Source organism: Rhinolophus sinicus, chromosome 15 (genome assembly GCF_057876585.1).
Source record: "Rhinolophus sinicus isolate RSI-liver-muscle chromosome 15, RSI-T2T, whole genome shotgun sequence".
Classification (NCBI taxonomy): Eukaryota; Metazoa; Chordata; class Mammalia; order Chiroptera; family Rhinolophidae; genus Rhinolophus; species Rhinolophus sinicus.
The window spans coordinates 47477986-47757065 of record NC_142515.1 but is presented as its reverse complement, the minus strand read 5'-3'; the positions used below and the strand labels follow the sequence as shown (position 1 = coordinate 47757065).

General features: G+C 49.2%; 5 protein-coding genes and 1 pseudogene across 7 annotated transcripts; 3 read left to right on the top strand and 3 right to left on the bottom strand.

The window, feature by feature from the left end:
* Positions 1–41658: 41658 nt before the first annotated feature.
* Positions 41659–44589, bottom strand: FAM241B (family with sequence similarity 241 member B). The gene is made up of 3 exons (XM_019712415.3): positions 44478–44589; positions 43055–43203; positions 41659–42343 (listed from the first exon to the last, which is right to left on the bottom strand). Exons 2-3 carry the CDS (start codon positions 43145–43147, stop codon positions 42074–42076), a joined length of 363 nt encoding a protein of 120 aa, XP_019567974.1. The 5' UTR covers positions 43148–43203; positions 44478–44589; the 3' UTR covers positions 41659–42073.
* A 29226-nt stretch (positions 44590–73815) lies between these two features.
* NEUROG3 (neurogenin 3) lies at positions 73816–74463 on the top strand. Its single transcript, XM_019712423.1, has one exon. It carries the CDS (start codon positions 73816–73818, stop codon positions 74461–74463), a length of 648 nt encoding a protein of 215 aa, XP_019567982.1.
* A 48539-nt stretch (positions 74464–123002) lies between these two features.
* On the bottom strand, positions 123003–207126 carry TSPAN15 (tetraspanin 15). Of its 2 annotated transcripts, none has more exons than XM_019731724.3 (8): positions 206807–207126; positions 149773–149958; positions 148431–148505; positions 134711–134806; positions 132121–132237; positions 125979–126026; positions 124448–124564; positions 123003–123844 (listed from the first exon to the last, which is right to left on the bottom strand). In XM_019731724.3, the coding sequence occupies exons 1-8, from the start codon at positions 206828–206830 to the stop codon at positions 123695–123697; spliced, it is 813 nt and encodes a 270-aa protein (XP_019587283.2). In that variant the 5' UTR covers positions 206831–207126; the 3' UTR covers positions 123003–123694. The 2 variants fall into 2 exon arrangements, with proteins under 2 accessions (XP_019587283.2, XP_019587281.2); XM_019731722.3 differs by lacking the exon at positions 206807–207126 and adding an exon at positions 175263–175491.
* LOC148755185 (peptidyl-prolyl cis-trans isomerase FKBP1A-like) lies at positions 142937–145758 on the top strand (annotated as a pseudogene).
* Positions 200954–213203, top strand: TACR2 (tachykinin receptor 2). Its single transcript, XM_019731721.3, is given in 5 exon segments — positions 200954–201899; positions 205290–205484; positions 207651–207804; positions 209109–209305; positions 212397–213203. Coding segments are annotated over 5 exon segments (1359 nt in total). The 5' UTR covers positions 200954–201345; the 3' UTR covers positions 212656–213203.
* Positions 213204–214560: 1357 nt separating this feature from the next.
* HK1 (hexokinase 1) lies at positions 214561–276479 on the bottom strand. Of its 2 annotated transcripts, none has more exons than XM_019731719.3 (18): positions 276271–276479; positions 257526–257688; positions 245723–245871; positions 240930–241049; positions 237822–237917; positions 237137–237236; positions 236857–237040; positions 235315–235470; positions 232733–232966; positions 230452–230756; positions 228889–229037; positions 228458–228577; positions 227082–227177; positions 225215–225314; positions 221528–221711; positions 219304–219459; positions 217093–217326; positions 214561–215448 (listed from the first exon to the last, which is right to left on the bottom strand). In XM_019731719.3, the coding sequence occupies exons 1-18, from the start codon at positions 276331–276333 to the stop codon at positions 215304–215306; spliced, it is 2754 nt and encodes a 917-aa protein (XP_019587278.2). In that variant the 5' UTR covers positions 276334–276479; the 3' UTR covers positions 214561–215303. The 2 variants fall into 2 exon arrangements, with proteins under 2 accessions (XP_019587278.2, XP_019587279.2); XM_019731720.3 differs by lacking the exon at positions 276271–276479 and adding an exon at positions 265286–265509.
* Positions 276480–279080: the final 2601 nt, after the last annotated feature.

The following is a 279080-nucleotide window of genomic DNA, read 5'->3' as shown; positions in this document are numbered from 1 at the left end:
CTTCTTCTGAGGCCTGGGCTTGTGTGTCCAAAGCCAGGCCGGCTCCTTGGTTTCCACTCGCCATCTGTCCCATCGCTCTTCCTAATCACACAGGCTCGGCGTTTGGAATGCAGAGCACAGAGAGAACTCCCAGAAGAAAACTAACTGCTAACACCTCAAACAAGTGCACCCCACCTCATTCGCTCGGACTGTAAGGATCACACACTGGCAGAGGAACGCAATGCTGTGGGGAACTGGTGTGAAGGTCAGTGAAGGTCAGAGGGAGGACAGAAGCCCCCAGCAGAGTTCGAGCAGGGCTGGATGGAGGGGGTGTCCCTGGAAAGACGTCTTAGGAGAAGAGACAGGTGAGCAGGGTCCAGATGCAAGAAGGCGGAATGAGAGCTGGGGGGCATTCAGAGTCTCCCACTGTGACCATACCTAGGACATCTGGGTACGGTCTGTTGGAAAAAGGCTTCCAGATGTTTCGTAAGAGAAATTGGGCTGGACAGAGGCAGGCAGTGGGAAGCTGGACTAGGTGCACACCCCCCCTATACACACACACACACACACACACACACACGCACACGCAAGGGGCTCCAGCCTCGGGGGCTGGCTGGAGCCCTGAGTGGTCCTTCCGCAGCCCCTGACTTCCAAACAGCGCCCCAAAAGGAGACACAAAATAAGTTCACATTCTCTCCCTGCGCAGAGCAGCAGCATTAACGGCTAAAGAGAGGGTGGGGGGAGGGGTAAAAGGACAAGAAAGTAGGACTGAGGACACTGGCCTCTTCGAGCCCAGCGCTCGTGTTCCAACATGCTTCGCAGATCACGCTCCCATTACACCCTTGCAACTGCCCTGTGACCTCTTGTGGGTCTCCCCGAGACAGCATGATGTCCCGGCACCCCACATGGATTCGGAGAAGTGACAGAAGGTGTGCGTGACAGCAGAACCACAAGGCCATTAGCCATCCATCTGCAAGGAGGGCTGTCCCTCCCTCTGACCTCGCTCGCCCTGGAGGAGCAGGGAGGCTCTGGCGTGGCTCAGTTTCCTTGTCCGCTCTGTCCCTTTGCCCATGAGGACATTGCTGGGGAAACTCCAGGGGCCATGGAGCCCTGAGTTTCAGTCCCAGCTCTGCCACCAGCTCGGTGCCCCTTCCCCTCTCTGAGTCTCCATGTGAAAAATGAGACAGCCAGGATGGAGCGCTGAGGCCCTTCCAGGGCGGAGATTCTAAATCACCACCTGCTGCAGCCAGATGTCATCACTGCAAGCAGACAGGGAGCCTGCTTTGATCTTTCCAGGGGGTAAAATGGGCTCCCAGAGCAAGGCCAAGAGTGTGGCCGGTTGGGGCTGGAGGACAGGCTGGTGATGAGACCATTCAAATGGGAGCTTTCCAAATGCTCAACACCCCAGACATTCAGCCCAGCTCCTGGGCATGGGGCTGTGACAGGAGGGAGGGGGGATAAGAGTTCAGAAGCCCCAGGACATGCTTCAGCCAGGGGCTCAGACGTGGATCAGCTGTGCCTGTGTCCGGACAAACCTCTGGGCGGGACTTGGTGGGGCTGGGCAGGGTGCAAGGGTGGGCCATGCTGCGGACGTCCTGGCACCTACAAGTGCTGGGTGTCCAGAGAGGTGCACACACACGTGTGTGTGTGTGTGTGTGTGTGTGTGTGTGTGTGTGTGTTCAGGTTTCACAGTCAACAGAAGCCTTTCCAAGGAGGAAGGCAGAGCCAGAGTTGAGATGGGCTCCAACCCAAGGCAAAGATTCAGCTGGGACCGCTGGAACTGCAGGGCTGGCTGTTAAATTATTAAAATACTTCAATCCCAAGGTAAATAACTGCAGTCCCAAGCTCCTAAAGTGGTCCCCACGCCCACCCACCCTAATGCTCCAGTGCCCGGACCCCAAGGCTTTCCCACAGGCCTGCCACCAAAGGACAAGTACCCGGCTCAGCAGGGATGGATGCCAGGACCACTCCAGTACCACCCCACACCCCCGCGGACTGAGGGGCCCGTGTGCCACCGGTAGTTACACACGTGCACTAGTTCCCCACTCCCAGCCCTGCTCCCCTCCATCTCAGCTGTTCCTTTCTTGGCCTTCAGTATATCCCTCTTCACTGTAGAAGGAATTCCGGGTCCAGAACAGAATCCGAGTGACCCAGATGGATGCCCTTTCCCACCTTGAGTCCTGGGCTCTCAGTCCAAGGCCAGACACTCAGGAACTGCTCCAGAGGCGGCAGCTGGCCTGAGGGGGCAGACAGAGCTCTTTCTCTCGCTTGAGCCATGTGCCCCCCAATCCACGCCCCCTCACCCAACCGCGCAGGAACTCGCCCCCTCCAGCCAGCCTGCTGATGACTATTCCACACCAGCTCAGTCCCCAGAAGCTGCGAGGCCGTCCCTCCCTGCGGCCTTGCTGACAACCAGGAGAAGGTTTTAATCTCAGAAACAGTAGAGGTGGGGAAGGGGAATGAGGGTTGGCCGGGAGGGCCATATGGAGCCTGTCTGAGGAGCTGGGTCAGAGCCCAGCTGCACCTCCATGCACGAGGGGCACCCAGCCAGCCCTTGGCGTTGCTGGCTCAGCTCTGGCCAGAGAGGGGAAGGAGCGTGGGAGAACAGACAGGCAGTCTGCATGGGGACAAGGTGTGCAACGTGTGCTCATTGGGGCCGCTGTCCTTTAGGTGAGGACACCCTGGCTGGCTGCCCAGTGGCTGGATGGGGGCGCTGACCTGACAGCTGGGCAGGCGATAGGCTAGATTCACAGGGGTCCACAGAGTGGCATTTCGGGTCTCCTCGAGGTAGTTGCAGGGATTTGTCCTGCTCAGCCCCACCATTTCCTCGTCCTGACTCCCGGTGGAGATGGTTCTAGAAACGCCCGGACAGTACCATTTCACCTCCACTTTGGCTCCCCTGCCTGCGCATGTAGCCAATCCTCTCTGTCTCTCTCTGTTTACCCATCACAAACCCCGCCCCACACGCGGATGGCGGGCCTATGGGACGTCAGCTGGTCGGGTTGACGTTATGACGCTTTGACTACACTGCTTGGGTTTGGCCTCACCACACGGAACGTGGGACAAATGCGGAGTTTAGATCGACTTTGCTGAATGTTGGCCCTACCCCACCGAGTTTGCAGCTCACCACCCCAGTACATGTGAGGCCTGCCTGAACTTCTGTCTAGACTCCCAGGACTTCGAGATGAACTGACCAAGTTTCTGATTGATTTTGCAGAAATGTCGACGAAACTTGACTGAACATAGCGTGGCCTGAGTTTCCCCAATTTTCAACCCACCTGACTGGATTTCTGAATGGTTTCACTGAATGACTTTACTGATTATTATTTCAAAAACTAAACTTCTGGAGTGTTTGAGCCCTCCGGATTTTTTTTACTAAATAACAGGAAATCATGTGGAGGCCTTGACTGCCCGGCCCCAGCACAGGGCTGAGCCGTCAGCAGCACGCCCCCACTTCATGCTCAAGACTCACCCACACCCAGGCCAGGTCACCTGAAGAAGGGATAGGCCAAGAGGCGTCCGTGGTTCTTTATCACCCTTCTGGGATCTTCTAACATTCTAGTGTCTGTTTCTTTATTGACACTTCCATCCACCGTTCTCTGTCTTCTTTCTCCTGTTTCCAGCCTTGCCCCAGCTCTTGGAACGGGTGTCAGCAGTTATAGGAAACAACACTCCTGAGTCAGCTTGATGGGAGCCCCCGTTTCCTGCTGGGAAGTCATATAAAACAGACGGGAGCGCTGGGTCAGCCTGCCTGGCCTCCAGGCTCAGCTCTGTCAGGGCTCGCTGTGTGACCTCGGGACATGTCAATGAACTTTGGTTTATTCCTCTCCCAAAGTGAGCGTGAGACTCCTGCTTCTCTCTGGGTTTGTTCTGAGGTTTTGAGCAAGAGCACTAACGAGAGCTACGTCCTGTGCATATGCTCTAAGCCAGGCTGTCCCAGGGCTGCTTGCGGCCCTAGCATCATCCCCACGGAATCCTCGCCAATGCTCACAAGTCTGGCAAGCGGCAGAGCCACAGAGTCCACTAGCAGAGGCCGTGCCCTCCAGCACTGCCATCCTGCCCCTGGGGCTTGGCTGACACTGACAGAGTCCTGGGGACGTAGTAGTATTATCTTCCTCATGCCCCTAATTAGAATACTATTAGCAGCGGCCTGTTTCGCATTGGGAGAGCTGGGCTGCGATTTGGGTCCCATTTTAGTGGGGCACTTGTAATTTATAATTCGATGGTGTGGCTTTATATTCTTTTGGGAACACTGAAGAGCAAGGGTCCTCCCCGCTACCCCACCCCCACACCAACTGAGCCCTGGATATTTTCAAACCCTCCAGGCATGTCCAAACCAGGCTGCTCGTTCCTGTTGTTTGGGACCTTTGTAAATCTACTCACGTCCGGCCTGACTCTACCACGTGAACCTCCTCAGTTTCTTTACTGGCACCTCAATAAGAGCCAGGTTTGCAAAGGGCTTCCCCGTCCGTGGCGTGTGCCGGTGTTTGCCAGGCTGTAGCCTGTGAACCGTGGACAGTGACAGCGGAGAAACTGGGCCCTGCTCCTGACCCGGAGCCATTACTTCCCGTGCCGACCCTGGACTTCTGGTTCTCCCCAGGGTGGGAGAGGAGGCGGGCGTTTGGGAGGATGTGTGAACAACTTCATTCCCCACTCGAAGAGAAGCTCGTTCATAGGGGGAGTTGGTGGCAGGTGCCGTGGGTGCTTGTCTTACGTCCCTGCGTGCCTCTTTCTGTGTCCTGTCCAGACAGATGCCTCAGCTCCCCTTCATTTCTCCTCTTCCCCGCCCTTGCATCTGCTGTCCTCTGCCCCGTATGTCTTCCCCTCTTTTATGTTCTTATTCAGCTCTTACTGAAAATCTTCTACGTGTTAGACATGACATAGGACCTAGAGGTACAAAGACACAATCCCGGCCTTCGGTGGCTCAGGGGGCAGAAACATGTGCAGTATGGAGGGATCCTAAGCCTGGGGCATCTCGGCCAAGCAGGGCAGGATGGGAGAAAGAAGCAGGAAGCGTGGGGGAGGTAGCATCTCACTCAAGTTCCGTCTTGCCCACCTGGAGAACTCTTACTCATCCTTCAACACCCAGCTCAAGTGGCACCTCCTCCCTTAAGCACTCCCAGATGCCCACAAGTGGAGCAAATGTCTCTCTCTCTCCAGAACCCTCTTGGCTTTGCACAAAGAAGTGAGAGCACTGACTACCACATGTTGAAGCCAATTCTCCGATCTGCCCTGCACTGCAAACTCCCTGAGGACAAAACCGGACACAGTGGTGCACGGCCAGGGCCGCGTAGGAATTTCCTAAATCTTTGTCCCAATTAAACCTGTGTATCTACAAGGATTGTATCCACAGTGTGTGCATGTGTGTACCTGTGAGCAGGGGCGTGGTCGTCATGGGGGAGGGCGTAGTTCTTGGGACTCATTCCTTAACATAGTTGCCTCATGAATGTCTCAGCTCCTCCTCCTAACTCTGTCCTCGCTGTGAATAAGCGTGACAGTGGGCTCCCTGGTGTTCGGAAGTTGAAAGATTGTTCTGGGGGACGAGGGAGGGGGCGGGGCTGGGAGACACGGATGCATCAACCTCTGTCAGTGTCTCCCTCGCAGCAGCTCGGCCTGGCAGCCCAGGCTTGGGGAGCACACCAGGAGACAACCAGCCCACCTTAGCCAAAGGGACCCTCCTCCTGACTCCCTACACTTCTGCTCTCAGAAAACTCCCTGCACCCTTGCAAAGGTCCTCTGCTGCTCCAACCTACAGCTAGAGCTTGGTGGAAGGGGTACCAAGGAGACCTAGTGTCCTGCCCGGCGAACATTCTGGACAGAGACCTAGGGTGGGATCACAGCTTAATTCCTGTGTAGAAACTCATATCTGGGTTTGACTCCTGGGGGAAGTCAGCTGCACGGGTTGTCTAATCCAAGCTGGGCCCCAAGCTGAGACGCTAAGAAGGCAAGGAGAAGGTCCCCCAGGTGCAGAGACCACTACCTGCTGCCCGAAGGGGCCCACAGCCTGGGTATGATGATAACGGCTCTTGCTTCTACGCGGACCTTTCCAAGGAACCTTCCACACATTGTCCATTCGATAAACATTCATTGAGCCCTACTGTGGCCTTGCATTGTGCCTTGCTAATGACAACACAAATAGGCGCTGTGCTGTCCTTCACACGCTCACTGTCTGGTCCTCAGAGTGACCCTCGTGAAGAGGAAGACAATGAGACTCAGTTTACCTGTTTCTCAATAACATCCAGGGCGAAGGGGTAGAAGCAGGACCTGAGTCCATCTCTCCAGTGACTACAGTCTTCCACTCCCTGTCGCTAGCCTTGTCACCTTCCCCCAATAAGGCTGAAAAAGTTGGGGCAGGTATTAATGTCCCCTCTTAAAGATGAGGGAAACTGACCCTTGTTAAGTATAGGAGACTTTCCAGAGAGCTCACAGAGGCCAGGCGAGAGTGTCAGCCAGGCGCCAGCACCCATGCTACCCAAAAGAGAAAGCTTACCCCCGTGCTGCCCCCAGATCCAAGCTCACCACCGTGCCAACTCTGCCTGGCTTTGCCCTGCACTGCCAGTCTCCCTCCCAGACCCTGCCATGCAGGGTCCACGACAGGTGGAGAAGGTGGAGACAGGCTCTGAGGAATGAGAGGGTCACCCACCATGACTGGTTTGTGAGGCACAGCGCTGGAGCCCAGATGGGCTTCAGAGCAGACCCCAGCCAACACCAGCCCCACGGGGGCCTTCTCCCCTCCCCCACTTCCTCTGCAGGGCAGGAATGACCCAGCATTTGGGCTCCACGACAAGGTCAACAGTTGCCCGAATGCTGTAAGATCCACTCTATTTTCGGTTTTCAGACGGGCCAACACCAACCAGGCCTGTTCCTCTTCCATTCATTTCTACTAACGTGATGTCCGACCGTCTCTAAAATGCTCAGAGCTAAGGACTCTCCCAGTGTCTTGAGACCTACTCAGAGGGTAAAGTGCTCCCCAGAGCAGGATGTGAAGTTCTCCAGACCCTTGAATTCCACCCCCAAATTATAAGAAGGTCCAGTGAGTCCCACGGGACCCCTAAGGTCATGGGTCCTTGCCCCTTGTCCACTGGGGGTTCCCATTCTCCAGGCTAGTCCCACAGGGGTCACCTTCTCTTAGGGCTTAGAAGTTTGGAAACTCTAATGATTCAGAAATTTGACAAGCATAGAAGAAAAACAGTTGTACTAAGAAAACCTGAGCTCAAGCCCCAGCTCTGACCGCTCGTTGAGTGGCCTTGGACAAGTCACCCAGCAGTTCCGGGCATCAGGTCGCCCATTGTTCTCATGAGAGGCCTGGACTTTGTCTCTGAATATGATTCTGGCTTTGGAAATGGTCGGTCTTTAACATGACCAATCTAGAAAAATTATTCTGATGAGGAAGAGTTTGTTTTCCAGGCTCCATGCAGTCATCCGACCCACTCGCGCATTCTCTCTGACGGCACATGGAATTAATCATCCACCCTGGTGCTACTTACAGCTGCAAGAAGAGGAAGACAAGAGCTGACATTTACAGAGCACTTACTATGTGCCAGACCCCCTCTCAGTGTGCTCTCTGTGCACGAACTCGTGCACTCATCCCAAAAGCCGATATGACAGGTGTCATGCCGCCCCTGCCCCCACCCTCCAGTTCACAGATGAGCAACGTGAAGCTCGGAGAAGTAACAGAATGTGCCAAGTGCCTGTGGCTAAAAAGCAGCAGAGCCAGGCTTTGAAGGCGGGTGGCTGTCCCCAGAGCACACACGCTTAATGACCATGCCACATAGTCACAGCAAGACAAACGAGACCCAGGACAGAAGGGAAGATGGGGCTTGTACATAAATTATTCTAATACAAGTTGAAAACGTGTTAAGTGACCAAGAGAGAAACAGATCGCATCCCCAGGGATTTGAGATGAGGGAAGACTGCTTCCAGCTGGAATGAGAGGGAAGTTTTATGGAGGTGACATTTCAGCTGAGCTTTGAAGGCCATGGAGGATTTGGAGCTGTGAAGATTTGGGGAGAGGGAGCAGCTGGCTTCTGGGGACGACAGGCAACAGAGGAAAGAGGCAGATCAGAGGAGAGAACATCAGCCAACTTGTAGAGGGTTGTAATGCCCCTCTACACTGAATGAAGATGCTGGAGAGGCAAGGGTGCTTGGGATGGGAGACGCAGTCAGGACTCAGCTTTGGGAATCCGCAGTCACGTGCAGTCAACAGAAGCAGGAAAGGGGAGAGCCTGGAAGCAGGAACAGAATCTACGCTCGGGGTTCTGGCAGGAGACAGTGCAACTCAAAGAGCTCAGTCAATGAGTGAATAAACCCATTGGTCCTAGAGGGGAGGGTGGGACCAGTGAGGGATAAAAAGGCCCCAGAGATGGGCAGCAGCTTTGTCATCATTAGATGTGCCAGGGCAGGAAATCACATCACTGGACCCTGTGAGAGCAGGACACACAGACCTTTGGGGATCACCAACAGGACATGGCCCAGAACAGGGACGGAGCAAGAAGAAGCCCCATCACATCTTCTCAGGCTTTCTGTGGGCAGTGGGCAGAGCTGTGGGCAAGAAAGTCCCCATGGAGGAGACTGCAGGTGTCAGTTTCTGGGGACACAGAGCAGGGAAGAAGATGAGGGCGGGCAAGGATGATGGGGAGACAAAGAGAGAAGACTCACTAGCCCAGACCAGACTTAGAGCTGTTGTAATGGTTTGGGAGACAGGAAGAGACTGAACCAGGGCAGAAGCAATGGAAAAGGAGGTGTTGGGCACAAATGTGGGGGATCTTCAGGAAGTAGGTGGGCAGCATCTGGCAAGCAGTTATCGTAAGGGCAAAGAAGAGCCTGCGTACCTGCTGCGTGCCAGGTGTACATATAGCAGACTTTCTATGTTAATTTAAACACACACACACACACACACACACACACACACAAGGAAAACCTTGAAATCCACCCATCATGACAAATGATACGCTAGACGGGTTATCACGGAAGGACCTGGGCAGCAGAATCTTCTCCACATTGCAGTCACCAATCACCTGGCACGTAACCCGGGGCATGGATGGGTGTCTCAGGTGAATGACCTTTCCCGGTCTGCAGAGAAGGGGACTGAGGCCCAGGAATTCTAGTGGTTTGGGAAAGGTCATGAAGCAAGACGGCAGCAGAGCCACAAGCAGAAGCTGCCACCGCCTCCCCCCCACACTGGCCCAGCTGCTATGTTATGAAAGATAACAGTCCAGCCAGTTCAGCTGGGGAAATGAGGGGACCCACTTCCGCCATCCTCTGCGTGGGAGGGGCCTCATCCCCTCACACCCACCCTGCTCTATCCAGCGCCTCTGCTGCCAGGGCTCAATGTGAACATATCTTTGGCTTGGAAAAGACACAGGAACTAATCAAGGATGGTGCCTAGCCAGGCGTCCTCCCCAGTGAACCCCAGCTCTGGGTTTCCACAACGCGGTCTCCATTCAGCAGGTTACCGGGGCAGTCGATTACAGTGATGGATCGTGAAAGAAATGATACCACTCAAGGCCTTGTAAAGCAGCTTCATTATCCTGCCACACATTTTTGGCAATTCCTCAAGTCTGGCTTATTTTATGTCTAGTTACGTATCGCCGTGCATATCCCCCATATGTTATGTTTCACATAATAAATACATGGAAAATCTTTCTCTTTTTCCATGAGCTCCTGCCCAGAAACGAACAGATTTCTGGTGTGTGCTTACGCAATAAAGAAGCTGTTGTTTCAGACACTGTGACACTTCATAAGTGAACTTTACGGGCCTCCGTTGCTCTGATGCCGAGGGCTTGAAAGAGGGACCTAGGTTTTTCCGCGTGTTGTTCCTGCTCTGGAAGCAAAGGGCGCTTGTCAGGAGCAATGTCCTGGGATGGCTACAAACCCAGCCAGGGCCTCAGTCTGGGAGACAAAGGGGCTGTCAGACTACTGGAGGGTGACAGGCTGACTCCTGGGGACGAGGCCTGGCTGCACAGTGTTTCCGGGAGCTGTTGTGCTAACAGAAATGCCAGGGTCTTGTGAGCACTGATGGGTCATGGGTGCTTCATCTAACAATCCATATGCACGCATATCATAAGCACCTTCTAGGTGCCCTGGTCTGTTCTAGATGTGAGTCAGAGAGGAAAGAGGTAGCGGGTGGGGAGGAAAACGTCAAAGAGCAGAGATGCGGAGATAGTCGTGATGTGGTTAAGACAGCCAGATTAGGAACCGGATGGCCTGGGTTCAAGGCCAGGCTCCACTACTTACCAGGTGTGGGGTGTTCGACTGGTCACCAAAAACCTCTCTGAACCTACTTACACATCCATGAAGCGAGTGTGCCATGCGACAGCCTCATGGGCTTATTGTGAAAATCACATGAGGTAATCTAAGTCGAGGCTCTGTGTGTCTCTGCGTGTGTGTTCAGAGATTGCCCACTGTGACTAGTATCATTATTCTCACACCATCTACCATGGGGCTGGGCAGTGGCAGGTTGGGAACACAAAGGATATATAAGACAGGGAACAAACGGGAGACAAGTTGGTACTGGACTGTCCTCAGCACAGAAGGGCTGGGCTACTGTGGACTGGACACCATGACAGTTTCCTGGGGGACATGGGACTTGGGCAAAAGGCACAGAAAGATACGGGGAAAGAAAAAAGGGGCAGCATGATCAAAAGTAGGAGGAAAGAGCACAGTGTATTGTGCGAGCATGAAACCAGTTCTCATCCCTTCCTCAAATGCCTATCAAGCCTCTCCTGTGACAAGTTCTTTCCAAGTGCCAGTCAGCCTTGGAGGCGTGGCCACCCCGAGCTCCTTGCTCTCGGCCTCCTGGGTCACGACCCACTCCCCGCTAACTGCAGTCCAGCCACGCTCCGCATCACGACATTTCAGTCAGTACAGCAGGGGTCTGATTAGACGATGATGGAGCTGAACAATTCCTATTGCCTCCTGGTATTGTAGCCCTCGTAACATTGTAGCACAACGCATTACACACAGCTATGAATATAGAATAAGGATATAAAGAAAGAAATATTTTCGTACAGCTGTACAAAGTGTTTGCGTTTTGAAGCTAAGTATTAGCTTAAAAAGTTTTTAAAAGGTCAAAACGTTCAATTTCAAAGTTTATAAAGTAAAAATGCTACAGTAAACGAAGGTTAATTTATTATGGAAGGAAGAAAAAGATTTAAATAAATTCAGCGTAGCCTAAGTGGACAGTGTTTACAAAGTCCACAGCCGTGGACGTCGTGGACTCGGCCTCACGGTCACTCACTCGCTCACTCACTGACTCACCCGGAGCGACTTCCAGCCCTGCAGCCTCCATGCATGGCAAGGGCTGCACGGAGGCCGGCCATGTCTCATTTTTTATACCATAGTTTTCCTGCATCTTTCCTATGTTAGATACTCAGACACTTACCCCGTGTTACAACTGCCCACAGTAGTTTGTAGCCCAGGAACAAGAGGCTACACCACACAGCGAGGTGTGGAGTGGGCGGTGGCACCGAGGTTTATTAAGTTCACGCGGATGTTCGCACGACGCCGAAATCACCGAACGATGCATTTCTCAGCACGTATCGCTGTCTTTAGCGACGCGTGACGTGTACAGTGACCTCTATACTCAAGGAGAGCTTCGCCATGCAGAGGAGCAGGAAGCATCCTGGTCAGGGAAAAGGTCACAGGTGTGGCAGCGACCTGTTCACCTGCCCACGCGATCACGTGAGGGCAGAGGGAGGCCGGGCTGGGCAGATATTCCAAATTAACTGGCCATTCCTACTGTGGGCCCGTAGCCCTGCGGCCACACCCGACACCATAACCCACTGAACGTCAGCTCCATGAGGACAAACACCTCGTCTGCCACGTTCACACATGAGCTGGCACGTCATAGATGCTCAGAGGATATGTGCTGAGTGGAGGAATTACTGGTCCCTGAATCATGCCCTGGCCATTGTCTTCTGTTTGCCCCTCCACGTCCACTCTGGTCCCGTCTCCATCTTACTCTTACCCAGGAGTCTAGTCGGCATGAACCACCTCAGGGGCTCCTCTGCCCTCTGACTGTGCTTGGGTTTTGTAAAAATAATAATAATAATATTTAATAATGATAATAATAATAATATAAGTGGAGCCACTTTAAAATGGAGTCAGAACTTCCATCCCAGGGAACCTGCCTTGCATAGCATATGCCTTAAACCTTCGGAATGTCCGAACAGCAAAATTTTGGTCATCACCATATTCAAAATCTAGATTTCCTCTTATGGCATCTTCGAAGAGTTTTATACTTTATGGTTTAACATTTATATCTATGATCCACGTTGAGTTAGTCATATTAATTTTTTCAACAATTTACCATCAAATTGTCTTTAAAAGACACAACTGGTATTAAAACTACAAAGGCTTATATTTTGGTTATATGTTACCAAACTCTGGTGAGCTTTTGAATAAAAGTCACAGGCGGTACATTCTTCTATTTATGTTCCAATTTCCAAACCTAAGATTTATTTTCCTTAAATTCATTTGTCTGCTTGATTGCAGGGGTTAGTTTGTGAAAAAAAATAAAATGTTCTGCCTTGGGTTGAAGTGTGAGCCGTAAAATCCACCTGCGAGTTTCCCATCAAGAATGGTGTGGCCCTCACAGAGTCTGTTTCCCAGGCTGGCGCTGGTCTCCCTGAGAATGCTCCCCGGTCGTGGAGTCTGGGCTGAGCCAGCCATCAGGCCACAGGCTCCGGGGCCTCCGCAGAGAACTCACTCCAAGGCTTGGGGAGAGCAGGAAAGAAGCTCATGGTAAGCAGCTCATGGTAAGCGGGGGCAGTGCTGTCATATGCGGAGAGAGTGGGGAGTAGCAGGAGTTGAGGGGCCCTCAGATACACTCCCAGGAGACACCGCTGCCCACTCGAGTGCACTCAGCCGGGAAGGTGACCGAGACCTGACAGCCCGGCCTGGGCTCGGCATCCACCCGCCTCTGGGACTAACACCCTGAGCCCAATGTACCCACACTGGGTGCGGCAGCCAAAGCTGCCGTGTGCCAGGCGCTGTGCCAATCCCTGTGCGTATGTTTGTAATGTACAAATATGTCACAGTCTGTGATTCAAGTGTTTAAGAAAGAGGACTTGCTTTGCTTTCTATGACTCGGCCTTATTTGCTCCCCACGCCCGTGGTGAGCAAATCTTAATCTCAGACAACTCGAAGTGGCATGCCATTTCCCCAGAGGATATCTGAGTTCCCCTGGGTGGGAGTGAGGTTGTCATTACAGACAGGGGTTCAAGTGAGACCCCAATGTCATTAGTCCACTTGGTCACCACCGAAGTGCCCTGTGGTCCTGTCTGCATGATCCCTCCGATTTGGGAGGGGGTTGGGGGGTCTCTCCACTCCTTCTGGGCTACTGTTATACCAGGGACCTGCCCCCCTGCTGCTTCCACAGCCTGACGAGGCACAACTCACAATGGGGTTGTTAGGCTGTGACCTTGTCACGCTGTGTGCCCTTTTGCTTCTCTGGGCCTTGCTGCCTCCGCCAAGTTCTGCCCAGAAGGAGAGGCACAGGTGCCCTCTGCTCCCAGACCCCGGACTTCAAGTGGAATATGGCCCTTCCCAGGACCCAGCCATGACACCGTGCTCTCCGCCTGCCTCAGCTCTCCAGCCACCCTCTTCCTTCCTCCAGGGGGACTTTTCTAGTGGGGGTGAGGGTGTTCTTACCAGGATGTTTTTGCCCTAACAGTGTTGCCTTTGCAGTTTCCCCTACAGCCAAGACTTTGCACACAACAGTCAGAAAGAGACTCCTTCTATTTCCCTTTGCCCCTTTCTGTCACATCCTTTCCCTGAGGCAATGAGCCCAGCAGAGCCTGAGTGCAGGAAGGGGAAAAGGGTGGGGAAGGAAGGAAATACAGTGGGGAAAAAATACCAGTTGGTTTTTTTTTAAGTATTCTGTGGCAGATGGTATCTCCCTGAACCACACCACAATGCTGTGACATAAATACTGCCATTATGCTCACTTTATAGATGAGGAAACCACGGTTTAGAAAGAGTAAGCAACGTGCGCAAGGTCTGAGAAGGGGCAGTGCTGTCATCTGAACCCTGGCGCCTGACCTCGCCTGTGCCCCTAACCCTCACACCACACTTCCTGCCATCACTCGTCTGCCTCGGCCGGGCTTCCTGGGCAGTGTGTGGGCAGCTGGTGCGGGGGGGATCATGGGACAGCTGGGTCTCCCCAACTCCTGATGACTCCTGCAGGTCTTGAGGAGGCCCCAGGGTCATGCCAGGTTCAGAGCCCATCCTACTGGTACTAATGCACCAGTTTTCTTAAAGAGCAGATGTTTGATCTGACTGGGACTTCCTGACTTGTTCACGGCCAGTAATCAATACAACAAATATTGGCCGTCATTATTTGTAATCTCCTTTGAGCCTCACGACAACCTAGTGAGAAAGCTATTCTGGGGTTCTCTTCAACAGAGGTGAAATCCCTGGCCCAGGTGGCACTCACACCCCCTGGCTCCCTGCAGGAGCTCTGCCGTGACCCCAGTACAGGGCCCTCAGGACATCCGTCCCTGGCCTGCTCAGTACAGAGAGGCCACCCTTAGGCTGGGGAGTGACATGATGAGTCACGGCCCAGAAGGGGGGTTAGAATCCAGCCCGGCCCCTGTGACACACAGAATGCTGTCCATCCCGGGGAATTCGGTGGCCTGCCCTGCCACAGCCCCACGCTCCCTGTAAGTGCCCCGGCCTGCACTCTGGCTGGAGGCAGATGAGGACGTCAGAAGGGCCAACTACCATCGGCTGGCCCAGCTCACCTGAGGCCCCAGGAGGGCCCCATGCAGGACCACTGGTGTCCTGCCCATGTCCTGGCTGCCTGGTAGCTCAGGTGTGATGTGAGAACACACGGCAGGGCCCTGAATTTCCTTATATAAACCGAAACTCTGCAGACTGGGAGCTGGAGCGCTCAGCGAGAGCAGCACTGAAGGTTGTCTCTGATAAGCAAATGCTTTCTGCTCAGCTTCCCGAGCCTTACAAACAGTCTCAAAGGAGGACACTTCCAGATACTAAGGAGAACAAACAGATTTTAAGTACTCTGACCCAGTTAAAAATGTTCAGTTTGCTTCTGCTGCGATTTTTAAGATGCTAATGACAGCCATTCTTATTCCTTATGGCAGGTCTTTCAGAAGCTTCTCAAGTCTGGTTTGAATATGACATCCAATGCATTTTCTTTCCAAGGACATTCTCTAATGCAGACTAGCCTTCCTTTCAGCAAATATTTATGGAGCTCCTCCAAATTGCCACGCAGGCTAGTGGACTTGGCAGAGGTTTGTTGACCTACCCCTAGGGCTCCAAGGCCCACTATTCATCTGCTGAGAAGACACATGTGGTTCCTGCAGCCCACCGCCTCCAGCCTCTACAGGTCCCATAAAGCTCCAGAATCCCAACCCTCCAGCCAAGAGAGGCAGCAGGGAGGGCTGCCTACTGGTTCTCGAGAACCTGCTGTGGGTGGGGCTGTCATCCAGGTGGCAGCGCACTCGGTCCTGGGCACGGCCCCTGGGGAGGGCCAGGGGTGCCACCTCCTCCAGGTCTTTGAACAATCTTCCACCCATTCCTGTCCCTGGACCAGCAAACCCCTGCCTAACCCCTGCTTTGGTCCCTCTCATATCCTCATGTCCATAGAGCTTTCTTCCCATTTGAAACCCACTAAAGAGCCCTCCATCCATCGCAGGGCGGAGCTCCGACGCTGATTTGGCAAAGCCAGAGGCCAGCTGGAGTCTGGCCTCTCTTACGGGCCTGCCTCCACTCCCCAAGGCTTTACTATGGGCCTCAAGACCCGACTTCACACATCTGGAAGAGGTGCCTCCAGAGTGGTTAGTGGGGCCACATCCAATTGAGGAATCACGGGGATCAACAGGAAGGGACCTAGGGACCTTGGTCAGGGAAGGGGCCATGTGGTACCCAAGGCCCTGAGGCTAAGCCTGGCTGGGCTGGAGCCAGAGGGAATAGCTACTGCCCAAAGCATCTCAGGGCCTCTCTGAGCCTCAGCGTCCTCATCTGTAAATGGGATAAAGTCCGGAACAGTGGGTCAGCCCTAGGGGGTGGAGTCAGATAGGCCTGGATTCAAACCCCAGCTCTGAGTGGTGATCTTGGGTGAGTTCCTTAACCTACTGGAACTGCAGATATATTATCTGTGGAGGGAAAAAGATAACAGTCCTCACCCTCCGTGGCTGTTGACAGCGCTGCAGGAAATGTACATAAAGTACCTGGCATGGAGCAGGGCTTAGCAAGCAGGCTTCATCATCATTACTTCATGGGCCTGTTCTGCGGCCGACGTCCAATGAGATAATGTGACTGTGTGTGCAATGGCTTCGTGAAATACGGTGCACAAATGGTAGCAATTACCACTTACCAGTGTGTCCCCTCTCCCTGGGCCTCCTCCCCCTCCAACTCTCGGTCTAGTTTATTTTTTCTTCTCTGCCTTAACCTCCACTTGGCCTCGCCTCCTCTAGTCTCTTCCCTCTTCTCCCCTTCCCACAGCCTTCAGAGCCGACATCCAACCCCAGTTCCATCTTCCCTCACTCCGGAACCCACAGTGGTTCCCTGCTGTCCCTCATGTAACACCACCTCTTCTTACCAACTGTACCTCATGTCTCTCCCCAAAGCAGAGTGTCCCCCGATGAGCAGCTCTCCTCTCTACTGACCCCTCACCTTCTCGTGGCCTTCTCCCCTTCACTCACTCTGTCCCCCCAGGCTGAAGAGCTCCTCTCAACAGATAGGACCCTACCCACCTTTCAAGACCCAATTAAATTCAATTTCTGAGTCAACAAATATGTTGCCCCGTAGCTGCTCTGGAAGGGTTCTCTCCTTGGGAGAACCAACCTTAAAAATGCAGCCATAATTTTCTAGCTGTGTGACCTTAGGAAACTTGCCTACCTTCTCTGAGCCTACCTCATGAGGTGGTAGGGAGGGTTAAATTAAAGTCGTGGCTTACAGGTTTATAAAATTTCTAGCATAGTGCCTAACGCATAGAAAATGGTTAGTGAATAGTCGCAACTTGTTCTCCCGGTACTTGGGCATATAAAATATAAAATGAAGCCGCACAGACCAGCCGGGAGTGTTAGGCTTTGCCTATGCACTGCATGATCCTTTGGATAAAAATCAATATCCTTTCGCTCATCAAGTGCCTGACCAGGCTTCCAAAGGTCCATGTCTCAGTATCCTCAGAGGCCTAGTCATTCAACACTCATTTATCATCACCCCACCTGGGCAGGGAATTGTGCTAAGCGTGGGGACAGGGTGATGTGTGAGGTTGGCACAGCCAGGACAGGTTCACAGGAGGAGTGAAAAGCAGGTAATAAGGCCCCATGCCAGCCCAGAATAGCAGGGGCACGTCCTGTAGACCGGGACAGCACCCCAGCTTTAGCCACAGGGCCTGCCTAGCCAGGCCTGGGCCTGTTCCTTCTCCAGGCCTCAGATCAGTCCCCCTCCCTGGCTCCCCGCTCAGCCACCCTGGCCTCCCTTCTGTCTGGTCAACAGGGAAAGCTCAGATTCTTCGCACACGCTCTTGTGCACTTCTTCCTTCTGCCCAGGACACACTCGCCAGCCCACACGCCTCCAAAGGTGTAAGAATTCCTCCTAGAGCCAACCTCTGTCCATTTCTGTTGGATGCGCTGCTTTCTGTTAGAAGCCCAGGCTGGGTTTGAATCCAGCTCTCTCATCTGTCAGCCCCTCTGGGACCGCACAAGGAGCAGCATGATGGCATAGGTGAGGGCAGGCAGCACGTGCCAGGAGCCTCAAAACAATCACGGACAGAGGCAGGAACACAGCCCCTTACAGAGGCTGGAAAGGTAGGTGCAAGTCAAATGGCTTTGGGCACCTGGCACAGGCTTTCCGGCATCTCTGACTCTCCTGCCCAGCTCCCTGCTCCCTGCAACCGCACCCCTCTGTTCCCCTCAATTAGATTATGTTAGGAAAGCCCCTTAGAGCTGAGTGCTCTATAATACAAGGCGTTTCTATTAGATCCAGGTTGGGGAAGCTGCAAGGAGACAGACGGGGAGAGGGGCTCGGGGGGTCTGCACCAGCTGAACTGAACAAGGTTTCTCGTGGCCCAGATGCTATTAGTCAAAACTGATGGCTGCTGCCGGCTCCTTGGAGTTACGAGTAACCAGGGAGGGCAGAACTGGCAGAGTTTCGAGTTTGTCGAGTGCTTTGGACTATTTGTCTGGTATTTGTGGTTGGACTAAGCCCAGGGCACGTTCAACGGAGTCACTTCTAAAATTTATTTTTCGGCTCATGTGAATTTCAGGCTGGGGGGGGGGGGCGTCTCCTGGTTCTCACCTATTTATCCTTGTTTGTGATCTGTTCTCGGAGCCCTTTGTGTTGACCCTGAGAAGGAACTGAGCTGTGTCGGCCTCTGTCAGCTAAGGGCTCCACAAGCTGGAAGCAGACCCCAACACCAGGCACCTTGGGGTCTCTGAATGAACGCTCTGTGACCCTCTTCCCAGCTCCCTCCTGTGATGGCCCCTCCCTGGGACATGATGGGGGGGCCCCACGGCCTCATCGTTCTTCTCTCCCTTGACTAGCCTGTGAACATCACTGTGGCTTTTTCGTCACGCTGGTCTGGTTCCCCACTATGGTGCACAGCACGTGGGAGCAGGACGGGGCACATGCATTCAGGTAAACACAGCCACTGATGACGAGCCACTGTAGAGCTTAGTCTGACCTTGGGTCGCTCAGACAGTCAGTCCCTCCTCCAGCGGATCACCACCAAAGCAGGGACAGCCCTGCCAACCTCCCATCCCCCACAAAACCCCCTCGTCACTCCCTCTACCACCCCCCACCCTCCCCTCACCACCACCCCCTCCAAACTCCCACCCTCGAGAAACACTGAAGATACTGATGCGATCAAAAGGAGACCTCTGCCAGGAAAACTTCAAGGAAGAGCAACAGAAACCAGGGATTACAACCTACGAGCAGAGAATCCCTGGGAGATTTTGAGTTCAAATCAGGTCTGCACGGGATGCTCAGGTGTAGCAGCCTCGCCTGTACATGGGATAAGTGCTGTGTCTCATGTTCCACATCCCCCGCAGCCCAAAGGTTGGCAAGCCTGGCCTTATACATCAAGGATCACCCATTCTAAATGTGTCTGGATTTCTAGTAGCCTTTTGTCATCCAAGAAGATCTGTGGAAGTATTCGTGGTGACCCAGAAGGACATTTCCTGTCCACAAGAAGCTCATAGCATCCTGGAAGATACAGAGTAAAAAGTAATGACCACGGGAATAAGCATAAAGGTGAATGAAGGAAAGGTCAGGGGTGCTGTGGGAGGTAGGAAGGAGGGGGTCTGACCTCACCGGGTGTCTGAAAGGGCTTCTCTGAGGAAGTGGCACAGCTGCTGGCCCGAGGCCTCCCCTCTCCTGTCCCCACTGCCCTTGTCTGAATGCACTGCGCCATGTCCTTCCTACAGCCACTGCCTGCTACGAAGACACCCACAACTAAAGAGGGCCTGCGTGCCAGCATCTGGACATCACACTCATCAGACCTCCTGGGATTAACCCACTTAACTTCTGTAAGCCTCAATTTGTTCATCTGTAAAATGGGCCTGCCTCAAACGATTATTATGAGGTTTAAGCAAGACAAGGGCCGTAAAGGGAACATCGGGGATGAAGGGTTTCTGTGGTCTGAGGGCAGTAGATAAAGGCCGGGATGCTTTTCTGTCAGACAGCTCCACTCCCGGACACACTGGCCCCACTCAGGGATATCTCAGACTCAGGAATGACTGAAGTCAAGGGGTGAAGGGATGCTTGGAGGAGCTGGGGAAGGAAGAGAGGAAGGGGTGTGTTCCCGTCCTGGGAGAGGCTTGTCCAGCTTTCCTTCAGCGTGCGGATGACTGGAGACAGCAAGATGGGCGTGACTGGGAGACCGAGGGAACCCAGGCCGACGGACAGGAAGGTGAGAGCTAAGACAGGAGGGAGAGGAGCCAGCCAGGTGGTGGGGCATGCGGGGCCCCTGAGCTTGGCCCTGAGTTAAATATAACCCCAGTCCATTGTTTCCTCAGTAATTGTATTTCGCAGTTTTCCCTCTGGAGAGGCGGCCTAAATGAGGAACTGGCAAAGGCAGGGGCCGCCTGGAAGTTCTAAGAACACAATTGTTTTCATGATGAAAATTAAAATTGTATATTTTCTAAGTTTAAAAAAAGCAAACACTCCAAGGTCATACATTGGCCCCGCGCCTCCTGGAATCCAGGCTTGTTTGCTATTCTTCCTCAAGGTGCCTGAGTCTGGGGGCCCAGAAGTAAGGGTCAGCAGGGGGCCACTGGCTGAGGAAAACACCCAGTGGGACGTTCAAATCCTAAGAAACAGCTCGTCCTGGCCGGCCCAGCCCCTGACAGCTCCCAGGCCCAAGGGAGCCTCCGAGGGCAAACTCAGTGGATGTGTCCAGCTCAGAACTCCCACGCAGGGAGACCCACTCACTACCCCGCTTCAAGGGGAGCCAACCAGCCGAGGAACAAGGCTTGCTGGCCTGAGGTGACCTGGTCGGGGGTGGAAAGGGAGGGGCCTGCACTCGAGGTTCAGGGTCCAGAGCCCCTTCTTCTGAAGCAAGAGTGCTGTGAGGGGGAGCAAAAACCCCTCTAAGTGCACACACAGCTGTGCACTGGCTCCTCGCGCTTCTGTTCTCTCTCTCTCTCTCTCTGCTCCCCCTGACTCTCTGCTTCTGTCTCTTTGTCTCTCTAATTCTCTTGCTCTCCCTCTTACTCTGTTTCTATCTCTGTCTCATTCTCTCTCTTTCCCTCCCTCTCTCTCTGACACACACACACACACACACACACACACACACACACACACACACTTCCTCTTGCTCTCTCTCATATTTTTGCCCCTCAGAGAATCTCTGTGGAATTAAGGTCTTAATCCCATTTGACAGCGAGGTATCACTGAGAGACCAGCTTGGGGTCAGCCAGGCCAAGAATCCAGGGCGTGGGGGTCCCACATGAATGGGGCACTCTACCTCCCCATCAAAGTGGGGCCTGGAGGGGGCTCCTGAGCCCACCTGGTGGGTCCCCATCTCCATGTCTCCCCCTCCCTCAGCTCTCCGTGGCATCGCCCCTTCCCACCAGCCTGTGCTGGCGGGCGGAGTGGGGAGAGTAGCCTCCTTCCCCTCCACTCCCAGCCCCTCTCATCCGTCCGTCCGTCCGTCTGTCCGTCCGTCCGCAGCTGAGGCAGTGCTGGCCTGTGTGCGTACCCTCTCTCTGACACTTTGACAACCTTCCCCACCTCAGCGCCCCAGGGACGATGGCGTAGTGGTCGAACCGGCAGGTGTACGAGGCTGAGTTCCCAGCAACCACAGCTCAGTGTTCCTGCAGGAGTGGCTCCACCAGCCCCTGCTAACCCTGGCCTCCTTTTGGGGGGAGAGAAGGTGAGAGGACACTGGGTGGGATGGGTCCCAGGAACCCCTCCTGGCTCCTAAACATGAACGTTCTCTTCTTTGTGTCAACTGAGCAGCCAGAACATGGAAGGGGTGGTCGGGGAGGCTCTGATGTGAGCCAAGCAGTTGGAGACAAATTTTCAATGTAGAAGAGTATGCATGTAAATAACAATAGCAAACCCTTTTGTAACCTGTTCTACGCAATTTACACACTAACTCATTCAATCCCCGCAATGGCCCTATTATTGCTCCCATTTTACAGATGAGGGAACTAAAGTCTAGAGAGGTTAAATGACTTGCCAAGATCCCAGGATTCAACCTCGGCTGGCTCCAGAGACCGTGTTCCTAGGTACTTGCCCATGCTAGCTCAAGAACAGTATCGTAAATAAACCAAGTACTTTCTAACACTGGGATGGCACAGACAGGGCCAAGTTCACAGGTGTGAAACTGCAGTCCCATCAGGCCCCACGCTGGGCTTCATGTTTTGCACTTGCAGTCTCGAAACTCTGAATAATTGTTTTTAAAGGGCCCTGGCATTTTCATGTTGCACTGGGCTCCGTAAATCAAGTAGCCAGTCCTGGGAATGGAAGCCATGCTAGTCGAGGTCATTCCCAGAAGGGAAAACAGGCTGCTTAGCTCTGCCTGCCCCTCCACTGCTTCCTGGTCACCAAGCCTTGCTTGGTCTTTCTCTAGCTCCCGCTGGCTGTCTCCTGGGGGCCACTTGAACCAAGTCTGCGTCTTTCTTGGAAAAGTGTCAACTTGAGAAACCCCAAATCCTCCACCCCGCTGCCCAGCCCAGAAGCCTATCCTTGAAGGAGTCACTGTGGGCAGAGGGAAGAAATGCTCTGTTTGACCAGGCCTGGTCCCACCTGAACGGCCCAGAGTGAGAGTCGGCAGTCGGGAGGAACAGCTCTGTAAGGAAAGGCAGGGGGAGGGGCATCACAGCTGGTCAGGCCATCATGACGACGGGCATTCGCGCCACATTCGCTCCATGCAGCCTCCATGACCCCTGCAAAGGGGCTGCCCCTCCTCTGGGGCACAGAGCCCTGTACTGCAGCATGACAGACGCACCCATCTGCATCCCCTGCACGGCGTGAGCTTTGCCAGGGGCACCACATCTCATTCATCCGAGTGTCAGTGCACTGCTGAGGCCCTGGCACACAGTTGCCACTCAGCACATATTTGACGGATGAGGCCTTAAATCAAAGGGCTCTGGAGAAGAATGCTTCGGATCATTCTGGAGCACATGCTTCAAGATCCCTCTCAAATGCCAGCTGCTTCAGGGAATGAGAGCCCACATCATTTAGGGCTCTGTGCTGGCAGTAACAACAGCAGCAAAAGCCATCTCCAATGGATTAAATGGAAAAGGATGCATTATCCACATACGGTGGTAAGTTCAGAAGTGGAACACATCGCAGGATTGGTTTGACCCAGTGGCTCAAAAATGTCACCAAGGACCTAGTTTCTTGCTTGCACCTCTCTGCCTTTCACGATAACTTTATCCTAAGGCTGACTTCCTTTGCGGTCTCCACGTAACTTCCAGAATCTCTCCCTACGACATACGTATCTCGTATATCCAGAAAGAGAGCAAGCAAGCATCTGTGTCTCTACAATCCTGAGACACACTCAGGTGGACCACATATCCACCCACCAACAAACAGCTGTGGCCGGGGAATGGAACATGCTCATCGGCTTAAGCACGACAGGCTCCGCTTCTGCCCAAAGCTACCGTGGAGTCCCTTGTGTCCATAGCATAGGGCTCTGTGTGCAGGAGCAGTAGATGCCCGATTACAAACCGGGTCCCATCCGGAAAGCAGAAGGGCAGGCAAAGATGCCCACTGCAGCCTCCCAAACTCTGGTCCCCTCAATTCTGAGCTCCCAAGAATCTGTTCCCTGCTTTATCTCTACAGTAGTCCCCCATTGTTGTGGCAAATATGTTCTCCGACCCCCCGCAGATGCCTGAAACTGCTGATAGCACTGAACCCTATATACACTGTGGCGTTTCCTATACTTTTGCATTTAAAGGAAGCACTTTCCGGCTTCTCTTTGGCGTACCCGAATGGTCAGCATCACCACGCTTGCACTTTGGGGCCACCAGTAAGTAACACAAGCATGGCGACACAGGGACAGTCAGTCTGGTGATCAAGATGGCCACTAAGCGACTGACGGGTGGCAGTGGATACAATGTGTAGACACTGGACAAAGGGCTGGTTCACATCCCGAGCAGGATGGAGCGGACGGCGTGAACAGCATGAGATTTCGTCACGCTACCCAGAACGGCACACAATTTACAATATGAACTGTTTATTTCTGGAATTTTGCATTTAATATTTTCAGACTATAGTTCGCCACAGCTAACAGAAACCTCAAAAAGCAAAACCATGGAAAAGGGGGTTACTGTACACGTGTCCACTAGATTGTAATCAGGTGTTTACCTATTTGTCTGCCACGTTAGACTGTGAGCTTGTTGAAAGCAGGGACCACACCTTATCCACTCCGTGCCCCCCAGGTCTCAGGACCTCACTTAGGGCCGGGTACTCAGCACAAACAGTTTACGTTTGTTCAATGTCAAAGCTTCCCAGAGCAGGACTCTCATGAAATCGATGTCTCCCTGCCCAAAGAGGCCATAACAGCTTCCTGTTTGTTTTACAATAAGTGTGTGTAATCTTCCCCTCACACGATTTCACTTGATCTTTTCCATCCAGAAGGACAGTACCCGTAAGTGCAGGAAGCGGGTCTGTGAGTGCTGTGCTGCCCCTGCTTCCTGCCCAGGCAGAGATGGGAGGGGGCGGCACACAGGTCCTCCCGTCGGCCTGTCCCCCTCGGGGATGGGGGTGGGGGTGGACAGAAACGTGGCTGCGCCCTGGCCCAGTCGTGACATCTCCACACCACAGACATTGGAACATCACAGGAAAGCCAACAGCTCCCAGAGCTCAGCACAGCACAAGCCTGGACTGGGGGCGCCAAGGGGCCTCAGGAAAAGCAGCAGTGCGGATCAAAGCGTTCTTCCTGCTTGGGAGGAAACCGCCGTAGCAGGAGCTCATCACACGCTGCTCTCAGGAGGATTCCATGCCTCCAGACGGGAGGCAGGCTGGTTGGCCAAACAGCCCTGTCTCCTTGGTTATGTTCTTTGTCTAATCCCTGAAGTTCTTATCATGACAGGAGATCTGCAGCTTTGCCCCCACCCCACTGGCCTTGCCAGGCCTGTCCCGGACCCGGGATGGTGGAAAGGACCAGAGTCCAGCTCCCAGCCTCTACCAGCCCATCAAGCAAAGCCTCAAACTACAAGCGAGGACATTCAGTCCCATGTCCAAGGGGAGCTGGTGCTTGTGACAGGCCAATTCCCAGACCTCACGGCACAAAGCAGCTGTGTAAACCTGCCCCTGGGGGTCAAAGCACAAGCAAGCACGAGGAACGGAGCGTGTGCAGCCCCGAGAATCACTCCCGCTCCTGACGCTGACGGCCCCACTGAATGCTCAACACATCTCTGTTTTGCGGCTTGGAAAGTACGGACCAGGCGGCACAGGGGATGTGAGCCCCGAGGGGAGAAGCAAGCAAGGGCCGGCCTGCGGGAGCCCCACAGCTGGAGTTTGAGGAGAGAAAGCTTCGGGAGACCTGGCAGGTGGCCTAGCTCTTCCACACCTCCTTCTAGGCCTTTCCAAGGGCAGGAAGGGCGGGAACTGGGTGAAAGGAGAGGGAAGAGTTTAGCATCTCAGGGTTCAGGCCAGCCCTGGGGACCACAGGGAAGGTCTGTGCTCTAGTCCTGCCTCTCAGTGGCAGTAGAGGCGGGGGATGGGAGGGGAGTCTCCCAACCTTCTCATCTTCCAAAGACCACAGCAGCCACACACAGGGCCTTTGAACGAGGACGAGGGAGACAAAGGGACCTGGTGCCAGTCTATGGTGCAAACCCGCTCGATGCACATCCCTGGGGACTCCTCTGGCTCTAAGGCCCCAGGACTCTAACCATGGCCGGGGCAGAACTCCAGGCTTGAGGGGGCCCTTAGGGGTGAAGTGTGTCGCTAGGTACAACTTCCAAAATTGCAGGTCCCCCCAAGCCACATCCGGGGAGAGCTTGACCCTGGGCAACAACAGAGGGTAGTGAAAGACTCAGGCAGATGCCATGTGGCCAATAGAAGGAAGGTGTATATAACCCTACTTTCTTTGTATTATTTTTATAGATACAGTTGACATGTAACATTATATCCATTTCAGGGGTACAACATCATGATTCGATATTTGTACATATTGCAAAATGATCACCACAAGTCTAGTTACATCCGTCACCATACATCACCACACCAAAAAACAATTCTTTTTTCTTATGATGAAAACTTTTAAATCTACTCTCTTAGCAAGTGTCAAATATACAATGCGGCGTTGGTCAAAACCCATCAAACCCCACTTCTCAAAGCCAGTTTCACTTCTGGGCTTTATGAGGTAACGGTCTGCCGGGGCTGTGGCCTGAGGGGACTAGTTAGAGATACCTAGGGGGTCGGGTATCTCCAGCTCAGCCCCGCCATCCAAGCAGGCCCTGTCCCCACCAGGCCCACATTCAGAAACCCCCACAGCCAGGGCCTGTCAGGGCTCATATTTTTCACGGGAAAATTCTTCGCGTTACCTTGCATTTATCCCCACAGGCTGTTCCCACCCTCAACACACACACACACAGACACACACACACACGCATAAGGAACCCGTTCCTCTGCGGGTTCCTTCCCTCCTTCTTAGTGTGTACACATTCATTTTTAGACTACTTTATGTATTATGTATAAAAATTATATATGTATTTTGACTCTGCCCTGTCCACCTAATATATAACATACAGTTTTTTATGTATAAATATTGTTTGATGGCACCAGCTATTTTAAAAGAGAACAAGTGGAGAAGGCAATGCCTAAGCTCCAAATGATTCTTAGGTGGGATAATTCCAGGCATTGGGGCCTGAAGGCATGGGGTGGAGGATGAGAGACAGAAGCCTGAAAAGGCCAATTCTGCAAAGCCGTAGGCACACAGCACATGACACGCCCAGCGACTGTGGAACAGCAGCTAGCCCTGGTCCCAAGCCGAGGGTCTGCTCTGCCTGCCTTCCCACCCCACCTTCCCTCACAGGCAGAAACACCCAGGGAGAGGCCTGGAAAGTCTCTGGAGAGAAGCCTCTCTGCTCTGACCCCAGAGACACCCTTCAGCACCCATTTGGCTCCAACCATGGGAGAGGAGACACCCGCCCTCCTCAGACGGGCAGATCCCAGATGCAAACAGCTGGAGTGCAAGGGTTCCTTAAAAACAGAAAGCAGAAACCCGGAACCAAAAATTAGGTAAAAGTGAAAACTTATTTAGAATGAGAAAAATCAAAACAAAGGATAAGTTTTCCAAAGCTGACAAATTCCACAAACATCACAAAATCCAGAACAATATTCCAGACCAGCCTCTGGCTTTGCACAGTTCAAACCTCAGTTCCCCTCCCATCCCACCTGCAGTGGGGCCGCTCGCTGTGACCCAGGAGCTGCGCCTCTCTGCCAGGCATGGGCGGCAGGAGGCGTGGAGCCATCCCAGCCCCAGCCCGGCCAGCTGAACCTTGACCATACCTGGAATGCTGCAACCAAGTAAACACCGGTCCTGAAGCCCAAACAGACTCCCCCAACTCAGCATCCCCTTAGCCTCGTGATACCCTTCCCAGCCACTCTGAGGAAGGAGAGGTCAGTGGTCTTAACAGATTGCAGTTCAAGTATTTTATTTACGCAGTTTTTACAAAAACACATGACCATGGGGACACATTGCTAGGGCCCTGGACGGCTCCAGTGCACTAAGGGGCCCACCCCTCTGCCGGGGACCCTTTACTTTGTCTGGCTGACTTTGTCATAGTGTAAATGTCACCTTCTCCTGACCCACAGCCTAAAACAGGGCCTTGCTATTCCCGCTCATAGAGCCATGCCTCCCCCCGCTTAGTGTTTTTCCTGATTGTAGTTTTATTTTTGTTTGTTGTTTCATTGGTGTCTGTCTCTCCCAGAGGGCAGGGACCACATCTGTCTTGACTACTAGGTGTCCCCAAATCTAATACCCAGGAGGCCCGTATCCTGAATGTCCGGGTGAGTAAAAGGGATGCTGCTGTGTGACATTTTGTAGGTGTCGGAACAGAAAGCAACGAGGTGCTGGATGAGCTTCTCCCTCATCTCGCATGGCTGCTGCTTCTCAACGGGAAGGGCTGACGGCCTGCTGAGCCCACACAACACACAAAGACACACAAAACTTAAAACGACAAAAAGGGGGAAAGGATATTAGGGGAATGATGTGGAGTCATCTGTGGAGTAGCAACCCTTTTACAATGTTTATTAAAAATGTGAAAAATATCGGACAAAATAGGAAAACACAAAAGCACTGCTTTTGAACAAATCAGAACGTTCTGGAAGGCCCAAAAGCAATCAAGACAGAAACACAGGATTGAATGGTTTAAGTCCATTATGTCACACATGAAAGACATTGCATTATATGAATATTTCTTAGAAACACAAAATTAGCCTGGAAAATAGATTGGCCAAAGGAATAAGAGAAAAGTAGGGAGGGAAAGAGGGAAGAATATGAGGGACTCATTAAGACGTCACCATTTTTGGCAAAATGAGAAACGTTACCTAAAAAAGGCTGTAACAACTCTCAGCCTGAGCTAAACTGGCCTGTCACACCTGCAGTGTGACAAGTACCTGATGGACAGAACTCTGAGGCCGAGTCCCCGGTGCCGAGCTGGTTTTACGCTGGGGAAGGACAGCGGGCTGCCTGCCCGTCCTCACACCACACCTTAGAAAGGCATCTCGATGGCTCACCTGGCTTGAGGGAGCTCTCGCCTGGAACTGACTCCCAGAGGATGAGTCAGGAGTGCAGGGCTGACACTCCTGCATGTCCCCCAGGCCTGTTACCAAGGCGACAGAGCCCCCTGTGCCATGTACACCAGGAGAGGAAGCTGCTCACAGGTTCCTGGATGCAGAGCAAGCTCTCCTCCTCCGGGGTCTCCCCGCCAGCCCCTCCCAGCCCCATCCCTCTGCCCCCTCCAGGAATGCCCTTTGTCTCCAGCTGTGTCTGTAAGCACCTCTCTGCCCCTCTCTTCTCTAGCCCCCCTTCTTCTGTCTACAGCATATGTTCCCAACCCCCCAATTGATCTATTTGGGGAAAATGGGGGGAAACGACTCTGATTAATCTCCTGCCTTAATTAATTATTGTAATGGCTTTCAACTTGGGGGGAAAGAGGTGCACAATGTGCTTAATATGTTTTCATGTCGACGAACACACGACGAACACATTCTCTACTTGGCAGAGAAAGAAGAGGCCTGTTTGGGGTTTGGCGCTGTGGAGTGATTTATAAAGGGCATTAACACCAGAGAAGTTCTGCTTCCACAGAGTCACAGGTTGGCTTCTGCCGTGATTTGAACTCGTACCTTCACGCTCTTCCTCTCGCCGATGGTCCCCCGTCTCCTCGCCCCACCTTCCCCAGTCCTTCTCCCTCTGTTCATGTCCCTCGTTTTCCCTGCCACATCCCTCTTGCTATCTCCCACCTTCTCTCCAAAGTCATAAGGAGTCTCAGGGGAAACGCCTGCTGAGAAGCTCACAGGGTTGACATCCGTTGGCCACATGCAATGCAGCAAGGGACCTCGAAGGGCATTGTAGGTAGCAAGGTGCGGACCTGAGTGGGCTTTGGTTCCCTGTGGGGACCCCTCAGCTGGCCCTCAGGAGTATCTATAAGAGTGGAGAAGGTTACCAGGAGAACTTAGGTAAACAGGATGCTTTCCCGGACTGAGTGGCCTCCGTAGGGAAGCCCTCTGGAGAGGGCTTCCAGCTCTGCCATCAGTGGGGAAAAGGTCATTTGGGCTGGCAGAAGTTCTGGAAAGAAGGAAGGAGATGAAGCTAAGAAGAGAAACAGTCCTCACTCATTCTTCAGTGAGGTGAGAGTCTCCACAGCAACCTGCCCAGGGCCGAACCAGAGAGGCAGGAGATGCACCGTTGCCATGGAAACCACATCCTAGAAACCCACTGTTATTGGTCCCTGTTTGCCTTTGCAAATGAGGTGTTGAGGATGGGGCTAGACCTGCACAGCCCCTCAGGGGAACTGTGATGGGGAGAGAGTGGGGAAAGGGGGAAGGAGATGAGGTGTGGGTGAGCAGGAGAGAGGGGAGAGGAGATGCACAGGAGGAGAGAGGGGGAGAAGGAAGGTGGAGGGAAGAGAGGAAGCTTCCAGGAACCTGCCAGCCTCTCATGGGGATCCTGAGCTCTCTGGACTCTGCCCAGCAGAGAAGGAAGTGCCCTGTGCACTAAGTATAAGCATATGGCGTGAGCTGAGTGAGGGGAAGAGGCCGGAGCTGGAGCCCAGGCTGAACCTCATGCCAGTTGGAGCCGAGGCACCCACCCGTCCTGGTTGCTTTTATTCCATCATTATTCAAGATGCATAAATGGCGCATACCCTGGGGTACCTGTTCACCAACCACAGAACAACCTCACAAAGAGTCTGGAACCAGAGGAACCCAATTTGGGGCCTCCAGTCCCTCCTTTGCCTCAGGGGGCCCAAGCACATGGGTTCCAGTGGGAAGGTGATTGCAAGTGGGCCTCAAAGCTGGCCTCTTGCCCTAATTACTCCCAGACACAGGTTTTCAGTTCCCTTTTTCTGGGAGCAAAGTGGCCACTGGGTGCCTAGCGCCACCTTCTGGTGACCACTGGAAGCAAGGCAGCAGTGACCAGACTTGGCTGGTCCTAGAGTAGCCTGCATCGCTGAGACTCCGGGACTAGAAGCCAGCTGTCAAACTGGTACCTTCCTCAAAGCCACCTCGGATGGCCTGTGGGCCAGATGAACTCTTCAGTCACATGAGACAAAGGACACATTCAGGGTGTGATCTTTGTAAGTCAGCTCCCTCTCTGGGCTTCTGTGTCCCATCTGTTCAATGAAGGTTTGGACTAAATTACCGCTCAGGGCTCTTTACAGCTTGAATAGTCTGATTCCTTGACTCAAGGCAGAATTTCGTTTGTACCTGGTGTGTTTTGTTGAGTCTGAGGGGCCCCAGTGTCTCTCAGTACTGCCCCTTGGGCTCGGGGCTCTGTAAGCCCCTTGTGATTTAAGGGCAGCCGGGCTAAGAAGGGCACAGAGCTTCCCCATCACCTTCCCTTTGGCAGATGGACCCCACTGAGAAGGAGGCAGAAGCTTAGGCACCAGCACACACAGCACCCACTGCAAGACATGCCCCGGCCCCCACAGCTCCACCTGCCTCCCCTCTGCAGTCTGCAAAGGCTCCTGGAAATCTGTCAGAGGCGGAGAGCTGGGGAACCGGCGCTCTCCCAATCGACGCTGGTGCCTCTACCTCTGAACACAGATGTTTCCTCCATTCTCTGCAGGGGAGATGCCACTTTGGGACACGGTGCTCACACATACAGCTTCCCGAGCATCTGTAAATGCAGCCGTGACAGCAGAGCTGTCTGCTGGCAGCCAAGAGGGCCAGGGACGTAGGAGGGAAAGTCTGGAAGAGATCACGGGGCACCCTGCTGGCCCAGAAAGGCAGAAAGTAAGTTCAGATCCCAGCTTTCCCACTTAGTAGTTCCATGGCCTTGTGCTGTTTTCCCATTGGCTATTTGGACATAATAGCAGTATTCCCCTCTCAGGTCATGGTGAGGATTAAATGAGAGAATGAATAAAAAGCCCTCGGCACAGGGACTGGCCAACATTCATCATTACAGACTCAATTCAGAACACTCTGAATTTGGGTCAGGCCAACTCGGGCTCATCATAATGTTAAGTACATGTATAAAGTGTCCTTCCCATCGATAACTATTCGTGGAGCACCTACTATGTGCCATGCATTAATGCTGGGCAGGGCTAGAGCAACAAAGAAGAGAGATATGATGCCAGACTTCCTGGAGCTTCTAGTCTGGTGAGAGGCAAGGGAGAGTGGTGGATGGACAAATAATGACACAAAGAATGAATTGCTCTCCATACGGAATGGGAAGAAAGGTGTGTCTTCCTCCTCCATACTGATGTGAATGAGGACATGATGGCTGGAGCTTAGCAGCCATTGTGGACCATGAGGCAGAGCTACTGGATAAGCGGGGCCTGCATGCTTGATAACTTTGTGAAGGTGCCCAACTGACCCCCTCCCCCTGTATTGTCTACTTATGACTTCTTTCTCATTTTCTTGAGGGAAGATGACTTTTTTTCTTCTTTAAGAACAGTATGTTTTCATTTCTTTCTGTCCTTGTCCTCAAAAAGCTCTGAACCACTGGACTAGAGTTAGTAATAAATGTGCTGCCTCCGCCTTAGGCTGCAAGGACATTGGGGCAGAGGGAGTACAGTGCCCATCCCAGGGCTTTCCTCAGAGGGGGGAGTCTCTTTGTAGCTGTCAGCAGAATTCATTTAGTTGAATGGGAAGCAGCTGACAGACGCACAAAACTCATTGGACAGATAAATCAAAGTGGATGTAAATCTGGGCAAGAAGCCTGAACCACTTCGAGAGATGTCTGAGGACAGAGCTAAACGGTGGGACAGAGAAACTCAGCGGCCAGGGACAGGATCCAGCGGAAGAAGAGCTGAAGGACTTGGATGCAGGGAGAGAACTGCCCTCCACATCAAAGTACTTGGGGGTGTCAGAGGGCTCCTCGGGGATGGCTTCCACTTGATCCTGGCCTCAAGGGAAGACCTGAGACGTGGGCAGCAGAGAGACCTGGGTTTAAAACCTGCTGTGCCACTTACTAGCTGGGTGAGTTTAGGTGGGTTGCCTGGCTTCTCTCAGTTTCAGTTTACCCATAAAACAATTCAAATAAATGAAATAATATGAATGAAATCTCCACACACTGCCTGGCACAGGGCAGGCACCCAATCAATTGTAATAATGGCCAACAATCGATCGGGCGCCATGGTGGATGGCTATTCATGTGGCCCCATGACCCCAGACTCCTGGCGTTCATGCTTTTCTGGGATTGCCTCCCCTTGCGTGTGGACAGGACCCGTGACTTGCTTCTAACCAACAAAATGTGGCGAAAGTGACAGGATGCCACTCCAGCGATTACATTACGTAAGACTCATTCTTGCTAGTGGACTTGCACTAGAATCTCTCTCCATATGCCTCCTCGTGTAATTCACTCAATAATCCCTAAGCTCTGACTGAGGCCCAGGCCTTTGTCAGGGGGCTGGACGTGCAAATCAGAGTCAAGTAGATTCCCGCCCTGCAGGAAGGCTGGCCCAGTCTCCAGGCTGGTACCTGCCCAGCAGGTTTTAAAGCTGCCCACCCAGGTCAATCTGTCCTGCAGCAGGGGTGGAGAACCCTTGTCATAGGAAAAGGAACACTTTATCCAAACCACCTGTGGTTGTCTTGTCCCTTCCCTTGCTGATAGCATCTGGATTTTAGTCACTTCATCAGAAGAAGGAAGTTTCTCAGGATTATCTGAGCTCAAAGTTGCAAAAGAAACACCCTCCCCTACACCGCTGAGAGCGCTAGCACAGGCCAGCGCCTGTGAGGGAAATTTCTCTACTGTAGTATCCTGGTGAGTGGCCACATTGGAATTTTTTTCAGTATTGTTTTTTTTCCCTTGGAATTTCAAAAGCAAATTACATTTTGAATGTTTTTGGCTTGGGACAGCCAATTTTCACCAAGAAGCACTGCAAGAAGCGGTCTAATACAAACCATCATCCATGACACAATGCTAAGCACTTATACATGTCTTCCATTTGGACTGCACAACCGCCCTCCACAGCACCTTATCCCCATTTTACAGATGAGGAAACTGAGGCAGGGTAAGTAACTTGCCCAAAGGCATACAACTAGCAAGTGGGAGGTCTGTCTGACTCCCCTGCTCCTTGCCTCATGAAAAAGACAAAGGACACCGTGTCTAATGACACCAGGTCACAATACCACATTTATCAAAGAAAACTCAGCCACATGAACGTATAATGCTGGCAGGCACTTCACTGGGCAGGGCTGCGCTAGACATACCACCCAACCTAGAACGCCCAGCCTTAGAATGAGAGCGAGCCCCTCCCACTGGGGCCGTTTCACGGGAGTACAGTAAGCCTGGACTAGAAACTACCCAGGTGTGAGACTGCTCATTCTGTCTCCTACGCTGCAAGCTCAAGCTTCAACACAGGCCCCAATGCCCTAGGTGACTGAGCCTCTTCTAGGCAGTCCCCCAGCCCTAGGGCTTCCAGACCGGATCTGCTACCTACCAGCTGTGCAACCACAGCGAGTGGCTTTTAAATTCTCCAAGCCTCAGGCTGACCAGCTCTGAAAAGGGAAAGACGCCTATTTTTCTGTGGGGGAGGATGAAATGAGACAAGGCTCTTAGCATTGAGCTTAGCCCTGCACAAGACCACAGTACATTCATTCCAATGGAATCGCATGCTTACTCCACCAGAAACCTGAGTTTTGCTATCACCGAAATAGAAGGTCATTGTAAGTCTGGGCTGGTTGAAGTGAGCACTCACCTGAGGCAGGAGGGAGGATGATTTGATGAAGGGTCCAGGTTTGTGTACGGAGGTCATGCTCCTGCACAGATCGTCCACCAGGTGGCGCCATGGTACAGCATTCAAAGCCCTTCAGGCCAGCACAGATTGCTGGGGTCTCCAGGGTCTTCCTGCACAAAGAGAATGGGAATTCATCAGCCACGTCAGAGCTAAGGAAAGCCGAGGTGCTGTCACTCTTCATAGTTTTCCTCAATCGCCTTAATCTAGATCTTCATCAAAAACATAGTGGGATGGCGGGTGGAGGGACAGCGACCCTGGCAATGCCGAGGCAAGTCCACAGCAAAGTCCGTTAAGCACCTACTATGGGCAAGGCTCTGTGGCGGGTATCGTCTAGATTTAGAGCTCATTGGGGCCTTCAAGAAAATCCAGCCTTGCTCCTTTGTTTTCCAGAAAGAAAGGGCTGTTTGCCATGGGGTGCAGCACGACTCAGGGGGACCGGTTTCAGGAGAGGCCACCACACCTCCTCGCTGAGCCAGGTGAAGACGGGACCCTAGTGCCTGTACAGGGAACCCAGAAAATCAGTCACGTGTGACTTCCGAGGCTATTTCTGCTCAACTTCTCCTGGCACACAGGAGACACTCTCTGAATGTTTGCTGAACTGACTTAGGACCTAGGAGTAAGTGTAAACCAGCCAAGGAGCTTCCCCCTCAGGCATGGAGAGGGGAGGCATGTTTGTCAGGATCCGGTTATTCCAGAGGAAAAGCCTCACGGAGTAGTTCCTGGTCAGTGCTCAAAGGACTTGGGGGTCAATTCCTGTGGTATGGTGACCCCGCTGAGGGCAGAACAGTCAACAACTCATCCCAATATCAAAACAGTACAGAAGGAAGACGCTCTCTGTACTGATAAGAAATGTGTCCAGGATAGACGGTTAAATAAAAAAGCCAGAGCATAAAATTGTCTAATTTTCCATCATTTGTATAAAAAAGAAGGCAAAATTAGTATATTATTCGCGTTTGCTCATATTTACATAAATTCTGGAAGGATTTAAAAGACACTAAGAATAGTAGTTATAGGGTGGGGGGGATGGATCGGGGGATGGATGGATGGACGGATGGATGGGGACAGGTAGGGTTTCCTGGCAGGAATTCCTTCCCGCCCATTCTCGGCAATTTTTTTTCGCTTTCCCATTCCCGAATCCCGAGAAAAGCTGGTTGGGAAATTGGGAATATCAGCTCCTTGAACCCAGTAATACCCACAATGGGAAATAAACGTACTACTTACAATGTATCCCTTAGACATTTTCCCTACTTATCGCTATCTAAAGTTACATTGTGTTACAATGTTACACGCCACCAGACATGCGTGCAACACCAGAATCAGATATCACATGACCAGCTTATTTTAGCTCTTGTAAATCGAGCACATTTGATCACAGAGAACAGAAAAGTTTGTATTTATACAGAGACATATTTGTTTTCACAACCCAGGATTTGACTACAAAGTCATCTTCAGGTGAACTAAGGAAATCTAAAGTAGTTTACCTTAAAATGACATTGTAGTCAAATCCTGGGTTGTGAAAATAAATATTTCTCTGTGTAAATACAAACTGTTTTCTGTTCTCCACGATGAATCATTTCCATAAAGTGACGGCCAATACTACCAACCACATTCGATCAGTTTGTTTGCAGCTGACAATTGTGATATATGTGCGTGTTCTTGGCTCTCTCAGCTGCTGTGGGTCAGTCAGTCTATTTAAAAACAAATTGCACTGCTAGTATTTTATTCCAATATTACAAAAATTTCCAATCTCATATCATAATGTTTTGTGGCACATTTTAGCTATAAATATCCACTGCACAATAGGTCTTAATTTTTTTCTTAATGTTTTTAAAGGAAATAAAATTGGAATTCGTTAAACGTAGAAAAAGATCTTGTGTCTCTCACAAAGTACTTGAGCAAGATTAGTTGTCTATGTGAGATGGAAGAGGATGAATTTTTGGCCTTGTCAAGTAAGAATGAAATTGCACGATTGGCAAAGACATTAATGGAAAGACTTTTTAAAGGAACATTTACAGCAGAAGAAGTTCCAAGACAAGAAATAAAGGATGTCCTTACAGAGAGTTCTGACATTAAATCAGAATCTGATCTGAAGTGTGAATTGACTAAAGCAATATCAATTTCAACATCAAAGCCTAGCCCTATGCATGCAGACAAAATATTTGCTTCTCTAAGGAAGGAAATGAGCTTATATGAAGCAACGCATACTCTCACTCCCAGCTTGAAGATGCTTTTAGATGCACTCATAACAATTCGACCAACGTCTACAGAAAGTGAAAGAAATGTTTCCACATCAAGTATATTTGTTACAAAGTGAAGATCACGATTGTCTGATCGGGCAATTAATGCTCTATGTTTCTTAAAGTTTCATTTTAAAAATGACAAATAAAAACTGTTTGAAGTATTTTTTTAAATTTTCAAACGAATAATATTTGAATTTGTTTTCTGTTAATGTTTAATTTAATAAATAAAATATTTAAATGAGATTGGGAATGTTAACACATTGTATGATGTATGTAAAAACTCACTGTACACTATAAGGTTTGGTTAAATAAAGTTTGTGTTAATTACGTTGTTTATATTTTGAGAAAATCTGAAATATAACAGAAACCTAGCCAAAATGATACCCTAGTGATCCCTGTGTACCGCTCAGGGCAAGAGATGCACTAGTCATGAAATGTGAAATTCCCCTCAACCTCCATTTAGGAAATTTTATTTACTTGAGTTTTGCATTGACCTTTTACATATAGGAGTGTCTCGATACCTCTGAAAGACTGAGTCGGGGCCATGAACCCCGGTTGTCCTACCTTCTCTACAGTTTTTCTGTTTATTAACATTTACTGCTACAGCCATTATTACAGATGATCAACAAAAATTAAATAAAAAAGATTATTTTGGGAATTCTTAAGAATTCTCGGGAAATACGATTTCCCGTTCTTGAGTCCCAAAGGTTCCAAAATGTTGGAAATTTAGAATCCCTAGGGACAGGGGAGGGAGCAAGACTTTCTTCCGTGGACATGTGCATACTACTTGATCTTTGAACCATGCAAATGTATTACCTGCCCAGCTCTGAATTTTAAAACAGCTTACCCAAGATCATACAAAATATTTCCCACATTGGTGAGATGCTTTCAGCTGGTGGGGTGTAAAAGGCTTGGGGTGGTGTGCAAAGTGAATGTACCAATGCACAAACACAGCACTGAATCATACGGTGAGCAAGACACTTCTTCCTCTTTCGTTTCTCTTCAGTCTTCTGAACTCATCAAGGAGCATGTCTCTGCGAGATGCTAGTGGGATGCTAACACCTCTCTAACTCCTGGTATACTGCCTTTCTAACAAAGAAAGCAGGCATCAAGCTTAGAGCCTTGGCCAACAGCAGTGGCTGGCTAAAATGGAATCCTGTTCTTTTCTCTGAATTTACTCATACTAATTATCTACTATGAATGGCAAGTGAGGCTGGCTTTCCATGTACAAGAGTCATACGAAGCTAACTTCTCCAGATAGGTTTAAGTAAAATGTGAGTTTCTCTAAAGAAATACATTATGTAAACCCTAACGCCATTGCTTGTGACCATGGTATTAGCAAGTGCTGCCCTTGTGCCAGAAACTGCTAAGAGCTTCCCAGGAGTTAGGCTACTCCCCGTTCCCGCCCCCGTGGGTGCAGATGAGGACGTGGAGGCGCAGGGAGAGCGTGGGCTGTGCCCCAAGGTCACTGGGTAACTGGAGGTGGAGCTGGGAATTTGAACCCAGGCGTTTGGCCTCCCACAGCACGCACCCCCTCCACACGCACCCCCAAGGGACCCAAGCCGGTGGCCTGGTGAATGTAGACCCGCCTCCCCCTGCTGGCAAGGCTCAGGCTTCATTCCGGGCAGTGTTCTCTTCTTCCTCCCAATCTCTGGCTCCCTAAAGACAAATGGTGTCACCTCTCTCTCCACCCTCAAACCAGAGTCACACACACACACACACACACACACACACACACACACACACAACACCCTCTGCAATTCCACCCAAGCACTCAGTCTCCGGGAACTTTCTCTCCCTGCACTTTTGGGCCCTGGGCAGTGGCACCAGGAGGCCTGAGCTTTGCTTCTCCCACTGCCACGCCTGCTGCACAGGCTGCAGGCTTCCCTCTCCATCTAGTGTTGGCAGCAAAGCCCTCTGCTGCCCCCCCCACCCCCCACCATTGCTGCACAGCCCCTCGGGGCCCCCGTGCAAGATAACTGGATTTCTCCCCTTGTCAGTTTGCAATGAAAATGTCATGTGTTCAAGAATGCAAGGAGGAGGGCTTTGCCCCCACTCAGTGCCTGCAGCCTAGAACTGGGACGCTATAGAGGCCACCTAGCCCCGAGGCTGCAGCCAGCACCCTCACAGCGTCCCTGTGCCCTCGGCCCTCACAGAGCTGATCTGGTGGTCACAGTGGGTCCCAGCAGGCAGGAAGGCCTGTCCCCTCCCTGCCTCTCTCTTCTCTGAATGAGCCTGGGTGACTCCCCTCCTCTCTGGGCCACCAGCACCCTCTGCACAGTCAAGGTCCAAACGACCCCCATCCCCCCTGCCATCAAAAACACCTGGAGGGCTTTCCAAGAGGCAGGCGCCAGGTACACCCCTCAGCACGTCTGAGAAAGGCTACAGGGAGGCCTGGGAGCTGCACCTGTACAAGCCTGTGGGTGACTCTGACCAGCAGCCAGAGGAGTGGCTGTGCAGTCTTAACAGTGTCAGTCACACCGCAAAGCCACCCTGTCCTGACTCCCGAGACCAGCAACAAGCCTCTCCACGTCCAGGACCACACAGAAGCAGCTGCGTTTCTTCTCTAACAGCTGGGGAGGGGGTGACACTGGTCTTAAATGCCTAGTACTACCCACCAGGGGTCCGACGTGCCCAGGATATTGTGGCCACTCAGGCTGAAGTCCACAGCATGCGAGCGTCTGTGCAGGAGGTGCCAGGGCTAGGGTGGCCCCTCCTTCCCATGTCCTCTGCCCATCTCTGTCACCCACCATGCCAAGAGTGGTCCCCAAGGCTCCGGGAGGCAGGAGGGGTGCAGATCATCTCCCCTTCTTAGAGATGAGGAACAGGGCTTGAAAAGCCAAGCAAACCGTCAGAGATCGTGGACCCACAAAGCAGGGCACGGCCTGCAAACAGCCTCCTTGAGGGCCCAGCCGGCCAGGGTGGGGTAACGCCAGATCAGGTGTCTGAGGGCAGAGGCTGTGCCACGACACCAAGGCTTCTTCCTCAACTCACTGAGCTCAAGTCCCCAGTTAGGGAGCCCAACACCCTGCTTCCGCCAAAAGACCAAGTGTGGCCCCAGTCGCAGGGAGAGGGGCAGCCGAGAGAGGGCTCCTTGGGGAGCTGGCAGCACTGGAGCCTCTGTTTCGCCCGATCTCAGGCTTGGTGTCTCTTCTGTGGAGATGGAAATGTTACCCCCACCTGCAAGCTCAAAGAGCAAAGAGCTTGGAACTTATAGGAGGAAGGGCCCAGGGGCTTGGCAGTCCAGGAGATGGAGTAGGAACAGTCAAACCCGGCAGCTCTACTTACCCGGAAGCTCCAACCAGGGAGTCAAAATAACTCCATGGAAGGGAGGGGCTCTCCTTTCCAGCCCCCCAGAGGCATCGAGGCCTGGTGGGATCCAGCTGTGGCTCACGTTGGGTGGTGTGGGTAGGGGCAGCTCTCCCTGAGGCAGCCAGGCTGCAAATCCAACCTGACAGGGAGACACAGGGCTTTGAGGATTAGCCCTGGAGATTAACAGAAACCTCCCCAGAAATCTGCCCTCAAGGCAGCCCAGTCTGGGGGGTCCTGTCACATAGCTGGCCGGGGGGTGGGGGGTAGGGACCCAGGCAGAGGAGGTCCCACCCTCCTCAGTCGCCTCCAGCTAGGACACCCACTGGGCGAGGTGGCCCTCAGCCTCACTCAGAGGCCCACAGGGTCTGCATCAGGCCGCTGGAGTGAAGAGCTGCCACCTGATCACGCCCCACTGGCACCGGGATCCCACAGTGTGCAGGGGAGCCCTCTGAGGGCGTTCGCACAGGAGGCAGGGAGCTTACAGCGCTCACAGGCTGCACAACCCCGGGGGCCTTCCCTCCACACGCTGCCTCGGCCTGCAGGCCAGGCCGTCCCACAACTTTCAGACCCTGGACTTCGAGAAGTGGAGCAGAGCAGAGGGTAGCAAACTCTGCCAGAGCCCGAGGGGCACAAGGAAGGTAGGTTGAGGAAAGAACGGTCAAGAGGTGGGTCCCTGGGGATTGTGTCATTTATGATGGAGCTCACCCAACAAAGAGGGCACAACACAGCGCTTCTTTCTCAACTTCTGCTGAGCCCCAATCGCTTCCGCTGGTGGCCAGGTCTCTGGGGAGGCCGCCTCTGCCCCAGTGTGGCCACTGCTGCCTGGGGCTCATCCTGCCTCCTAGTGCCTGCTGGAACGTGAGGCACAGGCCCTTCTCCCCACGCCCATGTGTCCTAGTCAAAAATCCAGGGAGGAAAGGACCCTCAGGTCTCCTCAAAGGGCTTGGAATTGGGGGCTAGAAACTGCATTCTAGAAAAGACAGTCCTCAGCCCTGAATTTCTGGACTCAGATTCATTCATATGTTGGGGGTCCACTTAAGATTTATTTCTTCAGACAGTCTCACAGCTTTGCAAGGGGGAAAAAAAAAAAAAAAAAACCAGCCAAAGACACACGGTGGTGGGGTGGGGGCATTTCAGGGGAGGGGGACGCTGGGCGGCTGCTGAGGTAGCTGGGCAAGAGGAGACACACAGGGAGCGGCCGGGATCCTGGCCAGGGCTGGGCACCACCCCCCTTGCCCAGGCCCTAGAAGAGCGTCCGGGAGGCACAGGCTCCCTTCCCTGTCTGTGAGCCCCACACCAAGGGCCCAGCACCTGCCCCTCCATGCCCATCACAAAGGGAACACACGTTCCAACAGCCGCTGGGACATACAGACAGAAAAACACTGAGAAAGGAGTCCTGTTCTAACACCAACACCACAACGCTCCCCAAGGGCTGTGATGAAGGCCACCAGCCCCCACAAGGGGAGCAGTGGGCACCTGGCCTGGGGGAGAGGGTGCATTGTGGGAAGCACAGTAAGCTGTCAGGAGGGATAGAATTAATCGCAGTCCCTCCACACGTATCATCCCATGATTGCTTCCCCAACAATGGCCTTCGAGAAGCACCTCCAAATCTTGCCTTGCTCCCCCAAACCTGCAAACCCCAAAGGATCCTAAGAGAGTGAGAGATCTGGTCCCTGGGTGAGGGGAAAGTCCATAAGTTCACCCAGCCTCTCTGACCTTTAACCCTCAGCCCACTGTGAGCCCAAAGCCCTCGGCCACCCAATGCCACTCCCACCCCTGGGCAGGGCCTCCATGCAGACCCAGGGCACCCCAGCCATAATTCAAAACCTCCACTCACTAAAAGCAGGGCACCCTCACCCCACATGCACTGAGTAAGGCAGCACCTAGACCGTGCTTTCTATGGAGCATGTGCTATGAGAACAGAGGCTACAGGCGGCTGAGAAAGACTGAGCAGCCTTTGTCAGAGCCCCTCGGCAAAGGAGACCTGCACCCCGGCTGCCCCTGCACCCACAGCTTATTAGCCATTCTAGCCAGAGGGCACCTCCTGCAAGGCCAGGCTCGAGTCCAGCATCTCAGAGCGGGCCCAGAAGTTACCCAAGCATCAGACAAAGGGCCCAAGTCCAGGCTTTACCTGGACCCCCTCCCACATCCCAGAGCCTCTGGAGAAAAGCTTAGAAACCACCCTCTCAGGTCAAATGCCCACGTCTACCCTGTTCCCGAACCCCAACCGACTTCGCCATGTGTTCCAGGCTATGTGTAGCTGTACCGTGAATTATGAATGTCTTTACATGGACTCATCTTCACTTAAATTTATTTATTGAAAACACCACCACAATAAATAGAATGCCAATACCACTGGTCATGAACAAAAGGTAGCTAATAAAAATATACCATTAGAACGGAACAGAGCTATAAAAGTCTGGAAACTTCTCCCAGCTGCCCGAAGCCCAGGGCCCGCTCCTGAGTACCAGGCAGTCAGCATGTGCTCCTGGGGCACGAGAACACACAGGCTCCGAGCGGACACTGCCTTCTTGGCATCGAAGGATTGGCAGAGAAGGGAATCGCTTCCTGGCTCTGACGTTGTGCTGAGCGCAGCCCCAGTACTACCTAGAAACACCTCAAGGCACCACCAGATCCCCTCCCTGTGTGCCTGCTCTCCCACCAAGGCCCAGCGACTCCCTGTACCCCACGCCTGCCCCTCCGCAGCGGTCACCGCTGACTCAGGTGGGACACCAGGTAGACGAGGCCCACCAGCAGGAGTCCACGCACGCCGAGCATCATGAGCAGGAAAAGGAGCAGGATGGAGGTCACAGGCTCCACAGCGTGGTTGCCGAGATGCCACTGGGGGAAGCCCATGTTCACCAGCTGCCGGTTGAGGTCATTGAAGGGGGACTGAGCAGCACCCAGCCTGGCCCCCCCCTGTTGCTGCCGGGGGCCAGGACCCCCCAGGGGTGCGCCATGACCCCTATTGAGAAAGCTCTGGAAGGTGAAGACAGAGAGAAACAAATGAATCTAGACAGAGCTTCCGTGGAGGTGAGGTGCCAGGCAGAGGGGAGCCCTCTGGGCTGGGCCCTGCCCACCCCCACAGCCACCCAGGACCACGTCCTCCTTTCTCAGCAATCCCCAGGTGCCACCCACAGGAAAGCCAGCAACTGAGTCACAAGCTCTCAGAGTCGGCATTCCCGGGTGGTGCCAGGGAGAAGGTGCCCAGGACAGAGGAGAGAGGAGGGGGTCAAAGCAGTTTGATTATCGGGCCGGGCACTCAGGCAGGCATTTTTAACACTCCTCACTCCTTCCTTTAAAATCAACATCGCGGCCACAGGCTCATCTTCTCTGCTTACTCTCCAGCTTCTCTCTCATCTAACAGACTCTTAAGAGAGACACTGGTTCCAGTGGAGTTTGCTAACCAGGTTAAGGGAGAGAGCGCTTGGGTTTGAAGTCTGGGAAGGTTGCCCAGAGAGAGATCTGGAGAGACAGGGCACTGGACAATAAATCCACTGCAGTTTTCCCCAAGTACTGACACCCTACTCCACCCCAACCCAGCTCTCTGCAAAGAGAACGTCAGGTTAGAGAAGGTGAATGACCAGCAGGAGAGCTTCTGGGAGCTAAGGAGTAAGTGGCACAGAGGACAGAAGCCAGCTACCCCCCTTCCATGGGGGGACTCGCCTTCCATGGGGGCTGGGTGCCTACCTGTCGTGGGGTGCTACTGTGTGGCGGGGTAGCAGTCCTGACACGGGGGTCATCGTCCTGCACGATTTCCCCATTGGCCAAGATCCGTACCATGCTCTCAGGAGCTCGGGGGCCCTGCTGGGCTGACCTTTCCTCAGACCTCACAAAGGCTGGAAAAAGAAAAAAACAAAATACAAAATACAATTTACGAGAGATAAAGAAATGCTTGCTTCCAATGGGAAAAACTGCATTCTGGGAGCTCCCATTGGTGAGCCACGCTTAGCAGGCGTTGTGTCTGATTAAGAGAAAGAAGCAAAATAAATGCAAGTTGTTTGTTTGCCAGACAAAAATCTTTCATATCCTGAGTCCAGGGGGGAAGCTATCCAAAGGCTCCTCGGAGAAAGAGGTTTTATTATTAACCACCGTCAGACACAAGGGGAAGAGACCCCTTGCTGGGCCCAGGCACTGAGGAAAGTCTCCTGAGGCTTCCTCAGCCCAGTCTCCCGACACTTCTGAGGCAGGTCCAGCTAGAGACCCAGAGACGTGGCAGCTGGATGGAGACCACTCCTCTCCAGGCGGCGGAGAAAGGTGGTGAAGCCCTAAGTCTTGCCCTCAGCCATGCTCTGGATGCCACATAGCCAGTGCAGGGCCCCAGGAGCCCCAAGGCCTGTTTCCTTCTCATGGTTCAGTGTGTTGTTCCTTCAGGGGAAAATGCGGGCACGCTGGGCCTTCTGCCCCCAGGACAGCCATGCCCACTGCAGATCCACTGCCTGGCAGCTGACTACACTGGTCGCCAGGAGCCCCGGCGTGGGGAGCAACAGGCCTTGCTGCAGAGGGCACACCCCTCACCTGTCCCTCCCCTCGGGTACCACCAGTCCTTCCTTTGCTAACAGGTGGGCAGGGCCTGCCTTCCCAAAACACGGGATGGGGGGCTGCTTCTGTGGCTGTGGGGAGCCCCACTGCGCAGACCCCAAGGGCGTTCACGGGCCAGAGGTGGGGGTGGGGGCCCTTCCAGGCCTCTCCTGATTCTGTGTACAAGCCATTTTTTCTCAGGAGACAAGCCAGTTTTCATGTAAATTCTCGAAAGCACTTGCGACACACACGCCAAAAGGGGTTAAGAGCCCCCGTTCTCTGCGGCTTAGAGCTGACACAGACTGGTCCCCTTTTTGAAGCCTGCTGGCCCCTGCAGAAGGCCAAGTGAGTCCTGGTCGTCCTGAGTCCCTTTGTGCTTTGTCATCCCGCCCCCGCTGGGTGGGCTGTGGGCGCGGCCAGTCCTCCCTACACCTGACCCTACGGATTGGGGGGGATGCTCCCGGGGCCTGAGAAGACGCGGGCTCCGTTTAGGGGGCGCTGGCAGCGCCGCCGAGCCCCGCTCCGAAACCAGGCCCGAGCAGTAAGGGAAGGATGCGCGCCCCCGCCCCACTCCCCAGGCCAAGACACCCACCTGCAGGCGCGGCTCCCCGGCTCGGCGGCGTCCACTCGCCGCGGCTCCCTGTCCGCTTCCTCCCACCTGACCTCACAGGAAGCGCGCGCGCAGTGCTGCGGCCCAGCGGACACGGCGCCGCCCCCTGCAGGCCGCCGGGGGAACTGCAGCTGCCCGGCCTGTGGCTGCTGCACAGGGCTCGGCAGGAGGAAGAAAGGCAGCAGGAGAGGACCAGAGGGGAGGGAAGAAGGAGGGAGAAAAAAGGATGAGGAGGAGAAAGAGAAGTTCAGCGGAAGAAGGAGAGGAAGGAGGAGGGAGAAGAAAAGGAGAAGGAAAGGGAAGCGGAGCCCACAGAGAAAACCCAGGACGTGGGGGTGCCCCTGGCCTGAGAGGAAAGGTGAGCACAGGCTCAGCCCACAGGTGTAACTTTGCTGAGCCAGCTCCGTGGGGCCCCTTGAGTAGGCCCTAACCCTGCCCTCAAGGAGCTCCAACTCCAGGGAGAAAAATAACGCATGAAGCACAGGGCAGGTGCAACTAACTAACTGCAGCATGGGATAAGGAAGGCAGGTTCCTGGAGGAGGCAGCCTTTCAGGGTAGGTAGGAGTTTGCCTGTCAGGCCGAGAGGGAGAGGCACTCCTGGCAAAAGGAATAACCTAGCAAAGGAGTAAACAATCAACATCTGCCTCTTTCCTCATGCTTTTGAATCCCCACCCCGATTTTCATATGTTGTTCCCTGTGGACCTATTCACCAGTGGGAGAGAATGCTGTCCCACGATCTGGCTTCAGGCTCTGGACTCTGGCAAATTACTCAGTTGCTCCGTGCCCTCATCTGCAAAATGCACATATACATAACACTTACCTCACAGGACTGTATGAGGGTCCCTGGCACACAGCAAGTGTTGCTAAACATTAGTTATAATTATCAATCAGTGCATGTTCCTGAGGGTAGGCAGATATTTAGTGAGCATACCGTGTTTCCTCGAAAATAAGACCTAACCAGAAAATAAGCCCTAGCATGGTTTTTCAGGATGACATACCCTGAACATAAGCCCTAATGCGTCCTTTGGAGCAAAAATTAATATAAGACCCAGTCTTATTTTGGGGGAAACACGGTATACTATGCCCAGATGCCCACTAGCCCCTGGGTGAGGAGAACAGAAAGAATATATCAAGAGCCTCTACAAATAATAAAAAGATAGGCAATCAATTAAAATGTAGGCAAAGGATCTCATTGAGCAAATTACAAACGAAGAAACCCAAGAGGCCAATAAACTCTTGAAAAAGTGCTCAGTATAGTTAGCAACCAGGGAAATATAAATTAAGATCATTGTGAGACTACCACACGCCCATCAGATAGATATAATTTCACAGTCTGACAACAGCAAGTGTTGGCATGATGTGCAGCAATGGGAATTCCCACACACAGCTGGTACATGTGTAAATTGGTATAACCATTTTGGAAAACCATTTAGGATTGCCTAGGAAAGGTGAGTATTTGCATTCTTTATGACCCAGGACACAAATGTGAACGTTCATATGTACAAGATCATGTGTACGAGCATTTTTCATAATAGAAACTGAAAAACAATTCAAATGTCCATCAAACTAAAATGGATAAATTGTAGTAGAGCCGTACGATGGAATGCTACATAGTAAAACAAGACTATGAACTCTAACAACAAGCAAGTATGTTTAAGTTAAATCTTAAACATACTATATTGAACCAAAGAAACCAGAAGCAAAATAAATCTTATTGCATGTTTTATATATATATATATATATATATATATATATAAAGGTCAAAAGAAAGTAAAATTAAATTATATTGTTTAGGGATGCATACGTGGGTGGTAAAGTATAATAAGAGGCAAAGAAATTACTACCAAAAATGTAGTGGTTAGTTGTAGGGCATAGGGAGGAATTGTGCCTGGCAAAGGGCATGCAGACAGTAGGCAGGGGAGGCTATGAGGTGCTGGCAATATTCGATTTCTTGACCCGGTTGGTGGTTTCCTGGATGTTCCTTTATAATAATTTGTTAGACTGTAGGGGGAAGAGGGAGGAGCAGAACTGAGGACTAAGTCAGTTTATCCAAGTGGTGGTCAAATAGGTCTATTCTTTCATTAGAGGCAGCCTAGGTAGGGATTAAGTGTATGGCCTCTGGGGCCGATCGACTTGGATTTGAATTCTCTGGGTCTGCTACCTACTTGCTGTGTGACCTTGTACAATTTGCTTAACCCTTCTGTGCCTTGTTGTCGCCTCTGTAAAAATAGGGATGATAATACTTCCTAACGTGAAGTTAACACTTAGACATGCAGTAACCAGTACAGGAGCTTTGTTAGATAAGCAAAAATTCATACATTCATTCAACATAAAATTCCTTGAGAACTTGTGCTGGGTTGGGCCCTTCAATAAGCCTTTGCAGGCCAGGGGACTTGGGAACAAGGGTGCAGCTACAGAGCTCTCAGAAGTGGGGCTCCCCATTAGAGTCAATGTGGCTGCCACCCAAAAATCCAGGTCAGATTACAAGCTTGGGGCACGCTGAGCCCACGGGCTGCCAGGGGGTCCCAGCTTGGGTGTCCCAGCTTGGGGCAGCCCTGCAGGGAGAGGAAGCCAGGCAGGCCATCGCTAGCTGCCTGTTTCCACAGCTGGGCAGGGGGCTTCGGGCAGTCGGGCACCAGAACCCAGGCAGCTTCTTCTACTCCAGGGCTCCAAAGAGTGGAGGGAGGTCAGACTGTGAGAAAAGAAGAGCAGGGAGAATGGAGGGAGCCAGAGGGTCTTAGATGCCTTTTATCCCATCCACAGAGGGAGTAGAAACAGAAGTGTGGGGGTGGAGTGAGCAAAAAAGGAGCCAAAAGCAGAGAATGAGACCAGCCCAGCCGAGCGCTTTTTGTGGGGTCTTAATTAAGCCTGGAGGCCCCATTGTTCCTTTCAGGGTGGAACATATGTTCAGGGCCTGGCTGAGGTTTGGGACTGAAATTTCAATGGTGCTGGGCCCTATGGCCTGACAGAGGAGGGAGGGCGGGGGAGGCAGAAGGAGACCGTCCCCAAGCCCTATAAGAATCTATAGCATCTCTCAGAGGAACCTTCACCGGAACAGGAAATAAAACCACCAGAAAGGGTAGCAAAGCACCCCGCCCCGACCCAGTGTGGGGAAATGCCCGTGGGATGGGACAGAGCTACCTTCACTTTAGTAGGCTGTGTGACCTCCAGTACGCCTCAGTTTCCCAATGTGCACCATTCAGACAGAGCTGGCTAGGATAATAGATAATCACCGGTACCTGCTACCACCATGAGCAGGGGCCACCCCAGTGGCTGGCAGCCCAACAGTGAAGGACTTGAACTCGAGGTCAGTCAAACTTCCACTCAAGTGCTCATTCTGCAGCTCACCAACTGTGTCACCTTGTGCAAATGGCTCAGTCTCTCCGAACCTATAAAGTGGGGGTGATAATTCCCATCCTCTATGTTTGCAATGGGAATTGACCAGCATGATTCATGTGAAGCCCTCTGCACATAGTCCCCTGTGGGTGTTTACTGTCATCAGCAGCCATGGTCACTACTCATGAATCTTCCCCTCCTGGAGCCCTGGTGATAAAAGAAAAGGGACACAGACACAGCCCGTGAGCACAGAATAGAATGCAGAAAAGTACAATAGCACAGCCCATCCAGGCAACAGAAACATAAGACGAAGAGGAGGCTCTCTAGATGGGAGGGTTGAATGTCTTGCAAAACTCGAGTAAGACAAAGGTGGGGTGGCCTCTGGGCAGGGGAAGGGCATTGCAGACAGAGGTGAGAGGGTGTAGGTCTAAGCAGGTGTTTAAGGACAGAGCAGGTTGACCTGGCTGGATGGAGATCCTGTTGGGGTGTAGGGGGACCGGATACTCGAAGTGTTATTTGGGTCAGAATGTGAACCATAAACACAGACAAGCCAGGACTCTGAGCAGCTCTTTCCTTAGCTCTCCAAAGAGAGCCCTGGACTCAAGGGCTTCCAAGACCAGGCTTCCTTGTAGGCCACTGGGAGCCACGGAAGGTTTTGAAGCCTGCAGGCACGCTGGGGACAGCAGGAGTCCCGCCTGTGCCAAGGGAACCACAGTTGAGAGAGCCTGAGGGATAGGAGTAACCAAAGAACCCAGAAGCTACTTTTAGAGTGAGACGATCGGCATTTGGATACAACCACACCCAGAGAGCTCCAGTACCAGGTGACGAGGACAGCAGTCAAACGAGAACGTCCTGATTCTCCCCATTCTGGTGCCCAACCCAGCAGCTAGCGAGGTGAGCAGGAGAAGGGAAAGAAGAGACAAGTTGGTTCTACCTCCCACGAACACACCTGTCCCATGGCAGGGGTCCCAGTAGCTGCAGGTCTGAGATGAGGGATGGGAGAAGCCCTAAATAAAATTGGAGTTTTTATATTACACTAGACTGGACTTTCTACTATTTGTAAAAAGATGCCATTCATTTGTTACCTGTTAGCGATTGGGAAAGCACTGACAAAGGCCAGAGCTTTCACCTAGGGGGCAATGAGAACATGGGAGAGCCAGTTTGAAGGGGCCGCGGGGAGAAATGATGTGGCCGCTTTCCGTTTGCGTCCTAGCAAGTCCAGCTCATCCAAAACTGGGCTGTAGATACCCAACTACGGAACCATGATTGCCAAGTGAAAAAAAGCAAGGTACTGGACAACGTATAGTATGGTGTCTTTCATCTAAGAAAGGGAGAATATCAATACAAACAAGTCAATAAATTAATTTGCTGATATTTTTAACAATGGAAGGATAAACCAAAAACTAATAAAAACGGTTTCCAATAAGTAGAAGGAAGAGACGGGATTGGAAACTAGACTTCTCTGAAAGTATCGTGTTTTATGTTTTCGGCTTTGGAGCCAGCTAAATGTCTTAAATAATCACAAAATAAAATTAAATTTAAAAAGATGGAAAAATAAAAAAACAAAATGAGGCATAGCTACATGGCAATGTTATAGCTTCACCACAGATAATTACTCCAAGTGATTTTAAAACACAATAATATGTCACAAGGACAAAAAGAACTTCAAAAATATTTTAAATTGTACTTAGTAACTGTATTTTAGTAATAAATATTACTAAATAACCATATTTCAGTTAGGAGTGTCTCACTCTCCAGCTAATTCACACTGTGCCTATAAAATTGGTTTAAATTACCTTTAAGTGTGCCTACCAGGTGTCTGCTCCAGGTAAGCTGATTCTGACTGTGATTCTCCCTATTCACCTGTCTCTCCAGATTTCAGGGGGGCCGTTTGCCCTGTGACCTCAGTTCTCTGATGGGTCTAAGATAAGTCATTGATTTTAAGTTTGTTCACCTTTTTGCTCGCTGTCAAGTATGGAGTGATGACTTTCAAGCCCCTTTACATGTTGAAGCTGCGATCAGAAGTCCTCTCCATAAAGTCATGTTGTGTTGTTTTTTTACGTCATTGATCACTTTGCAGGTTGCAGGTATATCTGTCAGAGTTCAATCAGAGAGGCAGAATGACCAGGAGGCATTTATCATAAAGGATTTCTCCAGGGATTTGAACTTGCTCCGTTGTGGGAGCTGGTTACACCACCAACGGGAGGCTGTGGCTTGATGTCCATAGGCAGGCAGGTGAGAAGGGAAAATGGGCATGAGAAGAGAGAGAGTAAAGATAAACTGGAACCTATGAGGATAAGCGGGAACCCTCATCAATGTCTCACCAACTCCAAGCCTCAAACTTTGATGCCGTTGGTGACATTCAGCCTTTATCATGGAATTAAACTCACCCTTAGCCCAAGAGTTAGCGACTCTAAGGAGCATCTGGTAGGAGCTCGAAGCTGCAGTCTGGCTCCAAGTCCCACGCTGACTAAATTAACCAGCCAGTAAGCAGAAATGTAGATAAACTGTATGGTACCCTGCCTTGGCCTTCTGTGCGTAAAAAATTATAGATGGCTGCCACTTTACTTGGCCTTCCAAGTCTTGCACAAAATGTCGACTGCAGTGCACACTAACCTGGCACTCTGCAGGGAAGGGGATTCTGGGAAACAATTCCAGCTTAGCTACCTTAACCCAATACAAACCCACCACACTAGGATACTAATTCATTATTCTGAGAACCAGTCCATACAGGAATGAGTTAAGCATTTAGCCTTCCTTTCCCATGCAAATTTTATTTCAGGGTCATCCACCAGTTGATGAGGGAATTTTTTCATTCTGAAGCTAACTCATTCACGTCTCTAGCAGTTTGTAGGCAGTTGGCCAGGGAGCTTTGGTTCTCTTGGACATGAACTCTCCAGCAGGCTAGCTCAGGCCTATTCACATCATGGTCTCAGAGTTTGAAGTTCAGCAAAAAGAGCAAGTCTTGTCTTAATGAACGAACGATTCTCAAACTTTTGCGTGCATCATGTTCGCTAGTGTCTTATTGGTCAACACATATCAGAAACAGACTCTTCATCCCACTTTCAGGGGAGGAAAAAATAGGTCCCCATCTCCCAATGGCAGGAGCAGCACTGTCCGCATGTAGAAGCGGGTGCATGGGAGGAACCTAGTCATTTTACCATCTACCATAACTACCTTACTATAGCCCCCAGGAAATTCAAGCAGGTGTTGTGGTTGGTTTTAATTCAACTTTATATTTTAAGATAATTGTAGATTCATATGCTTTTGTAAGAAATAATACGAAGAGACCTCATGTTGTTTATTCAGTTTCTTCCAGTGGTAACATTTTGCCGAACTCGAGTACACGATAGTGTGATACCACGATCTGACATTGAGACAGTCAAGATACAAATATATGCATCACCATCACGTTGCCCTTTTATAGCCACACCACCGCCTCGTTCCTTGGGAACCACTACTCTGTTTTCCATTTCCATAATTTTATCATTTCAAGAACAGTATTTAAATTGAATCATATGATATGTAATCTTTGGGACTTGGCTTTTTCACTTCAGAGATTTATCTGGAGATACATCCAGATTGTTGTATCTAGTCCATTCCTTTTCTTTGCTGAATAGTATTCCATGGTGTTATTCCACAGTTGGTATAACCATCACTCCTGAAGGATTGTTGAGTTGTTTACAGTTTTTGGCTATGAGGAATAAAGCTACTTGTGACACTGTGATTTGTAATAAGAAACATGTATTTGGTCTTCATACACTTTTTCTGACACAGCGCTCCTAAAACCCTTGGAATTTCCTAAGTGATAAGAGAGCTAAAGGTGTCTTTTGTTATCCATAACAAGCCTCTTTCAAAACATGAGTTCATGTTAAGTGGTGATTTATAGACAGCCCCTAAATATTAGGGCAAGTTGCCAGGGGAACCAATCATACGGTTAGGAGGTTGGAACTTTCAACACTGCTTTCGCTGCATCCAACATATTTTGATATGTTACATTGTCATTTTCATCCAGTTCTATGTATTTTTATTTCCTTTGCTACTTCCTCTTTAACCAATGGGTTATTTAAAAGTGTGTTGTTAATTTCTAAGTGTTTAGAGATTTTCCTATGGATTCAGATCCTTAGTGATTTTCCGTTCAGTAGTTCTAGCGACTCCTGAGAGTGGGATATTGACATGGATTTGTCAACCGTAAACATGGATTTGTCTGTTTTCTCCTTTCAGCATTATCCATTCTTACTTCATGTTTTTTAAGGTTCTGTAGTTTGGTGTACACACATTTAGGATCATTATGTCTTCCTGATAATGATGTTTTTATCATTAAGTGATACCTCTCTTTGTGTGGAGTAATTTTTGTTGCTCTAAAGTCTACTTTATCTGATCTTAATATAGCCACTCATACTTTTTAAAAACTAATGTTTGCATGGCATATCTCTTTCCATCAGGTTGCTTTTAACCTACCTATATTGTTGAATAGTGAGTTTTTTGTAAACAGCATGTAGTTGGGTAGTGTCTTTATCATCCACTCTCCCAACATCTGCCTTTTATTAGTATATTTAGACCATTTAGATTTAAGGTAATTGTTGATATGTTAGGTTACTCTGCCATTTAATTCTTTTTTCTATTTGTTCCTTCTGTCTCTTGTTTCTCTATTTCTAAAAATTGTGTTTATTCATTCAACAGATTTTTTGAGCCTCAACTCTGTGCTAAGTAATTCAGGTTTTAAAAATATATGATACAATATATTTGATGAACTCAGGGAAGAAAGCTTCTATTAAGCAGGCAGGCAAAACTTTACAAAGAACTTTACAAAGGCAGCTCTGTTTCTCTTTTCTTGCCTTCCTGTAGGTTACCTGAACATTTTTTAGGATTCCAACTTTGATTATTTAGAGTGTTTTTTTTTAGTGTATCACTTTGTATATTTTTCTTAGTGGTTTTTCTGGAATTACAATATATATGTGTCACTTACCACAGTATCCTGGTATTAACTTGAAGTGAAGTGTGGAAATCTTACTTCCATTTAGATGTCTTTACCTTCCCACTTTTAAATACTATTGTCTTGAATATCAGATGATGTCATAATTTTTGTTTCGCTCATCATATAAAATTTATAAAACTCACGAGAAGGATAACCTTACTGTTTTACCCATATTTCTGCTCTATCTCTTGTTTTTTTCTTCTTTCCTAATGTTCCAAGAGAGCATCTTTTATCATTTCCTTTCTGTTTGGAGAATTTCCTTTATCCATTTTTAAGGGTAGACCTGCTAGTGACAAATTATTTTAGTTTTTCTTTGTCTTTCATTCCCAAAGGATACTTTTTCTAGACATAAAAATTGTATTTAGGTTTTTCTTTTCAGCACTTTTTTGTGTGCCACTTTTTTGGGTTTTCGTTTGTTTGTTTGTTTTTGACTTTCATGTTCCAGATAAGAAATCTGCTTTCACGGCAAATGATGTTCTTCTATTGGTTAATGTGTTATTTCTCTCTGGCTGCTTTCAAGATTTTTTTTTCTTTGTCATTAGTTTTCAGAAGTTTAATTATGATATGTCTTGGCATAGATTTCTTTGGGTTTACCTTATTTTGGGGTTAGCCCAACTTTTTGGACCTGTGAGTTAATGTCTTTAACCAAATTTGGGGTTATTCAGCCAATCTTTGAATACTCTTTCAGCCCCATTCTCTTTCTCTTGTCCTCCAGTAATACAAACATTGGATCTTTTGTTATTGTCCCACATTTCAGGCTGGGTAAATGCTGCTGAGCTGTCACAAGTTCACTGATTCTATCCATTATCCTCCTTGTCTACTAAGGAACCTATCCAGTGTTGTTGTTTTTAAAATTTTTATTATTGCATTTTTTTATGTTCTATAATTTCTATTTGTTTCTTCAGATTCTTTGCTGAGATTGCTCTAATTTGTTTCCAAAGAATTTATACCTTCTTGTTGAGTATTTTTTATGATGGTGACTTTAAAAAATCCTTGTTGATAATTCCAACACCTGATTCATCTTGATGTTATCATCAGTTGATTATCTTTTCTCATCCAAGTTGTTATTCTCCTTGTTCTTGTAGAGGACGAGGTATGGTTTGTGATTTTCAATTGTATCCTGGACATTTTGACTATTATTTTAGGAGACTTTGGGTCCTATTTAAATTTTTATTTTACCTTGCAGTCACTCTGTTTACATTTACCGTGTAGGTCTTGGTCTACTTCTGTGGGTTCTGTTTCTAATGACAATCTAATTTTCAGACAAATTCACATGGAGCGACATTCTGCAAAATATTTGACCAGTACTCTTCAAAACTATCAAAGTTATCAAAAACAAGGGAAGTTTGAAAAACTGTCACAGACCAGAGGAGCATAAGGAGACACAGTGATTAAATATAATGTGATATCCTGGATGGCATCCTGGGACAGAAAATAGACATTAGGGAAAAACTAATAAAATATGAATAAACTAGAGTTTAGTTAATAAAAAAGTATTAATACTAATTGTGACAAATGTACCATAGTAATACACAATGTTGATAACAAGGGAAGCTGAGTACAGGGTATATGGGAACTCTTTGTACTGTGTTTGCAACTTCTTTCTAAATCTAAAACTATGTTTAAATAAAAAGTTTTATTTTCAAAAATCAAATGGAAATCCAAAGACTGAAAAATACAATAGCTGGAATGAAAGTTTTACTAGATGGGCTCAACAGCAGGTTGGAGATGGCAGCAGAAAAATTCCGGGAAACTGGTCAATCTGAAGAACAGAGAGAGAAAAATATATTGAAGAAAGTAAAACAAAACTTGCAAGACAATAGTTGTCCAACATGCACATAATTAGAGCCCCAGAAGAAGAGTATAATTGAGGCAGAAAAAAATATTTGAAGCAATAACAACCAAAATTTTCCCCAAATTTCACCAAGAACATTGACTTTCAGATCCAAGAATCTCAGCAAACTCCAACTAGGATAAATACAAAGAAAAACATAGCTAGGCACATCATCATCAAACTGCTGAAAACCAAAAATAAAGTGAAAATCTTAAAAGCAACCAGAGAAGACACGTTGCATATAGAAAATCAATTATGTGAATGCCATGTGACTTTTCATCACAATAAAATGGATGCAAACAGACAACAGAATGATATCCTTAAGGTGCTGAAAGAGAAAATTAAATGTCAACTAAAAATTCTATAAACACCACAAACATTCTTCAAGTTGAGTACAAAGTAAAGATGTTATCAGATAAATTAAATCTGAGATAATAATAATAATAACGGACCTGGGCTATAAGAAATGCTAAAGGAGGTCCTTCAAGCTGAAGAAAAATGATACTTAATGAGAACTCATGTCTATAGGAAGAAACAGAAAGCACCAAAAATGGGAAATAAGTATGTGAATATAAAAAGCTATGTTATTTCTGTAATTTCCTTAAAAGAGAATAGACTGTTTAAAATAAAAATAATAATGTAAATAAAGCAAAAAAAACAATAATGTAAGACAGGTTTATAACACATGTGGAAGCAAAATATATCACAAACATAGCACAAAAGATTCAAGGGACAGGTAAATAGCCTTATACTATTGGAAGGAAATAACCAGAAGAAAAAGTTATAGAATTAAGAAGCCAATAGAAAAAAAAAAATGAGATGAAATACTGAAAAATATTTCATTAATTCAAAAGAAGGCAGAAAAGAAACAATGGAGGAACAAAAAAATTGAAGGAACAAATAAAAAACAAGTAGCAAGATGATAAACCTCCATCCAACCACATCAATAATTACATTAGAGGTCAATGTATTACATACTCCAATTAAAAGGCAGAGATTATCAGAAGAGACTAGATTAAAAAAATAAAACCCAACCATATGCTGTCTGTAGAACAGACAATTTAAATATAAAAACACGAATAAGTGGAAAGTATTAGGTTGGTACACAAGTAATTACGGTTTTTGCAATTATTTTTAACCTTTTAAACCACAATTACTTGTGCACCAACCTAATAAATGGATGGAAAAGGATACACAATGCAAACACTAAACACAGGAAACCTGGTGTGGCTATCTCAATGTCAGATGATGTAAACTTCTAGACAGAGCTATTACAAGAGATATAAAGGGTCATTTAATAAAGTTAAAAATGACAATTAACAATATATAACAATTACTAAAACGTATGAACTTAATAATGTAATTTTAACATTTATGAAGCCAAATTGACAGGACAAAATTAAAAAATAGATAAATCCATAATCATAGCTGGAGATTTTAACGTGCTCCTCTCCGTAACTGATAGAAGAAGGAGACAAAAAAAGGTGAGGGTGTAGAAAATCGGGACATTATCAACAAATTTGACCTAATTGACATTTACAGAACGCTATACCCAACAATAACAAAATGTAAATTAATTTCAAGTACATATAGAACATTCAAGAAAGACCATATTTTAGACCATAAGTTTTAATAGATTTCAAAATGTTAAAAATTTAGAGTATTTCTCCAGTCACAAAGGAATTAAATTAGAAACCCATACCAATAAGATATCTAGGGGGCAAAAAACCACAAATATTTGGAAATTAATAACATACTTCTATATAACCCATGGGTCAAAAAAATCAGTAATTTGAAGTTTAACATAAAGAAGTATTAACAGGAGATTGGGAAAAACGGGAATTGTCTAGTTAGAGTTAAAGAGAGGCCTAAAGAATATAAGAGTAGGAAATAGGAGAAATAGGCACCATCCCTAGGGACTGAGTGGAAGAACCACAATGACCCCTCTCTGGGCCATTCATGGAAGGGGCCCCAGCAGCAGCATTCCACTGCAAAGCCACCGAGGAGCTACCCAGGAAAGCTGCTGGCTGCCACACCCAGCTGACTGCCACGTGCTGCAGGAACAGGGTGCGGGAGGAGCCACCGAGCTGAGCTCGCTAAGCACTGGGGAAAGCTCCCACGGTAGGAAGAGAAAATCCTTCACGCCTGCAGTGTCCCTCCAGCCCCCTCTGCCGACAAGGCTTATTGACATGGTGCCAGCTGGCAAAGGAGACTATTCCAGGACCATCACAGAGCGGCCACAGAAGGACGGATTGGGGGTTGAGAAGCAATAAATTGATCACTGGCACAGGCTCCCAACTCATTTTTATGTGGCAGAAAAAATTCTGATAATCAAACCTGGCAAAGACTACACAAGAAAATTACAGACCAATATCCTTCCTGAACCTAGAGGTAAAGGCCTTAACAAAACGTTAGCAAATCAATTATAGCCACGTATAAAATGGACAACTACAGGCATGCACTGAGGAATGACGGATACGTTCTGAGAAATGAGCATTTGGGCAATTTCGTCATGCAAACACCATAGTCAGCACTTATACAAAACGGGACGGTCCAGCCCACTACACACCCATGCTATTGCTCCGAGGCCACAAGCCTGTATAGTGCGTTACTATACAAAACAACCTTAGATTAAATCAAGCACAAGAGAAAACAATGCCATCAAGAGACGTGGTAAACACGAGATGTGTGAGGTTGCTGTCCCCCTAACACGGCGAACATTTTATTTTTTACGAGTAGAAAGAATACACTCTAAAATAATGACAAAAAGTATAGTATAGTAAATACATAAGCCAGTAATATAGCCATTTATTATCATTATCAAGTGTTATGTACTGTGGATAATTATACTGCTGTACTTTTATATGACTGCAGCAAAGTAGCTTTCTTACACCAGCATCACCACACACACACACACACACACACACACACACACACGTGATGCACTATGACTTTATGATGGTTACAATGTCACTAGGCGATAGGAACTTTTCAGCGCCGTTATAATCTTATGGGACCACCATCATATATGTGGTCTGGCGCTGACCAAAATGTCTTACATGGCACATGACTGTACATCGTGACCAAGTGGAGTTTATCCCAGCAATGCAAGGTAGGTTTAACATTTTTAAAAATCAATCAATATATTCACTACATTAAAGAATAAAGGAGGAAAATTATGCAATCATCTCAGTAGGTACAACAAAAAGTATTTGACAAAATTCAACACCCACTCATGATTAAAACTCTAAGGGAACTAGAAATAGAAGGGAACTTCCTCAACCTTATAAAGGCCATCAGTAAAAAAGCTACCAGTGACATCATGCATACTGGTGAAAAACTAGAGCCATGCAAGATTAGTAAACTACAGTTGCCACCTTAGGTAGATAGAAAAGGTTAAAAACAAAAATAGCCCAGTTTCTCTTCTTCCCACCCTTTAATCTCCTGTCAGTGTCTCCCATTAGCTGATCCCAGGAAGAAGCTAATTCCCCTGAGAGCCTGGGAAACACAGCCCATAAGGGTCAGCTCCCTGCAACTCAGAGCAGAGCCAGGGAAAGGTAAGGAGAAGATCTCAGGGGAAACACGAACTATTCCAGGGATATGGCAGCCTGCTGGGAAATGGCCATATCTCTTGGCAGAGAAGAGAGGGCCTTGGTCCAGCACAGCCAGGACAGTTCATGGAAATCCAGCATATCTTCTTTCTGTCTCAACTCTGGAGGGCCTCCTGCCACTAGTCCAGATCCTCTTCCTCATCCTATAATCCCTCCTCGCACAGCCACCTATTGAGTCACAAAGTGTACACAAGTCTGATATCTGAGTATCCCTTCTCCTGTACCATGCTGGGGGCCTGCCCTTCCAGTCATTCTGAAGACTGGGATCCCGTCCTAACCCCTCCACCGTAGGGTCCATTCCCAGCTCCAGTCTCTGACAGCCCCCCCATGCACCCCCACCCTCCCACACACACTTGATAAACTAGCCCCACCCCACCCTACCCCCATCGTCTTGCCTGACACTGAGATCACCCCATCAGCCACTCCACCACGTGAGTCTGTCTGGACTCAGGGTCACATCAGGACCATCTGGACTTCCCGGCCAAGTCCTTGAACAACCCACAGGTTGCCAGTAGAACTTATGATTTGACCTGTCTTCCCAGCCTGGAAGCAAACCATCTCTGCCCCCTCTGTTTTCTCTCCATGCTCTGTTCACACCTCTGAACACACCTCTGTTCACACCTCTGTTCACAGCCCATGGGGGTGTTCACACCACTGTTAGGGCACTGGCCATTCCCTCTGTGAAAGGACTTTTGGGGTGCTGACACTACCCTCACTTCACATTGGGGGAACTCCTTCCCCATTCTGCATCCATGTGGTTCAGGTGACATGAACTCCTCATTTCCCCTCCCTGCTTCATACACAGTATTCCAGGGATGGAGCACATGGCCCAGGCTAAGCCAATCAGAGCATCTCATTCCTCTCGTCCTAGTGACGATTCAGAGATGTACACACAACCCCAGTCAGAGCTAACAAGACTCACTTATGAAACGAATTTGAGCTGTGAAGGAAGCAGATATATCTGGCAAGACTTATCCTGGGACAGAAGAGACTGTTTCTTTATTGGGACGTCAGCTTTCCCAACACACCTCAAAGCACATCTTTCACTCAGTTAGAGCCATTAGTCTAACCACTTCCCTAGGACTTGCCCCCCACACAGGAGAGGACCTCCAGGGGCAAGTCTATAGGCTTATTTCCCCTGGTACCTTACTCCTGCTTCTCCAGTGACGCCAAGTCTGGGGAGAGCTTGCGACCACAGCTAACTGGTGACTCAAACGTCATCCTTGCCTACAGCACAAGTAACTGCATTTCCATTTCTCAGCTCCTTCTATACTCAGCTGTGCTGAGAGTAACTATACAGAACACTTACCTGTTTTGCCTGCTGATTTCCTGTTAGCTTTTGACCACAGGAGATGCTATAGGGAGACTGGGAGGCAGGAAGTGGTGCGAAGGGAGTTGCTCCTCCCTGTTTGACAGTGTTTCCTATCAGCAGCGCCCCAGCAATGCCCCAACAGCAGGGACTGACTCTAGGTGAGAAGTGTCCAGCTCCTTTGGCAATCTCAGCAGCAAGCTCATCACACCCCCTTAGCGATATCAGCACCAGGGCACCGAGCTCTGGCTTCACGGAAACTTCGCTTCAAACTTATAGATTCTAATAATCCAAACGTTCCTTTTGTTCCCACAATCATAAAGGTAGTAGCTGCCTCCTGTAGTTATTAGTCTGTGTTCCCCTGGTGTAACCTTTTTGCTTTTGCACCTTCAGGAATTTTTTGCTTCCAACACCTGCTTGACCAATTCCTTATATTAAATTCCTTCAGTTGAAGTACCTACAGTCCTTTCTGTTTTCTGACCAGACCTTTTCTTTTTTAATTTTTATTTTGACATACATGACCTTAGACACATGACACATGACACACATGACCTTAGGCAGCTGACTTGACTTGGATTGATTCATCTGTTAAAAGAGTGACCAGTAAACATTTTTTGTAACAGTTCAGTTAGTAAATATTTTAGGCACTGTGGGCCATAAAGTCTGTTGTGAGTACTAAGCTGACTGCCTGTTGTAGCACCTGAATGAATGAGTATGGTTGGGTTTGAATAAAACACTTTTTTTTTTTTTTTTTTTTTTTTTACAAAAACAGGTGGCAGGTCATAGTTTGCTGGCTCTTGTGTTAAATCAAGACTTCAAAGGAGTCATAATAGGTCAAAGCAGGAAGCCAACCTCCAGATAACCAGGGCCGAGCAGAAGGCTGAGCGTGATTAGATCCACCTCTAACTATGGGCACGTCACAGTCTTCTCTGAACTTTGGGGCCTTCATTTATAAGATGAGATGGTGGAGCTCTTACTAGTAGATAATCCTTACGATCTCTTCCAGCTCTAAAAATTCAGTGCTTCTGTCATTCTCTCCAAAACACTAAATCTGCAAATCCATGCCTCAAGTCAGCTGCCCCAGAAAGCTGATGTTGAGCGGTCGATTACCAAGCAGGAAGTTCATGAGAGCGTTCTCTTAGGACCAACACCTGTGGATGGAAAGGAAAGGAAGAAAGTAGGACTGGGAAGAGGGAGAAGTTGGGCTGAGATGTGGTCTCAACAAAGGCCTCAGTCTAGGGGAAGTTTGAAGCTGGGATGGCCTTTGAGGTTATCCCAAGTTGGGGTGATGGGGAGGGACTTCTATAGTCCCCTTTGACCAGTCATCACACGCAGGCTGCTCCAAGAAGGGGGCATGACCGCGGGTGGGGTAGCTATATTAAGCCATACTTCTGAAAGTGGCTGACAGCTGTAGGCACTCCTAGCATCTAGGAGACAAAATCCTTCATTGCTGAAAAGCAATCCGGGTGAAGAATCACAGCAACCACTATAGTCCACCCCTCGTGCTGCTCTAGCTCAGATTCACTTCTTTGTATAAGTTCTGAGCGCAACTTCTCCAGAATTCTGACAGATTTTCATTTTCTGGGGGAAAACTCAGAACATGACGGCATCAGCTAGAAGACAACAATACCCACTGCTGCGGCTGCTCTTGGGCCACAACTGACACACGAGTCCTTCCCCCATAGATAGCATCGCTGCGGGTCTCAGTGGTTTCACTGATGGCACGACCTGGTTCTCATCCCTGAGAGGTCTAAGTCCCCATCACCATGCCCTACTCAGGCTGTGGCTGCTCCGCTGGTCTATTTACCAACAAAAGTGGGCAAGGAAGTTCCAAGATGCACCCAAATGGGTCATCTGGGTAACAAACCCATTGCTCCCTGCCTCCACTGTGTAACGACAGTCCTGCACCCTTCTAGGGATTGAGATCATTACTTCTACCAAGACAGCGACTCATCCTCCTGCTCCAAAGAGCTTGCTGTGCAGCCTCACTTGTCGTTCAATTGCTCTCTTGCTCCATCTCCTGGAAGAACATTCTCCCTTTGGGTTCATAGGGTCTCTGTGCCCAAAGTGGGGGAAAGAAAGCTAAATCCCTTAAGCGGGTCATTGAGACCGATAGAAGGTGGGGTTACTCTGGCTTCTACTCTCTTGATTTTTGGAACATGTGTTCTAACATTGAGTCCACAACACCGTGCAGTGTTGATTTAAAATGCATACTACGTTCTGGAAGGCAGTGTCCCATTCTTTCTAACTCAGCCGTGCCATCAGCAGGCCATTTCAAGGCTCTGTTAGGCCAGCAGCCTCTCAAAGGTGCCACATATGACATGACCAATGGATCCCATGATCCTCACTCAGTCCACTCCCTCACTTTCCATGCTATGACATGAGAACCTTGATTATACACAATGCAACGTGGGCGTCCTAAGACAGGAGATTCATATTGGAGCTGGAATGCCAGAGAGGCTTCTGGAGAAGTGGAAACAGCTTCTTCCCCTAAGACACAGCTTTGAAAGAAAACGGCATATTTTTAATATTTCAGGACCATTGCTTCCCACTTTCTCCTAGTCTTTTCCCCTGATCCCCTGATCATCTTTCTCCAGACTTTCTCTAATGCCCTTGTGGCATGGCCTTGGTATAAAATATGGACCAGCAAGAACTGGCTACAAAAGCAAGGTCAGGGATAAACTCCACAGTATCTTCCTGCCTTGCACTCAGGTTGGTAGTAATCTAAGTTTCATACATTCTCAGAGCCCTCTGCTGTTTATAGAATACATTCACACACAACACTACATTTGTAAGGACAATGTTTTTTGCACCTACATGAAACATGCAACTCTCCCCCAAGCTGGTTCATACATGGTGTCTCGCTCCAGGATGAATTAAGAGATCCTTCCGTTGGCCTTCCGGACAGCACACCCTCCTGTGCCTCTTCCCTCTCTGGCCACGCCCCCTCAATCTCCTTAGCTCCTCCTCCTCTCTTCTGCCTTTAAAGGTTGGCGTTCCTCAGATTCACTCCTAGGTCCTTCTCTTCTCATTCCATGTTCTTTCCCTAAACTATCTCATCTACACCCAAACACTGGCTCACAAGGGTACATCTCCTGCCCAGACCTCCCCCAAGACCTGTGCAGCCAGTAGTCCACTCAATATCTCCACTAGGACATCTCAAAGGCACCAAACACACCTGTCATCCAGTGACCACCATCTCTTTTAAAGATACCCCCATCGTGTCTATCAACCCTTCCCTAACGCTCCGTTCTAGTCTATTGCCAGACTCTGCCCACTCTCACTCTCAGCTAAATCCACCCATTTCTCTCCATGCTCTGACCCTGGTCAAACCCCACTCTCTCTCACCTGTACAGGCCTCTTGGTTTCCCCTCTGTTAATGCCACCCTGTTCTTCACATACACACTGATCTTTCCATAAATGTACATTATGAACACAGGAGTCGCCAGTGCAAAACCATTTCGTGGCTTCCTATTGCTCTCGGGGTAAATACCCACAAAGCTCTACAGGGCCCAGCCCTACCACCCAGAGCCCGGCCAGCCATCCAGCTTCATCTCAAACCTCTCGCCCTTGTTCTAGGGCTCCCTCCCCAAGGCTCTTTGTATCAAATATGCCTTGCTCCTTCCTGCTCCAGGCCTTGACCTATGTTAGTCCTTTCTCTAGAACACCTTCCCTGAGGCACAGCTGGCATTGCTCCCTAAAGTGTGTCACCCATAGCTCTCACCAGGGTTTGTCATCATCTAGTCATATGATTGCTTTGTTAAGGAACGCCTCCCCAAGTAGACTGACTGTCAGCTCCTTCAGGGACTGTGTTGTTTTGCTCCCTTGTACATCCCTGTCACTAATCCACTGGCCAACACAGAGTAACCCTCAATAAAGCACTGCCCTTGCTCTGAGATGGGCACTATCCTAGCGCTAGACATCTATTAACTCATTTAATCTGAGAACAACCCTAGAAGTGAGTACTACTATTGCCTCAATTTTGTAGACAAAAGAATCAAGGCCAATGAAATTAAGTAATTTTTCCAACATCGTAAAGAGAATAAGATCCATACACCGCTCAGATTCAAGCCTACCTGGCTGACTCCAGAGTCAGATCTCAATCACTCCCTATACTGCCTCTTCATAGATGAACGGGCAATCGTTCCCCCCTAACAAAGGAGCAGTCTACATTTCCGGAGAGCTGGAGTTAGAACCCAGAGTCCAGGACTCTTCCTGCCAGCTTTGGTTCCTGTATCTCTGCCTGCAGTGACCTCACCAAAAGCTCGTAAGCTTGTCATCTATGGCCTGGACCCAACTCTGGCTTCATAACAAAAGCACCTGGGACAGTTGCTAAATTTACAGACTCCGGAGCTACCAGATGACCTATTCTGGGGTAGAAGGCACAGAAGGGTTCTGTAATTCTTGGTTTAGGTACCTGTCTCTCCACTAGACTCTGAGCTCTTGAGGCAAGGGACTGGATTTATCCCCATTGCTTAGCTCACTTCAGACCTCAGTAAGTATGTGCTATATGATTGAAAGGACTTCATTCTGTTTTGTCACAACTTTTATTCAAAGCTCTTCATTCACTCAAAGCCTTGGCACTTCTCTATAGAAGATAAAAAAAACATTTCTCAAAATATTTAAAAAACCAGAGAGATTACATGACTTGCCCAAAATTGCTCAGTAGTCTTCAGACAACTAATTCTTAATATTTGGGGAAGGGGGTCATGGACCCCTTAAATGACCTAATGAAACTCAGAATCTTCTCCTCCAAAAGATGCATCCATATACAGAATGCTGCCTACCATCTTCAGGGTTTCAGTCTTCAGGAGCCCTAGGCTGCGGTGAGGGTGGGGAAATGGACAATCCATTGAGGAGCTGTACTGTAGCCCAAGGAGGATCCGTTCTTGTTTTCCAATGACTAAGTGTGGCAAAGACTGTTGGTAATAGGTTTCCAACGTATAGCTAGGCACATGGTCACCTAAATGAACTTCAGACTACATTTCCCAACCTCCCTTGCAGCTAAATGAAGCTATGTGGTCAAGCACTAGCCAATGGAAACATGAGCAAAAATAATGTATACAGCATCCAGGTCATGCCCTTAAAGGGAAGCATGTTCCTCCCCTTCTCCATTTCCATCACCCCCACAGACGGCTCTGTCACCTGCATCAGAGTTTACAGCAGCCACATGGGTCTTATCAGCCTCTTCCACTCATGCCACATCCTCCCAACCACCTGCTTGCTGTCCAGATGCCCAGGTCTCACATAACCTTTACCTGCCTGGGCCCGTTCGGCCAATCTCTATTGGTGACCCACCATTTACAATGTCCTTGCTAAACTCTCCACACGACACATTCTCTGTTATCAAGGAGCTTATCCTCTATTGAGGGAGACACAGAACGAGGGACCTCCACATCATACCAGACCAGACAGAAGGATGGCTACCCAAGGGGAGCAGCACAGAACAAGGGGCCTGGGACTTAATCATGGTATAGTGGGGAAAGACTGGGGTTCTGACTTGGCCGGACTCGCCGTATGACCTTGGACAAGACACATGTCCTTCTCGAGCCTCCGTTCCCAAACATCGGTCAATTCCATGTCGGGGAGCACGGGTTAGTGAAGGTCCTCTTCAGGCCATACCTCTGGTTCTCGGTCTGCGTCACATCCAGTACATCATGGATGTGAGCTGTTGGGCTGTAATTCTTCAGAAGGAGACCGCTGTTATTACCAACTCACTCAGGTTAAGAATTGTACTAATAAATTCCACCCACGATCTTGACGGGCTTCTGTGACAGATAATTCCCAAGTGTGTTCTTTACAAGTCAATCGTCATCCTACTTATTCATGGTGATGAAGTCATAGGGAGAGGGGTCTCCTGGGGTCAACAAGTCCATCACCCCCCATCTCTAATCAGATTGCACAACCATTTCAGGCCAGAGAATGGGGAGTCTCTACAGAAAGCAGAAAGGATTCTGTCTGTCTCATCTGATCTGAAGAGGAGTCTCACCATGTGTATCTGTTAGGAAAGACAGGGTCACCAACAGCCTAAATCCCTGCTTTTCCAATTGAAGCCACTTCCCTGGGCCTAATCTCTGTGACTGTGGGGAACAGCTGGCCACCACCCTCTCCTAATGACCCTTCATAAACATTTATGGAACAGAGGTAAGGTGTGCCCAATTGACCTGGGCCATCTTGGTGTCTGGGCAATTGCATTGACAGGAATTTGATTTGTAGCTTCCTGTACAGACTTGGAGCCCTGCGTGGAAGTGCTCCCTTCTACACTTACATCTGCAAAATGCACCCCGCCCTCCAAATAAGGTCCCATGCCAGGGAGCTTCCAAGCTCGCTATGGTTTCTGGTGGACAAGAGTGAATGAGCCATAGGCACACACCACCATCTGTCCTCGTTGATTAGCCCACACCCCCTTCTTTGGTAGTTGTTCAGTAAGAGACTAACTGGGTTGGTTTTACAGGTGCAACCCACAGCCTAACAGGGAGCCAGGGTGGATGAGGCATAGATTTGAGGCCAGATGACTGAGATTTTTATTCCCACTCAACAACGATACAAACTGGGTGCCATGGATGAGTTACATCACGTCTCTAAAGCATTAGATTCTTTGTATGTAAAATGGGAGGCTGACCTCTGACCATGCTGTCTCGCCAGTTTGATAAGAAATAATAATGGGTGAGAAAGTACTGGTCAAATATGAAACCTGTGTCATAATTATTGATGGCACTGTTATGGCAGTTGCTGAAAACAGGAGGCTTCAAAGTGGGTTGCCTGGAGGGGAAAGCACATATTAGAACTTCTAGTTATAGTTATTATTATTTCCTGGGTGCAAATTTCTTTGGAGATAGGCTTTATAATATATGTATCAAATAGCTTTCATAAAGATTGAGCACTCACTCCATGCTGATCGCTTTACAAGAGTTAGATCCTCTAAGCCCCATGAGGTAGGTGCTCTATTATTATACCCATTTTATTGGTGAGAAAATGGAGGTACCTCAGAGGGAATGAGTCAATCAGCCAAGGTTACACAGCTACTGGGTATGGAAGTTCGAATTGGAGCCCAGGTCTGTCTGGCTCAAAATCCCATTCTCTTTTCCTCTACTTGTGCTGCCTGGCACAGGAAGACACCTACAAATTTTAACAAATCGTATTTTGCATATGTTTTATATTGTACACACTATATGAAGAATAATCAATAGCTAACATATTTTGCAGATGTGCCTAAAATATTTTTCTGATAGTGCCACATAACCAAAAAATTGGGGACCACCTGCTTTAAGGTCTAAGCAAGGGAAAATAAAGCTTATTGCCCCCATAGCAGGTCTGGGGCTGGGGTGAGACAAGTGCAGCCCTCACACTCACGGTTATGCAAGCCTGTCCTTGCCTCCACAGCACTGAGGGGGAGCTAGGGACGCCATAACAACAGAAAGACAAGGGACAAGGGGAAAGTCTCTGTTATTTATTGCTCCCAAACCCTTCAATTCCTGTGCCCCCACATCCCCAGCTGAGACCTGTCCACCTCCAAAGGGTGCCAGAGGGAAGTAGAATGAAGATCCTGGAGTTTGGGCCGTGGGTAGAGGGCTAGGAGGATGACAAAATTGAGATTCCCTGCCAGCTAGCTGAAGTGGACACAAGGCAGGTGGGATTCCAGTCTTTGCTCTGTGACCTTGAACCTCAGACGGCACTGCTCATGTATAAAATGGGGATAAGGAAAATCTTTTCCTGGCTCCCTCACAGGTTGTGTGAGAGGGTGATTTGCCTCCTTTAGTTCTATATGGATCTTAATGTTATTAAGTACTAATAACACTTGGGAAACCACACTGCACTGTATCTATTGCTTCTCCACAGAGTTAATCTAGAATTAATTCTTGACTCTCCCCACCTTCTGCCCCTGTCCCCTTCCTGCCTTCCCAATCTGATAACTAGAGAGGGATGAGCGTCTCATCCATGGTGATCTAAAGAAGTGAGGTGGAGAGATTCCGCTGCCCTCACCGCCAACTCATAACAGTTCCTTTGTTTCTTACTGCTATTGCTTAGACAGAATCCCCACAGGGGTAGGTGGAAAGAGGGCATCAGAGCTGGGAAACGGCCACCAGGCAGAGGGCTCCCTTGCCAGCACAAGCCGTGGCTTCTACAGAGGAGACGTCTCCGAAAGGAGAATGCTCCCCCCTTGGCCAGTGATCTCAGAAAGGCCATGACCACATTCAGCCAAAAACACAGAAAATAAGGACAATTTGTGTAAGATTAAGGGAGGCAGGAGAGCTCATCCATGCTCACGATGAGGGTGGGGGGGGCACAGTTTTCTCCAGAAACAGGCCTGCAGAGAGCAAGGGGCCCAAGAGCAAATGCACCCACCAACCAGCTTTCCAGCTCCATCCCAGCACTGGAAGAAACGAAGGTCTCAAAGCCTGGTATCAGCAGGCATGCCTGACCTGTCACTGTGGCCCAAAAGTTGCCTGTGCACCAAGAGTTGAAAGATGGAGGGGACAGAGGATGGCTTCTTAAACCCCTTAGTACCTGTCTTTCCCCACTACCACTGGCCCCAGGCCCTCAACTGTTGGTGAAAGATCCACTGGTCAGAAACTCAGATCTGAGAAACAGATTGGGGAATGGGGGCATTGCTCTCTTTCAGGGTTTCCTCCACTCATAGCCTAAGGCCGATTAGTACCCAAAACTTCCAAATTTCGCAAAACTTGAAAAGCAAATTACAAAGTGTCTCCTCCACGGCTGTTTCTCTAATAGATGGGAAACAGATGCCCTGGTGAAATAATTTGCTCAGAGTGGCACAGTGATAGTGGCAGAGCCAGGCCTACTGTCCCCATCCACTGCTCTTCCTATCACCAGCTGTTAGCAAAGCTCGGATCTGAGAACTTGCATGGACCGGCCAAGGAGATAAGCGGGCAGTTCTGTGCCAAAGGGACTCCTCCAGGTACCCGCCTGCACCTAATGCGCCTTAGGTGGACGCCCACTTCTGGGAATCCCAGGAAGACCGAGGAGTCTTCAACTCAGGAATTTAGAAGACCAGAGGTCAAGCGAGAGCCAGACATCAGGTAGTGCCCCATCAGCCGGTCCAGAGCTTTCTGCCCTCTCTGCTCCCCCTGGGGCCCCTTTCCCGCTGCCTTTGGGTCGGCGCTCTGCGTCCACAGCCACGCGCTCTCCTGGCTCCCAGCACTTCACCTTGTGGCGCCGCGCTGCGCCGCCAGCGTGAGGTTTGGAGGCGCCTGGAAGTGGCCTCCTGGTCCCTGTTTGTTTCTCCAGCCGGAGCAGGCGCGGAGCCGGGCATATGGACATTTCGCGCTCGCGTCTGTGTCATCAGTCGCATTTTCAGGGGATGCCTGCGTTTGTATTTGAGGCCGGGCGCTGGGAACAAATGTGCATCTGTTAAATTTGACAATAAAGTCTTACAGCGAAGCTGCCAAGATTGGGGCGGCGGGTGGGGGCGGAAAGCAGACGGGGTTGGGGAGAGCTGAAGTCTCAAAAGGCGACGCCAAAGTGCCCGGCCCAGGTATTATGTCGGGAGAAGGTGAGGAGAGCAGCTGCTCCTTCTCGCGGGGTGTGTATGGGAGCGGGGGTGCCTGTGTTCCTGTGAAGAGTACACACCGATCTGCTCAACATATGTCGCCACAAATCACTGTATCTCTCCCCGCTCCCACCCCCCACTCTCTCCTGACCGAGGGCAGAGCAGAGAGAGGCGCTGAGAAGAGGCGCCGCTTCAACAGGTGTCTTGGTGCGCAATGCACCTTTTCACGCATTCACTGTCTCGGTTGGCGGCGGGGACAATGTGGACACTTTGTTTCTCGGCGCTATGCGCCAGCTTCGGACGCCCAGGGGGAGGCGGCCCTGGGCAGGGAGGGGGATCTGGAAATAAAGCCCTCGGGAGCTCCTAAGGTCCTGCACCCTCTCCTCCCTTTGTTCGAGGACTCCCTGGGCCGGAGCTCCCTTGTGCGCCCTGGGGGGTGGCATATGGCGCCCTCTCACCTACCCAAGAAAAAGATCTAGCCACCCATTCAAGAGCGCACGAGGTCCCTGAGCCCGGGGAGGGGGAGTCTCTGAGGGAAAGGCGTCTTTCCCAAAGCGAATGAGGAGCTCGCCTTATCTATCCCCACCCCACCTCCGCCGTCCCCTCAGCTGGGGCAGCAGCCGTTGGGTGGGGAGCAGCGCGCTGAGCGGCACCAGTCTGCGGAAGCGCCCCAGCTCCCGGCAGATGAAATATGGGGCTGGTGAGCCCCTGGAGACCATATGCTTTCAATAAAAGAAGACAAATAGGACCGAGATAGGCCTTGCAGCCAACCTGTTATAAATGGGTGGCAATTGGGCCAATGTACACGGCCCCCGGGGGGAGGCCTGCTCGGTGCCAAATCCATGTGTCAGCTTCTGGGACAGGTGTGCCCAGGGGCCAGGGGCCAGGTCTCCCCCCTCTGGGTTTATCACTGGCCAAGGTAATATTGTGCTAACTATGAGTAAACAGTCATTGTAAAAAAACGAGGGAGAGTTTATCAGAGGCGAACTAGTTGGGGGGTGGCTTAACAATAAAGTTGCCCGCCTTGGGAGCAGGTGACGGCTGGCTGCGGGACTCCCGCGGTAGATGTTTTCCAAAGCACTCCACTTTACAATCTCTTGTAATTATTTATTAAACGAAATCTATTTATTATTATTTTAGCAAACACTGGAGACAGGTGGGGCTTTCTTTTCGTCGTCTCCTTTTGTTTGAAGGGCTGTTTGAAGTGGCCAGTCTCGGCCCGGGCAGCTCGCTCGCCAGATTTTTGTCTTCCCCTCTTTCAGTGCCGAAGCGAAGGCGAGAGAAAGACGCCCCCTCCTCTGGCAAGCCATTAGCTATTCAGCCTCCTGTGGCCCCCCTCGTTCCCGCTCCTTTCTCAAAGAGCCCCCAGGCATTGCTAAGATTCCCCCCCGCCAACAGGAAGGCGGAAGGGCAGGCCGCTGCCTTCCTTCTTTTCCAGTCTGCCCGCGGTCTCCAGGAGTCAGGCTGCTGCCTCTCTTCTGGGCCCCCTCAGCCTCCTGGCAAGCCTAGGTCTCAGAAAGCCGAGAGGCACGGGGGCCCTGGAGGCACTAGAGGTGGTGGCTGGCCGGGGACTTCAGGAACAGGCTCTGCTCCCCCACTAGTAGAGCTGATTCACAAATACCGCCGACGCGCACTGAGTGGTCATAGCCTGCGCCTCCGCCGCCCAAAGCACAGGAACTAATTTTGGAGAGGGGTCTGTGCGTACCCTACCACAGAGAGGGGGGACGTGGATCCTCTATCTCTAAGCCCCTAGGACTACCCGACCTCCGGCCCCGCCCCCCTGGCCAGAAGGAGGGCTGCCGGGAGTTCTTGCTTGCTGAAAGTAGACCGCTGCCCTCCGCCGCCGCGCGCTCCTCCGCCAGATTTTTGCGCAAAGCCAGGCCGTTGGCAGACTGTAAGCCCTAGAGACCTCTGAGCTGAAGGGGCTCTGGGGAAGCTAGATAAGAATCCCAAGCGGGTCCTAGAATTCTCTCCAATCAAGAAGGTTTCCATGAAACCCCAGAATCTTCCCTGATACAGGAAGCTTGCCCCGCGGCTCTCTCCAGTACCCATTAGCTGCTTGAGACAAGCTGGAGCCAAGGCGAGTCCGGCCTCCACTTTTCATCTGAGGGCCACTGGTGGATGAGACTCCTGGTTGTGGGCTGTTCTTCAGGCCTCCAGGAACCCATAGGGGTATTTTGATCCCTGATGGCCAGGGCTCCATCCACAGAGCGGGGCTGGGTCCCAGAGACCTGGGGAAGTATCCTTAGGGTTTCCTTTCTCCGTTTCTAATTTGCAGGATAGAAATCAAGCAAGGCTGGGGTATGAGGCAAGAAAATAAAGAGCTAGAGCATGAGGGAACACTGGCTCCCCTTGGCACTGAGAGATGGGGCCACTAACACTTTTCTGCTCTGATCCTGTCATTCCTCCCAGACCAGGACTTCTGTCTTCTACATTTTGGGGGTGTCTGGTTTTGCCTTGAAATAGTATTTTCCCCCAATCAAGGAGAGGTAGCAGGTGCAAAGGAGAACCTATGACTAGGAGCCTGAGGACCTGAGTTCTATTAGAACTTGCTGTGTGACCTTGATTGAGTCATTTCTTTTCTGGGCCTTTATTTTTCCATCTGTAAAATGGGCCTCAGGTTCTCATTCTTATAGCTAGAAGACAAATTTGGAGCAAGTCTTGACCTAAGAGGAAACTGCAGCAAAAAGTCTGTCTAACCCAAGAGTCTCGGTGGGGTCCCCTTGTTGGTCCTGAGCCTGATCCCTAGCTTCAGTTCCGAGGCAGCAAGGGAAGGTGCCTGTACTTAAAGCGCACCAGATGCAATCGAGAGGACAGCGCCTCCATCCTCACATAATTCTAGAGCCCCTCTCCCTGGGTCCCAAGCATATCCACCCTCTCTCTGCCTTAGAGGTGATTTCGCCCTCCAAGTAGCCTGGGCGGGTCACTAGGGCAGATGCGTAAACTTACATGTTCCCCTCACCCATCCCCTCAGTTTCCTAACCGGGTCCTGCTCCCCTCCGCCAACTTCCGGAGAAGCTCAGGCTATGCGGCCCTGCCAAAAAGCGAAGGCTTCGCCGCCTGCAGAGGCCAAACCTGGCGCCCAGTCTTCCCAGTCTCGGCTTCCTCCCCCGGGCAAGTCGCGGTCAAGACAGAGGAGCGGAAGCCGCGACCCCTCACCCTGAGTGACCGGAAGCAGAAGACCACGGGGTGTCCGAGGCGGGACAAAAGGGAGGGGCGGGGGAAGAAAGGAGGGATCATGTGTTCAGATTCACTTCGGAAAGATTTCCAGACGGCACTAACAGGGGCCTTGGACAGCCCCTGCCCGGTGCTCACTGCCTGACCCCCGCCTAATGCCGCGGCAGGAGGCTGGACCAGGTAGCGCTGGCAACCTCTGCCCGCCTGCGACTGGACAGGAAGACTAAGGGGAGAAAGAGTTGCTCTGCTTCTCTGCAGCGCCAGCACACCACAGGCGCTTAGAAGGCACAGGACTCGCTGTGAACTCCTGGCCCTCTCCTGACCCCTTCTCACCTGAGCTCCTGCTCCGCAGGCCCTGGCCCAAACGCTAGGGTACTGTCCATGACTGGAGTTGTGGCATGTCCTGGGGGGGTCCCACCATAGGCACCCTCTGCCTCTGGCATGGGTGCAGGGGGGAGAGGTTCTACGCGCCCCCGTCTCAGGAGTATAAGGCGTCATCTCAGTGCACAGCCAGGGGAAGGCTGCTCCTCACCCCCAGGCGAAGGTCTCTAAGTGTCTGGGACGTCTGTCTCTGTAGTCTCCCCATCCCCCCACCCAGAATGAAGAGGATCAGTAAAACGTCGCCCTATGCATGTTTCCTAACCTGACCCATAGTGCAGGAGGGCAGGGTGGCATCGGGAATTAGTGGACGCTTTTCCAAGGTGGTTTGTCAGGACAACTGGCTCCTTGTTCCATCTCTTGATGAGCGATTTGGGGAAAGCCGCCTCCCTCTCTGAGCCTAAATTTCCGTGTATAACACATGAGATTGACCCACCTACCCTAACGGCTCCCAAAGTCTCCTTCAGGGTACGGAGAGAGACTCTGGACTGGTGCCAAGGAAAGATAGAATACTAGCAAAGTAGTCTGGGACGGCCAGACGCCCTGGGCGAGGCTCTTTGAGAAACCGAGAGTTGCTGGGACAGAGCCCGCGGGGAGAAAGCAAACAGAGCGGCGTCCCACCCCACCCCCTTGGCCCTTTGTCCGGAATCCAGCTGTGCTCCGCGGGGGAGGAGCGGGCTCGCGTGGCGCGGCCCCCAGGTCCCGGCGCTGATTGGCCGGCGGCGCGGGCAGCAGCGGGGCAGGCACGCTCCTGGCCCCGGCCCCAGCAGATAAAGCGTGCCAAGGGGCACACGACTTGTGGACAGGAAATCCGCCTGGTCTCGCAGCCGCGCCAAGACAGCAACAGAGGCCCGGGACCCCCATCGTGCTTCTCTTCTTTAGGGATTTGTGGAACTCCCAGGCGGCACGCCGACATCTCAGCTGAACTCGCAGACGCAAAGGCCAGCTCAACTCACCCCTGCTGTCGCTGTCCACCGCTATCTCCCTTTTCGCGCCCAAGAACAAGGTAAAACCTGGAAGCCGAAGAGGGGCGTGCGGAGGGAAAAAGAGGTCCTCTGATCTGGCCTGGGGGTGGGGTGGGGGGGTGGTTCTTTCTCGTTTTTTTTTTTGGCACCTGGCCCCGGGATAGAGAACTTGGCCCCCGTGACCGACCCACGCTTACCCGTACCACTTACCCTGCCGCAGGATGGCGCCTCATCCCTCGGGTACGCCAGCTGTCCAAGTGACACACGAGACGCAGAAGCCCTGCCCGGGCGCCTCGAACGAGAAAGTGATCTACATCGCGTCCACTCCGCCCAGCCCCACTCGCGTGCGGGAGGACAGCGCCGAGGCGGAAGGGAGAGGCTGCCGAGGGGCCGCCAGGAAGCTCCGCGCGCGGCGCGGGGGACGCAGCCGCCCCAAGAGTGAGTTGGCTCTCAGCAAGCAGCGACGGAGCCGACGCAAGAAAGCCAACGACCGCGAGCGCAATCGGATGCACAACCTCAACTCGGCACTGGACGCCCTGCGCGGCGTCCTGCCCACCTTCCCCGACGATGCAAAGCTCACCAAGATCGAGACGCTGCGCTTTGCGCACAACTATATCTGGGCGCTGACGCAAACGCTGCGCATAGCGGACCACAGCCTGTACGGGCTGGAGCCACCCGCGCTGCACTGCGAGGAGCTGGGCAGCCCGGACAGCGGCTCCCGGGGAGACTGGGGCTCCCTCTACTCCCCGGTCTCTCAGGCAGGCAGCCTGAGCCCAGACGCCTCGCTGGAAGAGCGCCCCGGGATGCAGGCGCCTGCCTCCCCTGCCTGCCTGCGCCCCGGCGCCCTGGCTTTTTCAGACTTTCTATGATGGGGCTTGTCGGGCGCTGGCGCTGGGTGCTGGGAGACAGGGAAGGGGCGCAGGCTCCCGGGGTTGCGGCGGCAGAGGTCCTCATGCGAACTTGCTCCTCCCACATCGGGTTCGCTGACCCCTAGCGGGCTCAGGCGCCAGCGGGGTTAGCTGGCCGGGTTCAGTCGCTCGTCCTCTGCACCGCGCCAACTGCAACCCTCTGCAACTCGGCGCAAGCGGACATTGCAGGCTGCGCGCGTTTTAGGTCCCCTCCGGCAGCCACCCCCAATCTCGGGCAAAACAACAACAAAAACAAACAAAGACCAGAATCGTAGCACTACACAGTCGGAGACGCCAACCGTCGCCTGCCACCCTATCGCACTCAAGTCTGTCCCTCGGCCCAACGGTCTATCTCTTACCACTCTACCCGTCCCCGAGTGATTTAATCCAATATTTGGTCTCTCAGTGTTTGCTCATCTCGCACAGCGTCTCTTCTCCAAAGACGCCACTGAATTTTTCCTCTAGTCCCTATCAAGTCCTGGGTATCTGGCCACTACACTCTGCCTTAATCTACAAAGACGATCCTCTGCCTTCCCCTCGTGCACTTTTCGGAGCCATTGCCCTCCTGGATATCCCGGGGGGCGGGACACCAGGCTGTGAATTGGAAAAGCTCCAGTCGCCCTGGGGAGCGCCTCCCTCCTCCTCCCCTTGCCCCCCCCCCCCCCGGAGAGCCCGTGTCTTTTTTAAAAAATCATTTTGTAAATTATATGATATCTTTTGAAATGAATTTTTGGTAGGTAAATCATATGACCCCTTACCTGTTTCACACGTTGTATTTATTGATGAGATTTCACAGCAGGAAAAGTTTGTATTTTGTACATAAGATTATTTAGGGATTGGTGAATGAGATTTTTAAATGAACAATAATAATTAAAAAAGGAACCCACAGAAGCCTGAGCAAGGTGACTGGATTGTGCGGAGGGGAGGGTTGCAGTCTCTGCGGCTGAGGGGGGAGGCCTCAGTTCAAAGAGAGGGAGGAGACTTTCGGGGGGCTAGGCTAAGAGGCTGTGGCACCAGGCTGGAGGCCAGGCCGGCTGTGTTGGGAGAGCCAGTCAGCTATACACTCTTGGAAAGTAAGAGATGGAAGGCTTTTAAGAAATCATTGATCCAGACTCCTTGTTTTATTTATGGGGCAGCAACTTATTCCCAACAGTGTTCTAGAAAAAAGACAAGTCTCCACTATAGCTACTCACTGGCGCTGCTGGCCCTTTCCCCTCTGCAACTAGTCTGAATTTAGTTTCATTTGGGGAAAGGAGGGAGTAATCAACCCGCCACAGAATCAGAGCCCTCGGAAACGCTGCCAGCGGGTTGGGCATCCCGGGAATGTTCCCAAACTGCTTTTAAAGGCCTGGTGCATCTTCTGAGAGCATTTTACTCACCCGGCGCTGGGGTGGCCGCGCAGTGATTCATGGATCTGGGCGGCGGGGAGTAGACAAAGTGGAGGGTCCAGCTGGAATCTCTGCCACCCCCACCCCAGAACACCCAGCAGCCTTTACTGCAAACCTATCAAGAAATTGTTCAAGGTATCCAGGCACTCGTTCTTGATTACTCCCAACGTAGAATAGGATTGGTGCGCGATGGTGACTGAAATTTGTCCCCGGGGGCGCTGCTGAAACGCCGCTACATGGCTTCCGGGACCCCCAGGACCTCCTGGAAGCAGATCTGGGCTGTAAGAATCCCCAGAGTCCGCCTGGCACTCGGGAACAGGAAAATGGAGGGCCGGCACCCTACCCTGAGAGTTGAACCCCAGAAGCCTCCTCGGCTTGGCCCTGGGTGCTTGGGGAAGAAACACCCCCTCACCCCCGCCCCCCGCCCCCGCCAGCCTCTGTGGGGGCGGCGCCATGGGGCGCTGGGAGCGGGTGAGTAGGTCGCTTTGCAGCGCGTTAGAGCGCAAAGGTGGTGGCTTTGCAGGGGTTAACGCCGCTTGCGTCTGTCTCTCTTATGCCCTTCCTATTTCAAATTGAACTCTCTCCTCTACAACCATATCCCTAAAGATAGCTCTAGGGAAGATATGTCTCAGTTATCAGGGACCGGATTTGGGGGCGGAAAGGGGACGCGGAAAACAAACTAATGAACGAAGGTGTTTCGTTTCATGGCTTTAATCTAGGAGGAGATTAATGGGTTATTGGTGACCTCTGCAGCAGCCAGCGTTCCACCTGGGGCACGCCGAGAGCAGGTGTCAGCAGCTCCGAGTTGCACTGACCAAGCCAGCGCGTCGTGCTACTTGCTGGGTGTTGTGGGGAGGGGTGTGGACAGAACTAAACAGCGGGAAGATCCATCTCTGCCCTTCAGGGACAGTAGCAAGTATATAGATAAAAGCATTCAAGGCCAAAAAATACTGGTGCTGGATGGAGGTACCAGCCACGCTAAGACGTACCTAGGGCTGGATTGGGAGGTTGGCCATGGAAGGTGGCATTTGGGCCAGGACAGAGGGTTTGAAGAGGAATTCCTGAAGTAGGAAGGTCACTTTTCCTGTGAAAGGCTGTGGGAAGTTCAATAGGTGGGAGACTCCCTTGACGCAAACTACACCCTGAAGCGGAAGAGTGTCTGTTGGCACTATGTCCAGGTGAACTCACCCACTACCCAGCCCCTCTCCTGCTTTTGAGGGTGCTCATTAAGGAGTCATTAGTCACCCAACACACACAGATTGGCCTCCGCCCCACGAATTAAAAAAACAAAAAAGTACCGGTTAACCAACTTCATTGCTGGGCTGCCACCTTGGGACGGGGGCGGATATGACCCCGGAACTATCAGTTCTTCTCTCCAAATCAGGAGGCGGAGGAAGGTTTAGGGTTTGGTTGTATCACTGCAACGCTTAGGGCTCCTATGCCCAGGGAGCGCTCCATCAATGGGCGTAGCAGCGCGTTGGGATGAGAAACTTCCTCCAGGCCTCTTTCCAAAGAGCCTTCCTGAAGACGGGCTCAGCCACCTTCCTGTGAGTGGCTCAAATAACTAGCCCAGAGTCACCACTACAGCCCCCACCCCACCGGCATTTTGTGTTTACCCACTTTTAAAATCCGTCAGGCAGCTCGAGGTCTGCGCTGAACCCCCACTTGTAACGCTGCGGAGCCTCCTGCAGTCTGAGGTGGTCGCCTGTGCCCAGCTCCCTGAAACCTGGTGATTCCCAAATGTGGGCAGGAAGGATGCTGGCGAGGAACGATTCCTCCCCCTCTTCTGCCTTTGTCTGAGCCCCAGCCTGGCTTCCAGAAAAACAGCTACCCCCGCCCCCATCCTACCCACACACCCCCATCCACACACACTAGCAGGTAGATTTATGGTGCCCTGCCCCCATCCCACCCCAACCCCCCCCCCCCCCAGCCGGCCCGGCTGGAGGACAAAGCCTCCCGAGGCCATTGGAATGCTAATGTCTGGGAGCCTGGCTTCCAGGCTGGCACAAAAGCAGGCGGGTCCGGGGCGCACGCGACCCCACAGGCCACTCTGCCCCTCCTCAACCCTACGGGCCACTCTGCCTGGCTGTGTGACCTTAGTCAAGTCTCTGAGCCTCATCTAATTCACAGGAGAGGTTGGAGGGAGTCCCTAATACTCTTTCACCTGATTTCTGGGTACCTAAGAGAAGGCCCTACTTGCGGTGTAAGGAGTGACAGCACCCCCGCCCCCCCCCCCCACCAACCACCGAAGCAGTGGAAGAGGACCCAGCACTGGGGGCAGTGTGGGGAGACTGCCGGGAAATTCGGCTGAGAACATAGCACAGAATCAGTGCTGGGTATAATTACATTTTTACATTCATGTAATTAATATTCTTTACTGTGCTCCTTTCCCCCTTCCCCTTTTAAAAATACCTTCAGACGGTGCTCAAGAAAAGCAGGGGTGGGCACTCCCTAACCTTACCTGTCTGCTATGCCTTCCAAGGGCCAAGAGCAGATAGTGGGGGACTTGCGGCTGGACACTTCTTAAGTACCCTCTCACAGGGCAGGACGGTTACACCTGTGGAAACACAGACCCAAAGTCTTGGAAGTAGGTGACTTGTCCAAGTCCCTCAGTCACTCTATGGGTTATTGACACAAGCTAGGATTGTGAGCCTGGCTCTCAGCTACCAGTTTAGAGCTCTTTCTTCTGTGCTGAGTTGTTTGTGCTTTGGCTCAAGCCAGGTCTTAGGGTTCTTGCAAAGCCAAGAGGCTCCCTTGCTCTTTGGCCGCTCCCCACAACCCGACCTCTGGAGAGGTTCCAGGTCCCTGTCTGCCCTCTCTGCTTCTGTGACGCTAGGGCCGCGGAAGCCGGAGAGGGGCCTGCCTGGCTAACCCGCTCCCGCACCGAGGTCCTGGAAGACGGCGGCGCGCCCCTGACCATGGTGCTGAAATGACCGCGTTGCTTCAGAGCGATGGACAGGCCGGCCTGGGAACGTGACGTTCTCAATATGTAAACCCACCTGTTAACCCCCTCTAACCACGTTTTCAGGCCGGAGTCCCTAGGGAGCCCCGTGTGGACATGTAGACCCAGACGGTCAGATTTCCTTGGGTGGTGGAGAAAGCATGGACTCTGCTGCTACTGACTGACTGTGTGACACCACAAGGCTCTTTTCTGTCTGGTTTTCAATTAGACTCTTTACCTCTCTAAGGCCCATTTCCCTCACCTGTGAAGTTGGGACAATCAGTCACTTAATTGGGCTGATTAAATGTGCTTGTTTTTAGTGCCTGTGAAGCCGGCATAGAGGGTATTTATTATTGTTGGCACCTTCATTTGTCTCAAATTCTTCCGTTTTCTCAGCGGTTTTTTTTTGTGGGGGGGTAGGAGGGAGTACTTTTGTATTTATTTGAATTTCTTATGCACCCCTGTGCAGTGCAAACTGACACAAAGGCCAAGGGCCACCCACCCCTTTCTGGCAACCCTTCCCAATTTAGATCTATGCTTCCTGACCAGGGGTATGTCTACCTTTCCTGACCTTGGGCACCCAAAATAAGACATGTCTGGAATGGAATTCCTCTCCCCTAACCCCAGTGCTGCCTCCTGCTCCTGATCTCCCCTAACCCCAGTGCTGCCTCCTGCTCCTGATCATCACCCCGTCATCCACACTAGAAATCTGGGGTTCATCTTGAGTCTTCTCGCTCACTATCTCAATCCAATTAACCTTTAAGTCCTGCTGACTCGTCCTTCTCCCTACTTCTTACAGCTCACTTCCCCTTTACTTCCTTATGACCACTGCCCTAGTTCAGACTCTCATTCCTCATGTGGAGACCACCTGACTCATCTCTATACCTCTAACCTCAACACTCTACTGTACCCTCCATGCTGCGGCCAGAGTTCCCATAACATCTAAATATGACATTGTCCTGCTCCTATTTAAAATCTTCAAGTGTTTTCCAATCACTGCTGGGATGAAGCCCAATAGGGAAGGATGGTTCAATCTGAGCTGCGAAGTGATATGAATCAGGGTTTGCTTCCCAGCTGGTTCCCTATCAGTATGACCATGAACAAGTTCCTTAAGCTTTCTCTCAATGTCTTCATCTGTAAAGTGGGCATAACAATATTACCACTTCAGGTCTAGGTTGGAGTAAAGCCAGGCTGCTATACCAGCCTCACCAATAACTCAATCGGAGGCGAGCATCCCAGGTGAGTGGGTAGCTCTGCTCCATGACATGATTCAGGATACTTGCCATCCACATGGTTGAGGCTGCATTGCCACCGGTCCCAGCCAGTTGGAAGGGGAAATGCAGGAGCCTCACCCACAGTCTTAAAGCTTAGACTCTGAAATAGCACATTTCACTTCTCTTCACCTTCCACAGGAAGGACGTCATCACATGGCTTATCCTAACTGGAAGAGGGGTTATGCCTAGGAAGAAGTGAAGAATGGATTCTGGTGGGTAATGAGCAGTCTCCACCACAAGACAGATGTCAGGATTAAATTGATGTCAGGATTAAATCACAGCAATATCATGCTATCATTTGTTTTTATCATCATGAATCACTTACTATCATGACCAGTCTTGCTGCACCAGCATCATTTTCACAATGCCTTGCCTGCCTTTCACATTTACCCTCCAGAAGTACTGATCTGCTTGAAGCCTTCCTCTTACACACACTTAGATACCCCTTTCATGTTTCCCCCCACACTGTTCTCTCTGTCAAAACCCTTTTTTTCCCTCTTCCCCTCTTCATATCTCCAATACGGACATGCCCTCTTCTGAGACGCTTTCTCTGAACTCTTCCTCCCTCCTTGCTCCTGTTCCCATGATATCCTGTGAATGATATCCTTGCCCTTTCCAGGTAGTATGGTAATGACCTTTTGTTTCTCTGCACCATCCACGGATCTGTGAAATCTTCTTAAGGGCAGGAATTGTGTCCATCTTCATGTCTTCAATGAGTGTCCCTTCTCAACCATAGGCCACATGTTATTAGAATGAATTGATGAGTGAGCAAATTGACTAAATGAATGAAAGTAATTGCAATTATTTGTTTAGAAATTTCTATCCTTCCCCAGACTGGCTACCACATAAAGGCCAATGAATATTTGTTGAATGAATGAATGAATGAATGAATGAATAACTTATATAGAGACTCATTATCCTTCCTGCCTCATACCCTCCTCAGCACCAAAATAACTTGGCCCTGGCGGCCTATGGGTCTACGTTAGAAGACGCCCCATCTGCCTAGGTGACACGGGCCATCACAGCAGTGTCAGTGTCTCTGAGAGGACTAGTAACAGTGCCAATAGTCAGGTGTGGGTGATCCCTCCTGAGATAGCCCATTAGATTGTAGGTATAGTTGACCCTGGGGAGGTGTATCAACTATACCTACTCAACTCCAGCACTTTCTAATTTCATCACCTTAAGCAAGTTACTTAGCCTCTCCAAGCCTCAGTTTTCCCACCTGTAAAAATGGAGAAAACCACTATTACCTCATAGGGTTTTAAGAGAATTCAAATGAGATGACAGATATGTCTGTACCCTTCATGTTCCTGCCAGCAATTCGAAGCAGAACTCATTATAGGACCCACCCCATCTCCATCTTATTCCTACAGATGATGAGCAAAGAAGGCCTGGGCCAGGACTGACTTTCCCACATTAACCCAGGAAGGGTGGTAGGACTTGCCCAAGCCTGCAGCCTATTAATTATGGAGACAAACTACGGCTCCTGCTATCCTAATGTCATCACCAGCTATACTACCTCTGTTGTACTAGTTATCTCTCGGTGCATAACAAATCATAAAACAACTTAACTATTGAAACAAGAAACATTCATTACATGGGTCTCCTGTGGGTCAGGAATCCAGGTGTAGCTTAGCTGGGTACCTCTGGCTCTAAGTGTCCCAGGGCTACAGTCAGTGTGTCAGCCAGGATCATGGTCTCATCTGACGGCTTGCCTGAGGGTGGATTCACCTCTAAGCTCACTCAGGTGACTGTTGCTAGGACTCAGGTCTTCGAGGGCCGTTGGACTTCATGTCTCACTTCCTCAGTGGTTTTGGGCCAGAAGCCTTCCTCAGTGCCCTGCCCTCTCCAAAAGACAGCTCACAACATGGCAACTGGCTTTCTCCAGTGCAAGCAAACAAGAGGTGGGAGGACACCCAGGACAGGAGCCACAGTCTTTTTGGAATCTAATTCCAACAGTGACATCCCATCACCTCTGCTGCATTGTATTCACTAGAAAGAAGTTACTGAATCCAACCTACAGCCAAGGGGAGGGGACTACACAAGGGCACAAATACCAGGAGGCAGGGATCATTGGGGGCTGGTATCTGAGAGGCTGCTCATCATGTCATCAGCAGCAGAACCTTCGCTGCGTGCTTTCCACACCCCACAGACAGACACACACACGTGTGCACATGTGTGCACGCACACACCTCCCCAGGGTCAACTATACCAGGGTTCAAAAGGAGAAAGCCCTTGATTTGACTCCCGGAGCTAAAACAGATGTATCCCTATCTCCCAGTGCTGTGTTAGCTTCTGAGAAGGGCCAGGAGGGGGGAGAACTAAGTGAGCATTTGATCTCTGACATCCATTTGCTGTTTTCACAGGCCTCCCCGCCCCCACTCCCAGAGGCAGAGATTTAGGATTGTCTGGGGCCTGGACACCGGTACCCACCGAGGGGAAATTTACTGCCTCTAGAGAACCAGGGTCTGACTTGGGGTCTTGAATGCATCTTTTTCCCCTTTGCCTCTGCTTTATTAGGTTAATCATTGCTTGAATCGGTTGCCATGGTGTGGGCATACCCATGGCGACTCTATAATGAAGCCTGAAAGACTCGGACCCCATTTATCATCCTCAGTGTTTGGGAGGCCGAGAGCCTCATTTGCCTCCCCCAGGGTCTGGGCACCACCCTTCTGCCTGGGGCCCTCTGGCTCCTTTTGAACAAGGAATGAACAGGTGGCAACTAGGAAGAGAAGAGGAGCCCCACACAGGTGTAGCGAACAGTGCACTGCATAACCCCCCACCCCCTGCCGCCCCACCTACACAAACACTTACATTTTCTACTCCAGGAGTTCAGACACAGACCAAACACACAGGCAGCTCTGCCAAACTTTTCTTTCTGGAGAATGGGAGGCCAGACATAATCTTTAGTAAGAAGGGGTCCATGGCTGTCCTTAGAAGTAGGGAGACTTGTGTGTTGGAAGATCCAAGTGCTGTCCCACCCTTTATTCCCTGGTCATAGCTTAAGCAGCATTGCAATCCTGTAATGAGGTAGAAACAGATGGGGCAAGACCCAGTAGGGAAACTGAGGCATACAGAGGTGCAACAATATGTTCAAGGTCACCCAGTGATGGTATAACCAAAGTAGAACCCAGAATCAGTAAAAATTTTAAGGAAAATTTCAAAAATAGAGAGAAAGGCATCACGAATTCTCATGTATCCATCACCCAGATTCAACAAGTATCAACTCAGATCTGGTTCTACTTCCGCATATACCCACCCACTTTCCCCTGAACCACCTCCGTGGATTCTTTTGAAGAAAATCCTAGACATCATACAATTTCAACCATAAGTCCTTCCCCAGTACCCCTTTTTGCTCAACATAAACTGCATAATGGAACATAGCAGCTGAAAGCATTAATGGGCACACTCTGGGTTCAAATCCAAGCTCTGCTCTTTCCCAGCTGTGTGACCTCCAGCCAGTGACCTAACATCTCTGAGCCTCAGTTTCCTCAACTATAGAAGGATACAACAACACCTCTCTCGTAGGGTAACTGTTAGGATTAAAAGCAATAGCACAAGGCAAGTGATCCAGCCCTGTGCCAGGCACAGAATAAATAGAGGCTTTTATTGTTTCCATGTCACCAGTGCACCACCAGCAGTGACTGCAGTCTGGCAGAGGTCAGCTCTTGGCCTCCAGCCTCCAGGTCTCCCGGCATAAAGGGAAGTGCCTTGTCACTACTCTCTACCTGGCACTGGAGTCTGAGAATACAGACCTCCACCGTGAGCCTGGCTCCAGGTGCTGACGACCCTCAGCCTCTGCTGCTCACAGCCCTGCTCAGCTCTGCCTCCCTTCTCCTCTTCTTGCATCTTTAGGCTTCATGACCTCTTTGCTCCTTGCCTCATGCATGAACAGGCACCCATATACCTGCCTGCAGTGTGCGTGTGAGTGTGTGCATGTGTGTCTGGGTGTGTGTGCTGTCCCTACGGGAGACCTAGCATATTCTTGTGTCTCTGTGTGCTCAGCCTGTGAGGGAGACCCCAGAAGGAGATTGAGACTTGCCCTCTTGCAGTTAACTCGTGGTTGACTGACAGAGACCGAGGAAAACTGGTCAAATGAAGGTGTGAAGGCACAAGCATAATACTGAGAAGTACTGAGACTTGGAGGAGGTGGGGAGAAAACTAAGTTCTGCCAAACACAGAAGAGTGAAAACAGAAGAGGCAGGCCGGTAGGGGGCTCCACACAGGCTGAGGTCCTAGAAAGGGAAGCAGCCCATCTGGGTTCATAGTACAGGGGAGACCTGAGTTTCAGTAGCCGAACTCTCCAGGAAATGCACCACCACTACCACTGAACACCTACCATGCGTCAAGGGACACAGCAGTTAACTGGACATGGCCCCTGCCTTCAAGCTCTGACCTAGGCCCAGACAGCTAAGTCATAGAAGGGGAAGAAATTCAATGCCATGGGCGTGGAGGGGCAGCCATCAATTCTGTGTGTGTGTGTGGGGGGGAGTGGATGTCTAGGCTAAGAAGCTGGGACACTCGCCTGGGGACCCTGCTCTGCCACTAACTCTGTGTGTCCTTCAGCCAGTCTCTTCCCCTCTCTGGGCTTCAGTTTCCACAGCTGAAGCCAAAGGTCAGGATTCAGGGATCCCTGCGGCCACTTCCAGCCAGGGCATGAGCAATTCTGTTCCTGGATCCCAAGTCCTTTTTAGCTGCTGCTGGCTTTTGCTCCCATTTTTAAAAAGCAGTGAGTGAGAAGAAGCCGGGGTGGGGGCGGGGTTTATGGGGACTGTAAAGAAATTCCCAGACTGGTCTGTTGCTTTTTGTGTGTGGACAGGGAACTGGAGACTGCTGGGGGTGGGCGGAGGGGAAGGACAGGGATGGAGCGAGGAGGGGGAGAGGAGGGTGCCCACAGGAGACAGAAGAATGAAATAAAGGCAAATCCAACAAAAGGAAGTGAAAAGTGAGTGACAAGTTTGAGGCTGCAGGCCCAAGGCTGGCCAGGCCTTTAGGGAGAAGAATGGAGACAAACGAGCTGGATTTTCATGCTTGGTGGACGGTGAATGAAGAGCATCTTTTAAAACCCTATCAGGAACTCTTTGGATTGTCATTAGATCTGGAGAGGGGGAAAAAGACGGAGGGAGGAGACTGCTGACTTTGGCCCCCTGGATGTGAAAAGATGCCGATTCTCTGCCGGTGGCCGGGGGGCTTCGGGCACTCTCCTTGCTGGAGCCAGGCACGCCTGGGCCCCTCCATGCTTTGGGGGAAATTATGTGTTATTTCTAAGGCTCTTGAAATTCAGTGGTGGGCTCCCCCTGCTCTCAATGGGTGACACCACGCTGGAGCTAGAAGATGGAGGGAGGGCTGGGGTAGGCACCACCAAAATTCCGGCTCTTTGTAGGGTGACCAACCATCTGCCTTTGCCCGGGACAGGGGACTTGCAGTGCTGAAACGGGGCAAACCAGAATGGCTGGTCACCAAACTTTAGGATAGAGCTGGTGGGGGGAGGAGTGAGAGGAGGGAACTGACTTGCCCAAGGCCGGTCCTACCCAGCCATGGAGTCAGGGCAGCCTTGGTCTTGGTCTTGGCCTTGGTCCTGGCCTCCAGCTGGCTGTCCGGCTCACCTGCTCAGGCTGGGAGAGAGTAGCATCCCAGATGGGAGGTGTTTTGTTTGTTTGTACATTTTTATAAAAGATGACTGGAAGTATTTGACTATGACTGGATATTAGATCATAGTACAGATTATTAATTTCATTAGGTATAAAAATGGCCTGGTGGTTGTTTTTCAAAATGTCCTATTATTTAGAAATGGACACTGAAGTATTTACAAGTGGGATGGTAGGCATCTGGGATGTCTTTTAAAATATTCCACGCACAGAAAATAAAAGTGTGTGTGCAGGATTGGGGTGGATGGGGTTGGGGAGAATAGATGAAACAAGGTTGGCCATGTTTGTGGCAGCTGAGTGACAGGTGCATGAGGACACATTATCCGATTCTATGTTGTACATGTTTGAAAATGTCCCAAGCCAAAACTTAAAAAAAGGAAAAGAAGAGCATATCCGAGGCGCAATGCAGCAGTACTTAGGAGTCCCGGCTTTAGATTAAGAGTGCCTGAGGTCAACACAACTCTACCTCTTCGTGGGTAACCTGTAATATGTTGCTTAATTGTTCTCACCGTCAATTTCATCATTTGTAAAACTGGAATAATAATTCTGATCTCATAGGCTAATTAACAGGAAGCACTAGGACTGTTCATAGACATAATAAACATTCGATAAAAATTACTTGTTAAAAACAAAGGAGAATTGGAGGGAGAATATGCCCTTTTAGCCCAGGAGGACCCTTCAGAGCTTTGATCCTGGGGGTGTGGGTGATTTCCTGGAAAACCATGTTTTTAGTGCAACTGAACTAAAGGGATGTAGGGGCCAGGCTTCTCTCTCCCCTACTCTTTGGACCTTTTATCAGCCATCTTTTGGGCCATAGCTTTGTTCCCTGGAGCCCAGAGGAGAGGGTTGAGTAGGTAAGAAAGGAGTGTGTGTTTAGCAGTCAGACCCCTTACCAGTCACTTCCCTTTCTAAGAACAATCAACACTGGGGGAGAGGAGAGCTCTTCCTACCCTTCTCCAGGGACAGGGCAAATAGAGCATAATCCTCAGATCCCCCAAGGGGGCAGTGGGCATCTCGTCTGGGGGAACGTGAAACAGGAGGGGGTAAGAGAAGCAGGAGGGTTTATGAGGAGATCTGGCTCCACTCGTCTTCAGTGAGTGTAGCCCGTGTGCCAGGCCCTGTGTGAGTGATGGGAAAAGAGAGGCAGCTGCTGGTTGTGGAGCCACATGTACCTCAGGAGGAGGGAGAGGTCAGATTCCCCAGTGCAGTGTGGCTTCTCCTCTGTAACCTGGCCCATACCTCCTCATGGAGGCTCCATTTCTGCGAACGGCACCCCTGGCCCCCCACCTACCTGAGCTGGAAACCTGGGTGCCATCCTCACCTCAGCTTGTGGATTCTGCATCTGCAATGTCTGTGGAACCCACCGTTGCCTCTCCCTCCCTGCTCTCTCCATTGGCTCTTGACTGCACTGTTGCCCCAGACACACAGAAGTCCCTGACTGAGCCTTCCTGTCACCTCTCCCTCCAGTCCAGCCCACACACCGTAGCCTACTCTTCTCACTGCAGTTCACGTCTCTCCTCTGCACAGACGTTTCCACACACATGAGAGAGCTGCTTACGTCTTTAGTACGTTGTCGTGGTCAAGAGCAGAGCTAAGGACTCGGGCTCCCTGGGTTAGAGTATAGATCTGCCACCTACCAGCTTGGTGACTTGAGACAACCTCTTTAATCCTCAATGTCATTTGTGAAATAGAAATAATTATAGTACCTTTCTCACAAGATAGTTATAACAGTTAAATACAGGATCTACAATACACAATAAGCACACACTACATACAATATAATAATATATAAAAGTAGGGGACTGCATGAGACCGTCTGTGAACGGTCGCTGTTGCCATTGTCATGGTTACTGTCCTCCTGCACTTTTAAAATTTTTACCGTGTTCATATATTACTTTAATTATTTTAAAAAATGATCCATCTTACAAACCATCAACAAAACAAAAAAGCAACTAACCAAATGGGAGAAGATATTTGTACATGGTGCTTCCTATAAGAGGCTGATATCCAAAACACATAAAGAACTCCCACAATTCAACAACAACAAAAACTTCAATTAAGAAATGGGCAGAGTAGTTGAATAGATACCATGTTTCCCCAAAAATAAGACCTAGCCAGACAATCAGCTCTAATGCATCTTTTGGAGCAAAAATAATATAAGACCAGGTCTTATGTCATATAAGTTATTATAGTAATAATAACTTACTATAGTAAGTTATTACTATACTTACTTAAGTAATAATAACTTAATATAGTTAGTATAGTAAAATAAGACCGGGTCTTATATTAATTTTTGCTCCAAAAGACGCATTAGAGCTGATTGTCCAGCTAGGTCTTATTTTCGGGGAAACATGGTACTTACCCAAGGGAGGTATAACAGACAAATGAAAAAATGTTCAAAATCACTAGTTATTAAGGAAATGCAAACAAATCAAAACCACAATGAGATATCATGTCACACCTGTTAGAATGGATATTATCAGAAAGACAAGAAATAACAAGTGTTGGAGAGGATGTGGAGAAAAGGGAACCCTCATACAGTGCTGGTGGGAATGTAAATTAGTGCAGTCACTCTGGAAAATAGTATGGAGGTTTCTCAAAAAATTAAGATCAGAACTACCATCTGAGATCCAAGGTGGTGGAGTAATAAACACTGTGCCTGCTTCCTTCCATGAATACATTAAAATTACAGCTAAATTCCAGAACAATCAACTCAGAGAACCATCTGAAGTCTGGCTGAACAGAAGTTTTATAACTAAGGATATAAAGAAGAAACCCCATCGAGACTGGAAGGAGGGGCAGAGAGGAGAAACGGGCTGGGCCCAAACCTCCGTGTGGCAGCTGAGAACCAGGAGGGCTATCTCGGCCATGGAGGTTCCCCCTGGAGGAGTGAGACACCCCAGCCTCAAACCAGTCTCCCCAGCCTGGAGTACTGGTGCCGAGAAGAGGAGCCCCCATGTCTGGCTATGAAAAACAGTGGGAATTCCAACCATCTGGGTGGGACATAAGGCAACGGGAAACCCAGATGTCCTCTTAAAAGGCCGGTGCACAGACTCTCTCACTCACAGGCCACTGAGCCACTCACCTCAGTCTCTCCACTGTGTCTCTGAGACCCCCTGAGTAACTGTCCCCCACTGGAACCCAAGGTGAGTGGCTTTGTAGTAAGGGCCAAAAGACAGTCACCATTTTCCCTGTGTGGGGGCCTCTTCTTGTGCCCCCACACAGGGAAGTCAGCAGGCAGGTGCCATCTTTCCTGTGTTGAGCCCGCCCCCACAGTCCAAATCTGAATCTGATTGGCCTGGTGAGCTCTGCTGCTTCACCCTGCTGACTGAACACCTGCCCTACTCACCTGATCTGTATCCCAGTGACTTCTTTCTTTGCTCGAAAATAAAGGAAAAGTTGAAAGGAGACATTTTGATGACATTTAGGGCATAAAGGGTAATACAATGACAGCTCTGATGGCCATTTCAGAAAGAGTTCCAAAATTGCTCTGAAGGGTGGACTAGGCACTGGTGTCGATGCATAGCTTCCCAAAGAGAGTATTTCAGAGATGACCATAGTGATATTCAGCAATGAGGTATGCAGCACTTTTTCTAGGATGAGTTCGTGAACTTAATTGTCTGACCTCATACAATGGAATATTGCCTGGCCATGGAAGGGAATGGGTTCTCGCCATCTGTGGCAATATAGATGGACCTGGAGGGAACTGTGCTGAGTGGAGTGTAAAACGAGAAAGAGAGATGCAATATGATTTCGCTTATATGTGGAATCTAAAGAACAAATGAACAAAAAAAAACAGAAACAAACTCATGGATACAGAGAACATATTGATGGTTGCCAGATGGGGAGGGTTGGGGTGAGTGAAAAAGGGGAAGGGATTAAGAAGTACAAATTGGTTGTTATATGGTAATGAGATGTAGGGTGTAGCATAAGGAATATAGTGAATAATATTGTAATAACTATGTATGATGTCATATGGTGCTAGATTTGTTGGGGTGATAGATGAGAGGAGGTTTGGGGGGCAGGGTGAAAATGTGAAGGGATTAAGAAGTACAAACTGGTAGTTATAAAATAGTCATGGAGATGTAAAGTAAAGCCTAGGGATTATAACCAATAATATGGTAACAACTACGTATAGTGCCAGGTGGGTACTAAAGTAGTCAGGGGGATCATTTCTTAAATTATACAAATGTCTCACCACTATGCTGTACACCTGAAATTAATATAAAATAATACTGAATGTCAACTGTAATTAAAAATTTTAAAAAGGGGTAAAAGGTAAAGGGGAATAAGAGGTCCAAATTTCCAGGTATAAAACAAATAAGTCATGGGCATGTAATGTACAGCATGGGGAATATAGTCAATAATATTGTGATAACATGGTACGGTGTCAGATGGTTGCTGGATTTATCACGGTGATCACTTCTTTAGGTCTATAAATGTTGAATGACTGTGGTGTATACCTAAACTAATATAATATTGTATATTAGCTATATTTTATTTTATTATTTTAATTTTTAAAAAATAGGTATCCAAGACAGTTCTTCAAAAACAAACCTGCCCCTTTTTTCTTTTTTTTTTTTTTTTTTTTGAAAATGAAAACAAATCCTGGAACCCCTAATCCTGACCCCTCCCTGCCCATCCCCCCAAAAAAAATTTACAGAGCTACAGTTAACAATGATGTACACATCTAAAACCATTGATTTAAACACATAATGGGGAGAGAGGTGAAGACCTGGGGTTCACCTACAAGTAGGACAGAGGGGGACAGGCAGGGAGTGGGGTGTCGCGCAGGACAGACAGGTGGGGCCAGGACGAGCCAGGTGTGTGGGGAAGGCCCAAACATCTCCAATTATCAGTAAAATAAAGAAAAAAAAATGTGAATGAAAAACTCCACCCCCATTAAAATGGCCCCAATGGGGGGAGGGTGTCTGTCTGCTGTGGGGGCTAAAGACCCCTGGGGTATGGGCATGAGTGGGGAGGTTCCAAATTAGACCAGCAGCGAACCCCCCCAGGGATTAATGCTATACAGCGTTGCCCCTACTGGGGGATTCACAGCTCAACCCCCGCTCCCCTCCTGGCTGCTAGAGGGCGCCCCCAGACAGCCCACAGGCCCAGATCCCTCAGGTTGGGCATGAAAGGAGGGCTGGGAGCCCCAAGCCCTATTAGCTATATTTTAATAAAAATCTTTTTAAAAGAATAGAACTACCATATGATCCATCAATTCCTCTTCTAGGTATTTATCAAAAAATGTGAAAACACTTATTCATAAACATATATGTACCCCTAAGTTCATTGCAGCATTATTTGCAATAGCCAAGGCATGGAAACAAACTAATCGTCCATTAATGGGTGAATGGATCAAGAAGATGTGATACAAAGAAATGGAAAGACATTCCGTGCTCATGGATTGGAAGAATCAACATAGTTAAAATGGCCATATTACCCAAAGCAATATACAGATTCAATGCAATCCCCATCAAAATCCCAATGGCATTTTTTAAAGAAATAGAACAAAAAATCATCAGATTTGTTTGGAACCACAAAAGACCCCGAATAGCCAAAGCAATCTTAAGAAAAAAGAACAATAATGGAGGTATCACACTTCCTGACTTTGGCTTGTACTACAGGGCTACAATAATCAAAACAGCATGGTATTGGCAGAAAAACAGACACATAGACCAATGGAATAGAATTGAGAACCCAGAAATAAAACCACATAAATATGGACAGATGATTTTTGACAAAGAAGCAAAAAACATACAATGGAGGAAAGACAGCCTCTTCAATAAATGGTGCTGGGAGAATTGGATAGCCACGTGCAAAAGAATGAAACTGGACTGCTATTTGTTACCATGTACCAAAGTTAATTCAAAATGGATCAAAAACTTAAGCATAAGACCTGACACAATAAACTGCATAAAAGAAAACATAGGTACTAAACTTATGGACCTTGGGTTCAAAGAGCATTTTATGAATTTGACTCCAAAGGCAATGGAAGTAAAAGCTAAAATAAACGAATGGGACTATATGAAAGTTAAAAGCTTCTGCACAGCAAAAGAAACCATCGACAAAATAAAGAGGCCACCAACTGAATGGGAGAAGATTTTTGCAAACAGTGCCTCTGATAAGGGGCTAATATCTAGAATATACAAGGAACTCATGCAACTCAACAACAAAAAAACAAACAACCCAATTGAAAAATGGACAGAGGACCTGGAAAGACATTTCTCCAAAGAGGACATACAAATGGCAAACAGACATATGAAAAAATGCTCAACATCACTAATCATCAGAGAAATGCAAATCAAAACCACAATGAGATATCACCTCACCCCAGTCAGATTGGCTATCATCAACAAGACAAATAGTAACAAGTGTTGGAGAGGCTGTGGAGAAAAAGGAACCCTCATACACTGTTGGTGGGAATGCAGACTGGTGCAGCCGTTATGGAAGGCAGTGTGGAGGTTCCTCAAAAAATTACGAATAGAATTGCCATATGACCCAGCAATCCCTCTCCTGGGTATCTACCCAAAAAATCTGAATACATTTATAGATAAAGACACGTGTGCTCCAATGTTCATTGCAGCTTTGTTTACAGTGTCCAAGACATGGAAACAACCAAAATGTCCTTCGATAGATGAATGGATAAAGAAGTTGTGGTATATATACACAATGGAATACTATTCGGCGGTAAGAAAAGATGATATAGGAACATTTGTGACAACATGGATGGATCTTGAGAGTGTAATGCTGAGCGAAATAAGTCAGACAGAAAAAGCAGAGAACCGTGTGATTTCACTGATATGTGGTATATAAACCAGAAACAACAAAAGAACAAGACAAACAAATGAGAAACAGAAACTCATAGACACAGACAATAGTTTATTGGTTACCAGAGGGTAAGGGGGGTGGGGGGTGGGAGATGAGGGTAAGGGGGATCAAATATATGGTGATGGAAGGAGAACTGACTCTGGGTGGTGAACACACAATGGGATTTATAGATGATGTAATACAGAATTGTACACCTGAAATCTATGTAATTTTACTAACAATTGTCACCCCAATAAATTTAAAAAATAAAATAAAAATAAAAAAGATGTGATAAACACACACACACACACACACACACACACACACACACACAGTGCCAAAAAGAAATATATACACATTTTAAGAAAGGAAAAAACTGTATTAAAATTATGCTAATGGTAACCACTTTGAGCACCTCTTGTAATTGCAGAAGTCAAACGTGACTTGTATTTGTTTTTTGTTATTGGTATACATATATTATGTATATTGAGTGTTACAATTTTAGTAGTTTTTCCTTAAAATATGTACACATTTTTTGTTACCCTCTGTGTGTGTGTGTGTGTGTGTGTGTGTGTATAAAATGGAATACTGCTCAGTCATAAAATAGATGAAATATTGCCATTTGTGACAACATGAATGGACCTTGAGAATATCATGGTAAGTGAAATAAATCAGATAGAAGGGACGAAAAAAACAACATACAATTTCACTCATAATTGGAATTTAAAACAAAAATAACAAACAACAAAACAAAAACAAAAAAACTCATAGGTACAGACAACAGAATGGTGATTACCAAAGGGGAAGAGGGTGGAGGGAGAGCAAAGTAGGTAAAAGAGGATCAAATATATGGTGACAGAGGTGATTAGACTACGGGTGGTAAACACACAATAAAGTACATAGATGTTGAATTATAATCTTGTACACCTGAAAATTATACAATATTATTAACTAATGTTATACTAATAAATTTAATTTTAAAAAATTGACCCATATTTTCTTGTCAGCAGTATTATCAAATGACTTAAAATAGTCAAACTTCTAGACCCAGATATTCCTCCTAGAGAAAATCAGAAATTGCATAACAATGTGTCAACAAAGGTATTCATTACACTACCTTTTTTTTTTATTAGCAATTTGGTATATATTTGTCCATAGTTCTCCATTCACATGTTACTTGCATGGATGAAATCATTTCATGTATACAATTCTATATTCTATATTGTTCACTAATATTAACTTATTATTAATATTTCCTCATTATATTGTGTTTCCCTGAAAATAAGACGTAGCAGGACAATCAGCTCTAATACGTCTTTTGGAGCAAAGATTAATATAAGACCCAGTATTATATTATATTATATTATATTATATTATATTATATTATATTATATTATATTATACCTGGTTTTATATTACAATAAAATAAGACCGTGTCTTATATTAATTTTTTCTCCAAAAGACGATTAGAGCTGATTGTCCGGCTAGGTCTTATTTTTGGGTATAACAGTTATTTAATATCTTTTAGCTACAAAATATTTCATCATATAAATGTGTCATAATTTTTTAACCATTTTGGTTTCATTTAACATTTTATCTTTAAATATAACATCAAACACTTCAGTAAACAACATTCCATATACATGTTGGTCTATACTTCTAATTGTTTTCTCAGAAAGGATTTCTAGATAAGCAATCTGTAACAGCAATTTATTTAGGTAAAGACACTCTTCCATATGATTATTTCACCAACAAATAATTTAAAGGCAGAGACTATGAAAGCTAATCAAGCACAAAAAAGCCTGTATCCAAATTTTTGGTAAAGTCCTTTCCACACTTGCTTTTATTTTATTTTTGAAAGATTTTTATTAAAAATATAGTTAACATACAATATTATATTAGTTTCAGGTGTACACCATAGTTATTCAGCTTTTATAAACCTAAAGAAGTGATCACCATGGTAAGTCCAGCAACCACTGACAGCGTACTATACTACCACGATAAAATTGACTACATTCCCTGTGCTGTATATTACATCCCCATGACTACTGAGTGAGACTGGCTTCATTTCTAAACTTTGTTAGTTTTTTCCACTGAGCTTGTATGGTTTTTTAATTGGAAGAAAATGTTATCATTTAAAAGCTCTGATTAATGAATACAGTGAGGCTTTAATTCTTTTAATTGCTTTTGGTGGGATGGCAGGAATGGCTTCATTGAAGCGAGCGTTTGTGCCAGCAGCTTGGCAAGGCAAGCCTGGGTCAGAGGGAGGGGTCCGGGTGCTCAGGAACTAGGGTGTTAGTGAGAAACAGTAGAAAGGGGTTTGAACTCCTCCCTCTCAACTAAAGGCTAACGACCTTTCCGCTTTCCTCTCCAGTTTCCCTCTGTACCACAAGGGGTTTGAAGAAGGAATATAAAGGAAATTGTACCAGTTCATGGCCCAGGGATTAGATAGGTTCTTCCCACGTGCCCTGAGCTATGGTAGGTACTCTGGGAATTCAAAGTACATCCAGGGCTCAAGCACCTGGATTGCCCAGGAAATAAGCTTTTCTCGTAAAAACATTTACCAGAAACTGAGGTTTATTTGACTAAATATTAAGGTGATGCTTTTTTAAAATTTGTAACCATTTTAAATAAGAATCTCTCTGTAGTGGGTTGAATAGTTCTCTCCCTCCAAAAAAAGGTACATCCACCAGGAACCTGTAAATGTGACCTTATTTGGAAGAAGGGTCTTTGCAGATGTAAGTTATGGAGCTGAAGCTGAGATCATCCTGGGGTAGATGGGCTCTAAGTCCAATGACAAGTCCTTATAAGAGAAGAAGAAACAGATACTGAGACACAGAGAAGAAGGCCACGTGGAGACAGAGGACAGACTGAAGTTACTATGCAAGCCCAAGCCAAGAAATGCCAGGAGCTACCAGAAGCCTGAAAAGGCAAGGAAAGATTGTCCCTTAGAGCCTTCAGATGGACTGTGGCCCTACTGACACCTTGATTTCAGACCTCTGGCTTCCAGAACTGTGAGAGAACAAATTCCTCTTGTTTAAGCCATCCACTTTGTAACAATTTGTTATGGCAGCCTCGGCAAACTAATATACATCCTTCTGTACCTCCTTGCACAGAGCACACACCAAACGTCCAGTGTGCAGCCAATAGTAAAAGCTCAGCAGAGGTTAGCCTGTGCTCCTGCCTGTCTTCACGATTAGGGAGCCAACACAATGGTCCACTGTGGTCCAGTTCCATGGACTCCTGAAGCTCCTGAGATATGCCCATCCCTCTGTCACATGGCCCCAGACAGCTGTGGGGACCGAGCTCTTCTCTCTGCTCTCCTGGCCTCAGCTATTCTAGGTTGCCTGGATCTCGCAGCTGTCACCCATTTTCTGGTTTGCTGCCCCTGTCACCTATGGCCTGGGGAGCCAGTTATCCAAGCTCAGTGGGACTGTGTGCAAACGAATAAATGGAATCTAAGTGAGGACACTGGGTCTTTCCTTGGAATGGCATGTGCAAGCTTTGGGTCTTGGAGTTGGTGCCATAAGAATGATGCCAGAGGATGGGAAGGGGGAGGCATCATCTGGAGTGGGGGGAGACCCCAGGGTACCAGCTGGGGACTCTTAGAAGCACCAACATCAGGGTGAATGCAAACTTGCTGCAGTACCCTGCCTCAGGGCTTGTCAGAGGACAGGCTTTCTAGAACGACTGAGGTGGTCCAAGTCAGATTGGGGAAGGAGTCCCAGGAGGCCACCTGGAGGAGGTGAATCTTTGAAGGAAAAAATAATTTCAGGACCTAGAAGCAATGACAGTGAAATGAGCGTGGGATTTGAGCCCAAAGACCTGGTTCGAATATCAGCTCAGCCACTGTTAACAACTGGTGGATATCCTTCCATATCTATACTCTACTTTTGTCATACTATGCTTATTTTACTTAATATATTACAAATTTCTTTCAATCTCAATGAAATATAGCTCTACCTTGCCATGTGAACTGCTATGTTAATTGCTTCCATTTTCTCATCCATAAAAAAGGTAGCATCTGACTTGTTATGTTCTTGGGCTGAAGTGAGAAAGCTGTGGTACTGCACATGTGCACTGGGGGTGGTGCCTGCGTGTGCTTCATGGACATTTGCAGATTGGGCTTTATTAGCTGTCTTGCCTGGGGAACTAATGCTCCAAGGAACAGTGTGGGCCAGGGGAGGTGGGGCGATGGTGGCAGAACAGAGCGGCCTTCCTGCAGCTCCTCATCCATCAGTCCTGACAAACCTGGCCCCCTGCAAGGGCTCTGGCCCCAGCTGCTGAGCAACGGCAGGTATGGAGCAGGAGCCCCTCCCTGGGCCCTGGGCACCCTCCTCTTAGGTCAACAGACACAGTGGGCTCTGTCGACCAGGTCGGGACTGCGAAGATTAATGGAACAGGTGCAGGCTGGGTGTGACAATCACCTGGCCTGACAAGGTCTCTCCTGGAGATTGAGTGCCCAGCCCAGGCCAAGAACCAGACCTGATGTCATTCATCCTGCTTTAGACATAACTGGAGGTGAGCTGGAGCCAGCTGCGTCGCTCCTGCTGCCCACCTTTTCCCTAGTCTCACCTGGCCTCATTCCGTCCCCAAACGTGGAGGGGTGTGTAGAGAGGCCCCTGGAGACCAATCTGTGATATTCAACTTTAAAATAAATGTTTTCCTTACTTCTTCAATCTCCCAAGTAACCCACTGCAGAAAAGTGCAGATTAGCTAAATATTATAAATCACCCATTAATCTCACCACCCAGAGATAACATTGTTAACATTTGGTAGATAGTATATCTCTCCCTATCTGTATCTATCTACACACATCCACACCCCACACCCATACACACATATATGGAGGGAGGGAGAGAGAGAGAGAGAGAGAGAGAGAGAGAGAGAGAGAGAGAGAGAGAGAGAGAAATCACGCTATACTTTTTGTTTTATAATCCTTCCTTTACACTTAATATATTAGAACATTTTTTGGTGCCAGTGAAATATAGTCTAATTCAGGGGTGTCCAAACGTTTTTCAACGTTTTTTACCAAGGGCCATATGCGGTAAAATACACAAACAGCTGGGCCACTCACTCGAGGTGAAGTACGTATTGCCTCACCTGGTTTATTTAAGTAAACTAAATATATTTTTGGAATTTGCTGCGGGCCAATTAGCTAGTTAACAATGGATTGTGGACAGCAGTTGGCCCAGGGCTGCAGTTTTGACACCCCTGGTCTAATTGCTACATATATTCTGAGTATTCAGGTATAGTATCATAATATATTTAACCAAAAATTCCCTGTTGGATATTTGTTATGTCCAATTTTTGCCCTTTTTAAATACACTAAGATGAACATTTTTATACTCGTACATACTTTTTTAATTATGATTTCTTTTTAGGAAAATGTCCTAGAAGTAGAACTGTTAGATCAGAGGGTATGTGATTTTTAAGGCTCTGATTTGTATTGCTACAGGGTTATAGCCGTGTTTGTTGGAGCCTGTGGACTGTCCCTCCTGCACAGGGTGAGGGACAGAAGAAGGAGGAGGGCAGCTTGTGGACAGAGGTTGGAATTGAGGCCAATCTAGCATGAATCCCACCATCCAGGGGTTTGTCATCCAGCCTTCCCCCCAGGAAGAGAAGTTGCTGGACAGGCAGGTAAGGAGCCCCATGGGCTTGGGAGAGGAGTATGTGGGAGAAAGGAAGGTGAAGTCGAGAAGATTTCACTAAGGGGTGACATTCCTGTTAGCCTTGAAAGGTGAGCAGGATGGGGCTATTCAACATGAGTGTTTCACGTGGGGCAAGGGGTCAGGGAAGAAGTGCCTCACATTTTGGGGGGCAGAGGCAGCCAGAGTCTGCCCTTAGCCATGGCAGCTCTCCTCTACCGAGCTAGTTGAGTCTTCAAGAGGGTAAATCCTTGTCCCATGACCAGACCTCACCTGCCAATACAGACTGCCCCCCATACATAGCTTGTGACCTTGAGCAACTCACCTTGAGCAACCACTCTGCCCCTCAGTTGTCCCATCTACAAATGGGGACAATAGTTATATCACAATGTCTGTGGGGACTGAAGAACATATATGGGTGGGCCTTTGTACATTGTGACTAGTCTAAGGGATTAATCATTACAAAATAGAAGCTACTTTCTAATTTTCTGTCCTAAAAACTGAAATACATCATGTTTCCATGCTCTCGTTTCTACACTATCTTATCTGCCTCTAGGACGCTGAGACCCAGCAGCTTAGTGGAGAACTCCTAGGACCAGCTCCCAAGGGGAGGGAAAGAAAATGAACAATGATTGAGAGCCTACCAAGTGCTGCCACTGCATGCCCCGTCTGTCGTTGCATCCTTACTTCATTCCTGAGAGGCAGGAGTTATTATTTGCCCACTGGACAGCTGAAGAAACTGAGGCTCAGAGCGTTCAGTCATTTAGCTTGGTGGACACAGCTGGTGGGCAGACGGGATTCCACCTCAGGCCTGTCTGACCCAACAGCCCTTGAGCCTTCGCTGGGCCAGGTGGCCAGGAGAGCTGAGATCATTTCAGCATCACTTGGGATAGGAGCCCTTTGGAGTACAGCTGGGGTCCCGGGGCTGTGGAGCTGGAAGGCAGGGGCAGGCTTCCATAGGCTGCCCGCCCCCAACACCACCACGGGCCTCCTCTGTGTGGGGCAGCCAGCTGGCCACGACCTTGTGCCTCTGACAATGATTTAACTACCTTCATGGGGGTGCGGGGGAGGTCTGTAAAACTGCCAGTGGGGGAGAGGTTTTAACTCCAATCTCTTGGCTCAGCCACTAGTGGGGGACAGGAGGAACAGAACCCAGGGAGAGGCCAGGGGCCTTCTGGTTCCGCTTGCATTTTCTGCAGGGGCAACACCAGAGACCCACTGAGCCCACGAACTTGTGTATGTCTTCCCCCACCTAAGTCCAGCTTCCTTTAGTGTAACCTTGGGCAACTCTGAAATATTGTTCCTCCTCTCCCCCATCCCATCTGGGCAGAGCCCAACTGGCTACAGAATATAGCAGAAATCACACGGGCCTGGGAATCCAGAGGCCTGGGTTCCTATCCCAGCTTCTCCACTGTCTGTGCAGAGGCTCAGAGCAAGTGCTGCAGGGGCAGGCAGGCCGCATGCGTGAATGGTGCTGGTCAGGTGGGGACTGTGTTCCCTGGAGAGGCCACACACCCCTAAAGGGGTCAGCTGCTGCTTAACTCCAGCTTATTATTTCTAGGCAGCAATGAAGACTCAGAGTTTTTCAAGAGAAGCTGGAAATTCAGATTTGCACGTGAAATCTTCCCAGTGTTAGCAACTAACTGGGGGAAAAAATTCGAACACAGTGTAGGCCAAACAAAATAAGTCTAAACGTAGCCTTAGACTGGAGTCTGTGGTCTAGACACAGAGGAGCCACGATTAGATATTGTCTCGCCTAACCCTTTTGTTTTAGTTGGGGAAACTGAGGCCAGGTTGGGAAGAGAGGCCTAACTTGGTTACGGTCACACAGTGAGTTCGTGGCCCAGCTGGACAAGAACCCAGGTCTTCTGCCCCCAGTCTGTGCCTTCGCCATAAGCTGCCTGGTTGAGGGAGCCATGGGGAGACGTTGGAGGTTCTGAGCAATGGGTGAGAGGAGAAACGCTGAGGGCCTCCCTCCCCGCCGGGTGCAGCGGAGGCACCCTCAGTCCTCCGTGAGCCCAGAGGTCTAGCACCCACGTATCCCTCTTCACCTTTTCCATCACTGCTCCCTCCCCATTCCAGGGCACGAGGCAGGTGGAGGAGGGGTCTAGCACCCCTGCTCTGTTAGCCACTGACTGTGGTGTATGACCGGGGGCAGTATCTTAATAAATAGGGACGTCTAAACCAAGTAAGAAATTAGACAAGGAAGCAACGCAGACCGAAACCAAATATCACATTTACTCTGGATGAAGCAACTTTCGAAGCACATGGCGCATGGCTGTGGGTAAGTGGGCTTCCTCACAGAGCCACAGGCGGTCCTTCACCATTTCACAAAGGCACAGCAGAAACGTGTGCTCCCGACAGGTAGCTTGTACCCAGAGCAAAGGGCTGGGCCACCTGCGCCTGACTCACCTATCAGGTAAGCCACTCAATACTCCATGAAGCAGACTGAGGGGGAGAGAGCAGAGAGCCCAGGTGCAATATGCTAGTGGGGCCCCCAACACACACAGGGAAACATCCAAATTCCATTTTATCTCTGCTGTTGGCTTAGTAGCTATACTTGTTCTCTTAGTGATTGCTCTAGGAAATACAGTACGAGTATGTTTGTTTCCTATCACATATCACAGTCTGCCATCACATATTACACCATTCCAGGTATAATGCAAGAACCTTACAACAAGTGTCCTTCCGTTCTCCCCTCTGTCCTTTGTGGCAGTGTTCTCATACATTTTCTGCATATATTATAAACCTCCAAATGTATCACTATTTTTGTTTTGCTTTATACAGTCAGTTATGTTTTCAAAACTATTTTCTCTTTACCTATATATCTATCATTTCTTGCTCTCTTTATTTTTGTGTAGATCCATTGGTGTGTGGGAAGAAAATGTAAGATCTATTTATGCATAGGTGTTTCCCAGCTGGAAAGGGTTTACCTGCTTGGCAGAAGAGCACGTGTGACAGCCAGCATGACGGCTAGACCCCATCCTCCATGAAGGCAGGACCAGGATCTTTCTCATCTTTATTACCCCCAGCACTGAGCACATGGCCTCACATCACATAAATGTGATGTCCCTTTCCACGATTCCTAGAGAGGGGTCCGTATTGCATTGTTCTGTGTGCCTATCATAACTTAAAGAAACCTCTCACGATGCCTGGAGCCCTTGCTGTCCTCCAAATGAAGGAGGAGGCTGTCCTCAAATTCTTTGTTGCAGAAACTCTCTTAGGTGGCACCAACCTTGACTTCCAAATGGAATGGTACATCTACAAAAGGAAAAGTGATGCCATCTCCATCATAAATCTGAAGAGGACCTGGGAGAGCCTTCTGCTGGAAGCTCATGTCATTGTTGCCATTGAAAACCCTGCTGACATCAGTGTCATGTCATCCAGTGTCCTGTGCTGCATTTGGCTGCTGCCACTGGAGACACTCCTCTCACTGGTCCCTTCACTCCTGGAAGCTTCACTAGTCAGATTCCGGACACTCACCAGCCTTCCGAGAGCAGTGACGTCCCGAAGGTCAGTCTAATCCTTCTGGAAGGCGACTCGTCCCAGGGCTGACAATCAGCCTGTCACAGAGGCATCCTATGTTAACCTGCCGACCATCGCTCTGTGTGAACCAGTCTCTCTCTGTGCCATGTGGACACTGACACCTATGCAACATCCAGGGAGCTCACTCAGCAGGTCTGCTGGGTGGATGCTGGCCTGGGAAGTTCTGCGCACGTGTGGCACCATCTCCCGTGACCGTCCACAGGCGGTCATGCCTGATCTCTACTTCTACAGAGATCCTGAGGAGATCAAAGCGAAGAGCAGGCCGCTGCTGAATGGCTGTATGCAACCTGGGAGGACTTTCAGAGTGAATGGACTGCTCGAGCTCCTGAATTTACCGCTACTCCCCCTGAGGTCGCAGGCTGCTCTGCAGGTGGACAGGTACCCACGTGCCTATTAGCAGTTCCCAGCTGAAGACGGGAGCCCTGCCATGAAGCTTAGGCCACTGAACAAGTAGGAACAACCCCTGAGTCGTCTTAAGCTGTTCTTCTGAGCGCCTCTTAAACAGCAAATGGAAATAAGGTGGATGGAAAGTAAACTGTTTCTAAAATAAATAAATATTTATTGGATAAACGAATAAATATGAAAAGACAAGGAGTGTTTAGATGAGTGCATTCGTGCGGTGTACGGTACATAGGCAAATAGATGTGGAAGATAAAGAGCAAGGAATATGAGTTTTGGTGAGGGAGGGGCACAGAAATCTAAGCAGGGAGAGTATTATGCCATGATTTGGGTTTAAAGGGCTCTCTGATTGCAGGAGCAAGATTGGGAAGCGACACTTGGTTAAGAGTTTACCTCAATAGTCAAGTATGAAAGGTAACGAAAGAGGTGCTGAGGCAAGAGGGATTTAAGGGGCAGAGCGTGGTGACTGGATATTGGGGTAGCATGACGATGAGGTGTAAGGAGGTTTGCGTCAAAAAGGACATGAGAGGTGTCAAGACAGAGGTGGATCAATGAGACCCAGGAGTTTCCACTCTGAGAGCCTGTGACAGAAAATCTCATGATGGGAAGAAACTTTGGGGGAAATATGAGCTCAGTTGATGGTCTCTTATGTTTTTGAGTTGAGACAGCAGGTGGATGTGTCAGGGCCATGGGATTTGTCAGGGATGGAAATAAATTTGAGAGCCATCAGGGAAGAGATAATATTAAAACACGGAGACGGGTTACAGATGAGAAGGCTAAGGAATGAACCCTAGGCCCATTCGATGGATAGGACCAACACCGACAAATCATACTATTCCAGAAGGCATCTGTAGTCTAGAGACTGTATATACCAAACATGCACACAACCCTGACAAAAGAGGCCTGGCTGGGACCCAGAGGAAAACACACAGAATGCTCAGAGAAGTAGGAAGCGGCCATGGAGAGATTGGTGTCCTGGAAGCCAAGAAAGACTGGGTATAAAAAAATAGGGCTTTCAACAGCGTCAAACGCCACCAGGAGGTGAAGAACGGGGATTGGAAATGGGTAGATGACAAGGCAACACAAGGTGCGCTCTGCCCCTGGCCCGCTGGGGTTTTTAGGCCAGTCAGCCGGCCTGCGCGCAGCAGAAAGGGTTAAAGGAGCAGATCCCTCCGAAGTGCCTGGCACCGTGCAGAGAAAATTGTTCAGAAAACGCTGCATTTTGCGTTATTGGTGATGATTATTCTCTTTTCACCTTCTCTAAGCTTCCCGGACTGCTTCAGCCTGTGCACACCGCCCCCTCTGCCTTATTCCCTAAGCATCTGACTGGGGAGCCCTCTGAAGACTTGGGGGTGTCCCTGGGCCTCTGGATCAGACTTGCTTCTTCTTCTTCGTCTTCGTCTCCTCTCCCTCACCATTCTGAGACCATTCTGGAGGAGCAGGGGGAGCAAGAAGTCCCCAAAGCCCAAAGTGGTCCCTGATTGTCCAGTGGAGTGTGAGTGGGGTTTAACCTGAGCCACACCCCCTGTCAAGCACTGCCCCTCCCTCAGCTTTCCCAGTTTGCCTGAATTTCCCCAGGGGTGTGGGTGGGGACCATTGTCGTCTCATTCCTAAGCCTAAACTCTCTTGGGGCCAAAGTACCCCAAAAACTCTCCATGGGATAGGGAGATGCAGGCAATGTCCCCAGTTTGGAGAGGGCATTGTCAGGGGTGTCTGTACAATCCTGAATCCCCCCAATGCTACCAGGTCCCTGTCCCTCCAAAGACTCCCATTCATGTGTTCTGGGCAAGAGAGTTCAATTAGCTGGAGATGGGGGGGGGGGGGGGGCGGGGAGGAAGCCACAAAGCATGTACTGTGTGGCCTCCAGGCAAGCCGGCTTTTGAAGGCTGATTTGCTCTGGCTGAGCTGCAGGAAGCAAATGCTAATTTCCTCCAGAAGGGAGTCCCATTCCCTTTTTCCCTTGTCTGAGGGTCGGAAGAGTGGGAGACTGCATTTTCTTGTTGCCCCAGGACCGACATCATCTCCACCTCCCCGAGGCTCCTCACACCTTCTGGCTCCACAGTGACCATCCCACAAAGCACAAAAAGCAGGTCCATCCAATAATGCAGTAATTCCCCACTTTGCCTCTATTTCCCTCCAAGCAGTTGGGCAACCAAGATTAAGGGCAGCCAGGCTGAAGCCGCCAGACCCACGGCCTCCAGGCACAGCCTTTTGTGGTACAACTATTTAAGTCACTGGAGGAGATGGGTGTTCCTCTTAAATCCTCTCGATCCCCCTGGATTAGGCCCAGGAGAAATCTGGGTTTGTTGCAGACACTTGCTGACACCCCCGCCCCTACCACTCCCATCCCCTGATGGCCTTGGGTCCCCAGTTCCAAAGCCCTTGGCTGCCCAACACCTGCTGAGGTTTAACAACATTGGGTTATTTGAATTACATTTCATTTTAGAATTTTACTTTTTCTATTTGTAGTTAGGATATACTGTGTTTTACTGAAAATAAGACCTAACTGGAAAATAAGCCCTAGCATGGTTTTTCAGGATGACATCCCCTGAACGTAAGACCTAATGCGTCTTTTGGAGCAAAAATTAATATAAGACCCGGTCTTATTTTTGGGGAAATACGGTAATCCTCTTTTTAAATACTAAGTTTACAAAATGTACTTAAGAAGGGTGAGTAGTTGAGGTGAATACGGTGAAGGCTAAGAGCATGCAGTGGGTGTCTGATGCCCCAAGTCTGGGAACCCTGGTCTGAAGCGAGGGCTGTCCAGAGGATCCGGGCCTCTCCTGTACCAACCCAGGGACCTGGGGCTTCCCAGGAAGGCCCTCTGGCAAAGTGGAATGAACTCAAAGCCCTCAATTCCACCCCTCCTGCCTCCTGGCCTATCCTCCACACCCCCTAGTGCTAAGGTCTTTGTACACACTCTCTCTCTCTCTGTTTCTCTGTCTGTCTCTCCTTTTCCTCTCCCCTTCTTCCCCTTCCTTTCTCTCCCTAGGCTGTGAGGCCCCATCCAGCCCCTTTGTAAGGTAATTGGATTTCTCCCCTTGTTAGTTTGCAATGAAAATGTCATCTATTCCGGGCTACCGCCAGGGAGGGGCCAAACGCCCATTCAGTGAGCCGGCCCTGAGCTGTGAAGCTATTCAGGCCTCCCAGCCTCCAGCCGGGCAGCTGCCTAGGCTTCCTGACAATGCCCCCCCGCCCCCCTTTGCTTCTGCCCCTACAAGCGTGCCCAGCCAGAGAGTGGCCATGTCGGGCTCGGGGCTGGGGGAGCTGGATTCTGCGGCTTTAAGGTCACCACCACCCACCCCTAGAAAGTAGACGCTAAAAGAATGTGATTTTAAGAGCATTCCCTGCCCCTCAAGTATGGGCACGTGGGAGTGGGTAGGCTTTCCCTATGGGGGAAGTTCCATACATTCGAAGCCTTTAGGGCACTTGTGAAGCAGACTGAGAGAGACTACCGAGGACAGATGCTAGGAAAGAAGTGTGGATACCTTGACCTACCTCCCTTAGGGGACTGCTGTATGCGGTGGGGCTGACCAAACCAGAAGCCATCTTGGAGCCACCCAACCTCAGCCTAAACCAGCCGCTTGTCCTCGGGGTTCCATTTGGAAAGACAGGGGGCAAAATGGCTCACACGGTATTCAGACATCTGCCAGTCCTTCCCCAGGACTTTGTGGGAAAAATGGAAAATGAGATGGAAAGGCAGTCATATGAATCTGTAACCTTGTAAGGCTTCCCCCAAAGGGAGAGAGATAAATCCCCCATCCCTACCCTCACTATTCAAATGTGGAAACTCAAGTCCAGATTGTGTGAGTTCTTGCTCAAAATGGCACAGCTGACAAGAGGTCAAGATGGGTTTCAAACCCTTGTCTGACTCATCCCAAAGCCGTGTATCTTAATTGCTATGCTTGCGGCTTAAAAAGCAAAGGCAATTTTAGATGGCATTACCATTCAAACGAGGGCCTGGACAGTCCCACACCTGGTGCTCTGCTCACACCCCTGCTGAAGGGCAAGAACTCAAATCCATTTGTCTGCAGAACGGAGGGCTCTAGGGAAACTCTTCTCCATCTGGGGACCGTGAGGGGCCACACTGGGCAGCTGGAATCGTCCTCCAGGGCCTCAAGGAATAGAAGAGGAAGTTATCAGGAGATGGGTGAGGACTCAGCACAAGGAAGACCCTTCTGAGAAAAGATGGAGTGGGTTGTTTTATTGGGGAGCAGGGGCTCTGAGTGGAGGCTGGACTACTACTGGCTGGGATTCAAAACCACTTTACTCCAAGGTGCCATGTGGACCTCTGGAGCCTCTCACCTCACCTCCTGGTCCCCTCATCACCAGGCGACAACTGCAAGCTTCTCCATCCACTTGGAGTCTCCCTTGATTCTCCCACATCATTTACCCTCCCACCTGCCGAAGCTTTCTTGGATAGCGTTCCCATCATAAACTGCCCCAGTGAGGAGGAGTCTGCTGGGGGGAGGGGTGGGCATTGGCTCCTCTGACACCTCAGGAACTTCCCAGCCATCATCACTCTTCCGTCTTTGTATGAAATCTTATCTTCCTTTGAGGTGCGCAGTCATAAGCCATGGAGCATTCTGATGACTCCATATTTACAAGGACGTCAGCATCTGGATCACACAGCCTCCCCCTGCCCCAAAGTCAGCCATTATTCAGGAGAACTTCAGCACCCCTGGAAAGATTCACGTGGTACCCACGTTCCTCAGTCCCAGGACAACCACCTTCGATTCACTTTGGCTGCCCACACCCTGGAGGCCGGCACCACCCGATCCACCTCACTCTGAAGCTGTCAACTCCCACATCTTCCTCGCTGGTATAGACTCCTGGCCATCTAATGCTCTCCTTGGACTCAGGACACAGCCCAGTTGATTTCACCTTCTCCAAGACCCACCCCGCCCCTCCTGGTCACACTGCATCCCCTGCAAAGCCCAGACCCCATGGTCCATCACCCCAACATCTCTACCCTCTTGCCCAGATCTCTAGACCTTAAACCCAACTGTGAGAGCCGCTACCTCGAGCCAGCAATGCCCTCTGGCGTGTTATGCTATGGGTTGAATTGTGACACGCCCCCCCTCCCCCCCAAGAATTTGTATGTCGAAGTCCCGACCCTTCAGTACCTCAGAATGTGATCTTCTTTGGAAATAGGGTCTTTGCTGATGTCATTAGCTAGGATGAGGTGACACTGGAGCAGGGTGGGCCCCTAATCCATTAGAGTGGTGTCCTTATAAAAAGGGCAAGCACACAGGGAGAACACCATGTGAAGATGAGTCATGCTGCCACAGCCAGGAACTACAGAAGCTAGAAGAGAAGACCGGCACGGATCCTCCCCTAACACTTCAGAGGGAACGTGGCCCTGCCAACACCTGGATACCAGACTTGTAGCCTCTAGGACATTGACACAGTAAACTTGTGCTGTTCTAAGACACCCGTAATTGGTACTTAGTTAAAATAGCCCAGACAAATATATTTCCTAATGGGTTCCCCTGCCTCCTGCCTTGCTCCCTTCAACCAATCTTCTCACAGCTGCCAGAGGAATGGGCATTAACAAAGTCCTGACTATCTCCCTCCTGTTTACAAACTCATTGGTGGTTCCCATGACCGTCAAGTCCCCCTTCCAAAGCAAGAGCCAGCCTGCGTACTGCTCCAGCCCATTCACTGTTGGCCCCTTCTTACATCCTGTGTCCCAGCCACTAGCAAAGTCCTGCATGTGCTATGGTGACTTTCACAAGTCATGCCTGCAGGGCTGAGAGCTCTTCCCCTGCCGTCACCTCATTTGTTCTCCTGAAAGACGCCTGCTTTTTGGTCTAATGCCCCTCCTTATGAACCTTCCTGAGACTTCCCTTTCTGGGCCCCACTACAGGACATCTGTGCCTTTCCTCAATGGATTTTACCTTTCTCTGTGTCTCAGTTTCCTCATCTGTAAAGTGGGGATGATCATTGCAATTACCTTGAGGGGACTGTTGGAGGAATCAACAGGTTGGTGGTCTGGTCTCCGTATACAGCTGCCAACAATCCACAGTTCTGGATCGGCCTCTCCAACACTGAACCTGGGCTGGCCTGGGACTAATAGAATGTGGAAAGAATGTTGCTGTTCCAAGCCTAGTCTTTAAGAGGACGAGCAGCTTCTGCTTCACCCTTTTGGAAGGCATGGCTCTGAGCTGCCACAGAAGAGTCTAACTGCTGTGCTGGAGAAGCTACCTGGATAGATCATTTGAGGAGACGCCCCGAGACTACATGAGGAAGGAGCAAGGACCAGCCATCCCAATAGCTGAGTATCCTAGCTGAGCCTCCAAATGACCCCAGGTCCACCTGCATTTGACTGCAACTGCAAGAGACACTCCAAGGAAGACCAGCAGAAGAACTGACCAGCTGAGCCCTGTCATCCTATGGAACTGTGAGGGATAATTCAGCCACTGAATTTTGAGATGGTTTGTTACACAGCAAAGAATAACTAAAGCAGAGTTAAACAAGTAATATGCTTAGAACTGTATCTGGCTTACAGTAAACACTGTGCTGGTTCACTGTCCCTTGTCCCAGAATCCTTCTGGCTGTCATATACCCCCAGCTCAATGGTACAGGGGCAGGAGGCCAGACGAGGAGAAAGGTGGAATCAGGAAATGTTCCCTGGTGGAGGCAGTTCTTGAAATGAATTTGAATGGTGGTATGATGGCTTGGTACTACATGCCATGAGCTGGAGTTTACCCTCTTCTGAAGTGGGGTGAAGGTTGGTTTCAAGCTCTCGCCCATCCTCATTGGCCACCATGATAGCTTGAGCCTTCATGGTTCCCTTACTGACCCCAACCCACTCAACAGGCTCTACACTTTCTCTTCCGGGGACCATGTTCTGGTTATCTCCAGGCCTTGGATCCTGTGGGGCATGAGCCAGCCTCCTTTAAATGCTCTGGTGCCTTAGACCCAGGGCTGGTCTCTGATGGAGGCATTTTAGACACCAAGCAGGCTAATAAGAAAAATGTTTTGTGGTTGAGGAAGTGGATGGAAGCTCTCAAATTACACCAGATATTCCATTTATCAGCTGAGATAATTTTATAAAGCAATAGTTTTACTTATTTATTATTTGGTTACTCCAGGTAATATTCAGATAAGAAAAGCATAATTATTCAGATAATTCAGATAATTCAGATAAATAAATGCTTAATTATTTTCCTTTATCTATCAGGTTTTAAGACAACTAATTCTTTCACTGTCATCTTCCAAAAGAGACAAATTAGTTTTGTGGGTTTTTTTGTTTTTTTGTTTGTTTGTTTTAGCATCATTATGACCTCATGGGTTAAACTTTGATAGACTTCAGTTCAGGGTGGGATGGTTTGCTCAGTGGTTAGATAGGTTCTGTTCCAAGCCTATCTACAGTGCTCATAACACCAAGGTCACCGGTTTGATTCCCACATGGGCCAGTGAGCTGTACCCTTTACAGGTAAATCAAAGACAACGGCTTAACCTGGAGCTGATGAGTCCAGGAAAAACACACTATTCCCCAATAAAAATTAAAAAAAAAAAAAAAAAGCCTTTGATAGACTTCAATCCATTATAATTATTAAACTCATTAAAGCTCAGATTGTCCCATTTTGACCAGTGGGGCCTCTTCAAGTTGGCTCCTTTTGACACAACCTTAGTAACCTGAGGTTACTCTCTATCTAGTATGACATGATGACATGATGTTCCAGACTCTGTTTCCTGTCCAAAACTAGGAATCTTCTATTTTTCCTAACCCCTGGCTTCTTTCCATGGGAAATGGTATTTCAACATTATAATCCAGGTCCTAGGAATACTCACTGCTGCGGACTGGATCACTGTCCTTAGGTCTTTTCAGTGGACAGTTAGAAAATATAAACAAAAAATATATAAGTATTTTAAGATGAAATACTGGATCTTCCAATTCAAATCCAATATTAGAGTTTTTATTTAACCTCTACTATATTACATCTGTATCTCCTTTCTTTCATATCAAGATTCCTGGTCACCAATACACAGGCAATGAATAGCCCATAAATGCTCCTGTGCTTTAACCCCACTCTGCACACATAGCAATACTAACACTACCACCACCAATATGATTATTGAAAATGGTTTAAAATATTTTTTCATATGCTCTCCCTTCCTCCTCCTGTCCCCATTATTTGTGTATTATAATTACATAATATAGCTATTGCATTTTATAAGTAACTATATATTTAACATTCACCATCAGTCTTTATGCTGATGTCTCTGGTCATTCTGCTTGTCTGAAGCTCATTCTCTACTAAATTTCTTAGGAGGGGGTCATGGGAACAATATTCTCTGAGTTCTTGCATGTTGAGAATAGTTTATCTCTGCTTTTGTACTTTAAAGTAGATAACCAGAGAATTTTTCTTTTTCTTCAAAGTCCAGTAATTTTCCTATAGTATGTTTTTGGTGTTGTTCATTCTGGGTTGATATTCTCAGATATGTGGTGTGTGTTTTTTCCAAAACATACCTTCTAATCTTTTTTTTTTTTAATTTCAAGAATGTTTTCTTGAATAATAGTTTTAAGTATTTGTACTGTAGCTGTATTTTGGTTTTCTTCTTCAGGGATATGTTGGATCTTCTTTGCCCATCTTCAATATTTGTCACCTTCTTTTTCTCTTAATGCATTAGCTGTTGTGTTTTTTCACTGTGATGGTCCTTCTGTTTTAGTCTCAATTTATGAAGTGACACTTTTTCTTTTATTTCTAATTCTTTTCGGGAGTTTGGTCACCACATTTCAGATTTTTCTAATTCTAATTTAAGTTACTCTTTCACGTTTTATTTCAATTTCTTAATGTATTTTTTATCACTCTGAAATAATAGAATACAGTTTTATACTTTTCATTGTAGGTTTGTTTCTCTGGAATGCTTTTATTGTCTGTAGTGATATTATACTGTTCCTTATTCTCTTTTTCTCTTATAATAAATTTGAGTAAGATTTGGCTTCAATATTTATTTCTTGGTTGTTTAGTTTTATGTGGAATTGGTTTTCCCAAACTTTTAGAAGGAGGCATCATTCAACATATATTTTATTATATAACGTTCTCTTCTGTTGTTTTTATATAGTGTTAAAAATCCCACTTCTGTCTGGATCAGCTCTTTACTTCATCTCTATTGTTCCTGTCCAGAACAATTTTTATGCCACTCCAAGCCGAAATTTATCATGTCTAGTAATATTCTTAGCATTCCTGTGTTAGAACTGTTGATAGAGACCACTGTGGAATTCATCAGTATTATTTTTTGCAGTGATTGATAGAATTGTGTGATCTTTGTCTTTTCTATTACTCTTCACTTACGTTGATAGATGTCCTGATTTTTAATCTTGTATACTCAGAATTTTTGTACGTATATTCTTAAGTGAAATTGGTCTATAGTTTTTTTGGTACCATACTCATCAAGTTTTGTTATAACGTGGATTGGAGGGGCTTTCGATCTTTCTCAATAATCTGGAACAGTTTGAATAACAGGAAGTTTAGGTTCTTTAACATTTGGTTACAATTCAACATTTCTTCTCCTTCCTGGGCCCACACTATACTACATTTCTCAGCCCCACCTATTAAATATGTGACTGAGTTCTGGCTAATGAAATGGGGCAAAACAGTCCCCTTCTAGTCCTGGGCTATAAAACCTCCAATTTTCCATCTTCCCTGCTCTTTCTTTTCTTTTCTTTCGTTCTTTTTTTTTTTTTTTTTTGCAATGACCTTGGAAGCTATCTGTTGAAGATGGTGGAGACACAGGATGGTAGGAACATGGATTCTTGCATCAACATTAAGAGACAACCACCCACCAATGACGAACACCTATTTTGGTCTCTAAGCGCTTAAAAGATAAACTTCTATTGTGTTAAGCTCCGGAGATTTCAGGAGGAAAGTTAGAGTAGCTGGTACTGACTTATTAATACTGTAATCAGCCGTAAAACTATCTAGATGTCTCATTGCCAAGTCATAGATTTTTAACAGCTTTGTTGAGATATAATTCACGTATCACACAAGTCACCCATTTAAATTACACAACTCAAAGGTTTTTATTATACTTACGGAAATGCACCACCATCATCACAGTCAATATAAAACATTTTTATCAGTTCAAAAAGAAACCCATACCATTTAGCGATCACCCCCCAAACTCCTGTACCCCCACCTAACCCCACGCAGTCACTGATCCGCCTGAGGCGTCTGTGGCTCTTGTCTTTGTATGTTCCCAGTAATGCTCTGTCCTTATCCTTTTCCTTTCCATCCTGGGAATGTTTCTCCATCGGCTCCTTTGTACCTTTCACTTGGATTTTATACGTTCAGATCTACTATTTATTGCATCAAATGCAAATTGTAACTCACTACTGCATTTTTTGATTACCACTGTCTCTTACTGTGAACTGCTCTCATTTAATAGAAGAAGCATTCTCTTGAACCTAAATAGAGCCTGAAGTATAAATATTCTGATTTTGTAAGTAAAATCTACTGCTGAGGAAGGTTATACTCTGTCACATATTCATTCAACAAACATTTACTGAGCACCTACCATGTGTCTTGTGAGGTGCTAGAACTACAGGGACGTAGGAGGCAGCCTTTGCCCTCTCATCCTTCCTTTCCCTTTGTTGCATCTGTTTCCATAGGCCCATATTTTTCCTCCTAGTGACTGCTCCTCTAATGAAGAGTTCTTTCAATGGGTCTTTGTTGGGTGCGGGGATCACCCCGGCTCCCTTCAGATCCTGGTGGACTCTTCCTAAGGTGGGAGATATTGGGGTATGAGGTGCTCAGCCAGGCCCTGGCCAATTGTCTCCACATGCTGCTTCCCCTTCTGGGTGGGACACCTGTTCTAGTCCTGGCAACATGGGCCGGGAGCGTCTTAGTGGCTCTTCTCACTGGAGTTGGTTTCTGAGGCCCACTCGTGCTGCCCACAGGGCCCAAATGGTTCTGAGGGGACATCAGCTGCCTTGCTCCAAAGGCTCCCCAGCGTCGCCCAAATCAGCATCAGGAGGACAGCTAAGGCCAGTCATGAAAACCCCATCCAGGAGGCTGAGCCCCACCAGCCCCTCGCCAATAAATGACTGGGTCCTGACTAGAAATTGCTGCAAGATCTCCCTCCAGCACAGACTTAGTTTCTTAAGTGGATGCGGATATTTTTCTATTTGCGGCGATTTCACTAGGTTTTCCTTGGATATTGGAAGGAGGAGGGGCAGCTATGACAGGTTTACTTTGGCGACGGGAAGAAAGGAAACAGGAGCACAGGGAGAGAGGAGGCAGTACAGCCAGGGACAGGGTGACAGATGGCATTATAGGGCATCCTTACATCTGGCATGGCTACCCCTTAAGCCATCATACCTGGAAACCCTCAGATGCTACCTCTGGAGAGGAAGAGAGAGAGGCCCAGAAAGGGACAAAATTTTGAACAGGCTGACAGCCTGTAAGGTAGTGCATCACCTTGAGACTTGCCTTCCAATGTTTGGGGGGGGGGGGTACAAGGAGCCCAGCGAGTCCCAGGGGCCACATATCAGGCCACTTCCATTCCGTCAGTCAGCACATGTACCAGACATGGCGATTTGAGCACTTGGGGAGACGGCAATGCAGGAAGCAGAACCTGTCTGTGGGGGAGACTCATAGCAGCAAAACCAATCAGTAGACAGATATATATTCCATGACCACTGTATTACCACTGTTGCTTGTTAGTGCGGACTCCCCAGTGTGAGGGGCCAGGGCTTGGGTGCTGAGTCCTCACAGAACACTTGACATATGTGGTCTCATGTCATCCACAGTGACCCACCAGGCCAGGTGGGGGCGGTTATCCACCTTTCACAGAGGAAGAGACTGTCCTCCAGAACCCAGGTGCCCGCACTGCTTGTTCTGCAATTGAAATCCTGCCACCCTCCCCAGCCTCATTCTATCACCTTCTGTGGCTCTCTAACAGCCGGACTCCCTCTGGTGGTTGGATCACGCCCAGGGCTGAGGCTGTGCTGGCTGAGCCGGGTAGGGGGTTTCACCTGGGGTCCTGTTTGGGATGGGGAAAGGCGGCGGCCCAGGACCAACAGGTGATTCTGATCAGATGCAGGTGGAGGGCTTCAAATCCTGGTCCTTCCCTTTCTCCCACTTCACTGGCCTCTCTTAAGCTCCAGTGTTCTTGCCTGCAAAGTGGGAGTATTAGAACACCTCATTGCTGTATTAGTATTAGAACCCGCCTCATTGCTGTGACAAACACCATGTTTCCCCGAAAATAAGACTGGCTCTTATATTATTTTTTGCTCCAAAAGACGCATGAGAGATTATGTTAAGGGCATGTCATCCTGAAAAATCTGCTAGGGCTTATTTTCCGGTTAGGTCTTATTTTCGGGGAAACACGGTATGATAAGATACAAATGTGCTAAGCAGGGAGCCCCCCCCACACACACACACAGACACACATAGGGACCTAATGATAGTCAATAATAGTAATCTATTACTATTGTTAATACCCGGTTTCCTAGTCTATAAAACAGAGGGGAAATCTCATCTACACCAACTTCTTAGAACGGTCATTCATTGAACGATTATTTATTGAGCAACTACTATATGCAAGTACGTATAATATTTTAGACTCCCTGACCTTGTGGCCGGCTCCTTTAGGGTAGGGGATGGGAGGCACACTCTAGCTGTGCCACAGCAGCCTGAACTCTGCGCCACGGAGAGGATGGAGTTTGAGTGCAGGGCTCCAAGCAGTGAGCCGGCAGCGCCATCTAGTGGCGACATACAGCCATGGCAGAAGACTTGTGCCTTGTGGCTTCCTGTGCTCTCAGCACTGAAAACTCAGGCTTGCTCCGAGGACTCACAGACTATGGAGAGCAAGGACCCCTTACTAGAGCTAAAAGTCCCATAATGTTTCTGGGCGCTTCCTATGCCCCAGAAGTATGGTAGGCAGGGCCGGGGCTGGAGCCAGGCTCTGGGGTTCCTGGCAGAGCCCCTTGGCATACAACTTACTAAACTAGTCTGGCCTCAGTTTCCCTCATCTGCAAAATGGATGGATGATCATAAAATAAGATCCTCCACACAGAGAATTGAAGTGAGACTCAGAGAAGATGGGGATGGGGGAATGTGGAAGAGTTGAGAGCTGGATCTTTCTGGTGAGATGATAGGTACAACCGTGTGAGCCAAGAATGAACTGGGTAAGTTCAGGGACCTGCTGACTAGAGTGAGGGTTCAGGGATGAGGCCAGAGTGGCAGATAGGACCTCAAGTGCCAGGCTAGCACAATTTGGAGAAAAAGGGCCTTAGACTCAGACATGTTCAAATCCTGGCTGTCCCACTTCCTAGGAGGGGTCCCTAGGCATGTCCTTAACCCTTTTGATCCCCATTTCCTTTTGCATTACATAGTTATTATGGACCATTATTGATGAAAAGAGATGAACACAGAGCTGATCTACAATAAGCATGAGAAAGGCTCAGTTGTTACTTGATTGACTCTGTGGGCCGATGGAGAGAGGTCACTCAAAGAAGGGGTTGTCCTCTCAGAGATCAGGAGGCCGGAGTTCATGGGCATCCCAAGGTCCCAGCATGGCCACGCACCTCCTAGTATTCAGGCCATGAGCGTTGGCCCATCCGGTCCCCTGGGTTGTCTGAGACAAAGGCTAGGTACTGGCCTGGCTGTCAGGGCTGTTGGGGGTTATTTCCCCATGGATAGTATCGCCCCAGCTCATTCTCATTTCTTCTTTTCCCTCACTCAACAACTCTGACCTGTTACTGTGTCAGGCACTGGCTAGGAGCTGGGGATACAGTGGGGACTAGACACCGCTATGCTCCATTCCAAATCCTCGTGGCCTCGTACTGTATTCCATCCACGGCTGCAGCAGGTGTGCAGGGGCAATGCCCTATCTCCAGGCTGGCCCGGGGCTCCTCTGAGGCCAGGGGCTGAAAGGCCTGCTTGGTACTCATGCAGGTGCAACCTAAAGGACAGGGGAGCTCACGCCTGTGGGGCCTCTCTTGACTCATGGGAGTTGATGGAAAAATGTTTCCCTCTTTTATGCCCTGGGTGGGGAGCTCATTCACAAGCCTCATCATTGGGGTCCCGGGGAGTTAGCAACCCCACTGTGATGGCTGATGCAATAATGCCTTCTTAGAGTAGCTTTCTCTCCTCCTTGTTTCTTTTCCCCTTGTTCCTCACTCCTGCTCCCTGGGATCACTTCCCAGATGAATTATCCGTATGAAGCATGTGTCTCTAGATCAGCTTTCAGGAGAACCCTAAGCTAAGACAAGTGATGAACAAAATACACAAAAATCCCCACCTTCATGGAGCTTTCACTCCAATAGTAGACACAGAAGATAAACAAGATAAATAAGTAAACTACATAGCAGTTACATAGTGGTAAGTGCTAAGAGGAAAAATGAAGCTGGGAAAGGACAGTGAATTAATTAAGGAAGAAGTCTGCAGTTTTATCAAGGGTGGCGGCCAAGGACGGTCTCACCAAGGAGGGGACATTTAACCAGATGAAAGTGAGAGCCAGCCATGCTGAACTCTGCGGGCTGAGCACTTCAGGCAGAGGAAACAACACACAAAGGCCTGGTGCCTTCAAAGAACAAGGAGTCTGACTCTTCGGCCTAAGCAAGGAAGGCTGGGCTGGTCGTTCCCTGAGACGTGGAAGGCAGCTGCAGGGGCAGCCTCGGGGCAGGGGGGGGGGGATATCAGGAGTCAGGATTGGATATTTTAGGTGTGGGTCTATTACTATTAGACATTCAAGAGGAGATGTTGAGTAGTCAGTGGATATATGAGTCCAAGGGAGAAAGGTCATTTTGCGAGTTTTTAAAATCACGAGGCTGGGAGGTCACCATGGAAGTGAGAAAAAAGACAGATGAGGCCCTCGGATACTAAGAAAATGGGGGGAAAGAACAGATAAGGGGTGAGACTGAGAAGGGGTGGCCACAGAAGAGAAAAACCAGGCAAGGTTGCTGTCTCAGAAGACAAATGAGAAAGCATTTCAAGGAGGAGAGGGTGATCAGCTGGCCAAGAGCTGTGACAAGTCAAGGAGATAGGACAGAACATTGGACTTAACCATGAGGAGGTCATTGGTGATACTTATAAGGGCGATTCAGGTGGCAGAGTGGGGACAAGAGTCTAATTAGGGAGGTTTGAGAGTGAACGAGAGGAGAGAAATCAGAGACAATACGTACACTCAAAGTGCTTGCTGTGAAGGGAAGGAGAAAAATAGGGTAGTGGCTAGAGGGGTAGGAAGATCAAGAGAAGTTTGCTGTTTGTTTTCAGAAAGGAATAGGAATAGCTCATTTATATATGCATGAGAATGATCCAGATGGTTCTTTGAGAAGATCAGTAAAATTGATAACCCCCTGGCCAAACTATGGAAAAGAGAAAATTCAAATTACCAATATCAAGAATTAAAAGATGTGGGCTGGCCCGGTGGCTCAGGCGGTTGGAGCTCTGTGCTTCTAACGCTTGAAGGCTGCCGGTTCGATTCCCACATGGGCCAGTGGGCTCTCGACCACAAGGTTGTCGGTTCAACTCCCACAAGGGATGGTGGGCTGTGCCCCCTGCAACTAACAACAGCAACTGGACCTGGAGCTGAGCTGTACCCTCCACAGCTAAGATTGAAAGGACAACAACTTGACTTGGAAAAAGCCCCGGAAATACACACTGTTCCCCAATAAAGTCCTGTTCCCCTTCCCCAATAAAATCTTTAAAAAAAAAAAAAAAGAATAAAAAGATGTGACCACCACAGATTGTATAGATATTAAAAAGGTAATAAGGGAATGATATGAACAACTTTATGTCACTAAATTTGACATCTTAGGTGAAATGAACAAATTCCTTGGAGGACTAAACTACCAAAGCTCTCAAGAGGAAATAAACAACCTAAATAGCCTTACATCTATTAAAGAAATTGGGTTTATAGTTTAAAATCTTCCTACAAAGAAAGCTCCAGGCCCAGGTAGCTTCACAGGTGAATCCCGTCAAACTTTTAAAGCGATGATACCAACTCTATACAAACTTCCAGAAAATTGAAAAAGAAGGAATAATTCCCATCTAATTATATGAAGCCACTATTGCTCTGATACCTAAACCGGACAAAGACATTACAAAACAGCAGTCCAATATCCCTCCTGAACATAGGTGCAAACATTCTAAATAAAATTTTAGCAAATCCAACCCAACAATAATATTAATTCAGGAACACAAAGTTGACTTAACATTTGAAAATCAGTCAATGTAATTCACCATATTAACACATTTTAAAAGATGCAGAAAAAGCATTTGACAAAATCCAACATCCATTCTTGATGAAAATTCTTAGTAAACTAGAAATATAAGAGAACTTCCTCAACCAATGAAAAACCTACATCTAACATACTTAATAATGAAAACCTGAATGCTTTCCCTCTGAGGTCAGGAATAAGACAAGAATATTCACTCTTACACTTTCCATTCAGCATTGAATGAAAGAGAATAGGGAATCCAGAAATAAACCCACACATACATGGACAATTGATTTTCAACAAAGGTGCAAAGGAAATTCAGTGGAGAGAGATAATCTTCCAACAAATGGTGCTAGCACAACTGGCTATCCATATACAAAATAAATGAACTTCAATTAATATATTGCATCACATATAGAAACTAACTCAAAATGGTCCATTGACCCAAATGTAATCATTTTACATAACTACAAAAACTTCTAAAGGAAAATATAGGTCACCCTTAGGACCTTGGGTTAGGCAAAGATTTCTTAGCTATGAAAAGACAAGCCAGAGACTGGGAGAAAATATTTGCAAATTGTATATCTGATAAAATATTTGTATAAAGAATATATACAGAATTTTCAAAACTCAATAATAAGAAAACAAATAATACAATTTTTTGAAAGATTTAAACAAATGCTTCACCAAAGAAATTACGGGAATAGCAAATAGGCCCATGAGAAGATGCTTAACATAATTAAGGAAATGCAAAGTAAAACCACAATGAGATATCACCATACACCCATTAGAATGACTAAAATTCAAAAGACCAACCATATCGAATACTCGCAAGGATGTAGAGGCCTGAGACTCCACCCCGCCCATGGGGAGAGAAAATCATGCGACCATTTTGGAAAATGCTTTGGCAGTTTCTTAAAAAGTTAGACATGCACTTACCATATCCGGCTCTTCCACTCCAAGATATTTACCCAGGAGAAGTGAAAGTACAGTTGACCCTTGAAGAACATGGGTTTGAACTGCGTGGGTCCACTTACAAGCCATTTTTTTTCTCAGTAAATACAGTCAGTCCTTGGTATCCAAGGGTTTCGATTCCGCAGATTCAACCAATCGCGGGGTGAAAACAGTATTTTTGCATTCCCTACTGCAGATTCCCAACCTCAGATTCCCAACCACAGATCAAAAACACTGCTTTGGATTCTCGGTTGATTGAATCTCAAGATGCTAAGGGCCACCTGTCCTTAAGTTTTGGGGGAGTCAAAAATTATTCTGGGTGGGCAGCCAGATGGCTCAGTTGGTTAGAGCGCGAGCTCTTAACACCAAGGTCACTGGTCACATGGACCAGTAAGAAGCAACCGCTTGAGCTTGGAGCTGAGCCGCTGGTGAGTGGCTGGTTCGCTCAGTGGTTACAGCGTGGTGCTCATAACACTCAAAGTCGCTGGTTCGAGTCCCACATGGGCCAATGAGCTGCGCCCTCCACAACTAGATTGAAAACAACGACTTGACTTGGAGCTGAAGCTGCGCCCCCCACAACTGGATTTAAAGAAAAACGACTTGAGATGGTGACATGGAGCTGATGGGTCCTGGAAGAACACACTGTTCCCCAATATTCCCCAATTAAAAAAAAAAAAATATTCTGGGATTTTCTTTTATTTTTTTTTCAGTTGACATTCAATATTATTTTATAGTAGTTTCAGGTGTACAGCATAGTGGTTAGACATTTGTATAATTTATGCAGCGACTCCCCCCAATTAGTCTAGTACACCCCTGGCACTATACATAGTTGTTGTATTCTGGGATTTTCGACTGCAATGGAGGGATTGGCACCCCTAACCTCTGTGTTGTTCAAGGGTCAACAGTATATGTCTATTTTTTTCATTTTTTTTAAAATCAGAAATGACTGTGAAATAATAATAATCTCATTGATTAAGCATGAGCATTCAGATTATGGAGGACCATAGTCAGTGGAAATAGTTATGTCTATTAAAGACATGCACACAAATGTTCACAGCAGCTTTATTGGTAATAACAATAACAAACAAAAACAATACAAATGTCCATCAATAGGTGAATGGATAAATAAGCTATAGTACATCCATACACTGAAATACTACTCAGAAATAAAAAGAAATGGACTACTGATACATGCATGCTACAAAATGAATCAAAATACTTAAGTGAAAGAGCCAGACAAAAAGCAGAGCATCTACTGTACGAGTCCACTCATATAAAGTTTTAGATAATACAAAGTAGTTTAAAAAGACAGAAAGCAGACCCATGGTTGCCGCAGAATGGGGAGGCCTCAAAGCAGGAATCACTGAGGACAAGAGGAACATTTTTACTGTGATGGGTATGCTCATTATCTGATTGCGGTGATGGTTTCATTAATGATATATTTGTCACTCTAAATGTGTGCAGTTTACGTTGAGTATACTAGTTTATGTTAAAAAATAAGTTTGGGGGATATTGTATTTGGAATTTTTATATGAAGCCAGTCTTCCTTAATGCATTTTACTGTTTTTTTTTTTCTTATAATGACTGTGGGGACAGAGCCCCAGAGGGCAGTTTCCAGGCTCTCGGCCTCATATAGAAAGGTGCTGGCTCAGGTAGTAAATGGCCATCAACTGTGATTGGATGGCCATCGGCTGTGGCTAGTTGGCCGTCAGCTGTAACCAGTGAGCCATTGACCTAATATAACTGCTGTGGCTATGCTAATAGCGAATGGGGGCTAGCAAGAAGGTGGTGGCTGAGCTAGCAAGCGCAGATTGCAGAGAGGTGGATGCCGCCAGAGAGTATATAGTGGTATGACTCCCCTACCTCTGGCTCCGTGGATGTTCCTTTTGGGCCTCACCATGTCCTGCGTTCTTATGTGGGGAACGGGAGCAGAGACCCCGCAGGCCACCCCGCATGACAATGACGTAACAACAAACAGGTCCAAAATCAAAGCCCACAAATCTCCTCTAGTTTCACAAATCCTGTGGGAAGCACTGATACCGTCATTTCCTATGTGTGCCATGGTGTGGGACGAGGACTAGTTTGGAGTCCTTCTTCCATCCTTGTGGGTCAAGATGATGTCATTGGCTTTTAAGCACAAATGGGTGCAATAGGAGCGGTACCCCAACCACAGGACTAAAACAGTCCTCTCTATGTGCTCCGTTTCCTTTCTGGAGAGGTTAGTGAATGAGGTTTGGACAAAAAGAAAAGTGAACGCTGGCGCTCAGCCATATGAGGGCACCAACCTCTGATCCCTGGTCCACCTAAACAGCAGTGTGAGAGGTAGAAGGGGACAAGGTGACCAGAGGTTTCCAGGTTCCAGGGTAACATGACTTTGGATAAAAAGCCCCCTCGGTGCCTCTGTATCCTGCTCCCATCTGAACACAGAGCGCATCCTCAGACCAGAGCCAGAGCCAGAGAGCCAGGAGGCCATTAGCCAGACACAGAGTTTGACCTGGCCTTGTATCCAGAGGTCAAAATGGGGACCAGGCAGAGGCTCCAGTGGCCACCCCACAAAGACAGCTGCAAGAGGGGCTGCAGCTGTCCCTGGTTTTGCACACCTAGTACCATGTGTCCACATGAGACAACAGGCAATAGAGCAGAGGGGCTGAGTGCCCCATGAGAGTCTACCTGAGTTCACATCATGGCTTTGTCAGTTACCAGCCATGTGTCTTGGGCAAGTCACTTAACTGCTCTGTGCCTCAGTTTCTCCATCAATAAAATGACGATATGAATCACCACATACAGTTAGGAGGGTTAAAGGAATTAATACCTGTAAAATGTTTAGACAGTACAAGTTTAGACACAAAGTACACTCGCTGATGTGTTTGCTGTTGTTGCATTATTCTATCCTTTTGAAAATCCTGCTCTTTCTTACACATCAGACAACTCCGGCTTGCATACACGGCAGACCAAGCATCTGACCACATAACTCCTGAGTGTGATGGGTATTTCCCTTAACACCCTTAGAGTAAGTTCTTCAGGTCTGGGACTCTTGCTGTTTGATTTCTAATGCCCTGGCTACTAAGAACCTCATAGAAAATCTAGAACTCAAGTCTTGGGGCAGGAAGCCTTGGGTGAACTGATCCATGCAGGTCTTGCTGTCTCCAGCAGGGGGCAATCAGCACCAAGTTTTGCTTGGCATTAAGTACTGTCCACCTAGGAACAATGAGCTGCTTAGTGAAGGAGGGAGGGTGGCTCTGGTTCTAAAACCTGGGGTAATTTTTGGGCACTGCTCCTTCTCGGACCTCTGACTTTCCTAGTTCCCCTTTGTCTCACTTTCTGGAGGAGAAGCTTCATGCCATAGGTGGCTTGGCCGTAGTTTCCCAGTCTGTAAAATAGGTGTTGTCATCTCTGCCTCCTCCCCTGAGGTTTCCCACAAGCAAATTCCTAGCAGGAAGGGCAGGCTCCAGGCCCAACCCCCAAGCACAGCTGGGAAAATCCACTTCCTTAAGTAGCAACACCAAAGAACAGGAGAGGCTATTCCAAACCGGGAGCAGGCAGCCTTGGGCCAGCTGCAGGTCCTTCTCGGTCTCAGAGTCCCAAACTGTTCCAAATCTTTGCCCCAGGGTGGACGCCTTGAATTCTGCACCAACAAGGGGCTGACAAACCCATGTTCAGGGCTTCTGCACCCCCTCCCCACCCAAAGAGCACAAAGAAAAGACAAAAAACAAAAACTCAAGTCTTTATTGTTTGATTCATAAACTGGTTTGGAGGGGCAAGAGTGGAGAGCATGGGGAAACACCCAGCTTTGATTAGTCAGAAATTCCTGTTAACTCTGTACAAAAAGAATGTTACAAAATCACGTAAAAAAAACCCCCCAAAAAAACCCCAGAGTCAGCAAAACAGCAGCCCTTGGGGAGGGCTCAAGGCACCTGGAGGCTGGGAAATGGGCCCCCCTCACACCTGGGGCATGGCGGAGGGACTGGGGCCCCAGGGGATGCACCCCTCCCTTCCTTCACCATGAGGCACACATGCTCTCATCTCTCCCCGCTTACAAATCACGATAAAACTGCCCGCAGCGGGGCATGAACACCAGAAGCCAAGGCACTGCCAGAAACGAAGCGCCCTGAGCTGAGTGCTGAGTTGGCCGTCCCTGGTGGCAGCCCAGGCCTGGGGAAGGGCCGCCCTTGTTCCCCACGCCCAGCAGTGTGGGCACACACCGCCCCAGAGCTGGGGAGGGCCTCAGGCTCTGTCCTCCAGGGAGGCAGTGGCCATGGGAGGCCTGAGCCAGCCACCAGAGCAAACACAGCCTGGACTTTGGTCAGCGCTGAGTGTGGGGAGCGGAGCCACGGTCGTGTCCAACCCACATGACGTGGTGCGATCCTGGCACGGTCCTGCTGGAGCTGCCGCCCCAGGCTGGCCCTAACTGGGGTAGCACATGCAGCATCCCGTGCCTGCTGCTTCCACGCTGGCCTTGGCTCCAGACATCAGGGGCCCGTCGGGGACAGAGAACTCCGAGATGATATCCTCCACCCGGGTGATATACAGGAACGTCAGCAGCACCCCCAGGAACTGAGAAGGGGCAGGGTGGGTGAGCCTGCTGGGGATACGGGCAGCCCTCTCTGGCCGTCCCCAGTTTCCAGAGATTCAGCCAGACAGTCAGGAGTGCTCATGGCACCGGTGACCTGGAAAATCCCGAGCACAGGCTTCTCCCCAGCACCCTCACTGCCCAAGCAGCCCTAGCCTGGGCCCTCCTCAGCCCTCCCAGGAAATCCCTGAGACCCTCCCTGTGCCCCATCAGCAGAGGTGCCTCCATTCTGGGATTCCTGTCTCCACCCCAGCTATGCCACTCACCATCTGTGGGGTCTTGGGCAAGTCACTTAACCTTGCCGAGCCTCTCAGTTCCCTCTTCTGTGAAATGGGCATGATAATAGCACCTCCCTCACAGAACGGAAGGAGGCAGTGCTTGTGAAGCACTCAGAAGAGCTTTCCAAGCAATGATACGGCCACTCACCCTCTCCTTCCAGCCCTGCCAGGGTGAGCCCAGGTTGCTGGCACAAGAGCCTTCTCCACCCGCCCCTTTGGACCTCCTGTGCACCCCCTGTAATCACCAGCCACACTACTGGAACCACAGCCCACCCACCACCCCTCCCTGAGAGGAGGGGGCCAGCCCACCTGGGGGAGCAGGATGCCCAGCAGGAGGCCCGCCATGATGGTATAGTTGTCCATGAACCAGATGAGCACGGCGTTGGTGCAGCCCCGCACGTAAATCACGTTCTGGACGCTGAGGCGCTGCACACGAGGAGGCGGCTGAGCACCTGCCTGGCAGGGCCCCCGTCCCCGCTCTGCCACACATTCGCGCTCCCTTAACCTCTCTGGACCTCAGTTTCTCACAGGCAACGTGAGAAGGTGATTCTAGGCCACTGGGTCTCAATGGGCAGTACTGTTCCCTAGAGAGGACTGGGAACGCTGTAGTGACACTTCTAGTTGTCACAGTGATTGGGGTTGGGGACTGAGAGACTTCAGAGCTAAGGGTAATCCTACTTCACCGACAGTTTCTCTGCCTGCCTGCCTCTCAGACGTCGTCCAGGCATTTGTGTGGGTGAAAACCTATCCATAGTTGTCTAAAAACCTAACTCCAGGCACATATAAAAAACCAGAGTGTGTTCTGTGTGGTTTTACTACACACTGAATTTTGCAGAAAAACTACCATGTAAATTAAGAAATCATTCTACTTTATTTTGTTCAGAACTTTATCAAGAATTGGTTACCATTTTTAACAAACCATGTCAACTGCAAAAATCACGCCCATGGTATATAAGTTGTCAACATAACACCCCTCCAGGTAGCAGCTGCCAGCACCTGACTGAATGCAGTGTCTTCGGCTGTATCTATCTAGTGTCCTGGGCATTTACGTGTTGAAATACGTTATATGGTTATAAATTGTTTTGTTTCTCTTTTCATCTCAGTTAGATCATTATGTTATTTGTTTTGAAATTGTGTATGTAGGTAGGTTATATTATCTGTGAATTTCATTTTGGGATAATAAGTAGGGGATTACCAAGTGTTTACTACAAAACTGGCCATGGCGTCTGCTGGCTTGAGAACCGCTGTGGGTCTATGGCCCTCCAACTTAAATGTGTCAGATTCACCCGCTGGGCCTCACCCCAAGAACGTGCATTTCGGACAAGTTCCTGAAGGGGTACTGCTACTGCTGGGCTGGGACTCACTACTCAGAGGCATCTCAAGTCATCCTAATTTTTAGCGCTTCTCAGCACCACCACAGTTTCTCTCCTAGTTCAGGGGAGTTGCCCAGGAAGCTGACCCAGGGAGGAGCCCCCAGAGGGCTCTCTGTCCTCCAGGGACTCCTGGGTCCCAGGCTCAGGCAGCCAGTGTGAGCAGAGGCAGGTTGGTGCTGGGCATGCTGGGCACAGGGGCATATTCCTCACAGACAAGCCCACAGCAGGTGCCCAGCAAACCCTGGCAGGCAACCGCTCCCAGCCTGGGGGGTCTTGGCTCCTTGAGCCCTTCTGAGTCTAGTAGGCGTGGGAAATCCTGGCAGTCCTGGCTCCTGTTCATAGACAGGAATGTTGGGAAATCTCAGCAGCCAGGAGTCCCACCCCTAGGACCCTCCCCCCCACAATCACCCTGGGGATGGGACAGGAAAAGCAACCTTTCTGGAAGAAAGAGATTTCAAAGACATTACCTCCTTGTCAATAGTTCTGTAGCCACACATGGTGTTGACAACGTCTGCCTAAAACAGAAAGGTGTATTAGCTAACATATGGTGCTTATTGTCAAAGATACTATTAATTCTCTCCATTTTATGAATGAAAGAACTGAGGCACAGAACTTTCCAGTAAGGATGGGGCTGAGATTCCCACCCAGGCTGTCTGGCTTGAGTCTGCCTCCCCCCACCCAAGACATGCCCAGGGAGGAAAGGTGGGAATGCTAGTTCCGTGGCCCTTGGGAGGGGACCACACTCCTCCACCAGCCGCAGCCTCGGAACCCAGAGAAAAGTGTGCCACCCAGGCTCCCCCTCTGCGGCCTCCCCAGAGGCACGGCTCTGCTCACGCGATGATGCACTGTCTCAGAGGTGGGGCTAGGCTCTTCCTGCACCACCGGCTCTTCTGAAGGAAAACCTCAGACCACAGCCAGGACCCTGGCCAACAGTGGTTTACCTGAGGGCAAGGCCAGGACCTCTATCCACACTCCCTGCCCTGGCAGACCCCACCAGTGGAAATGCCACCCAAATTCCTTCCTGGGAAGAGAGTTGCTCTCAGCAATGCCCAGCTGCTGATAAATCTAGGTACAGGGAAAACCTGTGGTTGGTCCTGGCCCCCAACAAACCCCTTCCAGCAAGCATAAGTCACAGGACTGCAGAAGTACTTCCCACTAGGCTTGTGATCCTGTGTAACCTTCTCCTCCAATGAGGTGAGAGAAAGCTGGATGCCCCGGGCCCATCCTTCCATGTCTCAGGGAAAGCTGCTGTGGGGTGAGGGTGCCGCGGTGCCAGCAGTGATGCAGAAGGGCAGCCGAGTGGCAGTGTGGCTTCTGGCATTACGTTATCTGACCCAGATCCTGCTCTGTCACTTATAAGCTCTGTGCCCAGCCTTAGGCGTGCTGCTGAGGGACTGGCACATGGCGGTACTCAGTGAGTATCTGTTGAGTGAATGAATGCATGCATGCCTGCATAGGTTCCTTAGACGCTTCCATAAGCAATGGTGATCAGTGAACCCACCTCACAGGGCCGTTTTGAACATAGAGTGAGATAGACACATAAAGTGCGTATCCCAGGGCTGAGCACACAGAAGAGCACAGGAACGCTGGCTGAAGGGACTTTGTTCACAATCCCGGCTTCTGGAAAGGCAAGGAAGGGCGTCTACTCTCCTTCCAAAAGAGCTGGACCTCAGACGTCATCCAGATCAGTCTAAATAGCAGGGCCTGGTGTGTGGGCAAAATAACCTCCCTCAGTCTCAACTGCGCCCAGGTGCCCTGACACCCAGCATCACCCAGCATCTTCTAGCGTCAGTCAGCGTTTCTGGTCCCTCCAAGACATGAACATGGACCCCATGGAGAGGGTCAGGCTGGGAGAAGGCATGATGGGAGCGGGTGCTGTCTGCCTCGTTTGTTCACTCACTCGGTCATCGACTGAACAAATATTAATGAAACATCTATTATGTGCCAATCACTATTCTAGATATTTGAAATATAGAGGAACAAAACAAAGTCCTAGCCTTCATGGACTTTATATTCTAGAAAGGGAGACAGGCAATGAAGATGATAAATAAGTAAACGATATTGTATGTAAGGAGGTGACAAGAGTAACTTCACTCTTCACTGTGGTTCCAGCCCTGGAAGTGGGACCTGGCTCCCACCCTCAGAAAACACACATGCAATTGGCAGGGGCCTCCCTTACACATAGAACCCAGATCCCTTCCCTAGGTCACAGGGGGACTTGCCTTCTCCTTCTGGGAGAGCTACCCTCCAAGGGTGGGGAAGTGGTTTAAGATGCATCCATGGTCGTTCCAAAGGTAAAGCCTGCCTGGGTCAGACCACAGAATCGATATTCTATAGAGGCTTCGCTGAGGGTTCACAGGCCCCAAGACCAGCTGTGCAGCGGCCTCTTCCATCTGGCACAGGGCCACAAGGCAGGACATCAGAAAAACTCTTGAGCAGCCAAAAGATCAATACAGCAAAATTCACAAGGGTTACTCATGTGTGTTTCCTTTCACCCTGACCCAGGACTGATGAGCTGGGTTATCTGGGATCTGAGCAGCTAAAGGGAAGGGGGAGAGGGGACTTCAGGGATAGGCCCCCAAGGGGTAGCCAATAACAAGTGGATATCGACTAGAATTATACACAAGATCTCAACAGGCCCAGCAGTCTACAGCCATTTAATGTAGAAGCAAACCGCCCTTTACACCAACAGGTCTTAGGGACACCCTTAGTACACCCAAATTTTACAAGCTGCGGTGCAGCTCTGCTGCTCCAAATCCTCTATAGAGAACCAAGAGAGCTGATGGTAAAGTTCCTGTCTTAAGGCTAGCAGGCTTGAGACCCAGAAAGAGCTAATGTTTCAGTTCAAGTCTGAAGGCAGTAGGTCGGGTAGGAAAAATTCTCCTTTACTAAGGGGAGGGACAAATCCCACCCAAATCCTCTATAGAAAGCCTGATATAAGATATTTATTTTAAAGCCAAGAGCAAGAGGGAAAAAATAACTTCCCCTGAAGAACTGGCATGTTTTCTTCTGTTGAACAGTAACAGACTCCCTTTTTCCTTTGGCTGCCAGGAAGCTCTAAGCCACCAAACACGAGGCTCATTTCCAGTGAGCCCTTTAGGCCTACATATCATTAGTTTATATTTTTCTCCATCATCTGATGCTCCTATTTTAAAATATATTTTCCGGGTGACCAGTTGGCATAGTGGTTGGAGCGCGGTGCTCATAACACCAAGGTGGCCAGTTTGATTCCCACACGGGCCAGTGAGCTGTGCCCTCCACAACTAGACTGAAAAGAATGACTTGACATGGAGCTGATGGGTCCTGGAAAAACACACTGTTCCCCAATAAAAATTAAAAAAAATAAATATATGTGTGTGTGTGTGTGTATATATATATATATATATATATATATATATATATATATATTGTTTGTTTGTTTGTTTGTTTGTTTGTTTTTCCATGATCCTAATTTTATTGTTAATTTTAGTTTTTTATTCTATGTGTTTCCTGTATGCTCATTCAAATCCTTGGGTAGATGAGATAGTGTAAAATAAATAGGTTCATGTACAAATGGAACAGATTCTACTGAGGAAGGAAATACCTGTTTTACCTTTAGAGAAAATGATCCAGGTGTGGGAGACACAGGGCGAACAAAACAGCTTTGTCTTACAGAACCAGAGATGACCCAGCCAGGTGACAGTTGAATCCCCACCTCAGTGTTCCCATCCAGATGCCGGCTTTACATCCCATTTCTCTACTGGTGGCATCCATGTTTATCCTCCCAACCTGGACCTCTCCCCCATACACCAGACCCCCATATCTGACTGAAACATCACGGTCTCTCAAACTCTGTGTGTCCACGCTGAGCTGCTGACACCCCCCACCTGTGTCCCTGCAGTCCCCCCTCTCAAGCAAGGGTAGCCCCGCCTTTCTTGCGGCGCAGGGCAAACTCTGGGAATCCTCCTCAATTTACACTTTCACCTACTACCTCCCACACCTGATGTGTCAGCCAATCCTGCTGGCTCACGTGCCAAACGCAGCCAGAATCGGACCACGTTTTGCCCCACCATGACTACCCCCTGGCTCTAAGCCTCTGTCTTCTCCTGCCTGAGGTGGTGAGGAGCTGCCCAGAACCCCTGCAGCTGCTGCCGCAGGAGCCCTTAGGGGTCAACCCCCTGAGTGATTGTCATGTGTACTTAATTTTATGTGTCAACTTGACCACGCTTTGGGCTCCCCAGATATTTAGCCAAACGTTATCGTCGGGGTTTCTGTGAGGGTGGTTTTCAGTATTGACGGATAAATCAGCAGTCTGAGTAAAGCAGACTGCACGCCCTAAGATGCGGGGGCCTCATCCAGTCAGTGAAAGGCCTGAATAGAACAAAAAGCTTGCCTTCCCCTGAGTAATGGAGAACTCTTCCTGTCAGACCGTCTTCAGATCTGGACTGAAACATCAGCTCTGCCTGGGTCTCCAGCCTGCTGACTCACCCTGCAGTTCTTCAGACTTGGCTGCCTGCATAATTCTGTGAGCCGATTCCTTATAATAAATCTTTTCACACACACACACACACACACACACACACACACACACACACATGCATGCATCCTACTGGTTCTGTTTCTATGCTGAACAGAGCCAGCTGGTCCCTTCCTGGGGGACACTGGACTCACGCAATGCCTGTCAGTGTGAGGTATGACGGCTTGGCCTCCTCGCCCCATTATGGGACAACTCTGACAGATCCTCCCATAGGTTCAGCTGAGCCTGCATCATAGCTCAGCTTCTCCCTCTGCCCACCCCTGCTTCCATCCCCTCCCTTACCTCCCACTAAACCTCCTGCTCACTGATCCGCATCTCAGAGCCCGCTCCCCAGCCTGACCTGTGACACCTACACTACTGCACTAGCCCCTAACCGACTTCCTGGGGCCACCTCTGCTCCCACAGCAGCCAAGGTGATCCTAGTAAAACCTAAGTCATATCTGCCACTGCCACCGAAGCCCTGTAACTCCCTGTCACTCAAGGGAACAGCAAAGTCTGGATTATGACCTTCGGGGCACCCATGACTTCTCTGACTTTATCTGCTGCTATTCTACCCTCCACTCCAGTCACGCTGCTCCAGCCACACTGTTCTCTGTGCTGCTTCTCAAACACATCAGGGCAATTCCCACTTCAGGGACTTTGCACTTGCTATTCTTTCTGCCAGGAATGCCCCTCCCCCAGATACATGCATGGCTTACTCCCTCATTTCCTTCAGGGTTTTACTAAGAACCCACCTTCTCAATATCTAAAATTGCAATCCTCCATGCTCCTGCTTTATTTTTATCCTTAGCATTTATCACCTTCTAACATACTCTCTCTTTCACTTATTTATTTTCTCAGTTTTCCCTCACTAAAACATAAGCTCCATGCAGGCAGAGAGTTCTCTTGTGTGTTTGCTGTACCCCCAGAATCTAGAAACATGTCTGGCACATGGTAGGTCTTCAATAAATATTTGTTGAATGAATGAATACAAGCCAGGCTTCCGCATCTCAGCTTGGGCATTCAGGTACCACTGCCTTGGGTGACAAGGTTCAGGATTGTCCCTCACAGGCCTCTCTGAAAGCCCTGGGCTCTTCCCCAGCACTCCCCCTGCCCAGAGAGCTACCTAAAATGGCAGCTGAAATTTCCAAACAAATCTCTCCTCCTGGCCCAGCCTTTTTAGGGCTAGTACACTTGGCACTGGCCTCTGACTCATGGGCAAGACTCCCCTCTCCCCACCCCCAGCAGCTACTCAGTTTACAGAATCCTGCCGTGGGCACAGAATGGTGGAGACGTCAGAAGAGAAATTTTCCATGACTATTCAGAGTATGAGTAATTGCAAAGCTCTCTGCCTCATTCCAGTCCAGAAACTAGGCAGGTTTGGGATGCATTAGTCAAACACAGAGGATGGACGGAGCTTCTTATTCGTAAGTAGTGACTGCACAGGACAGCCTCCCAAGTGGCGAAGTGGGTGACAGAGCTGACAGGGCCCTGCTAGGGAGAGGGGGAGGCTGGCATTTGTATCATCAGACCCCTTCCACATGCCTTGTTACTGATGACCACCAGGCCCTCAGCTCCAGTGTGTACTGGCAAGGCCCCGAGCGTAGGCCCTGCTCTGACCCCCCAGCGAAACCTGCAGAGCCAGCTGCCCTGCTAAGCCCCCGGCCTGGAACCCTCTCCTGCTCCTCGCCTGTTCTGTCCGGTAGTTCAGAGCACAGCTCTGATGATGGCTGCCTGCATTTCCTCCCAGCCCTATCATCCTGGAGCAAGGCATCTAACCTTTTGATGCCTCAGTTTCTTCATCTGTACAGTGGGTAAAATAATAATACCTACCTCACAGGCTTGTTGAAAGGACTAAATGAGTTACCACACCTAAGGAACCTAGAACAGGCCTGCTCATGGTGAGTGCTCAATAGGTGTTAACTACTACTCCTAATAAAGAGAAGGCTCCCTACCCCCACCCCCAAGTTTACCCCTTCCGGTAGCCCTTGAGGCCCAGGAAGCCTTGGCAACGACCATCACCTGCTACCTACTCCACCCACCCACCCCACCCGTGTCCTGAAAGACGAGAAAGGCTCATGACCAGCTGGGGTGGCCCCAGGAGCAGTGGGTACCGTGTTTCTGATGCAGCAGGTGTAGGGCACCCCGCAAGCCAGAGGTCCGGGGGCGTTGCAGTCGTGATACTGGTTTTTGCTCCAGTCTTTGTAGTCTTCTCCGCCACAGCACTTAAACTGAGAGAGGAAGCAAGCAGGAAAGGGAGCTTCTGTCACTGCCGAGGCCCCGGGACAGCGGGAGGGGGCCCTGGCAGGAGATATGCTCATGTAATGTATGACGTGGCTCACCCTGGTGGGGGGAGCCACAGGGAGCACACGAGGCCACACAGGTCTGGTCGGAGCTCTCCACAAGAAGCATGAAGTAGTGAGCAACCCGCCCCTGGAAAGGCATACAAGCCTAGGCTGGGAAGCCTCTTGGTGGACCATTGGGGTGGTGACTAAACACTGTAAGGCAAAGTCCCTCCTGGACAAGTGGATTCCACCTTCACGTCCCCAGTGCAGGTGTTGGACCAGAGAAGCTGGTCTTTAAGGTCCCGGAGACGAGGCTTCTATGGAAGCCCCACAACCCAGTGGCCCCTGCACCACACTGACCTGCTCCTCCCCGGCCACAGTGCTGCCCTCAGCAAAGGGGCACACACCCCCTCCTTTCCTGCCCTGGGCTCAGGACTGAGCAATGGTAAGGCTGGAGTCATTTTCCCCTTAGCGTAGCAGCTCCCTGCAGCTCCCCTTGTAGTGGTGCCAACGCCTGGGGACAGTAGTAGTCTAGTAGGGTGCGGTGTGTGCCAGGTACTGTTCTGGGTACTAGAGAGAGAGGGTGAGCAGAGCAACACGGGCCCTGCCCACATGGGGCACGTTCCAGTGGCGGGAAACAGGTGTAAGCACGACATGAAAAAGTTGGTGAGGTAGTGCTGTGTGCCAGGAATACAGAGACACAGGGGAAGGGAGGGGGGAGGGGCAGCTTTAGGAGAGGAGGTCAGGAAAGGCTGCTGAGGAGACGGCATTGAATCTGAAACACAAACAACAGGAAGGGCAACATGTGCACAGGTGCCGTGCAGAAACGAGCAGGTTGTACTTCAGCAGCAGGTGTGGAGGCCAGCGTGTCTAGAGCAGAATGAGGAGAGTAGAGGGGGTGAGTTAAGGGGGTGCAGGGGAGTGATACGGTTGGGAGTCCTGGTAGAAACACAAATCAGACACCCTTCCACTGTCCCTACAGCGCCCTTTAGGCTATTAGGTTTGAGGACCTGGGAGTGGTTCTCTGTGGTACAGTGCAAAGGTCATTTGCCTAGCAATCAGACAGACCCGAGTTTAAATCTTCACACTACCACCCCTAGCTGTGTGGCTTTGGGCAAGTCGATCAGCCTCTCTGAGCCTCAGATCCTCATCTGGAAAGCAGGAAGGAGAATGCCAGCTTTGCACAGCTGAGCTGAGGATGACAGAGAGACCGTGCATCATGCACCCAGCACAGGGCCTGGCACCAAGCTTGAATCACCACAACCCCATCCCACCCTGGGAGAAATGACATCTCCAAGCCAGCTGAGGGCTGGTTCCAGTAAAAACATGGTGCTCCACCCAACAGCCAGAGCTGGCAGGCACCTCCCTGGCAGAGAAGAGCCTCCCAGAGGCTGCACCTGTTGTGACTAAAGCAAAGGCCTGAGCCAAGGGAGTGGCCACTGTGGGTGGCCCTGGGTGGCCCTGGGTACGGTGAGATATTGGTCCCCACTGAGGGTTAGCATGGGGGATGAGGCCAGCTGACGTCCCCCAAGGTCATGTCCCCGGAAGGGCTGCCAGGGCTAAGTGGGGCCGCAGCCCTCAAGCTCTGCTTGCCCTCACCTAGAAGGACACGAGGACGATCATCACCGTAGCTGACACTTACTGCTGGGGTCGTACCGCACATCTGGCACTGCTCCAAGCATTCCGAATTAGGTCAAGGCAACCTCACCATGACGCCAAGGAGGCACCATTGACATCCCCCCAACACAGATGAGGAACGTGAGGCTCAGGACTAAATGAGATTGATGTGTAGAAGCCACCGAGGGCAGTGGCTGGCCCTGCAACTGCTACCATTGCATTAACAGACGAGGGTCGCCCTTGGGGAAGAAGGTCGGCACCCCACAGTGCCATCATCACATGGGTCATGGAAGACAAGGAGCGGTCGTGTTCTGTTCCCCCCCCCCCCCCATGCAGGGAAATGGAATCGGGGAGAACACTGTCCTCAGCAGGGCTGCCCGTGACGGGCAGGGAGTGAGCTCTCCACCACTGAAGGGACTTGGCAGAAGGGGCGTCGTGAACTGGGAGGCTTAGAGGTCACTCCCATCTCAAGGGAGGAGGATCCTTGCCCATTGGCAGGGCACCCTGGGGCCCTGTTAGGTGACCTTGTTCTTTTGTTTGAGGAGGGGAGGGTCCATGTAACTGGAGAGGGACAAAGGGCAAGGACATTCTGGGCCAGGTGTGTGGGCAGAGGGCTGCTTGAGAAGGTCAGGCACCTCCTTGGCGGACGTGCATGGCCCACCCTTGCCTCCCCACTTGGCCAGCCACCTGCTCTGGGAATGGAGGAGCCATGTGAGCCCTCACCCTCACCCTCTTGAGCAGAGCTCCGAGTGGCGGACAAAGGGTATGGGAAGCATGTCTCCGAGCCCAGAGCCCGACTCACCTTCTTCTGGACAAAGTCCATGATGTTCTTGAAATCCAGATCATCGTAGTAGTTCTCGATGCCTCGGCGGATGTTATCATTCAGAAAGTCGATGGTCTGATTCGACAGAGAAATTACAATAGAAGAGGACCACGACTTTCCCCCCGCCCACCCAGAGTCCACCCCGAGATTTGCCAGAAGTCCCGATTGGGACAGAGTGCCCAGTGCCCAGGTAGCCCCCACCCCTGCCTGCACGGAGCACCCCCTCCTTTCCCAGCCTGAATATCCACGACCTCCCTGCCCCAATGTCCATCTAATGCCTGAAGCCCTCTGCCATGTCCAAGCAGGAGTGATTCACCCCCATTTCCTTTACAGATCAGAGAACTCAGGCCCCAAGATGGTGAGGCCCTGTCTTGTGGGGGAGCGGCGAAGCCTCAAAGCAGCCATGCCAGGATGGCACTAAGCTGTCCTGTTCCCGGCCTGGTGTTCCTTCTGCCACCCAAAGACAGGCCCTTGCCCTCTAGGCCTCTTCTCCCCTCTTCCCTTGGAAACTGAGGCCAGAGAGGGGGCCTGACTGTCCCCAGGTCACAGAGCAGACTGCTTAGGGGCCCAGCCAGGACTGGCAATCAGATGTTCTGACTTCCTGCATGGGCCAGACGAACAGGCCCCCAACCCAGCTCGGGCTGGGACAACCCCCACCGCGGAGAGTTCTGGCATGCTGCCCTCTCCCAGTCACGCTGGGCCTTCTGGATCAACAGCCTGGCTGTTGTGCTGAGCTCCAGGAGCACAAAAGCCTCCACAACGGGAAGGACGGGGGCGAGAATGTGGGCAGCCCAGCTCCACGCTCACGGTGACAATCGGGGCTTTCAGAGCAGGAGGCCGCGTATCATCAGAGATTGTGCTGGCACAAAGCGGGCATTCTCGGCTCTGGAGCCAGACAATCCCTGGGGGAGGCGCCCGCGGCTACACTGGGACAACCCGGCCCTGGGTTCCAGGCCCAGTCCTGCCACTGCAGGCCCTGGTACAGCTACTTCTCCATTCTGGGCCTCAGTTTCCCACTTGTGAATTGACCCTGAAGGCCTATCTTTAAGACACCTTCCAGGGATCAAAGACTGGGCGGAGTGGGGTTGTCAAACCTCATGGTCAAGAACAGCCCACATACCAACCAGGCCTCAGGCACTTCATTTAAGATCCAAGCCTCCATTTCCTTACCTGCAAAGTGGGGAGGGCAACTCGCTGCCTCATAGGGCTTTGAGATTTAAATAAAGCTACAAAGATGCCTAGCAGGATGACAGAGTAGGTCTTGTCTTAGTAGTGCAGATCTTTTTCTCTTTTTCTGGGAGACACAAACCCTATGGTATCACTTCATACCCATCATGTCATGAGCTGAAAATGGCTAATCCCAGGGGAAGCCAAAGCCCCACGTCTTGCCCAAAAGACATACTGCAGTGGGGGCAGCATCCGGAGCAAGAGCCGGCCCCTGGGCTGGGACCCCTCACAAACACCCTGCAGCCCGAGAGGCTATATGACTTGTCCAAGGTCACCCTGCTGGTCACTGGCAGAGAGATACTAGAATCCAGGTGTCAAGCTCTCAGCCTGATATACTTTAAGAAGCCGAGATAAGAAGCCAAGGTTGTTTGAGGCCATCTCCCAATCCATCTCCAGGACCAGAAAGACAGGTACAAAGGACACACTGGCCAAGTCCTTCCGGACACACTGCTCAAGGCCAAGGTAATGAGGGGACTGGCTCTGGCCAGAAGGAAAACCTCTGCTCATGATAAACAGCCGCTCTGGAGCAGAGCTGGGAGCTGAGGAAGGCGGCACGGCCACCTCAGGAGGCCTGGGCCAGGCCCTCTCCCACGCGAAAGCCTCAGTACTCACCTGCCCTTAGCCCTGCCCAGGTCTGGCGCTGGATTCCGGGCCAGGGGCTGGTAGAATAGCTGTTCGCTGGCCATGCAGCCTGGGCAGAGCAGGGACTGCCTGAGCTCAGGCCCACCTTTCCCAGAGGCCCCCAGGTCACGAAACCTTTCCAACCTCGGGTGCCTGCTCCTCTGGGTGATGAAGGCACAGGCCATCCAGCTGGGACATGGTTGGGGTGTCTAAGAAACAGGACACTGGAGTGGGGCCAGTCTGCCACCCAAGGTAGGGCAGGGAATGAGCTCATGGCATTGGATGGCTTGCTGCAGGGGGCCCTTGGCTGAGCTGTGGTGCAGGCAGGTGATGCCAGGTGCAGGGACATGTCTAAGGCCGTGTGCCGGCTGGTTTCCTTCCACTCTCGGGGCACTGCAGACACAGTTCTGAGCTACCAAGGCCCTTTGCACATACATCAGCCCACTGACGCCCCCCCCCCAGCCCTCCGCTGGGTCATGTGCTATTTGGAGATGGTGGGATGGGAAGGATGAGGGCAGGAGGCCCCGGGCAGGGTCAGCAGAGGGCACGCCGAGTGGTCCAGTGAGGAAAGTCTCCCTCCCTCTTTGGCGAGCAGCCCTGACCTCTCTCCCCAAACCATCTCAGTCTCAGTACTTTCCAAAGCCACTAACTCCAAGAGGCCTCTGTGAACATCAGACCGTCCATCTGTAAGCTGAGCTGGGCCCCTGTGGGGACGGGAGGCCTCGCTGGAGGCCTCTTGAAATGGGCAGGAAGAACAGATGATCCCAGGCTCCGTGCGTGGCAGCTGCCCCCGTTCCCATCAGGGACCTCTTTGGGTCATGCTGGCTCTTATGTGTGTGCACGGCCTCTGGCATTGTGTGTGTGTGTGTGTGCACTGCCCTGGCATTGTGTCTATGTGTGTGTGTGTGTGTGTGTACTGCCTCTGGCATTGTGTGTGCATGTGTGTGTGCACTGCCTCTGACATTGTGTGTGTGTGTGTGGGGGGTGCACTGCCTCTGACATTGTGTGTGTGTGTGCACGGCCTCTGGCACTGTCTGTGTGTGCACTGCCTCTGGCATTGTGTGTGTGTGTGTGTGTGTGTGTGTGTGCACTGCCCCTTGCATTGTGTGTATGTGTGCACGGCCTCTGGCATTGTGTGTGTGTGTGTGTGTGTGTGTGTGTGCACACTGCCCCTGGCATTGTGTGTGTGTGTGCACTGCCTCTGACATTGTGTGTGTGTGTGTGTGCACTGCCTCTGGCATTATGTGTGTGTGTGTGTGTGTGTGTGCGCGCACTGCCTCTGACATTGTGTGTGTGTGTGTGTGTGTGCACTGCCCCTGGCATTGTGTGTGTGTGTGCACTGCCCTGGCATTGTGTGTGTGTGTGTGTGTGTGTGTGTGTGTGCACGGCCTCTGGCACTGTGTGTGTGTCTGTGTGTGTGCACTGCCCCTGGCATTGTGTGTGTGCGTGTGTGTGCACACTGCCCCTGGCATTGTGTGTGTGTGTGCACTGCCTCTGACATTGTGTGTGTGTGTGTGCACTGCCTCTGGCATTATGTGTGTGTGTGTGTGTGCGCACTGCCTCTGACATTGTGTGTGTGTGTGTGTGCACTGCCCCTGGCATTGTGTGTGTGTGTGCACTGCCCTGGCATTGTGTGTGTGTGTGTGTGTGTGTGCACGGCCTCTGGCACTGTGTGTGTGTCTGTGTGTGCACTGCCTCTGGCATTGTGTGTGTGTGTGCGCACTGCCCCTGGCATTCTGTGTGTGTGTGTGTGTGTGTGTGTGTGCACTGCCTCTGGCATTGTGTGTGTGTGTGTGTGTGTGTGTGTGTGCACTGCCCCTGGCACTGTGTGTGTGTGTGTGTGTGTGTGTGTGTGTGCACTGCCTCTGGCATTGTGTGTGTGTGTGTGTGTGTGCACTGCCTCTGGCATTGTGTGTGTGTGTGTGTGTGTGTGTGCACTGCCCCTGGCACTGTGTATGTGTGTGCACTGCCTCTTGCATTGTGCGTGTGTGTGTACTAGAGAGTCGTGTAGGACAGTTGAGTGGTCCCTAAGCTGTGCTGCAGGGGGTGGGGTGTGCGTGTGTCTGTGAGAGAAACTCCGTAGGCAGGCAGGTTGTGTGGCTCATGAATGACTGTGACATGCTCTGCTGTGTTCTTACATCTGAAGGACCGGGAGCCACTCAGGGCATGAGCCTTGTGGAGCGCGGCTGGGAAGAGAGAATTCTGGCTTCCTCCGCTGCTCCCAGGGCCACCCCCGCCCTGCTCTAAACCAGGTCATGCCAGCCAGGGGCAGCTCCAACAAGGACTAGAAAACCACCTTTCACAAATGCCTGGCAAGGCCTCAGAGGCCACGTGGCCCGAGCTAAATTAAGCAAAGAGTAAGCAAACATCAAAGGCCACAGGATTTTCAAAGCATGTTGTTTAAGCCACCAGATTCAAGCTACAAAGAACAGTCCTATCTAGTTCTTTCTTTTAAATCTAGTTTTAAAGATACGGGAAGCCTCCATATCACCCCTCTCAGCAGAGGCATTTAGAGAGCTTATAAATGAATGCGGGAGTCAAAGGGGGGTGGGCATGTAGCAGCAGCTTCCACAGGAAGGGAGCCCGGAGGAGCAGGAAGAGGAGGGAGGGGGGGAAGGGGCAGCAGCTGGAACCTCCCATTAGGCCTCTAGGATGGAGATGTCCTGGTTTCCTGCAGGTGCCAGCTTCCATTGCTTCCATATCAGCTGCTGAGGCCCAAGGCTGGGGAGGCCCGCTACTGGCAACCCAGATGGAACCAATGCCAGCCTGGTTCTCATAACATGAAGCCAGCATCTTATAACACTGAGATAGCAGCTCTGGGCTTCCCTCAGTCCCCCTAGAAGGTGGGGACTCATTCTCTTGTCCCCAGACACCAGCCTCTGCTCCATCCCTGAGATGAGCCCAATCTGATAACAAAGGGCCAAAGAGAACCCAGGGAGCCGGAAAAAAAAGAGGAGACAAAGCTGCCAGTTTCTCTGGAATAGTTGCCAGACCCTTCCTCATACCTGGCTGAGTTCACAGGTCCCTACGATAGGGAAAGTTATGCTTCAGCTTCCCAGGTATCTGTGGCTCCAGCTCTCAATCCCAATTGGTTGTCCACAGCGGGGCACACCAGCTGTGGTAGTCTGGCTAGATCAGTGCAGGACTTTCTCTCCTTTACTCTGGGAGATATACCTGTTCAGGTGCTTGCCCAAGCGGGCCTTGGTGCTGTCTCCTTTCTCCCGACCCCTGACCTCAAGGTCATGCCCAGAGAAAGCTAGGACGAGTGCCATGATAAAATAAAAAGGCTGGTTGCTGCCCACTGTTGCCCTGGCCTGGTGTTGGGTGTGACCACAGCACCTTCTGATCAAGGCTAGGAAAGAGGCCACTCCGCCACCACCCTGGTGGTAGAGGGAAGGTAGAGAGAAGTAGGCCTGGCATGGGGGCACAGATACACCAATTACAGCCCAGCGACCTCTGGGTGTCCCTGCTCAGCTCTGCCTGACTGGGACTCTATGGGTAGGAGCTGCCCTCCTCCAACTCTCCTGACACCCTCAAGAGAGGGCCCAGAACAAGCTGGGGTAAACGGGAGGTCAAGAAGGGGAAGACCCAGACAAATCATGGAGGTCATTCACGTTCTCCTCTTACTGCCTGGGGTCAGGACGCTGTACTTCTGCTCCTCATGCTCAGGTCCTCGGGGCAACCTGCTCTGTGCCCAGCCCCTCCATGCACGGCCACTAGACCCTCAACAAGCAGAGAAGCCACTGTAGTCTGACCGTCAGGTCACTGCTGACAGGAAAAACCTTATCCAGGGTCAGGGGTTGAGGGGGAGTTTCTTCCTTACACCCAGGAGTCTGTTTATCTTTTGCAGCCTGGCTGTGGCCATGACCTATGCACCTTCCTGAGAACCCAGTGTGAAGTCATTAGCCTGATCATTTGGCTTCATTCCTCACCACAAATGGATTCTTAGAGTTAACAGGTAGCCTACGGGGCTGGACTTGTTACCATGTGGCTCAAGGTAATCTGTCTTCTCTTGGTGAGGAAAAAATGAAACTGGGAACTCACCTCCTCCCAGAAGCCGACCTTGATTGCTCCTCACCTTTTTCTCTCCCTTACACTGCCCCTTCCTGCCACCATCAATGGCCAGGCTGCTCCTTCCCTATCCTCATTGGCCAGTCTCCTGTTTTATAAAATTGGATTGCATCAGAGTTGGAAAGGACGCTATTTTTCTTTATATCGTATTTTCCCCTTGATTATAAAAAAAAGAAAATTTTGAAGCTAGGGAAAAATATAAAGGAGAAAATAAAAATCATCCTAGTCCTATCCCTTAGAGGAAATGAGAGTTAATATGCTAATATTTCTATTTCCTTCTAGAGTTTTCCAGGCTTATTTTTTTTCTTGTGGAAATCTTACTGAACTTATAGTTTTATATCTCATTTTTAAATATTGTGAATTATGTGTCCCAGGCATATAATAGCATGGCCTACTGGGAGCCCCCAAACAGCTGAGATCCCTGACCACTGGTGAAGGTCCTTCCGAGGCTACAGGCCAAGACCCTCCCCTGACAGGGCCCAATGAGGGAACACCCTATCCAAGTAGAAGGGACACACTTCACCCCGTGGTGCCTTCAGGGGTGGAGGGTAACTGGAAACTCTCACCCCTGACACCAGCCCTGAAGCATCCTTAGCGTGAGGACTAAAGGGTCTCTGGAGGTTTTAACTTGGCTCAGCTCCTTGTCTGGAAAAAAGGAGTGGGGTCACAGCCCCTGTTGATCTACAGGGCACTGGAAAATGACAAATCAGCCCACCTTTGTGAAAACACACTGGAAACCAGACTGCTGTTCACTTAGGGGATTGTTTATTAAAGCCACTGATTCTGCTTAGGGGATTGTTTATTAAAACCACTGATTCTGCTGACCATGACCTCGACCTGGGCACCAGCCAGGAAAGCACTAACCAACCCATAATCTCTGAAAAGCCATGGGCCAGCCAGAAGCCCTGCTGGCTGCACAGAAAAGCATCTCCCTAGACAAATAGAATAAACGTCTCTCTCCCCTCAGGGCTGCTGAAAAATTAACCATTACCCTGGATCTGCCAGCTCAGAGCAGATGGTCTGAAAAGTGGAAAAAAGGATAAAGAAGAAGCAGGTACCAAGACAACCAATGGGGCAAAGTAGAAATCAAAAGGGAAATCAAAAAATATCTTGAGACAAGTGAAAATGGAAACACAACATACCAGAACTTATGCAGCAAAAGCAGTTCTAAGAGGGAAGTTTATAGTAATAAACATCTACATTAAGGAAAAAAATCTCAAATAATCAATCTAGCTTTACACCTCAAAGAACTGGAAAAAGAAGAACAAAATAAGCCCAAAGTAAGTAAAAGGAAGGAAATAACAAAGATCAGGGCAGAAACAAATGAAATAGAGACTAGAAAGACAACAGAAAAGGTCAACAAAACCAAGAGCTGAGTTTTTGAAAAAGATAAACAAAATTGACAAACGCGTAGCTAGACTAAGAAAAAACAGGGAAGATTAAAATAAAATCAGAAATGAAAAAGGAGATATTACAACTGATATCACAAAAATGCAAAGGTTCATAAGAGACTATTACGAAATATATGGTGATAGAAGGAGAACTGACTGAGTGCTGAACACACAGTGTGATTTATAGACGATGTAATACAGAATTGTACACCTGACAATTGTTTATTAATAATTGTCACCCAAATAAACTTTAATTTAAAAAAAAAGAGAGTCTATTATGAACAATTATATACCAACAAACTGGTTAACCTAGAAGAAATGGATAAATTTGTAGAAACAAACAATTTACCAAGATTGAATCATGAAGAAATAGAAAAGCTGAACAGACCAATAAAAAGGAGCTTGAATCAGTAATCAAAACTCTCCCAATAAAGAAAAGTCCAGGGCCAGACGTCTTCACTGGTGAATTCTATCAAACATTTAAATTAATACTAATTCTTCTAAAATTCTTCCAAGAAATTGAAGAGGAGGGAATGCTTCCAAACTCACTTTATGAGGCCAGCATTACTCTAATACCAAAGCCAAAGAAGGACGTGACAAGAAAAGAAAACGACAGGCTAATATCCTTGATGAACCTAGATGCAAAAATCCTCAACAAAATATTAGCACATTGAATCCAACAGCACATTAAAAGAATGATACACCACGATCAAGTGGGCTTTATCCCTGGGATGGAAGGATGGTTCAACATATGCAATCAATACATGTGATACATAAACAAAATGAAGAATCAAAATATGATCACTCAATAGATGTAGAAAAAGCATTTGACAAAATTCAACATCCTCTCCTGATAAAAACACCTAACAAATTAGGTATGGAAAGAGGATACCTCGACATAATAAAGGCCATACATGACCAGCCCACAGCTAACATCATACTCAATGGTGAAAAGCTAAAAGCTCCTCCTCTATGTTAAATAGAAAAGTCTCGCACCATTTCTATTTAACATAGTACTAGAAATCCTAGCCAGAGCAAGAAAATTAGGCAAGAAAAATAAATAAAAGGCATTCAAATCAGAAAGAAAGAAGCAAAATTGTCTATTTGCAGATGATATGATTTTATATATATAGAAAATCCTAAAGACTCCAGCAAAAAACTGTTAGAATAAACAAATTCAGTAAAGTTGCAAGATATAAAACTTGCAAAAACCAGTTGCATTTCTATACACTAGCAATGAACTATCCAAAAAAGAAATTAATAAAAAAATCCCATTTACAATAGCATTAAAAAGAATAAAATACTTAAGAATAAATTTAACCAAGGAAGTGAAAGGTCTGTACACTTAAAACTATAAAACATTGATGAAAAAAATTAAAGATGACACAAATAAATGAAATGGTGTCCCTCGTTCATGGATTGAAAGAATTAATACTGTTAAAATATCCATACTACCCAAAGCAATCTAGAGATTCAATGCAATCCCTATCAAAATTCCAATGGCATTTTTCAAGAACTAGAAAACAAAAAATCTTAAAATTTGTATGGAACCATAGCAGAACCAAAACAGCTAAAGTAATCTTGAGGAAGAAGAGCAAAGCTGGAGGCCTCACACTTCCTGACTTCAAACTATATTACAAAGCTATAGTTATCAAAATAGTATGGTATTGGCATAAAAATAAACACAGATCAATGAAACAGGACAAAGAGCCTAGAGATAAACCCAAGCATATATGGTCAACCAATTTTCAACAAAGTCTCCAAGAATACACAATAGGGAAAGGATAGTCTCATCAATAAATGGTTCTGGGAAAACTGGATATCCACATATAAAAGAATAAAATTAGATCCTTATCTTGCACCATACACAAAAAATCAACTCAAAATAGATAAAAGACTTAAACCTAAGACCTGAAAACATAGGGGGAAAAACTCCTCGACATTGATCTTCGCAATGATTTTTTGGGTCTGACACCAAATGCACAGGCAACAAAAGCAAAAATAAACAAGTGGGACTACATCAAACTAGGAAGTTTCTACACAGCAAGGGAACAATTAAAGCACTGAGAAGGCAACCTGTGGAATAGGAGAAAATATTTGTAAACCATATATCCAATAAGAGGTTAATATTCAAACTATATAAGAAACCCTTGCAACTCAGTAGCAAAATAATAATAACAGTAATTATCTGAGGACCTGAATAGATATTTTTCCCAAGAAGACATGCAGAAGGCCAACAGGTATATGAAGAAATGCTCAACATCACTAATCATCAGGAAAATGCAAATCAAAACCATAATGAACTATCACCTCACACCTGTTAGAATGGCTATTATCAAAAAGACAAGAGATAGCAACATTGGTGAGGAAAAAAGGGAACCTTGGTACACTGTTGGTGGGAATGTAAATTGGTACAACCATTATGGAAAACAGTATAAAGGTTCCTTAAAAAAATTAAAACTAGAACTACCATATGATCCAGTAATCCCACTTCTGGGTATCTATCCAAAGGATGCTTGAAGATGGAAAGAAATTTGATTTCTCCCGGGACAGAAACAAGCCCTTCAAGTTTATGCTAGGCAAGCAGGAGGTGATCTGAGGCTGGGAAGAAGGGGTCGCCCAGATAAGTGTAGGTCAGGAGCCAAACTGACCATCTCCCCAACTATGCGTATGTTGCCACGGGGCACTCAGGTATCATCCCACCAAATGCCACTCTCATCTTTGACGTGGAGCTTCTAAAGCTGGAATGACAGGAACGGCCTCTTCCCTGAACCCTTTTCTTGTATGTGCTATGGACGAATCTGTGCTCCCAGACGCACACACACGAATCCGTACGTAGATTTTCCTGATGATCCCCCCACACTCTTTGTATAAATATCTACCCTGACTGAATGTGTTCTGTCACCCAGCTTTGACTTCCCCTTTCTCCATGCATGTGTGTTGACCTCCACTATATGCCATAAACCTCAAGGAACTCATTTTGGTTTTGTTTCAGGGTGAAAATTTAGTTTCACCCAGTCTTCTGGATCCAGGTTTCCAACTAGGTATTAGTCAAGTATTAATAGCACAAGTACTGGGTTAACTTTAGACCAGGAATTGGTGCAGGGGGATGCAAGAATATTTTACTTTGGGTGAAATTTCGATTATTATATATTAAACATTCTTGCTGCAGTGCTGCAAAGCCATAGCAGATTTAAGGTGCTTGTTGAGGGCCGAATTATTCTCCAGTTGAGAGATGAGAGACGTCCTGGGGTTGAATTAAGAGCCCTACCCAAAACTGAAGTGGGATGGGGGACAGCCCTTGTCTCCACTGCCCCATCCCACTCTCCCCTAAACCCTCTGCCTTTTAAAAGCAAATCATTTTCACTGCAGTGCTGGATAGTACAGGTATCTGTCCTCAGGCCAGCAGGACCTCGGAAGCCTCCTTTGTGGCCTGGCTTTTTTCCCCAACCCCCATCCTGTGGTTTTTCTAAAGGATATTCAGGATTTGATAATCTCATAGCTATCCAGGCTCCGCTTTCTGAATTTTAAGAACTTTAATGAAAAGTTTAAATTGAAGCTGCTGTTTGTTAACGCCCAACGAAAGCCCAGGCCTCACGACAAAGCCTTGAGCGCTGTCTTAAGAAAATGATGTGGTCATCACAGCTTCAGTGTCGCCTGGTTTTTTACGCTCAGCTCCCCCTGCTTATCTCAAAGTTTCCTGGCTTTTCCTTCGCCCCTCTCACTGCTTTGCTGTCCTGTGTGGTGATTGGGTAAGAGAAATTATTACTGCCTACCCCCACCCAACACACACACACTACATATGAGTTTCAAGTTTTAGTATTGCAATAAAAGTGCTTTAGGCTGGCTTTTTCAAAAGAAAAACAAAAGATATGGAAACATTCTAAGTATCCATCGACAGATGAACAAAGAAAATGTGAATAAACATATACATATATTTATTTATATTGTAGTTTGTATATATAGCCATTGCATATATATGCACAATAGAATACTATTTTATAGTATACTATAATATGAATATAATATAATAATTATACATATATTAGTGTATATATTTTATATATACAATGGACTATTATTCAGCCATTAAAACAAAGAAGAAAATCCTGCCATTTGTGACAACATGGGTAGTCCTGGAGGGTATTATGCTGAGTGAAATAAGCCAGAGGGAGAAAGATAAATATTGTATGGTATAATTTCTATGTGGAATCTTAAAAAAAAAAAAAAAGAAAGTCAAACCCATTGAACCAGAGAGTAGAAAAATGGCTGCCAGGGTCTGGGTGTGTGGGAAATAGGGAGATTGTCAGAGTACAAACTTCCAGTCATAAGATGAACAAGTCCTGAGGATCTTTATACAGCGTGGTGGCTACAGTTCATAACACTGAATTGTATACTTGAAATTTGCTAAGAGAATCGATCTTAAGCATTCTCACATTTAAAAAAAGGTATGTGAGGTGATGGATGTGGTCATCATTTCACAATGTGTACATCTATCAAAGCATCACACTTTACAACTTAAATATACTTCAATGTTATTTGTCTATTATATTTCAATAAAGCGAGGGGAAAAGACTGAGCTGTCTCTGTCTTACTGTGTGCTCACGGGTGGCCTTCTTAACCTCTCTAATCTTGAGGATGCCATCAATGTGATGGGAATCTTCCCTCCTCTCTTCTCAGGCTCATCAAACAGGGAGAAAACCCCTGGATTCCAGGGCTATAAACAGGCCTGTGGTTAAGGCCCACCCACAGGTTGTTCCCTGCTCCCACCTGGGCCGGGATACCAGCTGCACCCATGACGGGTTTGGCAGGAGTCAGACACCGGATCATTTGAGGGCTCTGTACAAGCCGGTGTCTGGCGTCGTGACTGCAACCTTGGGCTCAGCTTCTGACAGGAGAGAATTTGGCCGTAGCCCTGATGCACCTGTCTGACCGGGAGGCTTGGGAGCACCAGGAACCACGCTATCGGGGTGGGGAGGGTGCAGGCAGGGGAATGACAGAGAGAACTGAGCTGCTGCGAACAAGCCCTGCTCCTCAAGCCCCAGCTCCAACACTGAAGCTGGGAGGAAAGCAAAGGCACAGGATTATGGGAGAAACGATGAAGCTCTGGGTTGGCGGTCAGCCCTGCTCAGCCACTAGCTTCTTGTGGGAACATGGGCAAGTCCCTTCTCTAGTCTTCAGGGCAGAGGAATTAATACCGTGTTTCCCCGAAAATAAGACCTAGCCAGACAATCAGCTCTAATGCATCTTTTGGATAAAAAATTAATATAAGACCCTGTCTTGTTTTACTGTAATATAAGACTGGATCTTTATAATATAATACAATATAGTATAGTATAATATAATATAACACCAGGTCTTATATTAATTTTTGCTCCAAAAGATGCATTAGAGCTGATTGTCTGGCTAGGTCTAATTTTGGGGGAAACACGGTGTGTAATGAGGGTCCACTAGGGGCCAGAACCAGTGCAAGGTCTTCACATGCATTCTTCCATCAAGTCCTCACCCCAAACTCCAGGAGGTAAGGAACTGTGATCCTCTAAGGAGCCTGAGAGTCAGAGAAGTTAAGTACTTGCCCAAGGTCACACAGCTAATATGAGGCACACAGGGCCTGCAGTGGGAGGAGTGGGAGACCAGGGGCGCTGAGAACCTTTCCAGATCAAAGGAGCCCTGATTCTGCAAACCCTCCCAGGGCCAAGACACCAGGCATTGCCCTCTCAGTCTTTCTCTTGCCCTCGCCCCTATATCCAGTACAACAAAGTCCTCTTGGCACTGCCTCCAGAACATACACCAAATTCTGCCATTTCCACCCAGTCCTGCTGCCTCTACCTCATTCCAAGCCATCATCCCCTTCCTTCCTGGACAACCACAGCCTCCCAGGTGGTCTCCCAGCGTTCCCCCTTACTCTCCATTCTCCACTCAGCAGCAAGTAAAATAGAAATCAGATAACATCACTTTCCCATAAAACTCTGCAAAACTTACTCTGCCTTTAGAAAAGAATCCGAGCTCCAAAACCAGGAACTGAGAACCCACGTGACCTGTGCTGATGGCCCTCCTCCTCCACCTCCCAAACTCCCCATCACCCACCCCTTCAGCCAAGCAGCCTCCGCTGGTTCACACACCTGTGGTTCCCTCTGCCTGGACCTCTGCTCCCTCTGCGTCTCAGCTGGTATTCTCCTTTTCCTTATTTCATTACTGTCCTCCCCACCTCCACTCCAGCCTCTCTCCCATCATGTTTCTTGTTCTCTGGTTTCCTTTTTCAGTGCCTGTCTCTCCAGCAGAATGGAATTGCCTAGCCTGCTCTCTGTGCTCTCCCAGTTTACAGCCCAGGGCCCACACACAGTGGGTGCTCAGTGTACTTGTGGCTGATAAATGCACCCCAGGCCCACCTGGTTCCGGAAGATCAAGGCCACCACGCCACCAATGAGCTCGATTATGAGACAAATTCCAAGGATGTACATAAACTGAAAAACAAAATTCAGATATTCACCTAAAGGGGCAGAGTAAGCATGGTCTGCTCCAAGGTCAAGTGCAATCAGGAAAATCATCTCTGCTGGAGCTCTTACTACTCCTGGGCCTCTCACCCCTTCCTCCTGTGAGGACACAGGATGTGGACAGACATTCCACGGGAAAGCCCGTCTCTGGAGCCAGTGGTCAGGAAGAATGATTCAATTGTCTAAATCAGATTATTATCAAGGTTTGTCCCAGGGCTCCTCAGCGGAGTCTAGGCGGAGAAACACCCCCCCCTCTCCAAACCCCCACAAGGAGAGCTGGGCCTTGCTCCCGCTGACACAGGGGGACAGAGGTGGCTTGATGGGCAGGGTGGGCAGCATTTCCAGCTGTGTGGGCAGAGCCCCTCAGAAGTGGTTTCCCAGACCCCCAAGTGGGTGAGGGGATATCTTAGAGGATCACAACCTACTGCTGCCCTTTAGCACAGAACAGGAATTGTCCAAACTGATGCCAGCCACTTCCGGCCTCAGGCAACACCAAGGCCCTGCTTACAGGGGCTTTTAGGGGCTTCCCATGTTAGGGAGACAACGAGGTCAAACACACATGTGGCTACAGAGCAAATGGATCTGCCTACCCAGTACTCTCCGCTTTGGAGAGCCATTCCTAACCCCCGAGTAAGGGAGGCCAGTGGGGCTGACCCCACCCCCGACCTCAGGGCTGGCACTTGGCCCAAGCAGGCCCTTCAGAGTCCTGGGACTTTGACTAGAGTTACTAGGAAAGATTCGCAGGGACCAAGAGCTACAAGGACTCTGTTAGCCTAAGGCTGCTGGCGGCCACAGCAAAGAGAGACTGAGGACATCACTGGTCGTCCAGCTGGTTGGTGGCAGGAGACAGAGCCCAAGGGCACGGTTCCAACCCTGGACCCCACATGGGTTTGCTGCTTACATGAGCTAAGGACTCGCCATCAACAAGTTGTTTTGGGTTTGACCTGCTCTCCTTTGAGTGTGGTTTCTCCCACTTCCAATGAGTCTGGGCCAACACAGGGTTTAAGTAAGTAAGAAGAATATTCAAATGCCCCTTTATAGCAGAAGTGGAGGTGGCCTGGGCACTCTTGGGCCAGTGTGGACAGAAAGGCTGATCCAGGAAACCCTCTAGAAGAGCTGGTTTGAGACAAGGACTGAAAAACCTGGGCTGCCCAAGGGCCGTGGGGTGGTCTCCTCAGCTCTCTTGGGAACGCCCAGGACCCAGCCAGCAGCTGAAGGGAGCATGGGGCTGACTCACCACTTGCAGAAGGCACAGGTTGTCCCGGAGGGAAGCCAGCACGCCGACGAAGGAGACAATGAACATGATGACCCCCAGGAGGATAAGGATGATGGCTGGGGCCAGAAAGGCACTTTCCAGAGTTTTGTATTTCTGCCGCTCCACTTCTGCATAGATCCCCACCGACAGGACCAGGGCTCCGATCAGCTGCAGCAAGAAAGCAGCGAGTGAGAGAGGAGAAGGACTGGCAGGCACTTGAGTTTCCTATGGGGCTGTGGTACCTCCCATTGCGGGCGCTCACCCCAGAGGACTGTACATGAGGGAACCTGTTAGGGGATGAACTGTAGTCCCTAAAATTCACATGCTCAAGTCCTCACCCCTAGTACTTCAGAATGTGACTACATTTGGAGATAGAGCCTTTAAAGAGGTCACTAAGTGACAGTGAAGTCTTATGGGTGGGCCGTAATCCAATACGACTGCTGTCCTTATAAGAAGAGGAGGTCAGGACACAGGCACACGCAAAGGGAAGACCATGTGAAGACACAGGGAGAAGATGGCCATCTAGAAACCAAAGAGGGAGAGGCCTCAGAACAAACCAACTCTGCCAATATCTTCATCTTCGGCTTCCAGCCTCCACAACTGTGACAATAAACTTCTGTTGTTTAAGCCACCCAGTCTGTGACACTTTGTTATGGCAGCCCTAGCAAACGGATACAGACCCTATTTGGAAATGCTGTTTTAGAGAAAAATACTGGTGAGCCAGGGGACATGTAACTGGCGAGAGGGTCAGAGCACCCGAGCCTTTGCACAGGCTGTTCCCGCTGCCTGCGATGCTATTCCCCCTGACAACCTCACTGCTCACTCCCTCACCTTCCTGCCTTTCCTTCATTGTCACTTGCACAGTGTGGCCTTTCAGGACCATCTTACTTAAAAGTAGAAAGTCCCTCCCCCGGAACACTCCTGATCCCATTTCTCCATTTTATTTTCCTTCTTTGCACTTAACAGCATTTAACACACGACTTTTTTTCCTTTCATTTTTTTAAATTTTTTGTCTTCTCCCCAAGAATCTAAGCTCCACGCCAGGAGGGATTTTTCCACTGTTTCAGGCATCCCCACGACCCAGACCAGTCCTGACGTTTAGGGAGTACAATCGGCCTTTACAATCAATGTCTGTTAAATGGATGCGAGCCGGGCTTCCTAACAGACCCACGTGGGTTTGAGTTCAATGCTGTCCACCCAGTCTCCTGCCTGTGCAAGGATTCTGACTTTCTGGGGCACACATTCCCAAGGGCAGGGACAAATCATTAGCTGTGCTGGCCTTCCCCATTGAGCGTAGGACAATGTGGGAGAGGAACCAAAGCCATGCTGCTGTCAGCTAAGGCCCGACTAAAGGAAGTGAGGGGCAATGCAGAGAACATGCTGGCAAGGTATGTCATGAGCATGAGAACAGCTCCCTTTGAATTAACATCCGGAACAGTGAGGAGGCTGCTCCTGCAGTTACTCACAGGCCTACCTTAAATGGGCTGATGGTGTCCCCCAGTCAGAGCCCCTTGACTTCCTTCTCAAGGGCATCAAGACTGTCCCAGGTAAAGGGAAGGGCTTGCTTTCCGAGCTTTGACAAATGGCGAAAATGCCCAAAGACAAACCGACCGAGCTTACTTAGAAACACCGGATAACAGAGGATTACTGGGAAGCCATCGCTCTCATCCTCAGGTCCAGCAGTCCTCTGTATTTCCCAGCTAAGTGCCAGTCCCTTGGTTTGCAAAGATAATAAAGGTTTACTGAGAACCACTTCTCCCAGTCTCAAATGGATGCCTTTCCAACACACTGGGCCAGGAGGTCCTAAAGGTATTGAGAAATGCAACCATGAGCTACTTGTTAATAAGTTGGCCATATCAGCAAACCCATGAGTGAAATGTCATTAAAATTACCCACATGGGTAAATTTTAAAATTTATAAGGCAGGACACACACACACACACACACACACACGGATCCCTCTACAGGAAAATGGTGATCACAGTAAATAAAATCTACCTTTGATAGATAAACCAGAGGCTGTCTGGTCAGTTCACGCTCCAAAACCCAGAACATGGTGAAATCATTGTTCAAGGCTGGCCAAAGCCCCATGGGAAAAAGGGCAAGCAGATTTGAAAAGCAAAATCCACCCCTTCTGAATGACTGCACTTGTAAGGAATCACTCACTCATCCCTAACCCTGAGCCAGACCCAGAGCCCAGAGATTCCTCCACCCCAAAGCTGAGGATAATGGTTAAAGAGGAACCCCACAGAGAAGTGACATCTTCAGAGCCCAGGAAGAGCATGAATTCAATATGCAAGGACACAGTGTACCTGAGAGCTACAGAGGTGGGGGTTCATCTTCCATCCTGATGAAAAGTGTAATTCTCATGCTGTCACTGAACTAACAAGAGAACATCTTAATAGTTGCAGAATGGATTCATGTACTTTTGCGAGTTCTATGTTTCCTGTTGTAAAAAAGTTCTCTCGAGTAAGATGGACATGGGCCCTAGCCTGTCCCCTTCCCTCATTCCCTATGAGGTTGTTCTTCCGGGTAAAGGTGCCCTGCTTTGGAGATCATCTCCAAAACACCAGAGCTGTCACTAGCCCCAATGCTGAGCAGAATTGACCCCAGCCCTCTCCATAAAGGTCGTCAGGAGCTTCTTCTATTTTTACAAGCTTCCCAGAGCCCCAGGGCCCACTCCAGAACAGCCTTGCCAGCAGGAAACAAAACTTCCTTTGGTCTGATCTCCCTCCTGTTGCAAAGCATCACATTTTCCTTGCTAGCCAGGCTTGTGACATTTCCAGACCACTAAAGCCATAGGAAAAGCTACCATAGCAAATGCAAACCCAAGCCTCCTGCCCCCCCCCCCAACTCCGTGTACCCAGCTGTCAAAGGCCCATTTCTCCTGGTCCAGCCAGAGGTGCTGCCCCCCACCCCTCACCCTTTGAGTAGCCTGGCAGAGTCCCCGAGGTCACTCCCCACACAGCACAGGCTGATCTGGGCTCCTTATTCAACTGTTTCAGGGGCGGTGGGCAAGGGGAGAGGCCAGCATAACCCTTTCCCGGAACTTCAAGATTTCCAAATGATATTTACATCTCCAATGACATCAGTTTATGTTTCCATTTGAATATAAAATTAATTGTCAATGCCAGCATGCAATCCCACCCACTCTTCTTTGCTAATTATAGCCTTTCATTCCAGCTCCAGTGCAGGAAGCAAATGGCCTATTTGTCAAGCAGGACAGCTTCAGCTAAACAAGGCTGGGGGCACAGGGGACACAGCCATGCCCATCTGGGGCCAAATTGCGAAAGAACATGCTGCTGGCAATCCACAGGCCAGGCCCAATGTCCCAGGCTTTGCAAGCCACGTGGCATCTTCAACAAGAGCCCTGTCACCCAGTGTGAAAGGGGCCTGAAAGTCCCCTCTGAGCCCTGCAGCCTGGGACTCAGCTTCCTCCTCTGCAGGGAGAGGCCCAGTTCCATGTAGCAGCTGGGAAGCAAGAGGCCCCGTGAGACATTCTAGTACCTGTGTCTCCTCCTTCAGGAAGCATCTGGTCACCGGTCCCCTCCCCAGACTGGCTCACCCCTGGTTGGGGCAAGTCGCACTTAGAGGGGAAATGCAAGGCTCATTTTCACTCCAAAAGGTACAAACCAGGCAACTACTGTGTTCCAGGCCCTGAAGTCACAAAAGTAGATATGGGGTAAGACTGGGGGAGGGGAAATTGAAAGAGGCTGGAAATGACCTCTACAGTCCTATGGATGGAATTCAGGGGGTCTTTCCAGGGGGAATGGAGAAAAAAGTCATCTTTACTTTGGTTAACCTCCAACTGAAGTGTTCCTGGCGCAAAAAGGAGAAGAGCACATGGTCTATGGGAAGCAAGCTGCAATTCCTACCATGGAGAGGTACAGAGGGCCCTGGGAATTTGAAGGAAAGTGAGGGGGAGAAAGGAGCTGTCAGAAAATCAGGATGGGCTTCCTGGAGGAGCCCGTGTTTCCCGGTAGGCCCCAAGAACTGTTTCGTTCTGGAACTATCTCATGAGGCTCCTGGGTTCTGTGTTGGGCCAAACAAAGCACTTTTCTGAGTTTCTAGTTTGAAGGGATGTGGGAAGTAGCTAAACTGCAAGGCCTGAGAAATTTTGAAAAAGATGGGAGCTAGCAGGACCCTGGCTGAAAACCCCTGGACTTCACATCCATCAGCCCTTCTGCCCCAGGACACTCCTGCCTGGCTCTGCGCTGAGCCTACCCTGCAGACTTGAGTCCTATTCAGCCTGCTCTGTACCAGCTTCTCTTCTGTCCAGATCACGGCTGGAAGGAGCAGTAGAGGTGAGAGAAGAGTTAGGAGTTGGCATTCTCGGCCTCCCTTTATTAGCTCAGTGCCCTTGGCCATGCCACTTTCCCTCTCTGAACCTCATTTTCACCTGTTATACAGTAAAGGCTGCTGCCATTTATAGAGTGATAATGTGGCACTAGCATCCTGCAAAGAGCTAGACCTGCGTCATCTCCCTGAACCTTCACTCCCTCACACATCAGTCTCATGTCACAGACCAGGCTCAACGAGGCTAAGTGACACAGAACACAGGAGAGGCAGCATCAGGATGCATGACCAAAACCTGTCTGTCTGGCCTGCCACTGAGGCTTCCAGACAGGCTTTTCACGAAGACCTGGGAGAGGACTGGTCTGGAATGTCTGCAAAATGCAAGGTGCCGACAGCAGAGCAGCACCGCCAACACAACACTCTATGACTGTTCAGTAACGTCCAATATGGTAACAACTAGCCACGTGTGATGAGCAAGCCCCTAAAATGCGCCTCGTGTCCCCAAGGAACTGAATTTTTTATCTTCTTTTAATTAATTTAAATGTGACCACATGTAGCTAGTGCCCACCACACTGGACAGCACAGCTCTAGGATCCCTCGCACTGATGCTGTCCCTTACCACGCTCTCATGGTTCCTTTCTGAAAGTAGACACCACCCTTGTTAACAAATCATGTGCCCTCATCATTTGCCACTAGGTAGAGAAGGTATAATTAATATTAACTGACTTCATTCAGGAGAAAGTAGTCTCTTCTCCCACTTCCCCCACGAAAACTCAGTTCCTGTTGTCCCACCCCTCTTGCCCCTAACAAAAGCCCAGCTCCAGAAGTCCCTGGCACTGCTCCCACCCCAAACTGATACAGGGCCCATCTGTCTCCCCTTGACAACTCCAGACCCACCTACAGGGCAGTGTTCTAAGCCGTGGGGCCCTAGAGCCCGGTGCTGTCAACCTGGCCCCCTTCCTAACTCCAGGCAGCCTGTGCTTGAGGAACGGGGCTCCTTCCAACCCTGAATCAAAGCCAGCCCTTGGGAAAGCAGCAGAGGCTGCCTCCTACTGACAGCAAAGGAACTGGTCCCTGGTCTTTGTCACTGGTACTTGGCTTTCAACTCTGCCTTGACCCTGGACTTCTTTTTTAAAAACTGAAGATCCAGTGCAGAGAACTTGGTGCATTGCAATCCGTGGCCCATGACGTTCTCTGAGCCAGCCTGCTTCAGTTTGTAAGGTAATAGGCACCATTTGTTAACCAGTCCTCCTGTCCCCACTGATCTGCTGTGACCCCACTGTCATACACTAAGGTTCCACATAAGGTTCCAGGTCTGTTTCTGGCTCCTTTTCTCTTCCATGGATCAATCTACCCCTAAACAAACCTCCCTTCCATAGCGTCTATAGCTTTAGAACACATCTGGCAGCTGGTAGGCCAAGTCCCTCCTTCCTGTCTTCTTCGGAAGTGTCCTGGATAACCTTGGACCTTGGCTCTTCCATATTCATTTTAGAACCATCTCCTCAAGGTCCATGAAAAAAACCTGCTGGTGCCGGACAGGAACCACAAGGAATCCACAGATCCCCTGGGGCAGAACTAACGTCTACATCAGGTTTTCCTGCCCATGAGTAGGGTTTATTCCTTCTTTATTCATGTCTTCATTATTACAACTTCTCTGATAACAGTGCTCTCTCCACTTCCCACAAGCTTTTCCATGGCTGTCTAGGCAGAGCTGGGGCTGAAAGAATTTCCCAGGCCGGCCTGAGCAGGTCCTCCAGGGGTGGAAAACACGGCCTCGGAAAACAAATCTAAGAAGCAAAGTGGGCACACCAGTCTATTTTGTTACCCTTCTCACCAATGGTGAAGAAACTTGACGTACAAGACTCCCACATGTTGTCTGTTCTCTACACTGTGAAGTTTCTTAGAGGTCTATCTTGTCACTTTCTCTGTCATCCTAAACGCTCTTCCACATTCCTATGGCAAAATAAAAAATAAAGACGCCCCCACACACAGCACATTCCAGGCTGTGAAAGAGCTAAGCTGGGAGCTCTGCAAGCCCCAGCTATTCAACTCAGCCAGGGCATGGTGGACTTTCTAATCGAGAACTACGACAAACATACAAAGCCGTGGGGGGAAAAGCTGACCAAGCCTGGACTCTCCTTGGGAAGTTTGGGGGCAGGCAGATGGGAAGTGGTGTAATAAATAACTGATAAGGATATTCTGAGACAAGAGGCAGAGCAGTCACTTCCTCCTGGAAACTCAGAGACAGCCCATTGGAGCTGAGCCTTGCCGGAGGCACAGTTAGTCTTCAACCACTGGACCCCCCATCCGCAGAGGGACGGCCCAGTACATCTGCTGGAGAAACGAATCTGAGACATGATACTGCTTCAGGTGCCTATAAGCCCAAAGAAGAAACTCTGGTGCTCCCGTCCCACAACAGAGCCCTCCAAGGTTGAAGGATAAGAGTGACTCATGGTTAATCTAAAACCCACAAAAATAGCCAAGGGAAAAGGGAGAATCAAAAGCAAATCACCTCTGTCTCCCTTTCTGGATCTCTCTCTCTCTCTCTCTCTCTCTCTCTCTCTCTCTCTCTCTCTTTCCCTCTCTCCCTCTCTCTATCCACCTTCCATATATCCAAACCAAGAGTCAGAATCTGCCTCTCAGGACTGTGTTCCCATGGTGTCAGGATGATTATTTTCCCAGATCTCAGCCCTAGGTGGGACCCAAGCCACCCCTCAGACCAGGCTGACTTATTAGCTAGAGGCCAATCAGAACAGTGCTCCCCAGAATGTACCCAGGATGTGTCTCTGGCTGTGGGGACCTCCTGCTCAGGCCACTGCAGGCAGTGCTCTAGGGTCAGGGTTGGAGCTCTAGCTGAGAGGCTGGGAAGAGGGAATTGCAGATGAGGATTCTGGGATACGGGCATGGGGACCCTAGGGATGAAGAGCTGTTCAGGGAGGGGGTGCGGGTACTACCTGCTGCGGTACACTCAGGAGAACACCCTGTGCCAAACCACTGCTGGTCACCCCTCTCCCTTCTTCCTCTGGCCCAGCTGGCTAAGGCTCCACCACTCATGGGTGCAGGCCACTGGCAGGAGTGGGTAAGATGGCCCAGGTTTCCCCTACTCAGACCTTTTAAAAGGAGACACAGGCTCACAGAGGTGACAAAGGGGCTTTGTCCTAGACAACGGCTTCCGTTTCAGGTCCCATCAGCCTTTCCAAGCCCACACCAGGAATGAGACCAGGTACCCCCAGTCCCCGCCTGACCTGGGGTCTTTCCCAGGGATAGCGTGGGAGCTACTCCACAAGACCCAAAGTGAGGAGAAGAGGAATTTCAGGGAAGGGGGGAGGCAGGTGGGGTCCCAGTGATCTAACCTCTCCCTGGCCCTTGGGGCTTTGAGGGGGAAAGCCACAATAAAGGAAGGAGCCACCAGAAAGGGAGCGGGCAGTGGGGGAGGAAAGGAAGAGATGAAGGCAATTTCAGCAGCAGGTACCGAAGGCAGTGAGGCCTCCCAGCCAGGACTGCCATTGCCCAGGGGACACCTGGCTGAGTCGGGCATAGATCAATTAAGGGCTGTCTCTATACAATGTTGGCAATGATAGGGCTTACTGTCTCATGCTGCTTGTTTTTAATGCTAGATGTAGTTTTATGTCTAAGAAAAAATGAATCAAATTACTTTAGATAGACAGACAGACAGACAGACAGACAGACAGACAGATAGATAGATGCATATCTCTTTATCTATATATATATATATACTGGCATATGACCCTTGGTTCATTCTGCCCCCTTTGCACAGAATCCCACATCTGAGCTCTTTGCCCCTAAACCAGGGTTGGAAGGCAGAGGAGGCAATCGGATTACAAGTGACAGTGGCTGGCATGTGCAGGGCCTTAAAGAATATAAACTGGCCCACTCCGAGGGCTCACGACTCCACAGAGGTCAAAGGGAAAAGGGAAAAAGTAGGCTGCATCATATATTGGAAGGAGCACTGAATAGGGGCGTGGGAGCCCTGGATTTTAATCCCAGCTCTGTCACTAGGTCCCATGTGACCTTGGGCAAGTCCCTTCCCCTCTCTGGACCTCAGTTTCCCTACTCCAAAAGGGAGGCAGGTGGCCGTGACAATGCCTAGAGTCCCTTCACTGCTTCACAGAAAATCATGCCCCTCTAGACAGCCCTTCCTAGAACCCCAGCCATCAGCAGACTGTGGGTGTTCCAATGTCTCCTCCTCTCCTCCATTCTCCATGGGTCCACCCTGCTCTCCCACCTGGTCTAGGGATATCGCACTTCTACATGAGAAAGACCCCACAGGAGAAGAGATGTCCTTCCCAGCACACACCTCCAGCACTGCCTCCCATAGCAGCCGTGGAAAGGAAACCAACAGGTTTTTTTTTTTAAATACTAAAGCCAAAAGGGACTAATAACCATCCTCCAAAGCTTAGCTCAAAGCTGTCCTCCCCCAGGAAGCCTTCCTGGATCACCTCAGCCATAAGGATCTCGCTCCATGTCTGATCACACATAAAATCAACAATGGGAAGCCCTCGCTGATACTGATATTTATAGCACTAACTACACCCATTGAACAAATAATTCCAGGTATTTATTACTTACTGCCTGCAGGGCATGGTGGCAGGACCCAGCAACACACAAACCATCTTTGACCTCAACAACTTCAGTCTGCACATGCCAAATGCATTAATCCCAGAAGTTCACAGGAAGTTTGGTGGCTCAGCTCCCAGACACTCTCCCAACAGAAGCCACATGGAAAGCGGTTAGGGCCCATGCCAGTTCACAGTAGCCTAATGAACCACAGTGCCCCCGAAGCGAGACGCCATGAAAAAGTTCCTGGCAACCCCGCAGGTGCCCAATAAATGTTAATTCTTTTTCCCCAGTAAAGATGTAGTACTCATGTCACACTGACTTAGATCGGATGCCACAAACCGTTTCCCCTTTAGAGGCACTTTGGTCCAAGGATAATTCAGGGAAAGGGGAGTCCCTATTCTGAATTCCAGGGGCGCACTCACTGATCCCACATACACTTATTAAGTGTCTATTATGTACCAGGCACTGGGAATAAAAAGATAAGACCTAGTTCCTCCCCTCAAGGAACTCCGTCTGGTGAGACATACCTGCACACCAACGGATGGAGCAGAGATGGGAGAACACTGGGGTGGAGGTAACTGCGTGTACACAGGGGCCAGAGAAGAGGAGATGCTAAATCATGGGCAAGGCCAGTAAGACCAAGGAGGCTTCCTGGAGGAGGTGATGTTTGAACTGAGTCCATTTAATGCATGTAATGGACAAGCAAAAATTTCTAAAGTGGACAAGAGTTTCAGATGCCCATGAAGGAGGCTCAGTGATAGCAGGTCAACATACCTGGAGCCAAGGATGGCGAATGGGGGAGGGGAGACGGCCAGGGAAGCTTACAGAAACCAGACCACCAACGCCAAGTCTCTCAGGTTAAACCAAAAACTTCATGCATTCATTTAACATCCCTTTGCTGAGAGGTTATTTAAGGCAGTTGTGCTCAAAGTTTTTAGTCTCAGGACTCCTTTTCACTCTTAAAAAATTTTGAGGACAATAGAACTTTTGTTGTTATGGATTATAGCTATCCATTATTTACTATACAAGAAATTAAAACAGACATTTTAAATATTTAACTCATTTAGAAATAACAATAAATTTACACATTAACATAAATAGCATATTTTTTTACTTGAAAAATTCCAAAAACAAAGAAAAACAACAACTTGAGTGAGAAGAGTGGCATGGGCTTTCTATTTTTGCAAAAGCTAATGTCTGGCTGATGAGAGGACTGCTGGATTCCCATAGCTGCTTCTCAGTCTGCTGCCACAGGAGCATCATGTGCCCCTAAAATCCTCCACTGTACACCCCTGAGAGAACGAGAGTGGGAAAGGCAGGTAACATCTTAGTACTATTATGAAAATGGTTTTGACCTCATGGATGCCCCCAGCAAAGGATCCCTGAAGCACACTCTGAGAAAGGGGGTGGGGAACATAGCCAGAGCCTCAAACCAAACACAAGAGTTCCAGCTTTGGTGGAGTTCACATTCTAGTTAGGCAGAGACAAACAAGAAAAACATACCGTAAGTCACGGGTATAAGTGTTACGGAGAAAAACAAAACAAAACAGGAAAGGAAGCCAGGGAGGCTGGGGGATGAAGCAGTCATTTTTAATCACAGACGTGAGGCAGGGGAGGGCTCTCTACCATCTGTGTGGACATGTGGACAAATGTCCAAGCAGTCACATGACCTTGCAACATGCCCATGAGTTCAAGGAAAGCTTCAGCATGATGGAGGAGTGAGTGAGGAGAGAGGGCAGGGGCAGGGCAGGGCAGATGTACTGGAGTCTTTTAAGCCTTTACAAGGAATCTGACTTTTGCTCTGAGTGGGTAGGAGGCACAAGTTTACAGAGCAGTGATCTAATCTCACTTTGATTTTTAAACGAGTTACTCAGACTGCTATGCTGAGAAGGAACAGACTAAGGCATGGAGGCCAGAGGGAGAGCAGTCAGGAATCTACTGCAGTGACCCAGATGCGAGGTGACAATGGCCTGGGCCAGGACGGGCATGGGAAGGTAGGGAGATGTGGGCAGACTCAATATATTTTGAAGCTGGAATAGTGAAATCACTGAAATAACGTAAGCAGAGGAGCCACACATTCAGATTTGCTTTCCAACGTTCTTTCACCAGAGTCTTCCCACAGCCCCAGTGTTACCCCACAGCGTACACATTTGTTATCATGGGGAAATGCACATTTACAATGGAGAAGGCTGGCGGTCGAGCTTGACTTGGCTGGCAGTGGGGTGGCCGGACATCATGTGTCTCCTAATGTGGTACCTTGTACCTCCCGCAGCGTCCCCTGTGCAGCACTCCCCTGTGCAGAAAATGTGTGACCTGAATGTAATTGCAAGGAGACCCAGAAGCAAATTCAGAACGCTGATGTTTGGCTGATTAACGGGCCTGGAGGCTTCAAGCCAATCAAAAGCAGTGAGGATAGTCTACGCATATACTGAGAGAGATTAAGGAGACACGTCATGGCCAGAACAATGTGTGAACCTTGAGAGCATCCTGGATTGGGTAAAATATTCCACAAACAACATTTGGAAAACAACTGGGGAAATTTGGATATGGACTGCATAGATGACGCTTTATTTAACGGTGGTGATTTTTTCAGGACAATGGCAGTATGTGGGAGAATGCCCTTTTTGGAAAGCTGAATGCTGGGGTATTTACAGGTAAGCTCACAATGGCTGCAGCTTCCTTTCAGCTGGGTTGGCCAAAAAGAAATGTATTTATTGAGGGGGGGTGGGGAGAAAAGAGAGAGAGAGAGATTAAGACAAGATGTTGACAATTGGTAAGTCAAAGGCCTGCAGGGGTTCTTTGAATTCTTTCAACTTTTCTATGAGTTTGAAACAAACAAACAAAATAGTTCATTTCCACTAATGCAGCTTGACTAGAAACTACTGTTTTCGAGCTCTCCATCTTGCATGAAAGAAGGGGTCTCTCCCGTCCCCTCCCCCTGCCCCCAAACGTGGGAACCAAGGGACAAAGAAGCTCTGCCCCACATATGGCTGGAAACAGTGACTTCCCCAAAGCCTCCTGCACACTGGTTGTTTGCAAACACAGTATCTATGATCAGGGCATGTTGGGTGTGCCCAGGCAGGCTGCGGGCAGCCGGCCCTGGGTCTCCTAGCTCTTTAGAGCACCTCCCCCCAGTGCCTGGCACAGGGCCCAGCATGTGCAGCTGGTGATTAAGGGTGGGCACTCAGAGAGTTCCGGGTCTGGCACCCAGCCACGAAGTAGCTCTCCTTCCAATGGGAAGAGGGCTTGAGCAGGGAACCCCGCAGGTCAACACCGCTTTCCAGGCCCAGCAAGGCCTTTCCCTCCCACTTTCTGAATTTCCCTGGCAAGAAGAGGGCAAGGGTCCCCCAGGAGATCTTGGTAGATCAAGCAAGAAACACATGGCCATCTTCCCTAGGACTCCAGAACATTCAGAGCCTCAGAGGTAACCCCTCATGTTATTGTTAAAATGAGATCCAATGCAATGCATGAGCTGTGATGCTGGATCCTGATTTTTCTTTTTTTAATGCACTATGAGAAGAATCTTAGGGACAACTGAAGAAGTTTTAATATGGATTTGGTATTTTCTTAGGCATGATAATGGTGGTGTGGTCATATCCAAGAATGTTCTTTTTTTTTGGTGGTGTTTTTTTTTGGAGATGCACCCTGGGATATTTGAGGTGAATTGTCATGATGTCTGCAACTTACACTGACATGCCCAAATGTTAAAATTATTGATTCTAGTTGCTGGGCATATGGGAGTTCACTCTATTATTCTTTCACCTTTTCTATGTTTAAAATTTTTTTTACAATAAAAAAATTGAGAAAGCAAGCAAGATACAAGTTCCATCTCTTCCAAGAGGAGGTCCATTTCCAGGTCTGAGTCTCCCTTTGGCCTGGGAAGTCTGTGGCCACCGCCAGAGCCGGCTCACCAGAGGCCTGGGGCAGGCAGCCTCCTCTGGCCGGGAATTAATGCCCTAACCAGATGTTTCACTGCTGACTGGGGCTAAATATAGGCTGTGACAGAAACCTTTCTATTATACATCCAAGAGAGCCTAGAAAACAGGGCCTGAGGGCTTTAGGATGAATTCCTCCCTGTGCTTGGGGGAGAGGCTTGGAGGAAAGGAGAGAAAGGTTCACTTGCCACCTTCAAACCCCTCCTCTGCTTTAAGACACTCAGGACAGGAGATGTGCACAACACACCGACATCACCAGCTGTGAGAGGAGGTGCTGTGACCCACCCCTCCCTGAGGCTGCACTGGGGTGACCGATAAAGACCACAGGCTGGGTGAAGCACTCTGCCACTTGGGAGCTGTGTGACTTTGGACCGGACGCTTCCCTCTCTGAGCATCCGTTGCCTCTACTGTTAAACAGGAATGACAACAGCAGCCCAGTGGTCATTCATGGTCATTCAGGGGGCCCCAAAAGATTGGGAAACTCCTTTGTAAACTGAAAGGTGCTATAACACACAAGAATCCCCATTCTTTCTTTACTGTCTGTAGATACAAAGAACGTGTTAAAGGCTACACCTGACCAGGAGGCGCCACTCTTTCTTTAAATCGACTGACTTTTCTTACTAAAATACATATGGTCATGACCTAACCTAATCAACATCTATCTATGAAAGCATAGACTTCAGGCACTGATTATTTTCGTTAATATACATTACAGCTAAAATCATCGTGTGGACCATCAGCACAAAGCAGATGGATGCTGTTCTGGCCCAACCCCCTTATTCTGCAGATGGGAATCTGAGGCTGAGAGACAGGCTGTCACTCCCACAGGTCACAGAGCATATCAGCCATGGGTCAGCAGCTGTGAGCCAGGTCTCCAGGCTCCCAGGCCAATGCTCTCTCTACTGCAAGCTGCCCTCCCTCATCAGGAACAAGAGTTCTCACGCCCTGGCATATCCTCTCCTAAAGGAAAAACTAAAAGCCCGTTTCTGAAGGACAGTCACGCTGACTCCATTTCTGCCTTCCTACAGTTCCGGAGAGCCTGACGAGGCCCTGGCCCAGGTGACTTGTGCCATTTGAGGTCTGTTCCCTCCTTTCCCACGAGGGTAGCAGTCAGCCCACCTCACTGGGGGAGCCCAGGGCCCCTGCCCTGGAAGCTGGTCCCCACTCCAGGGCACTTACTCCTCTAGCAGACCCTTGGGAAGAATCAAAGGACCCCCATGTGCGTAGGAAATGTTAGATGAGTGACTAAGTGAGCAAATAACCCACCCCCAAATGGCCGACCTCTCTTAAAGACATCCTACCAAGGATAAACCCCTGGGATAGGAAGTTACCCAGAAGTCTGGCAGAAGAGAAAGAGTGATGCTTTGCATCTACTTTCAAGTTCCCTAGCCTCTCTGTGCCACTCTTTACTTCAGCATAGAATGGGCCCATAAAAGTGCTGCCTTGGGGCAGCCAGATGGCTTAGCTGGTTAGAGCGGGAGCTCTCAACAACGAGGTTGCCGGTTCAATTCCCGCATGGGATGGTGGGCTGCGCCCCCTGCAACTAAGATTGAAAATGGCAACTGGACTTGGGGCTGAGCTGCACCCTCCACAACTAGATTGAAGGACAATGACTTGACTTGGAGCTGATGGGCCCTGGAGAAACACACTGTTCCCCAATATTCCTCCCCAAAAAAAATTTAAAAAAAAAAAGTGCTGCCTCTCAGGGTTGCTGGAGAATTAATGAGAGAATGTCTAGAAAACAACTCAGCCCAGCAGCCAGCACATAAGGAGTGCGGGTTAACTGTTAGCTTTAAAATGACAAAGGAGGAGGAAGCAGAAAGTACCAGAGGGCAGACAGGAGGGCTTTCTCACTGCAAAGGGAAGCGTTTAATGCTAAGTGAGGCCCCAGCAGAGGAGGCCGCAGTGGAGAAGGAAGACAGAAACAAACGGGCCCCACTTCTGTCTCAGGGACTGTGGTCCCTGAACTACTCGTCCTCCTCTCATTTCTGCTCTGATCATGAGTCTTACTCGGCTTGAGCATGGGAAGGGTCGAGTGGCTGCTGCTCTATGGGTGCCTACAGCCCAACTGTCCAGTGCTGACTCAGTGTCTCTGCAAGAGCCTCCTGGGACCCACCGGCGAGCCCCACCCCGATCACAGAATGTCTGCAGCTGTCCTGACCACGCTGCCAGAACTCAGTGAGTGCCAGCTTCTCAAGGGATAAGGGCAGGGTTGGCATATTTGTATCCTCGGCCCAGCATAGAGCCAGGCAAACAGCAGTCATGGGTCAGAGGCTGAATAGAACCAAGCCAGTGGCACAGGGTTCCTGCTGCCTGAGTTCTTTCAGGCGCTGCAGAGGTCAGTCTGTGATAAGTCACACATCAGGCCTCTGTCCCCAGGCACAGCAACAGGTCCATTTACAGTGGAGACACTCACATCCCATCTGGAGAGAATGATACTGGGGTGAAATCACTGAGCAGTGTCCGTTGTCCCCTCTGAATGATGGAGTTTGTCCCACTGGCCGCAGACTTTTAGAACCAGTGGCACTTGCTGTGCTATCTGGTCTCAGCGTCCTCCCCTCGGAAAGGACAGGGCTGGCTGGACCAGATGACCTCCAGGTCCCTGCAAAGTTCGAAGTGCGGCCCAACTGGAATTACAAGTCACATCTTAACTGCCCCAAATGAAAGGTGACACTCCTGTTCTGATAAAGGTTGTAAATGAATTTCAGATGCTTTACAGCCCCACGTGGCAAGCAGTTTCAATTTAACTACTCGCAGAAGCAGGAAGTCCTTCCCCTGTTTTAACCCCTTTTCATCAAGCTTCCCTTCCAGAGGAGAAGTCCAGAAGAAACAGCCTTTGACTTGTATGGATAGACACGGAGCTAGGAGTGGGTGGGGCCACTGGAGGGGTGGGTCATGGGAGGGGTGGGACTAGAGGCCTCACCCCCTGCCAGCCTTGCTCCTCCCCGAGTCCCACCTCCATCTCTTCCTCAGTCTTCAGCACAACCCACGGTAGGAAAGGTACTTTCAGGGCCCTGCTCAATTGGGCCCCTCCCTAGGGAGGCAACCTGATGAAGCAAAGGGCTTGCATTAGTTTCCTGGGGCTGCCATAACAAACTACTAGAAACGACGTGCCTTAAAACAACAGAAATGTATTCTCTCACAATTCTGGAGGCCAGAAGTCAGAAATCAAGATGTCACAGGGCCATGCTCCCTCCAGCGGCTCTAGGGGAAGATCCTCCCTTGACTCTTCCAGCTTCTGGTGGCTCTAGCATTCCTTGCCTTGTGAGTCAATGTGTTCACATAGCCCTCACCTCTGTTTGTCTTTTTCTGTCTGTCTCAAAGCTTCCCTGGTCTTTCTCTTAGAAGGACAGGTTGAAGGTACTCTTAGGTGATCCAACATGGTTTCATTTCAAGATTCTGAACCTAAGTACATCTGCAAAAGACCCTTTTTCCAAATAAGGTCACATTCACAGGTGCTGGGACATGAACATATCATGTTTGGGGGTGAGTTGAGGGGGGAACACCATTCAACTCACTACAGAGTTCTCACTGGTCAGAGTCAGAAGTCAAGTCCCCGTCCTTCCACTACCTTCCACTACCTGGCCGTTAGCTCATCACCACAACCCCAAGTAAACTAATCACACCTATGTGGGGTCTGTTTCCCTACCACCTATTGCATCTCTCCTACGGGGGCCAGAACTGAGACTCGGGAGTTCACAACCAGCTTCCCAATCTGATGTCTACACCTCAGGAGTTCTCAAACTGGAGACATAATGAAGGGGGGAGGGGAAGGAATTGTCACAGCTCATTCCCCAAGTATATGATTCCCGGACTCAAGAAACTCAAGTCTATAGAGACTTCTTCAAGTTATAAAGTTAACTACAGAGAAGTGTTGCCTTTAGGGCAGGTAAAATCCGTTGTAAAGATAATCAAAAGGAAAACAAACTTCTAGAATCGTGGACGCCCACCCTCAGAGACAGAAGCCCAGCCTCCCACACAGCCTCCCATAGCCCCAGGCTGGGGGGGTCTCCACATACCTCTGCAGACGGGCCCCACCAGCGTCCGCCCCACCCCCACACCTCTCCTCCTCCCCCGGCTAGCATGCTCTTTCCCTTTCTGGGCCCACTCCCTTGGCAGTGTGCCTCTCTCGAACATACACACTAACTTCCCCAGCCCACAGAGGCTGTCCAGATTGTTGGCAGGGTTGGGAAAAGATTCAGCACATCACTCAGGATTCAAATGCAAAGGAAGTCATCTTGGAAACCGGGCCAGCCCTGTCAGAATTCCCTCACAGACACGTCATGAGCTGCAGTTTCCACTCCAGCTGCACATTAGAATCACAGGGGGAAGTTTAAAAATTATAGGTGCTGGGGCCCCACCCCAGACACACAGAATCAGCTCTGAGCATGGGGCCTAGACATGTATACTTGTCTAATTCTCTCGGTGGGGGGGCCTCAGGCCACAGTCAAGGCCCACGAAAAAGTAACCTAGTCTCAGAATTCGGTGCCAGCTTTGGAAGTTGGCACCCCATTCTACTCCAGCCAGGAGACTTCACCCCAACCTGTGATAGGATGGGCTGGGGGTTGGCCCCACCCCACCGCCAAGCACGCTGCTCCCATCTCTGGGCGCACTGCCTGGCACGCAATGGGTGCTCAGAAACTGACCGCCTGGCCCCAAGCACCCCCGCAGCCCCCCCACACTGCACCCAGCACCGCCCATCCCCTACCAGACGACGGGAAACAGCTTGGGGAGGCTGTGTGACTGGTCCAAGGCCACATGCTGCATCCTGGGAGGAGCTCTCCTGCAGGAAGCTGGAGGGCTCTGAGCCCTGACCAGGCCAAGGTTGTTTTCCCTCTACCTTCTGGGCAAATATTTACTTCCACGTAGGCCAAGATGCAAACATCTCCATTGGTGGGAAAGTCTCCTTTGGAAAAATTAAACAAAACACAGCAGGTACAGTTTCCACAGTGAAACAGCTCTTGTCTCGTGGATTGGATGCAAATGGTTGGTTATGCCAGTCACATTCCCTCTCAAGGCCTCAGTCTCCTCAGCTATAACATGTGCCCCTGTCTACCCAGCCCACAGGGCTGTTCTGAGGATCCAAAGAGATGAAGCAAAGTACAGTGGGGCAAGCACAAGATGGCGGCTCCTCCCGTGCCCCGCCCGCCCCTCACCACACCCAGTGAGCTTGGGCTCCTGCCCAGTGATGCCAGTCCTCCTGGCATCTGTGCTAATGTGTATCAAGCACAAGGCTCTTATACTAACAGCCCTGGAGGCAACACCCCATGCAAGCCTGGCCCCTGTGGGAGGTACAACGGTTCCCCCTCCCACAGACAAGGAAACTGAGGCACAGGGAGCTATCCGTAACTTGTCCATAGTCACGCAGCCAATCAAACCGGCTCCTCACCCTCCTATTCCATCTGTCTGAGATGCCTTTTTATGGCTGGCTCTTTCTCACTCTATGAGCTTCAGCTGAAATGTCAGCTCCTCCTAAAGGCCTTCCAGGACCACACATCTAATGTAGGAACTCCCATCTCACCCCACTTGTTCCCTAATTTTCTGTTTAGTACCTACGGTGTTTCCCTGAAAATAAGACCTAACCAGACCATCAACTCTAATGCGTCTTTTGGAGCAAAAATTAATATAAGACCTGGTCTTATTTTACTATAAGACCTGGTATAATATAATATAATATAATATAATATAATATAATATAATACCATATTATATTATATATCTTATATTAATTTTTGCTCCAAAAGACACATTAGAGCTGATGGTCCAGCTAGGTCTTATTTTCGGGGAAACACGGTATCACACGCTATGTTTATTTACTGGTCTGTCTATCTTCCAAGGCCTGGACTAAGCCTTTCTTGTTCATTGTTGCTTCCCAGTAACTATCACAATGCCTGGCATGTACAGTAGGCATCAAATAACTACTTGTTGACTGAATAAGCAAACGAACAGTCCCCACCTTGGAAATAATGGCAGGTCAAGACTGGACTCCCTTGTCTTTCACTAACATATTGATTTAAACCCACTCAGATCCAAAGGTTCTTTCTGGAAAAGGCTTCTCTTTTCAATCCCGTGTTCTGGGCTTACCCAGAAGACATCTTTCCCTGTGTGTGGAGCCAGCTGGTACAGAAATTTCATTATCAGTCCCTTATCTGTTTACTGAGCCCCACCCCAGATTGGCATTGTGAGTCACCCGGAGAGAAGTGGCACTGGGCAGGGGGAGGAAGGAGGCAGGTCACTACTCCTGCTTCTCAGCAACAAACAACGAAAGGCAGTGAGGTCCCAATCCAGTCCTACAACTTAAAACAATCCGTGCCTTATAGGTAGAGAAGGATCAGGCACGGAAGCCTAGACTCAGAACAAAGAAACTTTCTTGGGGCTTCAGTTTGCTCATCTGGAAAATGTGTGCATTGGAAGATTCTCCAATCCCCTTCCAGGGCTGCCTTCCTGATTCTCTGGACTCTAGAGACCCCATGGCTGGGCTGGGGAGGGAAGGACTTCTCTGCCCAAGGCCGGAGCCCAGGCCTTTGGCTGCCAGACCTTCTCTGACAGCCTATTAGTCACGGGGACAGTGGCGATGACTCCAGTATGAAGGCTGCCTCACTTTCTGCTTGAGCGTCACTGTTTTCTCTTTGAAATGCTTACCTACAACAAGAGGAAAATGGACCTGCCTGAAGAGTCGAGCACAGTTTTTAGAAAATTAAGGAAATAAAATATATACATGTTCACACAAGGAGATATCCTGATGGGGGTTTGCCGACATGTAACAGCGGTTCTTCCCCAGGGGTAGAATCGAACGTGACTATTACTGCCTTTGCTGCACTTACCTGAATGGCTTGAAATTTTTAAAACTATGCACACATATTATTTTCACCAAAACAATAAAGCTCTTTTCAGAAGTTAGACATTCCTACTGGAAACTAAATCTATTTTCTTTTTCATCTGGCTTTCTCTAGTTCTAGTGCTTCACTGGGAGGCCACAGACCTGGCTTCTTCCAGAAATGCCGTCTTCCACCCACATCCTGAGCCTTGATACCAGAGAGGGTCCACTTCTTTCAGGAGAAGGGGGGTGGCTGGTAAAGGTCATAGTGACCCAGTGAAGAAACTGGAGTCAGGCAACCTGGGTCCTGATCTTGGTCTGTCACTAACTTGCTGTGGGGTCTCAAGAGATGCGCTTCCTCTCTCCAGGCCTGTTTTCTCCTCAGTAAAATGAAAAAGGTCACACTAGAGGGGTCCATAAGGACCCTTTGCATTCTCAGCTATGGATCTTGGGCACCTAGAATAGAGAGGAAGGTAGGAGAAGACTGGCTAACCGGTACTTAGCTGATGCGGTGTTTATCGTGTACCAAGCATTGCTAAGCATTTAATGGTCTCAGCAACTCTCAGGAAGGTTCTAATATCACTCATTTTACAGGCGGGTGGGCAAGTGAGGCACATGGAAGTTAGTGGTTAAATCACTCAGACTGCGCCTGAGTTGGGATTTGAACCCAGGCAGCCTGGTCCAGAGTCCACACTCTTAACCATAATATAAAGAGTCACAGGCCAAGCTATGATAACAGGGTCCATCCTTGGAGAAGGCAAAGAAGAATTAATGTTGCCTTTGACACTTATTACCTCCACTATTTACCCACATCCACTCCCTTCCCACTTACCCCCTAAGTTCTTTTATCCCTAATATTACTACTAATATTCCCCATATATACGTACTACTACTAATAATGCGAATAATAATGATTAGTCAACACCTCGCTTGTCAAGGCAACAGGCTTGGTGCTTTCTAAAGAGCCAGTGTCTCCATGAGGAGCCCAGTCCACTTTGCAAATTGAAGGCCTCAGCAAAATCTAACCACTGCTGGCAAAATCAAACCACACACCCAGCTCAGCCTCTAATCCAGACACCGCCATCTCAGATCCTTGCTTACAATATGTAGTTTGGGACTCGAGCATCCCAAGAGAGCAAGCCTCCCCTGAGTACCTACTGTGTGCCAGGCCCCACGACCAGCATTTGGAAGAAGATATGAATGAGCGACACTCCTGACCTCCAGGAACCCACAGTCCAACAAGGAAAAACAGTTGTGTAAACGGATCTCTAGAATACCCTGTGGTCAGTGCTAAAATTAGAGGTATGTCCCCAGTGGGCTGAGGGCACATGTGTCAGAATGATTCATCCGGCGTGGTGGGAAGAGGAGGCTCCCAGGGCCTGTGGGTGAGCTCACTGCTCATGGAGACATCCTCAGTAACCTACTGCGGGAAAGAAGCAATGACCTGGGGACAGGATACCTGGGGGTTCATGCCAACCCTGCTGAGTGGCCTGAAACACATCCTCTCTGGGCCTTGAGGCTCCCCTCTGAAAACAGAGGGCAACAGGAGCTCACTGTAAGTTGTTCACGCTCATACTCATATTGACTCATAGACGGAGAAAAGTTTTCATTGCTCAATTCCCTTCCAATCCTCCCAATTACATCAAGGAGCAAACCAGTTTGGGTGCCAGTTTGTCTTTAAGCCTCTCAAATACTTGCCAATCTGCTTTTTGAACAAAGAAGGCAGCCTCGGGTTCACAGCCTACAGCACCCACAATATCTAGCTACGATTTAATAACGTTTTGTTTTACCTGAACTATATCTGTTGTAACTGTTACCTGGTATTTTTAATGAGGGCATATTGGTTCCTCATTGGCAGTCATGACATAAGCTCTCCTTCTAAAAACAAACTTAAGTTTAAAGAGTCAGTTTAAACAAATATAATAATGGTACAATTGATAAAACCTCCATGTAGGGCAATTTCAAAACATCTATCAAGGGGCGGCTGATGGCTCAATTAGTTAGAGCGCAAGCTCTGAACAACAGGGTTGCCGGTTCTGTTCCCACATGGGCCAGTGAGCTGCACCCTCCACAACTAGTTTGATGAAAACGAGCTGCCACTGAGCTTCGGGAGGGGCAGCCGATGGCTCAGTTGGTTAGAGTGCAAGCTCTTGACAATGAAGTTGCCGGTTCAATTGCCACATGGGTTGGTGGGCTGCGCCCCTGCAACTAAACGGCGACTGGACTTGGAGTTTAGCTGCTCCCTCCACAACTAGATTGAAGGACAACGACTTGGAGCTGATGGGCCCTGGAGAAACACACGGTTCCCCAATAAATACAAATTTAAAAAACCATCTATGAACATTGTAAACGCACATATGAAACCAGGTCCTAGGCTGTTAGACACTTCGATCGTTATTACCACTGGAGGGAAGTGGTAGGGACTGGAAACAGGCACAAGGGGCCTCTGACTTCTGCCGTCCATTCTGTTGGTTGATCCTGGGGGCTCATTATACACGTGTGTTCACTTTGTAAAAATTCATCAAGCTGTCTACAATTATGATCGGTGCACGTCTGTATGTATATTATACATTTACATACCCTTTAACCCAGCAATTCTACTTCTAAAAATTACCCTGTAGACATACACACATATGTGCAAAGCAACTCATTCAAAGATACTCACTGCAGCACTGTTTATAGTAACTAGAAATTGAAAATAACCTGCGTTCCCCAGCTGGGGACTGATTAAATAAATGTTGGCATAGCCTAGAGTGAATTCTATGCAGCTATCAAACAGAATGAGGCATCTGCCAGCAGAGCTCCAAAACTTACACGGATTTATCTTTAAGTGAAAATGTGAGGGCAGAACTGTGTATAGTGTGCTACCTTGTGTAGGGGAAAAAAGCGTATGTAATACATGCACATGTGTGTGCCCAGGGCCTCCTATGGCCAGGATATTAGCTCAGAGAAGAATCACAAGAAACTGGTAATAGATGTGGACAGGACAGGCCAGCGGAGGGGTAGGAGGGAAGCTCATCACTGATGACTACTCTTTTGTACTTTTAAATTTTGTACAATGTCATTATTTCATACTAAGTTTTAAAGCAAAAAGTCTTACAGCAGGTGCATGGCTGTGGTAAAACTAATGGCCCCTTCCAGACCTAAAAACTGAGATGAAAGTGTTAACACTTTGGGCTTATAAAGCAAGTAACCCTTGGCACCACTCCTCCTCCTGAGTGATGGTACCAGAGATAATGGGCTTTCCTGTAATGATTTCCAATTAACAGCAAACCTAGTCTCGGAAAAATTACTTACGCTGGGCCTCCACCCTGCAGTGAAACTCTGGCACCTGGAAGTGCCCTGGCAGAGCTGCCAGGTGGCTGAGTTCTTGGCATGGGTGGGAACATTTTTAAGCAGAAAAACTTCCAGCGATAAAAAGTCAAGGATTTGGTAAGGCAATCTCAGTTGGCTGGAGAGAAAGGATTCCAAGTTCTGAGTCCCACTCTGTCCCCAAAAGAAGAAGCAAACCAAGGGCCATAAAGTGGTTTTCTCTCTGGGAAACAGGGGACAATGACAGAACAAAGTCTTGACTATTCAAGTGTAGTTTTAACGGTATCACTTTCTTTTATAGGCGCTTGGCTTGCCCACAGGTCACTATCTCCCCACATCACTAATCCTAAAAAGAGTCCAATGAGGAATGGAAAACAATATTGGTTATCCATTTTACAGATTGGGAAATGGAGGTGCAAGGAGGTAAAGAGGATACATATGGAGAGAAGTGATTACATATGGAGAGAAGGGGTGAAGCCAGAAACATAACCCCCACCTTCTGACTCCTGGTCTTCCCTTATTTTCCTACCTCCCCACCCATCAAACTTCGCCTTGCCTGTTTCAACTCTGCCTGACAGACAGAAGAGCTCCTGAGACAAGACAAGCAAGGGGCAGGCAAAAAAATCCCAGAATCAGAATCGAGGAACCTATGAGGCCATCTGATCCAGCAGTTTTCAACCCTGACTACACACTAGAATTACCTGGAGAGCTTCAATGAGTTTAAATAAATACCTATGCCCAGGCATCTGTAGTGTTTTGAAAACTTTCTAGTGGATTCTGATGCAACAGTGGGAGAGAACCCAATGTGGAATGAGAGCCCAAGTCACCCCCACCCAATCCCACATACAACATTCTGTCTCCCTCAAGCTTCCACCAATGGGTCCATGCTCCATCCTCTGGCCCCCAAACATACTGCTCATCTCTCTTCCACCTTACCTAGAGTCAGAGAACCAGATCGGGAATGGGGCTCACCTAGTTTCCTAGAAGGGCAAGTCATTTAACAGTTCTGAGACCCCAAACAGGGAAGTGACTTGCCTAAGACCTCCCGGTAAGTAACAGAACAAAACTGGAATCTGGATCGCTTGACCACTAGTCAAGATCACATCTACAGAAGGGTCACAGGAAAGTCAGGCCTGTTGGCAGATCTAGCAGTTCCTGCAAGCAGAACAGACCCAAGGAGGAGAGCTGGAGGGTATGTGTTTTGGGGGATGGATGTCAATTGCTCCTTCTCCTATCCCTGGGCAAGTCTGCCCTGTGGCACACGGGGGGCAGGGGGCTATTCCACAGTGCCAGGGCTGGAGTTAGACTGTAGAATGATGTCTTCATTTCTAGGTGGGGGCTAGCCTAGTCCGAAATCTCCATAAAGAAATCCAGTCTCTCACGGGGCTGTGAAGTATAGCACAGAGAACATTGTCAATAATGTTGTAACAACTATGTATAGTGTCAGGTGGGTACTACACTAATCGGGGGAATCACTGCATAAATTATCCAAATGTCTAACCACTATGCTGTGCACCTGAAACTAATATAAAATAATATTGAATGTCAACTGTAACTGAAAAAATATTTAAAAAAAAAAAGGAAATTCAGTCTCTTGGGAGAGTGTATAAAGAAGGCCCAACTTCCCTGCCCATAGTAATAAACACGGCTCACACGTGAGCTCTTCTTCACTGGTCCCTGTGCTAAGCACTGTACTTGGCCTATTTCATTTACTCTCCACAACCATCCTGAAAGCTGACTATAATTCCTGTCTCTATTTGCATACGGGAAAATGATGCCTGAGAGAACGGAAGTAACTTCCCCGAGATCACTCAGCTAGAAAGTGGCAGCGGCAGGATTCGAAGGCTGGTTCCCGTCTAACTACTACCATCCTGTCCGGTGACAAGACAGAAGAGGCGGTAAAGCCTCGTGGGCGCGGAAATAGTTCCTGAGCACCTAGGAGCAGCCGGAGACCTCTCTAGATGTCGTCTGGCAGAATCCTCCCACCCACTCCCCAACAAGGCACGTGCATCCTCCTGGTACATCCTCCTTCCCACCAAGAGAAAACCGAGAGCAGCGGGGGGGGGGGGGCATCTTGCTCAGGGGCATCAGCAAGTAAATAGTGGGGAGGGGACTGGGAGTCCAGGGCCCCAAAGCCTGATCACGTCTGCTCCACAGGTTGACAGGGAAGCAAACTCAGTGATACTTGACAGGCGGAGTGGGCACGGCGGATGCGGGAACCACCGTCTACAGAACCAGCCGATGCGCTGCGGCGGCGGAGGATCGGACCGCTAGTGCACGCAGGTGAGCGAGGTGGTCCTCGGTGGTAGCGAACCAGTGCTAACAATCCCGACCCCGCGGCTGAAATTCAAGCTGAGCTCGGCCGCCAGAATTTCCCGGCTCCCAGGGACAATGGGACGAGGAGCCAGGCGTGCCCCCCACTCCGCACGCCCTCCCAGGAGCAGCCAAGTCTGGACCCAACCCCGTGATCGACGTGGGGGTGGTCGAGGGAGTGTCCCCTGCCCCCATCCCTGGGCCCTACTGGTCACTTACCCAGAACACTGTGGAGTAAATGACGAGCGAGAACTTGAGCCAGAGGTAGGAAAAGCGCGCGCAGTAGCGCACCTGCTCCGAGTCCCCGCGGGGCATCCTGTGCACACCCGGTGCAGGGCTCCCGGGCTCCCGGGCTAGGTCCCTGACTGCGAGTAGCCCCACCTGCGGCTGCCTGCCGGGCTGCCCGCCCCGCCACCAGCGCTCGCTCGGGGACTGACACCGGTGAGCCGCAATCACAGCCAAGGCCCGGACCAGCCAGCCCCAGTGGCCAATGGGCGCCAGGCAGCGGCCCAGCCTCTGGGAGGGGGCGGGATGAGGGCGGGGCTATGACCCAGGACCCAAAGGAGGATAAGCGAGGAGAGGGGGCAAGGGATTCGCCTAGGACGTCGCGTGCAACTCTGGAAATGCCTGTACTAACGGGGCCTGATAGAGTGTGTAGAGAGGAGCTTTAGGGAGAGAGCGAGCGTGCTAATCCGGGGTACATAGAAATGCATACTTTCCACTGTTGTCAAGAAGTAAAACTATAGGAAAAGGGCAGAAACTAACAGCTAAGGTGTTTAAAGTGTGCAAGACGTGAATGAAATAAGGAAGTGGAGTTGCTCAGCCTGAAAGAGGCGGAGTGCCACATTTGAGAAGGTGCAGCAGACCAGGGTGGGGTGAAGGGGCCCCATGGACCGAGTTTCCATTTGTAACAAATCCCCTTTCCCCAGTCAGTCTCTGGAAATCCCCTTCTCAGCGGCCAGGCGAGATCCCAGCGCGGCCCCAGCAGCATCCTCGTCTGGGAAGCCCTTCTCCCTGCCCATCGTCAGGCCAGGTTGGCAGCCCCCTTCCTTGCACACACTGAGCCCAGGTCTGACCTGACCTGGCCTCTTCCCACCAGGCTTTCCTCTGCTTGGTGCCAGACATGGCTGTGAGTCGTCTCCCATAGCTACATGGCCCCAGCTTGACTCATGCGGTTTCCTTGCCTCCCAGGCCTAGCTCAGCTGGGTTTTGGGAACCAATCTGTTTGCGGCTTTCAGTAATTAAATGTGTGGCCCAGAGGTCATGAGCTCAAGGCAGTGCTGGGTGGGGTCCCTGGTGGTGACTGCAGGGATGGCACCCTTGTCCAAGTCCCCTGTTGTGGACGCAGGACAAGCCTCCTGTACACACAGACGCCTGGAGAGGGACAGGCACACTGCCGGCCCAGCCCCCAGGGCTCTGCCCTAGAAGGAAACGAGTAAGGTTGGGACTGGGGAGGGAGCAATGTCCTAGCCAGAGGAGTTACAAGGAAGTCTGTTTCCTGGTACAAAAGGAGCAGGTCCTGCAAAGGCTGTCACGTTGGGTAGGGACATGGAGCCAGGGACTGCTGCAGGTTACCTTTATATAAGTAACTAAGGTCGTAGAAGACATCCTATCACAGTGGTAAAAGTTGTCTCTCCTGCCCTTCGAGGAGGAGGAAACTAACTCCTTACCCCTTTTTGGGGGGACTAGCTTCTCTCACCCAGCTCTGCAGATCTAGTCGTACACCCACTTTCTGAGGTGCTGGTCTTCACCCCCTCAGAGGGCTAGTCCAGCACCTTGCCCTCTGAAGGGTTAGTCTGTCTCCCTGTCCCTGGGGGTTAGCCTTCTAGCTTGCACCCAAACACACATACACACACACACACACACACACACACACACACACACCCTGTAAGATGCTCTGGGGGATGAGGCTGAGATAACCCTGAAGAGGGAGCCTGGAGCTCTTTGGGGTTGGCACAGCCTTCCCTGGGCTCCTGGGCTCCTTCATTGTCCCTCCCCACCCCCACACTGACCCCCAAGTGCTGAGGGCTGACCCTCAGCCACATTTGCAAACACTCAGAACTTTTCAACTCTTCCATCCTTTTGCCAGGAGCTCTGGGCTGGGGGGCAGCAGGTCTGGTGCTAAGCCTGGTTTTGCTGTTACCTTTTTGTGAGACTTAGAATATATGGCATAGACAGTGTGACATCCAAGTGTGAGTGCGACCCTCGCTGCAGATTAGAACCACCTGGTGAGCTTTAAATGTGTCCTGACAGCCAAGCCCCAACCCAGTCAAGTCAGAATCTCCACCTACAGGGACCTAGCAATCAGCATTGTCTTAAAGGTCCCAGGTACTTTCTACCGTGTAGCCAAGACGGAGCATCACTGGTCTAGAGGTAGTCATGAGCGTGAGGTGGTCATCTGGCATTTTATCAGAATGGCCACACTGCAGGGATCCCTGGGGGTATGTCGATAAATGGAGGGGGACCCTGTTACCAATTTCCATAGTGTAATAGTCCACTATATCAGATTTCAAGTTACCAATTCGAAGTCGAAGAACCTGGAAGTTAAGCAGAAACTATACAATCACACACAATCAACTCAGCAGCCTCTGCAGCGCTCCAAGTCTCAATCTACCCTGGAAGTTTTACTGATTGGCATACAGAATGCCATAGTGAATGCATCAGTAAAATTCATGGCTTATTAATTAACATAACAGGTATTAGAAATGAGCTTTCCTGTGGTGAAATTAGTAGTATTCAAGGTATGTACATTGGCTAAAACGGTTTATCCCACTTAGGGATGATGTCTCAGGCTGGATCCTTGAGGGGGCCCTGTCCCGAGCTATTCTGGTTGCCTGATATGTCCACCAGTCTACATGAATCCTGCCTCTAGAATGTCATATCTTCCCTGTGTGGACCCTTCAGGCAAGCTGGTAGAACATCTACAAGGACAGAGAGCTGGGCCTTCACTGCCTACAGAACAGATGGTATGAACTGGTTTTGGGGCTACTTGCTATTAAATGTTTATGAGATATTTGTATGCGTGACAGAATTTGTTCTGAGATTTGTTGTCATGATAACCTGGCATGGAGCTTGTAGGGGGAAATAACTCTCACTTTTAGTGGCTACTACTGTTTACGGGAAAAAACCTCAGGATTGTGTATGACCAACTGGACTTGCATAAATTTGCGTTTGTGCCACTGGACAAGTGACTCTGTCTGTGCTTCTGTTTCCCCATCTGTGAAACCATAAGGTTGGACTATTTCTCTTCCAGCTCTAACAATCTTAGCTCTAGTCCTCATAGTCAAGTCAGCAAATGTACGTACACTGAGCTTCTCCTGTGAGTCAGGCCCTGCCCCAGACTGCACACAGCTGTAAACAAGATAGACACGAGCTCGTATTCTCTTCTGTTCAGGAGTGGAGGAATGTGGGAACATGCAACATGTATGAACACAAATACATGACAAGGGTACTTTCGGGTACTGACACGTGCTAAAGATCTGGGAGAAGGGCTTCCAAGTGGAAGAAACAGGAAGTGCAAAGGCCATTAGAGAGGAAAACGCTTGGAGAGGTCCGTGGGACTCATGCAAGGGATTGGGGGAGAGTAGAAGGGGGTGAGGTCAGTGACATAAATGGAAGAAGCCTCGTAGCTTTGGCAAACAGTGTAGATTTATGTACTTCCAGTGTCAGTAAAGATCACTGGTAGTTTTTAAGCAGATACAGAATCTAACTTACGCTTCAGAGTACTGCTGCATGGAAGATGGACAGTGGTTAGGAAGCCATTGCGGCAGTCCCAGAGCAAGGAGGCTATGGCTTGGACTAGGGACACAGCACTGTGAATGGTGACAAGAGGTTGCACTGGGGATGTATTTTGGAGATAGAGCCAACAGGGCTTACTGATAAATTGGGTGTGGAATGTGAGGAAAAGAGAAATCAAGGATGACCCCACATGTTTTCACCTTGAGCAACTGGGTAGATGTTGCCGTCATTTACAAAGGTGAGGAAGGTCAGGAAGAGGGGGGGTGAGAGGAGGCTGGGTCTAAAATCAGTTACTTTGTTTGGCCATTTGAGTTTTGGAGAGATCTTTTCAAATTCCAAGTGGAGTCGACCAGGGAACTCAGAGGGGAGGTTTAGGTTGAATGATATACGTTTGAGAGGCATCAGATCAATTTAAACCATGAGCCTATGTGAGATCATATAGGGAGAAAATGTAGGAAGAGAAGAGAGACAAAGACAGACCCTGGGGCCCTCCAACATTGAGAGGAAGAGGGACTGGCAAAGAAAACAGAGAAGGTACAGCTAGTGAGGTGGAAGGAAAATGAGGTCAGTGAGGTGTCGGGAATGCAAGGAAAAGAAAGGGCTTCAAGAAGTTAAAAGACACGTGCAACAGGATTTAGTGCCCTGGGAACTCCCCTTAATACTCCAAGGTTTCAACTATGTCCTGAGAAGTCAAGTGGGAGCAGAACAGAGAACTATCAGCTTTGCAAGATGTGGGTCATTGGTAACTTTGATAAGAGTTCTTTCAATGATGCAACGGAGACAAAGCCAATTGGAATGGATGGAGGCGAGAAAGGACGGGGAAGAAATGGAGGAGGAAGGCACAGATAACACAGGAAGTATACACTCCCAGGCAGGTATAGAAAACCATTCACACAGCAGGGAGTGCATGTGTGGAATTCTTCCCAACCCACCAAACAGCCTCTCAGGCCAAATATGCAAGAGTTAGCCTCTATGTGGGAGAATTTTAAATGGCCAGGAATTCTTTGCAGCTTCTCCATTGTTAAAGAACAAAATTCAACCAAGTAAATTTGAAGATCGAATTGGCTTTATTAAGCAATTCATGAATGGGGCAGCATCCAATCTACCGACTAGAAGGGAGCTTTAAGGAGTTGTAGAAAATGAAGTTGCACAAAAAGAGGGTGGGACTGAGAAGGTAAAAGAGCGGATTACTTCTGGCAAGGACAACTTCCCTGAAGGGAAGGCAAGGGGTCTTAATCAATTAACTAAATTATCTCACTAGTCTGGCTCGGGAATTTCAGATTGATTGGTTTAAAATTCCACCCCAAGAGGTAGAATGTATTTCCGCACCTCTTGAATCTAGGCTGGCCCTCTGACTTGCTTTCACCAACAGAATGTGACAGAAGTGAGGTTGTTTGAGTCCTAAGTCCAGGAATCAAGCGGCCTAGCAGCTCCTGCTTTGTGCCCTCTTAGAACGCTGCAGCCATGAGAACAAATCTGAGCTAGTCTGCTGGACAGACACACCATGTAGAACTAAGGTTCCTGGCTGACAGCCACTGACTACCAGACATGAGTGAAACCATCTTCGAACATCCAACGCGTCACCCCCACAGCTGACTGTATCTACATGAATGAGTCCAGGCACGACTAGCTGAGCCCAGCCCAAACGTGCCAACCTAAAGAATCATGAACTAATACAGGATCGTTGTTTTAAGGCACTAAATTCTGGGGTGGTGCATTCTTAGGGGGCGGAATGAACTCAAATATCTATCCCCTTCTTTTCTCACCTTCCTCCAGTTCTTCTCCCAAAGTGCTGCACTTTAGAGTCTATACACCAGGGTGCCAAAAAAATGTACACAGGTGGACACTTTGGTCAGCGTTGCTCCAGCAGTAGTTCGCCGTAATCAGAAGTGTCTGGACGCTGATGGTAACCACTTTGAGCACCTCTTGTAATTGCAGAAGTCAAACATGACTTGTATTCATCTTTTGTTATCGGTATATATTGAATATTACAATTTTCAATACAGTTTTCCTTTCTTAAAATGTGTATACATGTTTTTGGCACCCTCTGTATTTATCCTTAAGAAGAGACTTAAGTTGTCCTTCAGGTTTTCCGTGACTCCTTTCCGGTGCCATCTCCTGGCTCAGATTTTAGACCACTTCTCCTTGGTCCCTTCTCGTTTTAAGTCTCAATGATCTCCATTTATTCTCTGCCAGTTATTCATACAGCATCAGGCACTGAGCTGTGGACTTTCACATCATTACCTCTTAATTCCTCACAACCCGTGCAATTTGATGTGGTGAATCCCACTTTGCAAATGAGGAAATTGGAGTTCCGAATGGTACCTGACTTTTCTCCATCAGGAAGTTCAAGTGCTCTGGGACCCAGCAAACAATGTGCCTTCTACTCTCATGCACTTGGGACTCCAGCCACACCCAGAATGAAATGACTTCACTATGTGATTTAAAAAGCAACTAGGAACAATACGTGCAGCTCAGATATTGATTTCAATACTGGTTAGAGTTGAAATTTTACATGGAGTTGTTGTAGGTTACGGAAAGATAATAGTTCCATCAGATTTTAAGTGTTTTGTAGAACAGGATCCATCAAGCCTGGAAAAGCTACAGGACTTCTTCATAGCCTTTAATGTGAGAATGGAGACTGTGTATCTCTGGGGGGTAGGGGGAAGGATACTCAGCCCTTCTCAGCTATATTTGACCACACAACTCTATTCTCCCCAGACACTAGCTATTAACAAATCAAAGAACTAGTATCCGTCAGAATGTTCTTTGGGAAACCCATGGGACTGGTTCCTAATTCTTGTGGAGTTAAAAGTGACCTCCTCAAAGTTATGTGCTGTGTACTTAAAAGGAAAATAAAAAACAACAGAGATTATTTCTGCTTTGTGCTTGACTTTGCAACATTACAGAATTTTCTCTGCTATGATTGTCAGATAACCAGCTCTGTCTGTGATCACACGTCTTAGGGCCCCCTGCAGGGGGTGAGGGATACACACTGGTGACTTTGGGGTCCAAAAGGATTCTGAACAACAGCCCCCAAAGAAAGCCAAATGCTCATTGCTCAGAGCAGCCTGGGTCACTGCAGCGGTTTTTCATTTTGCAAATCCCCTGAAGAGCCTCCATTAAAAGGCTCGCGCCTTCTGGCCCCTCTCCCCACCCCCCATCACTGCCTCCAGAAAGGCGAACTGCCCCAGACCCCTCTCCTTGCATCCCATGGTCTCTCTCCTACCCTTGTCAGCTGGACACTCCTCCTTACACCACCACCCACCCGGACTGTTTCCGGGGCCTTCAAAGCCTCAGGGGACTTCCTGACTCCTTCCAGACAAACGGGACCAAATCACCTGTCCTAGAGGCCCACAGTGCTCTGCCCTCCCCACCCCCTCCTTCTTGAGACATGATCCTGGACCAGCTGGGCAAATATTTCCTCCCACCGAGGTCATCCTAGGCCTTCCTTCCTACTGTCCCCTGCTGCAAGGTTGCTCCTGACCAGCTGATGGAGCAGACGTCCTTAGGAGGCGCTGTGGGTATGTACGGGGTAGGGAGTTGGGGAAGAGATATGTTAATAACCTAACTGACCAGTCATAGGAAACTATTACTAAATGATGGCACAGCCATGCCATGGTACCCTGTGCAGCCATTGAAAGTGACGTGGAAAGGCATTAAGTATCGTGGAGACTAATCTTTATATACTGAGGTTCTGTCTATTTGGGGATGGGGGCGGGGCCTATATCATGTTCTTCTAGTTCTGAGACTTCAATAAGGCTTTCTGGGCCTTCATCCCCAGTGATGGGTGGGGGAACAGAGGAATGGTGTCATAGGAGCGTAAAACCTATGAAGGAACTGTTGTTGTTCTTCAGAAGGGGGCATCTGTGGAGTCCTGGGGAGACTGGCCCCCACCAGAGCCCAGAGGACCAGGCTGGAAGGTCCCAGACCTGGCAAGGGGGTGCGTCCTACAGGGAATGGTCAGTCCAGCCTGGGGTCTCAGGGCTGGGAGTGAGGTGAGGAGCTGGCAGAGCCCACTAGGGTTCTATCTACTGTGCTCATGAGCCTTTGGGGGAGGGGCAGGCTATGAATGCACACTGCCTCTGGGTGATGAATGGACGCATGAGTTAGGGGCAGCCCAGGGGGGTCATTCGGTATTGGGGTACTGGGATCCAAGTGAGGAGGGGCTATGTGAACCAGAAGGCCTATTTCATGACATGGTTGGGATGAATGGAGCAGGACACCCAATGGTAAGTTCAACATGATCATAGATTTTCCCCAAAATCTATGTGTAGGGTGTGAGGTCTCACCTCTATGAAACAGGGGCTCTGTTTGAGAAGAAGGTAGGAGGCGGTTCTCCTGAAATGGGAAACCAGCAGATGTGCAGTCCTTTCCTGACAACTTGGTTTCCCAGCCTGAGACTGAGGTGTGTCTTCACAGCCTTTGGGACCCTTTCATTCCTCAGCAAGTGACAGGCTCCTGTGGCTACAAGCTCCTGAAGATGGTATGCGGCTTGGCCCATTCAGCACATCACCTGCAGCATTCCCAGAAACACTGACCGCAAAGGTGAGCCTTGGCTCCAGCCAGGCCCTTGCCTCACACTAACTGGGAGAGAATCCTCACCATTATCCTCCCCTAGGACACTGACGGTGCGTGGGCTTCTCCCTTCCCAATCTCTCACCTCCGCATCTCTTAGGGGGAAAAAACAGATGCCACTGCAAGAAGTGTTTCCTTTCTCTTGTCCATTCTTTCTAGGATGATCCACCATCCTGGTTTGCCCACAGGTGAGGGTGGTTGGTGTCATATGGTACGTTCAGTTTTAAAACTGGGACAGTCCCTAGAAACTATAAGTTGGAGGTTTCCTGGGATGCAGGACATTTGGTGCTGAAACCAGAAAAGTCCCGTACAAAACCAGGACACCTTGGTCACCCTACTTCTCTCCAGCCTTTTTACCATCTCACTGATATTTAGAGGGGAGCAGCCAGCAGTGAGAGGGCCTCAGGCCTGTGCTGTCCGAGGAGAAGTGAGAGGAGTGGGAAGGGAGGACTCAGGGGATAGAACCGGTGTCTTCAACTCTCTGAAGACTGTCAAGGGGGAGAGGAAGAAACATGCCAACAGGTTCCCTTGCGATACAAGTGGGGCCAAGGGGACATGTTGAGGGCGAGGTGAGCTCCCTGAGGCAGCACTGGGTTGTGAAAAACACTTGATTTTGTCATGATACGGGAGGGAGGGTCACATGCCAGCCCTACCACATGCAAGCCAACTCCGAATGAGGACACTGGGAACACTACTTACCCTCCCAGGACACCAGTGCCACCTGTGAAACGGGACCCTTCAAGGGAACCAAATGAAATTATCAAGCACTGTATCTAGAACAAAGCAGGTACTAAAACACTGTGAGTTAAATCTGCCAAGAGCGGACACACCTCTGTCCAGCCCAGCGGGGGATGCAGGGAGTAGGGCAACAGCCTGGAAACTACCAGGACCACTTCCCTCTGCTCACAGCCCAGCTCTGGCCCTGCGCCTGGCATCCACCCTCCTAAGACATTTGTCCTCCAGCTGACTTTCTCCTTCAAAACTTTTTGCAGCCACCTATCCGTGCTGTGGGGCAGGTTGGGAGGGGTTTGTATGCCCAGTTATGAACAAGAAGAGAGAGAGGTTAGGGTCTTTGCCCCCGGCTACCCAGAGCATTAGCAGTGAGCCAGGACTGACAGTGTGACTTAAGGAGTACCAGGACTGGGAGGACCCTTGGACATCATTATGTCCACCCTCATGAACGGACCTCTTCCTACAGTTGTATATTTACATTTCGTGCCTTCGTCGACATGGGTACTATATTGCACAACAAAAAGGTGTTTGGTTTTTTTAAAGAAAAACGTTCTCTTATTTTAATTTGCATTTTTCTGATGATTAGTGAGATCAAGTATATTTTTATAGGCTGATTATCCATTTGCCATTCTATACATGTCCTGTTTTTACCCTTTGCACATTTTCCAGTAAGTTACAGCTTAAGTGGGCAACGCCAAAAGCTGACAGGCTGAGAAAATGCCATCCCCACCTCTTCTCCCATAGGGAAGAGGCCCTTCTAGCCGGGGAGATGCCAGGCTGTTTCCACAGAGCTTTGACAGAAGAAGGGTCATGGACCAGCCGCCAGCAGGGGTTGGCTTTATTGGGGTTCAGCCGGGCATCCTGGGAAAGCAGCCTGGGAATACTGACTGATGGGGTGTTGGGCCGGACCTGTGTGTGACTCCCTGGGAGTGGCCGGGTGCCCAGGTATCACCTGCTAGCAGTAGCTCCACCTGTCACTCCGGAGGGTAGGGCAGCTGCTTCCAGCAGGGTGGGTGCCGCTGGGGGAGGGGAGCCTCAGGGCAGTCTGAGGGTGCCAAGAATGGGGGCTGAGGAACACAAGTCGGCGCTGGACTTGATCCTATCGCTATTGAGGAAGGGATGGAAGGTTTTTAACACTCAGAAAACACCCATGGTTTATGCCAGGGAAGTTTACCAGCCACAGAGTCCTGCCATGTGCTAACTGCTAAGGGACAACCCAGCAGCCCTTAAAGGTGGACTTCACAGTTTACAAACCACATTCACCCACATATTGGAGCACTCACCAGTCCTAGATTTACTTGGATATGGTCCCCACTGGCTTGTGGGCACCATGAGGCACAGACCACCTTACCACATGATATCTCGGTGCCTGGTGGGGTGCCGGGTACATGCCTGGTGGGGTGCCGGGTACATGTATCTGCCCATGAAACATGGACGCCACAAGTCAGCTGTCCCCTTGGCCATGTGGACTGACGCAGCCTGTTTCAGACTGCAGAGTTCTGGCCTTCCTCAGGCTCCCACCAGAAGTCCAGTCCCCTGGGGCACGTGAAGAAAAACTTGTGGGGTCAGAAGGTGGGTCAGTTCTTTTCTCTCGACTTTCGGACTCCTTTCTCCTACTTCCTATATTCTCCCTCAGGCATTTCAACTTCCTCTTTCCTGTTTACTGAGCAATTCAGCTCTGCAGCAGCACCTACTTTCTGTCTTGCAAAGCCAACAACAGGCCTTCCATTAGCAAAATACAAAATACTTCCATTTTGTTACAAACGTGTTGAGTGAAGTGTGTTTTTTTCTCTCCCATGAGTCATCAGAACAGCTTTGTGTGGGAAACAACACAGGAAGGCTTCTTCTGGTTTACTTATGAGGAAACTTAGGCTCAGAGTGCGTGCCCAGAGTCATACAGCCCTTCAGGATCCATGTAGGTACTGGAACCTGAGGCTAGTTTCCACTTCCCACTCTGCCTCATTAAGCTTCCCTCCAAACACTAGAGCAATGCTTTCTTAGCATCCCAGGAAATAGCCGTGAGTATTAATTTTACAATGACTGCAGAGAAATCAGGCTAGTCTGAACTTCTGAGGGTCAAGTAGGGGGCTGGGGAAAGAGCACTGTGAGTTTAGGCTACTATTAAGTAGTTAATCTAGGGCTATCTGATAATTAAAGTCAACTGGGGATGGAGGACATCATAGAAGGTATTCTTTCTTTTTTTTTTTTTTAAGATTTTATTGGGGAACGGGAACAGGACTTTATTGGGGAACAGTGTGTACTTCCAGGCCTTTTTTCCAAGTCAAGTTGTTGTCCTTTCAATCTTAGTTGTGGAGGGTGCCATTCAGCTTCAAGTTGTTGTCCTTTCAGTCTTAGTTGTGGAGGGCGCAGCTCAGCTCCAGGTCCAGTTGCCGTTTTCTAGTTGCAGGGGGCGCAGCCCACCATCCCTTGCGGGAGTCAAACCGGCAACCCTGTGGTTGAGAAGACACGCTCCAACCAACTGAGCCATCCGGGAGCTCAGCAGCAGCTCAGCTCAAGGTGCTGTGTTCAATCTTAGTTGCAGGGGGCGCTGCCCACCATCCCTTGTGGGACTCGAGGAGTTGAACTGGCAACCTTGTGGTTGAGAGCCCACTGGCCCATGTGGGAATCGAACCGGCCGCCTTCGGAGTTAGGAGCATGGAGTTCCAACCGCCTGAGCCACCGGGCCAGCCCCAGTAGGTATTCTTTTAGTAAAGAATCTAAGTCTCTAATTTTACTCTCTTCTGAAGCCAAAGCAGTTACCCCCAGTACATCCTCTAATTCAGCATTGCTCATACACTTTTTTTAAAACTTTTTATTTATTTTAAGTGTGTTTTTCCAGGACCCATCAGCTCCAAGTCAAGTAGTTGTTTCAATCTAGTTGTGGAGGGCACAGCTCACAGTGGTCCATGTGGGGATAGAACCCGCAACCTTGTTGTTAAGAGCACCGTGTTCTAACCTACTGAGCTAACTGGCTGCCCCGCTCATACACTTTTTAATATTACCCAGAAATGTGTTCTACACTATAGCCCAATGTACATACAAAACACACAACTGAGCAAAAGTTCCATGAAATAAACTCACCCTTACCACATGGTGCATTCTTACATTTTCTATACTATCCCTTTTGATTTAACACTAGTCATAACCCATTGTCTGAAATCACTAATCTAATTCAAACTACTGATAAAATACCTCAGAGAAGCTCTACTAGACCTGTTTTACCCAACAGGTAAGTCACACCTGGATTTCTGACACTTGTTTATATAATACCCAGGTTTTAAGCAAAAGCAAAAGCTTTATAAATTTGGCTCAAGTGAATCCTGAAATTTCCTTGATTGAGCATTGCACATTCCTTACTCCCTCCCCTGCCAGTTGACTCACCTTCTGGGTAACATAACCAGGGAGCTTGGAGGGAGTACCTGAGGCTGCAGAGAGCCTCTCCAACTCCAAGGGAAAAGGCAGCTTTGGGGCTCCTCTCTCATGAGCTACAGCTGAAGGACCAGTGATGGGAGAGAAGACACATCCTCCTTTTGAGATCAGGTAGAAGGGAATTGCTGGTTCCCAGAAGTGACCCTACCCGTGGAACCCTAACTCTTCTCAAGGATGGGCTGCTTCTGCCTACAGGCTGTGGGTGGTCTTTGAGGAGCCTGCCCCACCCAGCTGACAATTGTGGACCTGCACTGGTAGACTGATGGATACAGCTGGCCAGTGAGCATCTGGGGACACCTAGGATAGAGAGAGGTGAAGGAGTGACTATTTGCCAGATCCTTTCCTTGCCAAAGGCTCAGGAGAGCAGAGGTTGCTGTGTCTTCTGCCATTTAGGGGTATGGCCTTGCTCTAGAAATACAGACAGCCTGAGGACCAAAGGGAAAAAACCGTGCACAAGAATAATCAGACCTGATTCAAAGGACTCTGCATCACAAGGGAGGAAGTCCTAGTTGAACACACAAAGTAACTAGCAGGAAAGACAGGCGAGGATGTCAAATAAAGAAAAAATGGTTATGGGAACCCCAAAGAAGATGTAGTTGGAGCACATGCAAAAAAAGATTCCTGCAGACTAAAGAGTACGACTTCCAAATAATAACCGTGCAATAGAGATCAATGCTGAGGATTCAATCAGTAGTCTGGAAAATAAAGTGAGAGACATAGCTCACAATACAGAACAAAACACAAAGAGATGCAAAGCAAAAGCAAAAGGTAAGAGATGTGGGAGTCAGATCCAAAATGGGGAAATGTGGCCAAGTCCGCTGGCTGACTATCTCACCCCCATTCCCAACCTCCTTCTTCCTTCTCTGACTCCACTATGGAGACTAGACACATAAAATATACGTATTACCAGCTTCCCTTGCTATATGACATGGTTCTGCCCCATGACATAAGCATCCAGAAAGATTACTTTTTTCTGATATAGAGTATACATATGCAATTGATACAGTGCTTTTCTCTCCATTCTTCCTGCCCTGGATGCAACTACGGTGCCTGGAGCTGTAGCAGCGTCCTGCGACCACAAGGGAGAGGCCAAGACAATCCAAGAGCTGCCAACACAGCCCCCGGCGTTGTTGAACAACTGAACCAAAGCCAACAACTTGCCTACCCATGGCCATGTTGTTAAGTGAGAAAACCAAGCCCCTATTAATTTAAGTCATTCTTGACTCAAATTTTCTGCTTCTTACACCTGAAGACATTTCTAAGTAATATGAAAAAGAATGATTAAAGAAATGATGGACAAAAAGTTCCCTGTGAAGAAAAACTTGTGTTTTCAAATTGGAAGGACTCACCGAGTACCATATTTAAAACTCATGCTCTTTTCTACACATGGTGGAAATTGGTAAAATCCTGAATTTCAAAGAGAAAAAGCTATGGTCTTCCAGCAGAAAGAGCAGGTTACTTAAAAGAATTTTAGACAAAGATTAGATTTTTCACTTTTAGCTCTTGCATATGGAAGACAGGGTAATAACATCAATAGATTATTGCGAGAAAATAACTATAATCTAAGAATCTGTATCAAGCCAAGATATCATTCACTTGAAAGACAAAAGAAAAATATTTTTGGACTTGCAAGTTCTCAAAGAGAATACATGTACTTATCCAGGAACCTATCATACTTGAGTAGAATATTCCAGCAAGTACTCTAACCAAATGGCAATTTAAATCAAAACAGAAATCTTAAGATGAGGGAGAAAGAACATAGTGGTGAGCGACAGATATAGTTAAATGTAAACAGACGATGGTAACATGACTGGGTGATTTTTTTTAAATAAATTTTTAAGTGAGAACTTTTGGAATAGAAGATCCACACTTAAAAATAGCTCAGGACTCAAAAAGTTAAATGATCTCAGCAAAACCCAAGAGCTTGGGTAGCTAGAAGAAGAGAATGGAGAAGACAAAGCTTGCTAGAAGTTTTACTTATCCTATAAAAGAGAGGATAAGTAAAACGTCTTATTAGAGGGGATGTAGATATTTAATCTTTATGTATTGATACAGAACTAAAGGTTTAATTATGGCTATTAGACATACCATAACAAGTATGCTAGAATTTGACCAAGAAGCAAAAAGAAAGAAAAAAAAGAAAGAGAAAAGAACTATACTACACAAAACAAAGTGTAAGTATAAAATGTGATGGAAGGAATAAAAGTATTTCAGTTACAATGTCAGAGGTGAGTGGGTTCACCCTCCCATCCAAAAAACAGTTTGTCACTTGCATTTTAAAAACATCTAGCTACTGTATATATTGTTAATGTGAAACATACCAAAAAAAAAAAAAGAAAAGGAAAAACTGAAAATAAAGAAATGGGTTAGGAGATACCAGGCAAAAACAAACAAAAAGAAATCAAGAGTCAGAGCATTGAAAGCAATGTGACATACAGGCCCCCAAGCATGAAACAGCATGAAGTAGTATATTATGGAACTTTAACATCTGTGGAAAAGTGACAAACCTTTATGCACCAAACACCATAGCAGCAGAGTACATAAAATAAAAATTCTTAAACCTACAAATTTAGTAAAATGATATAGTTGGACGTTTCAAAATACTTTTTCAAAACTTGGTAGATCAAGTGAGCTAATAATATGACATATAATAATTTAGTAATATAATCAATAACTTCAATTTAATAGATATGCTTAGAATTTTTGGTATCATAAATACAGAATATACATTCTTTTCATATGTCCCTGGAAAGTTTGGCAAAATTAGTCAGATACTTGGCCCCAGTGGAAACTAATAAAAAGCAGAGATTTCATAAGCAACATATGCTGATCACAGCTGAATAAACCAGAAATCAACAAGAAAAAAACTGACCACCCCCAAAAATTCCTTTAACTCTTTGAAAATTATGAAACACTCTTCTAAGATAACTGCAAGATCAATGAGAGAACTGCAATTAAAATAACAGATTTTCTAGAAAGTAATGAAGTAAAGAATACATCTAAACCTATGAGTTATAGTGAAGCTGTACTCAAAGAAAACTTTATAGTTTTAAATTTGTTTTTTATTTAAAATGGGAGACTGAAAATGTATGACTCCCTTCAATTGAAGAAATTAGGAAAAAAATCAGCCAAATATATCACCTCATTCAAAAAAAGTGAGAGGATAATAACTTGAACTTACAAATCAAGAAATAGTAATGTTATCATGTTAAGACATATGAACATAAATTCCAGACAAACAGCTAAAAGCATTGAAATCAGTTGCCTCTGGGAGACAGGAATTTGGTGAGGGAAGTATTACAGGGGACCACTTTTTATTGTTTTAAGTTTTATGGTATTAGTTGGCTTCTTAAACTATATAAATGTATTACTTTGATGAAATTAAGTTTAAAAATTTTTTAAGAGTAAAAGGAAAGTGGATCTGGGCACTTTGACCCATCCTGATAAAGTGAAAAGAATATGTATAGTCAGTTAGGGCTGAGTTTGAATTTTGCCTCTACTGCTTATTTGTAATAGGATTTTGGGTGATGCATTTACCCTTTAGGTCTGTGTTTCTTCCTTTGTAAAATGGGGCATTGACTTGTACGACCAGTAAAGGAGGGACAAGGCTGGGCTCCAGCCTCCTGACACAGACCAGTCTCCACTCCCACCCCCTTCCCTGGCACAGGCAGGACCCCAGCCACAGACACTTGCAGATTAACTCGGCCCACCTACTCCCTGGTGTCACTTCCTAGTTAAAATGGTCTGAGTTTCATTTTTCCATAAACCATAAGCATTTGGGGTATTTTCCATAGTCTCAAGGTCCTTGGGCAGATGTTAGCCCCAGCTCGGGAATTTCAAGCACAAACAGGTAAAATAAAATGACATCTTTTAGAACAGATGTCTTACATCTACAGTCACATTTGAAGAGAAAATGTATTTCTTAGGCTTTGATCACTGTAAACAGACAAATTGCAAAAATAAAAACCCGGGGCAAAATTCAAAACCGTAAGAAGAATAAAATTTACCTCTCATCTTGTTGTAAAAGGTAAGTTCCATTCATGTTTCCACACAACATAGAGCACAGTCTTTTCTCTCAGTGGGAAAGGGGTGGCGTAAGGGGGGAAGGCAGACGTTTAAAAAAGCAAGAACTATAGAGGGGGTAAGTGTGGAGAGGGGGAGGAGCCGTTGCTTGGCTCTGCCTGTTCCAGGAAGCAGGCAGCAAGGTCAGAGGCCTGCCAGGTGAAGTGGAAGTTGCCCAGGTGAAAGGGTGTGGACGCGGGTCCCAGAACAAGGGGAGAGTAGTTCCTAAACTTGGCAGCAAGCTGGAACCACCTGGGATCTTTAAAAAGGCCTGGTTCCCACCCCTACACATTCTGACTAATTGGTCTGGGGTGTGACGTGGCATCAGGAGTTTTCAAAGCTCCCCAGGGGATGAGGATGGGTAGCCAAGTGCAGGAAACACCAGCCTCCACCGCTGCAGGCAAGAGCCTGTGGCTCCATAAATTGAATTGAGGATTGGAGGAGGACAAACAGTGGGAATGGAGAGAAATAGAAGTTAATATTTAGAATGTAGAATGGATAGACGTAGGTGACACTGGGGAGGGAGTGAGGAAAATGCTGATGGATACCCAGGTTTCAAGCTTGGGAAACTGGGTGGATGTGGTCTATTTTCTGAGATGCTGAGCACAGCAGGAGAAAGGAGTGTGCATGGCAAGACCTGTTGATTAGAGACGATGCATGCTGATTACAAGGAAGGTTGGCTCAATAAGTAGTAGCCCTGGCTGTGTCATCAGCATCATCTAATTGAGAGGCTACTTAAGCTCTTGTGGTCACAGGATTAAAGCAGTGAGATCGCCCTCTACTGTTATTATGTGTGCATTACATGCACTCAGAGGGCAGTGTGACACCAGAGGCCGATGGGGAGGGGCCCAGGTAAGAACAGGAGATGGAGGTGGGAGATGAGAGATGAGTAAGACATGGTCTCCTACTAATGCTCGGGCCAGGATCTCCCAGTTGAACCCCATTCTCAGCCCAACTGTAAGGGTCTCCTTTGGATGAGCTGCTGTCTCTGAAAAGTGCTTACATCACGGAGGAAGCCTGAGCAGAGGAAAGGGCGCTGGATGGGGAGTCTGGAGGCCCAAACTCCAGGCACAGCTCTATGAGTCCTGGCTGGCTGACTTGTAGTGAGTGCCTCACCTGGGCATCAGTATCAAGACGAGGTATCTCTGGAGGGCTAAGACTGTGTCTGTGATAATGGCCGCAAGAGCGGGCAAGACTGACATTCTCTGCCCTCCAGAAAAGAGACAAGGGGCAGCTCTCATGTTTCCAGAAGGGCCTGCCGAGTGCCCTGGGAGGCTTCTGGGCAGAGGTGGCATTCTATCTGGCCCTAGAAGGATTAATAAATAGTGGCTGTGGCAAGACACCTCACCTTTGGGTCATTCAGGGGAAACTTGTCATCACAGAGAAGCCCTGTGGTAAGAGGGAAAGGGTGTGGGGGTGTGGAGTCAGACTAAGCTTCGACTGTTGGCTTCCCCAACTGTGTGACCTTGGACAAGTTATTTAACCTTTCTGAGCTTATATTCCCATCTGAGAAACGGGGCGATAATAAATTAACAACAGCAAACAATTAGTGCTCTGTGCCAGATACTGTTCTAAACAGTTTGCATGTATAACTAATTTCATCCTCACAACAATCCTGTGAGGTAATACAACTCACCCCACTTTACAGACAAGGAAAATGAGGCACAAAGAGGTTATGTAACTTGTTCAATCAGCAGGCACACGGCCGGCGCTCAGTAAATAGTAACTACTGTTGTGACCACAGAAATGACAGTCCCTGGGTTGTACTGAAACAGGTGAGCTCACTGGCAGAGCTCAGTCTCCTGGGAGGGCCAGAGTCAAAGAGAGAATTTCAGGAAAGTGACATTTTCCAGCCAGCATCGAGCACACTCCATGATCGTTGGTTGGTGACCACATCATGATGTCCTATGGTCACTGGCTTCCCAAATGGGACCATGTGTGCAAGGAGGGGTAAGGACTCTTAGAACTGGCTGTTCCCACCAGCCTCAGTGAGTGCCACAGTAACAAAACGCAGCTCAGTTTTGAAGAAGGAAGACATTTCCTCTCTCAACTTCCCATGCAGCTAACGGTGATCTTGTGTCATCATCTGGCCAATAAGATGTAAGGGACATCTGCTGGGGGGTCCTGGGAAAGACTTTCCTCCCTGACGAAAGAGACAGGCCTGGAAGGAGAGTTCTTTTCCTTCCTGCTCCCTTCCTGGGATGGGAATGTTATCATGTAAGTATATGATATTTGGAGCTGTTAGAGCCATGAGGGGGAAGGCCATGAAAAAATAAAAATTCTCACAGAAATTTCAGTATCGTTGAGCTGTTTAGCATGGAATCACCTACTTCCAGACTTCTGGTCACGTGAGAAAAATAAGCACCTATTTAAGTCACTGTGACTTACAGCAAAAAGTATTCCTAATATTATACCCCAAGTTGTTTCAGTGTGTTCATTCACTTACCCAATCATTCATTTATTAATCAGCAAATATCACTGAGCATATACTATGTGTCAATCATGGTGGAGGGAAGGGAGAATATGGCCATAACCAAGACATACATAATTCCTGGCCTTGTGGATTTCTTAGCTTGGTAGGGAAAACACACTTTGAACAGATCTGGGTGTTAACAAGAAGGAAAGTGCATGAATGCTACTGGAGTATGGAACCAAGATAATTAACCTGGGTAAGCATCGAGGAATTCTTGAGGGCTAGTATATCATTTAGCATTACTAGAGAGACCTCAAAAGACAAGAGAGCAGTTTGGCTTTTTGTTGTTGTTTTTCCTTTTCATGGAACAGCCCTGGGCTCTGCCATCCATAACACGTAGCTTCCCTCTCTGGATTCAGGATGGGAACTCTCCCTTCCCAGCCAGTAGGAAGAAGGGAGTAGAAGTGAGGTGCAATCAGCTTCCTCTTTAAAGACAGACTTTGAAGATAGATAGATAGATAGATAGATAGATAGATAGATAGATATGATAGATAGATATAGATATTATATACAGAGGGTGCCAAAATATATATACACATTTTAAGAAAGGAAAACTGTATTAAAATTGTAATACACAATATATACCAATAACAAAAGCTGAATACAAATCACGTTTGACTTCTGCAATTACAAGAGATGCTCAAAGTGTAACTTTAATACAGTTTTTTCCTTTCTTAAAATGCATATACATTTTTTGGCACCCTCTGTATATTATAGATATATTCCTGCCCACATCCCTTTGGCCAGATCTTAATCGTGTGACCACATCTAGCTTGGAAGGCAGGCTTGGAAATACAGTCGTTAGTGGGGCAGCCAGGTGACAGCTAAACACTGGAGGTTCTATTGCTAAAAGGAAAAAGGGTAAAGTGGTCCTGAGAGTCAGATAGCAGTCACACCTGGTAAAGGAGTAGGCTACTTCCCTCTTAACCCTGAGAGCAGTGGGGAGTCATTAAAGGGTTTGAAGCAGGAAGTGCATGGTCAGATTTGTGCTTTGAAAAGGTCACTGTGGCAGAGGCGGAGGTTGGGGCAGAGGAGACCCATATTATACAGGGGCTTGTATGGAAGCTGTTACAGGAAATCTAACAATAATCGTGACCTGAACTCGGTGGAAATAGACAAAAGGGATTATGGATCCAGGCACATTTTTGGCTGAGTGAAACATTTTTTATAACAAGGTATGATGAGGACTAGGTAGGATTCCAACATGATTTGAAGGCATATAACACCTTTATTCATCCCCATTTTCCATCGGTCAGGGGGTCTTCAGAATCTCCCAGCTTCATGATGTCATTTTAATGGAACTAAACTTGAGTAAACTGAGTTCATATCGTGAGGGCCAGTTCCTTGTAATTTCCAGTAGAACCAAACCTGCAACAGGTGAGGCTGTGCTCCCCTACTATGAAGTGAGTGGGGGAAACACACTTTGCAAATGATTTCAGGTGGACCACCCCAGGGTCAAGGTCCACGTTCAAGAAAGCCATGTGGCCCAAAGAGCACATTTCAGTGTGTCCTCAAGGAACTGGCATTGGAGGGGACATTCCAGGCTCTCCCATCACCCTCCACTCTCCCTTTCCAGCCTTATCTCTGGAGCAGGAGATGGATATTCCGATCATTTTAAATGGAAACTTAGATTTAGTCTTTCCTGCCTTGCTTTGCCACACTTGAAGGATGGGACGCCAATTTTTTTTTTTCACTTCCGAGGAAGATCTGCCGATCAATGTCTCTGTGCCCCTGAGGAAAACAGAGTGGTGTCTTTGGTTGCTTGCGTTCTGGGCCTTATCAAAGGTACTGTGAAAGACCATGAAGGACGGTGGGGTTTGGAGGGGGAGGTTGAGGTTTTATAGGAGCAGGACTTCCTGGAGAGGGTGGGGAGGAGAGAGGGCTGTGGGGCCAGGAGAAGTAAGTGCATATCGGTAGCAGGGCCCTGGGAGCAGTGACCGTGATACGAGAGGAAAGATGGAGCTCTGGGACCCAACCCCCAGCTAGGCTCACAATGCCCAGGTCCCAGGCACGTCTCAGAAACAACAGTCCCCTGACTCCAGGACCCTGCAAAAGCAGGAAGAAGAGGCACTGCCACAGTGACTTGGGTGGATTAATGACCAATGAGGGCCCTGCCTCAGATGCCTGCCAGGGGGTGGGCGGTGGGACCCCAGGAGCAGTAAGATTGGATTTCCCTGCCCGCTCAACAAGATGGGGACTTGGAGTCAAGACGAAGTTGATGTTTAGAGAATAATGAAACGAGACCTTCCTTGCACCTCTGGGTTTGTGAACTGAGAGTTATATTTGCTGCATCTCCTGTTCCCTTCCTGCAGGAACCCAGGCACCAGCCAGGGGCGTCTGATCTTTCTGTCAGGATCAGGCTTATTCCCATGTCCCCACTTCCATTACTTCCAGGAGCCACTCCAGTGGCAGCCCCCCCTCCCTCACCACACCCCTAAAAGCCTCTCTCTCCCTCCTCTGAAGCTTAAAGTTCATGGTATCACCTATTTGACAGATGCGTATGGTGAATTCTCTCTGCTATGCTGGGACTTGGCTCCCCGACTTGGCCAGGAACTTCATGAAGAGAGAGATGTGACCTTTTCTCCTAACTCTGGGCCCATCATTAGAGCACCTGCCCACTCGAAAGATGCACTGCGGGGCCCAGGGCTCGGCTGACCCTGTCATCCGCTTTCCTCATCTCATCCACACCACAGCGCTTGCTGCCACATCTGCCAACACCCTGGGCAGACTCCTAGTCCTCTCTGTCTGCAACACCCAGGCTAGGCTGCCTCTGGGATGACCCCCAGTTATCCAACCAGCAAGCGCGTGTTGGGGTGGCCCCTCCTAGGACAAGCCTTGCCTGCTTCCTCCTCCGCCTGCCATAGATGGGCAGATTTTGCTGCAGCTCGATGTTGAGAAATGAACTTATTTTGTGTGAAGAGCTTCTGAGCTCTGTGTACTCCAGGACCACAGCAGATATAAACAGTCAATGCCTCTCTTCTCCAATTGGATAAACTGCGTGCTTTCAGGGCAAGGCACTGCCCCAGCACACTCACAGTGTTTAAAAAAGTGTCAGCTGCAGCCCCGGCTCTTGGCACAGGTCAGCTCTTTCTCCCCCAGCTGAAGTCCCAGATTCTGGGCCACTGATGCTCAGGCCAGGGGCAGGCAGCACACAGAGCTCATATCCGAAAGGGGGCCAGCCTGGGGGGCAGAGCATGAGGAATAAATTCTGGAATGTTACAGAGACCCCGATGGCCTCCAATAGCCCTGCCCAACCTATGCAGACATATTCTTTCAGTTTAAGCTTTAGATCCTGTGAAAATAAGACTGCTCCTCCCTTCACCCGTGACAGTGATATTTTAAACTTTATTCATCATTTGTTATTCATTCACTCACTGACATTTATTGAGCATCTACGATGTGCCAGTGTGCCAGGCATGACACTGCCCGGTCCACTCAAAGTTGCCTAAAATCCCATCATTAGCGCTAGCCCCATTGGTTTAAGACTTTCATGTCCATGTGTGTTAGATGTAGATGGATACATACCATATATTATATTTATAAGATTCCCCATTCCTCACCTGAGTCACAATTTAACTATTCATCTTTTTCATTCAACCGACATTTATGGGGCCTCTATGATGTGCTGGCTGCTTTCCTAGACCCTGGACAGAAACAAGACACAATCCAGGCCCTGAGGCGCTCCCCATCCATGTTACAGGGAGGCGGCTTTGATGGGCCTCACGAGAGAGGAGGCAGACAAACCAGTGAAGGCTGTGGCAGGACAGGGGACGCGATCAGGGGATGTGCCACCAGCTCATGGGCAACGGGACCTGTGGCAAGGTTTCCCCCCTCTGGGGCTCTCCCTCCTCTTCTCCAAAGGAGGAACAGATGGGGGCTCCTGAATCCTTGAATTTCATGGACCAATAAAATATCAAAAACCTAACTGAGGGAACCATATGGGTCACCAACTTTTTATTCCATCGAGTAAGCAATTTTAGAAAGGAAAATGAGCTAACTACCATCTGCCATCACCACAATTTCATGAAAGAAAGGACATTTTAACCCCAAAAGCAGAAAGGGCATAGTCTCCAAATGAAGACGGACCCTTCCCACCAGATTCATGTAGTTGAATAAAAAGCTCACTGTGTTGCCCTCATCCTCATCGGGCCCAGTCCAGGCGAACTGGGTGGGGACTGGATGGCCAGCAGCACTTTCCAGCACTAATGTCCCACCATGCTATGTGTGACCCGCTGAAGCCACGACCAAGTGGCCCAAGCCCCGCAGCACCCTCTCCAGGCCAGAGTCACATGAAGGCAACTTCTAAAAGCATCTCTCACACACTGTTGAAGGGGCACCCAGCCCACAACGCTTCCTGGAGCCCTCCTTATCTCTCCATCCACTTCCCTCATCCCTGCAGCTGCTCTCACCTTCTCCCCCTCCAAATGCCCTGAAAAAACAATTCCTCTCCCAACTCTAGTCTTCAGGCCTCCAGCCTCGGGGCCATGAAAGCACAAATCACGAGGAGCACTCCGCGCTCACGCCCCATCTCACGCGGAGGCTGCTGTTCAGCCACGGTGGGTGCTGTCCAGTGACGCAGTCCCCCTACAAGATGCTGGGGGTGCTCTCGGCAGACAGTGTTCAGCTGTCACCCCTTCAGCCATTGTCTCAGCTGCAGACAAGCTTACACGCCTTCGTAAGGCAGCCTACACCCAGTGATGGACGTGGAAGTGTAAAGGCCGGGCCGTCTTTACCCAACAAGGGCAACGCTAAAGGGCCATTCTGGTCCAGTGACCCACGGGGTTTGTCCAAGGCTGCTGTCTACCGCAGCTCAGCTTCCTCCTCCACCCACGCTTGCTTCCTCCTCCCTTCCCCAGGTATCGATCCCTAACAAACATCCTGCACTCAACTCTATGTCAGAGTCGTTTCCTAGAGTTACCCAACCTGCGGGCCATCAGCTCAGCCAATTCCAGCCAGAACCGACGGCCAGCCTTTCCCCTCCACTTCCTGGTCGGGGTTTCCCATACACAACCTCGATGAGCGCACCTGAGTCTTTGCACGTCCATAGGAGGTAAAGGAATTTAGATATTTTTTCTCTTTTAACAAAGACTAGCCTTCAAGACCACTGCCTGGTGATGAACTCAGCAGGTCCGCCCTGAGCAGCAAGGCTGATCAGTAACCCCTTTGTGCAGGGGGCCCCCTGCCTTCTCCTTCCATGAAGCTACAAGTGCGTAGTTGGAAAGCTACAAGGACACATGATTTAAGGGAGAAATAAAAACTCTTAGGTTTCATAGTTCCAAAATAGAATCCCCATAACATATACAGCGGAGGTGGCGGGATGATGGGGGAGATGGGGAATTTGTACTATTCTGGGCTTGTATGACTGGTGACACCCTCTCAGATGGCCCAGCCTTGCACTGTGCTCGCACCTGAAGCTCAGTGAATTCCGGCTGCCTGGGAGCAGGAGGCAGAACAGCAGAGAGAAGGTTGTGCCGTGCTTACATCCTTATTTCTACACAACCTACCTCTGAACTTGAGCCAGTGGAGTAGGAGACAGAAACAAGCTGAGTGGCTGCTGCTGCCGCCACCGCCAAAAGAGATCAAAGGCAGAGGCTCTTCAGCAAGGGACAGACGTCCAAACAGAGGCTGGTGGCTTGCTCCAGAGAAAGAACAGGCCTCTGCCGCACGGCCTGGCCAGGACTGGAGCCAGTTGTGTCCGGAGCTGACTCTGGGGGGGCAGGAGGCCCAAGAGCCCCACAGTACACACACTCACGGGAGGAGTAGGGGCCCAGGAAGCAGACGCTCCCCAAGGCGCAGGGCTGGATTCCCAGGAGACCAACGAGACACTTAGCACAGAAAGACCACCAATGCTGACGAATGAGAGCTCTCCGCTGCTTTAACGAGGGACACACTCTGCCGGGCCGTCAGGTTCCACATACCCACAGGTGTGCACAGGTACATGACTGTGCCAGCTTACAAACGTCAGCCACACACATACAGTCACTCAGAAAAAGCACTGCAGCGTCACTCAGTGCCTGGCACACATGCACACCATCAATGACCAAGAGCAGATTCCTGTGGGCAAACCCGGAGCACCCCTGCAGCCTTTCTGGGGCTCACGGAAGAGGCAGTGAGCCCTGTCCTGGTCCTGTGAGAGGGGTCCTCAAAGCATCACCTGAGAACTAGTTAGAAATACTGCGAGTTCTGTTTTCTCCCTCCTGCAGAGCCCTGAGCAGTCTGGGGACTTCTGCGGGCCAACAACCCCTGTGCTAAATAGACGGTATGTACCTTATCTCATTATCTCATTAACTCACAAATACAGTAACTTTTCACTCAACATCATCAATAGGTTCTGCAACTTGAAGCAAAATGATGTGTAACAAGACCAACCTTACCGTAAGGTAACTGATATAAACAAGCGTTAAGTTCCTACGGGACCTCATCATCATTGTAACAAAACAACGTTGAATGAAACGACATTATTCAAGAACCTGCCCAAAATACCACTGAGATGTACACCTCAGTTTTCCTATGTTTTTCAGACAGGGAAGCTGAAGGTCAGAAAGGGTAAGGACTTGCCTGGAGTCACTGAGACTGACGCACACCTAGTCTGGCTCCCAAGTGTGTGTTCCGAATCACTCTCTAGATGTAACTTCTGGCCCGGGTTGAATGTAAACACCCCACCAAGGACTGTGCTCTCCACCCCAGCCCCCACCCCTGCCATCCCTACTTCCCCTGGGTCTCTCCCAGCCTGGCAGCCAGTCCTAAATCTTTCCTCAAGAGACAAGGCTGGGCCATCCAAGCAGGGGTGGGACGAGGGGCGGGAGCCAAAGTCCCATCTAGTGAGCAGGCAGCACCTCTGCCAAGGCCCTCGCCCTCCCCACAAGAGAGAGCAGCGGGGAAGGCAGTGCTCTGAAGGCTGGTAGCCCGGCGGGCACCCCAAAGCCTGGAGAGACAGCCGGCCGTGCAGCTGACCCATTAAATCCAAAAACTACTGCTGTGCGCTCATCTGATCCAGGATGTTTCCTGAATAGAATTAGGAGGGACCTGGGTTTGCGTCCTGACTTGTCACCACCTGACTGAGTGACCTGGGCTCATCACATCCCCTCTTGGAATTTGTTTCTCCATTTCAGCAGTGAAGGGGTTGCCTGATGGTGTACAAGGATGTCTCCTGTTCTGAAATGGTGTCTTGGATTCTAGACTTTCACGTGACATTGGAGAAGTCTGGCCAGGGCATGGGAATCTGAAAGGCCAAAGGCCCTGGGCCCCGCTCTCTGCTCAGCCTGACTCATCTCTGCTTGAGACTTGGGAATGACCCCCAGCTCCCCTACGCACCTGGCTTTGCACCTACTCCTCTCTCCCCCACATACTCACGCTCCAGAAGACGTCTCTTCCATCGCCTACCCGGGCAGGGCACCAGGGCCCAGCAGGAGCAGAGGAGCCAGACCCCCCGTCCCAGACCCAGAGGCAGCAATGGGGGCCTGTGCCATTGTGACTGATGCCAACATCTCCTCTGGCCTTGAGAGCAATACCACGGGCCTCACGACCTTCTCCATGGCTGGCTGGCAGCTGGCACTATGGGCTGCCGCATACCTGGCCCTCGTGCTGGTAGCTGTGACAGGCAACGCCACCGTCATCTGGATCATCCTGGCTCATCCAAGGATGCGCACGGTCACCAACTACTTCATCGTCAACCTGGCCCTGGCCGACCTCTGCATGGCTGCCTTCAACGCCGTCTTCAACTTCATCTACGCCAGCCACAACATCTGGTACTTCGGCCGTGCCTTCTGCTACTTCCAGAACCTCTTCCCTGTCACAGCCATGTTCGTCAGCATCTACTCCATGACTGCCATCGCCGCCGACAGGCAAGAGGGGACAGGGAGAAGCTGGGGGGAGCTGGCTCGCTTTGCTGGGGCTCAGACAGGGCCCGTGACTGACTCACAGTCACACAGGAAGTTGAGGGGAGAACCCAGGGCATTTCCTCCCAACTTGATCACAATCCAAAACTATGCATTTGGAAGGCAACCGAAGCAGGTATGGTTAAGGGTATACACGGGGAGAACTTTGCTCCAGAAGGTTGTTCAAGGCGGTAGGGAAAGAGTGACAGTGTTTTAGAGCCCTTCTGGAACGCTCTTTTCTGCAGTTGAACTCTGTGGTGGTGTTTTGCTTTTACTACAAGGAAATTGCTTATATGATATTCCTATTCCTAGACAGACTATCTGAGGGGAACATTTAATATTACACACAGTTATCATATAATTATGAAAGGGCCAGTTATTTTCCCAATGCTGCTCTCAGGGGCTGCAGGCTGTGACCTCTGCTGAGGAGGCCTGGGGCGGGGAATGATTGGTGAGCAGATATGGAGTCCTTTTAAAACTAGTTAAGGCAGGCAGGGCCTGGTGTGGGTGTGGAAGGCAACTGTGTGTCCCCGCGGGACAAAAAGGGACACTGAAGACACCAGGCGTGTGTGGGAGGTGGGGCAGGGGCCTGGAACCCACGGAGACACAGACTCCGTGTCAGGAGAGGTCCCGCCACAGTCTCCATCCCAACCCAATCGCCCCAGCAACCTCTCATCCACAGCAGCTCACTTCTCTGCTCTTGGCTATTTTACTCTGGAGTTTCCCCCCAAAGATTTTATTTGAAAAATTTATTTCTACTGATTAAAAATGAAAAGAAAGCTTGAAAAACATTCATCTAGGTTAATGTTCTAATTTTGTACCTAGGGAAACTGAGGCTTGAGAGATGGGTAAGATTGCCTTGAGCAAGTGAGAGGCAGGGCCAGGTGCCCAGAACCCAGACACACACACACACCCCACAACCAAAAGCACCTTCATACCCCCTGGATATTTCTGAAAGTCCAGATTTCCTTTCCTTCATTCAGCAAATATTTGATGGCTTCCTCTGTTTCAGACACTGAGGAATACGCATGAATAGAATAGTCCTGAAATCAGAGCCTCATAAAAACTTCCTTTTTAAAAGGGGTGGGAGATGGGGGAATGGACTGTAGAGGGCCGGGTGGGAGCCAGGGGACCAGGCAGGAGGCTGCTGAATGGTAATCCAGGTTAGGGAGGATAGTGGCTCAGGTCAGGGTGGGAATAGTGGAGATATGGTCATTTCTTCCTTCATTCATATGTGCAGTGCCTACTCTGTACAGATACTGTTCTGGACATTGAGGGAAAAACAGATAAAGACGCCTGCCCTGGTGAATAACAAACATGTGCAGAAATAAATTATATATTGTATTTTGACGTTATGAGTGCTATGGGAAAACACTAGGAAGGGGAAAGGAGATATGGGGTGCTAGGTGCATGTGTTGGGGTGGGGGTAGGTTGTAGCGTTAGATAGGGTGTCAGGATGGGCCTTATTGTGAGGGTGGGGTTTGAGCAAAGATAGGAAGGAGGTGAGAGAGTGAGTTCCTTGGGCTCTGGGGAAAGAAGGTTCCAGGCAGAAGGCGCAGCGGCAGCAAAGACCTATGGCAGGAGAATGCCTGGTGAGCTCGAGTCACCGAGACAGGGTGGAAATGCTCCCACAGGTGCCCCTCACATAATGCCCAAGACCTCAAGATATGAACGTCTCTGCTCAGGGCAAGTGCTAAATAAAAATGGGAGAACACGTCCTACTGTCCTGGCCTTGTCCCAGGGAGGAAGACCCAGGGGTCATTTAGGACCAAAGCCATTTCTGGTCAATTTCAAGGAAATAAATCAATAGGAGTAGTGAGGCTCTCAAGTCCCAAGCCCCTGCTGCCTGCAGGCACTTCTAAAGCATCTCATTTCCTTCACACAACCCCGATGACACAAATTACTATCACCCTACTTCCCTGAGGAGGAAACGGAACCTAGAGAGCTTAGGTGGTTTGCTCAAGACTCTACGGCTGGAAAATGGTAGAGTCAAGATTCAAATCCAGAGTCTGAAGCCAAAGTCCCAGCCTGCCCCTCTACCAACAGCATGAGAAGCAAAGCTCTCCTTTCCCACCCCAGCTCCTGAAACAGCAAGGGTACCTAAGCCCCCAAGTCAGCCCTCTGATCGCCTGCATCATCTACGGGGGTGTGGGGTGCTCAAGAACCTTGAGAAAAATGGCCCATTCCTCTTGTCCAGGTTGCTGACGGGTAGAGCTGGCCCAGGGCCCAGCCATCACCATGGGAGAAGGTCAGTGTCACAGGGTGGGGAGAGAGAGGGTCAACAATCATCTAGCCCAGACGTGCACAACCTGTGACCACAGACTGTGGCAGAAACATGAGGGGTCATGAACTTGGAGGGGAAGGAAATCACAATTACAAATGCAGGGGGCAGCACACCAGTTTGCTGGGACTCCAGCAGTGCCTGGGACTGTCATCAATAGAAATCACAGATACCTCTGTTGTGCAGAAATCTCAGAGTATCACCTAAACACAGCGCGACAAAATTACCATAGTTTCCAGATCTGCTGCTAGATCTTGTGGTTCAGTGGGTTGATAAAGAAGTGAATACATTATTACGTCCCAAATTTATTTTATATTTTAATAACAGTATTTCAGTATAACTGATTGTCTTTGTGATCCTGTGTATTGTGCCCACAGAGGGTCTCACACATAGGGCTGTTCCATGACCAGAGTGAGCCAGGGAAGGTGCGGGAAGCAGTGACACAGGACATTGGAAAGTGCACTGTGCATGTCCACAGGGCACTGAATGCCGCGCTTAAAGGTTTGGGCCTGCACTATGGTCCAATAATGTAGCCATAGCCATATGTGCCTATTTAAATTCTAATTAATTTAAATTTAAATTTCAGTTCCTCAGTCATATTGGCCACAAGTGGTTAGTGGCTACTGAACAGGACAGTGCATATTTAGAGCATTTCCACCCTGTGGCAGAAAGCGGGTGGGCAGCGCTGCTTTGGGCATCATCCAGGAGACTGTGGGGCTCTGCTAAGGTTTCTGAACAGAAGAGGGACTGGCCATAGGATGAAGGGTTCAGCCGCGCTGAGCTGCAGACAAATGTCCAGAGATGGACTCCCAGTGTAGCCACAGCGCCCTCTTGTGGCCGTCTGAGAGCACAGCCATGCTCAGCGGGAAGCCATGAGGTGGGGCCTGGGCTGGGGTTTAGGGCACTCGTGTGCCGTGTAGCTGTGGGAGAGTCACCGGTCCAGCTGGCTCTCTGGAGGTCACAGCAGCATTGTGGAAAATGGAGCTAGAGGGAGTGGTCTTGTAGTGGAGGAGAAGGGGATTGGGGCTGATCTGATGGGGAGGGCACTCACTTCTCACACTGCCCTCTGTTTGCAGGTACATGGCCATCGTACACCCCTTCCAGCCACGGCTCTCAGCCCCCGGCACCAGGGCAGTCATTGCTGGCATCTGGCTGGTGGCCCTGGCCCTCGCCTTCCCCCAGTGCTTCTACTCTACCATCATCATGGACCAGGGAGCCACCAAGTGTGTGGTGGCCTGGCCCGAAGACAATGGTGGCAAGATACTCCTTTTGTAAGGCCTGGAGGGGAGCATGGTGTGTGTGTGTGTGTGTGTGTGTGTGTGTGTGCAGGTGTACACACATACAACTGAGAGTGTCTGTGTGTGCATACTTACACATACATACATGTACACATGTAGTGGTTGCACATGGGTGTGCACATGTGTCTGTGAGTGTACTTGGGATTATGTGAGTACACGTATATACTAAAAGTAACAGCATTTACTAGGTGTCAGGCTTGTTCTAAGCACATTACATATATGAACCCATTTAATTCTCCTAAGAATTTGGGGTATATATTAATATTCTTCCCATTTTTCGGATGAGGAAACTGAGGCACTTAAAAACTAAGTAATGCGCCCAAACCCACACAGCTCGTAGGTGGTGAGCAAGGAGTTAAATGTGAAGCGAGGAGTTAAATGCAGACAGCGCTGCTTTAGAGCCCAACCTCCTCCCTACTCCGCTCCTAAAGTCAGGATGTGTGTATCCTTAAAGCAGCGTGTGTGCATGTGCGGCTACCTGGGCAAGCATGCTGCACCCATTATGTCTGTGCACGTGCGTGGGCACGCAAGTATGTGGGTATGTTTGTGGATGTGTGTGCACACAGGTACGTGTTTGGGAACATTGTATAGGTGTGTTTTGGAGAGGGCACTGACAATTCAGGGTAGTGAGACAGAAGGAAAGCGCAGGTGACGAAGCCTGGATGTTTTAGGAGGCTACCTGGTGCCAGCCTGGCGCTGAGGTGCCCCTCACCAGCTGGGTGATGGGGGAGCAGGTAGAAGAGCTCAGACATGGTCCAGCCACTGTGACCCTGGGTACGTCCTTTCCCTTTCTGGGCCTCAGTTTGCCTAGTTCTCAAGGCGTGGCTTTCTGATTCCCAAGCATGGCATGGTTGGTTAGTAGAGGATAAAGAATTGGTTGAGGTTTTAGAGTCAGTAGCAGGAGTGGAACCCTGCTCTGGCCACTGCTGGCTGGAAGACCCTTCGTAGTCACTTAACCGGTCTGACCCATTGCCTACTTCTCTCTCAAATAGGGATTATTGGTAAAAGAATCTTGCTCAAGGGTTGTTGTGCACATACATGAGAAAAAGTACCTAAGCCCCCAGGACCAGGCCTGTCACATAACCGGCAACCCTGTATGTGGTAGTTTAAATAGGCGGAAGTTTAAATTTGTTTTAAACAAGCAAAACCAAAACTGGCAGATTTAATCCAACAAAGACCCAGCTGCCCCAAGCATGAGGATGTGCCTGCTCTGAGCTGAGGTCTGCCAGCTCACCATGGCAACACAACTCCCACCCCGCCTCCTCTAACACCCCTCCCCCAACGCCTGCCCCTACCTGGTCTCCATCGGTCTTGAGCATTGGCCAGAAGAGGGCAGTGCTGGGGAAAGCGCCATTCCCTCTGAGAAGTTTGTTCTTGGGGATTGAGTTTCGAGGGCAGGCCCTGTCCGGGGTCTATAACTCTACCCCGCACCCCATCTTCTCAGAAGGGCTCACTGCTCCAGGGCGATATCATATAGGTAAGCGCTCGCGTTTCCGGCTCAGGGAGGGGCGGAGAGCCGACTATTTCGTGACTGGCCACTGGGGGCGGTGTTTCTCCACTTTAATACAGGCCTCTTCTCTCAGCGAGAGGAACCAGTAAGAACTTAGGGTACCGGGACTTAAATTGATTTTCAATAAACTGGAATACATTCTGAAAAAAAAAAAAAAATGAATTTAGGGTATCGAGCACCCTCTCTCTGGGGATGGTGAGTTCCAACTCTGATTCCGGCAACACATATGCACACATATGATTCTGGAAGAAAATATTCCTAATTGTTCGTAGTGGTGGGGGTGGATAAGGAATTTTACTTCTTCCTTTGTGCTTTATGACATTTTAAATGTTAAACAAATGTGTTATTTGGTTAACTTTTCGTTCCTATTTATTTCCTTGTTTGATACTTGTCTGTCACCTGGAAAGACGCAGGGCAAATGCTGCGGGGATAGCTCTTTTTGGGCATATGTGCTAACTAATGTTGCCTTTATTTATTTTCTTTAAATCAAACCAAGGCCTCGGGAAGCGGCCCAGGGTGGCCGCCGGGGGCAACTCAGGGACACCCGCGGGATCCCGGGGACTGAGCGCTGGTGAATGCCGGAGTCGCCCCCGGACCGCCCGAATCCAAGCCCCTGGCTCTCCTTCCAGGTACCACCTTACATTGATCGCCCTCATCTATTTCCTACCTCTCGCGGTGCTGTTCGTCGCCTACAGCGTCATCGGCCACACGCTCTGGAGACGCACGATCCCCGGGTACCATGCGCACGGTGCCAACACGCATTACCTGCAAGCCAAGAAAAAGGTGGGCACCGGGGACCCGATGGGGCCGGGCCGGGCGGGGCGGGGCCCGAGGCCTGGCCCCGCCTCCGGAGCCGCTTTTCCGGGCTCAAGGCCCGCCCTCAAGGGGGCGCCGCAGTGCACAGAGTGCACCGGTAGCTTGACAGGTCTGGTTCTTGGCCAAAGCCTGAATTCGTTCTTCCCCAGCAGGCCAATTTGCCTTTTGGTCTTTGGCCGAATACGAAGTTAAAGGAACCTCCCAGAATGTTAGGAAAACCGGGGAATCCTAAATCCCTACAGAATTTCAGATACTTCCAAGAACCTTAGCATGATAGAATCTGAAAATGTTAGGCTTTTTGAGTAATCAGAATGTTGAATTTAAGAAGTCCCATGGAAGTACAGGAGGCTCCTTGGTAGAGTAACAGCAGAATTCTCAAATGCTGGGACTGCAGAACTTAGAAATCATGGAGAATGGATTGCAGTCCAGCTACATCGTCTGTCTTCAATTGCCAACAGGAAGTGCCGGTGTCCCCCCTCCTCCCTGCCATTCAGGGCCCGCAAGGGTCCTCATACAGCAATGCTCCAGACCTCCTCCACTCTCTCCCAGCCAAAGCTTATCTTTGCTGTGCCTGCTTCCTGTAAGCGAGCAGGGGAGGTGATGGGGTAATCACATCACGATGTATCAGCTCAAAGTCTGGGCTCTATTATTTGACATTTTTCACAGGGCAGTTCCGGGAGGTAGTTGGATATAAGACACAATCTGGGTGTCCCTCCTCATGGAGAGCTGGTTTCCATTTGCTATCCCTCATGGGGTACTGGGCCATGCTCAAGGGCACCTGCAGAAACCAACCATGAGGTGGGAAAGGTCAGGTTGCTGGGCCCTGAGCAGAGGTTGGGGTCCCGGGTTGGAGCCTCACTACCTATGGATAGAAGGGCGGTGGCAGACACAGATCCCAGGAAGAGGAGGGCCTGGGAAGCCGTAATTGGCATAGGGTCTCCCTAAAGGATGGATTAGGAACGAGAGCTCATCCACTCTCCAGGGAAAGGAGCTGCTCTGAGTGAAGGGACCCAGGATACCTTTTAGAGGAGGTGGCCACTGACTTGGGCTTTGAAGAGTGAGGACTTCAAAGGAAGGACAGCCGTGTGGGCAGAGGGACCAGGCTGAGCAAGAGCCCCGAGGTGGAGGGCCCAGGAGTGTCTGGGCAACAGAAGCTCCAGGGGACTGAGACCGTAGGGCTTCCCAGGCTGGCAAGAGGGGCACCCCACCCCCATCCTTGGGAGGATTGGGGCTTCCAGGCTAAGCAGTGACCTGAGCTTCTCCCGGACCAGTTTGTGAAGACCATGGTGCTGGTTGTGGTGACATTTGCCATCTGCTGGCTGCCCTACCACCTCTACTTCATCCTGGGCAACTTTCAGGAGGACATCTACTGCCACAGGTTCATCCAGCATGTCTACCTGGCGATCTTCTGGCTGGCCATGAGCTCCACCATGTACAATCCCATCATCTACTGCTGCCTCAACCGCAGGTGAGCCCTCATCCTGGCCCCTCCTCAGCCCGCAGGGCCCCAAGGCCTGATCCCACCTGGGCTGCCCTGTGCAGCTGGAGCCTGGCCCTCGTGCCCACCCATCCCTACATGGGATTGCCATCCTCACAGTGAGCCCACAGCACAATGCTCCCCCTGGTCCTGGTCTAGCTTGAGCCCCACCTCCTCCCCAAAGCCTTGTCCAGCTGCCCAGGCCATGGCTCTCACCATCTGTCCGCTCCTGCTCTCTCTTCTGGGGGCTACATCTGGGACAAGGAGAAGAAAGAAGGGAGAGACAGAAAGGGGGAGGAAGGGGCAGAATCAGAGAGAGGCAGAAAGAAGACAGAAAGAGAGGAAGGAAGGAAGGAGCCAGATTAAGGAGGGAAGGACTTCCTCTGTCCTGAATTTTTCAGAGTTTTCTGCAATGAACGAGGAAAAACCAAGGACTTTCCTTGGGTGAGGTGAACAGCGCCAAGCCCAGCAATATGAAGCACTCCGTCAGAGCCCCAGGGCCAAGCCTGGAGGGGGCGCAGGCTGCCTCCGGGACAATCACAGTACATTTCCTGCCCTCAAGGGGCTTTCAGGACAGCTGGGAAGTGATCTTGGCAGAGACAGCCAGGGAGGAAGGAGTGAAGACCTCACTCTTCCCTCAGACACCATCTGTTCTCCCCACTTTTGTACTTCTGGGTAAGCGGAGTCCCAGAGAGGGGCTGGTATTGGTTCTGGGGCACTCGGAAAGGTGAGAGGTGCTGGGCCAGGCAGGAACCCCGGCACCCAGGAATCCTGCTTGAACAGGCCATGCAGCCTCAGAAAACCCTGAAGGTGGGGCCAGTCAGAGGTGGGAGGTGGACACTAAGTCCTGGCCTCAATGAGAGCGTGAGAGGGGTGAGGTTGGCCCTGGGCCTCTTTGTCCATGCCTTTTGTCACCTCTCTGCCCACCTGTCCAGGCCACTCATGACGCCAGTAGGGGCTTTGTTGTTCAGACATCCCACCTATCTGGGGCAGGCCAGAAGGAAATGAAAAACATGATTTTTTATTTTTTTTTTGAGTGTTTAATGGGTGCCAGAACCCTCCCCCGTCTCCTGTGAGGTAATTAGGTAATAGAGGGAGGAAGGTGTTAACTCCATTTTACAAAGGAGGAAACTGACCCTCAGAAAGGAGGTCTCTCCCAAACTCATACAGCAAGCAATGGAGCCAGCATTCAGTGTCTCCAAGGCTTGTTATCTTCGCCCCACGTCACCCATTTCTCTTGCATGCAGCTTGTATTAGGTTGGTGCAAAAGTAACTGCAGTTTTAAGGGTTAAACAATTGCAAAAACTGCCATTACTTTTGCACCAAGATAATGAAAGTGAGCACTTGGGAAACAGGGACTGACATGTGATGGAGAGGCCCCCAGCCCTCGGTGTCTGTGTGTTGGTCACTCCCGTACAACCCAAGGACAGTCCCTGGGAGACATACAAGTTCCTGAAATAACTTCTGAATCATTCAGTATTGGATGACACTAGCTCGAAAGGGGGACAGATACTTCTGGCAGGAATCTTCATTGGGAAAACGTTCATCTACGGGCTATGTGTGCCTGGCACTGGTCCAGGCATTTGGGAGATACCAGGGACCGGGGACAAGGCTCCTTATCTCGAGGAGCTGACATTCTAGTGAGGGGGACAGACAATACGCATAGTGAGTACGTGAGTCACATCGTGTGTCAGGGTTACGTCCTATGGAAACAAGAAAAAATGAGCCCAGGGTGAGAGAGGACAGGAAGGATGGGAGTAGTGGACATAGGGGTGCAGTTTTACACGATGGTCAGGGTGGGCCTGACTGAGGAGTCTTTTGAGCAGAGACGTGAGGATTGAGTGGGCCCTATCTGGGGAAGAGCTCCAGGTGGGGGGATCACCCAAGGCAAGGGCTTTGGAGTCAAGGAAAGGACTCGGGCAGGGACTCTGACATGGGAGGGAAACCTTATGGAGCTCTGAACCACGGAGACACTTGCTCTGATGTCCCTTTTGAAAGAATCAGTCAGGCAGCTGTGTTGGAACTGGACCGGTGAGGCAAGGGGAGAAGCAGGCAGATGGGCAGGCGATTGCAGTAATCCAGGAGCGAGACGGTGTTTTAGGCTGGGGGAAGAAGCGGTCCGAGTCTGGATAGTGCTCAGGGAAAGCCAACAGAATTGGATGGAGGAGGAGGTGACATGAGAAAGGAAGTCAAGGAGGACTCCCAGGTCCTTGGTCTGAACAACTGGAAGGACAAACTTGTCAGCTGTCAGGAACTGAGACGGGGATGTGAGGGAGGGGCATGGGAGGGGAGGGGAGGGGAGGAAAGTGGGGAGGGTAAGGGGCAGAGGCCATTAAGCTCCTGGAATAAGGGCATTTGCTGGACCACACGGTGGAATCTTACAGAGCAACAAGGCAGGGAACAAAATCAGGCAGCTCCTGGGGATAGACAATACAGTCCTTCCCTTCAGCTGTCACAGGATCTCATTTCTTTCCGCTTCTCTCTGACAGGCCAGTGTTTGCTTTCTGCCAGCCCATTTCCTCCACTCCCTGTCTGCTTCCTCTCATCTCTAATTTGCATTTGTATCTCTAATTATATCACAGTGCTGCCATGGGGAGAGTTATTTACTTTTTAAGCACATGTACCAAAACTTAGTGGTTCCACGGGTATATTTTCTTTCAAAGTCCCCTAGGGAGAGCGCCCCTATTCCACCCAACATGGCCACAGCCCCAATTTTTTAAGTCTCCTCTCTGAATATTCCTTTAGAAGCCAATTAACAAGTGAAACAAGAAAAGCTGTTGTTTCTGTATAATTGTACTTGGTTTCTTTCTGTTTGTCTGTCTGTAATAACAAATGGTCTAATTCCGCTTCATCACGCACTTTAGTCACTAGACTTAGCTCCAGATTACTTCTGGCTCTTTCCAAAAATCAAATCCACTTAAGAACGTGTCTCTCCAGGGACTCTGAGCAATTGTAGGCTCTTAGGAGTGAGGCACTGACGTTCCTCTGAAGGGGAGATGGGCTCGTGGAGGTGGGGGCAGCCACAGGACAGCTCCTGTAACTGTCCCCCTCACTGCCTGCTCCGTGGTCCTCCCGCCCCCAGGTTTCGCTCTGGATTCCGGGTAGCTTTCCGCTGCTGCCCTTGGGTCACACCGACCGAGGAGGATAAGATTGAGCTGACTCACACTCCGTCCCTCTCCAGGAGAGTCAACAGGTGTCACACTAAAGAGACTTTATTCATGAATGGGGATGTGGCCCCCTCGGAGGCTACCAGCGGGCAGACTGGGGGTCCCCCAGATGGAGCATCTACTGAACTTTGAAGCCTCATGCTTGGCTGCAGGGTGAGGCTTAGCACCCTTTGAGCGGTAGCCGCTCAGGAGGACCAGATCTGAAAGTTTGGCCCATGTGTCACCCTTCGATACATCGAAGGAAAAACAAGATGGGGCCAGGAATGCTACCGTGGATGCTGACTCTAAAAGGACCCAGCCTTCCCTCTCAGACAGTGCTTTACAAGAAATGAGACTCAAAGAAGACACTGTGCGCTAACACTTATCTAATCCAGGAGGGGCAAGTTCAGACGCCTTATTGGGGCAACAATGTAATCAGTAAATAGGATCCAGTATAAAAGAAAAACTGCAACTATGATGATAAAAGGCAACTGGCTTCCAATGTTGGGGTAATACGGAATGGTGGAGACTGTGGCAAACTCAAGGGTATAGGCTTCCAAAGGGACAGTCGCTGATCAGCTCTGTACAAATGTTGCCATGTGGTAATGGGAGCCCATTGTTGCCGCATCTTCTAAATCAAGAGAAGCCAGAAGTCCAAATTTGTGAGATTTCTAGACTTAAAAAATATTGTTCACATTTATATCGGTGTTGGGCAAATCAAACCAAACACACCTGTGGGCAGCACCCAGTGATGACACTGATTCATTATCCGGTTAAAGGACACAAGGGAAGAAGCTTCTTATTTGGCAAAGCCTGTGAGTCAATCCAGGGCTTCTCTGCCTCAGCACCTAAGAACTCAAGCTCCAGCCCAGTGTAGATGCTGGTTAAGGGTCAAAGGGATTGAAGAATTGAAAAAAAAGGAGTCAAAAGGAACCTCAGCTGTGTGTTGCCTCAGACAAGTCATCCTGACCCTCTGCCTCTACCTCACAGAGATGCTGTGAGGATGACAGAAGTGATGCCTATGAACTACCAGGCCAAACACGGATTAAGTGCTCAATAGTCAGCAGCCATGATTTTTACTACCATGCCAGCTGTTTTACACGAAAGCCTCCGCAAGGCAGCAACACAACTCTCACCCTCATTTCCACAGCAAGAAGGGGGCAGGCAGACAATACCAACTGTCGTGACTCCCAGAAAGCTCCAGTCTAATCATTCCGTTTGCCCACTCACCCTCCATGCCCCAGGGTCCCTCCAGAACCATGTTACACGATAATTGCACATCCATAGAGTTTAATGTTACCTGTATTCTCCACAAAGATCACTGTGCCATGGGCACCAGCAGTGCCAAATAAAGGGACTCTGGTCTCGCCAAACCAAGTGAGCATGCAGTCAGTCCTGGGGGAAGCCACCTAGAGCTGTAGTCACGGCTTGGGAGACTTACATGGCACCTCAATCACAAAGGACTGGAATATGGACTGATGTGGGATCCACCAATGGACTGAGGGTGAATCCAAAATGGTGGAACAGCAACCTTTAGGTGGGGTAGGGACGCAAGGCTCCGATAAGGGCCTGTTTCCTATAGAAGGGGGTCAATTTAAGATGGGGGAGTGTGTGGGGGGGGATGCAACAACCCTGCTACCTGGGGCTGCTGCAAGACTTCATTTGTGTTAGGGCAGGGGGTCTATTTCATCCATTGTCTTGGAGTTGACAGGATGAGGATGAAGGACAGGGTCTACCTGGGGATGGCAGGGGAGGCCAATGTCGCTGTGTCCTCTTGTTACACCCAAACAGCCCCTGGCAGCCAAGCTGACCTTTTCTTTGTTCCAACTCCAAGTGAGGAGCTCAGGCTGTTGGAGGGCAGAGGACACCCCTTTGCCTTAAAGGTGCTGGGGTGGGGGCTGCAGGAGCCTCTCCCCGAGGTAGGACCCTGTGGCTAGAGCAGGGAACCTGCAGGGCAGGTGCTGGAAGACAAGGGGCGAAGCTACTTCGGTGACACTCTGCAGGGAGAGATCAGAAGTCCCCATGCCAAAGGCTGGGGTTGAAGGACACAATCTTCATTTGAGGACACATCCTCCCCAGCCAGTAAGCATCACTCAGGTCTTTGAATTGGTACAAAGTTTACTAGGTCATACAACATGGCTCACAGAAGCGATGGGGATTTCCAATGAGGGCACTGTTTGTGGGTGGGTTCCTTTTACGCGAATGGAGACAGGACTGCCACAGGACTGCCCCCTCCCCGCCGAGAGAGACAGAATTCAGGACAGTCACAATGTGGCTATGACCAGGTCCACAGACACACAATCCAGTGGCAATGACACGCCCAGATGGGAACCTTAGGACACCAGACAGCAGTGACTGCTGGGACGGGGGGAAGTGGCGGACGCACCCCTGGGAGGAGACCCGGCAGTGTCTGCTGGTGATAATACATTTCACACAGGGAGTGCGTCCCCAACGATGGGCTGCGGAGGCCCCTGAGGCCTGTCAGATGGTGTGACTTTTCATCTCAGGCCAATAAATAACTGTTGGACGAATGCGTAAGTCAGAAATGGATGCCACTAAACTTCACGTGTGGGGAAGGTACGGCCAGGTTGAAATCAAATCATGCAGAGTGGCAGGGCAGGTGCAGAGGGATGTGGAGGTGAGAGATATTATCAACAGCACACACTATTTTGTACCCTAAGTTATGTGCCATGAGTTGGCTTTTGTTTTCCTCCCCCGCTGTGGCAGTGGCGGGCTGGTGCTGGCCTCTCCCAGCACAGCTCTCGCTGGAAGAATGGGGTGGGGTCACCGCTTAAAGAGAGAAGTAAGTACTAGAAGGGCAGCAGGCTGGGGGGCCAGGGCTCTTAGCTGCTCGATTCTTCTCGGAGCCGTACGCCCACTGCCGTGATGAGGGCAGCCCCCTTGCCACTACCGTCTTCCGACAGCAGAAAGGACACATTACACTTTGGTGACAGTTCCTTCACGGTTTGGTGCATGATTCTGGAGAAGCTAAAAAAGACAAAAGAAGAGAAGGGTAGGTAAGGGGAGATGAGAAGAGACACTGGACGTACCTGAAAACATGAAAGGACCCTAACAATGAGCGGGTAAACAAGATGTGAGGGGGCTGCTTAGAATGGTGGGCAGGAAGGTAGATTTTGAGCCAATCTTATTATCACCATTTTCAGCTGAGAATCCAGAAACTACTCTGTGCAACTTATAAGGGCCAAGACATGACTAACACACTCAGACACACCCATCCTCAAAGCCTGAGGCCCCTAGGGGACCGCAAACCATGGGGGTTGCGAGGGCCTGAGCGTGGACCACTGAGGCAGGCCCAAGCTGGTCCAGCACAGGGTCAGTTCAGCAGACTGCATGGGCACGAATGTCATCTAGCCACAGCTGCAGTCCTCTGAGACCCCCCAGCCCATCACCATCTACTCCACCTGACGCCAAGAATGGGAGCCCCCCCCCCCCCCAGTGAAGGATAATCTTTATATGAGAGGTGACTCTAGGTTCTTGCATTTTGTACTAAAAATGAGACAGGGCTGGGCTGAGGGTTCACGGGGCAATGAGGCTCTTAGAGGTCATACGACTGCCTTTTGTGGGACACGCCCCAGGTGCCCCACACTTTATAGACGTAACTTCCAGTCCTGTCAGTGGCTACTATCCCAGGAGGACGAGGAGATGCGGCAAAGGTTAAGCCATGGAGGACAGCTTCTCAATGGTCATCCCAGGATGAAAGCCAAGTGTGTATGGTTCCAAAGCCTAGCTCTAAACCACGCCTGTGAGCTGCCTTAGGTGAGGAAGGGGACAGCTATTAATGTGGAGAGACAGAGGTGGGGATGGAGCAAGACAGATGGGTCCATCCCAGGCTCTGGCCATGAGGTCAGCAGGTAATGCCTACACTGAGTTGCGTGAGGTTGCTTTTCAGTAGGATGACATTACGGCCTAGTTTACTGGCATGGTCCCCGTGTAATTATCAATAGCATTCTCTTCACTGGCAAAAGTACCCCCGAGTTTAGACAATATATAATATGGTCATTCTATTCCTAAGAGCCAAGCTTTGGGGGCATGCGGTGGATCAAAGAGCAGATGGGGCCACACATCCCCACCATAACCAAAGGGAGATCACGCCCCACCGCACTCCCTGCTACAAACCCGGGGCCAAAACTGCTCCTGCTTCCCATGTCTCTTGACAAGCTATGATTTAGCAGGCGAACAAGACAATGGACCCTCCTCTCCTCCTTTCACTCCCTCTCCCCACTTACCAAGCACAGCCTTCTAGCCAGGCTGCAGCTAACCAGGCTGGTGGGTAAGCCCACGCCCATTTGTACCTCGTTTCCTGCTCCCCACCTGGACTCTGCCTGACCTAAGTGGGGCCCGAGAGGAGCGGGGAGAGGATACGGCATGCCATTGGTGTGAGCTGGCCAAGTGAAGCCACTTTTCTGCCTCCCCGAGGATCCTACTTAAAGTTCAGAGCGGCTCATTACCTCATCCCAGACCAGCCCCCGTTCCTGACCACACAGCCTTCAGGTTGGCTGTGTCCTGGTGAGGAATTTTCCTGATGGGAGTCACATCCTGGTGTCCCATATCCTTCAAGGGAACTCGCCAGCCCCAGAAGCTCTGCCCTTCCCAACTGGAAGCCCCACTCACTGTGGATGAAGCTTGTAGAGCGTTCCATCCACTCCCACTGTCACGTTGAGATGGTCCAGCCCTCTGTTCTCTCGGATCTTATCCACCACGGCAGCCATGCCTGCGCCACACAGCTGCGCGGCCCTCTTGGACACCACCCCGCACACGGTCTTGACGAGGATACTGTCATCACAGGTGCTGTTCAGGCCCAGCTGCTGGAGGATGGCCCGGACCTGGAGCAGCGCTAATCGGTCACTGCGGGGGACAAAGCCAGGAGACGGGATGAAGCAGGACCCACGAGAGCAGCCTGGGAGCTAACTCCAAAGGACTGGCCCCAAATCACTGTACTTACCCATGAAGGGGGTCATTGTTTGTTTTTTCCCCCACTTCAAAATAACATTTATTTGTTAATTTTTTTAATGATTCCAAAAGTATTATATACACATTAAATTATAGAAATTTTAGGAAATCTAGAAAAATAAATATGGGAAAATTAAAACTTTTCACAATCCCAATACTGGGGATAACGCTGTTAACATTTTAACATATTTCCTCTCTATTTTTCCTGGATATCATTAAACAATGTCTTTGTTCTCATGATATGCAAAATGAGTTTGTCCTTTATAGGTGGTGTTCTTTCCTGCTTTTGTCCTACTTGACACATCTGAGCAATTTCCCATCTCCTTATCTGAGAACAGGCTTGAAAATGGCTGTCATGGTATCAGATTCAGGGGATGCACCATCATTTATTTAGCCAGTTTAAAGCAATTTAAGGTGTTTGTCATTTTCTGCTATTATAAAGTAACATTCTCATGATGTAAAGTCTCCTGTTTGTAAATCGTTGTGCACAACTCTAATTTTTCCCTTAGGACACATTTCAGGGTCAAAGGGTTTTTGCCACATATTGCCAACTGCCTTTCAGAAAGTTGTATCAATTTTCTCTCCAGCACAGTATTTGGCCATACTTGTCCCTAGTTGATTGGATCACTTTTTAAAACATGTGACAATTTGGTAAAAATGGCATCACACTGTGGTTTAATCTGCATTCTTCTCTATTAATAAGGATGAACTTTTTTTTTCCATTTGTTTATTGGCCATATGAACTACCTATTATGTCAAGACTTTCATTCTCCTGCAATATTTGTCTCATTCTTATCAATTGAAAGAGTTGTAGATGACAATGACGGTGATAAAAGCAGCCAGCCTTGTTTGAGGACTGACTATGTGACAGTTGCTTTACACACATTACCATACCTCCTCCTCATAACAACTAACCAACATGTATGATTATTCCCATTTTAAAGATGAGGAAACTGAGGCTGGGAGAAATTGAGTAACTCCCCTCAAAGCACACAGCCAGTGGGGCACAGCAGGTCTCAAGACCAAACCTGATCAAGTCTTGCCAGTCGGGCCGTGCTCTGTGTTTTGTCATATACAATGCAGATGTTTTCCTTAGTTTCCTGTTTGCCTCATAAGTGGGATTACTTAATTTTTTAAAAAACTTACAGAAACTATTAGCAAAATTTGACAATTTTTTCCCTATGATTTCTTATATATCTCATTTTAACTTTCTGTCTCTGCCCCTTTCATGTATGTGGGGTTCCGACATGTACATATATGCAGTGAAATTTGGTTATTTTCTCTTGTTAATCTGTCTCATGTAGATTTAATTAGGCCCGCTGAAAGAAGCCAGCAGGGTCACGTTTCTTTCTCCCCCAGCAATGAGCAGGCTCCAGCAGAAACAATGTTAGTGTTGCTATTATGATGTCTGTGAAAACAAGGGGGCTTTGGCGCAACTGCTTTTGCTTTTGCAGAGGCAGCTCGCTGTGGGGCATACACACTGTGTGGCCACGCTATGCCATCCCACCTGCCCTTCCGATGAAAGGAGGGAGGGCTTGACCAGTGCTTCTTGGCTCTGTGGTACTCTATGCCCCTTCCACACAAATATTATCCTCAAATGGAATCCATACAATCTATGTAGCTACATAATCTCAAATAAACCAATATCATGCCACAACGTAAAGGACAAATAAAAGGAACATACTTTATAATACAATTCTGTGATTTCAGTATGCAACTGTTCAGGGCCTACTGCCCCAGAGAAAGAAAAGAAAAACCCAAAACCCTTACAAATGGCCAAAATGTCCCCTCGGGTACCTACCACTCCCATCACAATGCCCTAGCCGGGCTGACCTCTACCAGGCCCCTGCAGGGAAGCCCCTCCCCACTCACCTCTCTATCTGAGAGAGATACTTGGTCTGAAAGATGCCCCGTGTCTTCAGCGGCTCAGAGATCTGCCCTCGGAAGAGGAACCCCTTCTTGGTGAAGTCGATGAGGATATTGCGAACAATCTCGCCCAGGTACATGCCGCTGATCATCTTCTCATACCTGGAACAGGAGGCAGGGGCTCAGGGCCACGTGAAGCCTCTGGATGCACAGTAACCCTGGGCATCTTACTGCCCCTCGAGGGCATCACCCATCCACGTCCCAGGCCCTGTGCTCCCAGCAGAGGCAGAAAGTGAGGCCAGGAAGGACTGAGGAATCCTCTCCCCTCCCCAGCATCAGAACCGAAACCAGCAGCATTCCTGTCTCACGGCCGGATTATCTCCCTCCTTAACTAACTTCCTGCCTTTGTCTGGGAGATCCCACTCCAGCTCTCAGCTCCAACGTCACGTCTCAAAGAGGCCTGTTCTCTCCCCAGACCAGGTTTTATCTGCCCGGCTCAGGTCCCCATATACCCTCCTTTCTCCTTCCCAACACTGGAGATGGAGGCCCACTGCCTGTCATCACTCCTGCCTTTCGTGAAAGTCTCGAGAGGACACACACGTGTGCCTTGTTCAGCTTTGAGTGCCAGAGCCTAGCACAGCACTGCTCTAGGCTCTCTGTCAAGTGCTCGATAAATGTCTGCAGAAGAAGCAAATGACCGGGCTGAGTCTTAAAGGGACAAGAAGACAACAGGGAAAAGTTCCCGCTGGAGTTTTGGAAGGTTGTGCAAAAACCTGGCAGAGCTGATAAAGCCAGGCAGGGTGAGGATTCAAGCGACCACAGCACTCCTGAGGGTAACCTGTTCTTGGGGTTTTTAATTCCTGCTCAAGGGCCTCCAGAAATGACAAAGGACTTAAATGTTTCCATGACACACACCCAATCCCAGTCCCCAAGCTGGGAAGAGTCCACTGGAATATGGATACTCCAGATTTCAGGTGGTCCACAGGGAAAAAATATAAAACATGAAATAGTGCTATTCTTATCAATTCCCATCCAGTCCTTCTCATTCCATCAAGGAGACCATCTCAGTTTGGTGCTGATATGGCTTTAACCCCTTCCAACATTTGCTGATCTCCCTTTTTAACAAAGTGGTCTTCGTTTAGAGCCTTTGGTAGAATTGAATAACGCTGTTTTTCGCTGGTCAAAGCTCCAAATAGCTAGGGGGTGCGGGAGGTCCACCGTGGGAAGATGACTGGGGCTGAGCCTCTGCCTCACCCCCGGGCTGGAAGCCCCCACTCCACCTCCACCCCAACTGGCCGTTCCCTTTGCCCTTTGATAACTGCAGGTCAAGTGTAGACAAAAACCATCTATTTATGGTAATACTGATTTTCCCGGGTTTTTTTCCTCCCTCCTTAAGTGTAAGTAAAGAACGTAAGCTGATTTAGAGAAAAACATTAAATAGCAGCACAGGTAGTATTTGGAAAAGGCAAAAATCTTGCGGGTGGTTGGAGAACAACTTATATTTGGGAGGCACTACTTAGCCCCTCTTTCTGCTCCTGGGAACATGGCTGAGACCTACTCATCCTCGTGATGTCAGCGGGTGGCCTGAATCCTGGGAGCTTGAAACAAGAGGTCACCTGTCTTTATGCTGGGAAGGAGGGGACACTGCTGTCTCAGGGAGGGTCCCTGAGATCCGAGCTGCAAAGCTCCAAACAGCCACTGGGTGGAGTGGGAGGCCCACTGTGGGAAGATGAATTGAGCCGAGCCTCTGCCTCACCCCCATCCCTACCCCAACTGACCATGTCCGAACTTCCCTTGCCCTTTGACAACTGCAAGTCAAGTGTGTTCTATTCTCACTAAACACGACAAAAACCTACTGACCAAGCGGTTTGTATTAGACTGATGGGGAAGAAAAAGACCAAGAGGAAGGTCAAAAGGCTCCAGAATGAACTGGGTCACTGAGGTGAGTAGTGTGGCCATACCCACTCTGTCCCCAGAGGAGGCACCTGGACAGGACATCAATCTGGGCCCTCTAGTACCCACTTACTAGATGGCAGGGTCCCATCCCCCATTCTCTGCTCTCCTTGGGCCAAAAGCCAAGGTCAGGAGGGAACCGAGGGAGGCACCAGTCTCTAAGCCTATGTCCAGACTCTTCCTACTAGAAACTTCTTTAATTGTAACAGGCAGAATGCAGCCACATGCCCTGCCCAAACTGACCGCCTTACGTGTCTCCTCCAATAGGCAGAATTACCTTTGTTTCCCAGCGTTTAAAGAATATTCATCCACCAGTCGGTCATAGTTGGTCCTGATGTCATCCAGACACCCGTTGTCCCCAAAGGCACCCCACTCCATATTGATACACATTCGCCCCTGGTTCCCATCCAGCATCTCCACGTTCTTCATTTCTTCCATGTAGCAGGCATTGCTGCCAGTCCCTGGAATACAGCAGGGGGAAAATGAATGCAACTAGGTCTGTGGCCTGCGATTCCACAGATAGGGGTACATTTTTGAGATGAACAAAGTAATAGCTTTCCTTTTCCCAATGTTTTCCAGGAAAACCTCAAAATACAAAAGGGAAGTCAGAGTTAAACCATCCAGAGAGCGTGATTACTTACTTTATATGAAGACATCATCTCTCTCTCTCTCCCTCTTCCTCTTTCTAGCTACACATATATACATATACATACTAATACGTGTGTGTGTATACATGTATATGTATAATATTATATTGGGAGGTTGTCTACTACCATACCACAAATGTCCGCTTTTCTTATAAAAGATGGTCACGGGCTCTGCCTGCTCAATCAACTCTCCTAAGTGTTCCAGAATGAAGCCCACAGTTAGACACTTTAGGACAGTGTCCTGAGCATTTCAAGGGAACCTTTCTAAAGGGATGATTCCTCACTATTTTGGTATCACAGACCTTTTTGAAAATGTGATGATTCTGAGAAAAGGACCATTCCCTGGGTGCACCCACACAATCTGACAAATGAATTCCAGGGGCTCAGAAGTTGATTTCCATCCGTGAACTCCCCAGAGCACAGCTACTCAGACTGTGGCCCCCCCAAGGACCAGATGGGACCACAAACTGTTTGCTGTTCACATCTATGAGGAGTTAAGTATAGAAATGGAGAGAAAGTGGCCTAAAACTTTCACAGCAGTTTTAATTGCCACGACATCCACGCTTGTGGTTACTGGCCTTGTCTCAGTGAACGGATTGGAAATTAAAAAGCCAACCCACTAACCAAGGAGTCCTTCACACGGGTATTTTAAATATGCTCCTGAATCACCTGGGAGCCTATTAAGGTAAGATGCAGATATTGACTCAGGCGGTCTGGGGTGGGGCCTGAGATTCTGCATTTCTAACAAGCATGCGGGTCGATGAGACAAGCAAAGAATTAACAGGAGCAAGCTTGTGAGCTAGCAGGAACGAGCTTAAAAATTAACCATTGGCTCTGAATCCACTGGCTAGCACTGCACCTGCAAACTGACATCCATCACAGGTGGGAACAGAACAGTTCCCAGAAGACCACCGTAATAGCAGCCCCCCTGCAAACTGACAAGCACACTACATACTGCATGGAAAAATATACAACTGCAGCTAAACAGAAACCTCCCGTCGCTGTCTCCATTAGACTCTGCCCTGGCAAAACTCCTTTTGCCAGTATTTCTGTTCCAAACAGAACTCTCTCTCTCTCTGCCTATCTTTCAATAAACCCTTTCTTGCTCTCTTACTTTATAGAGTCCCGTGAAATCCTTCCCATTCTGCAAAAGACCTGAGGTTACTTCTAAACCAAGACACAGGTGGTGCTGAGGCTGCTGGCCCATGGACCACACTTTTACTAGCGAGGCCCTAGAGCACCATCAATCCATCCTAGGTGAGATGTCGATGTCTTTCAACATCATTAAGGAGACACCAGGACATCCTTAGCAGCTGGACCAAAAGGGCTTTGGTCATTTTCATACCCTTTAAAGAAACTTCAGCAGAATGTGCAGATGCTTCTGGCTGTGCAACTGGATTCTTTTTGTTATTTGTTGTCTCGACTCCCTTTCGCCTAAAGTGTAAAACTGAGAAAAGGAGAGCCCCAGAAATTGAAGGGGGTACAAAGAAAGCCAAAATATGTAAAACCCTCCTTCTTGCCCATGGGCGTTCTGAGCAAAGAGATCAATGGATAGGGAAGGAACAAGTGGCTTCGCACGCAGCTAGAGCTGTGCAGGACCCCGCCCTCCCACAGCCACCCAGTGCCAGGAACAGCTCATTGGGCTGCCCTGAACTGCCGGGGCCTGACCTCCCAGGCAGGATGGCGAGGCCTGGTCTGGAAGTAGAGAATGTGCTGTGTCATTCTTGCTTTGCATTTCACACCTAAGCCCATTCATAAGAAGAGAGGGAGGGGTTGGGTGGAGAAACAAAGCTTTGAAAAAAAAAAAAAAAGGAAGAAACAACAAAAGAGCCCCAAAGCCAGGCACCCCAAAACCTTTCACCTGGAGCTGCTCCCTATTTTTTTGAATTCCTACAGGAGCCAAAAGTGGTGTAACAAATGAAAAGGTCTTCCTGGCACCAGGAAGGCAGTCTGGTGGGGCCTGATCCCATCTCCCGGACTCTCAGTAAAAGGTCCATGCAGCAGGGAGCCACTCCTTCCCATCCAGGTAGGGTCTGCAGACGTTGGCTAAGAAACGGGGGCCTTTTCCCAGCATCCCAACACGAGGCTCAATTATACAAATGGTTTTATTCATAGTAGTCCAAATCAATATGCTTCTGGAATGACGTGCTCTCAAGGCCCAAGCACCTAATATGCTTGGACTATGAGGGAACAACCTGCACAGCCAACACATAACCCTTCTGCAAGCCCTTCCGTGCCTGGGACCTGAACAGTGGCTGCGAAAGGCAAAATGGCCCTCCTGACTCCTCTCTGGCCCTTTGCCCCAGTCAGGAGGGGAGCAGGGCTCCTCTTCCTTCCCAGCTGCAGGCTTGCAATACCTGCCTGCAGCTTCTCCACACAAGCCCAATAGAGTTGCCCTGTAGGCCAGGCCGGTTCCAGGTACTCCCACCCCATCCACCCAAGCCCTGGGAGCCACTTGGGTCCTCATTCCTGGTGTGGACAAAAAAGGGGCCCCATATTCAACCTGACACGCTCAGGAGACTGAAAATAACCACAGAGGATGGTGTGTACATAAAAATGCCTAACTAAGGTGGGCCATGGCGGCAAGTCATATCTTTAGCCCGAAGCTTCCTTGATAAGGTCGATCTCTACCTTAAGTGAGCCTGCCTATTATCTGTCTGCGCCTCAGATAACATCCCTGGAATGTCAGTAATCCCTTTTTCCAGACCAGAGCAGGAAACTACAGAATCCCACATTCTTATTCTTGTCTCCTGATTACATCTCTACGTGCTGTAAAAAGTGAACTATTAACTATCCTGTACCCGCCTATGTAGAAGAAGTACCTGTCTCTCCAATTTACTTGTATCCAATCCCAGAGATTCCTCCCCCACCCCAGCTTTGCTTTCTCCCACCCTCCTAATCTACCACCAATGGATTTCATGTAACCCTCCTCCTTTGATTCTACATATATAATAAGCTGCAAACCGCCATTTTGCGAAGCATTTTCTCAATCCATTGAGATTTTGCTTCCTGGCAACTGTCAGTTTGGCTCAAATAAACTCTTATACGCGTTCTCTTAGGCTGGATGGTTTTTCATGGACACTGGAAAGCTCCATTCTTGACAGTCTGGTCACAGTCAACGTGGTGGGTGTTGGGGAGGGGAGAGCCCGGGAGGGCTCTGTAGCCTTAGTCCAGGATGCAACTCTGGAGGGAGGTGGTAAGGGGACAGTACTGACAGATATAGTGTCACACACAGAGGGCTGAGGCTTGAAGGCCCCACAAACCAGGAAAACCCAGCCTTCCTTGCCCCGAGGGGAGACACCTTCCAGAACACCCACCTACGATGAGTCCGACCTCACAGGTGGGCTCCTCATAGGCGCAGGTCATCATGGTGCCCACCGTGTCATTGACGACAGCCACCACGTCCAGGTCAAACTCCTTCGGAAAGAAAGGGTCACAGCTTTAGCTTCAGGGCAGGGACAGCGCTGCCTGGCTTGAACTCTGCAGGTTTGCCTGGCTGTACTACAGGTAGAAAGCCACTGGGCATCATCTGAAATCGTTTTTTTTTTACTCCCTTTCTTCCCAACCCCCCCCCCCCCCGCCCCCAGTTCAAGCCGCGGTTTCTCAGTCTAGTTGTGTAGGACACAGCTCCCTGGCCCAGGCTGGTATTGTGAGCCTTGCACCACCCTTCGCCCCGTCCCAGGCTGAGGCTGTCCGGTCACCAGTTGTTGGTTGGCCGCTCACAGCAGTGAAATCGTTTTCTTACCAGCGTATAAAAGGCAATTAAATGCTCCTTCACTCACTAAACATCTATTAATGTATGTGAAGGTTGAGATCTAAAGAAAAGAAGTATTCCATTGCATAGATGGTATTGAATATTAGACACAGCCTGGAGAAAAGACAAGGGACATTGGCAATAGCTCTGTCTCTTGTGCGCTTCAGGTGTTACAGCCTTTCAGAGGGCAAAATGAAAATACCAAAGCCAGTTCTCAGAATCTGTCCTTCGGAAATAGCCTCGCAGGTACAGACATCCATGTACAAGGATATTTACTGCATGACTTGCATGAGCCAGAAACAACCCACATGTAGATCCAAAGGGGCTGTGTGAAGCACAGGTCAAGCAAACATGGGAATCCTATACGGCTGAGAAAAAGAATGGGGTTGATCTGTACGTAGTGACATGAAAAGATGCCTTTTTCAAAGTAAATGGGAAAGAAAAGCAAGGTGTCCTACAGCATACACGGTATGATTCCCATTAAAAAAAATTGTGTGTATGTCTGTTGGTATGTTCATGGGAAGTTGGAAGAACCCTAGCGTTAAGAGTTCTGAAAAGGAATTTTAAAAATAATAAAAAAATGAAATAAAAAAAAAGAGTTGTGAATGGGCCAAAACAGATCATCAGGTTTCTTTTCAATGAAACATTAGCTGCCGTCCAGCATACTCTTCCAGGTGTTTTCAACCCGTTTTAAACGCATTCATTTCAGCCTTCCAGATTGCCTCTGCATTTGTCTGCTCTTTTGAATTGGAGATGTTTGAAATGATTTTTTTTTTAACTTCTTCCTGATTCCCTAATAGTGCGTGAGTTAAATAAAATCTCTGGAATTGTGCATTTTATATTTGGTCAGTGCTCTCCAGCCAAACACAAATGGAAAGACACCTGTAGTGGAACAAAGCCGGGCTACGGACGGGTTGCGACCGGGGAGAACACATCCCGTGGGGCGTCTCAGAAAGTGTGAGAGAGCCCTGGTTAGAGGAGTTGAGCCTGGGCTGATGGTTTCAGGCCGGGTTCAGAGAAACGGGGCTTTGCTATGGGTTGGGTCTGCTAGGAAGCGGGGCAATGCTCTGTGTGCTGAGCTCTGCAGTGATTATGAAGCACGCTCAGCCTTGGCCAGTTCCGTCACAGTCACGGAGCAGCTGTGATGTTTGTGACACTGTTTGTGTCCAACAGGAGAACACCAAAGCCTGACTGAGGGAGGGTTTGCTTTTCTCTTTTTCAATCTGTCGGGAAGAGTCATGATTTTACCTTTTTAAACAAACTATTATTTAACGAAATTGTTCACCTGTGTTTTCTTGCTGATCGTTGGGGAAACGTTTTATCCAGGGCACAGGCTTCTGTAGTGTTTGAATTGTTTATGACCAGCGAGTAGGATTTTTATAACCCAAAAGCCCAGTAAAGCCTGTTAAAAACATCCTTTGAACCGTTACCTCTCTCCTTTTGATCGCATCCCTTAGTAAGGTGGCTACATCGTGTCCCACGCAATCCGTGGCCTTAAATCCCTTCGTCCAGGTAATCAAGATTCCCTGAAACAGGAAAGGTGCCAGGAAGTCCTGTGTAATTAGCCGTGTTGAGAAGAACACAACATTCCCTCCTTCCTGAGTAAAGCTCGGCTGAGAATTTACAGCGAGACTATCCTGGAATAACTGAGGCACAAACCCATAAAACAAATAGTCCTCCACAGGCCTGGCGCCTCCTCACTGCCCTCACAGCAGTCTGGTTTATAATCCCCACATCATGGGTGGAGAAACTGAGGCATAGAAGGTTAAAGGTGCTGCCCCTGGTGTAACCAACGAGTTCCCCTGAAGAACAATCTGCCAATTATATAAGTGGAGAAAAGCCAATTTTTAATAACACTGTTACTACCTAAAGTAAACTTTAGGTTTGACCAGACGACAGCTTTACACATGAGCTGGGTGTATACTCACTATGATGACAGTATTAAGTGAAGTGCAAACAAGTTTATATGGATCCCACTGCTGAGATGTAAAAGGCCTTAAAAGGAAAAAAGCCCCCAGTCAGCACTGTGACTGGTTTGCAGAGGCGGGTGGCCCTACCTAGATTCCCTAGTTCTGCCAGTCGTATGTCTCAAACGCTGGCCTCAGGTCCTGTGTGATGTCACCTGCGGGGCCTCCTCCCTGTGACATACAGAGGCACCTGTGGCTCTTCCAGCAGGGCAGGCTTGGTCTTGCCTCCATGACTCTGCAGAATACGTTCCCTCTGCAAAGACTATGCCCTGGCCCCCACCGACAGCCCTCAGTGCTGTGCTGGCGCTGCTGGTGTGGGGCTGGGGTCCTCCAGACTGGGGGCTCCCTGAGTACAGGAACTGGAACCTTTAGCTCTGGACCCAGCTCTTAGTACTCAGCAGATGCTCAAGCCCTGACCTTGGACCGTTTCATCCCATTTATTGAACAAACATTTATTATGTATGTCCTCTGATAGAACTCTGTACTACAGCATGTAGGAAACACAGGTCTTTGCTCAGGTGCATGTGACACAATCACTAACTAAAAAGGGCTATCATAGGGCAACATTAGAAAGAACAGGGAACACAGAGAAGGGTGGGATTCTTTTTGTCTAGAGGACAGGAAGGCTTCCCAGAAGAGGTAAATGCTTTATATGATAAGAGTCTTAAGCTGTACTGGAGGGTGTGGCATGAAGCTTGGGTCAACCCACTGTGACATCTGAGCCGTCCCTGATGCCAAGGGCTGACATGAGGCTGGAGGAGGCCTCCAGAGCCAGCCCATGCTGGCCACGGGACAGACAGCGCTGCCCAGTGTCTGACTCCTGGAGGAAAGACACTCACCGCATCCAAACTCGTCTGCTTGCAGGGGAAGGAGAACGTGAAGCCCAGAGGCATTCTGGGGCCTTTGATCCCCATGTAGTCCAGGAAATCAGAGATGCAGGAGACGATGTGGTCAAATAGCTTTAGGAAAACAGAAGGGATTTCCCGTGAGTTCTCTGGTTTCACATGTTCAGTGCACACGTACAAATACACACGTGCACACCCACACAGACACACACCCTGACACACGCAGATCGAGTGCCCCTCTCCAGGATCTTCGCAGCCCCAAGCATCATAAGCTCAGCATGGCTAAAAGTACCATGCTTTCAGGCCATAAGGACACAACTGCTCGGCTGCGGACATCACATGGCAGGTTTTGGGGAAGACCAATGCCACTGGCTGTGTGTGTGACACATACATGCCACAGTGGTGGAAAAGCAAAGCTGTCTCACCTCTTCCCCAGTGCCCTGCATGATTTCAACAGGAATGGCATAGATCTTATTGTGCATTTCCACCGTCCTCTTTTTCCCACTACGGATTTTCACCAGCAGGACACGGAAATTTGTTCCTCCAAGATCCAAGGCCAAGAAGTCACCATGCTCTGTTGTAGTCAAGAACATAAAGAATATCAAAAACACCTAAGTGACTCTTGGCAGCCAGGGACCCCAAGACTCCAGACTTTCAAGGGCGAAACCCCCATATTAAATAACGGGGAGAAGCTATAAGTTTTTCCTCCAGCACGTAGCTCAGGCTGAGAGGGGCAGATACTAACTCACTGACCACCACAACCTTTGCGCCACACTAGAAGAACAAAAGGCCCCAAGGATGAACCACTTGTCACAGTAAACAAACAAACTTCACCAGGGTTACTAAAAAGCTTGGCAACAATGACCTGATTTTAGGGAACCTCATATAAAAATTAATACTATATGTCAGTGTGTAGAGTGTTTGCAAAAATGGCCACAATTACTCCCCATGCATCTTTGCAAAGTGACTTTGCAGTTCTTCCCATCGAAAGATGGAGTCTATTTCGCCTCCCCCTGAATTTGGCCCAGTCTATGAGACTTGCTTTGGCCAGCAGAGTGTAACAAGAGCAAAGCTGAGCCATGCCCAGCCTCGGCTTCCAAGAGGCTTTGAAGTTCTTCCCTCTCCCTCATGGACCCTGTTGCTACCACATGAACAAGTCCAGTGGCTGGAGGATGAGACACATGACTAGGCCTTCCTGCACCCCAGCTGAGAGCTAGCCAACTGCTGGACATGTCAAGGCAGCCCCCCAGCTGACCCATGTGCCTGCAGACACATGAATGAGCCCAGCAGAGGTCGGGCGAGCCTAGCCAGGTGAGCAGTAACAAATTGCTAACCCACAGACCCATGAGCAGTAATGAATGGCTGCTGCTTTAAGCCACTAAGTTTCAGGGTGGCTTATAATGCAATAATCTAAGGTAACTTAACACATAGGACATACTCGTATCGTATCACAAACATTCATTACACCCACCTGAGAAGCCCTTCCGAGTCCCCATAGTGGTCAGCTCCAGTGAGGACCAGCAAGGTCAGCATTAAGGACTGAACTTTGTTCTCCAATCTGCCTGGGGGTCAAAATCCCCAGGCCCCTGACCACCTAACGCCACCCTGTTAGGCCTAGGAAGGGTGCATGGGTGTTTATCCTTCTGCTGGTTAAAGTTTGTGAGAGAACCTCTATCGTCTCAGTGCTGCGGGATTTGCCCAGCTTCATTCTTTTAAGATCACTCTCTAATTCTGTGGTTTGAGAGATGGCGCTTGCCCGAGAGGCCCGCCCAGGGGAAGGCAACTGCTCTGAGTCACACACGAGGCAAGTCAGTGGTAAACATGGAAAAGAGAGTTTGGTGAGTTGCTAGCTCTTCCCCAAATCATGCAACCCAAGTGTAAATGCATCCACTGGAGAAGCCAGCCTCCCTGCTGCCCCACTGTGACTGGGTCATTGGTATGAGAAACGGGAAAGGCATGTTGGCCCCCAACAGAGGAGAGGCCCTCACCAGTCCCGTCTGGAGTACTCCGGACGAAGGAGGGCAGCATCTTGACTACAGCCTTATCGTTTGTCTGCTTCTGCAGCCCCAGGTCCATCTCAGTCCTCATCCTCCTCTTCACCTCCAGCAGCATTTCCTTGGTGAGGCGGAAGTGGGCCAGGGTCTCCTCTATTTGCCGGTGCTGCTCAGCCAGGCGGTAGGCCACGGCCGTCACCATGGCAGCCCCCTTGCCGCTGCCACTCTCCGAGAGGAGGAAACGTACATCAGAGTCAGGCACCAAGCGCCTCAGAGTCTTGTGGAAACGCCGGGCATACCTGGGGGGCGGGGAGAAGGGGGGAGCACAACAGCTGCACTGAGCCATCTCTCAGGAACCTCTGGTACCGCTTTCTTTCTTTGCTCACATTTTAATTCCATTTTCTACAATTGCTTTTCTCATTATACAAGTCATACACATCCACTGAGAAGAGTTAACAAATGCAGACAAGTGAAAAGCAAAAATAAGATCGTCCACAGTCACACATAGAAAGGATCCTTGTTATTATATGAGTATGGAATACAGAAATTCAAGGTCCAAAAAGGATTTTGACCTCCACCATGACAAGGAGATAGTGGTCAATGGCCCAGTGCTTGAAAGTCAGATCAGGTGACAATGGTGAGTGAATCTACCACTTCCACATCAGGTGACCTTGGGCCCGTTACTTAACCTTGGAGTCAATGAGGATGCCAGTATTTGGCTGACAGTGATGTGATAGAAACTAAGTGAATTCATTAAATGCTGAGATTAGTAACTGGTACTGAGGAAAGACGGCTCAATAAATAATCACTCTTTTTTTTTTTCCATTTGGCCCTTCGCCCTCCCTCAAGAGTCTGGCCATTTTTTCAGTGGCTAGAAGAGGACTTTAGGACAGGACTCAGGGAGACACAGAACTTCTTCCAAGTTTGTGGTTTGTTGTAAGTATGGAAGGCTGCCTGCCAAAGGAAACGACCAAAGGAAACGGAGAAACCAGAGCCCATTATCAGGGGTCAACTCCAGGGGGTGGGATTAAAAATGGCTTCCATTCTCTTCGTAACTTTTTGAATTATTTAAGTTGCTATACCAAATAGATGCTACTTCTGAAATAAGAAACATTTAACCAAAGTAATTTTTTAAAGGTTATGTTGGAGATGAGGAGTTCTGGAGATGGCTGATGGTGACGGCCGCTCAACAGCGTGAATGTACTGAACACTACTGAATTGTACGCTCAAAAATGGTTAAGATAATAAATTGTATCTGTATTTTACCACAATTTAAAAAAAATTTTAATGTGATATTGCAAATCTCTAAGTTTTCTTGTCAAAAAAAAAAATTGCCAAGAAATCCCCGCCCCCACCCCCGCCAAAAGATTGCTACTTTCACTTCAAGAATTGCTACTTTCACTTTCAGTATATAAGAAAATAAAATATGGCCCTGGCAGATAATAACATCTAACTAGCTCAAAGCCTAAACCCTCAGCAACACAGAACTATCTCAATTTAAGTCAATGTTCGTTTAACTGTCACTAGAACTGGGTGTGGAGGTACAGTATGTGTATGCACATCATATATCCAGTGGAGAAAGTATCAGAGTCCTGTACAAAAGTCATGTCACAGGCAGTTATTGTTCAAACGTAGCATATGAAGTCTGAGCATTCATCTCTAGCCTTTTCACAGGGCACAAGCCATGTTCACAGTGGCCACAGAAGGCTTTTGAAGCTAAGGCGCCCAACAAGCACCCAGTAGACAGGAAGGCAGCGTGACGATGAAGGCCTCATCATCAATGGGGACGACTTACAACGTATAGCTCGGTGTGGCTCTCGGGGGCAAAGTGTCGACAAGTTGCCCGTTTAAAAAGGTAATGTCGGAAGGTTTGGGGGACTTGCACAGGAGCGTCTAAATCGGGAATGTGGGCACTGCCCCTGTGACTCAAACTACAGTGAGAATGAAGGCCCTTGAAGAAATGCAGACAAGTGAGAGAACTAAAGCTACAGACACATTCCACCCAGCGCTCCTGACAGCTAGAGAAATCTCTAACAAGACCTTTGAAATGAGGAGAGATGACAGTGAAGCATAGAAACAATACCAGCGAGAAATGGCTGAGGGCCGGATACCTCCCGAGTGGGCAAATCTGACCTTTCTGCCCAGAACTAGGCATCGTCTTGTCGGCCAAAAAAAAAAAAAAAAAGCCTTTCACTGGGTGCAAACGTCTGACCTCTGGAGAAGGTCCTTAACCCTGACGGGACCGAGTGCCGATTAGAGCAAAGGGCAGACTCACTGTGGGTGTGTCTTGTAAAGAGACCCGTCGACACCAACCGTGGTCCGCAGCCTGGGGGTGCCCTTGTTATTTCGAAGGCGATTCAGGATGGTGCCCAGCGTGGCTGCCACCAGGTTGGCAGAGCGAAACGACACAATGGTGCACACGTGCTGGACGGCAACACAGTCGTCGTCAGACGGCTCCACGCCCAGGCGGGTCAGGATCTCTTTGGCATTGTGGAGGCCTTCTTTATTCCTGTGAGGTGAGAGGCCAATACGTGTGAGTTAAGGACCTCACGAGACAGTGCAAAGCACTGAGGTTCAAAGGTCCTGGAAAGGCGAACTCCTTTCACCGTGTGCATGATGGTATTAAGACAGTCAAATGCCTGAAAAAAAACGTGAGAAGGGTTTTCCTCCATAAGAAATACCAGGTAGTACAAGAAAAAAATTGTACTATGCCAGGTTATGACATGCACCTGGAAGAGAAGTAGAGGTGAGACCACATGGCCTCTGAACAGGGAGAAAGCCAGCTGCGTCCACCCCAGGGCTCGGTGTCAGGGGGCCCGCGGGAATCACTGCTCTTTGAGTCTGTGAGTTGCCCCTGGATGCTTACGCATTCTTCCTTGATGTTTTCCAGTCAAAATTTAATTTTTGCATCCATACTTTGTATATCTATTGTTGGATTCATTCCAAGGTACTTTATAGTTTTGTTATTATTATAGATGGTGTCTTTTCAAAATATATTACATTCTCCGTTTTTTTCTTTAAAGTACCATAATAATGAAAGATGTTAACCATGGGGAAAACTAAGTGAGGGATTGTGAGACCACTCTGCACTCTCCTGGCAACTTTTCTGTAAATCTAAAAATAGTCTAAAAGGTTTATTTTAAACATATATACGTACTTAATTATTGCCAATATATAGAAATGTAATTGACTTTTGTATCGTGTTTCCAGACATCTTCCTAACCTCTCCTGTTATCATCCCATTTACTTGTCTAGATGTGTTTTGGTGTTTCATACAGACAATTACCATCTGCAAATAAGGACAGTTTTACCTCCTCTTTTTTTACTCTGATGGCTGCAATTTCTTTTTCTTTTTTCCTTATTCTATTCAACATTAGCCAGGACTCCAGGACAATGCTGAACAGAAACAGGTGATACAGTCGTGCTCCTGATTTTAAAGACAATGCTTATGACACCTGCCGTGGCAGGATGTGTTTAATAAGTTTTTCTGAGATAGCCTTTATTACAATATATGTGGTGTTTTTGAGCTAATTCAAGTGGGGTTTTGTTTCTTGGTCACCAAAGAGCCAACACCAGATGCAGCCAAATGGCAGGCAGGCATTTCCTGACTTTGTCAGTGACTGAAGACAAGCCATGAGCCTCCTCCTGCTCCCCTCCCCAGGAGACGTGAGAAGAAAGATGGTTGGAAACTCAGTCACATGCTCCCTGCTTTATTGTAGCTCTGTACCAATCGCTCCCAGAGGAGAGTGATCCTAGGACAGACACCAATACATGATGTGGCAGAAGGGCAGGTCCCGAGAAACTTTCCACTTCCATCGGCTTCCTCCTCTCACCCCAAAGATGCGCGTCTTCTCCCAGGAGCCAGCGCTATGAAGCTACTGGCTCTCTCTGAATTTCCAGGACCACGGCAGGGGAAGAGGGAATGACCGGTTTGTGCAGGCACACAAGGGCATTTCTAGCACCCAGCTAGCCCTTACTTTAAGCAGGTAGCCCTCCATCGCTACCGGGAGTCTTCTGACTCAGGAACAGAACCTGGTGGCTCACAGAAGCTGGCCACAAGACAGGAGTCCTTTAGACGTGGAGGCGCCTGACCGTATCAGACTGCCATGGGGTCTGGCAGCCCGCAAATTACAGTTGCAGCAGAGAAGCCTGGTTTTCTTGTGTTGAGGCCAAAACGGAGCAGTCAGGATGCTGGCTGCACTCTGTCCTTTTGTGTCTATCTGCTCTGTCTCATCTGTTAACCAATGTTTCTCAAACTTGTGCCAGGGAACACTTCTTCTGGCTATTAACCAAAGTGCACTGGGTTTTCTTTAATGTGCTAATGATACTGTAAATCTCTAAACGGAGGATAAATATGCAGTATTTCCCAACCCTATTGGCCACAGAACACTCTTCGGGGAACACCTAATTGCGTCACTAGGGTTCCCTGGAACATAGTCTGGAGCAAGTCCTGATATCCCAAGGAGGAATTCCAAGCCCAGGCCCCAGGCTCAGTCAGCTCCTCGTTCACCACTAGAATCATCTCTAATCTCACCCTGTTGGGGAGGGAGGGCAGAAGTACAGGGGGCGGAGGGAAGGATGAGAGGCTGCTTTTGTAACTAAGTCATCCGCGAAGCATATGCTGCTAACTAACATTCTTTAACGAGCGGACACTAGGTGCCTGCAGGGAGACCAGCCCAGGATGGGTCAGCTAAGAGAGGGAGATGGACCCAGAAAGCCCTGACACTCTTGAGGGAGAAGCCCAACAGACCACAACTCAAGTGGTAAGAAGGGACCTGTTGCTCTTCTGCCCCAATTCCCCACCTCCCCTCCACCCCCCACCCCACCTCCCCGAAAGCCTCAAGAGGTGGCACCTACTTTTCGATGGCCGAGACGTCATTAGTGTTAAACTTCCCTCTGGTGAGCAGCTCTGGGGTGATCCGCCCTTCAAATAAAAGGCCCTCCTTGGCCATCTTGACGAGGATCAGTCGAACCAGCTCCCCCAGGTACATGCCGCTGACCATCTTCTCAAACCTGCAGGAGAAAAGCACCCAGGCACTTGTCAGGTCTGTCCTACGTACCCACCACGGGGGCAACTCGGGAGGAGTGGGACAGACACAGAAGGAGAGGAGGCCTCATCGCTCACAAGCTCACAGCCTCACTGCAGGCAAGAATGCACACATGTGTGATTGTACAACAAGGGAGGGTCAACCAGACCCCACGCCTCTCCCCAGGGTGGGCAACAGGAGGAGAACACCCCAGGGGCAGTCAGGGAAGGCTGCCTGCAGTCAGGGGAAACGTTAGGATTTTAAAATGAGAAGAATATAATAATCTCCTATAAAACTCTACGCTGTAGTTTTCAAAGGGCTTTCGTCCCTATCACTCTCTCAGGGAGATCTCTAAGTCCTGCGGGAAGGAAGTAGCCAAGAAGCATTCTCTCCATTTCCCAGGTCAGAAGGGTAAATGACAGGGAGTAGATGATGGGACTGAAATGCCGCCATTCTCCATGGGACCTCATCACTGATCACATCTCTGGCATCCATGTTCTCCTCCAGCCAAAAGGACCAAGAAGTATTTACTTTGGGGAACCCACTCCTCCCCCACTGACCTCACCCTAATCTCTAAGGGAGGGCTCTGAGTAGCTTAAAGCCAATCAGTTCATCCACTGCTCTGGCCAATGACAGAGGGGACCCACCCTCTCGTCTCCCCTGGGCGGGGCAGTGTGTGAGCAGTGGACTCTGTGACTGAAGCAGCCATTTTGAGCCCAGTGCTACAGGGGAGAGGCTGCCACAACCTGGGGCTCGATGCCATATCTGAGCCAGATTCAGGCCTGAGTTCTGGTTGACCAGGGGCCAGGAGAAAGCCCTGAGCAGGACAGATCAAAGAGGCAGGTCCATATCCGGTGGCCAGCCTGTCCTCTGAGGGAGCCCAGCTGGCACACCCAGAGCTGGCTGTGACACAGCAAAACAATCTGTTCCATTCAGAGCCAGGCCCGGGAGCCAGGGATGCTGCTGGGACCTGAGCACCCGCCCTCCCTCACCTGTCAACACGGGCACAGAGAAACACAGTTCTCATTGTTCCTGCTCCTGAAGGGCCAGGCTGGACCAGTCCAGCCACTGCTGGGTCATGGATCCCTGGCAGGAAAGAGCCTTTCTCTGTCCTACCTGCCCAGAAGCCACCCTAAGCACCTACTGGAACAGCCTCTGTGCAACCCCAAGCCGGAACCTCAGAGTAGGCAGGAGCCAGACTACGAATTCCACAGCTGTGTGTGGCTCCAAGGCCGTGGTGGATAATGCAAGTCTGACGGGCTCTTCCCTTTGTAATCACCTGGCTTTCTGCCCCTTTCATCTCCCACCCCGAACCTTGTGTGAAGGGTCCCCTAAGTCATGTCGATGGCTAGTATGGAAAGGTGGGACTCACAGCTGCTTTCCAGGGTTGAGAGATCCCCGGTCTATCTCCCGGTCAAACTCGGTGCGGATGTCCTCCAGGGCGCCGTCGTCCCCAAACGCCCCCCACTCGGTGTTGATGCACATCCTGCCCTCGTCGCCTTCCACCAGGTCAATGTGCCTCAACTCCTCCATGTAACACGCGTTGGTGCCGGTGCCTGGGGGAGGGAGACGAGACCGGACGCTGTGAGCACACAGCCCCCGGAGAGGAGACACGGGCGGAAGGAAGGGGCGAGGAAAGGCGTAGAACGTACCAATGATGAGGCCGACTTCACACTGCTGGTCGTCATAGCCACAGGTCATCATGGTCCCCACCGTGTCATTCACCACAGCCACAATGTTGGCGTCATAATCCTGGGGACAGATTACAGGGTGTCACTGTCCACTCACATGTGGGAGCAGAGTGCATGCCTTAAAGAGAACGAGGTTTCCATAACCCTCCCCCCCCCCCCCCCCCCCCCCCCGCTTCTCCTGGAGGTGGTGCTGCTTTCATCACAGCTGGTACTCACATTACCCGGGTCAGAGCGCAGCGGTTCAATTAAGGAACTGCACAGTCCCCCTACTCATCCGGCTTAACATTCTTCTCAGTCTGGATTTTATTGAGAGCTACAGCTCTCTGCAAACCACCCCTCTACACCTATGTGCTGAGTGCCCTGGCTCCAACCACAGCGGCTGCACCTGACCACGCTCCCTGCACAGCCCAGTCCTCCTGCCCGAAGGCCTGGCTCCTATGGACAGCAGCTCAAAGAGCTCTGTTTCTGTTTCCAAGCACCGTCTACCTTCTGGACTGAGTACCCTCACCGCTCACACACCTGCCTGGGCCTTCACGACCTCCCATGTGATGCCTCCCATGTACTACTGCCCCCCCCCCCATTTAGAACAAAGCCTTCTCCCCACACCTCCCATGTGACCAAGGCAGATGGCCTAGAGAGACGTTACCCCACGCTTTTTGATGGCTTTGTTGAGCAGCTTCACCACATCCGATCCCTCCACTCCGCTCACTTTAAATCGCTTTGTCCAGGTAATGAGGATACCCTGCGAAAGACAGCAGATGGGCTTTGATGAAGGCTGGAGAGCCTCCAGAACCCCCAGGTCCTTGGAGAGGCTACTCAAGGACAGTGACAAAGCAGAGGCCCAGAGGGGCCAGGTGGCTTGCTCCACCTGTAACACAGCCAGACTCTGCCCTGTCTCCTGTTCACCCATCTACAGGATGGATTTCTCTGGGGGCTGCCATGGGGATCACCCTGAATCCAGCAAGTGGCTGGCCAGTATAGTAGGTGTTACACGGCATGCAAATCTAACTGCACGCCAACTGCACAGCCAGACTTCATTTAAAAACCAGAGAAACCCCAGAATTACCTGATCACCCTTCCCTACTTTGACAACAGACCTCGGCTTCCACAGCCCCAAGGAAAGAAAATCAGGGCCAAATTGGGAAGAGAAACAAAATGCTAAGACAACTCTTGGCTACGGAGCTTCTAAGAGCCAGGTCCTGGAGATTTAAGGAAAATATCAACTCCATATGACTTATGCCTCTTCCCCAGCTTTGGAACATATCCCCCACTTGTAAGCAGCAACTCCACTATTTCTACAATATGACCCATTTCTGTGTATATATTAATGGAGAAACATCAAAAAGGATAGACACCCAATGGTGATTCACTTGGGAATGAGGAAGGGTAGGAATTTTACTTTTTGCTTTACATCTTTATATTATTTCAATAGTTTTACATATAGCTTTTATATATTTTTAAAAAAATCAAAGACACTAGAAAAGAAAAATAATTGTTAGATGTGACTGTTTTTCTCTGAATGGAGAAAGTCGTTATAAATGAGGCAGGGTTGGGAAGAGCTACTGCTCAGCCCTGTTGGCCTCTGCGGGTAACACAGCTATGGGGAGCTTGCCCACACGGGTAAAGCCTGTAGGATACACTGGGAAAGGCGAGGGCTTGGGAGAATGTGTGGTTCTTTGCTCAGCAGCAGTCCACAGCTAAACCAGGCATTCCAAAAGCCCCAGGACACTTTTCTTCCCCTCAACCCCCTACCCCCCCAAAAACGGACTCCAAATACATGGTGTTGTAGAAAGAACATGGGGCTGGAAATCAGAAGACCTGGTCCTATTCCCACACCTCTGCTCATTTCCTTGTAGGCAGTTCTCCTAACTCCTGTGAGGGTCACTTTGCACATCTGTGGAATAAGGCAGCTGGTCTAGATTTGGACAAGTTTGAAGGTTCCAGGCAGCCTTGAGGAATGGGCACAAGCCACCTAGGTAGGTCATTAGAGCCTGTGATCCACTCATGTCCTGGCAGGGAGCCCAGCCCAGCCTAGGAAGCCCTCCTGGATGGGGACAAGGCCTACAGGTGGCAACCCCACCTTTGGCTCCTTCTCTGCCCACAATGCCCCTCTACCAGGCCCATTTGCTCCACCCAGTGGGGATCTCATGCCCCGGAGGATGTTCCCTTCCCACCCCTGCAATGCTTTCGTCCCTGGAAGACTGTGCCTTCTGGGGGGCAGGCCATGCCTGCTCGCCATGCTATCCTACGGCCTAGCCTGGCCCGCACAGGGACGGCACTTGATCAACAGCTGCCGATGAAGCAGCAACGGTGAGCGTCCTCACTTCATTCCCACCTGTCCGAGTGGGAAGGGGGTGTCCTTCACTGTCTCTGCCCAGGGAGTGCGACTATCATGTCTCAGTTCTCAAAAGCCAAGGGAATGTAGTACCAACAGGCTTTGCGAAAGGTTTGGGAAGACTCCCTGGAGGCCAGCTGAATACCTTGGAAGTTTAGTAATGGCAGATACCAGAGAGAGAATTTGGATTGGTCACAGCAGTCCTGAGTGAAGAAAAGTGGAGATGGCAACATCTCAGAGGCCTTTACGGGTGTGTGTGTGTATATGGGTGTGTGTGTGTGTTGTGGGCGCCCGCTGGGTGGGACGTGGGGCCTGGGATTCTGGTCCTAGATCTGCCATTAATAAGTCCTATGACCTTGGGAGACCTCATTTTTCCATCTGTAAAATGAAGGGCTGGGCCTGCTGAGTTCTCAAGCTCCTTCTTGCTCTGACACTAAGTGATTACACAAATTGTACAGATGTAAGGACCCCAGCAGCATGAAGCCATGCCCAGGAGAAAATGCTTACTCTCCTGAAAAAGAGGTACAGGGATACTGCCCAGCAGTGTGGCGGGTGCCATGTTCCCTGCAGGACAGCAGACTGGTTACCAGCATGGGCTCTGCTGCTTCCTGGCTGGGTGCCCTTGGACAGGTTCCTATTCCCTCGGAGCCTCGGTTTCCTCACCTATAAAGTGGGGATCATAAGCCTTCACTCTTGGGGGTGTTTAGAGATTGTGTTTTAACTGTGAAGGGTGTATTAGAACAGAGCCTGGCACCTGATGGACCCTCAATAAGGTTAACCATCAGAGTTCCTGTTATGAGGAGTCTATTCATAGATTGCCATTGGGGGGGGGGGGGGGGCGTTCCTCTGTCTCTCTATGTAGAAAAGGAACAAGGTGGCATCTACTTATTTTGTATTCCTGCAGTGCTCTTCGGTACGATGCTGTCACATGGTATGCCTGAGTCCCTCCTTGCTGAACGGGTGAATGACCAAATGACAAACAAGAAGATGGGTGCAACAAATCACCTGGAGGTCAAAAAGAGAACCTAGGGCCTCTCTGGGGCTAGAGCCACTGACCAGCAGACGTTATGGAGAGGCAGTCCTGGCATCGGAGAGGTGGGGTCCTGGCACCTGAGGGGGGCCCTGACCAAATCCACTCTAACGGCACGGCTTCCAAGTAAACAAACACCACGCCACACAACTCTGACAAAGGGCTTTCCATCCTCTCTCCATCGTCCCTAAGCCTATTTTTTCTTCCTTCACTTGCTTGAGTTTAATAAACAGTTCTCTCTACCTGATGGCTCACCTCACATTAATTTATACAAATGTTTCTGAAAAATTTAAGACACACGGTCCATCCTGTAAGCAAAAGGGGAAAAGGGTTCATTAGCTTTTTTACTCTGGGGCTTCTCTGGAACCCAATATACCCAAGGTCCTTACCTCATCGATTTTGGATTGTCGACAAGGGAAAGAAAATGTAAGTCCCACAGGTAATTTCTTGTCTTTGATTTTCTTTTTCTCCATGAAGTCTCCCAGGCACTCAGCAACATGATCAAAAAGCTGGAGGAAGCACGAGACAACAGTGAGAGGGAGAAAAGCATTTCAGGAAAAATGTAACTAGCACGGCACCCTGCAGCCTTGTGTGAATGGTACAGGGAGTATGAATGGTAGAGAAGTCCATTATGAGAGCCTACCCTGTGGGCCAGCACAGCTGACGAAGCATTTCAAACCTTCATACAGAACTGGCTTCTCAGTGGTCCCACTATGTATTATCTGGGTACTGAGAACATTTAAAAATATTAAATTTAATATTTTAGGTATAACAGAAAACCAGCTCATCTGCCCATATCACAGTGTCATCAGCCACCCAGGGGGAGTGGCTGTCTGGCCCCTTCCCAGAAGTCACTATTCCTATCACCATTTTCCCCCAGATGTCTCTATGTCTATGCACCTGTCTCTGTAAATTCCAGAAGCTCCATGTGCAATTCTGTAGCTTCTGACCCACTTGAGTGATTTACTTCAGACTATCGTGTTTTTACTTTTTATTGGATATAATATGAATACCAAAAAAAGTACACACATCCTAAGTGCAAAGTCCACTGGATTCTCACAAGAAACACCCAGCTGAGTCACCAGCACCCAGATCAAGAAACACGTTATCAGCTCCCAGACATCCCTTTCTTGTCCCCTACAGTCACAACTACTGCCACCCAACCCCACGAGGGGAATTGCCCGCCACCCTGACTTCTAACACTCTCCATTACTGTCGATAAACGGAATGGTGTTGTGCACTCTTTGATGCACGTCTTCTTTCACTTGGCATGTGTGTGAGTCATCCACATTGCTGCGTCTTTGTAGGCTGTTCATTCTCATTGCTGTATAGTATCCTATGGTGTGAATACACCACCGTTTATTTAGTTGACTGTAATTTAAACTTGCCTGCTGTGCAACACATTGCCTAAGATATACCTATACGTCTTGAGATCCACTAGAAAGAGCACGGAACACTGTTTCCCTCGCCTCTGCACAAATACTGTCAATGATGGGAGGCTCACCACCTCTAAGGCAATCTTTTTGGATCTAATACCTCCTCTCACCTCTAAAATGTACCCAGAACTGAATATAACATTTTGTATGTGTTCCGATCAGAGGAGAGCTAAGTTGAACTAAAAACTTCCCTTTTCCTCAGCTCTATACCTCTATTAATGTAACCAAAGCATATATATCCTTTTATGGCCACCAGGCCATCATCGTGGTAAACCCCCGTCTTTTTCACATGACCGTCACTGCATTAGATTGCCCTTATGTGTGGGGTTGACACAACGACGGAGCTTCCTGAAGCCCAGAAGAAGGCAGTGCTGGCAAGGCCAAGCCCCAGAGTCACAGGAAGCAGCCCCAGCCCGTGCTCTCAGACAAGGCCATCTCACAGGGGGTATCCTAAAGACAGGACCAGAAATCATTATTCCCATGTCTATCTTCCCACCGATGTCCCTGACCCAGCTCTAAAGTCTGACTTTCCTGCCAGGGTAAAGGAAAACCTGTTCATTGTGCGGTAGGAACCTTTGTGCCTGAGTCACTGTCACTCAGGCTATGGCTGGAGCTGGCAACCCTGACTCAGGAAACACATGACCACCTTCCCTGGAGGCGTCCAGCTAAGCTTCCTGTGACCTATATTTCTGAGCGATATAACCCACTACTGAGTCCATCAACACACCCCACATCATCAGCACTCGGAAGCTCCAGACTCCCCTGAGGCCCCCGGAAGAGCAGTCCAGGCGGAAGGAAGGAGCCAGCAGGAAGTGGCAGGGAGACACAGGCTGCAGAAGTAGATTCACACGGATGGGGCGCTGTAACCAGCTCCCGGATCTGAGCCAGACACAACCACCCCGAAGTGCTCTGTTAACATGGAAATGCCATGTTTTTAGAACGCCCACAATCCAGGGGCTCAAGGAGACAGGACGCTACCCCAGGGGCAAACCTATGCCTGTGACCAACCAGGGAGGGACGTTACCCAGCCTCTCCGGACTCAAAATTTTAAGGTCTGAAAAACATTAGTTTTTTTCTTTCCTGACAACATAATAATTATTTTAAAAATACACACACACAGATCCAATTCCTCTGATTGAAGATGGCAAACATTGACTAAAACAAAAACCTAAACACTTCTTATTCAAAATTCTGAAAATTAAATATGTGATGTTTGTAAAAAGACTGCATTTATGCTTCTAAAGTTATTAAAGCTTAAAATTGCATTGAAATTTGAGGTGTGTGTGTGTGTGTGTGTGTGTGTGTGTAGAGAAAGAGAGAGAGGGAAGGACACAGCAAATGGTTAACAATTGGCAAGTCTGGATGAAGGGTTTATATGGGAGTTCTGTGTGCTTATCTTAAAACTTTTCTGTAAGTTTAATATTATGTCAAACAAAAGTTTAAAAATTTATTAAGAATTCCCACACATTACAGAAGATGAGATCACAACTCCAAGAATTCAGCGCTGTTCATGGTCTGTGAGTCTCAGTTGCTTCATGGGCAAAATGGGGCCATTGGTTTAGCAGAATACTCCTCAGGTCGATAAGACACCTCAGAAAAATGGACCACCCAATACATATTTCTAACTTCACACCAAACTTCTGGAACAGAAATTCCTGTTTTATCCCTATTTTTCAACTGCCAGCCCTCTCCCTCATTCCTTGGAACTTCCTCCTTGTTCACAGCCCACACATTTCCTCACGACCAAAAAATTTTTAAATAAATAAAAACAATAAAGACAAAGACAAAACTCAGGCTAAGAGTGTTCTTTCCATGTTGCTAAAGCTGCAACATCTGAAGCCAGACTGCCTGAGCTCAAATCTCAGCTCTATCACTTATGAGTTGTGAGACCCAAGGGGCTGGTTACCTAATGTCTAAGCCTCAATTTTCTCATCTGTGAAATGGGAATAACAACACCTACCCAAGTGGGTTGTGTGATGATTAAATGAGTTAACCCATATAAAGTGCTTAGACCAGTGACTTCCATACAACAAGCACTATATATTTGCTATACTACTACATCATCATCATCTTTTCTCTGCAGACTGGTTGAAAAGGGCAGAGGTGAAAAACAGACAGCAGGAAATAGTGATCCTGGGGCTGAGAACATGGGGACACATGCTAAGAGAGACGAGGACCCAGAGGCAGCAGTAAGGAGGACGTCACTGTGGAAGTGACTGTAGCCAGTATGCACCTGGCTATGGGAGGGAGAGGCACACCCTTAATTTACAAACCCTGCCAAAGCACACAGGCATGTCTGCAGCACAGGGGGACGTCCCAGTGGTGAAGGCAGCAGGCAGAGGTGGCTCAACCCAAGGACCATGGAGAATAGAGTGTGACAGGTCAGTACTTGCTGCCAATGGGAAGAGCAGGATGCCAGCCCCAGGCTGCTGGCCACCTGTATGGAAGAACAACGCAGCAAACGCTGGGCAGGACTAGGAGCCTAACCAGCTGGCAGCCTCCATGCACGCACTGGATGAACGGGCCACTTTCTGCAGCCCAGTAATGGAGGGATAAGCAGGGGAACCTCCACGCAGCGACATCCAATGAGAGACACAACCCATTTTTGTGGCTGCCTGAACAGTGGTTCAACTGTTCTAATGACAGTGCCACCTTCAATGCTCACTGTGGCATGGTTTGAAAAGCTCTGAATCAAACCCTCAGCAGCAGGTTAAAGGCCAGGATTAGCCCTTTTCTTGAAAAGGCAGAGCACTTCCTCCAGGTCCCACCCAAATTTATACAGGAACAAAGCGGAGTCAAGAGGAGAAGGCTGTGGGGCCTCATCTCAAGGTCTAGCCCAGGACGAATGGGTTTCCTGGAGAACTTAGTCATGAGCCTTGGCGTGAACACACCCTCCCTAAAGCAAATATTTGGTGATCCCTGAATATGTATCCGGACAGTAGGCACAGCAGCCGTGACTCAGGAGGCGAGCTACAAACTGGAGGAGCCAGAACATCCACAGGAGCGGCTGAGGGGTTGGAACTTACAGGACACAGAAATGACTGGACACCTGTCTGGGGGCTGCCTGAACCCTGCCCACAGGGTCCTCAGGGAACTAGGGACCCACCGCGTACCACAACCAGAAGGCAGGAGAGGGGTGGACAGGCCCTTCTGAGCAGGACCAATAGCCAGTCAGCCAGCAATGGCAGGCAGCCCTTGGGGGGCGGGGGGCGCCATGAAGTGGGTGGAGCTTGAATACCTAGTGAGAGAGGAGGGGACGGTGGTTTCCCAGTCAAGGCCTTGCTCTCTTTGCTTTCTGTGGCAAGGACTCATAGGAGGCTAATTAAATCAGGTGGCCAGGAGCCCTTAAATAGCCTTGGGGCTACACACTCAAATTGCTGCTGCCCCACAGGTGACAGCCACACCCTGCCGGCCTGTACCTTTGGTGAAGTGAGTCAGGAGGCCAATGCCTCGGAAGGAACGTTTGCAGCCAAGGGCTCTGCTAAACTACGCTGAGGAATGAATCCCAGGGTCCTTGAGAAATAAATGCATTTACCCAACAGAGCTACTGGGCTTCCCTCTTCACAACCTACCCCCTGTGAAAGTCCCCGCAGCCCCCTCCCAGCCACCAGTTTACCCAGGCAGCGGGGTGTCCTCAGGCGGTCACACCCTTCCTCCTAGGAGTCCTTCCACGTGCATCTATGATGGACTCCTTCCAGGGGCTCAGGGGTTTTGGGGTCTGGTTCCTGGAGGGAGCAGGGACCCACCTGGCTTCCACTGCCGTGCATGATGTTCTCCGGGGTGTCATACATCTCAGATTCCATGTGAACATTCTGGTTTTTCTCTTGATTCACTTGGACCCGCAAAATTCGAAAGGAAGACCCACCAAGATCCAGGGCAATGAAATCTCCCTTTTCTGTTTGGGGAGACAACAGGTACGGCATCAGATTCAAGTGTTACAAGAAGGCTCCACACTTTGCCACTTCTCGACAGGGTCCTGCCATCGGCCTCCCCCTACCACACACATGGCACTTCCGGCCAGAAAGCAGGAGTCTTGCCAACCTTATCTGACTACTGCCCTCCCGGTCTGGAACACCCACACATGCTCCCAGCCCAGCACCCTGAGGCAAACACCTAAAGTGGTCCTGCTCTCTCACTCCTGACAACAGGGAGATGAAGTACTGACTTAAGCACCACATCCCGCCCCATCTTTCTCTACTGCCTTACCTTTTGTCGAAAACAGCACTGCTTTCAATACGTTACAAATACAAACAGCTTTTCAACTCAGAGAAACCTTGCCTTTGAGGTTATCCCATAACTTGAGTTCCTTCCATGTCATCTCAGACACCAATTATGGCTAGGCCAGAGCGGCAATTATTCTCCAGGGGATATATTTCTTTTAATCGTGGTAAAATATACATAAAATTTACTACTGTAACCATTTTTAAGTGTACAATTCAGTGGCACTAAGCACACTCCCACTATTCTCCAATTATCACCACTGTCTATTTCTAAAACTTTCCATCACCCCCCACAGAAACTCTATAATCATGAAGCAATAACTCCCCATTTCCCCTCCCTCCAGTCCGTCTCTAGGAACTTGCCTATTCCAGATATGTCCTACAAGGGGAATTATACAATATCTGTCCTTTGGCGTCTAGCTTATTTCACTGTGTATAAAGTCTCAAAGGTCATCCATGTTGTAGCAGTTGTCAGTATTCCACCCCCTGTTGAGGCTGAATAATATTCCGTTGTATGTACATGTCACCTTTTGTTTATCCATTCATCCACTGACGGACACTTGGGTTGTTTCTGCCCAGAGGACATTTTCAACAGAAGTCTCTCTTGGTCACATAAGAGTAAACAGGCCTGATGTGATAACATCCCTCAGGACCAATGTGTGCAGTACCTGAGGTGGGCCCCAGCAGGCCAGATGATGGCACTGTATGCCAAGACCAACACAGAGCACCAACGGTGGAGGACATGGGCACCAAACAGTACCCTATTTCTCATTAGTTACCCTCACACGCGCTCCCAGAAAATCAGTTAAAATCCGTTCATTTTATTTCTGATGCTAGGGTGACATTCCCACTGTCCCAATGCGTATCACACCAGGGGTGACAGCCACCCCTCCCATCCTGAGCACCAGTGGTCCACTAAGGCCCCAATCCTGTAATAATAAATACAAGTCTGCTTGGGACAGCTCCTTTTCCTAGGAAAGTATCTTCTTTATTATATATTTGTTGGTAACAGCATCATTGAGATATAATCCACAAACTGCTTAACGTGTACAATGCAATGGGTTTTAGTATATTCAGTTATGCCACCATCACCACAAACCAGTTTTAGAACATTCTCATCCCCTCAGACAGAAATCCTGTACTCTTTAACTATCACCTCTCAAGTCCCTCATCCCCCACACCGCTAAGCAACCATTAATCGACTCTGTCTCCATTGATTTGCCTATTTCTGGACATTTCATATAAACGGAATCATACAGTACGTGGCCTTTTATGACCAGCTTCTCATACTTAGCAAAGTATTTTTAAGGTTCATCACGTCGCAGCATGGATCAGCACTTTATTCTTTTGCGTGGCCAATAGTGTTCCACTGTACGGATATACCGCATTTCATTTACCTGCTCGTCTGTTGATGCCTCGTCTGTGGATGACATTTGAGTTGTTTCCAACTTTTGGCTATTACGATCAATGCTCTTGAATATTTGTGCCCAAGTTTTTGTGTGGACATCTGTTTTTGTTTCCCTTGGGTATACAACTAGAAGTAGAATTGCATGTGAAATGGTAACCCATGTTCAACTTTCTGAGGAACTGCCACCATTTTCCACAGCAGCTCAGGCTGACCTCCAGCTGCTCAAGGCAGCCCAGCCCCAGGGAGAGCTGTTGTTCACAATCTTAGCTGTAGAGGGCACAGCTCACTGGCCCATGTGGGAATCAAACCAGCGACCTCAGTGTTAGGAGCACAGCGCTCCAACCACCTGAGCCACCGGGCCAGCCCATTAGTACCCATTTTTAAATTTTGATTTGTATTTCTCTGATGACTAATGACAATGAGCATTAGTCATGTGCTTCTTGGCCATCTGTTTACATTCTTTGGAGAAGTATCTACTATTCAGACCCCCCCGCTCATTTTAAAAATTGAGTAGTCTCTTTAGTGTTGAGTTGTAAGAGTTTTTTATGTTCTAAATACAAATCTCTATCAGAGAGATGACTTGCCAATATTCTCTCTCAGTCTGTAGGTTGTCTTTTCACTTTCTTGATGATGACTTTTAAAGCATAAGAGTTTTTTTATTTTGCTGAAGTACAATTTATCTCTTTTGTTGTTTGCGTTTTTGGTGTCATTATCTATTACAAGCTCCATTGCCAAGTCCACAAAGATTCACTCCTATGTTTCCTTCTAAGAGTTTTACAGTTTCAGCTCTTACATTTAGGTATCTGATTCATTTTAATTTTTATCATCTGAGGTAAAGGTCCAACTTCATTCTTTTGCATGTGGATATCTATTTATGCCAGCATCATTTGTTGAAAAGGCTATTTTTTCCGTCAATGAATAGTTTGGCACCCTTTTCAAAGACCCAGTGACCATAAATGTGTGGATTTACTTCTGAACTCTGACCTCTTCTCTTCCCTCAGTTTTACTGAAATATAACTGACATGCTGCACTCTCAGTTCTGACCCACTGATCTATGTTTCTCCTTACGCCAGCACCACACTGCCCTGACTACGGTTGCTTTGTAGTACAGTTTGAAACTGGGAAATGAAAGTCCTACAAGTTTGTTCTTCTTTTACAAAATTGTTTTGGAACTTCGGGGTCTCTTGAGCTTTTTTTACTTTTTAAAGTAATGGTTGTTTTTTTGTTTTTGTTTCTTAAAGCATTCTCTTTTATAAAGCTAATACATCTTTGTATTTGATTCCACTAAGCTGTAAGCTCTGACACTGCTGTTTCTGGAACTTTAAATGGTGTTTGGCATACAGTAAGAGCTCAGCAAATACTTGAACTAACAAGGGTGTAAAGGAATGAATAAACAAAGCAAAGAATTCTTACACTGGCTATCACTGTTCTTCTCCTCTCTCAAGTTCCTTGAGGGAAGGACCACAACTTAGGGTTCTTTGCATCTGCCTTTGACTCCCAGGACAGCTCAATAAATGCCTGGTAGCTGCTTGGTCACAGGTGTTGGGGGCCCATTCATTCATTCATTCATTCAATTATGGCACCTCTGCTTGCTGTTCATTAATCCTGAAGCAGTTATGCCACTGGTTGGTTGGTTGGTTGGTTGGTTTGATTTTTAAATAACAGCTTTACTGAGAAACAATTCGCTTACCATACAATTCACCCACAGTTTAGTACATTTTAGTATATTTACAGAGTTGTGCAACCATCACCACTAATTTCAGCAAATTTCTGTCACCCCTAAAAGAAACCCTGTACGTACCTATCTGCAGCTACTCCCCCATTTCCTCCCAACCCTTGTTATCCAACAACAACCACTAATCTACTGTCTGTCTCTATAGATTTCCCTATTCGGGGCATTTCATGTCAATAGGCTCCTACAATTCAGTTACGACTGAATTGTATTCCATTGTATGGCTACACCACATGAAGCCACTGGTTTTAAATCGCTTCTGTGGTCTAAAGGAAAGAGACCAAGGGAGAAAGCTAGGAAGCGGGTGTTACAGATTTGTGGGAAACACTAACCCAGGTTAAAACACTGAATTCCACATGAGGTGGCTTCTCGCAAGAGGGTGAATTACTAGACTATCAAAAGCACATTGTTTTACCACCAGCTAACGCTCGCGGAACCTTTCTATATGCCAGTCGCTAAGTGCTTCATATGCTTCACTTTCCTTTTAACCCACTCATCCCTATGAAATAGGTACTATTATGATCCCCATTCTACAGATATACAAATAAAGGCCAGAAAGGTTAGGTAACTTAGCCAAGCACACAACCAGTAAGCAGCAGAGGCAGAATTCGAATCCAAACCCTAAATTCACAGCCATTGGCTAAAGTTGTCTCCTGGACAGACCTTGAGGACAGCCTCCAGGATGGCCTCAGAGTGAGACTTCAGCACACCTGGCCTGGCTACAGTCCTTTTGGGGGCATCTTCAATATCCATGACTCCCTGCAGCTTTTGGTTTTGCTGTGTTCTTCAGTGAAGATAATGAAAGCTCAGTCTGTTAAACAACTAGAAGCCGCTTATACATAGGGAAGTAAGAGGCACAAAAGTGAACACTATGCTAGGATAAAACGGTGAGTCCTTTTTGTTTCAACATTTTGATTTGCTGTTTCAATGTTTAAATACACATTTATTCATTTCATGTTTTACACTGGCTTTCCTCATAACTTTTTAAAAAGTAGCACAGGAAACTTTTCACTTGCCAACCTGCTCAAAAGTCTCATTTTCAGTTGAATCAAAAATCTAAGTGGAAGCAGGTTCTTGCGCTCAAGTTCCAGGTGATGGCGGCTGGGGGGGGAGGGGGGCGGGGAATTTCTGCTTATTGGTGTCAAATGTCTACACAGAGCAGGTAAGAGCTTTCAGCCCCTCTTGCAGGAAGGGTTCAGGTTTCAGGCAGCACCTTTGCAGGACCCAGGCCGGGAGTATTTCAAGCAGCATAAGTGAAAATGACCTCAGCTGCCTATGATGTGGGAGCGGTGTGGCCTTCGGGTGCGTGGGGCTGGCCGACACGTGGGGCTGGCCGACACGTGGGGCTGGCCGACACGTGGGACTGGCCGACACGTGGGACTGGCCGACACGTGGGGCTGGCCGACACGGCTGCAGCTCCGCGAAGACCCTGTCCTAGCCCAGCCTCCTGCTCGGATCTGTCCAGCCCAGCTCTCCACTGCTCCTTTTTTTAAAAAATAAGCACAGGTCAACGGGGTCCCAGTAAGTTAGGGTCAGAGAAGGTGACTAGGAAACATGGCTTTGAGCTGTCAGGACAACGCTAAATCCCGGACACGTCATACACCTACGCGTGGAAATTGATGGCGTAAGAGGGGCTTTTCCCTGAAGGCAGTTACAAGGGGTCCTTGTCAAGCCCCGTGCAGCTCCTGACCCGTCCCTGAGCAGTCACCCTGGTTGCAGGGTGTGCTTGTAATCGCTCAAAGAAATGGCAGTTGGCACCTCTTCTATAAGTCACATTTGCAGCTCAAGAAACATGGGAGAAACATTAACTCACTTTCTCGGTTGATGGATTAGGAAGCTCCAACGAAACCAGCTGAGTGACTAGCTCATGGCCACACTTGTGGCCCTACCTTTTCTTGCAACTACTGTGATGCTCATTATTTTTTATGGGTCTATGTCTCATTTTCCTCAGTTGGATGACAGGCAACTTGAAAGTAAAGGCAATCTAACATGCTTCCCTCCCCCCTCTAGTATTGAGGTGCACACAGCAGGTAACCATTAAGTGTCTGCTGCTGATTCAATAAGAACTGCCTGGGCCAGATACACGGTTGGTTTGGTCCTATTCTCCGCCACGCAAAGGACACCAAGGAATGACTTCTGGTAAGGGCAACAAGATATCTGGTAAACTGTTGGCTTTATAGCTGAGGTTGGGGGTGGGGCTAACCCCCTGCTCTAGCTCCAGGGGACCAATGTGTGCTCCTGGAGTATCCAGTCACCCACTTGGCCACTGTGATTGGTTCAGGATGGGCACATGACCCAAGTCAGCCAATCATCACACTCTCCAAGACCATCACTAGTATCACCAGTGCTGAGGTGAGGTGTCTGCTAGGGCTACCAGGGCTGTCTCTGCCACTGTAAGGGAGAGGAGGCCTACGGAAGACGCCAACACAAAGACTGAAAGAATAACAGACAGGTGAGTCCCTGGATATAGAAGCCAACTTACAACTAGATTTCCTAGTTATATGAACCTAGAATTTTCCCTCTTTTACATATACAAATTGGAGTTAAGAGTTCTTTCAGCGACAAGCAGAAGGTTCCCGAGCTCAATATCCTTTATTAGGGAATGAGTTTCCCAAATACCTACTTGCCCTCATAACAAGGAGGGTCTATCAACCCTTCTACCTAAGGCTTGTTCCCTGACGCGGAACTGTGGTGTCCAGTCAGCCCACTGCAGAGGCACCAGGGCTGCTGTCTGCACATCATCCGCATTTTTGGGGGGACTGGGGTGGGGGTGACAGCTTGCCTTTTCTTCTTCCTCCTCCCCCTGTAACATCACAAGGGTGACAGTGAATTCTAGAAAACTACATCTTTCCTCCAGGGTGAGACCTACACACTGAAGCCGGATGGGAGGGGCGTCTTCTGACTGGCCCATCAGTTGGGAAGGGCCTTCCCAAAAATGTCTTACAAAATCAGTTATTAAACTACAGCAGTGAGGAAGAGCATAATGACCCACAGAAACGCTTCTGTTTCCGGAACACTCATTTGATCCTCTTGACCGCCTGAGGCAGGGAGGGCAAGGATTATCGTGCCCATTTATTAGGTGGGTGCAAAAGTAATTACGGTTTTTGCAATTTTTAAACCTTTTAAACTGCAATTACTCTTGTACCTAGATGAGGAAATGGAGGATTAGAGAAGTTATGTGACTTTTCCAAGGTCACACAGATAACGAGCAGCAGAGCCAGAGATGAATCCAGTGTCCTGGGCTTTTATTTTCTTTTTTCCTTTTAATTTCAAGTTCAGCCTCTGTTTGCAGCGGAGGGCTTCCCTCCATCTTCCTCTTTAAATCTTTGGCCTTAACCTTCCTTTTTGCTGCTGGTGCCTCCTACTTGTGACTTCTTCCCACGTTTCCCATTTCCACTGAAGCCAGGAGAACCGCTCTGCTGGAGAAGGCTCATTAAACAAAGCATCTGAAGGGGCCCTGGCAATTCTCCACTTTCTAATGACAGCCATTATTACCAGCAAATAATGAAAAACAAACACGGGGACAGATGTCTCTCTTGAGTCCAGGCCTGCGCTGGAATACAGGACAAACAAAAACCACTTTCATGAAATGCCTACGTTTGCCCTTCTCAATGATTAATTCTGCACATGAGATCCAAAGGCTTTCCCTCCTGTCTGCAATGCAGCTACTTGATGAGAGTTCTACACCTTCATCAAAACCCAACTAGAACGCTAGACATTCAGGAGATTTCAAAGATAGAATTTTGAGATAATTCCACCATCTCCCCACATAAGGAAACCGAGACAGAGAATGACCAGCCCAAATGTTGTGGGAAAAGAAATAAAATGTTTTCCTGCGTTTGGCTGGAAAGTAGTACTGTGTATATTTGAGTCCCCAAAAATTAACTGTGACCACACCACAAATCGAATATTCTTTAACTTACCCTCTGGGTAAAGAGCGTGCTAGCAACCATGAAGCAGAAACAAGGAAATATTCAACTCAATTTGTCCTCAAAAGCTTATAATCTAATAGGTATTTACAATTTTCTTAGTGATAAATGAGAAGAGGATAAAAAAGGGGAGTTTTTACAAACGAGACACAGAGCAATCTGGGTCTTCTGAGGGAGCTGGACCCAGCGCAGAAGCTCTTCCGGAGACGGGTCAGCTTTGAAGAGAGACTTCTGTTCAGCCACGTCACCAGAGTAAAAGGCTTCAATATCTTCCTTCTTTTATTTATTATTCATACCTTTCCTACTCCAAAAAAGATATGAAGCAGCTAAAAGCCACTTTAGGGTTTAAAAAACAATAATATATAGATTACCGAAGAACAATTAAAGAAAAACCACTGCGCATAAGAAAAATGTCCAAAGGGGAAAAAATTAATAAAAATGGGCAAATACATTGATGAAAAATAGGCAGAGTTTGAAAATTCTTGAGTCCAGTCCATCAGGGCCAAGGTCAGCAGGAAAGGAAAGGTTTATTTCTCCCTTTGACTTGGAAGTCCCATCACCAGTTAAGGGGCATCGCTCCACCGAGGTGAGTCCAATTATCCCTCAGTGGTTTGGGATTAGCGCTAATTCTGTCGCTGACTAATTATACAGTTGAAGCTGTAATTAACATTTCAAAAAGGGGACAGCACCATGGTGTACCATGAAGGACACCAGCATTCTGACTACTCCAGCGGACCTGGTTTGGGTTGGTAAGTAATGAAGAGGAGGTGAAGGCGGAGGCACTTCTGTCACCAAGTGGCAGGGACTGGACTGGGGTCAAGAGTCCGAGGCCTTGGTATCAATGTGTCAGGATGGGGCAGCAGAAGCCATTCCAAGAGGAGGTGTGGGCCCCAGGGCACCTGAGCTGAACCCACACATGAATACCAGGAACAGCCATCGGAAGAAAGGCTATAGGGTGTGTACGGTTGCATTGTGTCCCCAAAAGAGATATGTTGAAGTCCTAACCCCTTGGTATCTGTAAATGTGACCTTATTTGGAAACAGGTCTTTGTAGATGTAATCAGGTTGAGATGAGGTCATTACTCTGGGTCCTAATCTGATCGGTACCCTTATAAGAGGAAAATGTCATGTGGAAACAGACACACACAAGGAGACCACCACCACGTGACAACAAAGCCTTGAGATTGGAGTAACGCAGCTGCAAATCAAGAAACGCCAAGGACTGACAGCCACCAGCAGAAGCTGGAAGAGGCAAGGAAGGGCTCTACCCAGAGTCTCGAGGGAGCTACTGACACCTTGATTTTGGCCTTGTAGCTCCCAAAATTGTGACACAGTACATTCTTGTTCTTTCAAGGCACCCAGTTTGTGGTACTTGTTACAGCAGCCTTGGAAACTAACACAGGGTGGAAGAAACAGTGAGGGGGGTTGGGAGAGGGCTGAAGAGGGTGGTGGGGGCAAGGAAGGGCGCTGAGTGCAGGCGGGCAGACCCGGGCCCTCTGCACAGGAAGGTGGTCCCTGTACTGCAGGCTTCATTTCACCTCCTCCTCCTCGTCCTGTTCTCAACACCACGCTGTGTTCCTGAGAGGCCCTAAACATCTGGTCCCATACACACTGGAGAAGAGAGAGGCTCAAAAGGAGGCATGAGGCCCAGGCTACGGGCCCCCATTCCACAAACCCTAGGACAGGGATCCCCAGCGTGGCCTATTCCCACATCTGTCACCCCACTAAGGCATCACTGAATGTGAGACACATCATTATTTTATGGAATGTGAAGAAAGAGAAAATGCTGCCAATAATAAAGATGTGATTATTGTACAATGCCCTGCTGATCTCAGAGACAGTCAAATAAAAAAGTATCTCAGAATAGATGAAATGTGGGGGGAAAGATCAAACAGGTCTGGGGAAAAGGCAGGTGAGCTGGGTTAAGCAGGTTTCTCTCCTGCAGTTCTGTCAGGCCTACAGTACTTGGTGTCTGTTATGAATTTCTACAAGAGGGCTCTAAAATGTTGTTTTTCCCAGATAAGTCTTAAGTCCTGAGCCTTGTTTTGAAGAGTAGCTGATGGGGGCAAATTCCTAGATTACTAGTATAGTTGGATCACACTTTGAGACCCTCAACCTGGAAATGGTTAGGGAAAGCGTGAGGAGAGCACCCTCTGCTGACATCCGGTCCTGGGCAGGGATGCTGGCTGGAGGGCAGGGTCAGGCTAGAAACATCTTTTTGGAAGTGTTAGCCCTGGGCCAGTCACACAGGATCAGGTGCCCTGCAGACATCAGGTATCCTTGTGAGCTCTCCCAAGCAAAGCCAGAGCAGGGGCCCTGGGAGCGGCCCACACCCACCTCCCCTCCCCTTCCTCTTCTCTCAGCTGGCACCAGGCACAGCCACACCTCCCCTACAGAACCCCACTAATTCTGGAAAGGCTCAAGTGCTCCTTGATGTGGGAGTCATCCAGGGCTGGAACAAAGCAGGAGTAAACTATAAAACCAGGAACATCACAACAAAAACTCGGGGCACACCACACTCCGAGGGCCAGAATCTCTTTGGTAGTTCATAAAAAATGAAACTGCTGGTAACCAAGACCTCAAGGAAAACAAAAGGATGGAGGTGGAGTAGATTTTAAATAGTCAAGAACCATCAGAGATACAAATGCCAGTTTGTATGCATGAAGCAAAGCCCATCAGTGGCCACGGAGCAAACAGCACATGTGTCTGGATCTCATTCAGGACTTGTAAAGACCAGCTGCAGGGCCAGCCCGGTGGCTCAGGCGGTTGGAGCTCCGTGTTCCTAATGTCGAAGGCTGCCGGTTTGATTCCCACATGGGCCAGTGGGCTCTCAACCACAAGGATGCCGGTTTGATTCCTCGACTCCCACAAGGGATGGTGGGCTCTGCCCCCTGCAACTAAGATTGAACACGGCACCTTGAGCTGAGCTGCCGCTGAGCTCCCGGATGGCTCAGTTGGTTGGAGCACGGGCTCTCTACCACAAGGTTGGCGGTTCAACTCTGGCAAGGGATGGTGGGCTGCGCCCCCCACAACTAGCAACGGCAACTAGACCTGGAGCTGAGCTGTGCCCTCCACAACTAAGATTGAAAGGACAACAACTTGACTTGGAAAAAAGTCCTGGAAGTACACAGTGTTCTCCAATAAAGTCCTGTTCCCCTTCCACAATAAAATCTTTAACAAACAAACAAAAAATCAGTTGCAGGCACAGCAGGGCCACCCCACTGAGGTCAGTCTGCTCCCACACGGCATGCACTCGCCCATCTTTCATGCACATCAGCTGCAACAGCTGCAGTTTTCCTGACGTCCATTCTGCAGGCGGCCTCCCAGATCCCCAAGTCACGGCTTGAAACAAGCCTCCAGAGCAGGGAGGAAATAGCTGGAGTATGTGAGGACCAGACTCTCAGGGCATGTACTCACAACCCCCAGAGAAACTTGACCTTCTTCTCTCCCTCTCTCACATGTAGCAGGTGAACCCCCGCGTAGAGCTCAGAACACAACGCAGAGTAGAATTCCTGCCCAAACAGGCACACCCACCCCTGCAAACTACTAACTGTGGGTCCACGGAGCAGCCTGGGCTGTGCCCTTCTCAGCATCCACTCTGCCAAGTGCGGGGGCGGAGCCCCCCAACTCCCCACCATGGGGCATGAGATACACAGGATAATGTTTTTCTTTAATTCTACTTCCCCTGGCGATTTCTCTGTGTTGGGGGCTACCTTGATTTAGCATCTGTGACATTTGTTCAGATGGGGCCTTGAACCTGCCCTCCGTGTCTGCGACCCACAGGGTCACGAGGATTGCTACTTATCTGAAGGGAGGCCTTGATACCCTGATGAAGAGCTTCTCCTAAAATGAACTCTTCAGTTTGTTCTGCAGCCTTTCATGTTCCAGAGACATAAGCATCGGTTAAGATCTTACACAGCATCTGGAAGGTCCATAAATATTACCCTTTCTTATCACAAGCCACTAGACAGTCAGTGTTGTCCAACCTCGGTATCCCTAGTGCCTGACACACTAGGGTAGATGCTCAGTAGACCTATGTTGGATGGATGGATGGATAATGAATGGAGGATGGGTGGATGATGAATGGAGGATGGGTGGATGATGAATGGAGGATGGATGAGAGAACAGATGGATGAAATGGTAAATGAATGAATGCGTGAGCAGATGAGTGAGTGAATGGATGAACAAATGAAGGAAAGTTAGAAGGATGTTTTCACCGAGTATTCAGCCCTTGGAGACAATCTCTGGATGAGAGACTCACCTGAACCATCAGGAATGGACCTTACAAACGTTGGCAACATCTTGACTGTGGCTGTCGGATTAAAATCCCGGGAAAGACCATTCTTCATCTCCTTCTTGAAACGGATCATGATATCGATCAGAGTTTCATCGGAGAGCCGCATGGCATAGAGATACTTGTCAATCTGGGGGAAGGATGAGAAGGACGGAGAGTGAAGCCAAGTCTGAGGAAGGTCATTTCAGCTCAGTTTGGCTGGGGGACGACAGGGACGGTGAGGTGCCACCTGCCTAAGATAGTCCAGCTCCCCTGGGCACTTGACCCCCCATGCTGGCACACCACACAATGGGAAGTCATTAAAATGCCATCAACCATGCCACTCAGAGCACACTTATAAATGCTCTGAGCCCCAATTCCTCCCCTGTAAAATGAACCAGATATCTCCGAGGTCCCTTTCAATCCTCAGACGTTACATGCCAGTTGCCCTTCGACCCCCAAGTATATGCCAGAAGCACCTTAAGCCTCCACACAACTCCTTCCCTCTGTGAAAAGTAGCTGGCTCATCCTCGCATGGATGGCAGAGCCACAGAGGTTAAGAATGAGAGTTCCAGGGCCAGCCACCTGGGGTTCCAATCCCAGCCCTGTCACTTACCAGGTGTATGAATTTCAATTTCCTTAACTAAAAACCTGAGATGATAAACTCACAGACTGTTGTAAGATCAAATGAGATGGCGAAGTACTAAGAACACAGAGAGTGTTCAATAAACATTGGCTATTATTACTAACAGGAGACAGTGCTGGTGGAGGGTTTCCTTGGGCATGATTTCTAGGTAGGTAGAAATGGTGGCCAGAGGGTTGGAAGCCTTCAGAAGATGGGGTGGCAGGCCCAGAGCAGAGAGACCTCAACCCCACCATCCCCAGAAGGTATAGAGACAGCCAGCCCTACAGGCTCCTATGCCCGAGTGCCGCAGCTGATATGACCATGCTTCCAAGTCACACAACATATTGACCCAAGCTGCTCCTCTTCCTGGGTTCCCCCTTCTCCTCAAGGTTCCCAGGCTCCTAACCTCAGGCCCCCCAGGTTGTTATTCCGTCAGAGTATCTTCTCATTTATTCTCTTAAAAATAATTTATTGGGCACATACTGTGCGCCTGGCTCTGGGCACCTGTCCTCATGGCGCCTGTCCTTGTGGAGTTCGCCAGAAGTCACTCTGTCTCACCATTCATTCTTTCTGCCACTCGTTGGCTTAGGAAGCCCTGAGAACCACATGCGTGGATTCCTGACTCCTCGGTCATTCACTGTAATGCTTTTCCACCTGCAACCCCCTGCCTTCCAACTCATCCTCTCCACCACTGCCACATTTGCCTTCTTAAACTGCAACCCTGGTCAATTCACTCCTCTGCTCAAAGCCTTGCAATGCTTCCCCATGTCCAAGGCACCTGTGCTCTGCAGGTATCACTCCAGGCTCCCTGAACTCTGGCCAACCCACCTCTACCATTCCTGGTAGGTGCTGGGCTTTCCTGCTGAAACGCACCTCCTTCTCTTCCCAGCTATCCAAATCTCACCTACCCCTCCATGTTCAGATCAAATGTCACTTCCTCCTACAGATGGGCGGGAGGTGACCCCTCAGCACTGATGTTTCCACACAGTCTACCGGGACCACAGCTCTCTGCACCTGTCACCTCGACCTCCCAGTGCCTTGCAAGCGGCCTTGCACACAGAAGGCTCCTCGTGGATAAAGAGACAGATTTATGACCCAATGGAGCTGAAAAGACCTTGACGCTGATTTGTTTCTGAGAATGGCATCTCATGCTCACATTTCAGGGTGGCTGGAAATGTCCTGACTCAAGGACACAGAGTCTCCAGTCCTAGGTCACGTCTGCGTATTTTGGTCCTGGGCAGCCTTCTCGCTTTGGTCTCCATGGCTCGGCTCCCCCAGGCCCTGCCTGCTCCTGCCTCACAGACAATCAAGGCACTGGCCAAAGTCCCCCAGCATCTTCTGTGGCCAGAGACAATCCTGCCCCCACCGCCAATCTCCTCTATTGCAACCACCTTTTCCTTTCCCCTTCGTGACAAAACAATGCAAAGAAGAGCAATCAAAAACCCTGAGAGGACCAGCCCAGTGGCTCAGGTGGTTAGAGCTCCATGCTCCTAACTCCGAAGGCTGCCGGTTCGATTCTCACATGGGCCAGTGGGCTCTTAACATGGGCCAGTGGGCTCTCAACCACAAGGTTGCTGGTTCAATCCCTCGAGTCCTGCAAGGGATGGTGGGCTCCACCCCCTGCAACTAAGATTGAGCATGACATCTTGAGCTGAGCTGCCTCCCGGATGGCTCAGTTGTTGGTTGGAGTGCGGGCTCTCAACCACAAGGTTGCCAGTTTGATTCCTCGAGTCCCGTAAGGGATGGTGGGCAGCGCCCCCTGCAACTAAGATTGAACACGGCACCTTGAGCTGAGCTGCCGCTGAGCTCCCAGATGGTTCAGTTGGTTGGAGTGCGTCTTCTCAACCACAAGGCTGCCGGTTCGACTCCCGCAACGGATGGTGGGCTGTGCCCCCTACAACTAGCAACGGCAACTGGACCTGGAGCTGAGCTGCGCCCTCCACAACTAAGACTGAAAGGACAACAACTTGACTTGAAAATAGGTCCTGTAAGTACACATTGTTCCCCAATAAAGTCCTGTTCCCCTTCCCCAATAAAATCTTTAAAAAAAAAAAAACCACTGAGAGCTGAACTAGAAATTGCCAGAATCACAGCCCTCGAAGCAGACATGCTCTGCTCTGCTGCCAAGGCCAGCAGCACCGGCTCAGCAGTCCTTGCTGCCATGGCACCCACAGTCTGCTGAGGGGAAGGCAGTCACGACACGAGTGTGCATTAGAGGCCACAGGAGCACTGGGGGTCTACTGAGCTGGAGCCAGAAAAGGCTTCATGGAGGGGTGATGTCAGAGTCCACCCGGGCACAAGCAAGAACATGTGTGAAGGCCCAAGACAAAAGAGGGTGGTTTGTGCAATGAACAGAAATATAAACTCCAGGTGGATCAAGCACACAGTATAAGGGAGGCCACTGGAAAGACCGTCAAGAGCTAAATCGTGCAGGGCGGTATCAGCCATTAAACATATTTCGACTTGACCCCAAAGCACAGAGAGCCTTGGGATGACGCTGATGAGTATTCAGCAATGAGACGTGTGTTTCCGAAAGATCAGGCTGTGCGCTGGGTAGAAGCGGGTGAGCAGGAGCGAGGCCGTACAGTAATAGTCACCCTGCTACTCTCGCGTTTTGGACATGCTCCGACTGCCACACGCCTCACCTTACATCATCGTGATCTGTTTGTTGACATTTCCATCTCCTCTGATAACGGGGGAGTTCCCCAAAGAAAGGCAACATGTTGAACAGACCTTTGGAACTCACCCAGTCGCTTGGCACAAAAGAGGAATTCAATGAACATTGAATGCTGGAATAATACTTTATTATTATATTGTGGTTTTCAAGTGCTTTCACATCTAGTATGTCATTTAACCTTCAAAGCGACCCTGTTCAAAGAGACATTCTTAATCCCCATTTTACGGATAAGGAGACTGAGGTTCCAAGAAGCTAAGTGATTAGTTCAAAACACACAGCCAGGAGTCAGGTCTCCTACCTGCAAGACTGACACTCTCCCTACAATCGTTCTCATCCCTGGGGGAAGGCTGGTCCCCCTATACTGTGGAGGGCAGGCCCAAGCAAAGTTGCTGAGGTTTTCCAGCTGGACAAGAAGCAGCTTCTAGAAAAGGCAGGGCCCTCTCCATGTCTCCGTAGCCATCCTGCCTCCTAACTCACGGTGCAGCCCAGCACAAGACACTGATCCGAGAATCCCAACCTTCTAGGACAGCCAAGCCAAAGCCAAATAGAGTCCAGAAGCCCAAGTAAGCAAGAGGGCTGGGGACAGGGGAGAACCTGGCCCCCAAGTGTCTATACAAGGAGGGCCTTCCTCCTCTGGGTCAGGTTCACGAATCATCATGCAGTACAACCCCTCTCCAAAGAGATGTGGAAACTGGGGCCAAAAAGAGGGTCCCACTTGGAGCAAAGCTGGCCCTGAACTTGAGGACTCCTGGATCTCATGTCAAGGAGGATAAGCTGAGGGGAGCCCTTTCCTTGGGAGCCAGGAGGGGCCTCTGAACCAGCAGAGATCCTGGGGTTGGGGCTGACCCAGGACTCCCCCACCCTACCCAGCACCTTACTGAACAAAGGCCTCCCTGCCTGGCAGCTGGCTGGGCTGCCACAGTCCACCGGGGAAAGAGGCTGAGAATGGGTGGTGGCAGAAGAAGGTAGGAAAGAAGGGTGTCGGGAAAACCACTCCTGCCCGTTTGTTCCAGATCTTGGTGTGGCTGCGCTCTACAAGAAACCCAGTGAGACAGCTACTATTTCTTACCTAACGTGGGGCCTGAAGCCCGGGAGGGGTGAGACAGCAAGGATGCTACCTGGAAAAGGCCAACTTCCGGTCTTTGGAAGTCTGACAGAGTTTGTGGCCTTTTCAACTTTTCTATTTCTGTCCCCTGCGTCTCCAGATCTTTTCCTCTCCTCCTCCTCTCTCACACTCACACGGCCACAATCCTTCCTCGTAGGATGCTCCCTCCAACCTGTAGCTGCTTTACTGCTCTGGCCAAACACTGGTACCCAAAGAATCCCTCTTGTGCCTCAAACCCCCAGCTCTACATTTTGATGACAGGAGGGCACAACGCAGCACCTCTTCTGGCAGCTTCAAGCTGCGAGCCCCCGCCTTTGGAATGTCTATCGTAAGCTGTCTATCATAAAACGGAGGCTCCCAGGAGTCATGATAGGAACCCTCAGAGCCCCGAGGTCTCCCTCTCACACAGGGTTGTCTGATGTAAGCATGTAGGACTCTGGTCAGGCTGGGAAGGAAACAGGGAGGTGCTGGGACCCCAACACAACAAGCCATGTGGGGTCCTGCAGATGGTTTGTCAAGACTGACAAGGACCCTGGTCCAGCCTCCAGGACCTCATTCTCTGGAAGGGAGATGGGACACCCTTCTCTTGAGGGCTGGAGTCAGGCTGGCTGCACAGGGCGGGCACTCGTGTCCAAATACTGTGCAAATACTTGTCTAGATGGTACTTTCGGACCATGAGGACCTGAAGGATCTCAGCATCTCCAGAGGCTGGAATGCAGCAGAGACAGCTCCGGAAACATCAGAAGAGAGAACACAGCCTCGCCAAGTCTCCTGGCCCAGAGCCATCCAGCTAATGGACAAACCCATGGGCCCCCCGCACTGGGCTAAACTCAAACATTTCTGTGCCTGACCCCAGCCCCCCGCCTGCTCCCAAGAGAACATACACAAAAAAATAATTCAAGACTGGACATGCCCAAGTGAATAGGCCAGTCGTGGCAGGAGGCGTAACCACTGGTGACCCAGGCATTTTGACCCCATCCAAGGGGACATGGCCATGGAAAATTTTCACTCCCTTTCTTGTCCTCTCCCATGAGGATCAAGAACAGGGCAGAGCAATAGGTGTGACTGAAGGTGTTGGGTACAGGCCTTTAAAATGAACTTTGCAAGTGAGACACTTTACTTGCAAAGGAAATTGGGGAGCTGACCGTGAAAGGTTAAGAAGGTCTCTTGCGTAAGAGCAGGCAGATTTCAACATCAGATTCGCTTCTCTTTTCTAGACTGACTCAGAAGAGGACGAGTCCTGAGCGATTAATATTATTTTAGTAACAACTCCCATTTGCAAAGGGCTTCCCCCTTTACACACAGGGCTCTCACATAAATGAGCCCACTTGGATGTCAGAGAAAGAGGAGAGATGAGCTCATGGATGCCAGGCGCCGGGCATGGAGCGGGTGCTAATATGTTAGTTCCTTTTCTCCAGGCACAACGGCCCAGGGAAGTGGGCAGGAAAGATATCATAACCTCCATCTTATAGCAGAGGAAACTGAGACCCATGACTCATGCAAAGTCGCATGGCCTGTAAGTGGCAGCTTTCTAACCTTTCGTTTTGGGCTTCTCCTTACACACGTCCATTCTTTCTCACGTGGCAGGAAGAACACAGAGCCACAGACAGAAAGAGATAGGTTCAAATCCAAGATCTGCCGTTTATTAGCTGCGTGACCTTGGACAAGACTCTCTGAGTCTTGCTTTCTTCACTTTTAAGATGAGGATAACCTCAGACAGCTTTCGGGAAAATTTTAGTAATGTGCCAAGAACAAAGTAAGCACCAAATGTCATTTCCCATCCTCTCATCTAAATGATCAAAAGGGAGGCCAGCTCCCTCCTTCCCCTGTCTCACTGACATAATTACATCTCCCCAACTCTTTTTACCCAAATACCTAGAAAAATGCATTGATTACCAAATGTTATTGACCCATCTGTAGAAAACTAAAGGTCGGTGGCACTACACCTGAAACCATGGCAAAGGAAAGATTCTGGCCAAATTCCTCTGAAACATTTGCCCTCTTTTATTAGTTTATAAAAACAACTAACATTAAGTTATGGTAACAATAGTAATACTTATTATTAAAAGACATTCGAACAACACACAAATGCATAAAAGTGAGAAGTATGACTCTCCCCCCAATCTCCCCAGAGATACCCTTGCTAATAAAGCTTTATGTCGGAGGACGGTTTTCCTACTTAAACAAACTCAGCAGGTGTCCTACTTAACTCTACCTTCCTATTTCCTCTGGGAACTGCCTCTAAGACTCATATTGATTCATACATATAAAACTTGGGTTTTTTCATTTCATTTTACAAGAATGGAATCACATCACAAACACTTTCTCTTTTGAACGCTTAACTCTACCTTCCTATTTCCTCTGGGAACTGCTTCTAAGACTCGTACTGACAGCCATACTGGGTCCTCAGGACCCAGGACGTGGCATGGACAAGGCAATGTAGACTCTGGCTTGGCCATCCTGTAGGCACCTCCGTCTTCCATCCATACATGGGTGTGTTCAACGACTTTGATGGATAAAAGCCTCTCTGCTTTGCACAGCACTTTCACCTGCTCTTTAAACTATCCCGTCCGGAGACATAAGGCACCACTTGCAATGATGTTCTCACTTGCAACAGCCCAAGGAAATATAAGCGGCCAGAGAGGCTCTCTAACTGCTCAGCAAGAGAACCGGGATAGATACCAGTTCCCTGATTCCTGACCCTGTGCTCCATCCTCTGTACTTTTCTTGCTCCACTCAAGGAGAACCCAGGCCGGATTCTCCCTGGAGCAGGGAGATGTGGGAATACAGGTGGCATCAATGCCACACAGCTCCCTGCCTGGCAGAAGGCACACCACTCGAGTATGATTTGTAGGAGGCCTTGTTCACCTCCCACCAGCTCCAAGTTGCCTGCTCTGCTCAATTCCAGTCTCACACAATTTTGGGAAGGGAGTTCAAAAGCCATAGGAAGCCCAAAGGTCCAAGCCCAACAGACCGTCTGCTGTGGTGTGTGCCGGCCCAACCCCTCCTTCTGCCTGCCGGTGGCTCGTGGGGCTGCCCAGAAACCCCTCACAGCTGCAAGCGGTGGCCGAGGAACCCACATTTCTGTCCCACTCTGAGCAGCTGGTCACAGGGAGGAAGTTGGCCATAACGGGAGACATTTTGACCTTAGGGGTGCCCTACAGGAACCATCGACTTCCAGCACACTCCTGCCTTCCCTCAGGCAGCCGGGGGCCCTGATAGTGGTTCTTCGCCCCCAAAGGTCCTTCCTCACAGCTCCACCTTCGTTCTGCCTCTTGGCCTGCACATGGCCTCTCCGTGCCCCACGCCGTCTGTCTCCCAAAGCCTATCTCCACACTCACCTCCTCTGAAGGACATGCCATGATCTGCCCCACCCAACATCGGCTGCTCCCCTCCTCGGCATCCCCTCGGCCGTCGGTGTCACCATGTAGGAATTAATTTGCCCCGATGAACACGTCGCAGTGTGAGAGTCTTTCCCAGGCGCTGCAGCAACACGTGCATGGTCTGTGCCTCCAGCTAGAGCATGAGGGCCAGGGGTGCAGAGGCCATACTTTCCCGGCCCTTTGTGTCCCCCTAAAGCCCTCAGCGTGGCTTCTTGGCTGGGCTGGGTGTTGTTCTGCTGGGCGGGAAGGCCTCCGGTGACGCCTAGCTCGCAGTCTCAGCAGGGTTTGCTGGCTCAGATAAGGCCCGAGACTCCTCTTCCCTGAATGGCCCAGCCCTCCAGCACCAGCCCCTCACTTTGGCCTCATGGTGACCTGTGTGGGGCCTCTCCTTGAGGACAGAGTGTTCCAGGGGTTCTCTAACCCCACCCCGCCTTCCTCTCATAACATCTGCATCTCAAGGCTGAGGCCCCGGACCCGGAGCCCTATAGATAATCAGGCTCTCACTCCGCTACTCAAGCCTCCCAGAGGCTGCTGAATACCCGAAGTCACCGGGGGAAACGTGCTTGGGAAAAAAAATTCCACGTCAGAGGCTCCTGAGTCAAAACTGTGTGTGCGAACATCAGCAAAGCACACAGGGTCCCTTCGGCATGTTAAACACTGCAAGGGGGGGTTCCCTCTGCCCACTCTCTGTTTCGAGGTTCAGACACCGCTCTCAGTGCCGTCTCTACCGTTTTATTTGTGCTTCGGAACTGTTCTGTCTCCCTGAGCGTGGGCAGAGCACCTATTAAGCAGCAGGATTGTTCATACGACACTTCTGTTTACTCCCAACAAATCAGGAGAAAAATGGGATCCCCCTTCTTGATGCAGAAACTAAGGTTCCAGGAGCTGAGATGAAACAGGAAGCGTGGACGGGGCCCAGACCCTGATCCAATCTGCACACTTGCAGGGTGGGCGTTATCAACCTCGCTTCACACAGGAGGAACCTGGGGTCGCAAAGTTAAGCAACAGGCCCTGAGCATCCAGCAACCAGGGCGGCTCCAGCGTGAACTCCAACGTTGGTGCTCCGTCCCTGACCCCAGACTCCTCTTGCCAGGAAGACTGCGGGAGGCCTTGAGGTCATACCCAAGGTCCTCCTGGTGACCTTGGTACCCCCTAAGAGGTACTTCCTGGCTGGTGAGAAAGACCAAGCCGTTGCCCAGGACGACAACAAAGCTGTCATACTGAACTAGCTAAAAATAAAGGAAGCACCTGGTACCTAAAGGGGAGCAGAACAACCCTGGAATGTGGCTGGGCAAGAACAACAGGCTTCACTCTGGGCCTCCGAGGCTGGGCCGGGGCCAGGCTCCAGACTCACAGTTCCCAATGTCCCAGGTGCCTCCACACAAGAGGGAAAGAATGATCTGAAATGCACAGTTTTGCTTTCACTATGAGACAACCAGACCCTAAAGCCATGAGTTGCAAATACTGCAGGGTAGGAACTAGAAATCAAAAGACCTCAGGCCTTTTCCAGCTACACTGACTCCCTCTCTAACCTTGAGCAAGTCACTCCATCTCTGTGTTTTTCCATCAGTAAACAGCAATCATAAAAACTGCCCTCTCGCCCTCACCTACGGCGGCACAGGAACTCGGTGACACTGTACTCCTTAGGACATTGGCTTTTCAGAAATCCATGGTGGCAGAGGCAGAATGGTACCCAGCATCGGTGCCCCGCTCAGGGCTCTGGCCACCTACCCTGTCATCCAGAAAGCTGCATTCCCCAACCATGTCTGTCACGGTGCCTACAGGTGTGTGAACAACCATGGCTGAATAACCATGATAACATTTGCACAGTTCTGTACACTTTCCAAGTGTTTCCCCACCCATGCTCTAATTTGATAAATGGGCAGATAGTCAGGCAGGACACATTTACCCCATCTGACAGATAAGGAAACTGAGGCACAGAGAACTTGATGTCCACCGAACAGCACTGCTCAAGCTAGAGGGATCCTTTAGAGATCATGGATTCCAGGCCCTGGTCTTAGGAGGAAACCGAGGCCCAAGGACCCCAGGAACCCACTGTTTTAAATGCAGAGTGCCCCTGTCCAAATCTGGGAGCCACAAAGTTCACTGTCTAGCAGAACGCTGTCTAACAGGGATATTATGCAAACCGCACGTTTAATTTTAAGTTTTCTAATAGCCACGTTCCTAAAAAACAGGTAAAATTAATTTTAATAACATTTTATTTAACCCTATATAGCCAAAATATTCCCACATGTAATCAATGTTTTTAAAATCATTACTGACCTATTTTATATATCTTTCTGTCATTACAAAGTCTTCGAAATCCTGTGTGTATTTTATACTTAATGGCACATTTCAAACCAGAGTTGCCACATTTCAAGTGCTCAACAGCCACACGTGGCTGGGGGCTACTGTTCTGGATAGTGCAGCTTCCAGTCACATGACCATCATGGAAGCCGTTAGTGACGGCTGCTACGGGGGAGATCACTGCAATGCACTTCTCTGGAAGGGGAGCCCTGCACAACGGCCCTGGCTCTGCATGCACGGTGAGAGCTCCCACTAGTGTCAGACAGACCTGTGTCCCCGTCCCAGCCCTACTGTTTTCTGGCCACCGAGATCCCGTCAATTCCACTTCCTGAGGCTCACCTGCCCCATGTGCAGTAAGACGCAGATAGAAGTAACCTGTATTCAAGCTTGCTGGAAGGACTCAACTAAATCAAGCATGTGAGAGTGTTCTGTAAATGGAAAAGAACTTTGCAAAGATGAGGTGGTGTCTTTATCACAATAGCAGCCAGGGTCTCCTACTCCACTCACCCCACCCATCCAGAGAGGGTACCAGAAGGCACGAGACATCGGAAAAATGAGCGAGACTGAATAATAGCTGAAGACAAACTCCATGTGTCAGTCAATCAAGGAAATAAGCTGCTTACAATATGGCCAGGCAGGGCCTGGGAGAGAACCCTAGAACAATCTCTACGCGTGGGCACCACAGGGAGAATTAGGGGCTCTTCTTGCAGGTTAGCAGTGCCTTCTCTGGGGCTGCTCTTTGAAATACAAACAAGGATGGGGGAGGTAGACAAAGGGAAAGGGTATGGGAAAAATATGAAAACCAGGAAAAGTTCCTAATATGTCACTGTAAATGACTTTATTGGGTCAATTTCCTTCCCACGTGGAGGGAGTTGGTCAACACTGAGCAGCTGGGGTGGAGGGTGGGGAGGTAAGGATGGAGACTCACAAACCAGTGTGCTGGTGTTGGTGAAGATGGGGAGGAAGAAAATGGGGGTTGGGGTACCCGGAGCGTCCTGAGCCCAGCTCTGCCCCTCCCCCAGCTCTTTCCCTCCTTAGATCTATTTCCCTAAACAGCAAAATGAGAGAACGGAGTTCTGAGTCAGGGAACTTGGTAATGTTCCAGTCCCTGTCATTGTGAGCTGCGTGATCATCGACAAGTCACTTCGCCACTTGGAGGGCTCAGTTTCCTCATTTCTAAATGGAGACAATGCCTTCCTCACGGTGGATAAAAACAGGGGCTCTCCCAGCAATTCCACTCCCATGCATATACTCAAGAGACACGAAAGCATACGTCCACACAGGAAATATGTGTATACATACATTCACAGCAGCTTTATTTATAACAGCGCCAAAGTGGAAACAACACAAATGTTCATCAACTGACAAACACATGAGCAAAATTTGGTGTATATTGATACAACTGAATATTATTCTGCAATAAAAAATGAAGTAATGATACATGAGACAGCAAGGATGAACCTTGAAACTATAATGCTAAGTGAAAGGAATCAGGTACAAAGGCCACATATTGTATGATTCCATTTGTCCAGAAGAGGCAAATCCATTAAAAAAAAAAAAAAAGTAGATTAGTAGATGGTCATGGGCTGGCTGGAGGAAGAAATGGGAAGTGACTGCTAATGGTTATGGGGTTTCTTTTGGGGGTGATTAAAATGTTCTGGAATTAGATAGTGGTGATGGTTGCACAACCTTTGAATGTAGTAGAAACCACTGGATTGTACTCCTTAAAATAGTGAATTTTATGGTATGTGAATGATAAACCAATTTAAAAACAAAAGCAGGGACTCTGCCATCAGACGGGTCTGCATGCTGTCTGGCTTTTCCATTTACTGTCTTGAGTCCTCATCCACAAGTGGTTATAATAGTACCTACCTCTCAGGGGCGTTTTGGGGATGTTATTATGCCTTTAGCATACCGTGTTTCCCCAAAAAGAAGCCCCTGTTAAGATCTCAGCCAGATGGACGCATTTAGTACATTATGACGATGTTCCAGAAGACGACGACATGACTGTATTTGAATAAATGTAGATCGTTATACATGAAAAAATAAGACATCCCCTGTAAACAAGCCCTACCGGAGCAAAACTTAATATAAGATCCGGTCTTATTTTCGGGGAAACACGGCAGGACCTGGCCGTAACTGTGACAGGCATTACCCATTGGCTTGGATTATTAGTGTTATGACTAGTAATGATTAAATGAGACCTATGATGGGGAAAAGACAGGCCTCTCACAGTCACTCAGTGTGCCCTTCCCTCTGAGGTACACTCCAGATCTCGGTATCTGCGAGCCTGCAATCAAGCTTGGAACCAGACAAACATGATCCAACATTGTCTGCCTCGCACAGAAATGGACCTCTCGCTCGGCTTCTATTTGCAAAGGGCTGAGCTGCAGACTTCACATTTCAGTTTTCCGTGCTGCCACCCTCTCCTTTTACAGAAAGGAAGCTGAAAGAGGCTTCTGGGTTGAGTTTTCTCTAACAGAGCTGGGCACACTTAGGGAACTGATAAGCCAGCCCTGCTGGGGTGAGATCCACCCAGGAAGAGAGGGTGTGTGGGGAAAAGTACACATGTGTGTTTTAATTCTCAGAAAAGTTTAACGGATTCACGCTTGAGCGCAAGGGGCCACAGCGAGTGCTCATAAGCCTTTGCCTGCATCTACTCCCCCTCCTCGGTACTGGGCAAACATTTTAGCAGCAGCCCGGGCTGGCACTGCTCACAATGAAAGTTGTCAACTTCATTCAGTAATACTTTGCAACAAGGGCTCTGCTTGATAAGGCAAACTAAGAAATGGCTAATTTTAAACTAAGCTTGAATGCTGTAATGTGAATGAAAAGAACTGAGAAGAAGCAGACTCTTTAAAAATTATCAAAAAGTTTTAAAGGTTTGCCTGTACCAAGGGTTGGTGTGGAACAACAGGAACGTGTACAACGTGCTGATGGGAGCGGGAACTGGCATGACCACAGAGGATGGCAGTTTGGCAAAATCTTGAAAACGGGAAGATGTCCACACACCTCCACCTGGAAATTCCAGCCCTAGAGACGCAGCCTAGGGAATCTTGCGTGAGGACTGAAGGAACTATGCACCAGACTGTTTATAACGTGAAAAATTAGAAAGCCAAATGCCCATCAAAAGAATAGATAAACTAATTGTGGTGTATTCACACAACGTAAGACCGTACAGCAGCTTAAACTGATGAAATAGAGCTAGATGGATCAGCATGGAAAAATCCCCCATATGGAATGCTGAGCTAGCGAAAGCAAGCTGCAGAAGGATACATCCAGTATAGCACCCTTAACAAAAGGTGAAAATCATATCAAGTAACACTCTATACTGTTTACATGATATGCAATGAAAGTATAATACATGCACGGAAATGATAAACACCAAATTCAGGACAGAGGTCACCTCTGGATGGAGAAAGGAATGGGACCAAAGACGGACATAGAAGGGGTTTCAGTCATGCCTGTATTGTCATTGTACTTGTGTCTGTTATTTTTCAAATGAAGAGTGGATACACAGGTGTGTGTTACGTTAACTTCAATATTTTTTAAGCACCTCAACTATTTCATAATAAAAAATTAACCCATATTTATTGATTTGTGGGGGAGAGAATTAAAATACACATTCTAATCATTAAAATCAACAAAGATGGCTTTTTCTCCTAGAGGAAAGAAGCAGAGGGAGCAGGAATAGCTCGCTGGGTCCCATTCCAGATTTTCTTTAAGACCTTGAGAAAGTCACCTATCTCCTCTGGAACTCCAGTCCCTGTTTCTAAATGGGGAATAAAATCTCTGCTTTCCGTCTGCAGCACACAAGACAGGCAGCAGGACGACCAAGGAAGGAGCTGCAAGGGCGAGAAAACTGCCCTGGGACACACAAAGATAATACTTCTGGTCCTGACAACCTTGCTGAGGGTTTTGAAAGATTAAATGAAAGCATGCATACACACACACACACACACACACACACACACACACATTTGTGTATACTGTTAGATAGATAGATAGATAGATAGATAGATAGATAGATAGATAGATAGATAGATAGACGGACAAATAGATAGACATAGACACACGTATATTTGTGTATACTGTTAGGTAGATAGGCAAATTGATAGATATATAGACACACACACACACATTATTGGTATCTGATATGACACTCATAAAGTGTTTCAAGATGCTTAGAGATAAACCATTAAAAAGAGAGGAAGCAAAACTACATATTGGTAACTATCCATTTGACTCTCCCTTACAAAATTTCTAATACAATACTCCCTTTGTGCATCTAGAGCCTGGCTTTAAGCAGTTCCTAAGGTAGTGATTTCCCAGCCAAGATCTGACCACTAGCCCCTATCTGCTCTCGTGGCACCCTAGTCCGTGGCTTTCCACTTATAAGACAGCGAGTAATTATTTATACTCCACAAGAATAGGGACCATTTCTACCGGGTTTATAGCTGTTCCCCCAGCTGAGCACAGTACTCTACAAATAATTAAGGACTCAAATGTTTTCTAAAGAAACCATTAACTTCCCATGATCGGATTTGATTGTAAAGGTCCCCAAATCAATAAGCAGGTGCCAGCAGTCCAGCCACGACTGCTTCCTGGACGCAGAGGTGGATGGCTGCCTCCTCATGCAGTATCTCCCCCGGGGCCTCGTCAGGCATGCTCAGAGCTGACTCCAGTGGCTAATTCTATCAGGCAGGAGTCCCTGACTGCGGATGCACACAGAGATGGTACTACTTATGCCAAATCAGTCTTTTAGGAGAAAGCTGCCCATGCCTTCTCCAGAAACCAGCGGGAGCGTGGGAGGACAGCGCAACATGGCCAGATGTGAAAGTCCTTCACGCCCACCCACTTTCCCAGTTTATTCCCTCACGACAGCCCCAAATTATCAAACCAAATGAAGTGTTGGGGCTCCTAGGAACATCCAAGTAGCGGGGACAGGGATTCTGAAATAAAGGTTCACCCACAAGTGAGACTCATGGATACTTGTATGACACCAGAGCAAAAGGTACCTGAGACATTTTTCATAATTTTCTAATGCTCATCTCTCTCCCCCCCTGACCAACAAGGAAAGTGCATTTTTTAAATGCTTGCTTTTGCAGCTGGGACACATGGGCTCTGAGAAACTAGACCTTGGGTAATCCTTTGACTGCTACGCATACTCTCCCCCACCTTCTTTGGCTAAGTACACTGAAGACTCCTGGGTTCTGGCCCACGGGACTAATCACACGCCAACGGGGATCACTCAGGGTCAGGGGGATCCCACCCAAAGAAAATCCACTGGCGTTTGCTCATCATTCTGACAACCCTGGAGGAAAGAAATCTAGTCTTTCTTTAGAGGCCAAGTTCTGACCTTGCTGGACTCATCTTCCTTTCCTAAACAAACAGAGGACTCATACAATACTTCACTCTCCTGCAGGCTCCTAATGGCTAAACCGAGTGGAAGAAGCTGGCGAGATGAGAGGCATGTTAAAAGTTACTCGGAGGTCAAAGGAGCCAGTCTCTCACAGCAGAATTAGCGGATGTCTGGGATTCTGATGAATGGAAATCTTTCACAAGCAAACATGTGCCTCCTTTTCCTCCTAAAAGCACTGAACGAGTGAAAGGAAACTATGTTGGTGCTTAGTTCAGCCTAATGCCAGGACACCCTTTTCACAGGACCCCATTAATCAATATTATTCAGACATAAAAAGGAAAATGGGGCGCTACACTGGGAAGCCAGACACTTGGCCTGTTTCAACCCAGGATATATTTATGAAGTTGAATTACTGACATGTCTCATAGGCAATAGGGAGAGAAACGACACCCTTTTCATGATTACTTTTATATCCTGAGCAATCCGGGAAAACCTTTCCTTGCATCATCCCCATCTTTCCTCCTCCTACCTCCAGGCCAGAGAACAAGAGGATGGGTGAGGGTTAGTGGATGAGGGGATGCCAGGGCTGTCTCTAAAGCCCCAGAGTCTGCCTAGGGCTGAAGGGCTGAATCATCATGGCTGCCCACGCTGGCAGGTTTGGGGGGTGCAGAGGGACTGGGTCCCTGCCAGGTCTTTGGTAGAGCCCGGCCTCCCCAGGAAGATCAGGACTTGGAGTCCTGCACCCCCACCGACTTTCCCATGGCAAGTGGTGGGTAGGAAGGGCTGGTCTCCAATAAGTCCTGAGTCCCAAGTGAGCAGATGCAGTCTTCCCAGCATCTGCACAGGTGGAGGTGGTGAAAGCTGACTAGGCCATCAGAACAAGTGCCTGCTACATGCTTAGGAGGCCCAGGAAACTTCCTGGGAGGCAACACATGGATGGCAGTACCACACAGCCCATCAGGCAGGCCAACGTGATCGATCTCCTGGCAGATATCCATACCCCCACCTCCCCATAGAAAGCAACATAAGAAGTCCTCAGTACAAGAAAGTACATCCTGGGCGGGCCCCATGGCAACAACTGGTGACCGACTGCCTCAGCCAGGGGGGAGCGCAAGGCTCCTAATACCAGCATGGGCCAGGAAGCTGTGTCCTACACAACTAGACTGAGAAACAACGGCTTCAACCAGAGTGGCGGGGAGGCGGAAAAAGAGGTGGGGGGAAGAAAGTATATTTTGTTTTTAAGAACCTCCTTGACCAATAATATTATCTGGTGGAAGCTTTGGCCTCAAGACCCTCCTCCAACAAGGTTATGAGGCCAGAGGTGGGCGGGAGGGAATGTAAGAATCTCAATCTCAGAGGAGGAGGGATTTGAAGATCAACTGATTCAGAAATCACACCCTCAGATGCCTACAGAAGCCTGGTGGATAGAATGTGAGTCAGGCCACCAGGAGGAGTGGAGGGTTCTGGGGCCACATGGGACACTGTGTGCCTGATAAAACAGGTCCCCCTGAATGCAGTCCAAACCTCAACCCAGCTCAGCCCTGGAGGGCACACAGGTGGTGGAGAGTGTGGATGCTGTCAGCTCACAAGGTCACCTGAGTCCCCACCCCAGGAATCTGCTGTCTTGAGCTACAAAAGCCACCTCGCGCAGGGAGAGGGCAGTGAACTCTTCCAGGCCTTAAATTCCCACTGTGAAATGGGAAGAACATCAGTGCTGCACAACACCACTGAGGAAAACTCGGGAAATGCACATGCCGGCATGCACAGCTCCCTGAGCTCAGTGGCCAACAGGAAGCTCCAGGGTGCTCCACGGGAGTGAGCATGAGTGCTACAGTTTGACTACTTCAGGGTCACTGTCACTTATAGCCATGAGGGACCATGGCAGATTCCCAGGCCCGTCTCCTAACTCACTCATTCTGGTCCCCACTCAGTTCAGGATCCAGGATGCCAGCAGCAACCCCAGGGCCTTTGTCTCAGCACCTCCCCCTCGGCTGACTTCCAGGAGGAGGCTGGTCAAGTTCCCAGTGGAGAGAGGTGGAGACCTGGGTCACACCCTGGCCTCTGCTGCTAACTTGTTCGGTGACCTTGATGAGGTCACCCTCATCAAGTCTATTTCCTATTGTGCCAGGGGGTTGTCTGAGGTGGACAGGAAGAGAACTAATGAACATCCTGTGGCTTGTAGGGCAAAAACTCCAGGCCTGTTGCTCCTGCCTCTCACCTGTAGGTAGCACTCCCTTGTTTGAACTCCAAAGTGAGATTGACTTTACTCGTCCATCCCAGCTTTCCCAGCAATAATGTCACCCATGCGGGACTTGGGTGGGTCAGGAGGCTGTGCCAGGCCTGGCAGTGATAAAATGAGGATTTCCCTACAGTCCAGGCTGATTCTTAAAAACATGATGGCAAAGCTGACATAAGGGAGAAATACACCTTTAAGACCTGCCAGCAAACAGTATTATGTTAAACAAATACCCAAGGCAGCAACACCTCAGGGTAGGGAGATGCATTCACACTCAAGTACACACATGCTTCAGCACACATGGCAAAACCTCCATTCACCTCACAAGACCAGTCTCTTATTTCAGCTCGCTGGGCTGTCTGGAAATAGCTTTAAGAGAGCGGTCACGTAGAGAAATAAAAAATTCCATTCAGACATGCCGCTCCAGTCCCGAGGCCTATGAACGAAGTTTCCGGTGGCCTCCGGGCGCCTCCCGGTTCCCGTAAGCCGGACCAGTTACCCAGTCCTCAGATTAAGGAGCAGCTGCAACAGCTGGGACAGCCGGGGTGTCAGCTTCTCCCAGGCACCGGACGCCCTCCGCTGAGAACCCCAAATATGGAATGCCTGGCCTCCCGCCAGCACCCCCGCCTACTGCGCGCTCACCTCCCCAGCATCTCTGGGATCACTCCGCAAACACTCAGACCCTTCCAAATAGGCCCTACGGTCAGGCCCACCGGTCCCCACACAGCCACCTTCCCGCATAGCCGGGGGCCCATCTGACATCCGCAGCCGATTTCAAGGACACTGCAGCAAGCAACCCAGTCTCAGGGGTCTTCCCCACCCCCCAAACACACTCATACACACCCACAAACAATCCCAGAAAGAATCTAGTAAGGGCGAAGCCTTTCCCAACCGCTCTGCAGTCCAACCAATGTTGGCCTGGGGAAGGCCAGACGCAGGAGGATAGAGGATGGAGGCGGCGGCGGCGGCGGCGGCGAGCGGATGCCGGAATGCAACGCCGAGGCCAGAGCGCGGGGCGGCGGAGCTGGCGAGGCTCACCTTTTTGATTTGGTCATCCTTCAGCTCAGTGAAGTAATAGGCTAGGAGCTGCGCGGCGATCATGCTGGCGGTCGGGGACGCGGGGTGGCAGGCGTGGGGCCGGCGTCGGTCCTCCGCAGCCTTGGGGAGCAGTGGTCCTCGGGTTGCTGTTCTGCGGCTCCTCCTCCTTCACCCGCGGCTCCTCCCCCACGGCTTGTGGCGCGGCGGCAGCTCGCGCGCTCCCAGTCTCCGCGCTCCCGTCCCCGGGAGGGTGACAGCCGCCAGCAGGCCCACCTCCTCGGCGCCCATTGGCTGCCGTGCGCATCTGCAGCGCCGGGTGGTGGCGTCCGGACCTGGGAGGGGGGGCGCGGCGGCCGCACCCTCCCGCGCCGGAAAGGGGCGGGCGACGCTGAGAAATCCCCCACGGCCGGGCATCTCCCTGCACGTCTCCCACGTAGGGAGCCTGTGCGAGGGTGGGAGGCTATCTCCAGGCGCGCACAGTCACGCGTGGCGGCGCCGAGCCCGGGCGGGGCGCAGCGAGGAAGCGCGGAACATGAGGGAGTCACCGTCCGGCTTGGCTAGGACGAGCGGTTGCAAACGACTTGCTGCGAGCCGGGCAACCCGGGGAGACGGTCCCCTTCCTCGAAATTAGGGCTAGCCCCGGGAGTTCCGTGATTGGGGAGACGCCGGGAGGGGACTGGCAGAAGTGGGCGTGGAAAGCGAGCGGGGCCTATTCAGGCGGAAGCGGGAGCCCGGAGGCTTCGCCATCCTCGCACCAGGCCCCCGCGCCATCCGGCTGTGGTGGGGCCAAGGGGCCAAGTGCGGAGCCCCACTGGGACCTCCTGCGCAGTGCATCACCCCTGCCACCCGTGCTGCGGCGCTTCGGGCCAGCCCGGCCTAATCTCCGGCTGGCGGATTTGTTAAACCAAGAACGACGCTCCACACCCCCGCCCTCTGTCAGCGGTTCTTACGGCTGTCCCCCAGGAGCTCACGCTTGGTAGGCGGGATTTGGCCGTCGGCCCGGCCTGTCCCCATCCTCCGGGCCTCCACTTGCTTTTGGGCACCCAGGCTTGCTGGGGTGAGCGGACAGTTTAGGCACGTCTCCTAGGTGCTGCCTTTTTTACTTCCCCAGAGGAAGTTAGCAGGGTTGGGAGGGATCCCTGGAAAGCCATTCAGCTTCAAATGGGGGAGAGGAGGTGCGGAATTAGAAGTGTTTATGCTGCTGTTAGGGCTGATAGCAATTGTAGGATTCTTAGATTAATTGCTTCTGTGTGCCTGACACCCCCAGGAGCTCAGCTGCTTTACAAGATGACATGTAATGAATTAAGAATACAAAGAAGTGGTTACTATCCTGAAAGGAATTTGAGGCTCAGGGAGGCCATGTATGTTGTGGGACTTTGTACAACCAGGAAGTTGTAGATCCAGGATTAGACCTTGGGTGTTGTCCTCCCAGTTGTATGTAGCTCCTCTGCCTAAACAGGCCATGATCCTGGGACCAGGAAAACTTGAGATAGCTAGCGTCCTCTCCCCAGCACCTCTACCCCAGCCTGGGGAAGACCCAGTAGAATTGGGGGAGGCTTAGGTTCAGGACAGCTTCCTCCAGAACCTCAGGAGCCTGACACTGCTTTAACCAACTGAAGAGGACCTTAGACGTGGCCTTGAGGCAGATCCCGCAGTCCAGAGCGCAGTCCCCAAGCCCTGACTTGATGGCTGTGGCCACCTGCGTCACTTCTCTGAGCCTCATCCTCCTCCATACGATGGAGATGCTAATGCCACCCCTGCAGTTGGTGTGGAATACCACAAATAAAATACCTGCTTATAATACACACTTAATAAATGGTAGGTATTATCATAAGATTGTGGAGCTGATGAGGTTTAAACTTCCAGGCCTTCTCACTTGCATTCCCCCCTTTCTAGACCTTGCGAGGGCCTAGCCATTTTATATTTGTAATTTCAAACTAATTTTCCAAAGAGGCTCCCCAAAATTATTTAAGCTTCAAGCCCCACAAAACCTGGATCTACCCCCTTCACAAGCCAGAAACAGGTTTTCTGGCATTCATCAAACACTTTACCTACATGGCCATAAAGCACAATTGGGTGAATGAGAACAATTTGGCTATTCTCAAGTGTCATTTGAATCCTGTGCTTCTGCCAGACTCACAAAGCTAGGAGCTCCTGGAGGATGGTGAACTGCTTTGCTGATTGTTCTGCTCCCACACCTAGCGCAGGGCTGGGCACTCAACATGGAGTGAGCCTGATGGGTTATCTGGAGCATACATACAGTAACCCAGCCTCCAGCCAGCACCACCACCATTCCCCCATAACAGCTGAGCTCTCTGAGCAGAGCCGGGATGAAGGGGCCTTCCCAATTGCCACGCCACCCGACGATGTTCTGTTTGCAGGCAGGGAGGCTGCCAATGCTTTTTCTTCCCTGGCCTTTGAGAGAAACTGCTTGAGGTGACTCACTTCTCCCCACCTGTTGAATGCAGCCAGGGCCCCAAGCTTGACAGTGTCTCCTGAGAAATACCTAGGCCTGATGCACTGCCTCCTCCCAATCCCCAGTCCTCATATGCCAGAAATATTACAAGCATCTTCTAGCAGCCCTTCCTGGTTCCTGGCTTCCCGCCATCCACGTCATTCTGAAGTCCAGGCCGCATTATTCCTGCTAAAAAGCAACTAATCACATCATAACTCTGTCCCAAATCCCTCTATGGCCCCTTCCTTCCTGATGGAGCCAATTTAAACATCTCTGCCTGGTGTCTGAGACCTTTTGTAATCTGACTTGACTCCTCCCCACTTATCTCTTCCTCCACCCTTGGCCACAGCAAGGC

Excerpts from the sequence above, each read along its gene's own strand:
- FAM241B (XM_019712415.3), bottom strand. The coding sequence starts at position 43,147 with ATGGTACGGATCTTGGCCAATGGGGAAATCGTGCAGGACGATGACCCC. Across the intron at positions 42,344-43,054 it reads ACAGTAGCACCCCACGACAG|AGCTTTCTCAATAGGGGTCA; the intron begins GTAGGCACCCAG and ends TTCACCTTCCAG.
- NEUROG3 (XM_019712423.1), top strand. The coding sequence starts at position 73,816 with ATGGCGCCTCATCCCTCGGGTACGCCAGCTGTCCAAGTGACACACGAG.
- TSPAN15 (XM_019731722.3), bottom strand. The coding sequence starts at position 175,358 with ATGCCCCGCGGGGACTCGGAGCAGGTGCGCTACTGCGCGCGCTTTTCC. Across the intron at positions 149,959-175,262 it reads TTTACTCCACAGTGTTCTGG|CTGATCGGAGCCCTGGTCCT; the intron begins GTAAGTGACCAG and ends TTCTTGCTGCAG. Across the intron at positions 132,238-134,710 it reads TGGACTTTGTCCAGAAGAAG|TTTAAGTGCTGTGGCGGAGA; the intron begins GTGAGTCGGGCT and ends TTCCTCTCTCAG.
- HK1 (XM_019731719.3), bottom strand. The coding sequence starts at position 276,333 with ATGATCGCCGCGCAGCTCCTAGCCTATTACTTCACTGAGCTGAAGGAT. Across the intron at positions 228,578-228,888 it reads TGCAGGGCACTGGGGAAGAG|CTATTTGACCACATCGTCTC; the intron begins GTGAGACAGCTT and ends GTTTTCCTAAAG. Across the intron at positions 215,449-217,092 it reads CTCTACAAGCTTCATCCACA|CTTCTCCAGAATCATGCACC; the intron begins GTGAGTGGGGCT and ends TGTCTTTTTTAG.